The 232,365-nt window shown below is 40.9% G+C and overlaps 2 protein-coding genes and 1 pseudogene across 12 annotated transcripts; 1 reads left to right on the forward strand and 2 right to left on the reverse strand.

Moving 5' to 3' along the window:
* Window positions 1–23,411: 23,411 nt before the first annotated feature.
* On the reverse strand, window positions 23,412–90,608 carry LOC125462846 (protein adenylyltransferase SelO, mitochondrial-like; annotated as a pseudogene).
* A 202-nt stretch (window positions 90,609–90,810) lies between these two features.
* Window positions 90,811–119,768, forward strand: pdss1 (prenyl (decaprenyl) diphosphate synthase, subunit 1). Of its 4 annotated transcripts, none has more exons than XM_048554628.2 (11): window positions 90,811–91,183; window positions 94,419–94,486; window positions 99,560–99,692; window positions 105,345–105,472; window positions 106,269–106,410; window positions 109,875–109,986; window positions 110,070–110,179; window positions 111,386–111,466; window positions 111,558–111,671; window positions 116,502–116,582; window positions 117,794–119,765. In XM_048554628.2, the coding sequence occupies exons 1-11, from the start codon at window positions 91,025–91,027 to the stop codon at window positions 117,932–117,934; spliced, it is 1,269 nt and encodes a 422-aa protein (XP_048410585.1). In that variant the 5' UTR covers window positions 90,811–91,024; the 3' UTR covers window positions 117,935–119,765. The 4 variants fall into 4 exon arrangements, with proteins under 4 accessions (XP_048410585.1, XP_048410594.1, XP_048410601.1 ...); XM_048554637.2 differs by having other exon boundaries at window positions 90,811–91,018; XM_048554644.1 differs by lacking the exon at window positions 99,560–99,692 and having other exon boundaries at window positions 90,811–91,018; window positions 117,794–119,768.
* Window positions 118,148–219,486, reverse strand: abi1a (abl-interactor 1a). Of its 8 annotated transcripts, XM_048554552.2 has the most exons (12): window positions 219,291–219,486; window positions 185,338–185,505; window positions 162,945–163,121; window positions 145,661–145,675; window positions 144,693–144,793; window positions 143,325–143,471; window positions 138,317–138,417; window positions 137,065–137,139; window positions 135,637–135,813; window positions 126,209–126,295; window positions 121,580–121,765; window positions 118,148–119,698 (listed from the first exon to the last, which is right to left on the reverse strand). In XM_048554552.2, the coding sequence occupies exons 1-12, from the start codon at window positions 219,405–219,407 to the stop codon at window positions 119,523–119,525; spliced, it is 1,527 nt and encodes a 508-aa protein (XP_048410509.1). In that variant the 5' UTR covers window positions 219,408–219,486; the 3' UTR covers window positions 118,148–119,522. The 8 variants fall into 8 exon arrangements, with proteins under 8 accessions (XP_048410509.1, XP_048410518.1, XP_048410532.1 ...); XM_048554561.2 differs by lacking the exon at window positions 145,661–145,675; XM_048554575.2 differs by lacking the exon at window positions 126,209–126,295.
* Between the last annotated feature and the right edge of the window lie 12,879 nt (window positions 219,487–232,365).

A 232,365-nucleotide genomic window follows, 5' to 3' on the forward strand; every position in this document is an offset into this window, starting at 1 on the left:
ACCTGAGCAACAAGCCAATTTGCATTGTTTGAATGTACTCCACCAAAGTCTCAGGCAGTGCATTTCAGACCATAATCACTCATTGCATGGAAATGTTCCCCTCATGTCATTTTTGCATCTCTTTGCAATTACTTGAAAACTTTGCCCTCTTATCCTTTTCAAGTGCAAACATTTTCTTCTTGGAACTACGAATGTAAACCTCTTCTACATTCTTTTCAATGCATTTACAACCTTCTTAAAAGTATGGTACCAGGGACTGAATGCGATGTTCTAGACGAGGCTGAATTACTGCCTTATATAAGTTCAACAGAACCCCCTATTTTTGTGTTCGAATTAATAAACCTAAGGTACTGTATGCTTTATGAACTGCTGTCTCCAACTATGCTGCCAGCCTTAATGATGTACGCATAGATACACACAGATCTCTCTTTATTTCATACTGTCTCTCCATGTTCTTCCTACCAAGATGCATTATCTCACATTTCACCATATTGAGCTTCATCTACAAACTATCCATCTACTCCAGTAACCTTTTAGTGTCTTTTAGATTTATATACTGTCCTCTGCAATGCTGCCAGGTTTGAATTAGCTGCAATTTATGAAAGTGTCCTGTACGCCAAGGTCTAGATCATTAACACAAACAAAGTTTCTGGAAAAGCTCAGCAGGTCTGGCAGCATCTGTGAATGCGAAAGCAGAGTTAACATTTCAGGTCCAGTGACCCTTCCTGAAATGTTAACTGTTCCTTCCTTCACAGATGCTGCCAGACCTGTTGAGCTTTTCCAACAACTTTGTTTTTGTTCCTGATTTACAACATCCACAGTTCTTTTGGTTTTTTTTAATCTTGATCATTAATATGTACCAGGAAATTGACCTGACCTCAGGGGATCTCTACCGCATGCCTTACCTCAGTTCAAGAAACACCCATTGATATTCTCTGTCTCCTATTAATCAGCCAATTTTTTATTCAGAAATAGCAAGAACTGCAGATGCTGGAATCAGAGTCAATACTGTGTGGAAGTGGAGGAACACAGCAGGTCAGGCAGCATCAGAGGAGCAGGAGAGTCAACATTTTGGATCCTGATGAAGGATCCGAACCTGAAACGTCGACTCTGCTGCTCCTCTGATGCTGCCTGACCTGCTGTGTTCCTCCAGCTTCACACTGTAATTTTTTATAAATCCATGTTGCTACTGTTCCTTTTATTCCATCAGCTCTAACGTTGCTTATATACCTTGTATTGGGATTTGTTTGTACAAACACTCCCTTTCAAGGGAATATATTTTGGCAGTGCCCAAGCAATCCCTACACTAAACATTGATTCCAATTTATCCAACCCAGGTCCATTTTTATCTCTTCAAAGATGGTTTATCCCAGTTAATTACTTTTACTTTAAATTATTCATTATCCTTTTCCACATTCTGCTTAACTCTTATGATACTATAACGTCCCCCAAAGACTTCCCCATTGTCACTTGATAAAATGGTGGACCTCAGTTCCAAGAATCAGGTCCAGCAGTGCTTCCTCTTCCAATCAACTGGAAACATATTACTCCAGAAAATTCTCCTGAGTGCAGTGTAGGAATTTTTGTACTTCTCTGCACTTTCCATTATTATTATTCCAGTCTATGTTTGGATAATTAAGGTCTGCCATTTTAATTTACTTGCTAATGTGTTCCTCTAAATCCTTCCTACCAGTTTGTGGCTTATAAACACTAAGCATTGTAATTACATCTTTTTTCTTCCTTATCTCTAGCAAAATCAAGATTAGATTAGATTCCCTACAGTGTGGAAACAGGCCCTTCAGCCCAACAAGTCCATACCGCCCCTTGGAGCATCCCAACCAGACCCATCCCCCACAACCCACACACCCCTGAACGCTACAGGTGATGTAGCATGGCCGATCCACCTAGCCTGCACATCTTTGGACTGTGGGAGGAAACCCAAGCACCCAGAGGAAACCCACGCAGACACAGGGTGAATGTGCAAACTCCACACAGACAGTCGCCCAAGGCTGGAATTGAACCTGGGTCCCTGACACTGTGAGGCTGCAGTGCTAACCACTGAGCCACCATGCCGCCCTAATTCTGTCCTTAAACCCTCTCAGAGGCAACACATATTCTGTCTGTCCACAAGAATATTTAGAAAGCACAACAGATATGATGGTTAGAATGGTATCTGCGGAAGACATGACTGGGGAATTGACTGGAAATGGGAAAATATCAAATAATCTAACCAATATTTTGCATTGGTCTTCATTTGTTGAAGACAACATAAACATTCCAAAGATATTAAATAAGCAAGAGGCTAATGGAAGGAAAGCTCTTGTAACAGTCTCCATTACAAGGGACAAAATACTTGTCAAACTATTAGAACTGAAGGAAGACAGGTTGCTAGGACCTGGTGGCCTGCATCCAAGAGTTTAAAAGGAAATGGCTGCAGAAATAGTCAAAGCACTGTCTGAAATATTCAAGATTTCAGGAAGAATCTAGTGGATTTAAAAATCAAATGTTTGAAAAGGGAGGGAGAAGAAAGCAGGAAACTATAAGCCAGTTAGCCTAAAATTCGTCATTGGGAAAATGCTAGACTGCATTATTCAGGAAGAAACAGGATTTTCAGGAATGCAGACTTAACATTTCAGGTCCAGAGACCCGTCTTTAGTGTCCAAACAGAACACTGTGCCGATGTAACTCTGACTTCTCTTCACAGGTGCTGCTAGACCTACTGAGTTTTTTCAGCAATTTTTGTTTTTGATTTCTAACATCTCCAGTTCTTTGTTTATTTTTATATTTATAAATGCTATCCACTTAAATGTCTGCCTTGCATCTCCATTCACCTATCCCTTAAATTTGTCAATATTTCTTCACATCTAGCTTCGTTCAGTACATTTGATAAACTGAATATAATAAGCTGAATATTAATGGGGTGCGCTGCGGTATTTAGCAAGCTACAATCGCATTTAATTGGGAACTCACCAGAAACTTGCCTTGCCACCTGCAAAAGCTCAGAATTCCAACATTAAGATTTCTTCACCAATTCTGCCACAAAACCCACCATAGCCCACATCAGTCAGGTCTCTATGAAACTTTGCTTTTGGTCCAATTTCACACTTCCATTTGTGCCCTTATTCATATTTTAGAGGTGACTGCCTAATTTCCCCTTAAAATTATTTACAACCTCTGCTTCAACTGTAGTTTAATGTGGAGAAACACACACTCTAACCCACCTCTATAAAAATATCTACTTTCCAATCTTTATAATGGATAACCTCAGTCAAATTTGAACTTGGAATCTGACTTTGAAATCATTCTTTTCTTTTCAATGCCTTAGGCAGTGAGGCGAAATGTAACCTATTAGTAATATTCAACTCCGATTAGCTAATAGAGCACAAATGACGGATAGAACTATAGCCTTATGTGATTTGTAACACTTCAAACTCATTCCATTCAGTGAACTAACGCTTAAACCATAAAGAATGTATTGCTCACTCTATTTAACAAAATGGCTATGTCTAAAATGCCAACCTCGTATTTACATAAGATGGACTGACTGTAATGCTTTAAAACAGGAAAAAAAAAATCAGGGCTCTTTCTACCATGTAAATAATATATTTGCTAACTGCTTCTTTGAGAGCTAAATATTTGTTGATTTGCAGAAAAAAACATGTTTTTCTTTTACCATTTCAGAAAACCCTTAGAAAACCACAGAGAAGGCGTTTCTTTCCTGTTTCACAAAAGTCTAACAGCATGTCTATACTTCCTGCACTGACATTTATCTTGATAATTCAGGTTTCAGTTATACGTGTTAATGCACCTCACTACGCTAACACAGTTGTTTATTTTGTGCTTTTAATAGGAACTGTGGATCAATCAACTTGTCCACATAGTCTTTGGAATAACATTCAGCAATGAATGAAATGAATGGTCATTTTTTTAAAAAAGTTCCATTTTCTCTACTAAATGTAAATTAAATCAAATGTGAATTATCCAATATCCCTAGGCAAACTTGGACTGAAATATTACTAGGTTACTCAACTGGGAGAAAACATCAATGACAAACCTGCATTGGCCAATTTTTGATTGCCACACTCTGATTTCATGCAGACACCATCTGACTAGCAATCAGAGTTAGGAACCCTAATTGATTTTACGTTCACTCACATATCTACATCCAAGGCCACAGATGCACATTCCTCACCCACCTGGAAAGGAAGACATTTGATAAATCTGGGCCATGACTTTCCAGAAACATGCTCCTGGTGTTCTACCATAACCCTTGTGGAAAACTAACATCGTCCTCAAAGGTAACAAAGTGTGAGGCTGGATGAACACAGCAGGCCAAGCGGCATCTCAGGAGCACAAAAGCTGACGTTTCAGGCCTAGACCCTTCATCAGAGAGGGGGATGGGGAGAGGGTTCTGAAATAAATAGGGAGATAGAGGGAGGCTGACTGAAGATGGATAGAAAAGAAGATAGGTGGAGAGGAGAGTATAGGTGGGGAGGTAGGGAGGGGATAGGTCAGTCCAGGGAGTACGGACAGGTCAACGAGGCGGGATGAGGTTGGTAGGTAGGAAATGGAGGTGCGGCTTGAGGTGGGAGGAGGGGATAGGTGAGAGGAAGAACAGGTTAGGGAGGCAGAGACAGGCTGGGCTGGTTTTGGGATGCAGTGGAGGAAGGGGGCAAGCTGCACTGGTTTCGGGATGCAGTGGGGGAAGGAGAGATTTTGACGCTTGTGAAGTCCACATTGATACCATTGGGCTGCAGGGTTCCCAAGCGGAATTTGAGTTGCTGTTCCTGCAACCTTCGGGTGGCGTCATTGTGGCACTGCAGGAGGCCCAGGATGAACATGTCGTCTAAGGAATGGGAGGGGGAGTTAAAATGTTTCACGACTGGGAGGTGTATTTGTTCATAGCGAACCGAGCAGAGGTGTTCTGCAAAGCAGTCCCCAAGCCTTCGCTTGGTTTCCCCGATGTAGAGGAAGCCACACTGGGTACAGTGGATACAGTATACCACATTGGCAGATGTGCAGGTGAACATCTGCTTAATATAGAAAGTCATCTTGGGGCCTGGGATGGGGGTGAGGGAGGAGGTGTGGGGGCAAGTGTAGCATTTCCTGCAGTTGCAGGGGAAGGTGCCGGGTGTGGTGGGGTTGGAGGGGAGTGTGGAGCGGACAAGGAAGTCACAGAGAGAGTGGTCTCTCCGGAAGGCAGACAAGGGTGGGGATGGAAAAATGTCTTGGGTGGTGGGGTCAGATTGTAGATGGTGGAAGTGTCGGAGGATGATGCGTTGTATCCGGAGGTTGATGGGGTGGTGTGTGAGGACGAGGGGGATCCTCTTAGGGCGGTTATTGCGGGGGCGGGGTGTGAGGAATGTGTTGCGGGAAATGTGGGAGATGCGGTCAAGGGCGTTCTCGACCACTCCGGGGGGAGGTTGCGGTCCTTGAAGAATGTGGGCATTTGGGATGTGTGGGAGTGGAATGCCTCACCCTGGGATCACATGCGGCAGAGGCGAAGGAATTGGGAATAGGGGATGGAATTTTTGCAGGAGGGTGGGTGGGAGGAGATGTATTCTAGGTAGCTGTGGGAGTTGGTGGGCTTGAAGGAACAGCTCTTTGCCATTCTCTCTTGCCTCTACACAAGTTGGCACAAAAAAACAGAATATTACTTCCAGAAATTTCAGGTAACTCAGCTGATAAAAAGTTAGCCATGGAAACTTGATTAAGATTTTATACATTTCACTAGCATACCTGCTACTCCTACCTGGCCTAGCTTACACAGCATTCAAATGACATGTCACAGTTAATATGTTTTCAAATAATCTATCAAGAAACACTACAAAACTAAGTTATTATGCCTCAAAACGACTTCAGTGCATCTAAGAATAGGCAATTGATATGGTCTTGCTAGCATTGCCGCCATATGACAAATTGTTTTTTAAAAACTGCACTTCTGAAGTCTTTGACGTTTTAATAGAATATGGATCAATCCCATGTCTTCCTCTCAATAACATTTTGAATGAGCAATTCTCACCACAGGCCATTATGTTGTATAAGGTTATCTGGACTGTTGTTTTTCATGGGTTAGGTTTGTTGCCCCCATCCACTGTTAGAAAAGGGTTCTTACAGGGCTTGAATGGTCTGATGGGGTCGAGGAAAATAGTTTGCTAGTCTCATGAGAAAAGCCTAATGTCTTAAAAGCTTAATGCAGTTTATTTCACGTTAGCAAACAAGTGCAAACTACAGTCATATGATATCCTTTGTAATAATGTCTACAATGAGGACTTCGATGGCAGGTCTTTAGTCCTTCTAGATCTTCAGCAATTCTCCTACCCTGTCTGTATGACATCATCATAGTGCATGATGCTAAGGCACTTCTCAGTATTAACCATTTCAGAGCCTTACATCTCTGCACATTTTTCATCAAGCTTTTGTTTCCATCATTAATTTTGCAAGTTACATAAACACATTTACGACTACCCTTATCTCCACACAAATCTCTGATTTCACAATCTCAGGCAGTCTGAAGGTTTCAATCTTCTCCCAGAGTGCATTCTCTTTGGTCTTGAAATACTGTTGACTCTGATTCTGTTTCTGACAGTGAATTTTGAAAGTACCTTTCATTACAACATTCCTCATATTGGATTCTCCCAGTGAAACAGTGGTGAGTGACTGATGTGCAATGGAATAAGACTCCTGCAGGTCCTACATTCCATTCCTTTTGCTACAGCTAGAACATAGAATTGCAGCTGCTCTGCACCTCATTGAATGACTATACCTTGTGTGCTAAGGTCTTGTATCCACATTTGTTTGCTTTTGGCACTAATGTGTTAACTACTTCTCTTGCAGATGCTTATTACTGTATGTGGCCCACTGCATACATAGAATCATAGGGTCTTACAACACGGAAACAGACCTTTCAGTCTAACTCACCCATACCAACCTGACATCCCAAACTGACCTCGTTCCATTTGCCAGCATTTGGCTCATATCCATCTAAACCCTTCCTGTTCATATACATGTCCAGATGCCTATTAATTGTTGTAATTTGTACACACTTCCACCACTTCCTCTGGCAACTCATTCCATACATGTACCACCCTCTGTGTGAAAAGTTACCCTTCAGGTCCTTTTTACATCATTCCCCTCTCATCTTAAATCTATGCCCTCCAGTTTTGGATTCCCCCCTCTAACTTATATCTTAACTGTTCCATGGATGGAAATATGGAGTTAGCTTTTTTGGTAGGATGGCTGCTGAGTATTCAGCTTTCTGCCAATCAGCCAATCTGATAGTGGATGACGAAACTGGAATGGAGCAGATCAGTAATTTAGCAATGCTAGATAGAAGTTAGTGTTTTTCTTCAGAACTGAGTGGATTGTCTGGACCCTGCACTTGGCTACCCTATTTGTCTGTGGTTATCATGGTGAGCTTGTGACACACTCAAATAAAGAACTGGCTGCAAATTGGCTGAAGCACTCATTAACATACTGCGGTCATTCTCCAAAACTCCACAGCAGGGATACCATCATTGCAAGTACTTCCTAAGAGACCCTGATAGCCTATTCCGGTTGTACGTGACATCTTCACTTCTATCCATTATGGAAAATAGTTGATGAAAATAAACAGGGTTGCGGCCACATTCTCCCTTGCTTTGGTGGAGAAAGTGATAGTCATCAGTGGCGCTCATTGAAGATCTTCAGAGATCCCAGGTCACGACACTGCTGATAAGAGTTCTGGTCCTGCAGTTGGTGATCATCAAGCTCTTCAGTGTATGGGATATGTTCCCAAAGTGAAGCTGTGACAATCCGCCTTTCATCATACACCAGCAAGTCATCCATGATTGTGAAATGTTGTCAATGCTCAAACTATGGTTGCATGGCCAACCCTTAAGGCATTTGGTCTGGCCAATCTTCGACATCATATTGATGAATGGTGTTAGGTCTCCTTGATGCTTGTCTCATATTTGGTTTTGCTGTTTCTGTCTTGCTGACTACTGCAACACCATTGACTGAGTAAATGGCTCAATTTCACAAACAAACCCAACACCTTCCCTTTCCTTATCAATGGTACATCTCAGTCCTCCATCTCATCCACTCCCAAGACAACAACTCCTTGTTGAGCGCAATTGTACAGCATGTAGCATAGCATAATGACACAAAACACTAATTATGAGCATATTTCAGTGCATTGCTTGAGTGGCCCAGCACCTATTTTTCTGTATCCTATTGTCTGCTCAAAGAAGATGCTTATCAAGCCTTATGGCTGTAAAGTGGGAGAGGGGAGTGTGCAGTGGAATCTGGGTATCCTTGTGTACCAGTCACTGACGGTAATCATGCAGGTGCAGCTGGTGGTAAAGAAGGCAATTGGTATGTTGGCCTTCATTGCGAGAGGTTTCAAGTACACAAAGAAGGACGTGTGTAGCATTTATACTGGGCCTTGGTGAGGCCACATCTAGAATATTATGTGCAGTTTTGGTGTCCTTTTCTGAGGAAGGATGGTCTTGCTCTTGAGGGAGTGCAGTGAAGGTTAACCAGGCTTATTCCAGGAATGGCAGGACCTACATATGAGGAGCGATTGATTAGTTTAGGATTGTTTTCATGGGAGTTCAGACAAATGAGAGGGAATCTCATAGAGACTTATAAAATTCTAACATTCTAATTCTAAATTCAGACAGGGTAGATGCAGGGAAGATATTCCTAGTGTTGGGTGTGTCCAGAGACAGGGGTCAAAGTCTGAGGATTAAGGGTAGACCATTTAGGCTAGAGATGAAGAAATATTTCTTCACTAAAAGAGTGGTGAACCTGTGGAATTCATTACCACAGGAAGCAGTTGATGCCAAAACACTGAAGGCATTCAAGAGGCAGCTAGATTTGGCACTTGGGGTGAATGGGATCAAAGGTTATGGAGAGAAAGCAGGTTTAGGCTACTGAGTTGGACGATCAGATGGGATCATGAAGAATGGCAGAGCAGTCTCAAAGGGCCAAATGACCTCCTCCTGCTCCTATCTTCTATGTTTCTATATGTGCCACATTGTAAGTCTCCTAAATGTCAGTCTCAGGGTTCTTCATTTGCAATTTTTCTAGGGTGCTGTCAGGTCAGTAATGGAAGGAGGTGACAGCAGGTCTGGCAAAGTTGAACAGTTTTGGATCGCAGTTTACATAATTTGAGGGGAATTAGGATCAATTTTATTAGTTTCAGTGGGAGAGGGTAATAAGGGGTGATTTCTGGTTGGAGGGAAGAGTCATTAATGGTTATTCAGGGGCACAAGAAAATAGCTACCAAGGAATTAGTGCATGCATTAATCCTCTAACATTTCCTGGGTAACTACTGAGCTTGAAGGAGTTTAAACCCTTTGTATTCTTCTTACAATGAACTTTTTCAAATGGTTCCAGACACAGGGGAATCACCTATCAGAAAATTAATTTTCCATGATTTTGCATGGTCCCAAAGGAAACTCCAGTTATTTGGCCATTAGAATATCTGGGCCAGCAAACTTATTTATCTCACCAGGGTACTACCTGACCAGCAGAGTAATTTTTACATTCTGTTTTAATCTTGTTTAGCTTTTCTTTGTTGCGTTCTCTTTCAGTTTCAATGAAAGGATACCTACATGTTTTCATTCTCTTTGCAGCTGTTGAGTTGTCCTGTGTACAGCTAACATTGTCTGTTTTATTTCCACGTAAGTCTTGTTTCACACTATAATCAAATAGCATCTATTACACAGTAGTTAACTTTTTGCAACTCATAAGAATTACGTTAGCCAGGTCAGCAGGGAAACTTCAAGTTCTAATTTGAACAGCACTCCTGGATAATTTCCATCCATTTAAACTGACAGACAGGGATTGAATTAGCATTGCAAACATTGGTGCCTTAAGCATTTTTTTTCAGTCTTGCACTGAAATCATAAATGTTAGTTCTGTTCATGCATCAGACATGTGCAGCTTCATTTTTGCCAGGTTTGCAAAACTGGGCTACTATACACTGTGACATATGCATCATTATGAAAATTTATATATAAGAGATTACAACATACAGGATCAATTTGTTTTCTTGTACACTTGAGTTATGATAGTATATAAAATGTTCATGGAGGAAGAGTAAAATTTTGAAAACTGAAAAAAAGGAACCAAGAGCCCATATTAACTACTGTTGCTACCACACTTCACAAAGCTGCAGTGGGGAACTGCCTACATCAATATTTGTCTTGGGTAACTGCTGCCGGTGTTAAGAGATAAGTTAACTTCATCTGTTTCCTGTTTCCAAAGGTTATGGTAATCTAATGTGCAGTAGACCATGTGCTCAGACCTTACAACTTAGAAAACCATTCTATTCAATTAATAGTTTAGTTGGCCCTAATTATTTTGCTACAGTGTTACTGCAAAACAATTAACGATAAAAAAAGTTTTAGGAACAAAATCTAAATGGTGACCAATTATCCACAGCATGGTCTCACCAAATTTAGATATACTTCTATAGGATCATATTCCACCTCGAAGAGATTCAAGAAAGAAACTGACTACTAGAAATAAATGAGATATTTCCAGTCAGAGCTTGTAACTGAGAAGGCCTAATCAAATTTGAATAAACTTTTAGGAGATTTACATGCAAGTAACACTTGGAAAATATATAAATAATTAATGTTTTTTAGACATAATTGTCATTTTAATTCAGATTGACTTCCGCGTTCTTCTGGTCAATGTACACTCGCTGGTCCCAAGTTGCAATGTTCAAACAATCTAGATTTACTTATAGATAGCAAGAACTGCCAATGCTGGAATCTGAGATAATACACGGTGGAACTGGAGGAATGCAGCAGGCCAGGCAGCATCAGTGGAGCAGGAAAATTGACTTTCGGGTTGGAACCCTTAGAAGATTTACTTACACATCTTTATTGCAGTGGGTAGTGGTAATAGTGGGTTACTTAGTCCTTTAAAATCATTCCTGCATACACTGAAATTCATAATTATATCTGAGAAACTTGAAAAAGTCTGCAACAATGAACAATTTGTGTTTAAAGCATTAGTAACATGAAAAACATCCATCAGTCAATTTAAAGAAAGGCAACTGAAGGGTAAGGAGTGAGAGGAATAAGCATATTACAAATGTTAAATTCCAAAAGCATTTTATCATCTACAGGCACCAAAAACTGTTGGAAAAAGTCAGGAAAGCATGATTCACAATTGCTTAATTTCACCAGGTAAGACCATGAGGTCATCACCAGGAATACCGTGTCCTCAAGAAGAGCATCCAGAATTAAAAAGCAGTAGACACACATATTCCTTGTTCAAACACTGGCTGGTTTTTGGATGAATTGTGTAAAATAAATTAGAATGTTTTGAACCACATTATTTTGTACATAAGTGACCAACCATATTTAAATATAAATTTTACATGTTCTTTTTGCAACATCTTAATAGACAGAATCTTAACCCTGAAAAACTGGTGAGTTGCAGTTGTATCAGAGACTAAAATGCAACTAGTCTGGAACAAAATCAAAATTTCCTGTGTCCTGTAAATTTTCCACAGAAGGTTTAACAAAATTCATTGAAAGTCTAGACAGCCTGGGATTAAAGCAACACTTGAAAATGGAAAACATACAAACACACACAAAGAATTCTCAATATTCAATGATATTCAATTACACTTACAAGGAGAAAGAAATATATAACAGCACAGTGTAGCAACAGTAGCACATGTAAAATTGCATTATTAACATGTTGCAGCAATCACATATGAGTAATATTTCTGCGCATCACCAATTCCAAATTGGAAACTGTTAAGTGAGTTGACAACTTTTTTATTTATTCATAGGGCATCACTGACAAATGCAATATATCATGGCTGAAACTTGGACTGAACCCATGTAACCCACTCTGTAACACTGATTCTATGACATATCTTCTAATAATGTTGATAATTTAACCAGCAAAGTGGTAGAGTTCAAGCTTCCAGCCATGACTCTGCACAGAGTCACCCCTTGACCAATTTAGTTAGAAAAATTAATGTCCAATGTCGGTTGCTTCATCAATGCTGAAAATACAACAGATGAGTCACATGAGTCTCTTCTAAGCCATGCAGATGTACTGGAAAGCAGTAGCAAGCACATGAAAATTCCCTATAATTCAGAAATGTTTTGAAGAATGATTAAAGTGGGGAGTGGAGGGAGAGGGTGAGTGTTTTCAATGAGTAACATGACTTTTTAACAAAGCAATAAAAATAGAATAAGAAAGAAAAACATTTTTCTTAAAATTAACCTGCCAGTCTGGAAGATAACGTTAATTCTCAAAATACCATGCAGGTAGAGTACCTCACTTGGTTATTATGTTTAATTTTGTCCCAAATGCACCAAAAAACATTTATAGTTTGTCTATCAGAGATAATGGGAACTGCAGACGCTGGAGAATCCAAGATAACAAAGTGTGGAGCTGGATGAACACAGCAGGCCAAGCAGCATTCCAGGAGCACAAAAGCTGACGTTTCGGGCCTAGACACTTCATCTAGGCCCGAAATGTCAGCTTTTGTGCTCCTGAGATGCTGCTTGGCCTGCTGTGTTCATCCAGCTTCACACTTTGCTATTTTGTCTATTCTGCTTTTCTGAAGACGTTTGCAGCACAGGAAACACACTACACCGATTTTGGCTTTTCCTCTTTCTTACTCAATTTTACTGAGTAAAATGATCATATTCTTTGTTGATTTACTGTTCTATGTTTTTTGACAGATCGTCTCTTTGGCACTGAAGGAAACTGTGAGGGAAGTCCATAAGAACTGTAATGCCACAGTGTCAGAAAGGAGCTTGTATTCTGATCTTGAAGAAAATGGTTCATTAAGATGATGCAGCCCTTAATACTGACCAAGTAATCCAAATTTAGCTAGTCTGTAGTTGTAGCTAACATGATAGTTGGAGTGTTAAACTGACTTGGTAAGGATGTGGAAACCAGGAGACAATACTGCAGAGGAATACCAAGGTGCACAGAATATTGGGAAGACAGCAGTTGAATGGAAAATAGTTATGTATCAGGTGGGTTCAACTTAAGAGGGAAAAACAAAAATCTAAATTAGGAGTACTATGCATGTTTATAAATATACAAGCATGATAAATATGACTTGAGAGTTGCAGGCACAGATAGCTATGTGAAAATATGATGTTGAGGCAAGAAAGGAAACCTAGCTCAAAATAAAAGCAGAACTGAACATTAAATATTCTTACAATTTACAATTCTTACAAGATGTTCAGAAAAGAGAGAGAAAAACTAAATGATGAGGAGAGGCAATGTTTATTAAGGAAAATTTTGCAGGTCTGCAGGGAGAGGACGTCCTGGAGAGGTCAGAACAGAATCTTCCCAGCTTGAGTTAAAGGACAAAAAAAATGATATTGTTGCTCAGTGTAATTCATCTGCCACCAACTATGGTAAAGGTGTTATGGCAATTATAGAAAATTGAGATTTATAGAGATGTTATAATGAAAAACTTAATTATCAAAACATACACTGATTAAGTAGTAGTGTAAAGCATAGGATGAGAAAAATCTCCTAAAGTATGTTTAGGAAAATGTTTCCAACAAGAATGCAGATATTGCCAGGCCTGGGTTTTGGGAAAGAGGTGGACCAAGTGGATAAAGTCTACGTTGAGTGAAAATTTAGGGGATCAAAAAGGGTTACATTAATCATAGAAAAGGATAAGGAGCAATCCAGAGTAATAATAACTAACTTGGGAAAAGCTAACTTCAAAGAGGTAAGCATGGATTCAGAGATAGTAGGAACTGCCGATGCTGGAGAATATGAGATAATACGGTGTCAAGCTGGATGACCACAGCAGGCCAAGCAGCATCAGAGAAGCAGGAAAGCTGACGTTTTGGGTCTGGACCCAGCCTGGATAAACTCTAATCAAAGACTAATAGGTAAATCTGTAAATGAACAGTAGGATACCTTTAAAGAAGCGAGTTTGGATAAGTCAGGTATACTCTCAAGAAAGGAAAAGGGCAAACAAATCTGAATAATTTATAGGAATTAAAATGACGCAGACAAAATCACTTACGACACATCAAGTGACAAGTAGGCTGAATATAAAGCTTTCGAATGAAAGTTGAAGATGTATACAAAGAAGCAACAAGGGTGGCAACTAACATAAAAGGAAATTTAAACATTTTTTATGGGCATACAATTAGTGAAAGGCTGGTAAAATGGGGATGTGATCAATCGCAATCACATGCAGACAGGAGTCATGACTGAGGTACTAAATGAATACTCTACGCCTATCTTTACCAAACCAGAAGATGTTGCACGTCATTGTAAACAAGAAGGTATTTCAGGGATTAAAAATTGATAAGGAGATATTCAACAGACCTTCTGTACTTAAACTTGTTAAGTGCCCAAAAATTCTGACACAAGTAACAGGAATTTTTTTATTCATTCACAAGATATGGGCATCACTAGCTTGGCCAGCAATTATTGCCCATCCCTGATTGCCAGGGGGCAGTTAAGAGTCAACCATATTGCTGGAGCCTGGAGTCACATGCAGTCCTGACCAAGTAAGGATGGCAGATTTCCTTCCCTAAAGGATATTAGAGTTGTGGAGGAAGACTGGAAAAATGCAAACATTATACCCTTCTTCAAGAGGAGGTGTAAAGATAGGCCTAACAGGTCAATACAGGTTAGTCCAGTCAGAAGAAGATGCTGAACAGAGGGTCCTAGAAGTAAGAGTGCAAAAATAATTGAAGGTGGCAGATTGAGACAGCTGTTAATGAAGCATACAATGGAGATACAATAGAAGGATGTTTTTCAGATTGCAGATCTGTAACCAATTGTGTTCTGCAAGGATCAGTACTGGTTGTAACATAGATAAATGACTTGAAGGAGAATGTAGGTAGCCTGTTTAGTAAGGTTGCATGTGACCCAAAGATTGGGGTAGCTGTGGATAGTGAGGAGGATTGCCAGAAAATATTGCAGGATGTAGATAAGGTTTGAGTGGTAAATGGCAGATGGAGTTTAATTTGGATAAATGTGAGGTGATGCATTTTGGGAGATCTAACGGGTGGAAAGTATACAGTAAACAGCAGAACCATTAGTAGAATCAACATGCCTATATTTACATGTACAGGTCTAGTTTCCTGAAAGTGGCAATACAAGTGGATAAGGTGGTCTAGAAGGCATATGGCATGCTTTCCTCCATTGTCTGGGCATAGACTATAAAAAATTAGCAGTGTTGCAGCTGTATAGAGCTTTAATTAAGCTGCATTTGGAATATTACATACAGCTCTGGTCGCAGCACTATCAGAAAGATATGGAGGCTTTGATGAGGGTACAGAAATGGTTTAAGACCATAAGACATAGGAGTGGAAGTAAGGCCATTCAGCCCATCAAGTCCACTCCACCATTTAAATCATGGCTGATGGGCATTTCAACTCCACTTCCCTGCACTCTCCCCGTAGCCCTTAATTCCTTGTGAGATCAAGAATTTGTCAATCTCTGCCTTGAAGGTATTTAACATCCAGGCCTCCGCTGCACTCCGTGGCAATGAATTCCACAAGCCCACCACTCTCTGGCTGAAGAAATGTCGTCTCATTTCCGTTTTAAATTTACCCCCTCTAATTTTAAGGCCGTGCCCACGGGTCCTAGGATTTTGCCTGATTTGGTTAGTATTATTTACGAGGAGAGATTGGAAAAACTTGGTTTGTTTTCATTTGAACATTGAAGGATGAGGGGCGATCTGATAGAAGTTCACAGAATTATGAGAGGCATGGGCAGTCGGAGTCTTTTTCCCAGGTTAGAAATCTCAACGACTAGGGGACACAGGTTTAGGGTAAAAGAAGGTACGTTTAAAGGAGATGTGAGAGGCAGGTTTTTTTTACACAGAGTGCCTGGAATGTGCTGCAAGAGAAGGTGTTGGAGGCGGATACAATTACAATGTTTAAGAGGCACCTTGATAGATAAATGAATAGACATGGAAGAGAGGGATATGGGCATAGTAGAAGCAAAAACTTTTTAGTTTAGAAAGGCATCTTGCGCTGACACAGTCTTGGTAGGTGAGTTTTCTGAAGAAGGACCTAGGCCGAAACGTCAGCCTTCCTACTCCTCTGATGCTGCTTGGCCTGCTGTGTTCATTCAGCTCTACACCTTGTAATCACAGTCTTGGGAGGTGAAGGGCATGTTCCTGTGCTGTACTATACATTTTTCACACGTCTTAAACCAATTTACACATGGTTTAGGTAATGATCCAGAGATTATTTTTGAAGTTCAGTTTTCTAATCTATTGTTTATCGCATATGCTCTCAATGCAGAACTTCTCTCCTAGTTGTACTGTGTCACTTGTAACTGCAATAGGCCATTGCAAGGTCGCTTCCAGTCCTGAGCAAATTTCCTGAACCCTGGCACTGAGCAGGGAACACAGCCATCTGGGTTCTTTTTTGCAGAAAATGGTATTAATTCTCCTCAATACATTATTACCTACTACTACTATTACGTTACTTGCTGCTTCTCCCACCTGAATGGCTTTCTGTACTAAGGAGCTATGGTTAGTTTGCATCAGTTTATTAGAAGTGGTATAACTGCCTGTTGGTACAAAGATTTCAGGCAACTTACTCACTCCATGTCTGCAGTTTAGTCTCCATCTCATAAATTCTGAGTCAAAGTTGCTTGAACTTCAAACACTTACTTTAGATGTGTTTGCCATACATCACAATTATATCCAGGAGAGCACACATGCTGCAGTCTTGTCACATCACCCCAAAGCCCATTCTTAAAGTGAGCTTTAATTATTTAAATATATGTTTTCACTTTCATTGCCTTTGATATATTTAATTAATTTTCTGTCAAATTTTATACTACGTAAAAATCAAAAAATAGAAAATAGCTTAACTGCTTACCCGAGATTTGCCAAATAGATAATGCCTTTTTCTGCAGTGGAGCAAGAACCAATTTCAATCAGCTCCATTGAATCTACTTCTTGTCTCTCGATTGCCTGCCACAGGGGACCTTTTCTCACTTTTTTTTTCAATTTCAACAATATATTTTATTCATACAAAATATCTTTATACATATATACATAGTCACAAATGCAGCTTGGTTCTATTCAGAAGCATATGGGGAAATAAGCACTGGAGTTTGACTTTATCCAACAAACAAACCAAAGACATCACTTACTTCTGCAAGATTATATGTATACATTTTTTTTGAGGCAACCGAGTGAGTTCAATAACAGAAAAGACTGCCATTTAACTTTGGAAGAAAGACATCAGACTGTAGTCTTTCCCCAGGCAGCTGCCCCAAGCTTTAGTCCATCCCTCAGCATCTAGTCCTAGACCTTGGAACATTCCAGTCTGCAACAAGGTCAAGGTCAACTCCTGTTCTGGAATAGCAACAAGTTTTGGGCAGACCAAAGAGCATCCTTCTCCGAGTTAATGGTCCTCCAGGCACACTCGATGTTTGTCTCAGTATTCATCCTGAGGAACAGACTGTATAGCACAGAGACTTGCATCGCAGAGCTGCTTGAGATGAACCTCAACAAAAACCACAGCATGTTTTACCAGACTTTCTTTGCAAAGGCACATTCCAAAAGATGTGTGACAGTCTGCAGCACCAGACCCCAACACAACACCCTGGCGCCCACTTCGAGGGCAATGTGTGGTGCTGCACGTAGACTGGGCATACAAGAAGAATCTCATAACAACATAAGAAATAGGAGCAGGAGTAGGCCTACTGGACCCTCGAGCCTGCTCTGCCATTGAATAAGATCATGGCTGTTCTTTTCGTGGTCTCAGCTCCACTTATTTACACTCACCATAACCCTTAATGCTGTCAGAGATAATGGGAACTGCAGATGCTGGAGAATCCAAGATAATAAAGTGTGAATCTGGATGAACACAGCAGGCCAAGCAGCATCTCAGGAGCACAAAAGCTGACGTTTCGGGCCTAGACCCTTCATCAGAGAGGGGGATGGGGTGAGGGTTCTGGAATAAATAGGGAGAGAGGGGGAGGCGGACCGAAGATGGAGAGAAAAGAAAATAGGTGGAGAGGAGAGTACAGGTGGGGAGATGGGGAGGGGATAGGTCAGTCCAGGGAAGACGGACAGGTCAAGGAGGTGGGATGAGATTAGTAGGTAGGAGATGGAGGTGCAGCTTGGGGTGGGAGGAAGGGATGGGTGACAGGAAGAACAGGTTAGGGAGGCAGAGACAGGTTGGACTGGTTTTGGGATGCAGTGGGTGGAGGGAAAAGCTGGGCTCTTCCTGCCCCACAGAACTCATCTCCACCTATCTGGACTCCATTTTCTCCCCTTTGGTCCAGGAACTCCCTACCTACTTCCGTGACACCACCCACGCCCTCCACCTCCTCCAAGACTTCCAATTCCCTGGCCTCCAACACCACATTTTGACCATGAAAGTCCAGTCCCTATACACCTGTATTCCGCATGCAGATGGCCTTAAGGCCCTCCGTTTCTTCCTGTCCTGCAGGCCCGACCAGTCCCCCTCCAACGACACCCTCATCCGCCTAGCCGAACTTGTCCTCACCCTCAACAACTTCTCTTTCGATTCCTCCCACTTCCTACAGACAAAGCGGGGGGCCATGGGCACCTGCATGGGCCCCAGCTATGCCTGCCTCTTTGTAGGTTACGTGGAACAGTCCCTCTTCCGCACCTACACAGGCCCCAAACCCCACCTCTTCCTCCGTTACATTGATGACTGTATCGGCGCCGCCTCTTGCTCCCCAGAGGAGCTCGAACAGTTCATCCAATTCATCAACACCTTCCACCCCAACCTTCAGTTCACCTGGGCCATCTCCAGCACATCCCTCACCTTCCTGGACCTCTCAGTCTCCATCTCAGGCAACCAGCTTGTAACTGATGTCCATTTCAAGCCCACCGACTCCCACAGATACCTAGAATACACCTCCTCCCACCCACCCTCCTGCAAAAATTCCATCCCCTATTCCCAATTCCTCCGCCTCCGCCGCATCTGCTCCCATGATGAGGCATTCCACTCCCGCACATCCCAGATGTCCAAGTTCTTCATGGACCGCAACTTTCCCCCACAGTGGTCGAGAACGCCCTTGACCGCATCTCCCGTATTTCCCACAACACATCCCTCACACCCCGCCCCCGCCACAACCGCCCAAAGAGGATCCCCCTCGTTCTCACACACCACCCCACCAACCTCCGGATACAACGCATCATCCTCCGACACTTCCACCATCTACAATCCGACCCCACCACCCAAGACATTTTTCCATCCCCACCCTTGTCTGCTTTCCGGAGAGACCACTCTCTCCGTGACTCCCTTGTTCGCTCCACACTGCCCTCCAACCCCACCACACCCGGCACCTTCCCCTGCAACCGCAGGAAATGCTACACTTGCCCCCACACCTCCTCCCTCACCCCTATCCCAGGCCCCAAGATGACTTTCCATATTAAGCAGAGGTTCACCTGCACATCTGCCAATGTGGTATACTGTATCCATTGTACCCGGTGTGGCTTCCTCTACATTGGGGAAACCAAGCGGAGGCTTGGGGACCGCTTTGCAGAACACCTCCGCTCGGTTTGCAATAAACAACTGCACCTCCCAGTCGCAAACCATTTCCACTCCCCCTTCTATTCTTTAGATGACATGTCCATCATGGGCCTCCTGCAGTGCCACAATGATGCCACCCGAAGGGCGCAGGAACATCAACTTAGATTCCGCTTGGGAACCCTGCAGCCCGATGGTATCAATTTGGACTTCACCAGCTTCAAAATCTCCCCTTCCCCAACCGCATCCCAAAACCAGCCCAGTTCATCCCCTCCCCCCACTGCACCACACAACCAGCCCAGCTCTTCCCCTCCACCCACTGTATCCCAAAACCAGTCCAGCCTGTCTCTGCCTCCCTAACCTGTTCTTCCTCTCACCCATCCCTTCCTCCCACCCCAAGCCGCACCTCCATCTCCTACCTACTAACATCATCCACCTCCTTGACCTGTCCGTCTTCCCTGGACTGACCTATCCCCTCCCTACCTCCTCACCTATACTCTCCTCTCACCTATCTTCTTTTCTCTCCATCTTCGGTCCACCTCCCCCTCTCTCCCTATTTATTCCAGAACCCTCACCTCATCCCCCTCTCTGATGAAGGGTCTTTGCCCGATGTGTCAGCTTTTGTGCTCCTGAGATGCTGCTTGGCCTGCTGTGTTCATCCAGATTCACACTTTATAACCCTTAATGCCTTTACTATTCTAAAATCTATCCACCTTTGTCTTAATAGCATTCAACAAGGTAACTTTAACTGCTTCATTGGGCAGGGAACTCTACAGTTTCATAACCGTTTGGGTAAAGAAGTTCTTCCTGAACTATAAGATACCCCCTCATTCTTCTCATTCCCCCTCATTGCTGTTATTCTTACCAAAATGGATGATCTCACATTTACTAACATTAAAGTCTATCTGCCAGACCGTTGTCCATTCCACCATTTAAATCATGGCTGATGGGCATTTCAACTCCACTTCCCTGCACTCTCCCCGTAACCCTTGATTCCTTCTGAGATCAAGAATTTGTTGATCTCTGCCTTGAGGGCATCCAACGTCTCGGCCTTCACTGCACTCCGTGGCAATGAATTCCACAAGCCCACCACTCTCTGGCTGAAGAAATGTCGTCTCATTTCAGTTTTAAATTTACCCCCTCTAATTTTAAGGCTGTGCCCACGGGTCCTAGCCTCAAGACCTGGCTATCTTTAGCCCCATTAGCTTGCCCACACTACCTTTTTAGTGATAATGATGACTCCTCACTTGCCACAGCCTCTGTGGCATCAATTACTATGTAGAGGTGCCAGTGTTGGACTGGGGTGGACAAAGTCAAAAGTTACAGAATACCAGGTAAAAGTGCAACAGGTTGATTAGAAATTACAAGCTTTTGTACTGCTACTTCTTCATCAGGTGAGTGATGAAGGAACAGAGCTTCGAAAGTTTGTGATTTCAAATAAACTTGTTGCACTATAACCTGGTGTTGTGTGACTTCTAACTTTGTCAATTATTGGCATGTTATTTGTTTCTTCTATTGTGAAGACTGACACAAAATAACGGTTCAATGCCGTGGCTATTTCCTCATTTCTCATTATTAAATCTTCCTTCTCATTTTCCGAAGGACCAATGATTATCTTAGCTACTCTTTTTTGTTTTATATATTTATAGAAAATTTTGCTATCTTCTGACAGCACCTTCCAAACCCACGACCACTTCCACCTATAAGTACGAGGGCATCAGACATATGAGAACACACCAACTCCAAGTTCCCCTCCAAGTCACACACCGTCCTGACTTGGAAATATATTACCATTCCTTCACTGTCACTGGGTCAAAATCCTTGAATTCCCTCCCTCATAGCATTGTGAGTCAACCCACAAGAGAAGGACTGCACCAGTTCAAGAAGACAACTCACCACCACCTTCTCAAGGGTAACTAGGAATGGGCAAGAGATGCTGGCCAGCCAGCGATGCCCACATCCTACAAATTAATAGAAAAAAAGGTACCACACCATCCTACAAAGGTGGCCATCAGGATGATGGTGGCATTGGTATCTTTCTCCACCCCTTGTTTTGTGTATGGTGTCCCTGCAGACACAGTTCATCTTAGACCGCCAGAAGAAGTGAAAGAATGGCTTGAGTGACTGCAGCAGTGCTGTTTCAGGGAATGGTCTAGACCTGCACCATGTGCAACAAATGAGTGAGTGCCTCACACCTGATCATCAGGTTTTTATCCGTAATGGAGAGGGAGCAGTGCTCCCAGAAGGTCAGTTTCTGGTTGATCTTGGCAACGCACTTCTCCCAAAATTTTGCAGTCACCCGCTCCTCTTAAGAGTCGAACTTGGTGATGCTGACTGCCTATGTCGGGGGTGCCCATCTCATCAACTCCTCTACGTAACACACTGACTACCTGTCATGGGTCTTCCTCTCACCACTCCTGTAGCTGCTGCTGACTAGCTGTCTTGGGGTCGTCCACTTGCCTGCTGCTTTAGACACCAAAACTTCCTCAAACATAATCCCTTCCAGAAGTGAGGCAGGGCTGAAATTCCATGAATTAAATGCATGAATGATGACTCTGCTAAAATTTTCAAAGTCAACCTCAATAAAATATACCTTACAAGCCACTAGAATGGTTAAGATGAGAAGTCAATGGCATTAATGCTTGACTATTAAGGCAGAAACTCAGCTAACATTAAATAAAAATATGGGATTAAGAGTCTGATGATGATTGTAAACTCGTTACCTATTGTCAGAAAAACAAATCTGGTTCATAAATGCCCTTTAGGGAAGGACATCTGCCATTCTTACCCAATCTCACCTAAGTGTGACTCCAGACTCATAGCCATGTGGCTGAAACTCACCTGCACTCTGGGCAAATTCGGCAGTAAATAAAATGGGCTATAAATACTGGCCTGGCCAGCAACATCCACGTCTTGTGAATGACTTTTTAAAACATTCTCTGATTTGAAATTTGCTTGCTGAGAAGCAGCAACTGGCATGTTGTTTCAGGAATTAAATACATACAGCATCTTAATAAGTCAGGCATCATCAAGAGATTTCTTTTGAAAAGCAAGATTACAAACCTTCACATAAAACAGGAGTAGCATTTGTCAAAATCTGTCAATCCATTCTTTCAATCAGTACTGCTACTTTTTTAAATACAGCAGAGGATGGATGAGTTATTTTAAGTGTCCAAGGTGGTGGCGGAGTAGGACACCTTAGGCGGAGCTCATCTGCTCCATATGTTTCATTTTTTTCCTCTTTTGCATTCTTTGCCCTCGTTTCTTCTCAGCAATATATTGAGCTCGCGGCGTCAGTATGAACTTGGACTCCCGGCCTCAGCCCAGACCCAACGCGGCAATCTCAACGCTAGGCATGGCAGCCTCTTGTCATGGCATGGCTGTCTCCTAGTCCAGTGAGACAATCTCTTGGTGGCCTGGTATGACAGTCTTTTGGCCCAGCATGGATTTCCAGCCTCAAAATAATTCCAGAGCAATCTCGCGGCCTCGAGGTGAATCGCAGCACGGTCTGCAGTCAAGGCCTGGCACAGACTACTGACGAGTGTTGGAAAGACTATTATTCTGAACTCTTTATTTCCTTATTTTCTAATTTATGCTTATGATCTGTAAAGCCACACTTTTTATTTCTTCACTTCCTTAATTTTTTCCGTAAGAATTTGCACTCAAGAATCTGTACCTTTGTACCTAAGATGTGCTGTAAGTGGCAATTTGTAAACTTGTCACTCTACTCATTTGAGTACATGACAGCAAAGCTAACTCTAATTCTGCAAATGTCCAATTGAGACAGATGGCACCACAATGATCTCATGCAAAACAACTCGGAACTTACAATGAAAACTGTCAGCACAGATATTTTTGATAGGGCTGGTAATTGGTAATAACCAGAACCACCTATAATTTATACCTTACGACATATCAATGGCAGGATTTTAAAATTTAATCAATTTTATTGATAATACACATTACAAAGACAGTCAATTTTATTTAACAACACTTTTAACTCTTGAAATATTAGTTCACACGAGGAATGTGGAATTATTTGGCTAAATGATTAAAAGCCAGAGGCTGGGCTATTAGCAATTTCTAGTCCTCCTCTAATTTATTTTTATCATTAAGAGGAACAGCTGACACAAAGTACTCTAGCCCATGAAGGAGGACGGGAAGAATATCCTGCTTCCTCAGCCTCTGTCTGCTCGTTAAAAGGATGACGCAAAATTTTCTGCAGAAGGCAAACCTGTAAGTAAGGCCAAGCAAAGAAATGATTTTTCAAATTGGTAGTGGCATGTCAACTTTTTAAACTCATTTTTGGACATTATATGAATATGGAATAGAATCTAGTTATTCATTGAACAAATTACGTCACATTATTTTAACATGACCTCAGTTTCTCATTCCTAGATTTTCATTCCTAACCTTATGTTAAAATAGGAATTTGAAGACTCTAATTCAGACAACTGGAAGAAAAGATCATTGCAATCCCTGAACGTTCATGCTACTCAAATTGGACTAAAAAAGGCTAGGAATGGTTAAAATTGCTCCCAAACAGAAACTGTGCTTTTGGAGAACTTTTTTGAACTTATTCTTCCTTTTGAGTTCTCTGCCTAAATATAATTATTGATTATTATTCACTGAACTGCAGTGAAGTGCCACAATTGATTTTACTGAGGTAGGACAAGGAGACAAGCCTCGAGTTCACCTCAGTCAGAACAAGAACTGAACCATGTTGGTGGTATTAATCTCCTCTACATGCTAGACATCCAGCTAACCAACTCTCAATTCTTAGGACTTAGAACAGATTTTCATACATTTCAATTGGGATTGCTTTTAATCATGTAAACAAAAATGGAAGATAATGGTATCAGGCTGCAGGGGCCAAATTTAATGAAGAAACTACCTTTTTATATTCTTCCATAAAATGAAAGCATCAACATATGTTGCTTATTCTTAATTGCTCTTGAAAAGGTGGTGGTGAGTCACCAGCTTCAACTATTGCAATTCATGTAATATAGGTACACCCACAGTGCTATAAGGAAGTGAGTTCAAGGGTTTTGACCCAACAACAGTGAAAGAACAGCAAAATAGTTCCAAGTCAAAATGGTGCATGGCTTGGAGAAGATCTTACAGATTGCAGTTCTTCCATGCATCTTCTGCCTTTGTACTTCTAGGTAGTAGAAATTACAGGTCTCGATGCTTGAAGGGAGTCTTGTTGAATTGCTGCAATATACTTTGCACACAATACACACTGCTGCCATTGTATATTAGCGGTGCCCTAAGTGAATTCTTTTGGTGGTGAACAGGATGGCGATTAAATAGTCTGCTTTGCCCTGAGGAGTACCAAGCTTTCATCACACACCCAATTTGTGTCTTGTAGATGATAGACAGGTTTTGGGAAGTTGGGAGGCAAGTTACCCATTGCAAAGTTCCTAGTCTCTGACCTTCACTTGTAACCACTATAATTATGTGGCTGGATCAGTGCAGATTCTGGTCAATATATTATCCTCAGGCTGTTGCTGATGAAGGATTCACTGATGGAAATGCCATCAAAGGTCAAGGGGGATAATTATCTTCTCTCTTTTTGGAGATAGTCATTGCCAGGCACTTGTATGATGCAAATGTTACTTACTATTTATGAGCTACTTATCAGGACAATGATTGTTGTTATGGCTGCTGACAAAAGGTTTGTTCAACTACTTCTTCTGTCCAGTGGTTGACTACCACTTTCTATCACTGTTGTTACCTATACCCTCCCTCTTCTGAGAGTAGCATAATGATATCAAAGTTCACATCAAAATTATGGTGCATGCATAACAAACACAATTTTAGACATTCGTATCAGAATAATAACATAAAAAATAAGTTCTCAAATACACAAACACCTTTTGTGGGTATAGAAGGAACAAAGATGGTGATAGGACTAAACTTGTGTCCCACAACGTCCCATCTCCAGACTGGCATATGGCAATTTATAATAGATAATCTTTGCCTTGTAAACAGAATACTAGGCTAAGGAAATTAAGATGAGGGGATAATACTTAACTTTTAGGTCAATTATTTGAGTAAATCACAAATGCAATGAGGTTACCTCAGAAAAGTCATTTCTCTCGCTCTTTCTGATTGCTGAATCTGCCATCCAATTGCGAAGAATGTACCTAGGGTTGACACCTTCAAAAGAAATAATGACAATCAAGTCATTTTAAAATTATTTTTACAAATGAAATTCATGGAATAAAGGTTTTATTAAGAAAACAATTTTAAAAAGCCCTACTTTCCATTCTGATTTTACGTGCTTCATCTGAATCCAATTTGTTCCTGTAAGAAACAGTATTTGTAGACACTTCTCCTCTCGGGAATATTGTGGACATCACTTTATTTCAAAACAGCTAATTTAACATTATTAAAAGCATTTTTAGGAAGTAACTGGCAATAAGAAAGGGATTTCCCAGCCCCATGATGAAGTTCCAAAGGAGTGTGGTGTGCAAAGTAGGAGGAAGCTATGTCAGGATCTCTTCACAGTGTATTCCCAGGGCAGATATTTGAGGCAATTGAGACCAAAGTGGGATAATGTTATGGATTTTCTGATATTTTGCATGCCTTGAATCTTATGTAATATGGACATGCTGTTAGTACAACATTTGATGGCCATCCCTAACTCCCCTTGAACTCAGTGACTTGCTGGCCAGACCAGGTATGAACAGCAGATTTTCTCCCCTAAAGGACCTTAATGAACCAGATGGGGTTTTACAAAAATAAATGACAGCTGTCATGATCAAGATTAGCTTCGTATTCTAGATGTATTATTTGAATTTAAATTCCACCAGCTGCCACAGTACAATTTGAAATCATGTCCCCAAAGCATTAGCCTGGGTTTTTGGATAACAAATCCAACAACATTAATACTTAAATCAACATCATGCCGCACTGTACATGAAAGCAGGTAGCTTATTGGAGGAACTTCAATCCTGAAGGGCCACAATTGTGGCTAATCCTGATCTAACAGCTCCTGATCTGTCCCAGCAGCAGCCAACTCTGGGTGTGGCTGTCCAATGTCCAGAGTTGCATGTGGCATGAATATTACTTGTCAACTTAAATTTGGCATAATGATAGTGTCAGAAACACAATGCAGGATATCCTCAATGTGAAAATAGCACTTTGCCTCTCAAGGACTAAGCAGCAGTCACTGCCACCAATACCAACATGAACAGACACATCTGCAGCAATCAGCTTGTTGAATACAAGGCCAAGTACGTTTTTCCCTCTTATTGGCTCCTTCACTATCTGCCCCAGGTCCAGCCTAGCAACTACGTTCTTTAGGTGACAACTAGCTCATTTAATAGTGGTGATGCTGAAGTTACTCAGTGATGACTCTGAAGTCCCCAATTAGAATACTAATACCCAACAGACTCTGTTGGTATTGCTAGTCATTAAACTTAACAATAAGACGGCCAGTTGCTGTTACTAATGTAAATCTGATATCATCTCTTCCTGAAAGGTAAAAAAAAACCTGCTCCAAATTTCCCCTACAGCAACTTTTATAAGTCAGTGGTGAAATAGTGAACACCTCCTGTGGATTTGCTGCATTTCAGAAACACATCTCTGGATCTAGGATTTATGAGCAATTTCGTGGAGCCCACTCCCTTATAAGAACTACCAAATTGTCACACATCCTATAAGTGCTCTTATGAGCAGCCATCTGTATCCAGTCAATGCTGCATACTGAAATGTGACTGACTGCACCCTTTCTGCGCTTCAGTATCCTATTTGGCAGAATTTAAACAGTAATAAGCTGAAACTTAAGTATCTGTTCAGTACACATCATCACATAATGAGTAAAAATGCTATGTGTTTTGGCCATTGCACTGATGTAAGTGCCACTGTGTTTCTTTGATAAAAGAAGATAGCACACAAACCATTCCAAAAACTGAAAGAACTACAGAGATGCTGGAAATCAGAAACAAGAACAGAAATTGCTGGAAAAATACAGCAGGTTTGGCAACATTTGTAGAGAGGTCAGAGTTGCTTGAGGTCCAGTGAGAGAGAGAGAGAGAGAGACACACACACGGGATGAACTGTGAGAGAACAGTCAACCTTTGATGCTTGCGATCTGTAATATCCCTAATCCTTTGAAGATGCTCTACAACATGACTACAGCAGGTGTTACATAAAATCTTGAGAGGCATGGATTAGGGGAATAGCCAAGGTCTTTTCCCCAGGGTAAGGGAGTCCAAAACCAGAGAGTATAGTTTTAAGGTGAGAGGGGAAAGATTTGAAAGGGATCTGAAGAGCAACTTTTTCACACAGAAGGTGGTGCCTATACGGAACAAGCTGCCAGAGGAAGTGGTGCAGGAGGTATTTGGACAAGTACATGGATTAGAAAGGTTTAGAGGGATACGGTCAAGTGCAGGAAAATGGGACTAGTTTAGCTTAGGTAGCCTGTTTGGTATGGACGGGTTGGGCCAAAGGGCATGTTTCCATGCTCTATGACTCTAAGTGAATAAATATTTACTAAAGTGGAGTGTTCACAAATTGATTGAAAACATGTGCCATGGCCATGCACGCAGATATTTTAAATTTATCCTCCCTCCCATTACATCAAGGTGCAGGCCCAGTATCTGCAGCTGGGGTGGAGGTAGCCTGCTTTGTTTTCTGTTCATTAACCATTTCTGAACAAAGAGGCTCGGAGGGCATATCAGGAGCAGCACCAGGCATACCTAAAAATAGTGAAGCCACAAAAGAAAGCTACTTGTATGCTATATGGTGTATGCAGCATGCATACCAACAGATCAGATCTAATCTCTGTATCTGCCATATCCAGTCACAAATGGTGATGGACAAGTTAATAATTAGGATGAGGTGGTGGCTCCACAAATATCCCATCCTCAATGATGGGCAGCCAAGGCATCCTTGCAAAAGACAAAGCTGAAGTATTTTCATCAATCTTCAGCAAAAACTGCTTCCTCCTTGGATCCCTAGGTTCACAAATGCCAATCTTAAACCAATTCCAAATCAAATTAAACCAAATCAAGAAACAATCACATAAACAGACAAAGCAGGAATAAACCAAATCAGCCCCTTGAGCCTGCTCCATCATTCATTGGGATCATGGTTAATCTTACTGCAACCTAAAATCTGCATTCAGGCCTGCCCCTGATAACCTTTCAATGCATTTCCACCTTTGTCTTTAAAGTATACAGGGACTCTGCTTCAGCTACCTTTTTAGGAAGGCAGTTCCAAAGGCTCTCCATCCTGATAAATATTTTTGCCTCAGCTCTGTTTTAAATGGTGACGCCTGATTTTTAAGCAGTGTAACCCAGATCTAGACTCCCTCATACAAGAAAACATCCTCTCCACATTTACATTGTTAAGACCCCTCAGGTTTTATAGTTTCAATCAAATCACCGCTTATTCTTCTAAATTCCTGGGGATACAAGCGTAGACAGCCCAATATTTCTTCATAAGACAAACACCAAACCACCCCCATCCCTTTTCAGGTATTAGTCTAATAGAATAAGAGACTAGAATAGGGCCTGCATCCTTGCAAGGAGATTTGTTAGCACCACTTCGAAGGATTTAATCTAACTTGGCAGTGGGATGGTATCCTGAGAGCAGTTTCAGCAGAGGCAGATGAACAGTCAAAATTAAAGGAGTCAGCAAGGAAGGAAGTCAAGAAGGCATAGAAATTATAGGTGAGTTAAGGCACAAGGGAGTCAAAACTTTAACTCTGCTTTCTTTCCTTAGGTGTTGTCAGGTCTGCTGAGTTTTACCAGCAATTTCTGTTTTTCTTTCCGATTTCCAGCATCTGCAGTTCTCTTTTTTTTTGTTGAAGTCACAAGGAAGTTTGGCAAGGTTGGATAGTATTTATTTTAAAGCAAGGAGTGGGACAAACAAGGCAAATGAGTTGAGGGCTCAAATTCAAATAAGGGGGTATGATGTTATTGCTATTATTGAGACACTGTTGAGAGAATAGAAGGAATGGCAGTACAAGAGTTCAGGATATAGGATTTTTATGGGAAGCAGGGAGAGAGTTATAAGAGGACAGGGTGATGGTCAGGAAATCAATTACAGCAATGAGGCATGACTCGTGGGAATTGCTGGCTGGCTGGCTGGCCAACATTTATTGCCCATTCCTAGTTACTCTTGAGAAGATGGTGGTGAGGTACCCTCTTTGAACCATTGCAGTCTATGTGTTGTAGATAGACCCAAAATACTATTAGGGAGAGAATTCCAGAATTTTGACCCAGCAATATATTTCCAAGTCAGGGTGATGGCTTGGAGGGAAACTTACAGGTGATGGTGTTCCCCCATGTCTGCTGCCCTTGTACTTCTAGATCGTGGTTGTGGGTTTGGAAGATCTTTGAGAAATTTCTGCAGAGCATTTTAGAGATAATACACACTGCTGCAACTGCATATCAGTGGTGGAGACCGTGGATGATTGTCATGTGATGCCAATCAAGCAGGCTATTTTGTTCTGGATGGTGTGGAGCTTCTTGGGTATTGTTGGATCTGCACCCAACCAGACAAGTAGGGAGTAATCAATCATAGTCCTGACCTGAGCCTTGCAGATGATGGAAAGGCTTCAGGGAGCCAGGTGCTGAGTTACTGGCTTCAGTATTTCTAGCCTCTGACCTGCTCTTGTAGCCACTGTATTTATACAGTCAGTCTAGTTGAGCTTCTAATCAATGGTAACCCCAGAATGTTGACAGTGGGAGAATGCTGGGAATGTCATTGAATGTCAAGGGGCACTGGTTAGATTGCATCATATTGGGAATAGTCATTATTTGTCATTTCTGTGGTGTGATCATCACTTGCCAATTTTCAGCCCAGCAGGTCACCAGATCCAGTGGATTTGTCAACCTTGGGCCCATTAATTCTGCAAGATCAAAACTAGTGATTCTTGCAACCAACTCATGCGGGAATTTAGAATGCAGATCGCCAGGTCCAGTGGACTTGTCAACTTTGGACCTATTAATTTCAGGCGCGTGTTCTTAAGTTTCTGATTACAACTAGATCCTTGGCTCCATATTATTTCCAGAATGATATTTGTGTCTACTACATTTTGACATCACATCATAAATTGCTTATCAATTCTGTTTAGTTAACCATAAGTATTTAAAGGTAAAGTTGCCACAGTCCTATTAGACCATCTGCAGAATTTTAAGACTCAGTTTTAATGTCTAAGTTAAAAATGCAGCTTGCAAAGCACCCCAGAGCAAGATGCCTGGGACAGTTGGATCTCAACTTTATGGTCAATATCAATTTCTTGCTGAAATCTACCTGAAGGGTTGCTGATCAACTAGGAGATTATTGGCACCGAAGTGATTAGCAAATGGAGAGCACATCCAGGACAGGGTGGTTGGAATCTTGTTTGTTGTACATTAGTTTAGCATGGTTTAGCTTTTAGCACTGTAGTCAAGATTTTTCTCTATTTCACAGCTGCTATCAAAGGATTTGCAAGAACGGGCTAATGACAATAGCAGCCCAGGGTTGGGGAAGCCCAAGATCTCTATGTAGGCTTCAGAAGAGTACTCCTTTTCCTTAGTTACTTACAAGGTTGACCTTGTGATGAAATCACAATTTCTATATACAGGCTACAGGTTAAAATTTGCGGTTGGGCCTCACTTATATTGCTCGGGATCAATCTGTCAAATTAAAGCAGGGAGCTACTTCTTTCCCAAGTGGACAAAGTTGAAATTGGTTCAGTTGTAAAGTAAATATGACCATACCATTTACCTCTGAAATACTGTTAGTTGCAAGTTGTTGTTGTGCAATCTCACTAAGCTGACAAAATGTCATCGTGAAATCTGCTCTTGTATCTTCCATCAGCTACAAAAATGAAAGAGTTTATTAAGGTGTTCCCAGTGCAACTCTGTTTATTTTAAAATTCTTGATAGCTTTAAGTTTCCATTTTCAGAGATTTTGCCAAAGCACAAGAAAGTATGCTAAAAAATTAAATGCTTTTTAAGTGCTTCTTTGTATTGTAAAATGCATGAAACAAGTACCCATTATATTAAAGAAAATTGTAGAAAATAAGGATGCCTTGTGGCAATTACTATACAAATTAATAACACTTCTAAAGAAAAATGAAGTTTCAGGCGTCCAAAAGAATTGTGTGGCCACAATTCACATTTTAAGATTTTACTATAATAAACAAACTAAAATCAACACGGCCTAAACATTCCGTTTTAGGCAGCGTGGTGGCTCAGTGGTTAGCATTGCTGCCTCACAGGGCCATGTTTGATTCCTCAAGTGACTGTATATGTGGAGTATGTACATTCTCCCTGTGAATGCATGGGTTTCCACTGGGTGCTCCGGTTTCCTTCCACTGTCAAAAGATGTGCAGGATAGGTGGATTGACCGTGATAAATTGTCCATAGTGTCCAGGGATATATCGACTAGGGGGATTAGCCATGATAAATGCGGGAATATGGGGATAGGATAGGGGGCTGGGTCTGGGTGGACGGCTGTTTGGAAGGTCAGTGCACACTTGATGGGCCAAATCACTTCGTTCCACACTGTAGGAATTCTATAATTCTAGGCAACTAACACTCTACACTACTGAAAAGGTTTTATAATGTCTTTTGAACGTCACTTCACTCAGTGTTCTAAGTATCCTCGAACTGACTTCCAGCCAGATTCCGGTAACTCCTTGGTTCTTAAATTTCCAAAAGTTCCATTCTCTCTTCTTCTTTTCAATCCAAAAAATTAACTAATTCAAGCAGAGATAACAAAGTGTAGAGCTGGATGAACACAGCAGGACGAGCAGCATCAGAGGAGCAGGAAGGTTGACGTTTCAGGCCTAGGCCCTTCTTCAGAGCCTTCGGGTAGCATCGTTGTGGCACTGCAAGAGACTCAGGATGGACATGTCATCTGCGGAATGGGAGGGGGAGTTGAAATGGCTTGCAACTGGGAAATGCAGTTGTTTAATGTGAAACGAGCATAGGTGTTCTGCAAAGTGGTCCCCAGGCCTCCGCTTGGTTTCGGTGATGTACAGGAGGCCACAACGGGAACAGCGGATGCTTTTCTGAAGAAGGGTCTGGGCCCAAAACGTCAGCTTTCCTGCTCCTCTAACGCTGCTTGGCCTGCTGTATAATCTCTGTACAGAACTACTGAAGCCTATAGTAACAATGGCATGTGTAAAAAATCTTTAAATTCAGTGGTTCAGAACTTCTTAAAAATAAATTGCTGTTACTACAACCCTATAATGGTGTTAGCTAACCAGACATCAAAATATTAATAGGAGAAGGTACCAGCACCTGACATCTCCGTATCTTGTAGAAATAATGAAAATCTTGCAAAAATATTGAAAAAAAATGTAAGAGAAAACGCTGTCAATCAGACAATGTTTACCTTTTTCAGCAGCTACTTCAATAAAATAATAGAAGTCCTGGCTCTTTGGCAAGCCTCATAATGCAAGATGCAGGATTATTCCCTGCACCCGTCTAACGCACTAACAAAAATTACTGATGTCAAGAATGGGAATGGAATCACTTCCCATCTGCTATTTTTAAAGATCTGTCAAGTCTCCCTGACTCCGCAAAATCCAGTCCGGTTTTGCCTTAAATTAAGTAAGACAATTTAAAACATAGATAACAAAGTGTGGAGCTGGATGAACACAGCAGGCCAAGCAGCATCTCAGGAGCACAAAAGCTGACGTTTCGGGCCTAGACCCTTCATCAGAGTGGTAGTATGGCGCACTGACCTCTACATCGCCGAGGCCAAACGCCAACTCTCCGACACCTCCTCCTACCACCCCCTTGATCATGACCCCACCCCCGAGCACCAAACCATCATCTCTAACACCATCCATGACCTCATCATCTCAGGGGACCTCCCACCCACAGCCTCCAACCTCATTGTTCCCCAGCCTCGCACGGTGCGTTTCTAGCTCTCTGATGAAGGGTCTAGGCCCGAAACGTCAGCTTTTGTGCTCCTGAGATGCTGCTTGGCCTGCTGTGTTCATCCAGCTCCACACTTTGTTATCTTGGATTCTCCAGCATCTGCAGTTCCCATTATCACTGATACAATTTAAAACACAGCCGCCTTATAAGGCCCCGCTTTATAAAAATCTGCAAAGAAGAACAACTTTCCAGTATACACTTAAGCATTACTTAACTTTTAACACTTATAGCTCTATTTCAACTGCCAAGACATTTCTCCTCAACCTAATTACTCTCAAACACGTGATCGTAGAGCTAGATATTCAGAACAAAATGCCAACAGTAGCTATGAACACTACAGGAGGTAAGTTTTAAGAGTATCAGCTAACATGGAGGTCTGACAACTCAAGGTGAGATAGAATAGCAATTCAAGAAAGACACAGCTTCAGAACTTGGGTAAGGTTTGCCAGCAGGACTGTTTGGCTTATTGTACAAGGGAGGGTGAAAAACAACAGGAGGTAGCTGAACATATGGTCTCAAATTTATTGAAGTAATAAGCTTACCTTCAACAAGTAGGCAATCAAATAGTCATCATTATTATCGTGTCCAATCAAGCCCAACTTTGCTTTGAATAAGTCCATTAATCTAAAAATTGATTAGCAAGTAATGAGTTATAACGTCATTGTAATGACATCTATTTACCAAATAGCACTTTCAGGTAAATTTTCAAAAATTTTTTTATTACAAGGCAAACGGATTAGAAACAGAAACATGAATGGACTTGAAATTCAACCCAAATTCTAACACGATAGAAGCAGCTTCTATTTAGCATCTGAAGGTGCAACATAGTTTGAGGCTTTGCACATTTACAGATGAATTTATTTTAAGTTCTTATAAACCTTAGGATCATTTGGAGGATTGAAAAATCCCTTGTAAGTCAAAACATATTCCAAGGCTATTGTGGGAATTCTTTGGATCTACGACCACCAGACTAAGTGTAAACCCAAATCAATTACTTTATTTTCTTTCCAGGGTCCTCTACAAAGCTACTTTATCTGCCTTATAAGATAAAATGTGAGGCTGGATGAACACAGCAGGCCAAGCAGCATCTCAGGAGCACAAAAGCTGACGTTTCGGGCCTAGACCCTTCATCAGAGAGCTAGATCATGATGAAGGGTCTAGGCCCGAAACGTCAGCTTTTGTGCTCCTGAGATGCTGCTTGGTCTGCTGTGTTCATCCAGCCTCACATTTTATCTTGGAATTCTCCAGCATCTGCAGTTCCCATTATCTCTGATACTATCTGCCTTATAGTTTGCTGAAGCAAGAGATTTGGCTTCACAGTGGCTACATTTCAATAAATAGTACCATTATGTTCCACATTTTTGGATTAGTACTCCCAGCCCAGAGATTTTCACTGCTTTCAGGAAAGGTGAGGTAAAAATCAATGGAAAATGTGGAGGAGAGGTAAAGACAACATCCAACTTCGATGTAACATGTGAAGATTTAATAGGCTGAATCAGCCTTAACTTGGTGTTTATTTTTATAAGATACAAAGGTGTAAGGTGCTGATGGTTCCTGCCATTAATATTTCAAACCATGGAGGAATGTTTGTTTAAAGACTGGCTCTTGGGGGAGAAGTAACAACAATGGGCTTTCATTCTTTTTCCAGCTTTCTTCCATGTTCTGCTGAATGTTCATGCCAGAATAAAGGTGATAATGATCTTGACCTCATCTGATCATTCTTCATATGTGAATCAATAGCAGTGACTCATAACATAGCTTTCATTCATCTGCAGCTCATGACTGCCGAATGGGTGAGTGAACTAGCAATCATAACCTCCACACTGCAGGATATCAAGTGGGCTTGGTATTAGTCTCTAGGTCTCTAACATAAAAATGCCCTGCAATGTTGTTAAGATGTAGAGCTTCCTGGCGTTATACTCATTGTGTCAGAAGGATCTGTTTTCATCAAACTATTGACCTATAGTCATTATTACACTTGGTCATCGCTTTGCATGTATGCACAGTTGAGACTGACATCTGAAGCAATGGGAAATCATTATATCCGATGTTCAAACTATCACTTGGTACTGCAGAGTACCATTCTTAATAATGCCCTTTCTGCCTGTATTATTATGTCCCGCAAGAAAAGGTTATAATTTTTAAGAAGAAAAGAGATTCATCACTGCTCCATCTTTGATCCACTTACTTGCTTGTTTTCTATGTCTTGGCATGACACCAAACAAAGGATTTAATTATTGCGTCAGTGCAGCAGCCAAAATAGGGCTTCAAAGGTATTCTGTGATACATCCATTCTTGCTGGAATTAATGACACTTTTTTTTTGCTTTTCCACTTCTTAGGTGTCCCCTTGCTACTATGTCAATTTGGCTCACTGGTAACTGTCTTGCTTCGTAGATCCAGAAAATTATGGGCTCAAGCTCTACTGCAAAGACTTGGACACATAACCCCAAAAAACATTCTGTACAGCACTGAGAAATGGCTACCTTTCAAAACAGCTATTACACGAGGGCTTGAATGCCAACTCACTAGGCATAAAAATGTAAATTATTTCATAAGGTTCTACTGGTGTCTTGGCTAAATTATTGCTCAAATAAACAGATTAACTGGTTAATAAACTCCCTTATAGATGGAGAATTTGCTGCATACAAATTAGTTGTTAAATTCCCTAAATGGTCACAATGAATGCTCTAAAAATTTTGACTGTGAATTACACTAGACATTGAGAACATAAAATATACAGTTTTTAAGTGCTTGACTGAAAGAATGGTTTACCAAATGTAATACATGAATCACTCATCATATCTCTTATAAATGAAAATGAATACTTACTTGGTCTGATAAAGATCAGGATATCCTTTTAATATTTGTTCAGCCCTAGAAATCCAATAGAAACTAAATAAACATTTGTGAGAAATACTGCATGTATAAACGTGGACTGAGTCTTAAAGTGTGACAGACATGTCTGGCATTGCTTACACCAAGCAGTACATGCTACTTCCGCTACTAAATAACTGTCTTCGTTGTCTACACATTGTTCAAAGTCTTACTTCTATGTATACTTCTAATGTCATGTTTTGTCATAGGTTCTCACTCTGTGTTGTTTGGCACTTCCACTGGTGGAAGTAAAAGAAATTAAAATTCTGAACAATGCTATTTCTATGCTTTCTTACAAACTGGTGAACAATAGTTTTGATTAATTAATGGGAACAAAATCGCCCAGATATGCTTTTTGATGAATGTATTACGAAAGGAATTTTTTTTTGTTTTCAATCTTTCTCATGCTGCTTTGAACATTTTGCTACATTCAAAGGCATGTAACTTTTCAACAGATGAAATGTCTGGTCAGGAATGCTTGGGAGAAGTACTCAGAGATGGGAATATAGCACATTAATAGCAGATTCAGAATAGTATTAAAGTTGGGATTCTTCTCAGCTCGGGGAACATTTCACCATTGGGACCTTCATCATCAGATTGGGGTTCACTAGACCAGGGTCATGGGCATTCACCATCAGACTGGGGTTCATGACACCAGTACTGTGGAAACGGAGATACAGTGTCAGCCATCCCCCGGGAGTCCCCAGTGAGCAGAAGGCAGTGAGACTAGCCTGTTGAATATATCTAAAATAGTTTTAAACTATTAGATTCACTCATTAGTTTGCACGTCTAAATCAGATTAAGTTAATAAATTTGCTTTATACCAAAATGCATGTCTTCTTGTATTCATTTTGATCAGAACTTATAGAACCTGTTTAGCAATTTCAGTCTAACAATTGGTGATGTGAAGAAATGCAAAATGTTCAAGAAGGAAAAAGGAGAGGAGGAAGACTGAGGGAAAGTTCCCTAACACTTTGGCTGGAGAGCAGGATGGTACCACCACGATTTGAATGAGACTGAAACATTGTGTTGGCAACCTGTTTGCCCTGTAATATCAGTGAGTCATTGCCAGTTGTCACAGTTGTATTCTTTCTTTTCCTAACTAACTGATATATCACAGGAGTAACGGTTTAATTGGCTTTAAGTTTGAGAAGCAGCAGCCTTTAATTGAAGTTGTCGTGTCACTGGCATAGTTGAAAATATGACTGGTAGATTATTTAAGGCAAAAGTCAGGATCATCAGTAGTAACAGGTGTCCTGGAACTTGAGGAAATATGTGATGGTAATTATGAGTGTGCCCTCGATAGACATTTGAAATTTGTTACGAAAGGAACAGTTAGAAACTGTCCATAATAGTGCTTTATCGTTGGATAAAGAAAATAGAAAGCTGTGGGAATTGGTAAAAGGGCTGGAGGATAAAATTGATTACCAACAGGAAAGCACTGTACCCATTATCTGCAATATGAAGAAAAGACTATGGGTAGACCCAGCAGTTCAACTGGGCAAACTGAATATTGATGTTGAAACTCATGACAAAATGGACTTCTCCTTTCATTTTGCAAAATCAAAATATGCCAGACAAAAATCTGTGAACAGACTGTGGCTAGAACTGTTATCTTGTAAGGCAAGACAAGTAAACTTGAGAATGTAGTTGACAGCATTTCCCCAACTGTTTCATTCCTGTGTAGTGAGTCAAAGCCAGTGTGTGATGTTACCCAAGAGTCAGAAGGGGTGAACAAAGAAGTAGGACACTTTGGCACAGTTAGAGATCTGCTACTGAACTTGAAGAGCCCTCTGTGAAAACTGGATTGTTCCCATGACAATTACAAGGAGAGTATCCTTTATATTTGACTGAAATCATTATTAAAAACAAGGACCCAAAAAAGATCATAGGTTCAAGATGTTCAAATCTTATTTCATTGAAAGTTTATAAAGTGTTTTTCTTTAATTGCTATAGAAAATATGTTGTGAATAATTGATTTAGCTTGTTCTGAAAACATGGAAAGTTTCTGGAAAATATTAAAATTAAACTTAAGAATCTGGGATGAGACATGGTTTGTCTGCATGCTTTTTGAAGGTGTCTTAAAAGAACCAACTAGGAAATTTAAAATCCCAGTTTGAAATTGTCAGGAGATTTTGACAGTTTTAAATCTTCTCACACACCTCTGTGCAAGAAGATGTGATTTTGGACAGGACTATGTTCTGGACATTATTGACCCACAGAGCTTCATCCTGAGCCACAGTGGTTTTGTCTTTGAAGAGTTCTCAAGAACAGAGAGAGGGAACTGAGAGTCTTGTGCAGATGAGGTCTTTAAAAACAGGAGAAACCTCAAATGAATTTTCAATATCACAGCACCGTTTAAAACCACCAAGCCTGGACATAATTGTTTCTGAATCAAGATTGATAAAATTTCTTGAAACATGTTACAAATTTTAATTTAAAACAACAGCAAATAGAAACAGAGATAACACGGTGCGAAGCTGGATGAACACAGCAGGCCAAGCAGCATCAGAGGAGCAGGAAAGTTTGGCGTTTCAGGTCGAGACCCTTCTTCAGAAAAATTTCTTCAGGACCTTTTTTTATTCTTACTATGCTACTATCTCTGAGTGAATTAAACTTTTTTTGTTTGATCTATCTTACAAAAAATTACATACACTGATCTAAATTGTAACTTGCTAGATTATGCTCCTTTTTTTCTGAAGGGTCCCAACCGAAACGTCAGCTTTCCTGCTCCTCTGATGCTGCTTGGCCTGCTGTGTTCCTCTAGCTCCACACTGTGCTAACTTAAACAAAGTTTAATAATGCTCGAAATCACACAAGAATAATGTTTGCTTGTCTCTTAAAGCTATTACGAATATATGTTGTTTTTCTCTCCCTCTGGACTGTAAGGTTTCTCCAGAGTTCATGAATCAGTTATAATGGCAATTAATGGGGATACACTTAGAATAAAATAATAGTAACAGGGAAAAATTGACACAACATCAAATGGAGATGGGAATGAGTCATTTACATACAGTTAAATGGAATATATCCAATGAAATAAAAGTGTAGTCAGAAATCAATGATTAACAATTTTCTCTTCAATATACACCCGCTTTTACCCATGTGATTGTTTTAAAGGAAGTGAATTGGATGATCTGGCCACCACCCAGAACATTGGGACTGGGCAAGGAGAACACATAGGTGCCCCCCACCAACTTTTGATCTTTCAAAAAGATTGCCTGAAAGTCAAGAATATGTGGCATTATGCTAGGATTCCAATGTAAGTGTGCACTGGTGGTTTTACATCACAAGTAACTAAAATGCAGGAATACGTGGCAAAAACATACTGAAGATCATGTACACCTGCTTGACAAAATGGTTAGTGTGGTCTGGAAGAGCACAAGAACATGGTTTAAATGATAAGGCGCTAATACATATCCATAACAAAACTGACTTTAAAATAATGGAAGTAGTATTGGTGAGAGGGAGGTAAAAATTACAACTAGAGATGAGGGGATGCAGAAATACTGAAGAATTGGGTAAAAATGAAGAAACACCTGGAAAATCTTTTAAGTTCATGCATAACCTGGCACCAGTTAAACATGGGGCAATTTTAAACTTTATCATGTGTACAGTCAGCTTGTGGCTTTGGAACAACATGTACGTGCTTATGTAAGGAACTGGTCATCTGTTCTGAAGATGTCAAAGGGTGGAAGATAGTGTTAAGCTTAAAAATGATATTTCCAAACGAGATAGTTAAGGATTAATCAGACAAGACAATAAGTAATCGAAGAAAAATATGTTAAAACAGGCCTAGTGTAAAAATAGCTTGTTTTGGCTAGAATGTAACTGCAATGACCTTATCTCTACATGCTGTCTGGCAGTGACACCTGGATTTGTATTTTCACAACAGAATGCTTGGCTGAAGTGGTCAAAGACAACAGTACAGCACGTAATATTAGATTCAGCATAGTATTAATATTGGAGTCTTTACCCAGCTCGGTCGACGTTTCACCATCGGACAGGGACTTACCAAACTGGTACAGCAGAAACTGAGATAGAGTTCCAAATGCCAGCCATCACCCAGGTATCCCAACAGGCAGAAAGCTGTGAAACTTGCTTGTTGAATATGTCTTAAATATTTCATGCAAATAGATTCCCTCATTAGTTTTCATATGTATAAATTAGATTTGTTATGACTGTAATGAGTTCAGTCAGCTGGGCCTCATAGAATATGAGTTCCCTGACTGGTGCTGTTAATCTGGTCCAATCAGGGAGTCCTGGCTGATAGATAAAGAGGGGAGGTCACCAGCATCAAAGATATCAAAGATGTTGACACTCTGAGAGCTGGTTCTGATGAGGCACTATTAAAATCCAAGGGCTGTTCAAGCGTAAATAATGGGTGACTTAGTGAAAGGATACCAGCTTCTTACTTCAGTGGTGATGAGAGTAAAGCATGATCCTGAAGAAATTTGTTCACAACAGTCATCTTTGCGTCAGGGTAAGCATTTCTTACATCATGGCTTTGTTTATGAAGTTTGATTTGCTTGACGTTCCAGTCAAGACCTGGGCCTATTATGTGGAAAGAATGTGTTATATTTTCTGAACAAACAACATGACATAAAGTCTGCTCTACAAGAGCAGTATGTGGAAAAAAAAATGACATTGCTGGCATGAAACAGGTGTTAAAAATAAATAAGTTTCCAAAATAAAATGAGTAGATGCAAGGAATCAAGTATTTGATTGTTTCTTGAGAAGAAGTGCTTGTACCAAAAGTTTACTGGTCGTCCTAGAAGAGACATATGTAGTGATATAAGGTGTATACAGAGCATGGAGAAATTTATTTCCCTCTTTGCTTTGTTGTGAGATATTGTTCATGTGGATGTTAGTTAAGTGTTATTTAGTAAAGGAAAGGGCAATCTGTAAATTGTATAAGTTAGGCTCCTGTACACAGATGGGGATATTCATTGGATAACTACCTATGCACATAAAAAGAGGTTCAAATTGAGTTTGGTTGGGGGCAGGCTTTTAAAGAAAATTGTAATAATTCATTTTCTGAATAAATTGCAAACTGGGTAAAGATGTCATTTGGCATCCTCCTTTACCAACTGGTGGTTCAGCAGTTAGCATTGCTTCCTCACAGCACCAGGGTCCTGGGTTTGATTCCACCCTCAGGCAACTGTCTGTGTGGAGTTTGTACGTTCTTCTTATGTCTGTGTGGTTTTCCTCCAGGTGCTCCAGTTTCCTCCCACAATCCAAAGATGTGCAGGCTAGGTGGCCATACTAAATTGCCCTTGGTATTCAGGGATGAGTGGGTTATAGGGGGATGTGTCTGGGTGAGATGTTATCAGGGCCAGTGTGGACTTGTTGGGATGCATGGATTCTATGAACTAAGAGGTTTAACATTTGGCACTCCCTGGGTTAGATTTTCTGAGTCCTTAGATGCCTGGAGTAAACTTTAGAAAAACTGTTTGCCAATTGACCATAATTGGCCAGTCTGAACATCTGGTAGACAACCTGAAAATTGAACAGATGCTTTCATAATATTACACATTATATGAATTGTAGTTACACAGTGGGGATGAATGCAGTCCCAGATTTCCCTTTCCAAATATCTTTCTTTTGTTTAAGGTCCACCTAAGAAGTCAGTTTAAAGCTAACAATCGGATTCTAACAAAAGTGGGATTTTCTATGCAACTTCTTAACCACCACTTCAACACTGGATACTTGATTAAGAAGAAATTCTTTTGCATTTTAAACTACCCCAAAAAACATATTCAGTGCTTTACTTGTCCCTTGGCAGATACTATATATGAGCAGTTACACAAGATGTAAGTGTATAAATATAAGTTTCATTTAAGTATAAAATAGGTTGAATCCAGATGAAAGTACCTCCAAGTTGCTTCTTCAAGAATAAATAGCTTTCACCAATGTACAACATTGGGCCTGATATTTACAGGGTCAGTAGTCCTGCATGGGAAGCTCCTAAAATGCATCTGATTGAAATTAGCTCAACAAACCTTTTCTCACCAGGTTTTCCATCCAATAGCCAGTCTAAATCAGCAAACTATTTACCACTAGCTGGAAAACCTGGTGAAATCATGCAAGGTGGAGTAGGGAAAGAAATCATGAATGGGTGTGAGAAGAGGTATTTTGGTCAGTGGAAAGAGATGATGGTCAGGAGCTTGGTTGAGAAAAAAAGTTTTGCTTAAGTCAAGAGATTCATGACTGAAAAGTGACTACAGTTGAGGGGACAGATTGCAATCAGGAGTGGTTACAGTCAATGAAATTATCATGGTCAGAGGTGAGCTACTGCAGAAGTGTCAGGGAGGGATTTGAGAGCAGTAGAAGAAAGCAATACGCTTGTTGAGCCTGGAGGAAACATTTTGGCTCTTGCTAACCCACCTTATGGATCAGGTCTCCTGACTCCTTTTATGGTAAAGTTTCCCACGCCTCTGAAAACGCAGACAAAACTGGTACAATACAACTGCAGAAACAGAGATAAGCAGCGTCCTGAAAAGATACCTTAGGGTAAGTAAAATTTTCCCACTGTTACATAAATATGGGGCCTTTTCCTTGCTAATTTAGCCACTTCTTTTTGAAAAGGATAAGGTTGCCCGAAGCAGAATGGGGTCCCACTTACAATAAGTCCAATGCTAGAGAAGATAAAACAAGAGAGGAGAAATTTAAAAATAAGGAAGTGCTGTAGGATGAGAGGACTTAGCTGGAAATCAGTAGTAGAAATAAAGCAAACTCTCTGGGATGAAAGTATAAAGCTGGAGAACCCTCAACAGCAAATGAGATCTTAGCAGCAGATGATGCTTAGCTGCGTTACTGCAGACAATGTAGGCTTCTAGTTTTATTGCAGTTGTGCATGTAAACCACTGTTATATGCTGGCATTTTGTTGAACAAAGCCATCTGCAGTGAGATTTACACGTGTGAAAAACGTTTGATGCTAAAGAAACAATTATTTAAGCAAATTTATTTATTGAAGTGGTGATCCATTCTCAAACCTAAGGCACACAAATTCCCTCTTCCTGACCAATAAACTAGAGCTGGATTCATAAGAGATAGGTCACTAGGGCGGTACTCGAGATATAAGTTTGCAGATCCAGATCGTATTTTCTTAACAATCTGAACGATTTTACAACTGTAGCAAAAATTACTTTATCTTAATCACAAATAATTTAAAAACAAAAACAGAAATACAAAAGATTTTACAAACAGATCAATTGAAATTTCCACAAAATCTACATTTTAATAATGTTTAAATTGTGGTACAAATGGTGTAATTCCAGTAATGTGATCATCTGCTTATCAGAACATTTGAGTTATAAGGCTGGTCTGAAATGTGCGCAATCAGACTGAGGCATTTACAATCTGAACTCAAAAGCAAACAGAAGGCTGGAGCGATTAATAGGCCAAGGAAGCTCATCTGATAAAGTCAGCATGTGGCACATCCATGCTGTACATTATAGTTGAGACCAGAACAGGTAGAATACTTCATTCATTTAAAACAGTGCAGAAAGAGGAACTATAAGTTTAATAACAGTATCCACCACAGCTTTGTACTCAAGTAGAAAACCATATCAAAAACAGATGATTCATTAAGATTTGAATTTGATTATTTGGGATAAACAACATGATCATGGAGTAGGAAATAGTTGGAACTGCAGATGCTGCAGAATCTAAGATAACAAGGTGTAGAGCTGGATGAACACAGCAGGCCAAGCAGCTTCATAGGAGCAGGAAAGCTGACGTTTTGGGCCTAGACCCTCTATGTGGCTTACTTAACAAAAGTTCAGTTAAGAAATCAGTTAACTCAATTATACTAAAATATATCGCTTTCCAAAAAATCATGGCATGCAGTCTAAGTCTTTCTTGAAGATTCTGGAAGATTCTGGAAGATGGTTTCCAGGTTGTGCAGAGAGTTAAGTTGAAAGGGAAATCACAATTCAAACAAAGGGAAACTCCAGACAAAACATTAGAACAAAAACAGCTACAAATAATCTGGATAATTGTTTTCAGTAAGATATCTACATTAATTTTTCGGGAATTCCAGAACTAAATTAGTAACAAAAAAATTTTCACTGATCTTTTCACAGAATTCTGGCCTATTGTGTATCCTGAATTTCATTCAGTCCACCAGTGGCAGCTTGTTTTCTCCTGACAAGGCTTTAAATTCTAGGAACCCCTCCCTAAATTTCACAACCTCTCTCTCTCTTCCTTAAAACCCATCTACCTGTCTACTAAACCTGCTACACCTTTTGATCTCCTATACTCATCTTTTATTATGGTTAATGGCCTCTGAAATGACTTACAATGTCTTACAATGATTGTCGGCATGGACTGGTTGGGCTGAAGGATCTGCTTCCATGCTGTCTGACTTGGTGACTGTCCTTATGATTCTCAGTTGTTTTACCATGTTTTATTTAGTTTTCATTCAAATTAAGCTGATAAAGAGAGGTCTTGGGTAGGAAGGCGGTTCGATGGGTTCCGGAGTGGTGGCAGCATCTTCAGAGGCAGCATGGTTACAGAGTCAGCCGGTCTATGAAGCCTGGAGTGGGACTCTAACTTCTGCATGGAGTGGGCCGTGGTGGCGACAGAGTGGGCTGGTGTACCCCGGAGTGGGCATCTGGTGGCAGCGCAGCATGGGCTAGGGAGCCTGGAATGGGGCTCTGGCAGCGGCATGGTGTGGGCTGGTGAAGCCAAGGTGGGGCTGTAGCATTGGAGGAAAAGTTGGGCTTTCTTTAAGGAGTCTTTCTTTATTTTTATTTTAAGTTAATGTGAACAGCACCTATGCATGGCAATGGTACACACTTTGCACTTTATTTTATATTGAATACATGTGACAATAAATAAATGATTGAATGATAAATATAAGTTAAATATAAATACCAGAGGTTTATATAATCATGAAGGGTACAGATAAGGTAAATGGCAGGCATCTTTTCCCTATGATGGGGAAATTTCAAGACTGAAGGCATGTTTTCAAGGTAAGAGGAGAAAGATGTAAAAAAGACGAGGGGCATTTTTTTGAGTGGTTTGTGTGGGGAATGAACTCCAGAGGAAGTGGTGGATGCGGGTACACTTACAACGTTTAAAAGACATTTGGATAAGTGGTAATAAGCAATGTTTGGAGGGATATAGGCCAAGCATAGGCAGATAGGACTAGTTTAGTTTTGGATAAATCGGCCTGGACTGGTTGGACCAAATAGTCTGCTTCCATGCTGTATGACCCTATGACTCTCACCATGACTCTAAGTTGTTATTGCTGTTGGATATAATACATGACACATTTTCTTTCATTTTTAACCTGGCTTGATATCCGTTAAATTCTCAAATACCCTCACTATTACATGCTTCAAAACAACAGCATCAAGATTGCTCCTAATTATAATTCCCAGCTTAATTCAGAGGAAATACTCTTTGTAAACACAACTTGGTGCCTCGTTTTCAACTCCAAGTTATTTTGTTATGTCTGGGAAAACAAACTAAATCCTGTGCTGGATACATTAGGAAGTCAGCTGGCATTGAAGACTGTAAGCTCTACTCACAACAGCTGTTGCTTATGGTTCAATAAAGACTTCAGAGCTTTCCGCAGTTTGTCGAGATTATATCTCCCAACACTGGCTTGGTTCCCTATCTTGTGCCGGCCTTCATCATCAGATGTATTTGGCACAAAATCTGGTAGAGGAAACGGTAGTATTTATTTATGTCAATACAGTGTGGAGCTGGAGGAACATACCAGGTCAGACAGCATCATGGGAGCAGGAAAGTTCACGTTTCAGGTTTACACCCTTCTTATGGCTATCAACATTAGCATAATTAAATAGAAAAAGATTATATTTTTCCTGCCTTTTGACCACAAGTAAATTTTTAAAAATGCCTCCAGGAACTTGTAGAATGTGATGAGTTCACTCAATGTATAACCTCCCTGCTCTTGACTATAATTTGTTCAGATTTTCCTCAGATAAGGAAATCAAAACTACATACAATGGTCCACACAAGCAGCAAAACATTCCTGTTCCTGTCTTTGAATCCTTTTGTTATAAAGGCCAACATATCATTTGCCTTCTTCACCACTTGCTGCACCTACATGCTACTCTCTACCATTTGCTTTTGCAGCCGAAGTGGATAATCTCAAATATATCCATATTATACTTCATCCGCCATGCACTTGCACACCCACTCAACATATCCGAATCACATAGGGCTATGAGACCATAAGTTACATGAACAGGAGTATGCCATTCAGCACCTTGAGCCTGCTCCGTCATTCAATAAGATCATGGCTGATCCAACATGCCTTATGTCCACTTGCCTGCCCTTCTCCTTAAACCTTGAATTTCCTACTGACCCTTAGGTATACACAAGGACTCTGCCCCACAGCTATCTGTGACAAGGAGTTCCAGAAGATTCAGAACTTTGAAAGAAGAAATTCCTCTCCATCTCTGTCTTAAGTTGGCACTTCTTTATTATTTTGAGGCTATGCCCTCTGGTCCTAACATCCTTTCAGCATTTATCCTGTCAAGCTCCTCAAGAACCCTACATACTTGAGAAAGTGGTGAGCTGCTTTCTTGAACCGCTGCAGTCCAGCTGCTGTGAGTTGACTCACAATACCATTCGGAAGGGAATTCCAGGATTATGACGAAGCAAAGAGAGGGAAGGATGCTGTGTGGTTTGGACAGGTGCTTGTAGGTGGCAGTGTTCCAATGTATTGGCTGCTTTTGACCTTCTGAATTGAAGTGGTCCTGGGTTTGGAAGGTGCTGTCTGAGGATCTTTGGTGAATTTCTGCAGCGCACCTTGTTGATAGTACACTGCTGCTACTGACATTGGTAATGAAGGGAGTTGATGCTTGTGAATGTAGTGGCAATCAAGTGGACTGCTCAGTCCTGAATGGTATCAAGCTACCTGAGTGTTGTAAGAGCTGTACGCACCCAGACAAGTGGGGAATATTCCATCACTCCTGACTTCTGCCTTGTAGATGATGAACAGGCTTTGGAGAGTCAGGAGGTGAGTTATTCGCCACAGTATTCCTAGTCTCTGATCTGTACTCATAGTCACCATTTATGTGGCGAATCTAGTTGAGCTTTTGGTCAATGGTAAACCCCAGGATGTTGACAGCAGGGGAGTCAGTGACGGTAACACCATTGAATATGAAAGTATCATGGTTGGATTTGTTTATTGGAGATGGTCATAAACCGGCATTTGTGTGGCGCAGATGTTACTTGCCCCTTGTTAATCCAAGACAGTATATTGTCCAGATCTTGTTGCATTTCAACATGGACTGCTTCAGGAGCTGCAAATAGTCCTGAACATTCATCAGCGAACATCTCCACTTCTGACCTTATGATGGAAGGATAATCATTGACAAAGCAGCTGAAGATAGTTGGACATAGGACCCTACCCTGAAGAACTCCTGCAGAGATGTCCTGGAGCTGAAATGATTGATCTGCAATATCCAAAATTATCTTCCTATATGCCAAGTATGACTCGAACCAGTGGAATGTTTGTCCCCTGATACCCATTGATTCCAGTATTGCTAGGGCTCCTTGAAGCCACACTTGGTTGAAGACGTCAAGGCTGCAAAGGGCGGTTATTCTCACTTCAACTCCGGAATTCAGCTCTTTTGTCCATGCTTGAATGAAAGCTATAATGAGGTCAGGAGCTGAGTGGCCCTGGCAGAACCCAAACTGGATACCCATCTCAGGCAACCAGCTTGTAAATGATGTCCATTTCAAGCCCACCGATTCCCACAGCTACCTAGAATACACCTCCTCCCACCCACCCTCCTGCAAAAATTCCATTCCCTATTCCCAATTCCTCCGCCTCTGCCCCCACAATGAGGCATTCCACTCCCGCACATCCCAGATGTCCAAGTTCTTCAAGGACCGCAACTTTCCCCCCACAGTGGTCGAGAACGCCCTTGACCGTGTCTCCCGCATTTCCCGCAACACATCCCTCACACCCCGCCCCCGCCACAACCGCCCAAAGAGGATCCCCCTCATTCTCACACACCACCCCACCAACCTCCGGATACAACGCATCATCCTCTGACACTTCCGCCATCTACAATCCGACACCACCACCCAAGACACTTTTCCATCCCCACCCTTGTCTGCTTTCCGGAGAGACCATTCTCTCCGTGACTCCCTTGTTCGCTCCACACTGCCCTCCAATCCCACCACACCCGGCACCTTCCCCTGCAACTGCAGGAAATGCTACACTTGCCCCCACACCTACTCCCTGACCCCTATCCCAGGCCCCAGGATGACTTTCCATATTAAGCAAAGGTTCACCTGCACATCTGCCAATGTGGTACACTGCATCCATTGTACCCGGTGTGGCTTCCTCTACATTGGGGAAACCAAGCGGAGGCTTGGGGACCGCTTTGCAGAACACCTCCGCTCGGTTTGCAATAAACAACTGCACCTCCCAGTCGCAAACCATTTCCACTCCCCCTTCTATTCTTTAGATGACATGTCCATCATGGGCCTCCTGCAGTGCCACAATGATGCCACCCGAAGGGCGCAGGAACATCAACTCACATTCTGCTTGGGAACCCTGCAGCCCAATGGTATCAATGTGGACTTCACCAGCTTCAAAATTTCCCCTTCCCCCACTGCATCCCAACACCAGCCCAGTTCGTTCCCCTCCCCCCACTGCACCACACAACCAGCCCAGCTATTCCCCTCCACCCACTGCATCCAAAAACCAGTCCAGCCTATCTCTGCCTCCCTAACCTGTTCTTCCTCTCACCCATCCCTTCCTCCCACCCCAAGCCGCACCTCCATCTCCTACCTACTAACCTCATCCCACCTCCTTGACCTGTCCGTCTTCCCTGGACTGACCTACCCCCTCCCTACCTCCCCACTTATACTCTCCTCTCCACCTATCTTCTTTTCTCTCCATCTTCGGTCCGCCTCCCTCTCTCTCCCTATTTACTCCAGAACCCTCACCCCATCCCCCTCTCTGATGAAGGGTCTAGGCCTGAAACGTCAGCTTTTGTGCTCCTGAGATGCTGCTTGGCCTGCTGTGCTCATCCAGCTTGACACTTTATTATCTTGGATTCTCCAGCATCTGCAGTTCCCATTATCACTGAACAAGTGATTTCTGAGCAAGTGCTGTTTGATAGCACTATTGTTGACACCTTACATCGCTTTACTGATGATCAAGAGTAAACTGGGGTGGTAATTGCTGGGTTTTATTTGACTGCTTTTTATGTACACAACATGCCTGGGTAATTTTCCACATTGTCAGGTCGATGCCAGTGCTGTAACTGTACTGGAAGAGTTTGGTTAGGGAGCAGCAAGTCCTGGAGCACAAGTCTTCAGTACTGTTGCTGGAATGCCGCCATGGCCTGTAGCCTTTTCAGTATCCAGTGTCTCTAACTGTTTCTTGATATCATGTGTAATACTGGGGATCATCGGAGGAGGCTGAGATGGATCATGTACTCGGCTCCTCTGACTAAAGATTGATGCAGAAGTTTCAGCCTTATCTTTTGCACTGATGTGGAAGGCTCTTCCATCAATGAAGTTGGGGATATTTGTAGCGCTTCCTCCTCCAGAGATTTTTTTAATTGTCCATCACTATTCATGGCTGCATACAGTAGGACTGCAGAACTTAGAACTCATCTGTCGGTTATGGGATCACTTAGTTCTGTCTATCAGTTGTTGTTTATGCTGTTTGGCATGCAAGTAGTCCTGTTTGGTAGCTTCATCAGTTTAACAACTCATTTTCAGGTATGCCTGGTGCTGCTCCATTGAACCAGGGTTGATCCCTTGGCTTGATTGTACTGGCTGAGTGGGGGATATGCCAAGCCATGAGATTACAGATTGTGCTGGAGTATAATTCTGCTGCTGTTGACAGCCCACAGTGCCTCCTGGCTGTCCAGTCTTGAGTTGCCAGACCTGTTTGAAATCTGTCCCATTTAGCACCACGTTTGTGCAACACAACATGCTGGCGGTTACTCACAATGTGAAGGCAGGACTTCATCTCCAAGGACTGTGCAATGGTTGCTCTTACTGATACTGTTATGGACAGATACATCTGCAGCCAGCAGACGGGTAAGGATGAGGTCAAGTATATTTTTCCTTCATGTTGGTTCCCTCATCAGCTGCTGCAGACCCAGTCGAGCAGCTATGTCCATTAGGACCTGGCAAGCACAATCAGTGGTACTGCTCTGAGCTACTCTTGGTGATGGACATTGAAAGCCACTACCCAGAGTAAAATTTGTGACCTTGTCACCCTGGAGGAGCACTGATTCATCAGCCAAGGGAGGACACCATGTGGTAATCAGCATGAGGTTTCCTTGCCCATGTTTAACCTGAGGCCATGTTACTTCATGGGGTGTGGAACCAATGTTGAGGAATCCCAGGGCAATTCCTTCCTTTGGGCGGCATGGAGGCGCAGTGGTTAGCACTGCTGCCTCACTGTGCCAGGGACCCGGGTTTGATTCCAGCCTCAGGCGATTGTCTGTGTGGAGTCTGCACATTCTCCCCATATCTGTGTGGGTTTCCTCCAGGTGCTCTGGTTTCCTCCCACAGTCCAAAGATGTGCAGGGTAGGTGGATTGGCCATGCTAAATTGCCCATAGTGTTCAGGGAGGTGTAGATTAGGTGCGTTACAGGGCGATGGGTCTAGGTGGCATGCTCTGAGGTTCGGCGTGGGCTTGTTGGGCCAAAGGGCTTGTTTCCACACTGTAGGGATTCTATATAACTGCATGCCACTGTGCTGCCACCTCTGCCATGTCTGGCCTGCCGGTGGGACAGGGCATATCCAGGGATGATGACGGTGATGCCTGGGACATTGCCTGTAAGGTATGATTCTGAGAGTCTGACTATGTGAGGCTGTTGCTTGACTAGTCTGAGGCAGCCCTCCCAATTTTGGCACAGGCCCCAGAGGTTAGTAAGGAAGACTTCATTGTAATTCCCTTTATTAAAGTTCAGCATAGTTGTTTCTGACCCAAGGTTTTCACTCTCAAACTGAAATATAAATTTAATCATGTTATGATCAGTACTTCCAAGGAAATCTTTTATACAGAGGGCATTTCATAGAGTCAAGCAGCTCAGAAACAGACCCTTCAGCTCAACACATCCACACTGACCAGACAGTCTAATCTGACCTAGTCCCATTTGCCAGCATTTGGCCCATATCCCTCTAAACTCTTCCTATTCATATGCCCACCCATATGCTTTTTAAATATAGTAGTTGTATTCAACTTTACCACTTCCTTTGGTAGCTTGTTCCATACATGCATCACCCTGTACTTGAAAAAGTTACCTCGCCAGTCCTTTTTAAATCCTTCTCCTTTCACCTTAAACCTATGTCCTCTAGTTTTGCACTCCCCACCCATGGAAAAAGTCCTTGCCTATTCACCCTTACCATGCCCCTAATGACTTTATACACCTCTATAAGGTCACCCCTCAACCTCCTATCCTCCATGGAAAATAGCCTCAGCTTATTCAGCCTTTCCCTATAATCAAACCCTCCAGTCCAGACAACATCCTTGTAAATCTTTTCTACACCCTCAAGTTTAATAATATCCATCCTATAGAAGAGTAATGAGAATTGAGTGCAGTATTCTAGAAGTGGCCCCACCAATGTCCTGTACAGCCACAACATGACCTACCAACTCCTGTGTACAATGTTCTGACCAATGAAGGCAAGCATGCCAAACGTCTTCTTCACCACACTGTTTCGCTGCGACTCCACCGTGCCCCTCGGTCTCTTTGCTTGGCAACACTCCCCACTGCCCTACCATTAACTATGTATGTCCTGCCCTGGTTTGCCTTACCAAAATGCAACACCTCACATTTATCTAATATAGACCCCAACTGATCCATTGTACTTTGAGATAATCGTCTTCACTATGCATTACACTACCTATTTTGGTGTCTTCTGCAAACTTACTGATCATGCCTCCAATATTCACTGGATGAAGAGCACTGGACACAGTAGCAACCCTTGTGGCTGGTCCCAGGCTTCCAGGTTGAAAAGCAACTCTCTACCACCAACCTCTGTGTCCTACTTTCAAGTCAATTTTGTCTGCAGTTGGCCAGCTCCGCCTGGATCCCAGGTGATTAACTTTACTACCAAGTGGAACTTAGTCAAACGCTTTGCTGAAGTCCACACAGACAATGTTTACTGCGACGCCCTCATCTATCTTTGTCACCTCTTCAAGTTACTGAGAAACGATTTCCCACACACAAAGCCATGTTGATTATCCCTGATCAGGCTTTGCTTTTCCAAATGTATGTAAACTTTGTCCCTCAGAATTCCCTTCAACAACTTACCCATCACTAACATAAGGCTCACTAGTCTCTACTTATTAATCTTATTTTCATTATACAATACCAGATCCAAGATAGCCTGCTCCCTCATTGGCTCCATGACATTTTGCTCTAGGAAACTATTCTTAATGCACTCTCTAAATTTGTTGTCATATCTATCCTCTCCAATGTGATTAACCCAGTAAACAAAAAGATTAATGTCACCCATAATTATTGCTCTATTCTTCTTACATGCTCATATTTGTTGACTTACAGCGTTTTCCACTGAATGGCTACTATTTGGGGGCGTGTACACTGTTCCTACATATGTCTTCTTTCCCCTGCATTTTTTTTTAACCTCCATCCAAATGGATTCTACACTATCTGAGCCTAGATCATGCTCACAACAGTCCTCACTTCATTTATTATTAAGCAAGCTCCCCCACCACCTTTTCCATCCCTTCTATCCTGCTGGAAGGGTTTAGAGGGATATAGTCCAAATGCTAGCAAATGGGACTAGATTAATTCAGGTCGGCATGGACAATCCAGCAATGACAGGTTGGCACAGGCAAGTTGGACCAAAGGGTCTGTTTCCATGCTGTACATCTCTATGACCCTAAGTGCTCTGCTTTTAAATCTTTTATGATGGACTCTAACATTTTCCCTCCTATCAATATCAGGCTAACAAGGCTATAATTCCCTGTTTTCTCTTTACCTTTTTTTTTTCAATTATATTAGCTATTCTCCAATTCATAGCAACTCTTCCAAAGTCTACACAACCTCGAAAGATAACCACCAATGCACCTACTATATCAAGGGCCACTTCCTTAAGGATTCTGAGATGAAGGTTATTACTAGACCCCATGTTCCCCAAAATTTTTGATACACTATTTGTATCTTTCTTTGTGAAGACAAAACCAAAATGGACTCAATTTGTCTGCCATTTCTTTGCTCCTCATTATAACTTACCCTGTTTCTGACTGTAAGGGACTTACATTTGTCTTCATTAATCTTGTTCTCATTCCTATAGAAGCTTTTACAATCAGTTAGTATGTTCATTGCAATCTCATCTCATCAGCAATCAAAATATCACCCATTTCTCTCTCCGTTAATGTTGCCAGACCTGATGAGTTTTTCCATCACTAACTGTTTTACTTCAGCCTTCCACTATATATGTAAGTGATTATCCTACATGCATGGTTAAGATACTGAGCATCAGGTAGTGAAACTAGTCAACTGAGGAGGGTTAGAGGATTGCAGGGCAAGTTGGGGAGGAAGAACAAAGAACAAAGAAAACTACAGCAAAGGAAAAAGGCTCTTCGGCCCTCCAAGCCTGCACCGATCAAGATCCTCTGTCTAACCTGTCATCTATTTTCTAACAGTCTGTGTCCATTTGCTCCCTGCCCATCCATGTACCTGTCCAAATATATCTGCGTCTACCACCTCCACTGGCAAAGCGTTCCAGGCGCCCACCACCCTCTGTGTGAAGAAGTTTCCATGCATATCTCCCTTAAACTTTCCTCCTCTCACTTTGAACTCATGACCCCTAGTAATTGAGTTCCCCACTCTGGGAAAAAGTTTCTTGCTATCCACCCTGTCTATACCCCTCATGATTTTGTAGACCTCAATCAGGTCCCCCCCTCAATCTCCATCTTTCCAATGAAAATAATCCTAATCTATTCAACCTCTCTTCATAGCTAGCACCCTCCATACCAGGCAACATCCTGGTGAACCTCCTCCCCACCCACTCCAAAGCATCCACATCCTTTTGGTAATGTGGCGACCAGAACTGTACACAGTACTCCAAATGTGGCCGAACCAAAGTCCTATACAACTGCAACATGACCTGCCAACTCTTGTACTCAATACCCCATCCAATGAAGGAAAGCATGCCATATGCCTTCTTGACCACCTTACTGACCTGCGTTGTCACCTTCAGGGAACAATGGACCTGAACACACAGATCTCTCTGTTCATCAATTTTCCCTAGGACTTTTCTATTTACTGTATAGTTCGCCCTTGAATTTGATCTTCCAAAATGCATCACCTCGCATTTGCCCGGATTGAACTCCATCTGCCATTTATCTGCCCAACTCTCCAGTCTATCTATATTCTGCTGTAATTTCTGACAGTTCCCTAAACTATCAGCTACTCCACCAATCTTAGTGTCATCAGCGAACTTGCTGATCAGACCACCTACACCTTCCTCCAGATCATTTACATATATCACAAACAACAGTGGTCCCAGCACAGATCCCTGTGGAACACCACTGGTTACAGGTCTCCAATTTGAGAAACTCCCTTCTACTACTACCCTCTGTCTCCTGTTGCCCAGCCAGTTTTTATCCATCTAGCCAGCACACCCTGGACCCCATGTGACTTCACTTTCTCCATCAGCCTGCCATGGGGAACCTTATCAAATGCCTTACTGAAGTCCATGTATATGACATCTACAGCCTTTCCCTCATCAATCAACTTTGTCACGTCCTCAAAGAATTCTATTAAGTTGGTAAGACATGACCTTCCCTGTACAAAACCATGTTGCCTATCACTGATAAGCCCATTTTCTTCCAAATGGGAATAGATCCTATCCCTCAGTATCTTCTCCAGTAGGTTCCCAACCACTGACGTCAGGCTCACCGGTCGATAATTACCTGGATTATCCTTGCTGCCCTTTTTAAACAAGGGGACAACATTAGCAAGCCTCCAGTCCTCCAGGACCTCACCTGTGTCTAAGGACACTGCAAAGATATCTGTAAAGGCCCTGGCTATTTCCTCTCTCGCTTCCCTCAGTAACCTAGGATAGATCCCATCTGGACCTGGGGACTTGTCCACCTTAATGTCTTTTAGGATACCCAACACTTCCTCCTTCCTTATGTCAACTTGACCTAGACTAAGCAAACATCTATCCCTAACCTCAACATGTGTCATGTCCCTCTCCTTGGTGAATACCGATGCAAAGTACTCGTTAAGAATGTCACCCATTTTCTCTGACTCAGCACATAACTTTCCTTCTTTGTCCTTAAGTGGGCCAATCCTTTCTCTAGTTACCCTCTTGCTCTTTATATATGAATAAAAGGCTTTTGGATTTTCCTTAACCATGTTTGCCAGCAAAATCTCATGTCCTCCCTTAGCCCTCTTAATCCCTTGTTTCAGATTCGCTCTACATTCCCAATATTCTTGCAAAGCTTCATCTGTCTTCAGTCGCCTAGACCTCATGTATGCTTCCTTTTTTCTCTCGGCTAGTCTCACAATTTCACCTGTCATCCATGGCTCCGTAATCTTGCCTTTTCTATTCCTCATTTTCACAGAGACATGTCTCTCCTGCACGCTAATCAACCTCTCCTTAAAAGCCTCCCACATATCAAATGGGGATTTACCTTCAAATAGTTTCTCCCAATCTACATTCCTCAGATCCTGCCGAATCTTGGTATAGTCGGCCTTCCCCCAGTTTAGTACTCTTCCTTTAGGACCACTCCTATCCTTGTCCATGAGTATTGTAAAACTTACGGAATTGTGGTCGCTATTTCCAAAGTAGTCCCCTACTGTAATATCAACCACCTGGCCGGGTTCATTCCCCAGCACCAGGTCCAGTATGGCCCTTTCCCGAGTTGGACTACATACATACCGCTCTAGAAAACCACCCTGGGCACACCTTACAAATTCTGCTCCGTCTTGACCCCTAACACTGAGTGAATCCCAGTCAATGTTGGGAAAATTAAAATCTCCCATCACCACCACCCTGTTTCTCCTACACATTTCCATTATCTGTTTACATATTTGTACCTCTCCCTCACACTCGCTGTTGGGAGGCCTGTAGTACAGCCCCAGCATTGTTACTGCATCCTTCCTATTTCTGAGTTCTACCCATATTGCCTCACTGCTTGAATCCTCCACGGGGCCCTCCTTCAGTGCAGCTGAACACCAAGCCTTCTGCCCAGTTTATCCATAACAAAGTAATGGCATGCACAATATCTAGAATTGATGGCCATTATTAAAAAAATCACAAATTAAAGTCCCAGATAATTTTCTCCTTCCTAGTTTAACGCCACAAGACAAACTGCAGTGTCCTCACTGTCGTAAGAGCCAAGATGAACGTCATTCTTAAACAATATGAAAAATGTAAATATGCAACAGTTTATTTTGCAGGACAACTCACTTGCAAATTTTTTTATGAGTCAGATATGTATGTGGCCCTAAGGTTGATGCGGATCACTATGTTAAACTGTGTTTTTGAATGCAGTTGTAATAGATGTTTTGAAAAGAAGAAAGAAACTTACTCGGATCATAGAAATCCATAAAGCCAAAAGGACCATAATCTAATGTTACAGAAAGCACACTGAAGTTGTCTGTATTACACACACCTGAAATAGAGAAAACAGAAAATGCTGATCAACAGAAGCAAAAAGAAAAAGAGCATGTTGCAGGACTGAGTCTAGAGGAGTGATGTCAGACCACATACTAATGGCCCTCAAGGTTACAATGGCCCTCAATTTCTATATCAGCAGTGGTTTCCAAGGCAATATATGTGACATCCATAGGCGCATAAAAGGTAATTGATGGCAATTTAGTGGTTCCAATTACTATATATCTTTACCACAGAAGATGACAGCCAGGTTGCAACATCACCTGGAACATTCAGTGTCTTTGATAACAAAGTATGGGGCTGGATGAACACAGCCAGCCAAGCAGCATCTTAGGAGCACAAAAGCTGATGTTTCGGGCCTACTGTCAGCTTTTGTGTTCCTAAGATGCTGCTTGGCCTGTTGTGTTCAGCCAGTCCCACACTTTGTTATTTTGGATTCTCCAGCATCTGCAGTTCCCATTATCTCTGATCACATTCAGTGTTTCCTGGGTTTCCTCAAGCATAAGGCATCATCTATTGCACTCAAAGTCTTCAAAGCTCACAGTGAACATCCTACTAAATATATAAATTGTACCTATTTTTCTAATCAAACTGTTCAGAGATGCTATATGGGAAATCTTGGGTTCAAATCCCAATAGTGTCCATGCCTTATTTAAAAGATCTGTAAATTGTAAATAACTTCAGTCCATCAACACATAATTGGTGCTTGGTCAAAGGACTGAGAAAGGACACCAGACCCGAAATGTTAACTCTGTTTTTTCCTTCACAGATGCTGCCAGGCCTGCTGAGTTTTTCCAGCAACTTTGTTTTTGTTCCTATCTATAGCTTCCACAGTTCTTTTGGTTTTTATCTTAAAATGCGCTTCTGCTGTGTTGGCTGGTTTAGAGGTGCTGTGCAATACACATTCAAAAATTGTCATGATTAGTCACGGTCTGCTATGCACTGCACAACTTGGTACTGCAATGTGGATAGATGTCATGAGGGGAAGAGCAGGAAGATCAGACTTTCTCAAATGAGGAGGATTTGTCAGGGCGTGAGGAGGATCCAATAAGTCCAAGCTAGTCTGTCATGAATCTGAGAACCGTGGAAAGGTGTACCAGGGACAACCTCATCTACCCAAGGTTTGCACAACAATAATGCTTCTACATGACCATCCCATTTCATCATCAGACTTCCAACATCTTCCTGAGTAGGAATACTGTTGAGTGGCTAATTCTCAACCACTGTCATAAGTATGCACCTCATCACCCCTCTCTCATTCTCAGCCACCCCTACAACTGACACCACTAACCCTGTATGCCCTCTGTGCTACCTATTTACTCAGCCACTTGCATCAAAAGTAATAGCTGTGTCACCCACTTTCAATTCCCACAATACTTGTCTTTCTCTTATTTTAGCGAAAAAAACCCCACACTAGGGCAAAAGAGACAAGAATGGTGGGCTGCCAACTAGAGCAAAATGTCATGGAGCCAATGAGGAAGCAGGCTATCTTGGATCTGGTATTGTGTAATGAAAAGGGAGATATGCGAGGCAAGTTCTTTATACAGAGGGTGGTGGGTGCCAGGAACGCGTTGCCAACGGAGGTGGTAGACGCAGACGCGTTAGCATCTTTTAAGATATATTTGGACAGGTACATGGATGCACAGATCGTTAGAAAATAGATGACAGGTTAGACAGAGGATCTTGATCGGCGCAGGCTTGGAGGGCCAAAGGTCCTGTTCCTTTGCTGTAGATTTCTTTGTTCTTTTGTTTCCTTCTGTGGAGAGCATGATGACTCTGACTGCATCAAGTCATTCGCTGACTGTGTATAAGATAGAATGGTACTGGTGGCTGCCGTTGATTTACTACACTGGGACCCCCGGTAGAGAGAAGGCTATCTGTTTTACCTTAACTGAGGCCTGGTGACAACATGAAATGCATCTGCGATAAACTGTATGGCAATACAGCAGTATTTTGAGCTTTGTAAGGCTGCTTGAGTGGGCAAAAGCACAGAAAGGCTCGCCATACTTGAGCACCCAGGTAGTCTCAAAGTGAACAAGCAAGCGAACAGGCCAAACACACAATCTGGTCTACTCCATGTGCTAAATCTGTATACCTGAGTGCAGTCTCTTGCAGTAGCATTACAATGATTGATGCCAATGCAGCCCAAGATGCATCACTAAATTGCAGAAGTGTGCTATAAGTGGACTGGAAATGTGCCTGAGGGATCTCAAAAGCCAGCACGTCAGATACCCATGTGTGTTGATATGGGGTGGGTGTGGCCAGTGTCCAACATGGAGGTCCTTTGGAGCCAGTGATGACCTGAAGCAGTCAGGTTTGTGCTCTAGCTTCCATTCTCGATACTTAGCTTGAATATTAAGAAGTTGTGGAATTAAAAGATATTTAACAAGCTTTAATCCCTCTGAGTTAGCAACTCACCACTGCCTAACCAGAAACCTATCTCACTGCTCAGTAAATGCAAAAAAGATGCAACTTACTCCCAATGTTGAAACAGGCCTCATTGGACTTTTCACATGATTCCATGACAAATCTCGCTATAGCCCACTTTGTTCAAGCCCCTGTAAGATGCTGCCCACTGGATCTTTGTGTGTTAATTTTGTATTTTCTAATTTAATTACATTGAACAATGTTTTTGTATCATACCATGTGCAAAACCCACTGACATCCATTGTGCGATGAGATATGACATATCAGTCACAATTTGAGCGAAAAATTCCTGCAATAACAAAATGTTAAAATGTTAACAAAATTGTTACTAATTTTCTGAAAAGACAAGAGAAATATGACATTTCAGTTAAAGGTACACAAGCAGTACACATTCTAATATCATACATTGAAAATTTTTATCTTAAAACGTACCAGATACCTGTTTGAGCTGGTTACGTTTATCAAAGGAAAATGTAGTTTTATAATGAAATCCACCAGTTTCCTGAGGAGAAGAAAACATTAAGAACAAATGGTACATCAGTGAAAATTGTGATAAAATACATACACAATAAAGACACAACCTTTACCACCTGAAGGACAAGGGCAACAAAACCATGGGAATACTATCACATGCATGTTCCCCTTCAAGCCACACACCTGATTTGGAATTACATCAGCCCTCCTTCAATATCACTGGTTCAAAATCCTGGAGCTCAAAATCCTGGAACTCACTCCCTAACAGCAATGTAGGTGTGCCTATGCTCCGAGGACACTGTCATTCAAGCAGGCAGCTCACCACACCTTCTTATGAACAATTACAGGCAAGCATAATATGCTCGTTTACACATGCTTACCTCCCAAGGATAACTAAAAGAAGTGTTTGCACGCAGGCAAACAAGTGGATATCATTTGGACCTTGCTGCCTAATAAGGTGGAAATAGATTGACCAGTACGTTCAAAAGGAAATTAGACAACTATTTGAAGAATAAAAATCTTGCCAACAAACCAAAGAATGAAACTAAATGGACCAGTCTTTGAAAAGTCCGTGCATACTCAGTTGGGAAGTAACTTCTTCTGCTACTGTATTACTAAATGATACAATGAAGTAACTCACAGTTCAGTTATAAGAGCATAAGGAAATCTACGTCAGACACCAGGCACCATTATCTCAGAAGACATTCCATGGGCACTGGCTACATGTACTCCATGACCACAGACATACGCCAGCCTCTAAGAATCCCCACTGCAAATCTTCAAACTATTAACAGCACTCTTCTGCACTTCAATGCTGCACCAGCAACTAACATTTTAATGCTGCCGCAAGGACTCTACACTATGGGGCACACACCCAACTCATGGACTGGACCAGGTTGCATATCCGGCCTGTTCATTTTCTGTCATTGCTTACTCTTGCTGAGCCTACCCAGATGCTTACAGCATCCCTGCCTTGGATTGATTGGCCTTGGTTTTTTGCACTTTGCCACATCAATCAGATACAACAGGCTCACAACACTACTGTACTGCTGAGAAATCTAGTGCAGATATATGCCAGAAAGTGACAGGTGAGTGACAGCAAGTGAGAGAACATGAGCCTCGGAGGGGGGTGGGTACAGTAGCAGAGACAGTGCAAGATGTTGGGAAGAAGATTGTACACTTATACTGGTAGAGTTCTTTGCACATTGCGGCATAATCCTTCGGACAGCTGTGACTGTTTTAACCCGGGTAGAGCAACCTTTGTGCAGGCTGGTATGGTCTGGTGTTGTGGCCACCTCTGCTGGTATAGGGCAAGAGGGGTTACATTTCCCAGGCATTGCTGAGTCCATTAGCCAAAGGGAGGCAAGGAACGCTGAATCCAAAAACAAATGCCTTTCCATTTACCTTCTGGATTCATTATGCCTTCTTCAACAATTCCCATGATTTGAAGTGCCAGGAATGTCCAATTTCTTATGCAATGTCATCGCCATGAGGTCTCCCTGAATGGCTCAAACTTGGAGTTGTTAGTTGGTTCACCGAGGTGACTGGTTTTCATGCAAACGTTTTGTCTCCCTTCTCGGTGACATGTTCAGTACTGTCTAGCCTCCATCGAAGCGCTGTTGATTTGTTACATTCTGAATTTATATGGTCTGCTCTGTTACGGTGAGTAGTTCTGCTTCCGGTTTTGCTCCATAGTGGTATGAATATAGGGTCTATTTCAACATGTTAGGTTATGGTACCAGTGATTGTAAACCAGGCTTCCAAGAATTCTCATGCTTGTCTTTGCTTTCCTTGTCCTAATACTGTTATGTTATCCCAGTTAAACTGATCTCACTTGTCAGAGTGAATAGGGATGAGGGAGAGTTGGTTGTGCCATTTTGCTGTGAGTTGGTGTTAATGCATCTTGATGGCAAGTTTCCACCTGTATTGCTTCTCGCAGTTGCTGCATGATATTTTGTATATCACATTTGTCCTGCTCATTGTAGGTGCGGGGTCTTTCATCTCTGACAGTAGCTGGCAAAGTGTGGCTGTTGGTTTGTGTGCTATCGTTATTCCAAGAGGCCGTAGGAGTCTTGTATTCAGTTCTGATACATTTCTAATCTACGATAGGACAAATGTGATATACAAAATACCATGCAGCAACTGCAAGGAGCAATAGGTAGGATAGATGGGCAGAAAACCCGCAACCAGGATACATGAACACCAACTCGCAGCAAAACGGCACAACCAAATAAACAGTACTAAGTCAAGCAAAACAAAGACAAGTGTGAGAATTCCTGGAAGCCTGGCTTTCAACCACTGGTACCATACAGAAACATGTTGAAGCTGACCCCTTCTACATACCAGTACGGAGCAAAACTGGAAAAAGAACTACCCACTATAACAGCTGCACTATGTAAATTCAGAATGGAACAAAGCAACAGTGCTTCAATGGAGGCTAGACAGCACCTAACATATTACCTAGAAGGGGGACGAAACGTTTGCACAAAAACTAGTTCCCTCAGCGAACCAACCAACTGCTCCAGCCACAACCCGAGGTACAGATCTTCCCTCAAAAGTCTCTAATCTCTACAATCCCAGAGTCCATATATGAGGATGCTGATAACTCAATAGGTCTAGTAAGATCTGAAGAGAAAGAAACAGAGTTATTGTTTCAAGTTCAGACTCTTCAGAATTCGACTCATGCTGAACTTGAAATGTTAATTTTGTTTCTTTCTACATAGATGCTGCCAAACCTGCTGAGTTTCTCTAGCACTGTTTTCATTTCATAATTCCAGCATTTTCCTCATTATGATTTTATTTAAGCCTCTTAATGTGACTACCTACAACTGGCAAACAGACAAAAGTAACATTTGTCAAGTCCTTCCAGTAAATATGACAGGGTCTTCAAGAAACTCATTTCTTTCAGATTTTCAATCCTGACATCAGCTCTATGGTCTCTCCATGCTCACTTCAAGTTAATGTCCAGCCCAATGTCTTCAAGAAGAGGTTTGAAAATAAAACATGTTACAATTGATGCAGCTGCTTAGCAAAAATAGAACAATAGCAGGAAGGACAGAGAAAACGGTGTAGCAATGCCCGTTTTTGAAATACTTGTTTCATGGTGTCGCTGTGCCTCTAGGTTTTACCTTGCCGAAGTCGTCCAGACCTTTGTGGCCTTAAAAAAGCCACCTTTTCATGGCTGCCAAATTGCCTCACCAAGACCTCTCCCATACCCCGTGTGGCTGTATGCAACAAAAATTGATCCAGCATTCATTAATTATTTGTTTATAAACACTTTTTTAAAAAAAATCACGACATAATTGAAGCATTCTGAACAGGAGCATCTGCTGGTTACTAATTTACAATAATGCGGTTCATACATATAATGAGACAGTGATGGTATAGTCGTGAGAGTTACAACTGGCGTCTTTGAAAACAAGCATCTTTGAAAACAATGTGAAATCTTGGTATTTTTAGTTCCGATATGATTGGTCTCCAATAGGCTTCCAGTTTATTGTAAAACCTCCTGGAAATAACCAAGTTAAGCTAAGCCATAGATTAACAAAGTAAAATGTACTCTCCAGGCCTATTTACACTACTCATGTCCGATCTGGACTCGAGGAATCTGCCTTGTGCAAAAATACAAAGAGACCTAATCTTGGATCCTATTCCCACTTTGTTTCGCAGGGTAAACAAGCACACATTAGGTTTTAGGAGCAAAAAAAAAGGATGTTTCTTTTAAAAACTACTAAGTCTCTTGAATATATCACTGTCCCTCAGCTGTAAGTCTGACTCAATTATTTAGTTCAGTTACTTGTTAAAGGTAGTTGTGGAAGATGGCAATATTCTTTGGACTTACATAGTAAATGAAGTCTTTCATACCAACATTAATACTAAGACATTACCCAAGATTTCATTTGACAAACTAACTTCAAAATCTGTTCATTTGTACCATGGAAGTACATGTACAGAAGTAATGTGAGGCAAATTCTTATTATTCATCTGTATTGACTAATATACAGAGACTGGTAGAGAAGCAATCAGCATTATTATGGGTTGGCAAATTTACAAGGCCGCTAAGTGTCAACAATATTGCTGTGAGCAGAGTCACAAACAGGTCAGACCAGATAAGGGTGACAGATTTCATTTCCTAAAAGACATTAGTGGACCAGACTGGTTTTTAGCAACAATTGACCATAGTTTCGTGATGACCATAACAAGCTTTCAAACTTTCAAATTCAGACTTAATTGAATTTAAGTTCTGCCGTTTTCCACAATTTGATCACATGTCCCCACAGCTTATGCTGAATCCCTGGATTACTAGCATAATATTACCACAATGCCATCACCTCTCAGTGAGCCAGATGGTTTTTACAGCAATCAATGACATTTCATGGCACCTGTCAGAGTTGCCGATGGATGAAGCCAATTATTAGTTGAGGCAGCAGTTTCCGGTCAGAATTACAGACTGATACTCATAGTAACCAGAAAAGGTAATGAAGTGCCTCACAGAAATCTTAGTGGGAAAGAGAGAGCTTGTTCTTTAATAAAGTGTGGAATGGAAAGTCTGATCCCACCATATCAAAGGCTTTTGAAGTGATTGCTATTACATACTATACATGTGGGTATACTGAAATTATAAGTGCAATTAACAAACAACTATTAAGGAATTAGTTGAATTCAGTCAGAAGTCACACAACACCAGTTAACAGTCCAGCAGGTTTATTTGAAATCCCAAGCTTCCAGAGCACTGCCAGTGTTGGAATGGGGTGGACAAGGTCAGAAGTCTCGCAACAACAGGTTATAGTCCAACAGGTTTATTTGAAATCACAAGCTTCCAGAGCGTCAGGCGAGTGATGAAAGCTTGTGATTTCAAATAAACCTGTTGGATTATAACCTGAGGCCATGTGACTTCCGACCTTGTTCATCCCAGTCCAACACCAGCACCTCAATATATTAGTTGAATTCCTTCAGAAAAATGGCTATAGATAGTAGACAGAAGTCCCCATGCCATCAGTAGGGGGGAATTGAAGGATTAATGGTATAAAAACCGAAAACCAAATGAAATATAATGAAGAGTATAAACTGATAACCTCATGAAAGGACACCAGAAAACAGGCAGCATTGTAAGGGCAATTTCAAAACATTACTTAGTCATTATAGACTTGGGAAAATAATCACAGCTACATGAGGTAACAAACAGCATCCATGCAGTATGATGCAGCTGGCCAATATTTAGGAAGGGCCATAATAAAAATCAATCTACCAAATTTCTTAGTGTGTCACAATGTTTCTGCTTTTCCTGCCCGACAGAGCCATCTCTTCCTACCTTAACTCGATCTTTCCTCCCCGGTCCAGTCCCTGCCCACTTACATCCGCGATTCCTCTACCACTTTATGCCAGTTTCAGAATTTCCAGTTCATGAGCTCTAGCCGCATCCTCTTTACCATGTACATGCAATCCCTTTAGGCGTCCATCTTCCATCAGGATGATATCAGGGCTCTCCACTTTTACCTGGGACAAAGGGCTAAACTGACCCCATCAACTTCTCTGTCTGGCTGAGCTCATCTTCACCCTGAACAATCCATGTTTTAACTCTTCTCATTTTCTTCAGGTCAGAGGGGCTTGCCACAGGTGCCAGGTATGCCTGTCTCTTTGTAGGGTATGTGGAACATTCCTTGTTCCAGTCCTATTCTGGGCCCCACTCAAAACTCTTTCATCGGTGTATCAATGATATCATTGGTGCTGCTTCCCTCTCTCGTTCAGAATTGGAAAAGTTTAATCAATTTCACTTCAAATTTCCATCCCACATTCACTTTCACCTGGTCCATCTACGACTCCCCCTTTCTCTTTCTCGACATCTCTGTTTCCATTTCCAGGGATAGGCTGGTTACCAATATCTACTAGAAACCCACCAATTCCCACAGTTACCTTAAGTATACATCCTCAAATCCTGCTTCCTATAAAGACTAACTCCATCCTCCCAGTTCCCCTATCTCCATCACATCTGTTCCGATGATGCCAACTTCAACAAGGGAGCCTCTGAAATAGCCACCGTCTTCCTCAACCAAGGATTTCCCAGTACCATTGCTGATAGGGCCCTCAGCTGGGTCCAACCCATCTCCTGCACTTTGGCCCTCACCCCTTTGCTTCCCTCCCGCAACAGCAACATGATCTCCCTTGTCTTTACCTACCATCCCAGCATCCACATCCAGGGGATCATTAGCTGCCATTTCCACCACCTCCAGCGAGATGCCACCAACAGACACATATTCCCATCCTCCCCTTTTCAGCATTCCGCAGAGCCAGTTCACTCCCAACACTCTCCCACAGCCCATGGCACCTTCCCCTGAAACCACAGAAGATGTAACACCTGTCCATTTACTTCCTCCCTCCTCAGTATCAATTTTCCAGGTGAAGTAGGGTTTTACCTACACATCACACTATGTAGTTGACTGCATTCACTGCACACAATGCGGTCTCCTCTACACTGAGGCTACAAAGTAGAGACTGGGTGACCACTTCGCAGAACACTTATAATCTGTCTGCAAAAAAGACCCTGGGCTTCCAGTTGCCTGCCACTTCAATACACCACCCTGTTCCCTGGCCAACATCTCTGTTTCAGGTATGCTGCAGTGTTCCAGTGAAGCTCAGCGCAAGCTGGAAGAACAGCACTTCATCTTCCGCTTGGGGACCCTGCAGCTTTCTGGACCCAATATCAAGTTCAACAACTTTAAGGCTTGAGCTCTCCGATGTCCTTACCCCAAACCCCACACACCACAGGCCATGCTATCACATAGTCTGCTATTACACCCAACCCAACGTTAGCCACTAACAGTTCCTATTAATAGCTATTCACCCTCCTAGCCAGATTATTATCTATTCCTTTGTCTGTCCAACTATTCTTCTCTCTCTTTGGGCTCCATTTCCACCTATCATTAACTCCTTATCCCACCCCCACCCAATATTCTGCATATAAACCAACATTTTCTTAGCCAGCATCAGTTCTGAGGAATTTCTTTCCTCAGGTGCTGCCAGACCTGCTGAGCTTTTCCAGCAATTTCTGATCTTAGTCCAAACAAGCAAAGTCAGTGGGCAATAGAACAGCAGATGTGTCTAGAACTCACTGAAGTTTGTAAAAACAATAAGATGATGATTATATTTTGGATATCAACCCTCACAGCCCCAACATTAATTGAGATAGTCATAGTGGTAAAGGGTTTAAGGGAGGTAGATTTCTTGAAACATATTCAGGAGAGCATTTTATATCAACATATAAAAATTTCCAGCAAACGGCAGTGCAGTGCTGGGCCTAATTTTGAGGAATGATGCCGGACAGATGCTTGAGGCCGGAGTGGGACAGCATTCTAATGATAGCAACCACAATATATTTTAAGCTTCTTATAGGAAAGGAAAAAGATGGTCTGCAAAACAAAAAAGGTTTTGGCTTGGGCGAAAGCTGATTTTATTAAAATAAGGCAGGATCTGGCCAAAGAAGATTAGGAAGGTCTAATTCTGGGTAAGTCTACAGCAAAACAATGGATGGATTCAAAATGGAATTACCAAAAGTGTAGGCCTAAATGTTCTCTTGAGGATGAAATATAGGAGCAATGAGCCTAGAGAAGCCCAGGTGTCCAGAAATATTCAGGACTGGATAAGAAAGAAAAGACAGGCTTTTAACAGGGACAAAGGGAGTAAATCATTGGAGGCCCTTGTGAAGGTTAGAAATTGCAGGGGGAAACTGAAGAAAGAAATTTGGAGGGGAAAGAGGATGCAGCAAAAGCACTAGTGGATAAGATTAGGCAGAATCTCAAGATATTCTACAAGTAGATCTAGAGGAAGAGGATAACCAAGAAAGAGCGGAGCCCATTGGGGACCAAGGGAGCCATCTGTGTGTGCATCTAGAACTGGTAGGGCATCAAACAAGTGCATCACATTTATCTTCATACTGGAAGCAGAGGATGCAGGTATAGAATATAGTGAGAGGGACTGAGATTCAGTTTGGTATGGATAGCGAGGTGTTGGAGGTTTGGTGGGCTTGAAGGTGGAGAAATCCCCAGGTCCAAATGAGTTGTATCCCAGACTGCTGTGAGAGACAAGGGGTGAAACTACAGAGCTCTGACCCAAATTTTTAATTGACTCTTCGGCCTCAGGGGAGGTCCCAGAGGACTGCAGGACTGCTAATGTGGATTCACTTTTTAAGAAGGGCGGAAGAGTAAAACCAAGGAATTACACACAGGTGGGTCTCATATCAGTGATAGAGCAATTACTGGTGAAAATTTTCAAGGAAATAATTAATCTCTACTTGGAGGGAGAAAGTTTGACCAGGGATAGTCAGAATGGCTTTGTCAGAGGGACGTTAGGTGTCATAAATTTGCTTGATTTTTTTGAAAAGGTGTGTAGATGAGGGTATTGAGTTCATGCAGTTTATTTGGATTTCAGCAAAGCCGTTCATAAGGTCCCACAATAAAGAAGGTAAAAGCACATGGGATCCTTGGTAATGTGGCAAATTGGATCCAAAACTGGCTTTGTAGTAGAAGGCTGTCTGTGTGACTGGAGGCCATTGACTGTAGCATGCCAGAGTGTTGGGTTCTTTATTGTTTGTGATAATATATTCATAATATTGAAGATAAAGGGGGAACATAAAGCAAGTTTGTGCATGAGATAAAGTTTGGCTGGTAGTCGACAGTGAGGAAGGAGGTCTAAGGTTATGTGTGGATATAGATGGATTGCTCAGATGGGCAGATCAATGGCAGATGGAATTTAACTCCGATAAGTGTGAAATGACATACTTGGGAAGAAATAACAAGACAAAGGACTACTCACTGATTGGCTAGACATTAGGAAGCTCAGAAGAACACGGGGCTTGTCCACAGATCCCTCGAGGTAGCAGGATAAGTTAACAGGGTGGTTAAGTAGTCACACAGCACACTTGCCTTTATCTGCCGTGGCACAGATTAAAACAGCACAAGATTATTCTCCTTATTCTCCTTGCAGCAGACAATATTAATACATGGCCTTATTTATGCATTCAAAATTATTAATAATTTTGACAGAGTAAAAAAGAATATTCTGATTCTACTGGTTGGTATGTCTATAACTAGAGGTTGTAATTTCAAGACTGTCAGCAAGAAAACTAGAGGAGTCAGATAAGGAGAAACTTCTTTACTCAGAGAGTTGTAAGGATTTGGAATGTGCCTGAGAGAGTGTTGGGGGTAGGTTTTATTTGAGATTTCAAAGAAGAGCTGAATATATATTTAAAAGTGATTAATTTAGAGGGCTACAGAGATAAGGGTGGAGAATGGGACCAGCTGGATAACTCTTTCAGAAGTCAGTACAGACACTATAGGTCAAATGGCTACTTTTGGTATTGTAAACTTCTATGATTCTATGTATCTATATAGTGAACAACTGGGGCACAAATACTGATCCTTGCAATACTCCGCTAGTTACATCCTTCTAATGTGAAAATGAGCCATTTATTCCTTTTATCTGTTTTCTCTCTGTTAGCCAATCCTCAATTCACACCAGTACATTACCTCCTCTCCTACGTGCTTTAATTTTGCTAAACAATGTCCTACAGGGGACCCTGTGAAAAACCTTCTGAAAATCAAAGTATACGATTGTCATCAAATCCTCTTTAGGAATTTTGTAGTAACATTGCCAAAAAATTCTACCAAGTTTGACAAACATGATTCTCATCCATATGACCACACCTAATTAGATCATTATCCAAGTGTCATTTATCACATCCGAAGTGAAATTGGAATCCAATACATGGAAGGGTCTACTATGTAAGGAATTGGGGCTGGAGAAGACTTCTGGCAAGATGTAGGCATGAGGAGAAGGGTTGCTGGACAGAGCATTCTTATGGCAATGCAAGGCAATAAGCCTGGATTTCAGGAAACGGTCGGAGCAATGGTTCAAAGAGCATTGAACATAACAGACATCTGTGTTAAAAATGGATTTAAAAGACAAACACTAGAATTTAATTTGGAATCCTTGAGGCTGACAATACAGGCAATGAACCATGAGCAGAGATACAGAAAATAATGAAGAACAATAACATAAAAGAGTCAACTGGAAACTGCATAGACAAGAGATGCAGAACAAGATGGATATTCCTGAAAAGAAGCGATTGTGAATCAAGTTGCAAAGCAAATACAAAATGGTCTAGATCCTGGAAGTTTAAATTAATATGAAAAACTCTGGAAAAATATTCAGCACATTCAGGAAGCATCTAAGGAGAAAGAAAATTTAATATTTCAAGTCAATGTCTTTTCTTTAAAATTAGACTAGTTAGAAATCCTAACAAGCATTTTAAGCACAGTATTAGAATTCATACCTGGCTGCTCTGGTGGTAGGGATCCCAAGATAATTCAGGGCCTCACTGCAAAGAAACTCTCTTACTGAAGAGCGGAGCACAGCATGCCCATCACCATCCCTGGCAAACAGAAATCCAATCAAGACATTGCTCGAATGCAAAATTAGATTTGATGAATGACAATGTGTTATAGTTACCGAGAGTAGGGAGTTTTCCCAGAATCTTTCAGCTGAAGCTCCCATCTTGTGCCATGCCTGTAGAAAGATGGACAAATTAATTCATAAAACTTCATATGATTTCTGATTATTCCATGTCAAATATTTATAAAAGCTACTGTAGATTTATTTAATTGAAGTCATACTAATTCAACTGTAGATTTCTTTTAAAAATTAGATGTGTTACTTACATATATCAAATATTTGGAAAACAGAGATCCATTCTAGTCTTCTAACTTCTACTGCAGTTTTGTAACACAATATCAATTTTCAAATTTACTGTTATGTAAACACTCCACACTTCTTACAACACAATGAACATAATCTTGTCCTTTTTAGACTAAGTGTGGAGGCAGACCAAAAGGCAGAGGCACAGTAGCTGGAAGGCAAGAAAGGCTTTCTCATGCAGCTATGGGAAATACTTTTCTTGAGGAATGGTAACAAATTTCTACTATCTGTGTAACAAAAAGCCACCCTGACTGACAAAGGCAACCTGGATAGAAGTAGCTGCAGAGGTCTGTCACTTTATTGCAGCTGCCAATTTAGCATTACTTGCATCAGTGATACGGACTTTTACACAGGTTCCAGGGTGCACATATCAAACTTCCATGTACTATCAGCCCACTGATCTTTCACCATAATTACAACATGCACATTTGATAGCTTATCAGCAAAGTTTTATGCTTGAAAAGGACATCATTGCCAAATATGGCTTTGAGATGAATGCCTCACATGTATCTCAGGCACACATCATATAATGCTTTATTGATTTGCATCAACTGTACAAGCTGAATTAATTTACAATTTACTCTAACCAAAGCACCTTGACGATTTAAAGTTATAATCTAATCATTGTCTGGAAGACAGGAATACTTCTGAGCCATAACTGAATCATAGTTCTCAGAATTTACATATATTAATGCAAAGTCATTTATCCTCAAAGCTAGCTGCTATCAGATTCTTCCAGCCTATATACCTCATCTCACTACTACTCTGGCTTCCTCAGCACCCTCGTCAGCAGCACTGACTCCCTCAGCATCAGGCTACCCTTCTTCCTTATCTGCAGCTGATTTAACATCTGTTTTCTAAGTTGTCAATCTGTCACAGAGTCAGACTGTGCAGAGTCCAGCAAACATCACCTCAGACCAATCATCAACTCAATTATGGCTCCTGCACAGCCAAATGTATTCCTACCCTTAACATACAGCTCCCCCTCTCCCTTGTCTCTCTTGAACCTATCATTGTGATCCTCTCAATTATTTGCACCTACCATCTTCCAAATCTTTCCAGTGTCCCTGACAAGTTTCATTCCTTTCCAGTCAGCTCACCTTGTCTATGAACATGATCCACTGAACCCTTTTTCTGTTGAGCAACCTTATCATTTGAGCCTTGCTTGTCAGCCCTGATCAGGCTGGCTGCCTTGCTTGGGCAGGCTAGTGAGCCCAATCAGCCTTTATCCCTTACATTGTGAGCAATGAACTACAACGAACAAAACAGCACATGCCTGAGACTTTTTAGGAGCTGGATGACATGGACAGGTTTCATCCATTACACTGTAGTACACTCCACATTATAAACAAGACTGCAGATGACCAAGGCTTCTCATGAGTTGACTCAGAGGCTTACACTGTAAGTATTTACATAAAGAAATAGCTTGGTAATGAAGCAGCCAAGTAATGAAAGGAGTTTACTAACTGGAGCTTGAAGGAGCAAGTTCACCCTCTCAGGTGCATACCTCATTTGTTAGTCAGGTTTGTGGACCCATCTCTCATTTTCAGCTAACAAAATTGTGCTGGTGAACATATTTCTAGCATGCTGGGGTATTAATTAGTGTTCATGAATACTTGTGAATGTAAATAAGTTTCTGATCATGAAGCTCAGGCTAGCCAATTGACTTATAAAATTCTGACAACTTAATTGTAAAACTTTAATCTACAGTCAGGAAACTGAATTTTTGCCTCTCATCCAATTAAATTCCTGTGTACACCCGCCAAAGGTTCTTAGTGGGCCCTGAAGTTCTGCCCATTATGTTTTTTGCAAATTTCCCCTAAGATTCCCTTACCTCTCCGCACTAGTTCTCACTGGGATGCAATTTCATAATTACTCTTCTTATTGGAACTCAACTGAATGATTGAACATTGTTGTACCATGGAAGCCAAAACAGTCTTATTCATATCAAGCTCAGTTAATGAGTGTATTCTTTCAATAGAATCCATTCGTTAGTGATTAGAAGTGTGCACCTTGAACTGATTTTCCCTATTCCTAAAATGAGACCGCTTAAAGCTTTACTGCTATTCAATGAGATCAGCCAGCCAAGCAACAACCAGAGATCGAAACTGGAGTCACCAGTGTGGTTCAGGATCTTAAACACTGCATTCATGGATTTAGTCAGGAGTAATGTCTACTTTGCTGATTTCCGAACTTCTTCCACAATTTCTTTTCTGAACACGTTTACAAGAATTGTTCCAGAGGTAAGATATTTTAGTTATGAGGTTAGATTGGAGAAATCTGATCTGTTCCTAGGCAGGTAAAGGCTGAAAGGAGATTTGTTAGAAGCTTTTAAAACCATAAAGGGTCTGAACAGAATAGATATAGATGAACGGTTCCCACATATACAAGGATCGAGAGCTAGAGGTTACAGTTTCAAACTGTTTTGCAAAGGAAGGAAATGAGAAATGAGCAAAAAAATATTTTCATACAGTAAATCTTCTGAGTTTGGATTGCACTGCCTGGAACGGCATTGTGGATGATTATTTAAGTAGAAAATATGCAGATTTATGGAGAAAAGGCAGGCATCTGGCAATGTTCAAAGGCTCAGAAAGCCAGTGCTGACACAATAGGTGAATATGGCCTTCTTGTGTAATGTAACAATTCTGTGATTCTGTTAACAAATTCGATTGAAGCCATTTAGTTCAAATCTCCTTAAAAATTCTTTTGTTTTACCTGTTTGTATCTGCCCCAAGCAAATGAGCTCTTCCATCACCTAGCTGGCCAACCCAGACTCCAAACTGCAAGTAAAGAAAAAAAAATGATTTAACAGTTTGTCACATTCCATAAACTCATCAATCAAGAAATTATGAAAACACTTTAAGGTAACATTAGAACAAAATTATTCACTTTTTTTGCACACTATGGGCCTCCTTTTAATCTCTTGTCCATGAAAGTGACGATTCCTTCTAGAATACAGTACTACAGATGCCACTAGTCCTCCAGATCTTTGTTCATGTAACTGTGTATCTCTTGTGAACCTGGATGATGAGCTTTGTAGATTAGCTATTACATTTAGCTATAACAGTTGAATCTTTAGTGTTTCACACAATGGCACAGTCAGTCAATCGAGAATGGAAGTCGAACCAACTGCTACTTTTATCGAGATCAGCTACTGAGCCAGAATCATTCTAGTATATATGGCCTGACCTGACATGCAATACTTTTAGAAATCATAGAATCCCTACACTGTGGGAGCAGGTCATTCAGCCCATTGAGTCCACGCCAACCCTTCAAACAGCATCCAAACCAGACCCACCCCCTACCCTATCTCTGTCACCCTGCATTTTCCATGGCTAATCCACCTAACTTACCCATCCCTGGACACAGTGGGCAATTTAGCATGGCCAATCCATCTAACCTGCCCATCTTTGGACTGTGGGAGGAAACCAGAGCATCCACAGGAACCCATGCAGACACGGGCAGAATGTGCAAACTCCACACAAACCTGGATCCCTGGTGCTGTGAGGCAGCAGTGCTAACCACTGAGCCACTGTGACACCCTTTTTAAGGGCTAATTTTGAGTTTGCAGGGAGCTTGACTTGGCACATGGGCATGATGCTGTACACTCAGACCTTGTCATCTAATGTGTTACCTGCAGATCAATGTACTCGCAAGGTCAACTCCAGCACCAAAGTATATGGTACACTCCGTGGAATATAATTGTTTCTTGCTTTCCTCAAGATTATTCTATTAAAGGTATATGCATTCTTGTGATTTTTTTAATATTGCCTTAATGTGTTTATGTTTATTCAGAAGTTTACTGGGTTCAAAGATGTAGTGATTGGAACCAAGTCGGCCTTGGTGACTGAGCTCCTTCATTCAGGATCTTAATCTGGATCAATCAGTAGGCCCTGGCTGACCAATATTAACAGAGGATTTAAAATTTTTTGGTCAAGGGGACTGACTCGGACCTGGGTGGCCATAGGCAGTGTACTGTGCACAAGTACATAAAGGGTAGCTTGGTAACAGGATCCCAGCTTCTGTGCAGTTATTTCAGTGGCAACAGGAAAAAACAGTACATTCACTCGCACCAATCATCTTGGAGTTGGGGTAAGCATTTCTAGCAACATACCTTTATTAGGAAAGTTTGCCTCACTTTGATCCTGTCTCATTTGCCAGTATTTGGCACGTATCCATCTAAACTCTTCCTATGCATATACCCATCTGATGTCTTTTATATAATGTAATTGTATCTGCCTCTGCCACTTCCTCTGGCAGCTTGTTCCATACACAAACCATCTTCTGCCATTAAAACAGAGCCATTAACTTCATTGTTATCCAGTGAGATTGTGAAAAAGGATGGAATCGCTAAACTAAAGAATAATTTCCAAGAATTGCACTTGTTTTCATTTAAGGTTTTTGCAAAGATTTACAGCTCAGGTTGTGGATGAGGATGTTGACTTGCTCACCCAGCTGGCTTGTTTTGGTTTAGACATTTCATCACTATGCTAGGTAACATCATCAATGAGATCTCCAATGAAGCGATGATAACAAAGTGTGGAGCTGGATGAACACAGCAGGCCAAGCAGCATCTCAGGAGCAAAAAAGCTGACGTCTTGGGCCTGGACCCATGAAGCGATATTGTTCTACTCGGTTTGGAAATTATACTGCCCAGTCTGTTATGTGAGCTGTGTCATTTCCGGTTCTGTTCTGTATGGGTTTGGATATGGGGTCTAATACTATATGTTTGCTGATTGCCTTATGGGTTGAGAACCATGCCTCTAGGAATTCATGTGCATAAAACTGGGAACAGAACTGGAAATGACATAACTCACCATAACAGACTAGACACTATGAATTTCAAGCGGAGCAGAACAACATCGCTTCATCGGAGGTCTCACTGATGATGTTACATTGCATGGTTACAAAATGTCTGAAATAAAACAAGTTAGCTCAGCCAACAAGTTAACAAACTCACTTATTTCATGTCAACAATTTACATGAAATGTATCCTTCTGTAAACTAATTAAGAACATGGACAACCTTAACAATTATACCCATTAGTATGAAGAAGTAATTTAGAGTGTAATTACATATTTCCTATCAAAATGATATCTATTTAAAATATTCCTCCTGTGATTTTCATTTTCTTAATGCTGCAACATTGAAATTTTCTTTCTCATTTTCAGATTCATGTCTGCAGTAAACTTCCACCTAGAGAAACAGATTGAATAGCTGTTCAATAGTCAGGAAAGTAATGCTGCTACACATAATGACAGAAAAATAGATATTTAATCATAATTACCATAAATTACCCTAACTGCAGAAATTTATTCTAGACCAATGTTTATCTTCATATTTCACGAGCCCTTAAGAATACCCAATGTCTTTGCAAATTATCCATACGCAAACAGAACCTGTTTCAGATAATACTGAAAATGTCTTAATGAAATAAGATTTAACTATCGTGCTATTATCCAAACTGCTGAATGTTTTACTTTGTAATCTACACAAAATTACATACCTCCAACCTTGATTTAGCTTTAATTTTAACTTCACCCTCTCTTTAGACTTTACCACTTATGTGTATTATCCCGACCAAGACACAGCGGTAACCTGCTCCGTGATTTCTGTTTGAGTCAGCCAACTGACTGACAAACTATAACTAGAAGATTGTCAATACTTTAATACTTAACACACAAGGACAACTGAACTTAACAGCGCTAAAGAGGCTTAAACTAACCACCAAGATTTAGCTAATACAGATCTTACACTGTTTACTCTTATTTTGAAACTGCAGCACATTATTGGCGATATTTATAAGGTTCTCACAATTCCCCCTTTCATCTTTTTGCTTTATCTTACTTGATAAAAACTTGATATTGTGAACTTTCATTTTTAAGCATCAACACTGTTCGCCTTGTAAACCACAGAATCATTTTTCTCGATCAAGAAGAAAAGGAATATAAGTAAATTCTTTTCAATGACTTCATAACATATTCCTACTTTACCTGATGACCACCACATCAATGAGTGAAAGGTACAGATCCAGCCAAAATGTGCGCACCACTAACAAACTGAATAAATTCCTTGGTCTCTGTTATGGACAGATCTAAGTCCAATAGGTCTTCCACAACCTCCTGATTTAAAAAAAATATTAATTAAGGTTACTACTCATGGTAGAACCACATATTTCAGATCAATTCTTAAAAATCTAGTTACAGACATAAGTTTAGTGAACCAATTTAAATGAGTTAAGCTGAAATTAATTGAAAAGTTAAATATTCTTATCCTAATTAAAATTCCCTTGTGGCATAGTAATAGTGTCCCTACCTCTGGACCAGGAGGCCCAGGTTCAAGTCCGTTTTGCTGCTGAGGTCTGTTATAACATCTCTGAACAGGGTGATTTTGAAAGCAGATCAACTAAAATAATTCATAATAAGACTATTTTTTATTTGTTCACTGGATGTTGGTCTCCCTGTCTAAGCCAACATTCACTGCGCATTCCTAACTTCCTTTAAGAAGTTGGTGGCGAGTGCCTTTGTGAACTGTTGCAGTCTATGTGATGCAGGTGCACCCACAGTGCTATTGTTAGATTTATTATAATTTATAGCCAGTCATATTTATGATCTATAAAGTGAAATAAAGACCTGTATCAGAACTGCACACACAATCTCCTGAAGTGGCTTTTGCAAAAAGCACAAGCAGAACTGAATCAAATAGTGTTAATAGCACTGTTCAAAAGGTTCGATACGTGTGACTAGAATCAACTGTTCTTCCTTTCAAATCAACAGTGTTAATCAACTTCAAATTTCTGCATTCAGTAACAGCAATGCAGTTTGATTCATTCAAAATTGTATCCCCCATGTCACTAAACAGTTTTAACCTGAAAGACTACAAATTATTTCCATTTTAAAATATACCATCCCTCCCTCTGTGTACGAGCACAAACAAAACCTGTATTATATGACAAATGTAAATGATTCTGTTGATTATACTTCAAAAGTTCTTCAGTCTCCTCAATAATTATTTCAAAGATAGAGGAAAACAGATTATATTTTTCAAATGGAACATACTTCAAGAGTGATATCCTGAACCATGATAACGTAAACAATGATAAAGAGATGATTTTATCTCCAGTTTGAGGCTATTATAAAATGTTCAATGTCACAACAAAACAATACCGTACAATATTCTGGGTTTCAGATCAGAAGACTGGAATTTTATAAATTAGGTATTTATTATTTTCCCAACAGCAAAGTGAAATTTATGTCACTGAATCATATGGAACAGAAACATCCGTTTCAGTTTATGGTGTGCACAATAGGGGTCAAGACTGAAGCTACACTTGCTCCCCATTTCTAGCACCGTACCACGTTAAAACCCTGAATAAGGGAGCGCTACAACTTTCCTAATGCCCAACATATCAGAACATTTTGTCATTTCTCGGGACTAACTTTGGGCCATTCCCCAGCCTGTAATGGTACAGAACTGCTAAACCTCAACATCCTAAGGGTCTGTCTGACTGTGCCAAGTCCCTGGATTGAGTTTGGACACTGCCTTGACATCTAAGTAGTACAGTGCCATATTTTCATAATTGACTTGCCTTTGCCAATGTTGTCCAACGGCTGGAGACCTTCTGCCTACGGTACTAACATTGCTTGCAGTATAAATGCTTCCTGGTAGTGTTTCGTTTCTAGTTCACACATCACAATCTCCCACAACACTGATAATCTGATACCCCTTAGTCTGATTTAGTGTGAAAGTTAGATTAAGGATAGCTCAGAGGAGACCACATCATCATGGAGATGGGTGGAACTTAAGAAGGTTGTTTAGCTTCAATTTACCTGGATACATGTTTCCTGGGAGAAGTTAATTGTAGTTTAGAGCTAGGAGAGTTCTGAAACAGTAGAGATAGCACCAGTTACAACAAGTGCCACTGTTAGCAGACTGCAAGCAATTAAGACTCAGGAAAAATCCCAAGAAATGATGACTCTGTGCAGTGGAAAAAGGTTCAATGAAAAAGAAATCTTGGGGGTCACTGGTAGTTCAGTGCAATAGGGCAAAGACTGGAATTTTATAAATTAGGTATTTATTATTTTCCGAACAGCAAAGTGAAACTTATGTCACTGAATCACATGGAACAGAAACATCCCTGTTTCAGTTTATGGTGTGCACAATAGGGGTCACGACTGAAGCTACACTTGCTCCCCATTTCTAGCACCGTAGTGAAAGAAGTCCACAAGCAGTATTTACATGATGCAGTTGAGAAAGATTACAGCTTAGAGACATTCAGCAGGACTGCAGTTATTTGATAAATGCTGAGATTGTGCCAGGAATGAAACATTTAGGAGTTGTCTCAGAAGCCGTGGGAAATTAATCTTGAGAGAAGAAACAAGAAACAGAAAAATAAAAATAAGCCAAGTTTTCCATTCTGTATTGATGTTCACTTCCTTATGCTCGAAAATGCTAATCACTGTCTTACACAAGAGTCAAAACTTGAACAAGAAAAGACAGGGCCACCAGAGGCAATAAAATCTAAAACTGTGCAGAAATCACAGAAGCATGAGTAGACAGGTAGAAGGAGCAAGAAAAAGACCAAAGGAATATTAATCTTAATTTCATGAGGACTAAAATGAAAAAGGGATGGAAGTCCTGCTACACGTAGACAGAATGAACCTGGAGTATCATATGCAGTTCTAGGCTGCAAAGCTCAAGCATAAATAATAATGGTTTTGGAGATGATACACTACAAGTTTAATGGAATGATAAGTTACATTGTGAGGACTGTTGCAAAGTTGAGTAGAGCACACATGGTTTGGGAGGCAGAAAATTAGAATTTGGTGTTTGTCAAATGCTGGGGGAAAAGCAATACGTGATCCTTTAAAAGATGATGTGCTTTTTCAAAGCTTAGCATCATAAACAGGATGTCTCTGAGCAACTTGAACGTTTCTAAGAGCACAGAGAGCACACAAATTGAAACATTTGTATCAAAAGGCTGTACAGCTAGCAGGCCAACCAGCAGTTTTGTTTTTCTTGTCAAGATGACAAGTTTTGAATTTATCTAATCAATTTGAACCAGGTACTTAGATATCAAAAACCAATTAATTTTAAATCTGATCGTTTGACAACACAGGACCAATGCTATTGTAAGAAATTGATATGTCATCATGGATATAAAAGAGGGAAGTTGGACAAAGACAGGAGATCACACTACTATCTGCCAGACTTAACAGCTCTCGGCTCTCAAGAGAATATTGCTGGCTCTCTCTCAGTTTTCTCTAAGTCTTGGAGAAAACACCACCTAAATCAAAGCTACCAACGGCACAACTAATTAAGATTCCTGAAAGAAGTATCGACGGAGAAGGCATTCTTCATAGAACATTCTGGAAGACACATAACTTGGCTGTAATTTTGAGACACTAAATTCTATTTTTTGTTATTTATATAAGTGGGACTTTATTTATTGGAAGAGCATACCGTTAGGATCTTGTTTTCATCAAGAATAGTTAGTATTTAGAAGTACTTACGCAGTTTGTTAATACTTTAGTTAACTTGTTCACTGTGAGAGTCAGATAAATAAATTTTTGACTATTGATTGTAAAGTGAGTCTCAGGGGTTTATTTTGTTTAATCTCTATAAGTTGCTAAAAGGCAGGTTGCACCACGTTTCTCACTCCTTTTATGGGTTATATGGCGAGGTGCTCCTGTTTGGGTATTTTGGTTTTAGTTCTCAGAAAAGGTTTAACCTCTGCTTTATAACAAAGACAGATTCCACAATCTTGTGTGTAATTGCGGGGGGGGGGGGGGGGTATATACATTTATGTGCATTATCAAATGCTGCGTTTAAGATAATGGCATAAAAGGATGCCATAAGACAGCTGGACTGAAAATTTTCCTTTAAGGCAGTTTCCATAGGAGGAGGCAAAGCTTCAAATTAGAGTGAACCCAACAATGGGTAATATCAGGAAAGCATTTTGTTGCGAAACATTGTTGAGCTTCGTTGAAAATATAAAGCCAAGATTAGCAAATTAAGTTAAGATACAATTCACCCATTATCTAAATTGAAAGATGGAACAGGCTCAAGGGCATGAAAGGTCATGTTTGCAACTGTATAACGTCACAAAAATTGTTAAGTACAATGTAGGTCTTTTTCAACCTCATAACAGTGACATTGAAAGTAAGTAAATGGTGGACATTGAATAACTACTATCAGAAGCAGCTGTCTGGTGAGTGTTAATTTCTCTAAATCTTTAGTTTAATAATCTATTAAATTGAGGCATGGAAGAGGATTGTGGTCCTTAATAGGGCAAATCATGCTCCATGTGGGAACCACCAGAATGCTGCCCTTTTCCTGGAAATGATATGTTTAGGTAGTGTCATCAGTTAGGGTTGTTCAAGGTTTTAGAGCCTGAGCAATAATCGGCATCAATTGTGTTGGATCTGCAGGTTGAAAGACTTACGGATAGCATATTATTAATGTGGTCACTCCACAACTTAGCAGGTAGAGAGAAAATGGGTGTTCAAAAGGCACTCATGGAGGATCAGGCAGGTCGTACCACGGTAACATGAATCCGTCTTGCTCTCTAAGCAGTATTTAGTTCTGAACACAGCTGAGAATGTAGGTTGTCTACAGACAAATCTGTGACACTGAGGCTGATCCAGCTGTGGGCAGGAGGAAGACTGGGAAAGCAATAATGATTGACAGTTTGATATTTAGTAGGAGAGAGAGTGAAGTATTTCTGTGGTGTCAGAAGTAAAGAAGGATGGCATGATGCCTCCCTGTTGCTAGAGCCAAGGATTTTACTTAGGGGCTGCATGAAACTCTGAGGCAGAAGGGTGAACAACTAGATGTTGTAGTACAAATCAGTACCATCAACAGAGATAAAAGATCCAACAGGCAGATCTTAGGGGGCTCGAAAATAAACTAGCAAACCTGACCTCAAAGACAATAATCTCCCAAATTACCCTGCATGCTAGGTGTTATTAAATATAGAAATTAGAACAAACCAGATGGTTTGATGATGCAGCAGATAGGTCTTTAGATTCTTAAGAGACCGGAATCATTCTAAACCAATTGAGATCTATATAGGTAAGATAGATTGTATCTGAGTACAGGTGGGACAAATATCTTTGCAAGGCATTTTGCTTGCGAAGGGTCTAAACTAATTTAGATTGGGTTGGGAAGCAGGATTTAAGATTAGCAAGGAAACAGCAAGGTGCAATGAAGGATTGGGAAAGACAGATAGCACCGCAGTAAGAAGATGTAAGATTTTGTTAAGAATAGTGTAACAGGAAATGTAATAATGTTTAAACAAAGCTTATTTTGAACATACATGAATGTGTCAAATTTGATAAATAAAAATAAGGTTGGTGAGCAGCAAGTGTAGATTGACAGATGTGAACACGATGGCTGTGATTTTCCTTTACCTGAATTGGTGAGAATAAATGTAATGGTTTGATTGAGAAAGAGTCAAAAAATCACATTCTCACCATCAAGTGAAACTACTACCAATACACTCTCCTTCCTTAAATTATAAGACACAGATGATGGAAGCCTATTTGCACATATTTGCATCTCATTAGTTCACAATTTGGAAGCATTAATTTTCCCTTTGCATTTAGATTATCCCTGATTGAGAAACTCAGACAGGGGAGGTAGTGATGTATGTCACTAAGCTAGCATTACAGAACCCCAGACTAATTTTCCATGGCCATGGGTTCAAATCCCACCATGGCAGACCATGAAAAATTAATTCAATCGAAAAAAACATCTCAGGGGTCACTTAAGAACAATTTCTGGGTCACAATCAATTGGAATTAGAGACAGACAGAGACAGAAGCTGACTCCATGCAGAAAAGAACAGTTTAACTGGACTGCTAGAATGGCATGCAGCATAATTAGAACACAGGAAGAGGTTCGAGAAATCAGTAAACTGTTGGGGTTAGAGCTCAAGAAAAATTTCAGAAGCTGTGGGAGTGAGGGTGAAGGAAACCCACAGGCATTTTGCAACTGATCACGAATTCAGCTCAAGTAAAAAATCTAGGGGCAACAGTGGTTTGGTGAAGTCTGCTGTTTGTGAACATACTGGGGCTATGCCTGTAGGTACAGTAGTGCAGTTTTTGAAATCCAGGGAGACACAGTCCCGTATAAAGGAGCCGTTTTTGAGCAAGTTTCAAGACCACGTCATTGAAGATGATAATTAGAATCCATGATAACATTTTCATGAGATTTGTGACCCGGTGCATCACTAATGGCTGCTGGAGTGGGGTTGTGAGGGGCAGGGGAGGTTTGCTGAGAAATCTGTGGAGCCTGTCATGATCACGTTTACCATTTGATGTATTGGACCACAGTATGTTACCTGTATTTGCCTCATGTTAATTCAGGAATGTTACAATCTAAGTTATATCTATCTTCATAGTCTAACCATGTTTGTTAATAATCTTGACATGTTTGTTTAAGTTTTAATTAAAATAAAGAAGTTATTCTTTGTTGACTAAAGAAACCTGGCTGAATCGTTGCTAAGATAACAAAGTGTGAAGCTGGATGAACACAGCAAGCCAAGCAGCATCTCAGGAGCACAAAAGCTGACGTTTCGGGCCTAGACGCTTCATCAGCTTCACACTTTGTTATCTTGGATTCTCCAGCGTCTGAAGTTCCCATTATCTGAATCGTTTCTAATGCTGACCCAGACCAGACTACACTAAGACTTAAGTAACTGACCATAACAAATCAGATCCAAGCTGTGCTATCCTGCCACATGCAAACATGAACGGTTGTGGCCATTGAACAACTCAATCGAGGAGGGTTGAAAGAACTGTGAATGCTGTAAATCAGGAACAAAAATAGAAATTGCTGGAAAACCTCAGCAGATCTGGAGGCATCTGAGGACAGGAATCAAAATTAACATTTTGGGTCGAGTGACCCTTCCTCAGAACAGTTCAACCATCTTCATCTGTTTCATTAATGATCTTTCCTTCAATACAAGGTCAGAAATGGGGATGTTCACTGATGATTGCACAATGTTGAAAACCATTCTTGATTCCTCAGATACTGAAGCTGTCTGTATTCAAATAGAGCAAAACCTGGACAACACCCAGACTTCGAGTGGCAAGTAGCAAGTTACAGTTGTGCCATACAAGTGTCAGTCAATAATGGTCTCCAACAAGAGAGAATCTAACCAACTTCTCTTGACATTTAATAGTGTTACCATTGCTAAACCCACACTACCAGCATTGTGTGGGTACCATTGACAAAACATGACTGGACTAGCCATATAGATACTATTGTAACAAGAATAGGTCAGAAGTTAGGAATCCTGCAGCAAATAATTCAGATCCAGCTTCCCAATAATCTGTTCATAATCTACAAGGCATAAATTACAAGTGATAGAATATTCCCCATTTGCCTGGACTCGTGCAGCTCCAACAACCTGAAGAATATGCTTGACACCATCCAGGACAATCAACCCACTTGATTAATACCATATCCACAAACATTAAATTTGTACAGACACAGTGGCAACAGTGTATACCACTTACAAGATGTACTGCAAAAATTAGCCGAGGCTCCACAGACAGCACCTTCCAAACCCATGGCATCTAGGCAGATAACGGGTAGCAGGTACAAGGGCCACCACCATCGAAAGGTTCCCCTCTATGGGCTAATGGTGGAGACACGTTAATTAAGGCATTTAGGTGGGCATTGGATGATTACTTAAATAGAAACAAAGTTCAGAATTGTGAAGGAAAGGCAGGAGATCAGTATTAAATTCAAATGCTCAGAGAGCTAAAGCAGACATGATAGACTCCTTTTGCAATTCTGTGATTCTGAGATTCCAAACCTCACACCATCCCAACATGGAACTATATCACATTAAAGCAAAATGCTGTAGATGTTGGAAATCTGAAGCAAAGCCAAAGAATGCTAGAGAAACTCAACAGGTCTGGCAGCATTTGTGGAGAGAGAACAGTTAAGAGTCCAAGTATGACATAACTCCTTTCCTCAGGGCTTATTGGAAGATGGAACTGTATCATTTTACTATCACTGAGTCAAACTCCTGGAACTCTCTCCCTAACAGTATTGTGGGTGAAGCTACACTAAATGGACTGTAATAGTTCAAGAAGACAGTTCACCTTCTCAAGCAAATTAGTGATGCGAATAAACAGTAGCCTGTCCAGCGATGCAAACATTCCCGGAATCAATAATTTTTAAAAGTCATCAACCTGGTTAAATATGTTCCTTTTTGGTAACTAGTTGAGAAGTGGCGCTAAAAAGGAAGCTATGTACGCCTCCAACCTCAGCCCTAACAAGACAAACACGTAAGACAAAAAAATAAAAATTAAGAAAAGAATATTTGCAAAATAATGATTTTAATTTTACATCCATGCTAAGTTTATAAAAACACACAACTTAAACATCCAGTTTTATTCAGGAAACAGATAGCATTAATGCAACAAACTAATTAATAATTTAAATGGCATATTGATTCAACACAGAGACCACTGTATTGAAAACTATGTGCTAACCTCTGAAACTGCAACCAGCTTGACTGCCGAGTTGAAAGGTTCTTGGAATACTGCGTCCAGTTCTGGGCGCCCTATTATAGGAAAGATGTGGATGCTTTGGAGAGGGTTCAGAGGAGGTTTACCAGGATGCTGCCTGGACTGGAGGGCTTATCTTATGAAGAGAGGTTGACTGAGCTCGGTCTCTTTTCATTGGAGAAAAGGAGGAGGAGAGGGGACCTAATTGAGGTATACAAGATAATGAGAGGCATAGATAGAGTTGATAGCCAGAGACTATTTCCCAGGGCAGAAATGGCTAGCACGAGGGGTCATAGTTTTAAGCTGGTTGGTGGAAAGTATAGAGGGGATGTCAGAGGCAGGTTCTTTACGCAGAGAGTTGTGAGAGCATGGAATGCGTTGCCAGCAGCAGTTGTGGAAGCAAGGTCATTGGGGTCATTTAAGAGACTGCTGGACATGTATATGGTCACAGAAATTTGAGGGTGCATACATGAGGATCAATGGTCGGCACAACATTGTGGGCTGAAGGGCCTGTTCTGTGCTGTACTGTTCTATGTTCTATGTTCTATGTTCTGGATGAACTGCTGAAAAAATACAATCCCTCACTTGACGTACATAATTTTCTTTGATTGGATCAAGTGGAAAAGAATCTATAAAAAACACAAAGAAATACTATTCACCATCAATAACAAAATGGCAGTCCAGTTTGTTTGTTATCAACAACTCTGTGTCTCTCACCAGAGCAAGTAATTCACCTAATGGCTCCCCCATCCACACAGAAATAACTCTGAAACCCTCATCTCTTCTCCAAACACTGCTTTTCACACTCTAGCCATCGACTGATTGAGGGAGAGAAAACTGAATAAAGGAGTAAACAAAAGGGGGGTAAAGGTAAGTGGAGAGAAAGAGGAGAAGGAAGTGGCTGTAGAGATTGTGAACTGTGAGATTGAAAAAGAGAAAAGATTGAAGGAAAATTAGTTATAAAACAGAGGGAGAAGCAAAGGGGAAAGAATGAAAGACAAAGAGGAAAAAGGGAGAAGAGTGAAGAGGAGGAAAGACAGAAGAAACTATGATATGGGAACCAACCTAACAAGGTGGAATATTGCCAAGGCACATCCTGTCCACAAAAGCCAAGAAATATTCACTACAGTCAATTAGAGCTCAACTAGTCTACTCTCAAACAACACCAACTGATAGAAGATTTTGGTAACAGTGCTATAAAGCATCACTTACTCAACAATAACCTATTCACTGATGCTCAATTTGGGCTTGTCCAGGGTGACTTAGTTCCAGGCCTCATGACATCTTTACCTCTTTCTGATAAGCGAATGCAGTATAGCCCTCTAGGACTTTGCCAGAAATCACACGATACCAGTTTATAGTCCAACAGGTTTATTTGAAATCGCAAGTATTCAGAGCTTTCAGTGTGACTTCACCCGACAAAGCAGCAGCGCTTCAAAAGCTTGTGATTTCAAATAAACCTGTTGAACAATAACCTGGTGTCGCGTGACTTCTGACTTTGTCCACCCAAGTCCTATACCAGCACTTCCATACTGATACTAAAGCAAATTTCAGTTTCACTTGGTGCAAACTATAAGACCACAAGATACAAGCGTAGAATTAGGCCATTTAGCCCATCATGTTTGTTCCAACATTTGATCATGGCTGATATGGTACTCAACCCCATTCTCCTGCCTTCTCCCTGTAACCCTTGGTCAAGGGTCTATCCACCCCTGTCTTAAATGCACTCGTTGACTTGGCTTCCACAGCCCCATGTGGCAAACTACTTGTGGAAACATCTTCTCCACATCCACTCTACCTAGCCTCTCAGTATTCTGTAAATTTCAATCAGATCTCCCCCTTCATCCTTCTAAACTCTACAGAGTACAGATCTAGACTCCGCAACCCGCTCCTCATATGGCAAGCCCTTCACACCCAGGATCATGTTTGCAAACCTCCTCTAGAACCCCTCATCCTTGCTTAGATACAGGGCTAAAAATTGCTCACGCACATCCTTCCTTAGATATAGGGTTAAAAGTAGTTCATAATATTTCAAATGCAGGCCGACAGGAACTCTATGCAACAGCAGCAGTACGTCTCTGGCTCTTGTATTTTAGTCCTCTTGAAGTTTTAATTAATTTAATATTTTATTTTAATTTTAAATTTAATTGTCACATGTACTCAAGTACAGAAGTACAAGAGTACAGTGAAAAGTGTATAACGTCACCACTAATGGTCCCATCTTAGGTACCAAGTTACCTAAGTACAAAAAAAGCTTAAGTACAAAGCAGTGAGTGAAATGAGGGTTAAAAAGTTAAGCATTATTTCATTGAATAACAGAAAAATAAAGAAATGGGTAACAGTTTACATTAAAGTCTTTTGTAGTTTAACCTAGGAAAATAAAGGAATAAGTTAAAAGTTCAACAGTCTTTGAAAAGTCCTCCACTTATCCCGCTCTGCTGTCTATGGTCAATGCTGCCACAGATTCCCAAATGAATGTTAATACTGTATTTGCCTTCTTAAATGCCAACTGAACCTGCATGTTAACCTTAACAGAATCCTGAATTAGGACTCCTAAGTCTCTTTGTGCTTCAGATTTCTGAAGCTTTTCCCATTTAGAAGATAGTTTGTGCCTCTATTCTTTCTACCAAAATGCATACCTTCACACTTACCCATGGCGTATTCAAAACAAAGACAAAAGTAAAGCATGACCACTACTCATCAAGACTGCACTTTACTGCATTCAAGGAAGCCTTGTAAAATTGAAGTCGATGGAAACTGGGAGCAAATTATCTATTATTTGGGGCTGCATCTAACATAAAAGAAGATGGTTGCGATCATTCGAAGTCAATCATCTCAGACCTAAAATATTACTGAGTTAGGATAGTGTCGTACTCCCAACAAGCATCAGGTGCTTAGCAAAGACCCCCTCTCCAATTGATAGTCAAAAGTGGAGTTGTTTGCAAATGACTGCCATAAATCATTTGCAATTCCTCAGACACTGAAACAGACAGTACCTGCAAACAGCTAGAACTGGACAATGTTAAGGTGCAGGCTGATAGTAACAAGTGATATTTCTGCCACACAAGTGCCAAGAGATAACCATCTCCAACAGAGAGATGACCATCTCCAACAGGATAGAATCTAAACTTTTCCTCCTGATATTCTTCAGCAATGCCATCAACATCCTGAGGGTAAAATTACAGGAACGGCCAATAAAGGTGGCTGCAAGTGCTGGTCAGACGTTGGGAATTTTGAAGTAATTCAGCTTCTGGCTCTCCAAAGTCACTGCACCACCTAAAAGGCACAAGTCAGAAATATGGTGGCAAATTCTCCACTTGCCACAATGAATGCATTGTGAACAATATGAAGCAGTTTGGACACTTCTAGGGGAAAGCAGTCTGCTTCATTATTACCCCAGCCACTAAATATTTATTCAAGTTTCTCAACTTGACTACTCTTTTAAGTATTTCATGTTCAATAGCCATCCAAGCAAAGACATTTCTTCAAACCTCTCTCGTCACTTAGGGTGCCGATGTGAAATTGGTGTCAATTTATTAGTGGCTCACGAACAAGAAGAAGTATCTTTCTCTTTACACCTTATCAAAATTCCTCACAATTAAAAAAAAATTATAGTCTTCATCACTGTAAAGAAATTGTCCTAGTATTTCAAGCTCTTTTTCTTTCATAAATAATGCTTCTCAACCATGGTTCCTACCTATGGCACGTACATAGTACACTCACTGTGATTTTAATTATCTTTCTGCAATAGATGACCAAAACTGCATGTACTAGTATCACTGTAGTTCACCAAAATCACTATAACTTTATTGTATAAATTGTATTCAAGGTCCAAACAACACAATCTAACTGCTGTTAGCTTTATATCCCAAATTGCTTTATAGCTCTTGCAATAGCATTTACAAGGAAGTAAGTTACACTTTTTATCCCATTCTTTGGCACTTTTCCATCAATTGATCATTTGTCATGACAAATTAATTTTTAAACATATTTAACAGTACTACTAATGTTGTGGTCATACGAATGATTCTTAAACCTCAGCACAGATGGACATCCACAAACACTGATGTACTCCCACACAGACAGGAACATTGGGAGAACAGTCGACCACTCAGCCCCTTGAGATTTCTCTGCCATTCAATAAGAACATGACTGCTCTGTTGCCTAACTCCAAACGCCTTATTTTGGGTCCATACCACTTAATAGCCTTGATTAATAAAAAATTGTCTACCTCAGATTTTAATTTAACAACTGAATTAGCACTGACAACCTCCACCGCTCTTCGCAAGTATAAGTTGTTTCCAAAACCTCTCCTGAATGGCCAGGCCCTAATTCTTGGATTGCGTCCCCTGGTTCTAGGATCTTCAGCCAGTGAAAATAATTTATCCAAATCAATCCTTTATCTCCCTGTAAATATCCTGAAAATCTCAATTTGATCATCCTTTATTCTCGAGAATTTAGAAGGTTAAAGGCCTAATTTGCCTAATCTCATAATTTAAACCCTGAAGTCCAGGTATCATCATTGCAAAGAGATAACAAGCTGTAGAGCTGGATGAAACACAGCAGGCCAAAAAGCAGCATTTGAGGAGCAGGAAAAGGGTCTAGGCCCAAAAAGTCAGCTTTCCTGCTCCTCAGATGCTGATTGCCCTGCTGTGTTCATCCAGCTCTACACCTTGTTATCTGATTCTCCAACATCTGCAGTTCCTACTATCTCCATCATCATTGCAAACCTGAGTTTAACTCCCTCCAGAATAAAAACATCCTTGCTAAGGTGTGTGGCCATATCTGCTCACAGTATAAGTGGAGTCTAACTAGGGTTATGTATAATGCAGTCTTTAGCCTAAAACTTAGGAAAAATATGATGCAGTGTATTTTGTGCCCAGATGTCCTTTGGTATTTTTCTATTTCTTTTTAATGCTTTCACATACAAAGCTGACGTTTCGGGAGAATGGTCCCGACCCGAAATGTCAGTTTTCCGGCTCTTCTGATGCTGCCTGGCCTGCTGTATTCCTCCAGCTCCACGATATGATATTAAGGCCATCAGAACCACAATGACCTTCAAAAACTTACAAGCATCTGTTTACATGGTATTCTAAAACGCTGGGCCTTGAAAATGCAGTAAATAATCTATCTACTTTACTGCTTGTGGAAGTTGATTTTACCTATTAACTTTTGGAATGTTAAATTCCACTGATCCAAGGAAAACCCCTTACGGTTAATCTCGCTGTAACCCAATTTATCACTGTTGGTAAAATGGTTAGAATCAACTGAATCACATTCTGGAACAGATACAACTTCAAATTCTGTACTTTTCCCTCGACAGAAAATCCCAACAGCCGACTCCCACATCAATCCCAAAATCATCATCTTGATTGTATAATGTTTGAGTTCTTTTATCGCAAACATTGTGCTTTTCTTTCAGCCGCTTCATTTTAGCAAGGATCCAACATGTACTGATTGTTGCATTTTGTGCGAAGTACATGGTACATTTCAGTAAGCAGGTGGGGGTAACTTTTTTTGGACGACAGTTGAACAAAGGTGCACAGACAACAATGATTAATATTTGCAGATCAACCAACTCAACTGATATTTTGATCCAGTAGAAAAGCAGAACTCGACACCAGTTCTCACTCACAGACACTTCAAAACGGGAGAAAAAAATTCGACGTACAAATGGAGAATCTGCATATTTAAATACAACAATTTCCAACAATCCCGAGCAGTTTCCCACAACAGAATAATTTCCGGGTCAAGCGGCACCAAACACTGTGATGTGAAAAATTACTAAGTTTTTCATGCCCATTATTATTTTACGAATAGGTTTCCGTTCGGGCTGATCTAAAACTCAAACACTTATTGTTTTCAAAAGGAAAAATATTCGTGGTATAATTTGTTCACACATTCATTCCCAGACCCCTTCGCTGGACACGGGAAGGGGACGGGACAGGACGGGACGGGAGAAACCGGTAAAAATGGCGCTGTTTTTGAGCCGTTGCTGCGCGTGGAATAGACAAAGCGCGTTCGCGAACGGCGCGTTGATGAGCGGTCTGTTCAACGGTCGCCGGGACCGCGAGATCCCTTCGGCCAGCCTTCTGGCTCGCAGCGTCTGCCACCAGCATAGTCTGTTGAAGGTAAGGAAGGAGCTGAAGGGCAAGGTGCGAGGCCCCGAGGGTGAGAAGAAGGTCACCCTGCCCAGCGTTAAACAACTGTCAAAGCTCCTTAGCTGGCTATAACCTACCTTGTTGGCAGCAATGCTTACCCGGGATGTGGACGCGTTTCTATTCTGCGTAGAATCGTCACTGTCTTTACAATGTAGTCCATTCGGCCTGTCATTATCCGTACAGGTACTGTACAACAACAGCTCAGGTAGTTCCCAAACCCTTCCCTTCCCCTGTAGTACTGTAGATATATTTATCCCTCTTCAAATGCTTATCCAGTTCCCTTTTGAAAACCCCGATTGAACCTACATTCACCACACTGTGCGGCAGGACATTCCAGATCCTAGCCATTCACTGGACTAAGGATTAAAAATCCCTCCTGTCGCTCTGGGACCTTCCCGTTCATTCAAATTCAGCGGGTTTCTTTTCGTGTTTCAACAATGGGAACAGTTTCTATTTCACAGTGTCGGTCCTTCGTGATTTTTGAACACTTTCTCCGGAATCTCCTCTTCACCTTCTCTAAAGAGAACGCTCACATCTCCGTAATCAATGCTTCATTGACTGAAATACAATGCGTCCGGTATTAATGTGATCCCAGTATTAAAAATTTGGGGTGTTCGATTCTTTTCAATCAGGGAGATAGGTTTGGGAAGGAGGCCATTTAAGTGTTCATGGAGTCATACAGCAAGGAAGCAGGCCATTTGGTCCACCTCGTCCTTGCTGACTGGGTATCCTAAATTAATCTAGTCCCATTTGCCAGCATTTGGCCCATATCCCTTGGAACCCTTCCTGTTTCATACACCCATCCAGATGTCTTTTACTGTTTGTAAGTGTACAGACCTCCTCCACTTCCTGTAATAGGTCGTTCTATATACATACCACCCACTGCATGAATAAGTTACTGTTCAGGTCCTTTTAAATCTTTCCCCTCTCACACTAAACCAATGCCCTCTAGTTTTGGACATCCCCCACCTAGAATTTTCACCCTATCCAAGCTCCTCGTGTTTTTGTCAACTTCAGTAAAGGTCACCCCTCAGCTTCTGTCCCAGGGAAATAAGCCTCCGTGACTTCTGCCTATTCCTGTAACTCAAAACTCTCCAATCCTGGCAACACCCTTGTAAATCTTTTCTGTAACCTCTCAAGTCTAATAACTTCTTCCTATAGAAAAGCAAGCAAAATTTTATGTATGTTCTAAAAGTGACCTCACCAATGTCCTATATAGCTGCAACATGACATCCCAACTCATTCGCTCAGTGTTCTGACCAATGAAGGCAAGCTTGTTAAACACCACCTTCGCTACCCTGTCTACCTGCAACTCCACTTTCAAGGAACTATGCACCCCTTGGTCTTTTTGTTAGGCAATTCTCCGCAGGGTCTTACCATTAACTGTATACGTTCTGTCCTGGTTTGCCTTTCCAAAATGCAGTACCTCACATTTATCTAAATGAAACTCCATCTGCCACTCCTCCACTCTTTTAGACAAAAAAGATAAAGGCCCATCCCTGACACAGCCCCCATCACATACTCCCCGGATGAAGACAGTGCCACGTTAAGCACAATCTGTCCTCTTAAAACAGAAAAGTGAAAGTTTCCCTGACTTTTGAACCAAAATGAAACTCCAGTGACTCTAGAAAAAGAAAAGCAACCAAAACAAATGGCTTTTCTCAACTCTACCCCCACCAACAATTCTTGGTAGGGATAACAAGAGGCCAAAATGTGGATTAAATATTTCTTGATAAAGCCAACAGCCCCCATGGCTCTTACAGGGGAATCAAAGAGAAAATAAGACAGATAATGGGAACTGCATATGCTGGAGAATCCGAGATAACAAACTGTGGAGCTGGATGAACACAGCAGGCCAAGCAGCATCTTAGGAACCCCTGTTCTTGGCCACTAACCCGAAAACAAAACCAACTCGAAAAGCAAAATGGAACTGATTTGCCACTCATTGGCCCATCTGATCAAAATCCTTTTGTACTCTGAGATAATGAGTTGATGAACAGACAGTGTTTCTTCCAAAAGCTGAACAGCTGACCAGTCAGACTTTTTTAAAAATTAACAGTCAGATCTTTAAGGTGCTTATGTGCACCAACAAAAGGGCCGTAGATGAAGGGGCCTCCCAGCTGATGTTCCCCAAAAGTCATTGGTGTCTCTGAGTCATGGAGCATAGAACAGCACAGGACAATGTTATGCCAAATGTGATACCAAATTAAACTAATCCTTTCTGCCTGCCCTTGGTCTATATCCTTCCATTTTGTGCATATTCATGTGCTTATCTAAAAGTCCCTTAAACGCTGCCATTGTATCTGCCTCTACCATCACCTGTGGCAGTACGTTCCAGACTCTTGCCACTCTGTGTTTTTGGGGGGAAAAAAATCCTTTCCGTCTCAACTTCTTCCCCTCTCGCTTTAAACGCATGCTCCCTAGTATTAGACATTTCGACTCTGGGAGAAAAAGATTCTGACCATCAACGTGCTCTCTGTACCTCATAATTTTGTATCAAGTGTCCCCTCAGCCTCTGTCACTCCAGACAAAACAACGTGAGTTTTTCTAGATAACACGGTGTGAAGCTGGATGAACCTAGCAGGCCACGCAGCATCAGAGGAGCAGGAAAGTTGACATTTTGGGTCAAGACCCTTCTTCTGAAATGGGGAAGAATTTTATTAATTTAATGTTTTAATAATTTGAATTTTATAATGAGTTTTTCTAACCTCTCCTTTTTTCGCTCATACCCTCTAATTTAGGCAGCATCCTGGTAAACCTTTTCTGCACTCTCTCCAAAGCCTCCACACCCTTCCTGTAATGTGGCAACCAGAATTGCATAAAATACTCCGTGTTGCCTAACCAAAATCTTACAAAGCTGCAACAAGACATCCTGACTCTACTCAATTCCCTGACCATTGAACACAAGCATTCCTTGCACCTTATTTACCAGCTTATCTACTTGTGTGGTTACTTCCAGGGAGCTATGTAGTTGAACCCCAAGACCTCTCTGTGCCTCAGTGCTGTCCAGGGTCCTGCCATTACCATTGATCTCCCAAAATGCAACACTTCACACTTACCTGGATTGGACTCCATCGGCCATTGTTTTACTTGCATGTTTTTAATTAGATGATTGTGCTATCTGTTAAGATACAGAGTGGAAGATCTTGTGTGTTTAGATATCCTGCTAGTATTCTCAAATCAGTGTTTTTATTTTCTCCTACAGGACCAGCATTTACATAGAAGAATGTGTTTAAACACTACAGCTTACAAGAAGCCAAATTTCTTTTGGAGGTAAGGACTCTTGGAGAATCTGACTGTGCAAGACACTTCATTGAGATATTACCAACACGGTCAGTGATTTCTAGAAGACATAACGAATAATGGTGTTGTTTGTCCATTTGGCGACAGTTAAGTATCATTGTCTGTTGGTCTGCAGTCATGTGTGCCAGATCATGGACAGATGCCAAATTTCCTTTTTTTATGAAAGACATTAGTATGTGTCTTATACTTGAAGTCATTACCATTAAGAAGGATAAGGGCAGCAGCCTTAAGCTAAGCCATACAGCATCCTGACTTGGAACTAGATTCTATTTCTTCACTTTCACTGGGTTAAAACACTAGAACACCATCCTGAGCAGCATTTTTGATGTACCAACACCACTTTGTCTCACCTTTTTATTAAGAGCAATTTGGAATGGGCAATAAATGCGAGTCTAAATGGCAACGGTCGTATCCCATGAACAAATAGGTGAAAAATATCCTTCACTTTAGCAGCAATACCTGTGCGTCCATTTTGCATTATAGAACCATTCTGATTGGAATTAACTTGCTGAACCATGGAAAAAATCCAGAATCTTTAAATGTGTGTTTGCATGAGAACTTTTGAATTAAGTGCCTAAAGATGTAATTGTTATCAAAACTAGATATGTCAGCAGCACTTTCTTCTTACATTTGCTTAAAGCACAAACTGTGGCCCTGTTCATTTGCCTGCTGATATTTGATTGGAGTATGTAGTCTATGGTTGGAAGTTTTGGCAGTCCAGGAATCCTTTGTTCTAAGAGTAGTAACTTTACAGGCAGTCCTGTACTGGAGTGCAATCCCATAACGGAGTATGTGAATATTTATTTTAAAGTTTCAACATGCTACATTTCCTCATTTATAGACAGCTACTTTACACTGTTCTATATTATATTCTAACTTGCATACAAATTGACTTACAAATGTATTCAAATACAGAACCCAGTCGCAAACCCTAGGACTACTAAGTTTTCCAAACTTCATAAAGATGTTTATATTTTGTTAAAATTCAGTGCTAGATATGGCTGTAACTGCGAAATCCCATAGTATGTACAATGAAATGTTAAGAAATATTAGGATGGGGGGAAAAATGGTGATCTGATACAAGCCAACCTTTTAATGGATGGGTGGGTAACTGTTAAGAAAAAGAAAACACATGATTAGAGGTCCAGTGCATTAAGTAAATCAATTTTGATTAAAGATGATTTTTACTATATTTGTCTCAATTTATACGAGTTTTGAGCAGATTTGTAGCTCAGGTTGAGGTTCTGGATGTGAGTTTGCTCGCTGAGCTGGAAGGTTAGTTTTCAGACGTTTCGTCACCACTCTAGGTAACATCATCAGTGAGCCTCCGGTGAAGTGCTGGTGTTATGTCCTGCTTTCTATTTATCTGTTTAGGTTTCCTTGGGTTGGTGATGTCATTTCCTGTTCTTTTTATCAGAGGATGGTAGATGGGCTCCAAATCAATGTGTTTGTTGATGGAGTTCCGGTTGAAATGCCATGCTTCTGGGAATTCTCGTGTGTGTCTCTGTTTGGCTTGTCCTAGGATGGATGTGTTGTCCCAATCAAAGTGGTGTCCTTCCTCATCAGTATGTAAGGATACTAGTGATAGTGGATCATGTCTTTTTGTGGCTAGTTGATGTTCATGTATCCTGGTGGCTAGCTTTCTGCCAGTTTGTCCAATGTAGTGTTTGTCACAGTTCTTGCAAGGTATTTTGTAAATGCCGTTCGTTTTGCTTGTTGTCTGTATAGGGTCTTAAGTTCATTAGCTGCTGTTTTAGCGTGTTGGTGGGTTTGTGGGCTACCGTGATGCTGAGAGGTCTGTGTAGTCTGGCAGTCATTTCAGAAATGCCTTCGATGTAGGGGAGAGTGGTTATGGTTTCTGGGCCCGTTTTGTCTGTTTGTTTGGGTTTGTTGCTGAGAATTCGGCAGACTGTGTTCATTGGGTACCCGTTCTTTTTGAATATGCTGTATAGGTGATTTTCTTCTGCTCTTCGTAGTTCCTCTGTGCTGCAGCGTGTTGAGGCTCGTTGAAATAATGTTCTAATGCAGCTTCATTTGTGCGTGTTGGGATGGTTGCTCCTGTAGTTCCGAATTTGGTCCGTATGTGTTGTTTTCCTATAGACGCTGGTTTGAAGTTAAGCACGTAAATAGAAAGCGAGGCACAACACCAGCGCTTCACCGGAAGCTCACTGATGATGTTACCTAGAATGGTGACGAAACGTCTGAAAACGAACCTTCCAGCTCAGCGAGCAAACTCACGTCCAGTGTCTCAGTTTAATTTGATGTTAATAATTGAAGTTTTGACAATGGTAAATTTGAGAAGACTTTTTTATAAAAGATATTTGGCTTAATAGATAAAGGTATGGAGTACAAAAGCAAAGTAATGCCAAACTCTTTAGAAATCACAGGTCAGGGCCAGTTGTGATATTGCCAAATTTTGGGCACTCTTCTTTAAGCCGAGTGGATTACTTGGAGAGTATGGTGATTGTCCTTTTTAAAAGAGGCTCAGCAGACTTAATAATGTTCAAAATCATGCAGTGCTTACTAAATAAGGAGGAGCTGGTTCCACCTCAATTTTCATACTCTATGAGCATGAATATTTTGACCCTATCCATTCTGTCCAGACCCTTTTGAATGCTTCTGTCAGATCTCCTCTTGGCCTTCTCTTCAAGTAAATCCTCCTAGCTTCTCTTGAGGCTTCTTAACGCAGTACCTTCCAAACTCTCAACTAAGATCAGAAGGAGAAGAGTAGTATATAAGTGGGAATAGCACCAACCGTAACTTCCCCTCCAAGCCACTCAGGGCTCAACTTGGTAATGTATTGTCCTTTCTCCAGTGTCACGATGTTAAAATCCTAGAACTCTCTAACAGCATTGTGTCTACCTGCACTAATAGTGGCCACCTACCACTATCTTAAAGGCAACTAAAGATGGGTAAAAGATGCTGGCTGGTTAGAAAACCCTAAATGAAGAAAAAATTGAAAACCAGTTTAACTTAAGTTGGCAAATCTATCTGTTCCAATCAGATGTTAAGAAAATGATTACAGCAAAAATTACACTTAATTAGACAGTAGACCCAGCTGCTCCAAAATGAAATAGCAGTCCTTGGCTGGGGCTATGCCTTTTTTTCTGCACAAAGTGAAAAAAGATCTTTAATAACCATTTCAAAACCATGGTGTAAAATGCTTAAATACATCTTTGACCCCTGATTTGGGTTTTTTAATATATTCATCAAATCCCTACTACAGTGTGGAAACAGGCCCTTCAGCCCAACAAGTCCACACCGACTGTCAGAGCATTGCACCCAGACCTATCCGCCTTTAACCCTACTCTACACATCCCTGAACACTATACGAGCAATTTAGCATGGTCAATCCACCTAGCTTACACATCTTTGGACTGGGAGGAAATTGGAGCACCTGGAGGAAACCCATGCAGACAGGGGGAGAATTTGCAAGCTCCACACAGACAGTTGCCTGAGGGTGGAATTGAACCGGGGCCCCTGGTGCTGCGTCACAGCACCACTAACAACTGAGCCATTGTGCTGTCAGGTTCTCAATTAGCTATACATGTATAAGCAGTTCATATTCAATCCAAGATTGACCAGGAATTTCATTGGTTTCTTTACAATTAGTGGTCATTTTAGTGATGTCACTTCCTGCTATCTCCTGATTCATTCTTTTTCCACCTAAAGACAATATAGCACTGGAAATGCAATGTATATGTTTAGGCCAAGTAGGGTCACCTTCCATTATTTTTTTTCTCAAATGATAATCTAAATAACAGGGCCACAAAACTCCATACTGCATCTTATGAGCACAAACGTTCTGTTACACCCAAACCCTGAGCGAGGTTCCCCAATTTGTTACAGTTCCACATGAATGCCCCAAATCATTACCTTCCCAAGTAAGAAGAATAAAATGGCTTCTTTTCTTTTTTAGTCACCTGACCCCTTGGTTGGTGGGAACACAATTAATTTGAAAATAGATATCTGTCCTTGCAGATTCTTATCTCCTAGACTTAAAGGGACTTGTATTTTTAACAGGTGCCAATTTAATGGGGCTTTTGTGAATTAATCAAAAGTAAATTTAATAATTACTAAATGCAGTAAGAGTTAGTAACAACACCGGCCAATTGTTGTAACTAACCATCGGTCTTTTACATGCATTTGTTCCAAACGCAATACTTCAAAACATTACCTGTCTCTTTTAAGTAAAACTGTGCATGTGACAAAGCCGAAGCCAAAAACGATAAAGCCATAAATCTTATTTTTGACTTATTTAATGATTCTGCTCCAACAAAAACTGTTACTAATAATTTAAATAGAATATTTTAATTCCTCATTTGTTTGATCAAGTATGTATTATAAACTGTTCAAAAATAACTGAAACCTGCAGTGATAGCCAGAACTTTAGACAGTTCTCCAGCTGAGGTTGAACTAGTGTTTTATTTAAGTTCAAAACTTTCTTGATATTGTACTCTGTGACCCTGTTGATAACACCTAGATACCCCTGCTCCTTCAGCCACTAAAATTTATAGTATTTATCTTGCCTCTGTGTTCTTCCTAACAAAATAAATTTTTTCTCACTTGTCTCCATTGCACTTCATTCATCTCTGTCTGGTCTGGTCTGCCCATTCTACCAACTTGTCCATGTGTTTTTGGAGGCTATAATCTCTTCATCACAGTTCACAATGCTCCATTGTAAAATTTTAAATTAGAAGAATTAACTGGATAATTGTTAATGGAGGAGGTGGGTGGTGTGGAGGACGGGAAAGGAATGGGATTAATGAAGGAGTTATTTTGAAGAGCTGGTTAGATAGGCTCAATGGCCTTTTCCTGTGCTGCATCATTCCATTATTCTCGGAAAATAATTCTGGTTATATTATGGAATCTTCAGTATTCTAATGTTGACCAATAACTCCATATTTAAAAGGCATGTTGAAAAAGGAAAGATCGGTATTTTTCCTCAAAAAACCAAAATCATCAGATATTTTGAAATTTTAATTTAAATTAACTTTATATACAGAAGCCACTAACACCAAGGTTGACTCTTTCCTGTTTTAGAAGTCCATCCAGATTTATGTACACGACTAGAACTAAATGCTGCCGCAACCAGGTGCACAGTGACAAACTACATAAAAGCCCCTATGCATTGGTTCAGAATGACCTGAAGAATCTATATGATGAAATCAGGCAGGTATGTCAGTCCAGTGGCTTTCATTTCTACTAGCCAAAGTTCTCATTTTCATAAATAGAGGGTTTCAAAACTGGGTAATGGCAGAAGTATAATGCTTTAGCTATTAAATGTTACCACTTCAGTAGTGAAATCATGTCCATTTGATGATAGGTCATGGCAAAAACCGAAAGGCTTTTGATACAAAGTATTTAATCTTCATTTTAAAAGTAGAGATTCTGCAACGCAGCAGTAGGGGAGGTGATGGCCTGGTGGTATTATCACTGGATTGTTAATCCAGAGACCCAGATAACGTTCTGGGGACCTAGGTTCGAATCCTGACATGGCAGAGGGTGGAATTTGAATTCAATGAATATCTGGAATTGGGAATCAAATGATGACTGTGAATCCCTTGTCAATTGTCAGGAAAAACCCATGTGATTCACTAATGCCTTTGAGGGAAAGAAACTGCCATCCTTACCTGGTCTGGCCTACGTGTGACTCCAGTCCCAGATCAATGTGTGGTTGACTCTTAACTGCCCTCTGGACAATTAATGATGGGCAATAAATGCTGCCTAACCAGCGACACCCTCATCCCATGAATGAATAAAGACAAAGAAATGTTAAGCCAGGAGAATACAGGTTTTTTTACTCTGTCCAGTTGGCAATCTTAAAAGCCATTTCCCAAGTTGATGGCTTTCCATGTCAAATAGTGAGAAACTGAGAATGACCCAACTAATGAAAATCTTGTTTTCTGAATTGACCTGAGGTCAGGGAATCTAGTTTACTGGTTAATCCTCTCAAATAGAATTTTTCCTCCTTGATGGAAGCCAACAGCTTTTTAATAAGCATAATTAAAGGGTTATTGAGCTGGGAGCAAATCACATCATAGCTGGTAGGCAGAAGGCCCTTGTCGTCAATGACTACTCACCATAATCTTTGGTTTTATAATGCAGACTGAAATGGCAAAAGAACGCCATCAAAAATACAGGAAAATAAAAAGGTATGGCCTTTACGTACCTGGGAATAGGCTATTTTAGAATGTGTAAAAAGATAGGATTAATAAAGGATCGCACAGTTAAGAGAAGTGTTCAGAACGTGGTAGAATTGGAAATTCAGTTTGGGCAGAGCAATTGAAGTCTTGAACTGTTGTCCTCAACTTAAATAAGGTCAATTTCTAAGATGTGAAGAAAGACTTAACTGTAGTGGACTGGAAGGTTGGTAGGTCAGCAATGGCGAACCAGCAAAAAAACTTCTTCCTGTCATAAAAGGATTCAGTGAGAAGGATGAAGCAAAACACAAAGGGCTGTTGTGGTGCAGCGGTAGTGTCCTTACCACTGAATGGGGAAACTTGGACTCAAATCCCACCTGCTCCAGAGATGTGTAATAACATCTGTGAGCAGGTTGATTAGGAAAAGAGGTTAAATAATTTTGTAAAACTGTATGGTTAATGAAGGCAGTCAAGGAGAGCATCCAATCAAAACTAAAGCGTACAAACTGGTGAAAACCAATGATAGATCGGAGAATGTGCAGTTTTTGTTCTTTATGATTGGAAAAACTGAATAAAGAGGGAATAAGTTAACCAGAAATATGAAAACAAATATGAAGAACTTCGATGGATATTTTTAAAAAGAGCCGCTAAAATGAGAATGGGACCTGGGAGGAAGGGACTGGGTTATCGATGACTCAAACCACTGTTTGTCGGTTTTGATCAACACTGAACTGTCCCTAAGCTATTGGAGTAAGGTGCTAATGGGAGGGACTGTCTTGAATTCAGTTCAATCAAGAATGATAAAGTATTTAACAAACTAATGAAAATGAAGGCAAACCAGCTGGCAGGACCTGATGTCCTGATTTTAAAGGAAGTGGTTGCAGAGAAAGTGGAGGCTTTGATGGAAATATTCCACACCTTTTGAATTTTGGGAGAGTTCCAGTGGATTGGAAAACTGCTAATGTGATGCTCCTATTCAAAAAGGGAGGGAGATTGATAGGCTAACTGGCCTACAGTTTCCTGAAGCGTATCATTGAGAATGTTCTGCAGTCTACTTTTAAGGGGGAAAAATAGCAAGATATTTTGAAAAACTCAACACAAATAGTCAATGTGGTATTTTGAAAAGAAAATCATGTTTGACAAATTTGGTAGGGTTCTTTGAGGATATACCAAGCAGAATTGATAGAGAAATAATAGATATAGTGGATTCGGAATTCCAGAAGACATTTAGTAGGATGCCACGTGTAATGTAATTGTGTAAAATAGCACATGGTATTAGGATGATTTTATTAGCATGGGTTGAGGATGGCTTAATATGTGGAAACCAGAGCTGGAATTAACTGGTAAGGTTGGAAAGACATAACTAGCCGCATGAATCAATGCTGGATCTTCAATTATTTATTACCTATTAATGACTGAGAATAGGGAATAAAGTGTAATCTATCCAAATTTGCTACTGATACAAAAATATATATTATGGTGATGTGAGGAATCAGCAAAAACCTGGCAGATGGAGTTTCATGAAGTAAAGTTTGAGGCCAAACACTTTGATAGGATGAGACGGAGAGACTCTTAACAAAAAAGTGTGGTGCAGAGCACTTGCTGTGTTCTTGTGCATGTACACAAAGTTAGCATGCAGGTGCAGCAAGTAATTAAGATGGCAAATGAAATTTTGGCCTTTATTGCTAGTGGGTTAAAGTTTAAAATTGGGAAGTCTTGTTATAGGATCTTGGTGAGGCCACACCTGGAGTATTGTGTACAGTTTTGGTTCCGGTGAGTTTTTTTTAAAATATATATATATTATATACTGTCAACGGAGATAGCTCGAGATTAGTTAGGATAAATTTTCAGACGAAGGGATTGACTTATCAAAAATGGCTAAACATTAGGCCTTTATTCATTAGAATTTTCAAGGATGTGGGTGATCTTATTGAAACATTCATGGTTCTGAAGGGGTTTGACAGGATGTATGTCGAGAAGCTATTTCCATTTGTAGAAAATTTTGAACAAGGTACAAGGTTGCAGAATAACAAGACATGCCTTTGAAACTGAGCTGTGAAAGAAATTCTTCTCCCAGATGGCAGTGAATCCCTGGATTTCTCTATCCCAGAAATTTTTAGATACGTGATCATTGAAAATATTTAAAGAGGAAGTAGGTTGATCTTTGAAATATCATGGAATTGAGGGCTGAGGAGCTGGCACAAAAGAGTTGAGGCCTGGTCGTTGCTCTTGTAGAATGGCGGGGCTGGATGTCCTAGTCATGCTCCTATTTCTTATGTTCTTATCTACCTTTCCCTAAATTCAGGGTTGACCGTTTTCAGCAGATAGCAACCAATGTATGTCTGGACAGTACTGTTGTTAGTTTATTTGTTTGTATTGATTTAAAATCCTTTTTAAAATTGCTTTTAGCATCATAAAAACATTTTTAAATTAAAAGCCTGATGATTCTTTCCTAAATCTGCAAAATAGAATATATATTATATCCCTGTGAATGCATAATATTATTACCTGCATTACATCTACTGAGTTATCCTGACCATTAATGTCTCATTGCACAGCTAATATTAAAGACGAAGAGTTGAGGAGAGACAGAAGTGAGAGATAGTTATAGATTCCTCAGTTTAGGGATGATACAAATGAGAGATTTTTGCAATCATGTTGCACCCTGTTGAATATATAGGCAGAAGGGTAAAGACATAGCTGGGTTTGCCTGTAATCTTTTTTTAACACTTATTCATGAGACTTGGCCTCTACTGTCTAGGCCAACATTTATTACCCATTCCTAGTTGCAAAGATCTGGAGTTGCATGTAGGCCAGATCATTTGATTTTTTTAAATTTATTGTCATGTGTACCAAAATACAGTGAAAAGCTTTGTTTACAAGCGGTACAGGCAGATCATAGTAAGCAAAGGATGTACAGATGAACAAGACTGAGGCATACAGGTTACATTGCACAGGACATGCACCAGGCATGATCAGCATTATTTGAGGCTAGAGAGTCCTCGTATCAGTCTGATAGCCAGGAAGAAGCTGTTCCTGAGCCTGCTCGTGCATGAGTTCAGGCTTCTCTATTCTCTACCTGACAGAAGAGGTTGTAGGAGATCATTAGTGGGGTGCAATGGGTCTTTGGCAGCCTTTCTGAGGCAGTGAGCCTTGTAAATGGAGTCCATGGATGGAAGGTTGGCATCCGCGATGGTCTGGGCAGTGCACACCCCTTCTGTAGTTTCTTATGGTCATGGTCAGAGCAGTGGACATTCTAGGCACCCAGACAGTATGCTTTCAACAGTGCATCTGTAGAAATTGGTGAGGGACTTTATGGACATGCCAAATTTCCTGAGCCGCTAGAGGAAGAAAGGAAAAAGAGGCATTGTTGTGTCTTTTTGACTGTCGCATCTACATGAAAAGTCTAGTACAGGTTGTTGGTTATTGTTACTCCGAGGAACTTGATGTTCTTCACCATCTCAACCTCAGTGTATATGGGAGCATGTTCTCCTTTATTTCTGAACGAGCAGTTCTTTAGTTTTTGCTGACTTTGAGAGATGTATTGTTTTCTTTGCACAATGTCACTATTTTTTGTAATTTGACTCGTTGTTAGATATCCATCCAAATACAGTGGTGTTGTCAGCGAACTTGACAACACAGTCATAGGTGTAAAGGGGGTAAAGTGGGGGCCTGAAGATGCATCTTTTAGGGGACCCCAGTGTTATTGTGGAGGAGGTGCAGTTACCTATCTTCACGGATTGCAGTCTGCGGGTCAGAAGGCTGAAGATCCAGTTACAGGCAGCAGAGCCCAGATCAAGGTCACAGAGCTTTGTGGCCAGTCTGGAGGCGATAATGGAGTTGACTACAGCTCTGCATTCAATGAGCAGGAGTCTGACTTGGGTGTCTTTTTTGTTATCCAGATGTTCCAGGGATGAGTGCAGGGCTAGGGATATGGCATCCTCTCTGGACCTGTTACGTCAGTAGGCAAATTGTAGGGGTTCAAGGCAGGTTGGGAGACTGAAGTTGATATGATCAGGTAAGGAAGGCCGGTTTTCTTCCCAAACGAACATTAGTGAATCAGATGGGTTTTTACCACAATCGTCGCCATTAGGCCAGCATTTTTTTTAAATTCCAGATTTTCTAGTGAAATCTGAATTCAATAATCTTCCACGATGGGATTCAAACTCATGTCCCAAAAACATTAAACCAAAAGTCCAAAGAACTGCAGATGCTGGAAATCAGAAATTAAAACAAATTGCTGGAAAAACAGATCTGCCAGTATTTATGGAGAGAAAACAGCATTAATGTTTTGGATGAGTAACCCTCCTTTAGAACATTAGCCTGGGATTCTGGATTACTTGTCCAGTGACATTAGCACCATACCACCATCTCCCCACCACGCGTTGACTAAATATCCTGTTAAGTTTGGCAAATGTGCACCCTTTCTGGGCAAAAGATTTCTGCTAAATGTAGAACTATTCCCCAAGATGTGTTACAATCTTTGGAAGAAGATAAAGCAAGAAAGTGAGGAAGAGTACGGCAAGCATTTAGTTTGTGATCTTGCAAGTTATTGTTTTGGGTAATTAATCTTCTACAATACAAGCACAGTTAATCTGTTTGTTTTCCCTATTATTTTCATCAGTTATTAATATGTAAAACACTTCTTTTTTTTCTGAAATGTAACTGTTTAAATGACCTTTCAGCTATTAGCAGTTTCTTCAGACCTGAAGGCAATTTGCGATTATTACTTTGATGGAAAAGGGAAGGCTTTTCGGCCAATGATTGTGATATTAATGGCAAAAGCGTGCAATATCCACCATGGCAAGAACATGTGAGTGAAGTAAATTTTGCAAAGTTAACTGAAATAAAAAAAAACTTTTGAGTAGACCTGCGAAGTATGGGATGTGAAGCAACTAAAGATGGTTGGGCCTAGGATATTACCCTGAGGAGCTTCTGGTCAGGTGTCCTCAAGCTCCGATAACTGACCTAGTTAGTCTAGATCCGAAATGTCAGCTCTCCTGCTCCTCTGATGCTGCTTGGCCTGCTGTGTTCATCCAGTTCTACACCTTGTTATCTCAGATTCTCCAGCATCACAGTTCCTACTATCTCTGTAACAAGTTTTTTTTAAAAGTGTGACAAGAATATTTTTGAAGAACTCCTGAAAGGAAGTATACAACATGTTGATTACTTAGGAGTGAGAGATAGTAGGAGGCTGTTCAGCCCCTTGAGCCTGTTCCACCATTCAGTGAGATCAGAACTATTCTGAAGAGGAGTCACTGGACTTAATTGTTAACTCTGCTTCTTTTCACAGATGCTAACAGACCTGTTGAGTTCTCCAAAATTCCTATTAGAAAGTAGTTTAGCTGTAGTATCTTGCTAAACATGTTATTATTTTTCCAAGTCTTTGATTTTTTTTGAGCTATTTTGAACCACTGAATATTTGAGTCCTAACGAAAACTAAGTAGTTTTGCTGGTACTGTATTGATTGAATGGTAAAGTGCAGACTTTGTTTTAATAAGTGTCACCTTCCCAGAAAGTGTAGCTTTTGATGAATCAGATCCTGTATGTTGTTTCTATAAGGGTTATATCACAGTTAATGATTTCATTTCCTTTCCATCTCTGTCTAGGGAGTTGTTGAGTAGCCAGCATTCAATAGGCATGATTGTCGAGATGATCCACACTGCTAGCCTAGTGCATGATGACGTTATTGATGGGTCAGATACTCGACGGGGTAAAATTACTGTAAATAAAATCTGGGGAGAAAGAAAGGTGAGTGTGGCTGCTTTGCTCATGAAGAATTGGTTCATAGTCCTAGACCGAACCAGCAGAAGTAATTTCTACCTACCTGACCTATTTCCTTGATGTCTTAAATGAATCATCCCTTAACTTTATAAATTCCAGGGAATCCAATTTATTTTAATTTCTTATCATTAAACACTCTGAAAATTCTGGGAAGTGTTGAAAAACCATGCTATTCCCCCTGTGCCAGTATAAGGCATGGTACCCAGATCTGGTCTTTGTACTCTGTGTGGTCCATCCAATGCTTTAGTTATCAGTCACTTCTACTTCTTTGTATTCTGGTCCCCTATATAGACTTGTTATTCAGCCTGTTGACAATCCAGGCACACTATTTGTACTTATCTTTTGACACTCTTGATTACCTGGAATTATCTTGCTAGCATCTCTATGCCCATAAAATTTGTGTCCATGTGCTTCTCTCCGCTTCATGCTGATGAAGGAACAGCACTCTGAAAGCTTGTGATTTCAAATAAATTGTTGGACTGTAACCTAGAGTCATGTGGCTTCTGCCTAGATAGAAAGGTCAGCATTCTTTGGTGGACTTTGATATGATTTATTTTTGTCACATGTACTGAGAGTGAAAAAGTACCTTTTTGCATGCTATCTAAGCAAATCATGCCTTGCGTAAGTACATCAGGATAATACAACAGAGCACTGAATGTAGTGTTACAGCTAAGGAGGGGGTACTGATAAAGATCGGTTGTTAATATGACAGAGATAATGCGAGTGTGAGAGCCTGCTGTGTTCATCCAGCGACACACTTTGTTAATATGACAGGTTCATTTATAGGTCTGATAACAGTAGAGAAGAAGCTATTCTTGAATCTGTTTCATGTGTTTTCAAACTTTTGCATCTTCTGTCCAATGGAAGAGAATATACAAGGTGGGAGGGGTCTTTGATTATGTTGGCTGCTTTCCCGAGGCAGTGGGAACTGGTAGATGGAGTCAGTAGAAAGAAAGCTGGTTTGCATGATGGACTGGTCTGTATTCACAACTCTAATTTCCTAGGGTCTTGGGCACAGAGGATGCCATACCAAGCTGTGGTACATCTGGAATAGGATGCTTCCTATGGTGCATCTCTTAAAATTGATAAAAGACTGGCAGTGGTTCTAACTTTTTATATCATTTTAAGAAGGGCCTTTATTTTTGTTCCCAGGTCAATAGCCTGACATTTGCCTGCACTGAAGTCAATTATCAGGTTTTGATCATTCACTTCATCTATTCATACCTCTGCAATTCTGTCCATCAGTATAGCATGCAATTTAACTTGTCTTTCTACCCTGGAAAACATGGTTGTGCAGCTTCCTGTCTCGTGGTCTCAAGTGATTAACAAGTATAATTTGGTTGAGTCTTGGCGAGGCATCACAAGTCATGACCTGTCCATTGGAGCACCTGCCTATATATTTAATTTATTCCTTAACCATCAATCAATTTATTAACTAGGTCCATAACCTACCTCCATTCTATGTACTTCAACTTTTATCTAAGGGACTTTCATCAAATGACTTCTGGAAGTTCATTACGTATGATTCAAAACATTAATTTACATTAGTCACTATGTCAAAAACCTCAGATATATTGGATATAATCTATCTTGCAAATCCACGTAAGCATTCTGCTCAGCAGAAAATTCTCAAGGTGTTTTGTCTCCTTTATGTATTGATTCTAGTGACTTCCTGACAAGCGATGTTAAGCTAGCTGACGTAATTTTATAGTTTCCCCTTGTGCTACTTTTTTAGAAGTGGCTTTTACACAATTCTCTCATCCATGGTGATGGTAGTGGAATAAAGAATTTGTGGAAGATTATAGATAGGATAACAGTAATGTTCTCATCTATGTCCTCTGATCCTCCTCCTTTCACTCTAGTGTCAAAATTTTCTTTGTTGCCCTTATTTTATAGAACTCTAATTTGCTGTGTACCCATCCCTGATGGTAATGTCCAGTTTCCTTAGTATGCAATCCCTTTGTCTACTAGAATTGTTAATCTTGAATATTTAATATGTTCAGCACTTGCTGTGATCTTCTTTGCTGTCTATACATTAGTGTTACTTTCAATTAAATAGGGAGGCAATGACCTCATGGTATTATCACTGGACTGTTAATCCAGAGACCCAGATAATGTTCTGGGGACCTAGATTCAAATCTGATGGGTGATGGTGGAATTTGAATTCAATAAATATCTGGAATTAGAATCTAATAATGACCATGAATCCATTAGTCAATTGTCAGAATATCCTTTGCTAATTCCTTTTCAGGAAGGAAGCTGCCATCCTTACCAGTCTGGCCCTACATGTGACTCCAGACCCACAGCAATATGGTTGACTCTGAACTGCCCTCTGGGCAATTAGGGATGGGCAATAAATGCTGCCTAGCCAGTGATACCCTCATCCCATGAAGGAAGTTTAAGAAAAAATGGTAACTTCTGGTTCAGCGCATATGACTTACTATGAGGTATCAAAAGCTTTGAGGAAGATGGAGAAAGGAAACAAGAAAACTACTTTTTTGTAATAGGAATAGTGTGTATAGTGATTTTTGTTTTGGGAAGTAAAATGTAGGTGATGAAACTATATTCGTGTTGTGCTTTCTAGATATATTTCTGGCTAAGCTATTTTAAAATACGCAGATTTTGTAGGAGCACCTCATTGCTTGCCTTAGTGAGATTTGTTTATAAATACCTGGATTTTAACATGTTATGCACACAGTGAACTAGTACAAGGATGACAACTACGCTCTCCAAACCCATGACCTCTACCACCCAGGACAAAGGCAGCGCATGGATGGGAGCACCTCTAGCTTCAGGTTCCCTTTTCTCTCTCCAACACCATTCTCACTTGGAACGACACTGTAATTCTGTCATTACCTCCAACACTGCGATAAGATCCAGAAGCTCTTCTGACAGCACTTTAGGGGTACCTAATTTCCACTGACTGCAGTGGTTCAAGTGGCTCATCAGCCCCCTTCCAAGAGTAAACAAGGATGTTCAGAGAATACTGGGGTAGCCAGCAAGAGGCACATCTGAGAAATGAATAAAATCAAACCTTTTGTATTCAATGGGACAAACAATGTCTTTTTTTTGCCAATGAAATTTGAATAGTAGAGAAATAAATAGGAACAACTGAATGAGACTGAATTCAAGGTGAATAAATTCAATATCAAAGTCGTTGGAGAAAATGAAATGGAGTAAAGAAGTGGGTAAAAGGAAAACGTGTAGTTTTTCCTTGCTACTTGGTAGAGGACAACATAAGTTACAGTATTTACGCAATACATTAATGGGAAAGCAGAACAAAAACTACTTACTGACTGAAAACACTGCCCTGGGAAAGTTTCATGTGCAGCTGTGACTCAGGAAACTATCAATAAATAAAGTTGTTGCATACATATGAACTGTTTTATCCCTGCTTCTATTGTGCATCATTCAGTGAATTTTCATTGCAGGCTATTTTGGCTGGAGACTTTGTTCTCTCTGCAGCCTCCGTGGCCCTTGCTCGTCTTGGTAACAACACTGTAGTATCTGTTTTTACTCAAGCAATTGAAGACTTGGTGCGAGGTTAGTTTAAAATGAATTTGAAGGCATTAAACAGTCTTAATGGTTGATGATTTGTGAATTAAACCTTTACTTTCCTGTTTTAGGGGAATTTATGCAGCTGGGTTCCAAAGAAAATGAGAATGAAAGATTTGGGCATTACCTTGAGAAAACATTCAAGAAGACTGCAAGCCTCATAGCAAACAGTTGTAAAGCAGTATGTACGTTCTTAAAGCAATTGGAATTATAGCCTGACAGATTATAGTGGAATATAAAATACATTTTATAATATAAAATATGCCTTATTACATCACTTGAGAGTAATGTGTAGCCTAATTTGCAACAATTAATTGGTTCAGAAATGTATTTTAAAATACTTAATGCAAATATTCAGGAATTGATTTTTACATTACATGAAAGCTACACTGTTGCTTTTGTCTGACCTCAAGTATTGAAAATATTTTAAAGATTATAACAGGAATTGAGTTTTGAAATATACTTAGTATTTTTATTTAATATAGTTCCTTTTAAACTTTTCTGCCCTCCTTCCGTTTAAGGTAGTATCCTGAACAAATCCACAGGTTACATTAAATCTCTGGTACCTTTTTCTGAAGTGGCTATCCTTCCTTGAAGGATATAGACAGTGACTGTAGTTATTCTTGGCTGAGCCAGAACCCCTCATGAACTTAATGAAAAAACTGATTTGGATGTCCAATGTTCTGGACCAATGGTACAAACACAAACGCAACTCAGGCTTGCATCCATTAAGTCAACCTAGGTTAGGGGTTGAATTGGTCTTAGAGGGTTATGGGGAAAAGGCGGGAAAGTGGACATGAGGGGGTTCAGATCAGCCACGAAGCCATTGAGCAGATACAAGGGGCTAAACAGCCTACACCTATTACCATTTCTCTTATGGTCTATGATTTTTAAACTAGTAAAGTATTTTACAGTATACTGGAGATTTTAAATTGTTTCAGCCTGCTGACCTCACTAGAGGTGATTGCAACTAAAATAGACGGACAAAGCAGATCAAATTTATGACAACAAAGTCTGAAGCTGGATGAACACAGCAGGCCAAGCAGCTCCACCTATCTTCTCCTCTATCCATCTTCAGTCCACCTCCCCTCTTCCCCCCCACCCCACCCCCCCCCACCCCCCCCAATTCCCCTCTCTGAAGGAGGGTCTAAGCCCGAAATGTCAGCTTTTGTGCTCCTGAGATGCTGCTTGGCCTGCTGTGTTCATCCAGCTTCACACTTTGTTATTTTGGATTCTCCAGCATCTGCAGTCATTATCTCTGATCAAATTTATGACATTTGAATTGACAAGTTGGTTGCTTGAGTTAAATCACTTAAAACAGAACGGGATCTGAAAATTCTTGGCTTTATCAAAAACAAATTAAGATTTTTTGTTTGAAATAATAAAGGTTTCCATTCTTGGTAATTGTGGTCCAGACGTCCAGGAAATTGCATACCAATATGGAAGAAATATCGGGATAGCTTTTCAGGTACTGTAAAGACTATGTCCAATGCATTGTGACTTTCCTGGAACCAGTAACCCTGTTGCCGTGTCCATTTCTTAAAATGTATTTGTTTCAGTTGGTAGATGATGTGTTGGACTTCACCTCCTGTGCTAATCAGTTAGGAAAACCTGCTGCTGCTGACCTTAAGCTTGGATTGGCAACAGGCCCGGTGTTGTTTGCTTGCCAAAAGGTAACATGAACGTACATAAAAATAATTCTGATAAATAGAGTTGTTGTATGTGGAAACAGTTTTAAAACTTGATTCATTCTAGAGAATGAAGCTTGGGAATATTAAAATGTTTTTTTTTTAAAAATTGCAACAAATTTTCTGCAATTTTTGTTTCACAACAATGTAACTGAAGTTAAAACCATTACTGAATCTGACATGAATCATTGGTAAACTGTGACACAGAAGATCTTGCCATTTTTAAAACTGTTCACAGGATGTGGGTACAAGTGGTCAGCACTTCCTGTCCTTGGTGGTGAGCTGCCTTTTTTTTTTGAACTACTACAGTCCACGTAACTGATGAAACTCCCTTAACAGTTGTGGGAGTACAAGAATTTAACCCCGTGACAATGAAGGAACAGCAGCTGTAGTTCCAAGAGAGGATGACATGTGGCTCGGGGGTGAACTCATAAATAGTGGTATTCCTGTATGCTTGTTGCCTGGTGGTGGTTATGTTGAAGGTGCACTTGAAGGAGGTGTTAAGTTAATGCAGTGCATCTTTTAAACGGTACACACTGCTGCACTACAGTAGTGGAGTGAGTGAACATTAAAGATGATGTATGGAGTGCTTTAGGTAGAATCTGAAGATTTGAGGATATTTTAAAACAAACTTCAGCCAGTTAAGTACTTTTCTTGAATTAGAGTCACTGTTTATTCACTGCAATTGCAGTGGCATTAAATGAAGGATGTAGAGTCTTGGACACCAGGGTTAATTCCCTGGCTCATCTGCAAGATAGCACTAATGATTCTTCCATATTCACAAATGAGACCTGGCTTATTGCACCTCTGTAACAAAACATCATATTGTAGAGCAGCTGATTTAGTTCACATGCTCAAGTCCTGGAATGGGATTTAAACTCCCAAGTATGACCAGTTGAATGATGGTTGCCATGTGATTGTTAACATTTTGTTAACAGCTATTGAAAACCAGTTAAGTTGAAGAGAACATGGTAGGGCTAATTTTGTTTTAAGCATCCAAAATGCAAATCACATGGCTACAAAACCATGGAAATTTTAGCCTTAGCCAGGAAGAGATAGGGGGTAATAGTAAAGGCATTGGACCAGAGATTCCAGTCAATACTCATAGGGTTCAAACCCCACCATGGTAGCTAATGGAATTCAAACTTTAAAAAAAAACTAGATCTGTCATTCAGTATCTCTGCACAGCTTTTGGTCCAACTTGTCCACACCAACCAGATATCCTAATTTAACCTGGTTCCACACACCAGCATTTGGTCCATATCCCTCAAACCCTTCCTACTGACTTGTGCATCCAGATGCTTTAAGTGTTGTAATTGTACTAGACTCCCACTACCTCTGACAAGTAAATTCCATACATAAACTAGGCTCTGTGGAAAAAGTTGCACCTTGACTCCTTTCTAAACCTCTTTCTCTCCCTCTTTCCTCTTTCTTCTCTCTTCTCTTTCCCCCCCCCCCACCACCAAAAAAACCCTTAAACCTATGCCATCTAATATTGGACTTGCCCAGTCACCCTATCCATGCCCCTCATTTTGACAACTTGAGGTTTATATTCAGCTTCCGCTGCTCCAGGAAAAATAGCCCCAGCCTTTTCACCCTCTCCATAGCTCAAACCCTCCAACCCTGGCAACATCCTTTTAAATCTTTTCAGAACCCTTTCAGGTTGCACAACATCTTTTCTATAGCAGGGAGACCAAAACTGCGCACACTAGGCCCAATGTGGCCTTACTAATTCCCTGTAACCCGAAACATGATCTCCCAACTTCTATACTCAATGCACTGGCCAATAAAAGCAAGCATACCAAACACTGCCTTCACAACTGTCTACCTGCTACTTCACTTCCAAAATGCAGCACCTCACATTTATCTAAAATGCCATCTGATCAGGGTCTTAGTGTATTCTGAGGTAATTTGTGCAATACACCATCAATTTTGGTGTCACCTGCTAACTTAATCATGCCTCATGTTCACATGCAAATCATTTATAAATGCCAAAGCTTTAGATCCAGCACTGATCACACCTCTTGAGTAAACCCTTCACCACCATCCTCTATCTACAAACCAGCTAGCTCTCCCTGTATTCCAGGTGATCTAACCTTGCTAACCAGTCTCGTGTGGAGCGCCTTGATGAATGCCTTGCTGAAATCCATACAGATCAAAATCCACTGCTCGGTGTTGGTTAGTCCTCTACCTTGAGTATTTTTTTTTGTAGTAAAGAAGTGAGACACTATTTCCCACACAGAAAACTATGCTGACTACCCCTAAATTAGTCCTTGCCTTTCCAAATAAGTGAGCCTGTGCCTTGGGATTCCCTCAAATTATTTGCCTCCCACTGATGTCTGACTCACCAGGCTGTAGTTCCAGGGTTTTTTCCTTATCACCTTTCTGAAATAATGGCACCTTGTTAGCCAACCTCAGTTGCAGCTATCATTGACGTGAATATCTCAGCAAGTGCTTCCCTGGCTTTCCAGAGTTGTAGCGATATTTGATCAGGTCTAAAGTCTTTAACCATTTATATACATTAAGACATCCAGCACCACCACCTCTGTAATATGGGCATTTTTCAAGATACTGCTATTTATTTCCCCCTGTTCTGTCTTCTATATCCTTCTCAACAGTAAATGCTGATATAAAATACTCTTAACATCTTGCCCCATGCAAGGCATCAACCATTGTATCCATACTAGCTTTTCAATTTGTTGTGAATTGGCATTGTCTTTTTTTCTTCATACCATTCCACATTACATACATGTATGTAATCTTCTGATGCCCTCTTGAATACCATGATCATGGCTGATTGTATTCTACATATGATACCAGATTTTAGAAGTATAGTGAACTTGCAAGTCACTCCACTGTATGGAAGCTACCACAGCAAAATTTTAAACTAAACAATGCACCACCTGTTACTGACTTAGCTGCTTTTGAAAGTGGTTGTTATTATTAGCCGAAGATGACAAATGTCTGCCCCAGTTGACCCTGGAGGCAGTCTTTACTAATTAGTGTTAAAATTTGGAGTCAAAGCCAGCTCGAGATGATTGAGGTTATTGGACATTAACCACCTCTGTCCCAGGACTAAGTGTTTGTCTGTGACCATCCATAAAGTCAAAGTGGAGATGTTTACACAAATTCAAGCACCATTTTCAAATCATCAAAGCCATCCAAATTAGCGAGACCTAGACAACATCTGGGCGTGGCAAGAAAGGTCCATGCCACTAGTACCAGGAAATGACCATCTAACAAGAGAACCCAAACGTTTGTCTTTGACATTCAATAGCAATCCTTTATTCCCCCACTATTAACATCCTAGGAGCATACCATTCACTGGCAAATATGCTGGACCAACTATGGCTACAAGAACAGTTCAGCAGCTGGGAATTCTGCAGCAAGTAAATCCTCATACAACTTCCCAAAACTTGTCTGTTAGCTACATTTTATGCACAATGAACTCAAAACAACTTTTTCCTCTTACTCAGATTCTGTCAAATATCCTGAGTTTTGCTAGCATTTTCTGTTTTTACACTGAAGTCTAAGCAACCCACCCAATACTACCGACGGTGCAGCACTGAATTCCATTTACAAGATGCACCACATTCAAAATAAACAACTTTAAAACGAGTTTCCAGAACCGCAGCTTCTACCACCTAGGACGAGCAGCAAATTGTATTTTCCCCCTCCAAGGCACCCATCCGGAGTTGGAATTGTGCCTTCATGTCAGTGGGTCAAAACTCCTGGAACCCCTTTTTGCCATCACTGTGGTGCATACTTATGGATTGATTTGCTTTGCTTCAAGAAGGCTGCTCACCTTGAGGGCTGTTGGAATTAGGCAACAAATGCTGACCTAGATAGCGATACATCTCATGAAAGAAATTAAGATAGTGAGCACTGAATGCTAAATAGACTTCATCCTTTGCAGCCAGACTTTTGTTTTTAAAAAACACTGGTCATTTAACCAGTCTGCATATTTGCAGGGTCAAATGTAGACAGTGGTAAAAGGGGGACAGAGGGAGACTGGACAAGGATATAGCAACATTTTAAATCTTTTTTGCAAGTATCAGGTTTTTTCCCCCCTTGGTGTATTACCAAATGGACATGAATATATTGGTGTTATGGAGGATTACTCCATTACCTCTGATCTGGCAAAGGAAACAGCAGCTGTTTTATTCAGGACATGGGAGGTTATGGACTCTATCCTGACTGACTAAAGGATCATGGATGCAGATGAATGATGGAGTTAATGTGCAGATCAGCCACAGTACAACAATGATTTTCTGATTTTGATAAGAATCTCCCTTTTGCAGGCTTGGTGTGCACAATTAGAATCACTAAACTCTACTGAACAAAATCATTCATACCTTGGGTCAAAACTCATTGACTGAAGATCACATCTAGATTTTCTGCTTTCAGGAATTTGACCTGTGATTTATGTTCAGCATAACGATGCACAACTAACCTTGGTTAATCAGCAAGCCTCAACCTCATGAACATATTTCAAGCTAGGGAGTGGACCTAATGTGGTGACTGAAGTATTGTTGCAACAGGTATTGAAGACTTGCTGTATCATAAGTGTTTCTAAGCTACTAGTGAAATTACAGTTCTGAGTCTCCCATAACTTGTGCAAACTATCATTCTTCAAAAATTCAGTTCTGTCCATCTGCTATCGTAGCAACACTACTTACCAGGGCCAATCAGGTAATGCTAGAGTTCAGTGCTGTAGTGCAATTTAAGGAAATGCAAAATAAATGTTTGTTTATAATGCACTATTACCAATAACTGATTAAGAAAACACTTAAATGTTGCATTTTTCCCCCCAAGTTTCCTCAATTACATACCCTAATAATGAGACGCTTCAATGTGGATGGTGATGTAGATCAAGCATGGCAATACGTACAACAGGTAAGGAAGAAATAAAGCACGTGCGTGTGTGTATATAAATAGGATCTGTCATGCAACAGAAACAAATGAAAATATGGCATGAACACTTCATGTAGAAAGAAGAAAGTCATTAAAATTTTATTCCTTCATGATAATAGGAGAGAATATAGACACAAGGTTACTGTTGAACAGTGCTGATGGCCATAGTGCCTTAGTCCAGTTGAGTTCCTAGATTTATTCAAACTCAAATCTATTTACTATAGCAATGGTACATGTCAAAGATAATCTTGTCTTAACATAGGTGTGACTGTTCTACTACCCTTATCACTACTGATATCCAAAATTAGATTAGAGAGATGGTTAAATTGATTTTTGCAACTTGATTCAATCCCAGTCTGGCAGTTTTGTCCACCACCAAGTGTTGCTCAGTTGCATGAATGACAGTCAAAGGACATCGATTGGGACTGTCATTACACTAGTCAGCTTCACTGCTGCTTCCAGTTGGTGTCGAGTACTGATGCAGTTCAGCTGAATGGGTGATTTTGATGTTTCCCTTCCTATGTTTGAAATCTCATGATAGATCAAAATTGAAGGGTCCCAATCAAGTCCACTGTATTGCAACACTGCCACTTGTTTGTGAGACAACTTCCCCCAATTTTAGCACAAACTTTCATATGTTAGTGAGGATAAAGTCTAAAGTCTATGGGCCACTTATTGTAGTTTCTTGGCTCATCAAACAAGAATTCAAACTTTGTAGTAGTTGGTTGACTTTCAACTGTTGAGATTATGGCTCATAGCCAAAGTGTAGTGTCTGAAGGGCACATGTCAGCATAACCAGGTGACGACAGAATGGTTCCTCACCCAAGGGCATTTAGTCAACCATAGGGGACCATGACCTACGTAGTCATTATCAGCCTAGCTTTTAATTCATTGGACTTAATTCTGAGGACAAGGATTTAAATTCAAATTACAATGACATTACTTTTGATTGCCTGATGTTACCAGACTTAAGTTCAGTTCTGCAATTTCCAGAGGGGACTCTTGCTAAAGAAACTTTTTAAACAAAGTAAATGGGACGTGTAAGTTTAACACTACTTGAATAGATTCCTTTTAAATTTGGTTACAGAATAGAGTAAAATCAACTTTATTGTATGAGAAATTGTCAAGCTGTATTACTTGGCTAAAAAGTGATAGATCAATTTGACGACTACTAATTGATTGTGTTTGTTTAGAGTGATGGTGTTCAGCAAACATGTTATCTTGCTCATCAATATTGTCAAGAAGCTATTCGACAAATTTCTCTACTGCGTCCTTCACCAGAAAGAGATGCCTTGATTCAACTTGCAGAAATTGTACTAACACGGAACAAGTGAGAGTCATGTTCACTCCTTTTCAGACTGAAAACATGTTCAACCTGCATCAAGAATTCCAAGTTATCCAGGAAATCAGTGGGAATTGTTTACATTTTGGACTAACCATGTACATAAAGCCTATTGGGGCCTTTGTCTTTAATGATTGACCCATACTTTGGCCTTGTGACCACTATAAACTCCATTTGCAAAAAAAAAACTTGATTAGTGCCCATGTGAAAATTTTATATATTGAATGATTTATTATAAAAGGCTGTACATACAATTGTAACAGGTTATATACAAATTAAAGGAATGCATTTTCAGTTTTAAAGGTTGAAGAGAATGAATGAATGTTAAAGCTTCTTAGAATCATAAGGCAGAAGTTAATAAGAAAACCTCAGATTACAATGTTTGGCCCCCACAATGTCCAATCAAGAGTGGACATTTTATTAAAGCAAATAAATTTAACTAACTTTATTTGTACATAAAACTTTGCTAAATGAGACTAGAGCACTGCTGCCAGAATAAGATTAGAAAACTGTGCAAGAAATTTTAGCACTTCAAAACAAGAAAGGGACAGCTGCTCTATTGCCATCCTTATCCCCTTTAGTAACAGGGCATAATGTGCCCTTTTTCCCCACTTTTGATAGCAAATTTACAAAAGATTCTTGGTTTCTTATTAGCTTCAACACTTGAAGCATGAAAAGTTGCAAACAATTAAACAAAACATAGGAGAAACACAGCTGAACACTGATTTTTATGATTAGGGCCAAAAACTAGCTTTAAATGCATTTAAAGAATTTAGTAATAACCTCTTGAAACAAATTATACTTTTGTCTTCCAAAGCAAATAGCAAAGCATAGTTGATCCGACCCGAGGCACATGTGTTGGAAGTAAATCTGTCCTAGAAACTGACTTAGTACAGTAGAATTGCCTGTATCTAGCTTAGAACATAGTTAATAGATGTTAAATGATTAACATTCTAAAAGGTTAGTAAATGGAGTAAAAATTTACCAGGACTACACAAAGCTGATTGATCCAGACAATTTCCACTGTACAAATGAACTGACAACAAACTCCACTTTGGTTCACTGACTACAGATGATTTTCCCCCATTATGTAATTTTTAAATCCATATCAAAATGTTTAACCTGTTGAGTACAAATCAATAACATGTACTTTGATTAGAAGACACCCAAGCCTCATCCACAAATGTTTTTATAGACTCGTGACAGTTCATAATTACAATCAGAGTGCTCACAGATTAACTGAAAAATTACAACATATTGGAAGCATTTTAGGTTAAAATGAATTGGCTACAATACAGAAGTTTGTGTACTTTTATGCATGCTATCAACAAGAACTAGTAGTATTTTAGGAATGACCAAAACATCTTAAGAAAATTTGACCAGCATTTGCATTTTCACCTTATTGTCCCAGTTTGAACATTGTTGAATTTTCAGTCTAATTCAGTGTCAGTTTCTACATTAAAAACTGAAAAGTAATGGCACCCTTGGAAAAACCCTTTAAATCCTCCCCAAATCAATCCACCCCCAAAATTCTTGAACTGGCCAATGATTAAAGAAAGCTTGAAAATGCCACTTTTGCTTCAATCTGTATAGTGCATGATAGGTTCCACATAATTTCCAGGAAACAGACCAGTAATTCCATTGATGACCCCTTCATACCAGCCATCATCATTCTTCTTTATCACATAAATGATTGAACCCTCCATGAAGGACAACTCATCATCTTTATCCTTTGAATAGTCATATATTGCCACAACTGTTGAAGAAAGCACAGGAAGAATAAAAAACTAATACACAACCTTACAACACAAATCTTAAAAACAAACAGCAAATGTGTCAATTTGGACTGCTTTACTATAGTTAAAGGTTGCTATCAGAACAAAACAACCCTTAACTGTGCAACAACTGAAAACTGTAGGTGGTGTAAGTCAGGAACAAAGACAAGTTGTTGGAAGCTCAGCAGGTCCGGCCGAAGCTGTGAAGAGAAAAAATTCAGTTGATGCACAGGGTCTGGTGACCCTTTTCTTCACAAATGCTGCCAGACCTGCTAAATTTCCAGCAACTTCTGTTTTTGTTTTTTTAATCCTTAAAATGTGAATTAGACAAAGCAACGATGGACTCTGGTTTACAACCAAAATAAGCTGTTAAAAAGATTAATTAAAAAATTCCTGCTACTGAATGCAGAATTAACAGGTAGACTGATTCAATTGCCTAGAACACAGGACAAAATTATTAATTCTCTGGGGTAAAAGCAATACCAGACAAAATTGACAGGTCGGGCAACTAACACCAAGTCCAATATGACTGTGTTCTGTACATAGCTGACTGCTAAGGTCATTCTGCTCTAAGTAGCACAAGCTCTTGCATCGAGTGAGTTACTGGCTCAGAGTTTCCTCTTCAACATGCACTAGATTTCTAGTCAGCTGCAGTGATTTGTATTCAGTTACATTGGATGCAATCCTAAATGAACTTATTGCTGAATTCACAAGTCGATAAAGCTCCTGTGTGAAGTCTCCAGACCATCCTTGTAGCAACTTCTTTGACATCCATAAAGAGCATACCACACCCAAATGGTCTTTAGAAAATTGGCATTGGTAAGCAAATGTTGAGCATTCCAGCCTGATCAGTTTGTGACTATTAATATGGCATGGATTTTTGGCCTGACAACTCAGGCATTGGCACAAGTTGTTACTTTGTCCTACCATCTAATCTTCAGAAACTTCAAAAGGTAACCCAAGTGAAACTGGTCAAGTTTTGCAGATTGCACATCACCTGCATGTCCAGTATGCACAAAGCAGAGGACACAACTATGTTATGCGAATTTATTTTACCTCCAAATGTGGTTTTGCTTAAGTATCATATGCCTGCTTGCCATCAGATTTTTAAAAAGCAGAAGGATGAACAATTAATAAGGGTTTAAAACCAAGTACTCTGTAAAGCTATTACCCACTCGGGCTGCATTGAAAATCTGCCTGTTCTTTCAGACATGAACAGCATAAAGCCAAAGAATTCAAGAGAATTATATATTCCAGTTATATTGCAAAGCACTACATGTCTTTGGTGAATAGAATTTCAAAAAATTATAGTGCAAAAAGCCAGCCATCATGTTTATGGCAATGCCATATTTTGAACTGGAGGCATGCAGCTTAATTCTAATTCCCAGCTTCCCTTCCCCAGAACTTTTAACTTACTAGTCAAAGACATAGCCAATGCTATTTTAGTAATCTCCACCTCTACTGGAAATTTTTGCTAAAGCTTTACACTTCCTAATGATGCTTTATAACAAAGCATAACAGAGCCCTTCTTCTACACACAAACATTTGCTTTTAATTCTTTGAATGGCATTTCATTAACTAATGGAAACAATCACTATGCATAGTAACTAAACTGATCAAGATAATGTAAGTTTCTGTCTGAAAACTGATAATCCAGAGAAGCATGAACGAGTTTATCCATGTGAACAGGAAGCATCACCATCAAAACTCCCAAATACAAATGTTATTCTTCAGATACAAATCTTTGAAAAATTTCAGGTTTTTTTTTTAAAATGGCAGCTATGAATCAAAAGACCCAAGTTTAAATTTTATTGGATTAATAACACATTTTTCTTCCTTTCGAAAAGTAGTCAACAACTTACCTTTTTCAAGATAAATCTTTGGTGCCCAGTGAGGATCTGAATCAGCATAAGGGTCATTGTATTGCACAACTGCTGCTTCTTCATCTTCATAGTCCACAGGTGGTGGGGGAGGCGGGGGTGGGGATTCATCAAACATCGGTAAATCATCTGGTGGTGGAGGTGGAGGAGGGGTTGGACTATCAGCAACTGGAACAGTTTGCAAGTTTATTAGTGTAATCAACTAAGAATACCAAGCAGGTTTCACAATATACATATTCAAAAAATTAAATTTCACATGCATTTTATTGCAGGCTTTTAAGGAAACCATGCATGTAGGCAGAATATGGAGAAGTTTCAGACCATGCTGAGCCACGTTAGTCAATTTCTATGAAATGCAATAAAATGTGCACACAAAGATCATTCTATATCCAACTACCTCAGCTAAATACAAAGGACCATTCCTAGTCTAAGGTGATAACTGAATTCTCTTAAGTTCTCAGCAAAATAAAGACATCTTGTTTAACAATTAAGTTTCAAGTTATCCTGTAGGAAAGATGATAAAACTGCACAAAAGACATTTCAATAAGGTTTTGAAAGTAGTAACTACAATAGTTCACAAACATTTTTATTTTAGACTAGATGGGTACCAAAAAAAGTTCAACCTAGATAATTCAGAAGAAAAGTAAAGTGTGGTTCTGTATTTAAAAAAGGTACTTGACTAAAGTCCATTGTCCTTTTTAGTTACTACAAAAGCAAAAGTACCTGTGTATACAACTAGAATTTAAAAACTTGTCATTTTTACAAGTTCCAAAACTTCTGAGCAAAATCCTTTTGTAAGAAAGCTGGCAGATTCTCATGGAGGTGTTGGAAATAGAAAATCTTGCACCTAATATGCATGATGCAAGTTTGGGAATCTTCAAACCAACTGCATTGCTCAAAAATAGTTATTCCTAATCTGCTCATTTATTTTAGCATATTACCATTTGAATGAAGTTCAAGAATCATTATGTACAATGAACACAGTCCAGCAGGTGGCAACTTTGCATAGCCTAGATGTCAATACTTTCAGGGACTGACAGGCTTTTCATAACTTTATGCTGATAATACCTTACCCAAAAAAAATTGTACAAATGAAGAAGTGATACAGCAAGATGAACAGGAGGATTATATTAATTCACACTAAAAACATGCACTAAATGACAACTGCAATAGTTTCCACTAAACTTTGTTATTTGATATGCAATATACAGAACAGTCCATCTGAAAGCAAGTTCTCACTAACTAAAACCAGCTTTCTGCAGGGAGAGAAAAGATGGAGATTTTAACCTGCTTCTGAAAGTAGCTCTCCTCAGCTTTTTTTTAAAAAGAATAAAAACTGTATACCAAACTTGTCAATATTATAATTGGCACTAATATGATGCATGTAAATAGGTATTAATCAGACTTATGCACATAAGACATATCCAATTTAAATTATATTTTGAAAAGTCCAATTAAGATTGACAATTTAAAAACCAGCATATTATGCTAATATAATAAAATGTGAGGCTGGATGAACACAGCAGGCCAAGCAGCATCTCAGGAGCACAAAAGCTGACGTTTCGGGCCTAGACCCTTCATCAGAGAGGGGGATGGGGGGAGGGAACTGGAATAAATAGGGAGAGAGGGGGAGGCGGACCGAAGATGGAGAGTAAAGAAGATAGGTGGAGAGGGTGTAGGTGGGGAGGTGGGGAGGGGATAGGTCAGTCCAGGGAAGACGGACAGGTCAAGGAGGTGGGATGAGGTTAGTAGGTAGCTGGGGGTGCGGCTTGGGGTGGGAGGAAGGGATGGGTGAGAGGAAGAACCGGTTAGGGAGGCAGAGACAGGTTGGACTGGTTTTGGGATGCAGTGGGTGGGGGGGAAGAGCTGGGCTGGTTGTGTGGTGCAGTGGGGGGAGGGGATGAACTGGGCTGGTTTAGGGATGCAGTGGGGGGGAGGGGAGATTTTGAAACTGGTGAAGTCCACATTGATACCATATGGCTGCAGGGTTCCCAGGCGGAATATGAGTTGCTGTTCCTGCAACCTTCGGGTGGCATCATTGTGGCAGTGCAGGAGGCCCATGATGGACATGTCATCAAGTGAATGGGAGGGGGAGTGGAAATGGTTTGCGACTGGGAGGTGCAGTTGTTTGTTGCGAACTGAGTGGAGGTGTTCTGCAAAGCGGTCCCCAAGCCTCCGCTTGGTTTCCCCAATGTAGAGAAAGCCGCACCGGGTACAGTGGATGCAGTATACCACATTGGCAGATGTGCAGGTGAACCTCTGCTTAATGTGGAATGTCATCTTGGGGCCTGGGATGGGGGTGAGGGAGGAGGTGTGGGGACAAGTGTAGCATTTCCTGCGGTTGCAGGGGAAGGTGCCGGGTGTGGTGGGGTTGGAGGGCAGTGTGGAGCAAACAAGGGAGTCACGGAGAGAGTGGTCTCTCCGGAAAGCAGACAGGGGTGGGGATGGAAAAATGTCTTGGGTGGTGGGGTCGGATTGTAAATGGCGGAAGTGTCGGAGGATAATGCGTTGTATCCGGAGGTTGGTAGGGTGGTGTGTGAGAACGAGGGGGATCCTCTTGGGGCGGTTGTGGCGGGGGCGGGGTGTGAGGGATGTGTCGCGGGAAACGCGGTCAAGGGCGTTCTCAATCACCGTGGGGGGGAAGTTGCGGTCCTTAAAGAACTTGGACATCTGGGATGTGCGGGAGTGGAATGTCTTATCGTGGGAGCAGATGCGGCGGAGACGGAGGAATTGGGAATAGGGGATGGAATTTTTGCAGGAGGGTGGGTGGGAGGTGGTGTATTCTAGGTAGCTGTGGGAGTCGGTGGGCTTGAAATGGACATCAGTTACAAGCTGGTTGCCTGAGATGGAGACTGAGAGGTCCATAAAGGTGAGGGATGTGCTTCCTGGATCTCCAGCACATCCCTCACCTTCCTGGACACCTCAGTCTCCATCTCAGGCAACCAGCTTGTAACTGATGTCCATTTCAAGCCCACCGACTCCCACAGCTACCTAGAATACACCTCCTCCCACCCACCCTCCTGCAAAAATTCCATCCCCTATTCCCAATTCCTCCGTCTCCGCCGCATCTGCTCCCACGATAAGACATTCCACTCCCGCACATCCCAGATGTCCAAGTTCTTTAAGGACCGCAACTTCCCCCCCCCACGGTGATTGAGAACGCCCTTGACCGCGTCTCCCGCATTTCCCGCGACACATCCCTCACACCCCGCCCCCGCCACAACCGCCCCAAGAGGATCCCCCTCGTTCTCACACACCACCCTACCAACCTCCGGATACAACGCATTATCCTCCGACACTTCCGCCATTTACAATCCGACCCCACCACCCAAGACATTTTTCCATCCCCACCCCTGTCTGCTTTCCGGAGAGACCACTCTCTCCGTGACTCCCTTGTTCGCTCCACACTGCCCTCCAACCCCACCACACCCGGCACCTTCCCCTGCAACCGCAGGAAATGCTACACTTGTCCCCACACCTCCTCCCTCACCCCCATCCCAGGCCCCAAGATGACATTCCACATTAAGCAGAGGTTCACCTGCACATCTGCCAATGTGGTATACTGCATCCACTGTACCCGGTGCGGCTTTCTCTACATTGGGGAAACCAAGCGGAGGCTTGGGGACCGCTTTGCAGAACACCTCCGCTCAGTTCGCAACAAACAACTGCACCTCCCAGTCGCAAACCATTTCCACTCCCCCTCCCATTCTCTTGATGACATGTCCATCATGGGCCTCCTGCACTGCCACAATGATGCCACCCGAAGGTTGCAGGAACAGCAACTCATATTCCGCCTGGGAACCCTGCAGCCATATGGTATCAATGTGGACTTCACCAGTTTCAAAATCTCCCCTTCCCCCACTGCATCCCTAAACCAGCCCAGTTCATCCCCTCCCCCCACTGCACCACACAACCAGCCCAGCTCTCCCCCCCCACCCACTGCATCCCAAAACCAGTCCAACCTGTCTCTGCCTCCCTAACCGGTTCTTCCTCTCACCCATCCCTTCCTCCCACCCCAAGCCGCACCCCCAGCTACCTACTAACCTCATCCCACCTCCTTGACCTGTCCGTCTTCCCTGGACTGACCTATCCCCTCCCCACCTCCCCACCTACACCCTCTCCACCTATCTTCTTTACTCTCCATCTTCGGTCCGCCTCCCCCTCTCTCCCTATTTATTCCAGTTCCCTCCCCCCATCCCCCTCTCTGATGAAGGGTCTAGGCCCGAAACGTCAGCTTTTGTGCTCCTGAGATGCTGCTTGGCCTGCTGTGTTCATCCAGCCTCACATTTTATTATCTTGGAATCTCCAGCATCTGCAGTTCCCATTATCTCTGATATTATGCTAATAGATGTTTTTGAAGTAATAGTGAATTAAACTCATGAAAAATCATACACTATTATGCTGATAAGAACTGGATATTGCATATCACTAAATTATGTCAGTGTCTTCACCTACACATTCAGCAACACAGAAGCACACAGCTGGTGATGCACTGTACAAAGATAGGAGCAAAGAAATCTCCTAAACAAGCATGTGAAAATGTCAATCATGCACAACATTTGCGTCCTTGAAATGGGAAAAGGATGCATCTACTCAGCCATAGGAACTTACTGTTTTCTTGCACCCTGGCCACGAAGCCTGTGAGAGGGATCTGTGGAGTCAGTTGAGGCATAGGGGGAGGGGGCGGAGCTAAGGATGCTGGCATAAACACAGGCACATCGGAACACCATGGTGAGGGGTAAAAGGAAAAAAGCAAATACAAGCAGCTGTCAATGACATGGCACGAGTCACAAAGAGACCATACAACTGGTTAATGATGCAGTGCAACCTCATTCCACCATGTATAGAGAAATAAAAGTTGGAGAAATCTTAAAGAAACTACAAAGAGGGGTTTCGGGATAAAACATTGCAAATGCTATGCTGGAGATATCAGCAAACACAACCAAAACAAAGTAACAGATAAGGTTCCACTGCAACAATTATAAACAAGTTAACACAACATATTTTAGATGAAGTGTAAAGCATAAACAAAGTTCCATTTTCCCAGGACAAAAATAGATGTTGCAAAAATTTAAAAAGGTGTAGGTTCTCAGGACCAAATCAGCAGGAGCTATGACCATTATTCAGAATAAATTATAAAAATTAATAAGCATTATCCAAACAGCCCTGTGGACTAACAAGTGACAGACTTAAGCAGAACAGACTTTGAAACAAGAAAGCAATGGTGTGGGGTGGATGATATAATTGAGCCTTGACTTGCTCTTGCAGTCAGTGTGTAGATGGATGGTGCAGTTCAGTTTCAGGTTAATAGTAACTCCCAGGAAGTTACTAGTAGGAGGTTCCGCAATGGGAATGCTATCGAACATGGTGACTGTCAAATTCTGTCTTACTGGATATGGTCACTGCCTGCCACATTTGTGCCACTTGTGTTTCTGGACACTTACCAAGTCTGAAATTGTCCAGGTCTTGCTGCATACAGACATAACCTGCTTCAGTACAAATGGTGCTGAACAATGATGTTTTCATAATAAACACACAGGGAAGGTCATTGATTAAGTCGCTGATGGTTGGGCCCAAGACAGTACTGTGAGGAACTCCTACAGAGATATTCACAGCCGAGATGGTTGACCTCCAACCATCACAACCATCTTCCTTTGTGCTAGGTTCAACTTGGAGTATGTTCCCTCATTCCCATACACTTCATCTTGATGTTGCCCAAATGTTAAGGGTAATTCATCTGGCAACATCTCTGCAATTGACCTTTTTGCCTATATTCAGACCAAGGCTATAATGAGTTCAGGAACAAAAGTAGGTCCAGCTGAACGCAGGTGAGGCATCAGCAAGCAAATTGCTACTGAGCACAAACTAACTGACAATAACATCACCTAAACCCTCCACCACACTGCTTATGATTAGGGTAGATCTGTGGCAAGGTTGGCCCTGTTTTGTAGAAAGAATATGTATGGACGAAGAATTCTTTCAGTTCTATATTTCGGTAACAGTGCCACGATGGTTAGCACTGCTGCCTCTCATACCAGAGATCCAGTTTAATTCCAGCCTCTCAACTGTCTATGTGGAGTTGGCACATTCTCCCAGCATCCACATTGGCAATGCTAAATTGCCCATTGTGTCCAAGGATGTACAGGCCAAGTGGATTAGCCTTGGGAAATGCAGCATTACAGGAATAGTGTAGGAGGGTGTGGTGTTCTTCAGAGTGTCAATGTGGACTCAATGGGCTGAATAGCCTGCTTCCACACTGTGGGGACTATGATTCTACAGGATGCCTGCAATATAAAAGCACGGTCACAGCTAGTTCTGGAGCAGGAGCTTTAAGTGACTGAAAAAAAAAAAGGGACCCCTCTGGCTGCCAGTAATTTCAAATATTTCAGTCTACTTTGCACCAAGTGTTAGGCTTAAACACTATACTGGATGGAAATGTTTGTGCATTCGTCTTCTCCCACCATTAATTATCACACTCGTGACACAATGCAGAACTTTGATTTATCAGTCAGCTCTGTGAACAGCATGCTGCTCTAGAATTGCACGCACAGAGCTGGAATACACCTTCAAGTGGAATTACCCCTTTAAATTGCAACTGGTGCTTTTCATGGCATGCTTTTCTGAACGCATTGGACAGGGTTGATCTCTTCACTGAATGGTACGAGTACAGTTTAGAGCTGTGCCAGCCTACAAGATTTTAAGATGCTACAGGAATGATAATCTACTGTTCATGGTCTGCAAAACCTCATTGTTGCCCAATTTTGCATTTTGAATTAAATCAGGAGTAGCAGTGATATAATATCTTAAAGTACGTTACAGGATGTCCCAGTAGGAGGACAGTGCTTAGAGTTCTTGTAGTGTAAAGGTGCTGTCCGTGCCTCTGGAAAAACAGCTCTTAGCTCAAGCCACACATGTTCCAGAGGTATGTAACAACATCACTGAAGAGGATGATTAGTAACATCCAAATGATAGGATATGGTCTCCAGAAAGACCATCCTGTGATCAGTCCAATCAATATTGTCAGACAGCTGCATCTATGGTAGGTAGATTGGCATGGTCAAAGTAAAATGTAAAATTGTTTCCCCCCAAATCACTCATGCTAGCTTTAAATTTGGCCACAAGTCCAATCTGGAAGATACATCTTTCAGGTCTCACTATCACTACTGTATAACTGGCAATCAAATATTCTTGGTCATCGACACTGAAATCCACACAATAAGTACATTCCATGTCTTTTCCCAGTACTTGCTCAAAATGTTCAACATGGGAGAAGCATCCAATTCTCCAGCTAAGGGAATGCAGTTGTCAGTTGTATGAGATTTTGTTTGTCCACGTTTGAGCTGATTTAAGTTACTTAATGGATGCTGCCAGAAACTGTGCTCAAAAGAAATGGCGCTTAAAGTTTGTATGTCAACCAACATGATTAATTTACACTTTCAGCAAACAGAAGGGTATGACTACTGAGCAGCAAGGGAAGGTAACAGTTGAGTATAAAGAAAAACCTCCAAGGTAATTAAAATGGACTGACTTCCATAATGGGTCATGCAGGATTAATATACATTTGAGAAACCAAATGTGAACAAGGATCTGCAGAAGAGGATGCCAACAAGGTTCAAGATTCGGTAAAACAAGATGTTCATTCAATAAGCAGGAATGATTTTAAGAGTAACAGACCAGCAAGAAAAGTTTAATCAGAAGGTCAGCACTTTAATTTAATGAAGGGTGGATAGTCAGAGACTTTTTCCCAGAGCAGAAATGATTATTATGAGGGGGGCATAATTTTAGAAGGTGTTTGGAGGAAAGTATAGGAGAGATGTCAAGAGGTAGGTTCTTCAGAGTGGTGGGCATGTGGAATGTGCTGCCAGCAGTGGTAGTGAAGTCAAATACTTGGGACTTAAAACGACTCTTGGGTAGGCACATGGAAGATACTAAAATGTAAGGTATGCAGGGTAGTTTGATTTAGGATAATACGTCAGCACAACATGGTGGGCTGAAGGGCCTGTACTGTACTGTACTATGAAGTAGAGAGAGAATAGGGTGGTTCAGTTGCAGCACAGTAAAGGAACATTGGCGCTTTTCTGCAAAAACCTGATGGATGGGAATGCTCTTACTACTTTAAAAATAAACTATGTACACAGGGTAATAGGGGTATTAAATTTTACTAGATTTGGACTTTATAAATAAGTTAGTATTATCAAAGGAAAAGTGAATCTTTATCAATTAGACTATTTTTTGAAAATAAGAAAATTAATATTCTGAATGATAGCAAAGTCATAGCTCCTTGATCTGCAATTTGAGCATAGGATCATCTTGCTATGGAGATTTCTAATTTTATTAAATTGGGAAAATGCAACCAAAAATCATTGCTTTTACTCAGTTGATAAGTTATTACTGATTAACAAGTACATCAACAGCCACTCCTGACAATTTGAGGTCACAGACCAAAAATTGAAAAGGTACTTGTGCATAAAGCCCTTTACTTTAAAAGGGCAGTAAAACCTGAAAACTAGACAATTTAGGAAATATTCTCACCATATTTACATATACAAGATATGCACTGCAAAACATTCTGACAATCTTAAAGAATAGCCCAATCCAATAATCATAACAATAAATGCCCTACCTGAAAGCAGCATTCAACTCTGTTCACCTAACAGTTTTACCATCTCAATTTCAACTTCTTTTTCAATTACTCATTCTTGGAGCAGAGTGCATCAGTACTGAACTGAGTTTCAATTCTATTTACCAGCATAATGACATCACAAATAAAAAGGGTAATGTGACTGGCTGTTCTTGTCTATAAAGAAAGCAGCAGAACAGAGCAACAACATTCAGAAAATAAACAAGAGAGAGAGTGAAACTGAGATAACAGGAACTGCAGATGCTGGAGAATCCGAGATAACTAGGTGTAGAGCTGGATGAACACAGCAGGCCAAGCAGCATCTTAGGAGCAGGAAAGCTGATGTTTCAGGCCTAAACCCTTCTTCAGTCTGCTTGGCCTGCTGTGTTCATCCAGTTCTACACCTTGTTAAAAAGTGTGAAACTTTAGTTTTCTGATCAAGCAGTAAGTCTACAAAGAACAACTGAATTAAAACCACAGATAGACCGTTCAATCCCTTGAGCCTGCTTGGCCATTCAATAACATCATGGCTAATCTGTTTGTGATACACATTTCACATTCTATTCTACCAATAACAACCTAAAGATTCCCCGACCTAACAAAAATCCATTCACCTGTGGCAGGAAGTTCCAAAGTTACACAACCCTCAGAAGATATTTCCTCTTGGTGAGTCCAGTGCTAAGGGATGCTTATAATTCAGGGTCACCCTTTTAGGTCAGACAAGAATTTTTTGACCACCAAGACCATACAGAATCTTGCATACTACACAATCAAAATACCCTTCATTCTAAGCTCCAGTGGAAAACAAGCACAAACTGCCCAGCTTATCTTCATAAGACTGGTACTAAGCTAGCAAACCTGGTCTGAACAACCTCCATTAAAAATTAATTATTTCTTGAAATAAGGTGACCAAAGCTGCATGGTGTGAGGTGCAGTCTCAGTCTCAAAAGGTCTTGCCTAAGAGTAAGATATGATGCCTCATGTTAACTTCCTCTCATAATACAGAAGAACACTATTAGCTTCCCAGATTGCTGACTGTACCTACACACTAGCTTTTTATCTCAATTCTGCAAGTTGTTCTCCATTTATATAATTCTCATTTTGCTTGCCAGATGAAAAAATTCAGATTTGACTCAACATATCGATAAAGACTCACTGACAATTAAGAGTCAAACTAGCTTATCCATCTCTCCACAGATCAAAGACAAAAATTCAGGAAAGCTGTTCAATTTCACTTCAAAGCCAAAACTTAGGGAAAACACTGTCAGAAACAGAAAGAAAAGAATGTTCTAGATGCTGAAAAAGCATACTGAAGCAGCATTAGGACTAGAAATGACTGAAGCACTTGGCTATTCATAAAAGTTTTTTTCAATTGAAGAAACTGGTGAGATTAACGCATGCAGGTTAGCTCAGCATCTCTGCAGATTTTGTGCAAGAAACTGATTTTTTAAAAAACTGTCCATTTGACAAAATGCAACATCCCTAACAGCAGTAGGATTGGATGGGAATTGCCACTCAAGCACCGGATAATGAAATATTTCCCTCATGACAGGGAGGGGAGCAAGGATGTTGGTGGTATGACCAGAGGGTCACAATGCTTCAGTCAAGATGAGAGGTTGAGGAGTGTCCTTCATGTAACCTCAGCCAACGCAACATCTTAATCTATGCTGCTGCTGCTGCCGCCTCTCTACATCACAAACCAGCCACACAGCCAACTGAGCTAACTGACCGATAGAAGTAATTTGGATTTCTAAGTTTTTTCACATGTCTGTTTTTCTAGGTTTCACTAACTGCAAAATAGTACATGAACTGTTCTTTGCTTCTGATGAAAGGTCACTTGCATGAAAGTCTCTGCACAGATGCTACCTGACTGTGGAGTCTTGCCAGCATTTGTTTTTTTTTAAAATTGCACAGTTCCAACATCTGCAATGTTTTAGGTTTTTGTGTTACTATTCCTCAGTGAACTTGTTAAACTAAGATGCCGCATAGAGCAACTTGCTATTTCATATTTAGAAAATTTGGTATCCAAGATTTAAATCTAAAGACAAATTGACTCCTCAGACCAGTGCAACTGCAAATTCTTGCGAACACATGGAAGAGAGCACGAAAGATTAAATGAGTCTGACAGATTTTACATCTCAAAAGAACAGCTGTAACACTGAATAGATGTTTTTTGGAGACTAGGGTGGCACACAAATCTTTGCTAAGCAGACAGACATATTGCTCTTGTACATAAAATTAATTGAAATGTTTTTGGTCCATTGCAACTTCGAGTGTTACTCCACATTACTTTCAAAAAAGTACTGCTCCATAATCACAGGTAATATTTTACCTGCGCCATTGACAAGCACAGATGCACAAAAGATGCTTCACCTAAGTAACATCTTTTATTGACAGGGAATCCTCTTTTTGTAATGTTATAAAGTAGCTTGGTTTTTTTTCATTTTATGAGAGCAAGTTCTTTTTCCAACATTGTGAATCTGCAGTCTAAGCAAGTTTTCAGAGAACCACAAAATTGGGAATGAGGACAAATAAATCAGGGTTTAGTCTTCTTGAGCTTAAGCTCTATGGAATTGCCATATGTGCATTAATCTCCATGTATGAAATGTTACTTAGTAGTTAAATGATATTGATGTGCCAAATGGCAACTTAATATGCTTTGGCTTAAAATAGCAAAGTCAATACTTCAAAAGAAGTCTATTTATTGTCAGAAATATGCAAAGAACTTATACCGAAGCTAAGGCTATACAGGCCAGAAATGCCCACAATTATGTTTAATGATTAGTAGCCCAACTTAAATCTTGCAGTGCAGTTCTGGTTATCTGGCTTCCATCAACTTGATGAAATGGAGGTAACAAAGGTTTACCAACCAGAGTTCCTGATCCTAATTCCCCAAATATCCTAACTCTTACTATTATCCCATGCTCAATGTCTAAGCAACAAAGATGCGTGCCAAAAAGAAACCAAGTGTTGCCACACCAATTGAACAAGGAACTTTAAAGTGGAAACAGGGTGACACTTCAGGTTCAGTATCTGTAGGGTTGTTGTTGTTGAAGATAAACAACTGAAATCTTTATTTCTGATACTTGTTATAAAGGCAAATGTTTCTAATAGCTTCACATAAAATAGTCTGAAGATTACTGAACAAACAAAAAAAGGGGAGAGAAGTGCTTTGAACAAATTCACAAGAGGCTGCCAATCACAGTTCACCATGATAAACAAAACTAAACCGAATGATTCATTAAGCTAGGTTTCACTCTGGAATTGTACTTATCCAAACAAATGTAATACTGGATAAGAATCTGAGCTCCTTCAACTCTTGCCTGCATCTCCTATTATCTGCTATTGAATTCCATGTATTCAGCTGCTGAGAACCCAGGGCCTAGAATTCCTTGAAGATATTTTCTAAAAAACCTACCACTAGCAAAGATTTTGGCCATTTAACCTATTATCTCCTAGCGTGTCTGATGAATGATAGGACGGAGATGGTAGTGTAGTGACGTGACATCACTGGGCTCATAAACCAGAGACCAGGCTAAAGCTCTGGCAGCTGTTTAAATTTTATTCGAAATGAATCTGGAATATAAAGCTCGTGTCAGCAATGGTCACCAATAACTTAACGGCCGATGTATAAACCTCTTATACTAATATCTTTCATGGTGGAAATCTGCTATTCTTACCCGGTCTGATCTACATGCCAATCCAGACCAACAGCAACACGAATGGTTCTTGGCTGCATCTGAACAGGGCTTAGTAAACTAATTCAATTCAAGGGCAATTAATGCTGGCCTTCATAGTGATGCCCATTTCTCATGGAAGAATTAATGAAAAAGTGCCTCTGGGCATCTCAGAACGCATTATAAACCTACAAGTGTGGTGGTTTCAATTACCAGAACAGCAACTGAAGCAGAATCAGAAATCTGAAATTATTTGGCCACAGCCTCAATGGTTTGTCTTTCATACAAGTGCTGAAAAGGCAATGGCAAAAAATACCAGCCATTGCTTTTTTTTTTCTTTCTAGGTTACAAATGGCATTTTTCAGGAAAGTTGAGGATGAATTTTCTTAAAAGAAAATTTGATGGTTTCAGAAATGATTCAAACATGTCAAAAAGTTTGCATAATTATAAATGGTAAAATTAAACAAACTTTGTTCATTGAAAGGATTTCAGTTTAATTCAAATATGGCATACAAGCTGGTTGCAGACACCAAATCAAACCCTTAAGACTTGCTAAGTTGCCTAAAATGAAGATCGTTTATTCTTTTCACAAATCTGCAGTTATTTTGTGTATGCATTATAAACAAGTTAAAGAATGTAGTTTGTGGTTGTAACAGTTGCAAAATCCATCTGTCATGGACAGTGCTGAAAATGTAGCAAATCAACCAAATGAAACATGTGAACACTTCTAATGTTTAGGAAGCCCAGCTGGTACCGAGCAGCTGTCAGTTACCCTGTTAGGATAGTGTCTCTGCCTTTCCAATGACTTCCAAGTATCTTGTCCCAGAATTACCCATTAAAAATCAGACAGTTTGGATATTATGCTGCAGACAAATCTCTTCACTGTTGGTGACTGAACCACCTATAGAACTATGTAAAATCAGTTTTCTGTGGGTGGGTGAGTGCAGCACTGAGAATCTGTTCTCTAATTTGCTGCAACAGGTGCAAATATACTTAGCGAGCTTGGCTTTAAAAATCTATTTTAGCACAATGTATTCTCACTATCACAAACAACAATATTCTTCCTCAAAAGAAAACGGTTCGCGAGTTTTGAGAAGATTTGTAGCTCAGGTTAAGGTTCTGGATGTGAGTTTGCTCACTGAGCTGGAAGGTTAATTTTCAGACGTTTCGTCACCATTCTAGCTATCAGTGAGCCTCCGACGAAGCACTGGTGTTATGTCCCGCTTTCTATTTATCTGGCTAGGTTTCCTTGGGTTGGTGATGTCATTTCCTGCTCTTTTTCTCAGGGGATGGTAGATTGGCTCCAAATCAATCTACCATCCCCTGAGAAAAAGAACAGGAAGTGACATCACCAACACAGGAAATGACATCACCAACCCAAGGAAACCTAACCAGATAAATAGAAAGCAGGACATAATACCAGCGCTTCGTCAGAGGCTCACTGTTACCTAGAACGGTGACGAAATGCCTGAAAACGAACCTTCCAGCTCAGCGAGCAAACTCACATCTAGAAAATGGTTACTCAGTCAAAAGAATTCAATTTTGACTAATCAGGAAAGAACGCAACAGCGAATTAAGGGTCATGTACAAATGAATACACAGTTACAAAAGCAGAACTAAACTAAGAGTATAATTATCTGTGGGATAATAAAGATGAAGGAAAATGTATTGAAAGACCTCAATTAGTTCAATATACAACAACAACTGTTGCATATTTAGTAGTGTTAAATTAGAAGCCTTACTTGAATTTTGAGCATAAAGAGGGCCACCATTAACATGAGGCTGCACAGAAAATTGAGAAGTCACTGAAGGATTTCGCCTGAAGCCCCCCGAAGATACTGTAGAGTTGGTGGAGTTATGCCGAGAGATCTGCCTGGTCATTGTACTGTATTGGGAGCCAGGAGCCGAACCAGGGCCAGCTGAAAGCATTAAAGTCACAGCAGGGAAGAAAAGAGAAATATGCGTTATTCCATAATTCAAAAAGCGCATGTGTGGAAGATCCTCAAACCAGCCTTAAGAAAAATAAAATGCAAGGGGATAAGTTAGGTTTTAGTTTCATCACACTTGTAAAATACCTGAAATTCCTGCAAGCTCCTTGAAAATTAATTGACAAACGCCTCATTCACAAGTTGTACTTCTCCCATTCTGCCACAGGTCCTGTTCAATTCACCATTTTTAGGAAAATCAAACATTCAGGTGATAGATGTATGAGATACTTATACTTCCCACAGCAGTTCCAAGAGAAGTGCCATTGTAACTGTTATAGGCACACAGACGCGAAAGAATCTAATGCTTATTACACCATCACCAATAGCAAACAATCAAGGTGAAAAAGGAGAGCAAGATTAGTAGAAGCTTCATTTTAAGAACAAATACACCTGTAAAGTTTAAAACCAGAAGGATTGGTGTTAATGAACATCAAATTAATGATCCCTTACAAGCTTTTATGCATTTAAAGAAAGGAAAATGGATTTGATCCATGTTAGTGGCATGACTAGGGCACTCAAAAACTGAGTTGATACCAAAAAGAGTATCCACATTATGGCAACATCAAACTCTTCCCAATATCTAGTAAACAAAAAAAAAGTGTTTCACAAAAAAAATGTAACCTGCTGCTTTCTGGGCTAGGGGAAGAAGGTTTTTCTTCTCAATCTAAAGCAGTTGGCTAAATTATGCATACCAAAAAGTTTCTAAGTTCAACTCCCAGTGTCTACCTTTTATGGAAAGGTGGTGGTGACAAAAATAAAGGAAAAAAGAAAATTAAATTGGCATATGGACAACATTAGACTGTGATTTGATACTTCACACATTCAAATTACAGCCTATGGTACCAGTGACAATGAATCCATTTAGCAACAAAGAGTTAACATTGGAGAACAACAAACTGGACAATAAAACGAGAGGCCTTCAGTTAATTGCTAACATCATTTTAAAAGTTACTGGCCACTCATCAACCCTATCTCAGTAGTAGCCCTATTTTAAATACACTAACATGGATTGAAATGTGTTTGAAATATGACAAATAGATCCTTATAACCCAAAAATATTCCAAAGTTTTAGTATTTGCACCCCAAGGAAAATCAACATGATTTTTCCCACATCCATTGTAAATTAGCTGTGAAGAGGACAAATGCACGAGTACTTCATTTCCAAGCAGCAGCCAGTCTCACCTATGAAACTGCCCACTGGCAGTGGGGGTGGTGGTGGTGGCAGGGTTGGGGCTCCAACAGGGACAGAATATGATGCTAACAAAAAAAAAGTCAAATTGTCATTGTAACAAATTTATCCAGTTCTTTAAACATTTAAATTTAAAGAAATAAGCAACTGTAATGCCACTGGACAAAATTAAAAAACAACATGGTTAGGCTAGGTCAGCAAATGCATATACCACATGTATGTCTGTGGATGAGTCGTGATGAAAGGTCAATATCAAAATGAGAAATAGGGTGCCCCAAAAAAAAATGAGGACGACTGGAGCAGGGCAGGTAATCTCTTACAAACCCATTGTACTACTTAAGCAGTTTTAGTTGTAATATTGCAAGATTATATAATGGAAGAAAGGACGGCATGAAGGCTCAGTGGCAAGCACTGTTGCGCCTCAGCGCCAGAAACCTGGGTTCAATTCCAGCTTCGGGTGACCGTCCACGTGGAGTGGGCACGTCGTCCGTGTCTGCGTGGGTTTTGTCTGGGTGCTCCGGTTTCCTTCCGTAGTCCGAAGACGTGCAGATTAGGTGGACTGGTCATGCTAAATTGCCCACAGTGTTCAGGGATGAGTGACTAGGTGGATTAGCCACAGGAAGGTGCAGGGCTGCAGGGACAGGGTAGGGGTGCAGTTGGGATGCTCTTGGGAGGGCTAGTGCAGATTTGTTGGGGCGAATGGCCTGTTTCCACATTGCAGGGATTCTTTGATTCTAAATAAGGGCAGGTTGGACACCAGGTCATTCAAGCCTTGTCAGTCATTTAACAGCATCACGGCTGATCTCCATCTCCACTCAAATTTTTAACAGTCTAGCCATATCCTCAATTCCAGGGAAAAGTCAAAATTTATCTTCCAACCTTGAATACATCCTACATAGGATCAACAAAATTTGGACTTGACAATGTCAATGATGCACAACTCTCCAGGTGAAATTATGCTTCATCTCACCTAAGTGATCACACCCTCTTTGCTGGGGCTGTGCTCCCATTAGTGTTTCAGGTCAACGGTCTTTCAGCAGCATAGTTTTGGTGAAAGTAATGAACTTAAATGATAACTGATCTCTATAAACCTTGCTGACATGTTGATAGCGCCAAGATTTGCTAGTTACAACGATAACTTTAAAAAAAAAGTAGGTAAGGACAGGGCAACTAATTCTAAAATCAACTTATAACAGGATCTTAAGCACCTACCATTAATTTGTAAGATATCAGAAATTCACAGACCTGGCAATAGAGTGGGTGGTGAGGGCGTAGGCACAGCAATAGGAATGCCTATACTGCTGCTCCCACTATTTTCTCTGCTGCCGCTTCCTCCACTGCTTCCGCTATAAAAATTAAAAAGAGAAAAAGACAAAGACAATCAATAACATGGCAATCTCCTTCTCTTTCCTCCACCCATTCTAAATCAAGATAAACTTGTTTAAGTTTGGACACAAGAGCTGCAGTTTCTCAGCCACAAATCTAAATGCAAGTCTCAGCTGGCTATTCAATCAAAAGGTTAACAGTCAAGTAATCCCGTTATTGCTGCACGCAGACAAAGTTTTAAGCAGTGGGTGTTGGATAGGAATCTGAAAAAGGAACAATCACCATTTCAACATTCCAGGAGTGTGCTGATGGTCAAACTGATCTCCTTCCAGTCTGGAGAATGAGAACAAACTCAACAAATGAAATTTAACCAGGGTCCTTCAGAGTATGCCAATGCTTCAGTTTCTATTACTCCTCCCCAAAAGTCAGAACCAAAGATTGACTTGAATCGAGATGAAAGCATATATATATATTGACTTTAAAATTCCTGCAGTGTGGAAACAGGCTCTTCAGCCCAACAAGTCCACACCGACCCTCAGAGCATCCCACCCAGACCCATCCCACTATAAAACACACCAAAACATACATACCCCAGAGCACTATAGGAAATTTAGCATGGCCAAGCCACCTAGCTTGCACATCCTTGGACTGTGGGAGGAAACTCACGTAGGCACGGGGAGAATGTGTAAAGTCCGCACAGACAGTTGCCAGAGGGTGGAATTGAACCCAGGTCCCTGGCGCTGAGAAGCAGCATTGCTAGCACTGTGCCACCATGCCACCCCTAGAAAGAAATCTTTTAAAGGTTGTAACTAGACATTTAATGAAACACTGAACCTTGGACATACAACTTCCAGAACACTACAAAAATAAGCGACTAAATTTGGGGCCATTACCTTTGTTTCCTAAACTCAATGTGCCACAGCTGTCAACAAATGCAACTATACATCAGGTGATAATTATTACTGTGTTTCTTATACATTACATTCAATAGATTTTTTTTTAAAAACACCAAAACAAAATTTATGACAAAGCCACTGCTTCCTTACATTCATCTGAAACAGCATTCTTCCTGAACAGGAAATGGAATTCCAGCCAGGCATAACAAGTGCCAAATTGATTCAGCCAATCAATATTACAACTGATTGGAGGACTAGTTACTTCTTATGACAATGAACATTTAAGACCTCAAGAGCAAGTAACTCTGGTGGGCAATGGAGCCAATTCTACTTATGCAAAATTAACACTAACAAATCAATTGTTTAATTGATTTTGATGTTACATACGGGGTTTAAAAATGCAAATAGGACAGAATGTACCTCAAAGCCTTTTACAGTCCATGAAGAACTTGGAACACGACAGCTACAGTTTATTATGTATGACTATTTAACATAGTAAGTAGATCTTTTCAAAATGTCTGATAAAGCTTGACATTATGAACTAAATAAACTTACTGAAATTGAAAGTTCCCATTTTATTCAGCTTCAAAAGATACGCTGTAGATATTTTTCAATCAACCTGTTCAGAGATATTACGTCCCCTCTAGAACTTGAAGCCAGACTGCTGGCATAGACATAGGGTCACTACCACTGCACCATAACCCCTTCCAATGATACGTTTCATCCTTGCTTCCCTCCCCCATTCTTTAACTAGTAATTAAAATGAGACCGAAACTATGGCTAGTTCTGTGTTTGTTCACCTGGAAATTAATGTATGAAATATTACTTATTTTGTCAATGCTCTGAAAATGAATGAAGTGTTTCTAGTACCAAAACAGAACTTGCTGGAAAAGCTCAGCAGGTCTGGCATCATCTGTGAAGAATCAAAACAAAAATCAGAGAGTTAACATTGTGTGTCCGGTGACCCTTCCTCAGAACGGACAGTAGCTGGGAACAGACAGACAATAGGTGCTGGAGTAGGCCATTCGACCCTTCGGGCCAACACCACCATTGTGGATGATCAGCCATGATCATAATGGATCAGTATCCTGTTCCTGCCTTATCCCCATAACCCTTGATTCCACTATCTTTAAGAGCTCTATCCATCTCTTTCTTGAAAGCATCCAGAGAGTTGGCCTCCACTGCCTTCTGGGGCAGAGCATTCCATATATTCACCACTCTCTGGGTGAAGAAGTTTTTCCTCGACTCTTGTTCTAAATGGCCTACCCCTTATTTTTAAACTGTGTCCTCTGGTTCTGGACTCCCCCATCAGCGGAAACATGCTTCCTGCCTCCAGTGTCCAATCCCTTAATAATCTTATACATCTCAATCAGATCCCCTCTCATCCTTCTAAACTCAAGAGTATACAAGCCCGGTCGCTCCAATCTTTCAACATATGATAGGCTCACCCTTCTGGGAATTGACCTCCTGAACCTACGTTGCACTCCCTCAATAGCAAGAATGTCCTTCCTCAAACTGGGAGACCAAATCTGCATACAATACTCCAGGTGCGGTCTCACCAGGGCCCTGTACAGCTGCAGAAGGACCTCTTTGCTCCTATACTCAATTCCTCTTATTATGAAGACAGTTTATATGCAGAAAATAGGGAAGAGGGTGGTGTAGGGAGTAAACAATATGATAAGAGATAACAGCCCAAAGAGATAGAAGAGGAGTTGGAAAGACAAAAGGTGTTAATAATGATCTGGTTCAGAGGGTGAATAGCTTTTAATGGGGACTATTAGTGACTAACAATAGGTAGGTGTAATGGCAGGTTATGTGATAAGGCCTGGTGTAAGGGGGCTAGGACACAGGAGAATTTAGGCCCTAAAATTATTAAACTCTACATATGAGCGTGGGAGATGGGTGGAACCCTGTCGCCAACTCTTGCTCCGATATACTGATGAAATCATCAGTGCTGCTTCCCCCTCACCCGGAATTGGAAGAGAGTCTCATCACGTCAAGTGCTTTAGCTTGGAACTTCTGCCCTGCCCTAACTGTCACCCGGTCTATCTCTGACTCCTCCTTTCGCTTCCTCTACATTTCATTTTCTGTTTCCATTTGTGGGAATAGACTAGCCCATAGTATCCACCATAAACCCATGGACTCCCACAGCTACTCCCATCCTCAAGCCCTGCTTCCTGTAAACATCCGTCCCATTCAGAGTTCCTCCTTATCCATCGCATATGTTCAAATGAGGCCAACTTCGACAAGGGAGCCTCCGAATAGTCCACTTCTTCCTCAACCAACAATACTGGGGAATCTTCGTCAACAGGACCCTCCAATGGGTACGACTCATCTCCTGCACTTCCACCCTCATCCCCTCTCTTCCCTCCAGCAACTGCAGGACGGTTTCCCTCATCTTTACCGACCAACAATATCCACAGCCAGAAGATCACATGCCACTTCCACCATCTTCAGACACACATTCACACCCCCTGTCCTGACACCCTTGACTGCCAGACCCATTCCCTCCCAGACACCATGGCCCCTTCTTGCTTCACCTCCAAAACCTTCCCACAGTCCTGCTGCACCTTCCTCTGCAACAGCTGCCCATTTACCACCTCCTTCCTCAGTATCCAGGGCCCAAACATACCTACCTTCAAGGTGAAGCAACACTTCACCTGCACTACCCAGAATCTGGTCTCCTCTACACTGGAGGAATGAAGCGTAGTCTGGCTGACTGCTTTGCAGAACGTTTACATTCTGCTCAGAAGAAAAGACAGAGCTTCCAACTGCCTGCCGTTTTAAGACACTACCCTGTTCCCTGGCCAACATCTATCTCTGGCTTGCTGCAGTGTCCCAGTAAAGCTCAACGCAAGCTGGAAGAACACCACATTTTCCATTCAGGGACCTTGCAGCCCTCCAGACTCAATAACAAGTTCAATAATTTTAGGACCCAAGCTCTCCATCACCTAAACCCCTACCCCACACACAAGACTTGGTTATCACAGCCTGTCATGACACACCACTTGTTGTTAATCACTAAAAGTCCCCATTAACAGCTATTCACCCTTCTAGCCAGATTGTTATCAACTCCTTTCTTTCTCAGCTACCATCAGTTTTGAGGAAGGGACACTGGACCTGAAACAGAGACTTTTCTTCGGATGCTGCCAGCTTTTCCAGCAACTTCAGTTTCTCTTCCTGACTTCCAGCATCTTTCAGGTTTTTATTAGAATATTTCCAGTGTTGAACAGAGGAAAAAAATTGCCCATGAAGCAGAATTACTAAAAAGAAAGGTGCCCCCAAACATCTGTTTGCATTCATGATGCTCAAACGAGCAACACACTCCAATTCATGTTATCCAAGCCTTGTTATAGTCAGATGTACAGCACAGAAACCGACTCTCCATTCCAACTCACCATGCTGACCAGATATCCTAAATTTATTTAGTCCCATTTACCAGCATTTGGCCCATACTCCTCTAAAACCTTCCTATCCGTATACCCATCCAGATTGCTTTGAGGTGTTGTAATTGTACCAGGCTTCGCCCCTTCTTCTGGCAGCTTATTCTATATATGCATCATACGCTGCATGGGAAAAGTTCTCCTAGGTCCCTTTTAAATCTTTCCCCTCTCACCTTAAACCCGTGCCCTCTAGTTTTGGGACTCAACTACCCTGGAGAAAAGACCTTGGCTATTCAACCTATCCATGCCCCTCATGATTTTATAATCCCCGAAAAGGTTACTCCTCAGCCTCCAACACTCCAAGGATTTTAGCCCCAGCCTTTTCAGCCTCTTGCATATGAACACAGATTGTTTAGCTATCTGACAAGTAGTTAATGGAGAAAATTTTTCAGAATCAGTGAACATCTCCACCTGTGACCTCATGGTGGAGGGCAAATCATTGATGAAATAGCTGAAGTCTGGGTTGAGAATACAACTAGCAGTTATCAATGTAAATATAGAATTAAAAGCACATCTAACCTCCATTATCCTGGCTAATAACATCTCCTTGTAAAAAGGTGGAATACCGACTCTAGAGAAAGCAGTTACCTGTGAGTTCTTGGTCTTTGATTCAACGATGCTGTTCTCATAGGGCTTTGCTGGTTTGCAACCACATTCCTAGCAGGACTGGTCATGTAATCGTTAGGAATAACAGGTGGCTTGACCGGCTCTAATGTTTTGTAGGGAGTGTTCCGTCTGAAGATACAAGAAAAAGTACTTCACATTGCATGAAAAGTGAGTAAGTTTCAGCACACAAGCAGCTATGAATCAGCTACTGCCCACATTAGCTTTAGTTGTAGCAAATCATCCTTCATGTTGTCCATAGTGCTCAACATAGCTTTGTTATGATAATTAAAAATTGGGTCATCCCTCAGTAGAAGAGAATAAAACTGACACTGAAGAGTTAAGCTCACCTCTCCACTGAGTGCTCACAGGTCTGTGCGTAGGGGGAAAAAGGCAAAGAAAGATGTGGTGGTAGGAGGAGGAGGGGGGGAAAAATGCTCCCTCTAAGTTGCAATGCTGCAATGCCATTCTGCAGTTCCTCCCAGGTATCATGCACATTCACTGGTGGGCCAAAGCATGGACTTCTGGTTTTGTAAGTTGCTGTCTTGTGCAGACCTTGGAAGTCTATGCACTGAGACACAAAACAGTTAGGAGGGAGCACGGGAAGTCCCTTGGTCTCATGTCGTGTATAATTCTATTTTGCCAAGACCTTTGCTTGTTGCAAGAATTCTCATTTTCCAATAACATCATTTTGCATTTACTTCCTGCTCATTTATGAAGTGCAGGTGTGGGAAAGTATCCATTTCAGACAAAAACATCCAACACCACAAAAGTGAAATATAGGTTAACACTCTCTACCGTGTATTTTTTTCATGGCCAAATTTACGTTTCCAATTAAAGAACCCATTTTTATTCTATGTTGCTACTTAATTTACAGGTTAATTAAAACAAACTGTCAGAGAAGCTCAGCAGATACTACAGTATCCAAAATCTGTGAGGGGAGAAAAGCAGAGTTAACATTTCTTGTCCAGTGATAAAGGACTGTTGGGTTCCCAACAATTTGTTTCAAAATTCTAGCATCCACAGTCCTTTGTTCTGCTTTAATGAAATCCAAATCCGCACCATATTCATATTTACATATAGAACAGAACAGGTCAAACCAAAACAAAAAAAACTCACTCACCTTGGAAAAAGCAGTGGATAAAGTTCAACTTGACAATTTCTAACAGCTTGTTTTAAATGATAATGCGTTCACATCATAAATATAAGCAACACTATCAACTAAAGTATGTCAATGACCTAAAACTAAATCTTTCTTGTAACAGATACATTGAAATGTGTTCACAAAGTCTTGCCATAAAAAGATTGAATTCATATTCCACCTAGCTTTCCCATTAAAGGGAAACAGCATACCCTAATGTTCCACGTCCAGACATTGGGGGACTTGGTGGCTTTTGTGTGGGTGGATTTGTCCTAGTGAGTGTGCCAGTTCTTGAAGGCTGGTTATTTCCATGCTGCAACAAAAATAAATTGCATATGCTTAAGTGAAACGAGTTGCAATAAACTATAATTATTACTAATAGTAAAGTGAACTCTAATATCAGTTGGTTTATGAAAACGATAGCTCAGAACAAACCAGTTCAACTCCCTAAAGACTGTCAGCTTATTTGGATCACAGCAGCTCAAAAACCTACAAAAAGGTACAGGTTTTGAATCCAATCTACTCTTAAAAAAGCCCCAGTGATTTCAGCCAGGCTGGAAGAGTGAGCATAATAATGGACTCCAACACAGTTACCACCTAAAGGGGACAGAGGGGGGGATTATCAGATGGCAATGTGATTGATTTTAGCTGTACAACATCTCCAAAGCAGAAAAGGTTATTTGCCACTTGAGTAAATACAGCCTATGGCCAGCTTCAAATGAACCATATCAGTAAGAAGCTACAGTAAATTTAGGACTTCCCAGACATTGCCATAAGATGCAATATATACAAAGCCACAGAATTTTAAAGTTACAATTAATGTTAAATAATGTTTAGATATTTTTGTAAAAATGTTTCTTGTATAGCATGTTTACAATATCATTCCACATGAAAATTTTGTATTATCTTGGTAAGATTTGCCACAAGACACTCCAAAGCAATCTGGGAAACCCCAAAAAGATTTACTACAACTACCAAACCCCTCTCAATTCCACTTAGAGCATCAATGACATGGCTCATACATACCACCTACAATCATATAATCATTAGAATACACTTAGATAAACTATTGTTGTATCTTTACTGTTGCAACAAAAAAAAATACAATAAACACATAGAAATAGTAATTGGTGAAATTTCTATCAAAGGTGCACTACAAAGAGGAAATTGTTCATCTTACCTTGGCTTTAAGCCACTTAAGGTTGCCAAAAAAAAGGGAAGAAAAATAAAGTAACAATTAACCACACAGAAAAGTTGAAACAAATTCAGTACAGAAACTCAGTGAAATGTTTGTACTTACATACTACACCATTAAATTGCAGTGCCACTTTGCTCATTAACAAGTCAGGCTGTTGAAGTGCTAGAAACAATTAATTAGTCTCCTCAAATTAACACAAGACAAACATCCCTACTCTTACAGGCAAAATACAGTGGATGCTAGAAATCTGGAAAAAACAGAACGCTAGAGAAACTCGGCAGTTCTGGCAGCATCTGTGCCAGAAATATAGTTAACACCAAATCTGGTGTGACATTTCCTCAAAAGTGCTATTTCTATAGACTCCTACCGCATCGGAACTGTTAACTGCTTCTCTCTCCACAGATGCAGTCATTCCTTCTGTTACTCAGGACAAACACCAATTGACAACTAGTTTATGGATTTGCATTAAATTGATCTTGAGAGCAACTTAACTTTTGTTGTTGGTTTAAAGAGTTAAACCACAGTACTGACCATCAGCAGCAACTGCCCCTCAATTTGAGAATGATATCTACTCAATAATATGTTTCTGTCACAGGTTTTCACACAAATGAAAACCTGCAGCTTACAGGGCACAAACAACTTCCTACAAAAGTAGTGGATTCTAAAGTGCAGAACTTGCTTCAGCTTCTCCATTTCTACCACTGTGTCTAGTCATTCGGAGCTCGATGGCCAAGTTACGTCTTCATAGTCCTACCAGAGCATGGGTTGCCCTGAGCAATTGGTGATGGTTTAACCAGAGGGTCACCACACCTCAGGCAAAGGAAGACACTGAGGAAGACAGTCCTTCATTGTAAACTAAAGAAAAATAAAGGAAGCTGAATCGACCAAGGTCACAGGTATGAACACTGCTGACTACAATTAAATTGATGTTTGTAGAATACTTAAAAAGGAGGGACTGTTGTTTCAGCTGTATATCTGAGCAAGGAGGCCCAAGTTCAAGTCCCAACTGCTCCAGAGATATTTATTAACAACTCTGAACAGGTTCATCAGAAAATATCTAGTGCGTTTAAAAAGCAGGACTCTTGAGGTACAATAGTCGGGTCACAGATTTGTGGGCAAAGACACTTCTGCTCAGATACAGTGTGTAAATTTGCATACACTACTCCAGGGTGAGGTGTCACCAAAGCCCTATAACAACTGCAGCAAGATATCCCTACTCCTGCAATCAAATCCTATGAATTGTAGCATAACATTTGCCTTCTTCACCACCTGCTGCACTGCATATTTGCTTTCAGCAACTGGTGTAGAAAACCACCCAGGCCTCTGCATATCACCTTTGCCCAAATCAACCAACATTCAGGTAATCTGCTTCCTGGTTTTGGGTGCAAAATGAATCTCACATTTATGCACATTGTACTTAGTCTGCCAAGTAACAGCCCACTCGACTTGTCCAAATCACACTGAATTATCTTGGGATCCTCCTCATGCATGTTCCTCCCATCCACAAATTTGTACATATTTTATTTTGTTCCCACAACTAAATCATTAACATATACTGTGAATAGCTGAAATCAAGCAGAGATATTTGAGACACGCCATCAGTATTGGTCACTCAAAAAAGTCTATTTATTCCCCATTATTTACTATCTGCCAAACAGTCTTCTATCCACATCAGTACACAACCCTCAAACCCATGCACTTTAAATGGTTTGTGCTAATCTCTTTAGGAGCTTCTCAGAAGGCTTCCAAAAGCCTGAGTAAGCCACATCCACTGCCACCGCCCGTCTCCCTTACCCTTACACCACCACCACCGCAACCCCCCCCCACCCCCCTCCCCCCCCCAACTGTCTCGACTGACTGCACAAAGTCAGAGCCAAACAACATGGAAATAGGTCTTTCAGTCCAAAAAGTCCATGCTACATTCCCAAACTAAACTAGTCCCGCTTGCTTGCATTTAGCCCACATCCCTCAAAACCTTTCCTGTTCACACACCTATCCAAATGTCTTTTAAACATTATAACTGTACTAGCATCTACCATTGCCTCTGGCAGCTCATTCCACACGCTCATCACCCTGCCTGGACAAGCTGCCCCTCAGGTCCCGTTTAAGTCTTTCTCCTCATGCTTTAAGAATATGACCTTCAATTTGAACTCCCCTCAGGGAAGAGGTCATTGCTATTTACTTTATCTGTGCCCCTCATGATTGTAAAAGTCTCTAAGGTCAGCCCTCAGCTTCCTATGTTCCAGTGAAAAAAGTACCAACCAATCCAGCCGCTGCTTAAAATTCAAACCCTCAATTTGTTAATTAAAGCATGCTCAGACTGAAAAGCTGCACTTGCCTTAATAGGACTTGACTAGCAACTCATGGTGCAATTGTAGGTGCCCTTACTTTTGAAGAAGTCTCAGGTTCAAATCTCTTTTGCGTGAGAGGTGTGCAAAACATCTTTGAACAAGTTGCTTAGAAAATATCTGGGCCATTTTTAATTCAAGCCAATCAGGCAACCCATCATGCAAAGCAGAACTGCAAAGCTCACGTCAAAAGCACTCTTCAGGTTTTCAATAAAAAGCCTAATTTCAAAGCCTACCCTCCCTGTCCAAAGTAAGTGATAATTTAAAGTCATTTAAAAGATGAGTTCTAATTAAAATATTTTGAAGTCTAATTAGAGGACCAAAACCATAAAGTACAAACCATTCTGTATATTTTGGAACGGTGAAAATATGCCTGCCAAAAGAAATGGAAACATGCAATGCAAGACTGAAACAAGCACTTGAAGTAGCAATTACCAAGTTGAGCTCTTGCCAACAGTGGTCATGTGGCTATGAAGTGATTTGATATTTACTAAACATAAATATTTAATAGCACAAGCCAATAAATGATTTATTGATTCTGTGGACAATTTAATTATACCTCTAAATATAGACCAAACTATTAAAAACGGCAACTCATATTCCGCCTGGGAACCCTGCAGCCATATGGTATCAATGTGGACTTCACCAGTTTCAAAATCTCCCCTTCCCCCACTGCATCCCTCAACCAGCCCAGTTCATCCCCTCCCCCCACTGCACCACACAACCAGCCCAGCTCTTCCCCTCTACCCACTGCATCCCAAAACCAGTCCAACCTGTCTCTGCCTCCCTAACCGGTTCTTCCTCTCACCCATCCCTTCCTCCCACCCCAAGCCGCACCCCCAGCTACCTACTAACCTCATCCCACCTCCTTGACCTGTCCGTCTTCCCTGGACTGACCTATCCCCTCCCTACCTCCCCACCTACACTCTCTCCACCTATCTTCTTTACTCTCCATCTTCGGTCCGCCTCCCCCTCTCTCCCTATTTATTCCAGTTCCCTCCCCCCATCCCCCTCTCTGATGAAGGGTCTAGGCCCGAAACGTCAGCTTTTGTGCTCCTGAGATGCTGCTTGGCCTGCTGTGTTCATCCAGCCTCACATTTTATTATATTAAAAACGTTGCCTCTCACATGGTACGAACTGCAGGGGAAAATAAAGTATTTTGAAATAATTCAGGTCAATTAGAATTATTCAAAGAGCAAAAGTTAATATTTTCAATCTACTACAAGTTCTGCCTTAAATATTAATACAGCTGTTCTCTCCAGATGCTGACTGCCCTGTGAGCAGTTGCAGTGCTATTTGGTGTTTCGGATTTCTAGTGGTGATTTCTTCCCCCGCTTCAAAGTCCATTGTTGTTTCACCTCAATGTACAGTATTACAAAACACTTCAAGATTTTGATTGTTCCAGAGGAAGTTTGTATAGCTGATACATGCTCATCCAGAAAAGCTAAAATTGTGCATAAACAGGTTTCCACATGCACTGTAAATCACTAGTCAGTCAAATTCAAAAAAGTGAATCACTGACTAAGGGCAAACCCCAGTTCAGCCCTTCTGGTTCAACAGAAAAATAATGCAGATCAGACAAACATCAAATGGATTTGTACGTTGGTTTCTATCAGCAACAAATCATTCAGTCAAATCAATGGCAAAGTAGCAGAGAAGGCAAAACTGGAAGTAAAAACGAAGCCAATGTACTGGTGGCTGAAAGCAGCAAAACTAAAAACGGGCATAAATTTTAAATTACTGGCTAAATAAAAAAGGTCAGCCACGAGAAGCATAGCCCAACAGCCTCAGGTTCTTCTTGATCTTAACCAAATCCTACAGGACCTTAGTCATATTCATCCATCAAAATTTGAAAACTACAAATAACCAGTCACCTGCTATATTCAAGATACATACAGTATTTTGAGTTTCAGGTTAATTAAATCTGCCCATTTTATTGCCTAGTTCTCAAGAACCACAGAGGCTGCACTTCCACTACTGTGCCAGCTACAAATTGACAATACTGCTCAGTCAATGCAACTATCCAAGTCAGATTCTATAGATCAGTTGTAGAATAATGTAGATGAAGTCCACACAAGCTTGAACTTGAATTTGCACTATTAATAAAATTACAATGAAAGGGTCTTGTATAATTACTATTGCCTATTTTGCAGATTTAGTCTTTGTCAACAGTAAGGAACATTTTGACTAATGGAAATACAAAGAAATGGAAGATCAAATTATAAACCAGGAAGAAATCTCAGAATTTGGAATATATTCAGGAACAGCAGTGGCTCAGTGGTTAGCACTGCTGCCTTGCAGCACCAGGAACCCAGGTTCAATTCCACGTTCAGGTGACCGTCTGGAGTTTGCACATTCTTCCCCCGGTACTCCGGTTTCTTCCCACAGTCCAAAGATGTGCAGGCAAGGTGGATTGGCCATGCTTAAATTGACCACATTGTTCATGGATATGTAGGTTAGGTGGGCTATAGGGGGATGGGTCTGGGTGGGATACTCTGAGGGTTGGCATGGACTTGTTGGGCCAAAGGGCCTGTTACTACACTGCAAGAAGGCTATCATCCGATTCCATATTTGATTTCTTCAACTCCTTGTCAGCTGAAGAGCATGTGAAAAGCAACAGAATGCAAGGGGATAAGAAAAACTTGCTCTTCCTGGTCATGCACACGCACACACCATTTGCCAGCATTTGGTCCATATCCCTCTAAAACCTTTCTATTCATAAAAAGGCATCTGGATGGGTATCTATGTTGTAACTGTACCAGGCTCCTCCACTTCCTCTAGCACTCATTCCATACAGGCACCACCATCTGCATGAAAGGGACCTTTCAGAACTTTGGCCTCACCTTAAACATATCTAGTTTGGGTCACCCCCACTCTGGGGAAAGACCTTGTCTATTTATCCTATTCATGCTCATGATTTTATAAACCTCTATAAAAGGTCACTCCTCAGCCTGTGATACTCCAGGGAAAATAGTCTCAATCTATTCAGCCTCTCCCTAATCCCAGCAACATCTTTGCAAATCTTTTTCTGTCTCCTTTCAAGTTTCACAACATCCTTCCTACAGCAGGGAGGCTAAAATTGCATGCAGTGTTCCAATATTGGCCAACCCAATCTCCTGCAACATGGCCTCCCAATTCCTATATTCAATGTACTGGCCAATAATCTCCATCCCATTTCCCTGTGACTCCATTTCCAAGTAAAGTACGAACCTGCAGTCCACAGTCTTTGTTCAGCCACACACCCCAGGTCCTTAAGTCCTGCCCTGATTTGCCTTTCCAAAATGCAGCACTCATTTATCTAAATTAAATTCCATCTGTCATTCTTCAGCCCACTGGCCCATTTGATCAAGGTCCTATTGTAGTCGGAGGTAAGCTTCTTTACTGTGTATTGAATTTTCAATTTTAGTCGTCTGCAAACTTACTAACTGTACCTGCTATGTTCACATCCAAATCATTTAATCTAAGTGATGAAAAGCTGTGAACCCAGCATTGATCCTTGCAGCACATTGCTGGGCACAGGGCTAGAGTCTGAAAAGCAACCCTCCACCACCACCTTGTCGCTTACCTTCAAGCCAGTTTTGTAGCTGAATGGCTACTTCTGCCTCTATTGCACGTGATCCAATCATGCTAACCAGTCTACCGTTCGGAGGGGGGGAGAAGAGCACGAGAGACCGCGAACCCCTCCAATAATTTTGTCAGGCTCACTAGTCTACAGTTCCCTTTTCTTACCACCTTTCTTAAAACAGATGCATCACATTAGCCAACCTCCAGTCTTCTGGCAATTTACCTGGGGCAATCAATGGTACAAATCTCTCCGCAAGGGGCCCAGCAATCACCTTCCTTGCTTCCCACAGAATTCCACGCTATGCTTGAGCAGGTCCTGGAGATTTATCTACTTTTATGCATTAAGATTTCTAGCACCTTCTGTTTAATGGTCACTTCAAGATGTCACTATTTACTCCTCCACATTTGCTATATCATTCCCCACAGTAAACACGTTAGTGACAGTCAGTCATTCACTTGCCCATTGCTGCTGCTTTCTTGTTCCATTTTAATATATCAAGTTCCCTTTCAGCTTAGAGAACAATTCAGATTTAAAAACATGATTCACGTAAGATTTCTCTCAAGAGGTTCTTGCTCCAGACAAATCTCTAATTATCTGCCAACTTCCTTGATCCATGAGGATATCTCCTTTATGAAGCAATGAATGAAGTCCACTGTTCTGTACTAAGTCAGCAGAAATAAGATTCAAGATAACAAAGTGTGGAGCTGGATGAACACAGCAGGCCAAGCAGCACCTCAGAAGCACAAAAGCTGACGTTTTTGGCCTGGACCCTTCATCAGAGGCTCTGATAAAGGGTCCAGGCCCGAAACGTCAGCTTTTGTGCTCCTGAGATGCTGCTTGGCCTGCTGCGTTCATCCAGCTCCACACTTTGTTATCTCGGATTCTCCAGCATCTGCAGTTCCCATTATCACCGAAATGAGATTCAACTTGATTCACTATAATTAACAGTAAGATGCAAGTATTTTCTCAAAGCACCATTCTTGATTCTCTCTCAAAGAGATGGGTGCAGCACATTTCTGCCAACAGATTATAGATCTGCGTTCTTGCCATTAGTTTGTATGTCACTGCAATTAGATTGCTTTCAAAGCAATCAGAAGCAGAGTCAGATTTAATCTTGGCATTTCCTTTCTGAAATGTGCACTGCAAGATGTCAAAATTCACATCAGGAAATGAGTTAAGGGCTGGGACTGTACAAGTCCAATTAAACTCAATTGTTCAAGCTTCAGTTGAATCCACTAAGCCAGCTCCAGTGAATATTTATGTGAATCACTTAAAATATGCAACTGAAATATACATTTATATTTACTCAGCATACGGGCTCTTTTACACAGCAGAAAAAAATTCATGGCAACAGGCAGATTTTTGTTATTCATTCAAAGAGTGTGGGCATTGTTGTCAACACCAGCATTTATTCTCCATTCTTATTTACCCTGCAGGTGGTAATAGACAGCTACTTTCCTGAATTTCTGCTGCCCTTGGGGTATAAGGGTACCCAGTGATCTTCAGAAGGGGGCTCCATGATTTCAACCCAGAGCCAATTAAGAAATAGCAATTTAGTAGCAAATCCCACCTGCTCCAGGAGATGTGTTAACATCTGAACAGATTGATGAAAATATCTATTCTGAGTTGCTCCTGCAGTCATTTCCTGGGGTTGAGGTAATTAATCAACATCTCTATCTTCTGCTAAGATAAAGTCTCCAAAGTCCTACCAGACTTTCAGCTGCTCTCTAATTAGGAGGTAGGAATGAAGGCTTAACCTGAGGGTCACCATGCATCAGGTGAGGAGAAAGAGCTTGAAAAGTACACACAGTCATTAATGGTTACCTCAGCCAGAGTCAGTGTGAACCACACTTTGGTATTACCCTTTATTACAAACTAGCTGTCCAGCCAGCCAAGCTAACCAACCTAACTATGCCAAGTAGGACTCCAAACAGACTAGCATTTTCCTCCAGATTCTGATCAACTGTCAGTTCAGGATTATAGCACAGTAGTCAGTTTAGGTTGTGTCCCTGTTTGAAATTGGAGCTGGAGATTACAACAGTACGTCTACTGTATCTTAGACACACTGACGTAGTCTCCAGCTTAAATCAGTCAGAACTAACCACACAAGTCACCCTTTCACTGACTTATACCTGCTCAAATTATATTTGAAGCAATATAATCTGATATCCCCTTCAATGTGGTCAGTATTAACTGAAAAACAAGGAGTAAATGAATCACCATGATGGTAACCATGACAGCAAGACAAACTATTTTAAAGTAATGATAACCAAAGTTGGGAAAGCAGAACAGAATTTGACAGGTGACTGAAAAATCTTACTTAAAAGCTACTTGCATGTGCGACTGCACTCAGATTTATCACTCACCACTTATAAAGCCGCAGTGCACTTGCATGTGTACAAAAAGTGAGTATCTTGCAATATATCCACTTCACAGCAAATTTTTGAAATGTGTAATCGAGCTAAACCACTGATATCTTAGAATTTATTTTGGTCATTGAGGCTGACTATTTTCATCAGTGATGGGCAAACAGAAAAGTGAACATTTTAGTTAAATTTATTTCTGGATTTAAAAATTGCAACTGGGAGCTGGGTGAACAGTACAATGAAGCTTTATTTGCCTGTAGGAAATGAGTGTTTCCTCTTACCTCCGCTTCCCTGGTCAAAATAAAATTTGTATCTTTTTTTAAAAAATTTTTACATAAGATAGTCATTGATAGCAAGGCAGGCATTCACTGTCTATACCCGATTGTCACAGCTTCCCTCGCTTAAAAATCTAATTCCACCTAGGAACTATTCAATGACAATGCTATCACCACCCCCAGAAGCAGAGATCTAAGGCTGCACACCAGTCAAAAAAAATCCACCTGTCCTAAAAGGACAATACCTCGTTTTAAAAACAGCCAGTTTTTGGACTCACTCAAAAAGGAATTAAGTGTGAAAAACATCCAAATAATTCAGGATTCATGGAATGCTTTGACCAATGCAGATTTTGATTACTAGGATCATCACGTGGGCTGACAATCAAAGATCTTGTGTGAGATCTGTACAACTTTCAGGATTCAAACAAAAAAAGTTTGTTAGCTCAGTTGACTGGACAGCTGGTTAAATGATGCCAAAAGCACAAGTTCAATCCCTGCACCAACTGAGGTTACCATAAAGCTCCTGTCTTCTCCTGACATGTGGTAACCATCAGGTTAAACTCCACACCAGCCATCTCTAATGAGAGCAGTTTTATGGTCTTTTGGGACGATGCAGACCTCATTACCCATACTTTCATGCTAGAACATTCTAATTCCTCCTCAAATGAAACTTCAAGGGCAACACAGCATGTGACTCTGGGCACTAGATCAGATTGTTCACCATTTTGTGAATGTGGTCTATGAAAGTATGTTGCAAAATTCAAGGCAGTCGACCAACTGTGGTGTCGTGGCTCTCCCATTCACACCTAAAACCATGTAAAGCTGCAAGATAGAATTTGCAACAATTATAATTCCAGTACCATTCATTATAAAGGCCACAGTTTAAACTGGAAAATATCTATCAAGTGTTTGATGAGATGTGATTCAAAAAGTGGACTTGAAATGTATTAAGAGTCGTTTTGTCTGCCAGTGTTAATCAATTAAATCCTTAGTTGAAATGAGAAGCAGCAAGCTATTCTTATCAATGCTGCTCCATCTAGTCAAACTAAATTAGATTAACATTTCTTTGTTGACTGGGCAGTCTATGATGCACTGGAGTTTGCAAACTGCCACAAGATATATTTAATCACCACCCATAAAATAGTAAGCATGCTTAAATGTTGGATATTTACTATTTCAAAGCTGATGGCACACTTTTCAACATGCCTTCCTAAAAACTTATTCTAAGTGCATAACAACTTGCAGGACACCCAGAACCTGCTGTACCAGACAACTGTACACAGTCTCATTCTATTCCAATAACATGCCACTTTTATCTTATCTTACGAAAGGGGACAAGTTCACATTTTCCCATAACGGATTCTGCCAAACATCTGCTCATTTATTTAACCTAGCTAAATTCCTTCTCAGATTTTTATATCCTCAGTAGAGACTACATAATACTAACACGTTTAAAGGTATCACCTGGCCATTTGCTGCAAAACCTGATCGAGGTGTACAAGGTAATGAGAGGCATGGACAGAGTCAATAGCCAGAGTCTTTTCCCCAGGGCAGGACTGACTGCCACGAGGGGTCATAGTTTTAAGGTGTTAGGAGGAAGGTATAGAGGAGACGTCAGAGGGAGGTTCTTCACCCAGAGAGTTGTGAGCGCATAGAATAGTTTGCCAGTGGTAGTCGTGGAAGCAGAGTCATGAGTGACATTTAAGCGACTGCTGGACATGCACATGGACTGCAGTGAATTGAGGGGAACGTGGGTTAGGTTATTGTGTTTTTGGATTAGGATTATTCCACGGCACAACATTGTGGGCCGAAGGGCCTGTCCTGTGCTGTATTTTTCTATGTTCTATCTCGCTGCCAAACACTGTCCCTTCATCCAACTCACTTGACCAGTTGTAAAGACCACAAGATAGGAGCAGATGTTAGCCATTCAGTCCATGAAGTCTGCTCAGCCATTTAACATTGTATCTGGTCTCAATACTCAACACATTCCTGCTTTAACCCATGCTCTGTGATTCCTTGGTTAAAAAGTCTGTCTTGAATATTCTTAACAAAATCAACCTCAGAAGTTCTCTGCAGAAAACAATTCTCTAGATTTACTACAGTCAGGTCCTCATTTGCCTTAAGTGGGCAACCCCTCATGCTGCGATTGCATCCCCGATCCTAAACTCTCCCACAAGGGCAGGCGGGCAGGCAATCTCTCCACACCTGTCAGGTGTGGTGCATGATTCAATCAGATCATGTTGCATACTAAATTTTCAAAAGTGCACAGTCACAACCACTCCTCATAAGTAAGTCTCTCTATACTCAGATCAACCTAGCATACCTCTCCAGATACATCTAATGCCTTTCCTTTGACTAGAGGACCGAAGCTTTATACAGTATTCCAGCTGTGGTCTAATGGGCCTTGCATAGTTTTTAATCAAGACCCTATTTTGATACTCCACCACGTTGAAATAAAAAAAGGACATTGTTGAAATTGAGCACCAGCTTTGTGGCTCATGCACAACTCCCAAAACCATGTTTTATCATTTAATAGTCAGCTTTTTTATTCTTCTTGCCAAAGTCTATACTTCACATTTTCCCCCTATACTACAACCCATCTATCAAGTACATGCACACTCATTTAATCATTCTCGCCAGTTGCCTTTCTGACTATTCTCCTATCATCCACCAACTTGTAGATAGTACATTCACTTCTCATATCCAAGGTATTAATATGCATAAATAATTGTGCCCCAGCACTAAATCATTGTGGCACTTGTTAGGCACCAGACAAAACCCACTCAAATGAGGAAAGCCTAGACCCTAACATTTTCTTATTCTAAGAGATAAGTGTATATTAGCTACCACTAATTAACTGCTCCAATACAGCAACATCAGAAACACATTTTTTGGCAAAAGGCAAATTCAGTAAAATTTATTGTCTCACATGCAAATCTAGCAGTAGAAAGAGAATGCCAGCTTTTAGCTGTAACAAACTGGGGAATAAGAATTTCCACACCAGGTGCTGAAAGCTGAAACTAAATTCCCGGTTTTATAGGATTTTGACCCCCACTCACTCATTCGGGCCACTTTTATTGTTCCAACTTGGTAAAAAGCCAAGGCCTCCACATTTCTTCATTTAAGAAAAACTAGGACAAAAGTACACCCTACATCCCCACCACCCAACATCTGCCCCAACTTTGTCTATTAGTTGGCCAACCCTCTATCCATGCTAATATGACTCCAACACCCTGGGTTCTTAAGTAGCAGCTTTAACTGCAACAGACTCTGATCTAACCATTGTTGGAAGCCTAGACATATTACATCAACTGGTTTTCCTTGATCTATTCTGGCTACCTCCTCATAATAAACCTACCAAATTTGTCAAGATACTATTTTTCCATCATATGGCTATGCTGAATCTGCTTAACATAATGCGTTTCTACATGCTCTGCTATTACATCCTTTAAAACAGATTGTAGGCTTTACTTGTTTTCAGTTCAGAAGAATCAAGGATTCAGTTTAGTTTAGAAATCTGATATAAGATTTTATGGCAACTGAGTCAGAAACAAGCTTTGTTTTCTCTCCTTACAAAAAGTACAAGGAACATTTTCAGCAAAAACATTTAATTTGAAACTTCCAAATCATGAAATTTTGTTTAAAAATCTAAAGTTATTACAATAAAAGAAACCTTTGGATCTCCGTTGTGAGTAAGTTAATAGTGGCAGATTTGGAGAAGATAGTTGGTTCCACAGCCTACAGCAAGGAAGTTAGGAGTCAGCCAGGTAAGCAGTTTTCATTCTACATTTAAGACTTTCATTCTGAACTATACTCTTCAGATACTTAGATTTTATTTGGTTTTGAGCGATGTATTTTTTGAAGAAATCCTGCAGCCTCATGTAGCTGTGTTGCAGTGATTACAGCCAACGTGATGGTCTTTTTTTTTAAAATAAAGAAAATTATGCTTTAACAAGCAAGATTTCAGTCTGGAAACTTATCTGGCTCATGTTAATAATGGACGAGAACACGTAACCAGTCAGTCATTCTGCTGGAAATGAAAGCTGAACATCTTTTGCCTGAAATGCAACTATTATCCATTATTATTACAGAGGTATATAGCAAGCAGTTTAACAAAGTCACACATTTCTATTCTTCTCTGCTAAAGCTTTGCTAACAGATCGAATCTTGAGCCAATTATAGATCAGCTTCATGACTAAAGAACTGCACATCTGAATGATGTTATAACACTAGTATACTTCAGCCTATATCTAAAAATAACAGCCAACATTTTAGCATTTATTCAAGTCCTTGGCAGCACCCAAAGGTGATACTTGACTCTTTCTTCCAAAAGCATATGTAAATAAATTTAACATGTATTATCAATTGGCAAGCTACAAAATTTAACTACAACATAATTGTCACTAATGGCACCAAATCATATTTTGAACAACTTAAGCATGTAATCAAGTAGGGATCTTGAATTTTCCTAAATGAAGAATTTGGTAAAGGGAAAAATCAGTTTAATTTCCTCTGATCTAGTGTGAACCTTCATTTGTAATAGACAAGAGTGCTTAAATTGAGACATAACTCACTAAATTCTATTTGCAAAAAGCACTTGTAAAAATTGGTCAAGTAGAGGTGAGATTTTTAAAAATCTTGGCATGCAATGCTTTGCCACATAATAGTTGGGGCAAAAGACCACAACATATTTTAAGAGCAAACGCAGCCAAAATTTCAAAGCAGAGCAAGAGAGAACTATGGTGAAAAAAAAGAGAGTAGTATCACAAGCAAACTTCTCAGAGAAAGTTGGTACAGGCACTAGGTTAAAACAGCCTCTTGTGCAGTAAACATTTACTGATTCCAAAATAAAAGGAGTTCTCCATTTCCTTTCCTGAGCTGACAATTTTGAGGCCAGGTAATTATACACCAATCTCCTACTGACCTATGTATTGATTTGTTGTGAAGATTCTGATCAATATTAAACAGTGGAATCTTTAAAGCCTCTCAATTTGAATTCACAAAAGCTTCAGGTCATTCAAGTTTAGATTTTTGGGTACTCCAGCTATGAAGACCATAATTTCACAGCTAGGGACCATTATAATTAGTATGAATTATAGTTTTGCATTACAAAAATACAGCTATATCAATTTAAATTTAAACAGATTTCAGGATTGACATTAACATTCAAATGGTTCAGTAATTTTGGGGATTTTTAGATACTTTTAATCCGCCTGTTCAGATGTGTTTGACATGCCTGGAGCAGACAGATCCTGAACAAAGGTCTTCTGGCTGAGAGATGGGCATCACCGCTGTACCACAATTCATTCTGGGAAAATTTAAACCTAGGAGGCCTCAAATATTTAGTAAGCACTTTTATTGCAGAAAAAAATTCCAAGTAAAAGCAGAAAGTAAACTTGGCTTGTGACTTAATTGTTTAGATGATTCTCATAAATCATGAAGGAAATTTATGTATTTTAGAATTGTGCATAAACCGGAAAGGAAGACTGGTATAGTTTACGTCTAGAGAGATTTACTTCAAACTTGAGGACTATTTAACCAAATAAATTTTTCCACCTCTCAAAGCAATTGTTTGTCTCAGTTGAGACTGAATGGACCTTAATTTTCTCTAGTTAAACACGAGTTGGACTAATTTCCTCCATTATAAACTTGCTATTCTATAATCTGCCTCCCCCCCTCCCCCAACCTATTTGGACTTCTATTCTTTGGCCGCCCTGGCATCCTTGGACTCCAAATTAAGTTTTCAATTTCACTGACTTACAATTGTTACTTCCCTCCACTTCTAGCTTCATGGCTCTTAATTCCACTGCACTTCAGCCCATCTACTACTCAAACACAGCTACATCCATCACAGAGATACTAAGAACTGCCAATGCTGGAGTCAGAGATAACAGTGAGGAGCAGGACTCTTCTTGAAGGGTCCTGACCCTAACTGTCAACTTTGCTGCTCCTGATGCTGCCTGGCCTGCTGTGCTCCTCCAACTCCACACATGTCCATCACCCCCATTCCTGACCATTCAAATGCTCCCTCAACTGACTGAGGACACACACTCTAAAGTCACCTTACCCAATACATTAGTATCTGCATCCAACAGTTATTCTCGGCTATGCTGTGACCAAAATTAGCTTCTCTTCCATAAATGTATTGTAATTAAAATTCCTTTGACTCAGCATCAGCAATGACTTCAACTATCCAAAACCCAAGCTGTGACATTCCTTCAAGCATTTTGCGTTTCCTTTGACCGTGTTTAAAACCTAGCTTATTTTTAAGTCAACTAATATTTCCTAATTTGTCAATTTGTGTCTTGTACTTCATGAAGTGCCTTGGGACATTGATCTATATTAAAAAAATTCTGGATTTAAGTTAATAAAACGTGAGGCTGGATGAACACAGCAGGTCAAGCAGCATCTCAGGAGCACAAAAGCTGACGTTTCGGGCCTAGACCCTTCAGAGAGAGGGGGATGGGGTGAGGGTTCTGGAATAAATAGGGAGAGAGCGCGCGCGAGGCGGACCAAAGATGGAGAAAGAAGATAGGTGGTGAGGAGATAGGGAGGGGATAGGTCAGTCTAGGGAAGACAGACAGGTCAAGGAGGTGGGATGAGGTTAGTAGGTAGGAAATGGGTGTGCGGCCTGAGGTGGGAGGAAGGGACGGGTGAGAGGAAGAACAGGTTAGGAGGCAGAGACAGACTGGACTGGTTTTTAGATGCAGTGGGTGGAGAGGAAGAGCTGGGCTGGTTGTGTGGTGCAGTGGGGGGAGGGGACGAACTGGGCTCGTTTTGGGATGCAGTGGGGGAAGGGGAGATTTTGAAGCTTGTGAAGTCCACATTGATACCATTGGGCTGCAGGGTTCCCAAGCGGAATGAGTTGCTGTTCCTACAACCTTCGGGTGGCATCATTGGGGCACTGCAGGAGGCCCGTGATGGACAGGTCATCTAAAGACTGGGAGGGGGAGTGGAAATGGTTCGCGACTGGGAGGTGGTGTTCTTTATTGCGAACCGAGCGGAGGTGTTCTGCAAAGCGGTCCCCAAGCCTCCGCTTGGTTTCCCCAATGTAGAGGAAGCCACACCGGGTACAATGGATACAGTATACCACATTGGCAGATGTGCAGGTGAACCTCTGCTTAATATGTGGTATACTGTATCCATTGGGGAAACCAAGCAGAGGCTTGGGGACTGCTTTGCGGAACACCTCCGCTCGGTTCGCAATAAAGAACTGCATCCTAGTCGCAAACCATTTCCACTCCCCCTCCCACTCTTTAGATGACATGTCCATCACGGGCCTCCTGCAGTGCCACAATGATGCCACCCGAAGGTTGTAGGAACAGCAACTCATTCTGCTTGGGAACCCTGCAGCCCAAATGGTATCAATGTGGACTTCACAAGCTTCAAAATCTCCCGTTCCCCCACTGCACCACACAACCAACCCAGCTCTTCCCCTCCACCCACTGCATCCAAAAACCAGTCCAGCCCGTCTCTGCCTCCCTAACCTGTTCTTCCTCTCACCCATCCCTTCCTCCCACCCCAAGCCGCACTTCCATCTCCTCGTACTAACCTCATCCTTGACCTGTCCGTCTTCCTTGGACTGACCTATCCCCTCCCTACCTATACTCTCCTCTCCACCCATCATCTTTTCTCTCCATCTTCGGTCCACCTCCCCCCTCTCCCTATTTATTCCAGAACCCTCACCAATGAAGGGTCTAGGCCCGAAACGTCAGCTTGTGCGCTCCGGAGATGCTGCTGGGCCTACTGTGTTCTTCCAGCCTCACATTTTATTATCTTGGATTCTCCAGCATCTGCAGTTCCCATTATCACTGGATTTAAGTTGTTGTTTTACTGTATTCACTGCAAGATTTGATTAGACATTTCTCTTTATAAAAAAGGGCTTAGTCCTACAAGCAAATCCTTCTTTCCTAAAAAGCCTGCAAAAAGTGTATAATACTGGATAATTCAGATCCAACAGAAAATCCAATTAGCGAATCTTATAAATTTTGTCTAACAGTAACAGATCAAAATCAGAAAAATCAGGCAGACTGAAGGAGGAAGAAAAACATTGACTTATGTAGTATAACACCAGACAAAATAAAATTTCAAGAAGAGTAACTATTTTTAATAAACCTAGTATTGTAATAAAAATAACAGATCATTGAGAGTTAATGTTTACAAGTTACATTTATTGAATATTCAACATTTGGTTAACTTTGATGTGGACTCTGCAGCAAAATGTAAAGGAAATTGAAAAGTTCTACCAGGGTACTTGAAATATGCCTATCTTTCTGCTGGAATACAGAAAATTTAAAAAAGGTAGTTGTGCAACAAGGCCAGTTTATTTCTAGAAGTTTTCTGGAATTCAACCTGGACTCGAGAAACGTTTTGCACTTGGGCACTAAACACCATCTTAAAAGTAACCTCAGAAAACAGAGCAGCTTAGGTTGACACTTCTACATCCTTAGTGATTCTTGCATGACATGGACGGATCAGTTATGAAGAACATTCAAGACTGTTTAGGTGACAGCATGCATAACCTGGTTGTACTATTTGCATTATTAATCTTTGTCATTCTGAATTATTTTAAATAGAACAGATTTTTCAACCCAATACACTGTACATATCAAGTTTGCATGCAGACTCTGTAGCACAAGGCATCAAAAACATTTTTAATAAAGATTCAAAGCCAGAATAATGCTGTATAACATCCTGTTTTGAAAATTTTACCTTCACTCCATGGCCAACATCGTCCAACACTGTGTAGTCTATTGGCTTCCGAATGTATCTGACTGGTCTCTCAACACTGGCTGGTGCAATGATTTTGTGAGTTCTCGATGTGTTTTTGTTGGTAGTCAGAATACCTATCTCCCGACGAGCCACTTTTTCTTTATGGATGTCCACAGTCTAGTTTAAAAAGAGAGAGTAAAATGTTCTTCGTATTATGAATTCAAGAATGCCATGTTAATTCTGAACATTTTTCTCCTCTGCATTTATAATCCTCCAGATCCAAATACTATATTTAATGCTTTCATGTAAAATGTTAGCTTCATTGCAATTTACTAAATCTAGTAAAGCATTTTGTGGTAAACTTGGAAATAAAACATGCTGTCTACTAAGTGTAATATTTAGCAGTGCAGAACATGCACTTCAACCTGCAATTTCACTTGTTCTCCGTAGATTTATGGACTTCAGTAAGGCATTTGATAAGGTTCCCCATGGTAGGCTCATTCAGAAGGTCAGGAAGAATGGGATACAGGGGAACTTAGCTGCTTGGATACAGAATTGGCTGGCCAACAGAAGACAGCGAGTGGTAGTAGAAGGAAAACATTCTGCCTGGAAGTCAGTGGTGAGTGGGGTTCCACAGGGCTCTGTCCTTGGGCTTCTACTGTTTGTAATTTTTATTAATGACTTGGATGAGGGGATTGAAGGATGGGTCAGCAAGTTTGCAGACGACAAAGGTCGGAGGTGTCGTTGACAGTGTAGAGGGCTGTTGTAGGCTGCAGCGGGACATTGACAGGATGCAGAGATGGGCTGAGAGGTGGCAGATGGAGTTCAACCTGGATAAATGCGAGGTGATGCATTTTGGAAGGTCGAATTTCAAAGCTGAGTACAGGATTAAGGATAGGATTCTTGGCAGCGTGGAGGAACAGAGGGATCTTGGTGTGCAGATACATAGATCCCTTAAAATGGCCACCCAAGTGGACAGGGTTGTTAAGAAAGCATATGGTGTTTTGGCTTTCATTAACAGGGGGATTGAGTTTAAGAGTCGTGAGATCTTGTTGCAGCTCTATAAAGCTTTGGTTAGACCGCACTTGGAATACTGCGTCCAGTTCTGGTCACCATATTATAGGAAAGATGTGGATGCTTTGGAGAGGGTTCAGAGGAGGTTTACCAGAATGCTGCCTGGACTGGAGGGCTTATCTTATGAAGAGAGGTTGACTGAGCTCGGTCTCTTTTCATTGGAGAAAAGGAGGAGGAGAGGGGACCTAAGTGAGGTATACAAGATAATGAGAGGCATAGATAGAGTTGATAGCCAGAGACTATTTCCCAGGGTAGAAATGGCTAGCACGAGGGGTCATAGTTTTAAGCTGGTTGGTGGAAAGTATAGAGGGAATGTCAGAGGCAGGTTCTTTACCCAGAGAGTTGAGAGAGCATGGAATGCGTTGCCAGCAGCAGTTGTGGAAGCAAGGTCATTGGGGTCATTTAAGAGACTGCTGGATATGCATATGGTCACAGAAATTTGAGGGTACATACATGAGGATCAATGGTCGGCACAACATTGTGGGCTGAAGGGCATGTTCTATGTTCTATGTTCTATGTTCTATGTTCTATGTTCTATGTTCTATGTTCTATGTTCTATGTTCTATGTTCTATGTTCTATGTTCTATGTTCTATGTTCAGAACCTAAACCTAAATTTATGCACATTAGACAATAATTTCACAACATAACCAAAGCAAAAAACAGTCAAATGGCCAAATTACCCACTTGAATTTAGAAATTTTAGAATCAGGGGCTTTTAAAATTAAGATTAAAATTTAAGTAATATCTGATCATAATTTGTTGATTAAACCTCATTTTCCAAATAAGAGAACATTTTGTTGCTCAATTCCAGTCTGGATAAAGAGGGACTGCTGTTAAATCTAAAAAAAAAAGGACTGTTTGCTGGAAGCTGGTACATAAGGAAGTTTAATCATTTCATCAAAATTTGTTTCAAGTTTATTTTTAACCTTCAACAGAAATCAGTTTCAACTTAACTTCCCTTTTTTAAAGGGGGTTTTTTTTCAGTTGAAGTTATAGGATTATGAAAGGCAGCTGAAAAATTGTTTTGTCTGTAACTGGAGTCAACTAGTACTTCTTCAAAAATATATAATGCCAGGCATACCTACAACCATAAGGATTCTTGTGGTGCAGCGGTAGTATCCCTATCTCTGCGCCAGGAGGCCCACGTTCAGGTCATGCTAACTCTGGGAGGTGTGCAACAGTATTTTCTAATTCAGCTATTCAGAAATATCTAATAGACAGGCAAACAGAACGCTGGAGATACAGTAAATGCTTTCAGCCAACAATATCTAACGTCTTGGGTCAAGTCTGGCATGACTTCCCACGAGTCTCTCCAGCATCCACTATATTTTGCTTTTATTTCTAAAGCCACGCAGTATGTGATTTTTGTCAAGTGTGCAGCTTCGAACAGAATGCTGAGTTAAGGAAGGGGGAAAAAGAAAAGAAGGTGTTCCTTTGCTCATGCTTTATTCCCCCAATGTTTTCTACCTCTCATTTCAAATTCCACTGTAAAGCAAGCATCAGCTGTCTGGTGATAATCACTAAGTTGCTACAGTCTATTCTAACTCAAATTTAAAATAATGTAGATACCAATCAAAAACTGAAAGAAATAATTAAAAACAGCCTGTTAAAACAGATAAAGAATGGCAAGAAAAAAGTGATACATCACAACATACAGAAATTCTGAATGCTTGTTAAAATATTAAAAATGGTTAAGCACTTCCAGCTAGCTTGAGCTGCAGGCACTGGCACAGTGCCGGGTATATTAAGTGGATACTTTGTGCCAGAAGACAATTGATCTGGTCAGTAAATCAGGGACAGGGCAGTGTGATAGAGAGACAGATAAGGGGATCTAATGTGGAGAACCTCATGCTTAGAAATGCGACAGGTTAGAGATTCTTTCAGCATGTTTGGATGAGAGCGTACAGGCTGGTTAAGTCTACTGACCTTGGCATTGTCAGCAAAACAGGAAATGTAGCGATGGAAGGGGAAAGTATAGTGAAGGGGACTGAATTTTTACAGGCATTAGCTGCCTAGTGCTAAGGTTTACAATATCTGCTTAGCACTGGAGGGGAATTTTCAGTGGGAGTGACAGGATCTATTTGTTATGGTCCACGTAGGTAACACCGACAGTGCGAGGTGGTAAGCAATCAATTTAAAAGACAAAACTCAATTATTAACTGAGCTACAGTAAAGACAATGAGACGGATTCAGAATCCCTGCAGCGTAGAAACAGGCCAATTGGCCCAACAAGTCCACACCACTCCTCCAAACAGCATCCCACCCAGATCCATCCCCTTAATTTTTCCCCTGTAACCCTACATTTCCCATGTCTGGTTCATCTAACATATACACCCCTGCACACTACAGGCATTTAGCATGGGCAATCCAGCCTTCACATCTTTGGACTGAGGAGAAACCAGGGCACCCAGCAGTAACCCGAGCAGACATGGAGAGTGTGCGCAACCTACACGCAGACAGTCGTCAGAGGGCAGAATCGAACTCAGGTCCCTGGCACTGTCAGGCAGCAGTGCTAACCTGAGACACGTTGCTATGATTACATGGAGACTGGTGTGAGAGAACTGAGTCCTGTTTGTGGGAAACAGGGCTGGGCCCTCAATATTGAAGGGTACAGGATATTTACAAAGAACAGGAAGGAGCAAAAGATGGAGAGGAAATGGCAAAGTAGAAAGGTCTTAAGTTTATGAAACCAAAACAGAAGGGCTTGCATCAAAAAATGAGAAATCATACAAGCAAGTAGTTAATGGTGGGAGCAGTGTACAAAAAGTACACAGTAATATGGAACACAAAATGAACACCTGCTTGTCACAGAACATGGTTGTGATCCTGGAGGATTTCAACACTACATATAAACTGGAAAAAAGCAGAAAGGCAAAGAAAGCTTAGATGAGATGGAGTTCATGCAAACATTTTTGTAGTTTCTTAGAATATATATCATGTTCTACAGCCAGAGAGCAAGGGTCACTGGAACTAAAAACATTAGCTGATTTTTTTTTTCTTCAGATGCTGCCAGTACTGCTGAGCTTTTCCAGCAACTTCTAGTTTGATTCCCAAACCATACTAAGCCTGCATAATGAGGTAGGATTAATTCAATTCATGACCTCAGGTGAAGATGCCCCTAGATTACAGCAATCATAATGCGAGGGCAATTTATATACCGTTTGCAGATTAGGGGAATGGGTCACAGGCTAGTAGCTTGAATTTAAAGGCAATGAGAGCGTGAAAGCTTAGCTAGTTAAAGTGAACTGGCAAGTTGGGGGAAGTAGGTCAATAGATATTCAGTGAGCATTGTCACATTTATTAAAATCTACAGTATTCAAGCTTGCATTCCCTCAACATGTTGAAGTTGCACCTGAATGGTGTGTTCAAGTCTCAGGAAATGTAGAATTTATAACCAAAGTTTTGATTCAATAACTGTTGTACCTTTCAATCAAGTTTGATACCTTTTAAAAAAAATCTGTCCACAGATCAGGTCAGCACTTTTGCTCATCCTTAATTGCCTTTCAGACAGTGGTGATAAGCCTCTGGTGATATTCTGCAATCCATGCTATGGCTTATGCTTTCAACAGTTAGACCAGTTTATTCTCTGTTCCACCTTTATTCATCAGCAGAAGATATACACATCTGAAGAGATTCAAGAACAGCTTCTTCCTGTTATCAAGGATGTCTCAAAGTTAATTTTGATCTTTCTCACTGCACCTTCTCTGTAGGTGCAAGTATTCTACACCATTCTGATACCTTGATGCACATTGTACAAATCTGCCTGTATAGCTCAAAGAACATCACTTTTCACTGAATCTCAATACATGCGACAAAGGTAAAATCAACCTTGAAAGTCCTTAGTCCTCACTGCTCAAAGACTGCCTGTTCTGTTTTCAGGACTAGCCATCTGGCCATAAGCGTGTAGACCCATCCAGAAGTACCGTTCAGAAGGTAGTTTCAGGATTTCAGCCCAGCAACAAGGCAGAAGTGGTGGGAAGGATTCAACTTTGGATAATGTGGGGCTAGGAGAGTAACTTACAAATGATTGCTTCCACAATTCATGAATCTACTGTTCTCATGCTTCTAGATAGTCAAGGTTGTAGGTTTGTAAATAATCTAGTGCTGTCAGTTACCAAGGCAAATTGCTGCAGTGGTAGATCTGCTAGCAATGAGCACTTACGGCGAAGGAAACAAATGTTTATAAAGGCAGTTCAGATCGTCAAGTAGGTTTCTCTGTTCTTTACATTATCAAGATGTCAGAGTGTTGCTAGAATTATACTACTATTTCCAGGTAAAGGAGAGTTTCGATAACATTCCTGACTATTGCCTTGTCAAATCAGGTCTGTGTATTGGGACAACAGGCCTAAGTTATAGATTTCTCAGCCATGGAAACAAAGCACAGCATCTATCAAATCCAGCAAATGCAGATCATGATACATGCTTCTAAATTACAGAGGAGATGGATTTGACTCCTCTTAGTATCACAGGACAACCCACTCAGATCAATCTAGCAAATATCCCAGGATCCGGGCTCAAAGCAGTGTACAGCTCATTTACTTTTGTACTCCAGCCCTCTTCAACAAAAGGCTAACATGCCACTTGGCTCCTTTGTTTGCTTGCTGGCTGTACCTCCATGTTTAAGTTAATGCTCTTTGCAAAAAGTACTCAACTCTAAACATCTAGAAGTTAACAAACCTTCTAAACTGTTCTATTTTTATTACTGAAAATGAAGCTCCTGCTTCTACATAATATTCAATCTGCAACATTGTTGCCCATTTAACTAATCTATATCTCTTCAAAACAGTTTCACAATTCTTCTCACATTTATTCTCAGCTAGCTGTGTGTTGGCAACATAACTGACACTTCTAATCCTCTCAGTCAAATCACTCATGGACTGAAAGTAACTGATTCCCAGCATAGACAGCACTTCAAAAATTACTGGTCACAAACTTGAAAGTGCCCTACTTACCCTTTAACTCTGCTAACATAGCCTCCATAACCCTTTTATAGATTATCCTTCTTTTTGGGTCTTCTGGAAAGCCAAGTATTTATAGTATGCCTCTGGCCTCCAGTCATCAACCCAACTAGTTACACCCTCAATGCCAACACTTTTCAACCACAATTATCACTTTGTAAAAATCACTGACTTTTTTTAAATGCCATATGAACATGGATAGCATAATCACTTAAACTCCTTCAGTCATAGGGGTGTTAACAACAGTGCATTAAAAATGACTAAGATGATTCCAAGTTAGCCAGTGACCACGAGCAAGGAGTTGAGGAAGTGTCAGAGCTTGTATTTTTAATGAAACTTGCCCGTTTTCACTGCAAACGTGACTCATACTTGTAACATTCTGTACAGTAGACAAAGATTTTTTCAGATTTTCTGTAGATCGAAGAATAACTTATTACAACAGGCATAATCTAAGTTTATCATTGCTCAGTTAGCAGATTCAGGCATGAAAACCAGACTATTCTTCTTGTAAGAATTTTATGGATTAAGCTTTCAATGATTGCCAACTTGTTGCCTGAACTAGCTCTGTAGCAAATTCTAGTTGTGCACCTACAGAAACAGCTAATTTTTCACCTGAAAGAGTAACTTTGTCATGCATAGGGCTTAAAAAAAACAATAGTTCAGTAGTGACGATTTCTTTTCCTGTATAAAAGGGGTGTCATACGAATAGGCCCATGACACACAAGCACTGGTTAACAAAATTCAGTTTATTTCTCAGCACTCCCAACATTGGCACACTACTAAGCAAGCCCTTCCACACAGCCTTGCCAGGCATAAAAGTCGTCCTAGAACACGCAGATAGGACAGCTTTCATGAATTTAATATCGAAATTTATTCAAACAAATAAAAAAAGGCTCACTTATTGAAATGAAAACAGTTGGAAAGGTGCAATGAAAAACATACCAGAGAGGTACATTTGTAATATGCATTTACCAATTCAATAATCAAAGTTTCTTCACCTGTGTCTATTTACAGCACTCTGTAGCTATTGATTTTAGATTTGTTTCTTTCGATTGTTCTGTCCCCACATTTCTACCTTCAGTACTATCACAGCCCAATTTTAAACAGTGGTTAAGTTTGATCATTTAAGTTTCAAAATTAAAGATGGTGTTTGAACCTCTTACTATTTTAAGATCTGACAATACAGCTGTGGTTTCAACTTTGCTTCCTCTGCCTCCCTTTCTAAATTACTGTCAACATGTCTACTAACTGCAAAACTTGAACACGCTGTCTTGAACTATTTCAAGACAATTACACACACTTTATGCTGTCTATTTAAACTTATAAACATAAAACCAAAGACCACAATGCATCACTAACTCAAGTCATGCCATTGCCCAGATCTAAATTTTGAGTGCTCAGCTGAAAATGCTCCAATATGTTAAGGTCTCTCAATTATCTCCCCAAACACCACGCCTCACTGGCTCAAAAAACCAAGATGCAGGCCAAGCCAACAAGTAATCCCATCATAAAGAACATGTCGGTAAAAACACCAGCAATGTACCACACCCAAGTTCCGAGACAAAACGTTTTGCTCAAACAAACGCGTGACCAGCTGTCCAAGATTAGACCTTCAGAACAATTAACCAAATCTTCCCCCTCAACTCATCCTAACAAAACTTCAGACTTCAGGAGAAAGACAGGCATACTGTTTTGCAAACTGTACCTTTAAATGGATTATAGCAGAGTTAAAGTGTTTATTTAAACAATAATTAAATTTAAAACAAAGGCAGATTCTTAGCCAAACAGCACACCAAGTTGGATCAGGAGTGGGCACTTGGCCTCAAATCTGCTCTACCATCCAAGAGGATAGTGACTAATTGGTATTATGTGAGCAAATGTTCCAAGTGGTTTCTAGATTTTTTTTTAGAAACTTTAACTTGGGAGTTTTTTTGAAGTAGTAACAGTATTTCAAAGTTAAGTTGTTGATAGCACGATGTGGACTTCAAAAGGATGTTTGATCTTAAAAAAGCTACAAAGACTTGCTGGTGACATTAGCACTCAGATTAACAGAACAATGGTATCATGGTTGATTATGGAACAGTAAAAATGTAAACAGTGAGATGATTATTAAGATTAAAAAAGGAAGGTTTGTAGTTGGACATCATGCCACTGAGGTGACATGGGGCTCAGTGGTTAGCACTGCTGCCTCAGTGTCAGGGAGACCAGTTCAATTCCAACCTCGGGTGAGTGTGGAGTTTGCACACTCTCCCAGTGCGTGCAGGTTTCCTCCAAGTACCACAGTTTCCTCCATCAGTCTAAAAATGTACAGATTAAGTGAAGTGGCCCACAGTAGCCAGGCTAGGTCAGTCAGCCATGGGAAATATGGGTTTTATGGGGATAAGCTCCAAGCACAAAGGTCATTGCAGGAATTCAATGATTCTAAGTCACATTGAAGAACACCCAGCTATTCTTCAGCACCACTGCTGACCTGTCGGTCAATGACTGAAGTTTAACAGAAAATAAGCATCAGGAAGACTGTAGTGGAGTCAGAGCACAAGGCCTCATGCTCTGGTCCATACGCATGGCCTCCATCTTTCTTCAGTTCAACTGTCTATGAAGCTAAAATCCTCAGCCATTCCTCAATTTGTTCTTAAACTCTGCATAAAAACTTAATTACATCAAGTCCCATTTACCCATCATTTATATACAATGTCTTGAAAGCATCTTTCCAAAGTTCTGTGTACATTTTCAAAAACTGCCTCAACAGTGACTGTCCTCTCCCAATTTTCTAGCAAACCTAAAGTCATCTCCATTCATCTAAATCAAAGCCACTTCAGCATGGCCAGTATTAAATTTATCCACCATCAGTGGTGGAGCCTTCAGGTCCCCTAGCAGACCCAGAATTCCCTTCAAACTCTCCACCCATCTTTCCTAGGTCACTCAATAAAAACAGACCAAAAGTGGCTATTTGACCTAACACCACTTTGTAGCGCAGCATAAAATTGTGCTTAAAACTGAATGTTTTAGGACTTGTTTAATTTGCATTTATATACACCTTTTCAGTTCTAAAGCAGATGACTTGATGCTTGACCAGAATGACCAATTGGTACAATTCTTCCCTTTTACTTAGAATCACAATGAGATGTTATTTTGGGATGAAGGGCTTGTCTTGAGGAGCAGTTGAGAACTTTGGATCTGTACTCAAAAAGAAGTTCAGAAGGATTTTGGGGTGAGGGAGTGGAAACCTCATTTAAAATTCAGAAGAATAGTGTGTTTCTGGTCATACAGTATAGAAGCAGACTCTTCAGTCCAATTCATCTTGCTGACCAGGCATCACAATCCAACCTCATCCCATTTGCCATCATTTATCCAAGTCCAACAAAACACTGCCTAATCAGTTAGCCACCCAGATGCCATTTAAATGCTGTAACTATATCCACCTCTGCCACTTCCTCTGGTAGCTAATTGTATACACGCACCACCCTCTGCATGAAGTAGTTACCAGTAGTTCCTTTTTACATCTTTCCCCTTCTCACCTTAAACCTAGGTCTCTGGTTTTGGACTGCCCCAAAAGAACTTGGTTATTCACCCTAAACATGCTCCTCACAATTTTATAAACCTCTAAGGTCACCCCTCAGCCTCCAATGCTTCAGGGAAAAAGCCCCAGTCTATTTTTCTCCCCATAGCTGAAACCCTCCAAACCTGGCAACATCCTTATACATCTTTTCTGAACCCTCAATCTTAACATCTTACAGCAGGGAGATCAGAATTGAACAGAGCAATCTAAAACTAGCCTCAATGTCCTGTACAATTACAGTATTGCCTATTAGAAACATTCTGGAGGGTCACTGAACTCAAAACAGTCTGCCTTCTCTTCACATCTGCTACCAGACCTCCTGCGTTTCTCCAGCAACTTTTGTTTTAGTATGTGCTTATTGTATCCACAAATAAAACCATAACTGCTTAGACACTAATATCAAAATGAAATCTATTAGAACCACACCACAACACAATGTCAGAATGAAATTAATTCTTCAAGCAGTACCAGTAAGGGTGATTTATTGCTTCCACACTGCTACCGAACTCTGGATAAAAATCTGAGGCATTTAAACTTCATGAATTCTGCAGCCAAAAAACACTCAAGTAGTGAGTTACCAGAGGGATTTGGCCACCAAACAAACCCACAAAATAGTATACAATAATAAAAAACAAATAAATACAAAGACTTCAAATAATCTCTTGAGCTCAGCCAATAAAGGTAGATGATCCCGAAGTTGCAGCCTGAAATTTCTAAAGTTAAGCATTTTAATTAAAGGAGGCATAGTTCGGCTCAAATTGAAGGTGCAGGATTCCTGCAAAATGAACCTTTTATTTATTTTTCACAGGATGCAAACATCACTGGCCAGCTTTTATTCCCCATACCAATTGCCCAAAAGGTTGAGAGTTGCTCACCACAAATAAGTGTAATCTACATGGAGGGAGCTCCAAGAGTGTCACCCAGAAACTGTGGAAAAAAAAATGCGAATATTGTTTCCAAGTCAGGCCAGTGAGTGACTTGAAAGGGAATTTGCAGCTGGAGGAGATGTTCTTGTGTATCTGTTGTCCTGGTCCTTTCAAGTAATGGAAAGTGCCTGAGGTGCTGCATTTAGCAGACAATATTTGCTAAATTTAAGTCATATTACACTATCTTTCCCATACCAAATAGGATCAAAAAGACACTTCACCAGACATAAACCACCCAAAATTCTAAATTGATATTGATTTTTAAACTCGTCAATATACTAAAGGTAGCATAAGACGGAAGCAAACAATCTTTATTCCACTATTTGTCTTGAAGATACCCTAAAATACAGCTAATCAAGTATTTATGAAACACAATCATTTACTTTGACAGCAACTATGCAAATGACATGCATTCAGCAAACAAATCTGGAAGTGGGGGAGGGCTATTTCCCCCCCAACTAGAGTCACTGAAACAAGAAACATTGATCCCAATGTCCAAATAATGACAGGAGACCGTGAACATCCATCTGAACAGGTAAAGGTCTGAATCCATTTGACCACTGTCACAGCATCAGCGAAGAATACAGACAAATCCTTCAGCTGAAAGCAACCACTGACCCTTTAAGTGACAGCTTTGAAAATAGGCACAGTACAAACAATAATGAATGCGCATTAATGCGCTCATTCGGTCATAAAGTTAGGAGCAATTTTATTCAATAATTTTATCCACAAGGTTTAAATTGAGTTTTGGTATTACACACTATCGTCTGGAAAACGGGTAGCAGTTTGCATAATAGCTTGTTCAATGGCCCAAAGTTATTTTGTCTTTTTTCATGACATGATATGCCCGACCTGGTGGAAAAAGTGATGAGGGGTAAAGTTTTAAAGGCAATGTAGACTAACAAGGCTATTTTAAATTCAAATCTAAAACCACTAATGAATGATGTTTTCCAACCATCCAGAGTCACTAACCACAAGTCCTATTAGCAATCTGCCCTGTTAAAAGCTGATGAGTACATAAGAACCCCAAAATACATTTCTGCAGTGAGAGATGAAGAGCAGCTTGTGTATTTCAACCTTACTATGTATTATCCAAACATGGCAGCCATCAAAACAAAAAACTACAAACTGTAGCTTAACAGTCATTTCTCAGGAAAAATCAACTGCCAAGCAAAATACAAAAGTACATACTAGTTCTCAGTCTGATTTTATACCCTGCTACTGACACTTTAAACAAGATCTAAAAAACTAAAATTTACAAAGTCATCAAAATACTTCAGCCACTACCAGTAAACACCACTGAAAATGAATTTTAAAACTTTTCAAAAAACTAAGAACACCTGTCACTTCATACAATTGCTTCAGCCAAATGGAAAAACAGAACCAGAAAATTTAATGCCACTTTTACCTTGAATTGGAATCCTAACAGCAGTTCCAGAACAGTTGATAACTTGATGCAGCACCTAATTAAGCTCCACTTTAATATTAATTCAAGGATTAGCTACAGTCCTGTACAAATGAATGCGTTTCCTACAGTGAATTGTTTTGACAAAACAGAATACCTTGGCTGTAACAGCTTACATGGTTAAATGAAACACTGCACCGAACAGTACAACCAAAAAGCTGTGGTTGGTTCAGAGATAATGGGAACTGCAGATGCTGGAGAATTCCAAGATAATAAAATGTGAGGCTGGATGAACACAGCAGGCCAAGCAGCATCTCAGGAGCACAAAAGCTGACGTTTCGGGCCTAGATGAAGGGTCTAGGCCCGAAACGTCAGCTTTTGTGCTCCTGAGATGCTGCTTGGCCTGCTGTGTTCATCCAGCCTCACATTTTATTAGCTGTGGTTGGTTCACTTGCCAAGCTGGTCCATTATTTCACAGACACTTATTATCCTGCTGGGTAACATCATCAGTGCAGTCTCCAATGAAGTGATGTTGTGTTTTCACACCTGGTATTTTAAACTCTGGGGTCCGTTGGATTTGATTGCCTAATTTCTGGTTTTCCTTCACACAGTGGTACGTAATCTCATCCTGTGTTTGTTGTTGGCTTTCTTGGTGGAGAACCAGGCCTCTAGGAATTCCCGTGCTTGTCTCAGTTTGGCCTGTCCTAGGATCCTGGTGTTGTCTCAACCAAACTAGTGGTTCTCCTTAGGTGTGAATGGAGATGACCGAGTATTGGTCAGGTCTTTTTGTTCCTAGTTGTGTTCATGTACTCGTGACTAACTTTCTTCCTGTCCGCCCAACGTAATGTTTGTTGCAGTCCTTGCATGCAATCTTGTGCATCACGTTGGTTCTGTCCATGGTGGGTAAGGGGTTGGAGTTAGTAGTTGGCATTAGGTCAACGTGCGTTTGTGTGCTATTCTGATGCACAATGGTTATAGGAGTCTTGTAGTGAGTTTGGATATGTACTTGATGTACAGTAGCATGACAAGTGTGTTAGCAAAATACAGTATCTTCCTGTTGTTCATTACCCACTCATCTCTATTCACAGACTGCTACTAGTCTGGGTGGCAAGACATCAAGGCCAAATTGTACCTTCTCATATTCAGCATATCAGATCTTAAGTAGCATTGGAGAGTCAGCTGACATCATGGCTTTGGAACCTGCCTACACCATTCCAGCTGCTCCAAAATACAAGATGAGGTGATTTCACTCGGTCAAAGCACACTCTGGAGGCAGTTTGATGCAGCTCCACTTCCCAACATGTACAACACCGTCAATATTATAGAAAATACCCGAAGAGAGTCTCAAGGTGGTGTTTCCAAATGAATTCTAACTCCATGCCACTTAAGGTAACCTTACAGGTTACTAAAATTTCAGTCAAAAAGGTTTTGTGAAGCATCTTCAAAAAAAAAGGGAGAAGTTGAAGAAAGGAATGCGAGTGTATGGCCCTAGGCAGCAGTTTAGCCTGACGATCAAGTAAAATCAGTAATGTTTAAAAAGGGGAAAGCACAAAGATCTCAGGAGGGTAACCTTGCCAATGAAGGTGCAAGGATAGGGTGGAGAACAATGCCCACACAGACAGACAGTCTTTAGCTGCAGGACTAGTTTCTTTTTGCAGATACCTTTCTGGGCCAGGAAGCAAGTGTTATCTGATGTATAACAAGGAAGCCACCAGCTTTTGCATGAATAAAATGGACCATGCTCTGACTAATTAGAGTGTCCATCACCTGGCTCATCTACATAGCCAAATAGTCCACTACAGATGAGGTAATTCAGTCGCATGGACTCTGTTCCCCCTTTCTTGGCCCAGAGAGAGGCAGCTAATGTGAACAGTGTATTTAGGCCAGCTTTTCTTACTGTAGAATGAGCAGTTGCCTCTCCCACAGACTTTCACTCTGCACAGTCCTAACATGTGGATTCCAGAATTGCTCACAACATTCTAGTTGTGACTTAACCAATTTATTTTTTTTTCATACAGCTCCAGCATCACCTCCCTGCTCTTTAACTGGGACACAGTTAAAGGTAATGTATCCCATATGCCTTAGCCACTATCTAACTATTCCACTACGCTTAAGGGACTGGCAACATGCACTCAAAAGGTCCTCTGATCCTCAAATGCTTCCCAGGGTCCTGGTGTTAATGTATTTCATTGCCTTGTTTGTTCTCCAAGTGTATTCCTTCACACTTATCCAGATTTCACTCCATTCACCATGAATCAGCTCGTCTATATCTCCCTGTAATCTAAGGCAACTCCCCTCTATTTACGGCCGCAACAATTGTTGTATCATTGGCAAACTTATTGAACATTCTTCTACTTTCAAGTCGAATTTGTTCATGTACAAAACCAAAGGATAGCAAGTGCCCCAACACTAATCTCTGCAGATCTCCACAAGACAGACTTCCAGGCACTAAAACACACCTTGTCCATCATCCCTCTACTTCCTGGCTACTCAGCCAATTCTGTATCCAATTAGCCAAATTTCCTCAGTTCCCATGTACTCCTACTTTTGTTAAAAGTCTCCCACGTGAGACCCTAAAAGCCTTGCTGAATTCTAAGTAGACAACGTGGAATGCATTGCCCAACCCCCACACCTGGTTACATCTCTGAAAAATTCATTTTGTCACAATGATACGCCTTAAAACCATCTGATTACTGTTGATCTAAGTCACTACCTCTCCAGCTGCATACCTCAGAATTGCTTTAATAGTTCCCACACCAGAGGTTTGACTGCCCTGTAGTTTCCTGGTTTATCCCTTTCACTCTTCTTGAGCAACAATGGCCTGAATTCCTCCACAGACGCTGGCAGAAATATAGAAGTTTTCCAACACTTTCTGCTCTCTGAAGTGGTCAAGTCCATGAATTCGAAGGCCAATAGAAATAGGGAAATACTGGCTTTGCTGACGACATGCAGATCAGAGAATATTGCACATAATCCACAACGTGAGGTTGAGCACATTTCTTATAAAAGATCACATTTGGGCTCAATATAGAAGAGCAAAAAACATTTAAGATGAACGCACATGAATGACAGCATAAAAAGCATTCAGCATAGGGCTTCCCAGAAGTGAGTCAGAATTTGGGATGGAAAGTTGAGACAACTATTACCGTAGAGTTCCCACAGAATGAACAGTTGCAAGGCAGCTTTAAATCCCAAACTTGTTTTAAACTCTGGATGTGGTCTACATGACTTCCTGTTGGCCTAGTCCATGCTTTAGGAAAAATGCTTGACCTTACATGCATTTCAAAACTGCTAACAAAATCCATAGCCTTCTCCAATCTACATCCTATAAATCCACTATTCTTGCCCTCAGCCCTGCCTCCTTTCACAGGTCTACAACATTCAGTTCTCAGATCTTTCAGCCTTAATAAGTGTGTTCTGGTAGAATGCAGTTTGACAGCCCAATTTGGGTCCCAGTAGCACATTAACTTCAATCACTAGCATCAATGCCATGGTTAAACTATTTCTACAAGTGCACAGAATACAAAAGTGGGCTTTTGCACCCTATTCAACTTCAAACCCAACAGTGCCAACGCCACCTTCCACCTCTGAACACTGCTTCAGAAAACAAAGCAGCTTTAACAAAGCATTTCACTTTTCTTTTCATTTTTAAATGCAGTCAAATTCTCTGTACATCTGGTCTTACCACTGCTATTTAACTTTGACAATTCAACTAGATGAAGATTACACTCAACACAGCACGACTTTCCACCTCAACAAAATCACCTTTTATGAACAAACATCTTTGGCTGTTTTTATCCTGTAGCTCAGCATCAATAACAGCCTAACTGCATTATTTTACATCTCCATCAGCAAGGTCCTCATTTGCACTTGGTCTTAACACTAGTCTCCACACCAATAATAATTAGGTCTGCAGCAATGACCTTGTGAACTTCTAAACACACATCCAAACTTTACACTGACTTCAACTGTGTTTATTAGGTTATACCCATATATCGTACATTGGGTAACTAGGCACAGTTTGACTACACTCCCCTAACTGTACTTTTACCAACTCAAATGGGCAACAGAGAAAGGATGTACAAGTTTAGATGTAGCACCTGTAGTACTTGTAAGAGATTTCAACCACTGAACCGTGCTCAATACAGTTCCTTCCACACGATACAACACTGGCTCATGCAAATTTGCTCATATCTGCATAGTAATGGCAATGGACACCAAAATTACAATATGTCAGTGTTAGTGGCCAACAGTGTGCACGAGTCAGGTTCACTGACCATTCATCCTTCAGGTAAACAGAAGTTGCAATTCTCAGAATAAAAATTATAGCCTTGCAGTTGATTGGATTGATATCTTCCATTTTCAAGTGATCACAGGTTTGCATTCCTAAGTTAGCTGCTGTAGAGCCAATTCAGCAAAGGCAAAATTCATATAAGTTCTACATACTAAGTTGCCCACTGATGGTGGTGTAAGGTAGTCTTTGCAAATACTTCCTCACTATAAATCGGCAATACACCCATTGTATATAGTGAAGCTCTGGCACAATTCAACCACAATGTTTAGATTTGTTAATGGCACAAGGTTTTTTTTGGGAAACTGCCAGGCAGTGTCAAAAGAAAGCAAATAAAGCTTAGCAACTCCGACTATTTCACAAAAAATTAAGTAAAATTAACAGCTACAGTGATCTAGGAATAGTCTGCTTCATACAACTAAGCACTATTATCTATGAGATCCAGGGAGTACAACGATACAAAGTCACAAGTGAACAGAACTCTCCTGCTCCACTCAGACTAGTTTCAAAATAAGCATCCTGCATCTTGGTTACAAATTGCTGCAGGAATAAATAGCTAAAACCATTTGACCCAACATTTAAAAATCCACATTGAAGTAAACATATAGTAGTGATATTAGTCAGTTCAAATCACATTAAAAATTTTAGTCTTTGCAGTGAGCCAAAAATGTTGAACATTGGCAACATTGGGATGTTCAAAACAGTAGCCAAATAGTATTCTATCAATAATTTTTTCCCTTCAGATATTCTCCCCACCCACCCCCACTAAAAAAAAATTGGATCAAGAGTTTTTTTTTTAATAAAATCTTCCCTTGAAAGCTTGGAAAAAAATGTAACGCACTTTCAAAATCTGGCTGCATTAAATAACCCCTGCAGAATTGGAAACCAATTCACACCTCCACATCCAAATGATTTGATGACGACTATACCGGAACACTAGAACCAGCAATACAATTTAAAACATTTCCTGGCTACTAAAACTCACATTAGGTACGGCATTCTGTTTACTATTTCACTGTAGACAAGGCACATACCAAGTTTAAAAGGCACTCAATTTGGAAATTACATTTGAATAACTGAAAGAGATTTACTGCTAAAGATATGCTATCCTACGCCATAGGTTAAAAAGTCATGTCACAAATTACAGTTGCGCACCATAAAATAAAATCAGTTAGTTAGTGTAATTTTTTGGTCATCAAGTTTTTGCTTGCCTGCTGATGGAAAGTAGTAGCTCAAATCAGTATTTCTTGGACTATAGTTGAAGTCTTTCCCAGGTAAAGTACAAGATCATGGGATCAGAAAGGAAGCATATAGTAACTGATTTATGCATAGAGGGGAAGAGACAGAAGGAGAACTTGCATCAAGCAAAAATGGAAGCTCTCCTTAAAATATTTTTTAAACAGTAAATTACTAAAATTAAACTTCCTGAATTTTGTAAACAAATTTAGTAAAGTTCAGCACAGCGCAAGCAGCATCATTCAACATTAAATACCAGAGACATTCCAATCTACTTTTTAGTTCAACATTTCCTAGATGAAAATTAGAAGATTACTTATTTGATTGATGTCATACCAAGTTTTGAAGTGAGCAAGGTAACCAAGTTATTCCTTATCAACAATCAGAAATCATTGCTGAAAATTAAATGAGACAGCAGGATCAGGTTCAGTCAATCCACCATCAACTGCCTGACTGAGAAATGAAGACAAGGTACCAGAGGGCTACTACGAAAAATCATTCTCCAGCAACAGGACAGAAATTAATTCACAGTAGTACATTGGTGAAATCTTGTAGTTGAAAGTTAAAAAGGTTGAGAACTAATCAAGTATTCCTGAGCAAATATAAAATATATGCTATGCCATGCATAAATCTGAAGTTCAAAAGTCACTGAAATACTTTGGTTTTTAACAATTTCACCTACCATTCACCAAGTTCACAAGTAGGTCTTCAGAAAAATAAGTCCAGTACACACGGGTCCTCCAGAAAGTAAAATGGAGTGCATTCTTTACTAGCTGACCATTCCTTACCTTCTTATTGCCAGTACTTAACATTTCCCTCATCTAGCAGCACACACTTCTAAACAAAATCTGATGATCTCATACCAAAGCCACAGTTCTAGTTAGTACATTCTCAAAAGTTACTGCACATCATTAGTCATACTGACTCTCCACAACGTCAGGGCACCCAGGCCAAGGTGCTCTCACGATATGGCAGCGAACACTTTTCCAAAAATAAAAGTTGAATCAAGGATAGTCAGAATGGATTTGCAGAAGACCAGTATAATTTAACTTTACATTTTGAGGAATAACAAGTATGGATTAAAGAGATGGGCTAGGTGACAATTTTCTTTCCGAACATTCATGAAATGTGAACATCACTGGCTAGGCCAGCTTTTTCTGTTCATCTCCAATGGTCTTTCAGAAGGTAGTGGTGGTGAAAAATTCTCAATTCAGAGTCATACATCATGGAAACAGACCCTTTGGTCCAACTCGTCCAATGCCAAGCAACTTTCCCAAACTAAACTGGTTTCACTTGCCCACAGTTTGCCCACGTCCCTCTAAACCTTTGTTCATGTGCCTGTCCAAATGCTTTTAAAATGTTGTAACTGTACCTGCATCTACCACTTCCTGTGGCAATTTATTCTATATATGAGCCACCTGCATGGAGAAATTGTCTCTCAGATCCCTTTTAAGTCTTTCTCCTGGTACCTTAAACCTATGCCTTCTGAGGTTGTTTACTTGCTCATCAAGCTGGCTCGTTCTCATTCCATTTCATCACCACACTAGGTAACATAAGTGGAGCTTTCAATGAAGCGATGTTATTCTACTCCACTTTGAATTCATAGTGTCTAGTTAGTATTGGCGAGTACTGTCATTTCCAGTTTTGATCTGGTTGGGTTTGTACATAGGGTCTAATTAGGTTTGTTGATTGCATTATGGGCAGAGAACCATGCCTCTATGAATTCCTATGCACGGATATGCTTGGCTTGGGGTGCTATGGTTACCTTGCCCCAGTTGTCTTTACCTGACATATGCCTCCTCCTTATTCTTGAGGAGAACACTGGTATTCATCCATTGGTCCCTCCTCTAACCAGTCTTAACCTTCACTCTAACAGGAACATAATGCCAAGTTCTCATTAACTCACTTTTGAAGTTCACAAATTTTCCCCAGCAATTTGACAGAAATGAAACATGGCAACTAAAATTAAGAGCAACTATACTGCAGTGGATCTGCAATCACATGCAAAAATCAGACCAGGATTTGAAAACCGATTTAAAATTTCCTACAGTACTATGAACCAGAATGGTTTCTTTCAAAAATAAAAAAGAAATTAAATCTTTAGTTCCGTACTAACCAATACTATGAGAGATTTATTAATTTATTGAGTTCAACCTCTGCAAATTGCCATGCTGGCAATGGATTGGTGCGCCCAAGAAGATCAACCAGAGTCTGTGAATCTCCAGTCAGTAACTATCACAATACTAGCATTTGCTCAAGACACCCAAGCATCTTGATGCCAAAACTGCAACACTACACACTTTCTGTATCCACCATGTGGTAGGAAGCAGGATCTGATAAAGTAGAGCTTAATGGGTATTTGTTAGATGGTCACTGATGCACTTGAATAGCTTATTCCTATACCAATAACAAAAATGTTACAGTTCTAGTACCCAAGATGGAAGACTGGTTTCCTCAAGGCACAAATATCGTATGAAAATTAAGCATGAAGACACAAGAGGCTTGCAAACTTGATATTTCAAAGGGTTAATAATAAAACAATTTCTATTAGTTGAGCAAAGATCGCTGGAACATAAATTTAACTTGAAAAGATTAAGCTAGGTAGTTCCAGCCTAAAAAAGTACAGAACTTCCTGGTCATTTTCTGCACCAGGCCTTAAAATTCTTCATCTTGCCCTTTTCACCATCATATGTGCCTAGACCTTAAGTTCTGTATAATGCATGTACTCAGCTCCATTTCCAATAATGGACTGAAAAGGACCACAAAAATTAGTTATTTTAGCAGTTTATTTCTTTAAAACTACCTTCTACAAAAATGTTAGAGAGTGTAAGGGAGAAGTTGGGAAGCTGAGATAAACAGGCAGGGAGGAAAGGGAGAAGGGGGAATTGGTGGTGTGTGAGAGCTTGCTGTCAGTGGACGTGACCTATTTTCTGCTATAGTATCTAGCAGTGACTCCCACCCTCCTCTCTTCTACCACTCCCTTTGTCTTTTGCCCTGGACACTCATCAGTTGAAACTGCTCCTCTTCCTTTCCATCCCCTCTGCATTTTGCAACAAAAACAGTGCCCTTCAGTTTCAAAGGGTTCGTGCTCAACTCAATGTTGACTAGTTCTTTCTCTCTCTCTCCACAGATGCTGCCAGACCTGCAGTTTCTCCAGCACTCTACATATTCCATCAGAGAGCACGTGTCTGGTACAAAATGCTCAAAAATCCTTTTATAGCACAATGCAGATCATGGGGAGGTCCAGGTTTTAATTACTTCCAAAAAGAGGGCAGCATGACAAATTTAAGTTTATTCACAGAATACAAATAAGTCACATTATTTTGAAAAAGAATTAATCCACAAAAGGTACGCAAGAGTTTGTAAAGTCATCACAGCATTTTTTGTAGAAAGTAAGACACCGGAGTACATTTTAATATTTATTCTCTGTATTCAATACTCATCCAAATCATTCACATGTAGCAATTTTTTTGCATAAATTTACAGTTTACAAGGTCAATTCACATGGCATTCCAAGTGCTGCAATGCCTTTACTAAAGAGAAACGACTGGAAAAAGCTGACTTAGTTTTGGTTTTTATTCAGCCATTTGATCTTTGTAATTTCTTATTAACAAAGTCATATTTACAAATTCTGTTCCATACTTTGCCATAACAATTAGATTATTTGCTTAATTCCATGATCATTGGGCCATGAATCCACAGACTATGACTGCCATACATTGGCATGGAAATTAAAGAAGATTATAGAATGATAACATGAATTGACATGAGGAACTGAAGTCTAAACATTACAGCCATGTACAATGTAGCGATTCAGGCTTATCAAAAATGTAGATAATCCAGTTAGTCTAGACACCAACCCATAACACCCTAGCCCTTCACAACCTACCAAGTTAGTTTTAACAGGACTGACGAACAGCAAAGCTCCATAAAAGTTGACCAACTCTAAATGCTACAAGACTGTGAAAGCAAACAAACAAAGCAGCTTTTAACTTGACAGGAGCAGCAAGAACAATCCTGCAGGACATTATCCATTGCCTGGCAAGCAGCTAACCTGATCTCTGTCAATAACAGATCAACAATCAAGAAACAAAGGCCTACACAAAAAAAATTCTCCTTTCCATACAGTCTACATTTGTGTTACAAACTAGTTAAGTATGAAGGATGTATTGTAGAGCCTAATTCTGTTGCCATTGGGACTGAAAGCACATGCATTTTCAACAGAAATGATTCAATAAAAGATAAACAGTGGAATTTTCCAGACTTATTTCAAAATATAAAAGGATGCCCTGGTGTCAGACATACCATTGGGTACTGAAATTCAGTGAAAAGCAGAATTTTAATATTTAAACTTGAAATTGCATAAATAAATTTTAGATTATTCTAGTAATTTTACAAAACCTGTGCAGGAATAAAATTAAGTATAAACTGTTTCAAATTTAACAAGTCTGTTCCCAACTACCATCAGAAAGAGATCGAAAGGCATAATTATCTGCATCCAAGAGTTTACAGAATGTTAAAATGAAATTCGAAGAGTAAATAAAGGGAGCCCAATAAAACTAAAATCACATCAAATTACATCATAGTATGACACTATTGGTACAAAAATGCCAAGGAAGTAGTGTAAATATCAAAGCATTGGTAATTATTCGACTGCTTAAACTACAGCATCCAAATTTATTAGAATCAATTCCAAAGCAGAAAATTGTTTTCTCCTCAACTCCAAAAAGCAAACTGCAATTACTTTTAATCTGGTTACAAGCACTATTAAATATGATAAATAGTGTGTTGCACAAATAATTATTGTAGCCAGCTGTAGATGCCTAAAAAAGGTCCAAAAAAGTGTAAAATAAAAACTTAATACTTCAAACATTAATATCTGCTAATTTTCAAAAAAAGTGTTTGTACAATTGTATTCCTCCCTCATGGAGGAATTTAGTTACCTGAGAGATATGGTTAATGGAAGATTCCATTCTCCGGAGCTGAGAGGCTTGAATATCCAACAACTGGAGCACATTGTTTGCCAAAGCATTTATCTGGTAAGCAACACTCGCAAGGGACTGGGTGGTATATGCTTTTGTCTCCTCAAGGGCCTTTCTCTTGTCTTGGGCCTAGAACAAAAAGAACACTTGGGTCTGAATTTCTATAGCATTTCACAAAATATTAATTTCATTATTTTAAATCTAGGAATGTCAGGGAGTACAGCAATAGCAAACTAACATTTTGCACAACTCATTGAAAAGTTACTAACTAAGACTGCGTTGCAACTAGCCATTTGAAAAAGGTCTGTCAAAGTGATAAGTAAAAACTTGAAGTCTTATGTGGATTAGGTTCTACTTTATAAGGTTAACACTGAGAACACAAGCTTCTGGCAGCAAGACAGCTTCTATCTCTACCAAGTAAGAGAAAGTACAGTGTAAAACTGCCATTCGAACAGCCCATGTTGAGGACATATCTTTGCATGACAAAAAAAATTAATCTGCAAAAAGGCAATCAAAGCATCAATCCTAACAACGTGAGAAAAAAAACGGGAAGAAACGTAACTGCAGATGTTTGCAAAGTCCAAATTAAAACTTGCATTTCTAAAAGTAAAATTCACTTTTCACACAAAGAGCTAATCACAAGCAGCTGATTATCAATGTTGTTACTCGGAGATGTTTCAAATCAAGTGTTACAAACAGCTTTATCAACACCAAGTGCTGTAACCAAGTAAATTCTGGTGGTGTATCAATTATGGTCTCCATTGATCAGTGTTCAGCAAACCTGCCATCATTTTTTAAAAAGAAAGCATTTACAATTTAATTTTCATCCATTTTAACTGTTGGCAGACCTTAGTTGAACATGGCAGGAACCTAGGTTACCAGAGTGTGAAGTTTAAGGAATCCTCATCATTGCACTTTCTGGATGAACACGCACAAATGCGACATGGAACGTTCCTTACACCTTTAGCCCAAACTGCCTCACTCAAATGTATACCAATACGAACAGTACCCACTTCCTTCACTGCAGATTTACAAATGTCTTTAATGGCATGAAGAGCACGTCTCTTAAAATCCATGCCACTAATAGTTATGAATATTTATTGTATCTTCCTCCAATCATCTCAATGATGAAAGCTGTCTTTTCTTAGCAGCAATCAACTTATCAGGCAGGGGAGGCACTGTGGCCTAGTGATTAGCACTGCAGCCTCAGTGCCAGGAACTGGGTTTGATTCCAGCCTCGGGCGACTGCCCACATGGAGTTTGCACATTCTCCCAGTTTCTGTGCGCGTTTCCTCCGGGTGCTCCAGTTTCCTCCCACAGTCCAAAGATGTGCAGGCTAGTTGGATCGGCCATGCTAAACTACCTGTAGTGTTCAGGGGTGAGCGGGTTATAGGGGGATGGGTCTGGGTGGGAAGCTTCAAGGGGCGGTGTGGACTTGGTGGGCCAAAGGGCCTGTTTCCACACTGTAGGGAATCTAATCAAATGTCAAAGTGGTGTCAGCCAAATACACATTGGCAAAACAAGGTGCTTTAGTACTTTACTGCACTGTGAAACAAGGTGCAGTCCAATATATTATTAGAAATTAATTAGTCCTATGACCAAATATTTGCAATAGGACTCTACACAGATTCACAGACACACTGTCAGTTTCCACAGAACTGAGTAAGTAATCGACCCCAGAAACTAACTTCACCCTGTATGTAGAGCAACGTTCCACTGCAGTGTGGAACAAAATCAGAGCTCTATGGGTCATACAATTTACAGCTCTCAGTGTAAAAACAGCGTAATTATTGCAGTTGTGTCCCACATCCTAGCACCATGGTTCTCCTATCAGTTTCAGGAGGAACTGTAAGTGTTGAGAAAGAAAAAAAAAAAGTGAGGGAGCAGGAAAGGCCATAATTTGGAAGATTAGCCACCTGAGGACATCTTAGGCCACTCCGAAATTGCAGCAATTGAGTCAAGTTCAACATCACACCAGCCTGACACGACCTAAAAAGCTAAACCTTGCAATTCTGAACAAGAATGAGCCCATTCACACACAATCATTAGTGCTATTGTGGAAGAGACCATTTGACCTATCATGCCCACACCAGCTTGTTAAACAACCATTACCTACTCCTACTGTTTTAGGAATTCCTCTATATCCATTTTTTTTAAAATCCAAATCAGCCATTCTCTTAACATTCCGCCAGCCAAAATGCAGCACTTGACCGCAGTGAAACTCATTTGCCACCTGTCTGCTCACTCCACCAACTTGGTACATGTCCTTATTGAGTCCTATACTGCCCTCTTCATTTTGCAATTCTTCCAAAATGCATGTCATCTACAACCTTCAAAATTGTCTCGGTTAAGATCTAGATAGTACAAAAGGTCCCAATACTAACTTTTGAACTCCACTACAAATCTACCCCTGGACCATTAAAAAATCCATCGATCATTACTTTCTGCTTCTCATCACTCGACCATCCAAATTTGTTTCCATGTTGTAACTGATCCTTTTATCCCATGACCTATAAATCTTCAAGTCTGTTGTGCGGAACTGCGTCAAAAACCGACTGAAGTTAAAAAAAATGTAGCTTTTGAAGTTTTATTGACACAATGTCCTCATCCCATGAATGGAAAAAAGAAATTCACATGAAAAACTGGCTGGCCAGCATTGGCCTGTCCCCATCTGCCCTCAAAGGTGGGGAGCTGTTTTCTTGAACCACTACAGTCCACCTGTTGTGGGTTAACTCAATGTCATTAGGGAGGAAATTCCAGGATTTAGACCCAGCAGTGAAGGAATGGCAATATATTTGCAGGTTAGGATGGTGTGTGACTTGGAGGCGATACAATGTGTGTGATACTACACAACTTTAATAAGTTCATAGATTGAAAGAATCAGCAGTAACTCTTCCTGTAATAAACCATTTAAGATGAAAAATGCAAGGAGAAACTGTTAAAGAAATGAGAAACATTGTAAATTAATCATCTCTGAAGAAACAACTGTTGAGAGAGAACAGATAACTTGTTAACCTGATGCCTCATGACAAAATTGGCAATTAAGTGCACACAGAATGAATGCTTTTAAGTAAGTGGGGTTAATTGCAGGAAGAGCTGTGTTTTGAACAGAACGTAACAAGAAACAGGCGAGATATTTCTCATGGAGGTAACCAGCTACAGACTTGGTCTCCAGAATGATTAATCAATGTTGGCAATGAAAGAATCTACTGAATTATCAATAATGTTACAGTACAAACTTGAAGAGAAAACTATATAAAGATCCAATACCAGAACAGGGCTTGTAGCGGAGCTTTGAAGTACAACAGTAGCACAAACAAGAACCAAACCCCGAATACTTGGAGACAGATACCATGAGTGGAATTGTGGCCAAGTTCCAACATTAGTCTGGTAACAGCCAAGTTGGATTGTACAGCTTAATTTTGCTTATTTGAGGGGCCTTATTTCGGTTCCTACATGCAATAAAGTTTAAAAATCATAGTTTTAATACTTGAGATGGGAGAGAGATAGTGGGAACTGCAGATGCTGGAGAATCTGAGATAACAAAGTGTGGAGCTGGATGAACACAGCAGGCCAAGCAGCATCCTAGGAGCACAAAAGCTGACATTTCGTGCCTAGACCCTTATTGCCCGAGAGATTTCTTGGTAAGTACCCAATTAAAGGACGCTCATTTTCCCACATATCTGTTGCCCTTGTCCTTCTGGATGGAAGTGGTCATTGATTTGGAAAGTGCCATTCTAAGGACCTTTGCTGAATTTATGCAGTACATCTTGTCGATACTGGTAGTTCAGCCAATTTGCATTAATGAAATCTGTTATAGCAGTAATGCAGTTAATGAATAGTGGACACTATTCAGATAACACAAACTTTCTGCCGTACAGGTATAGCAATTTAGCACAAGGCCATGCAAGAACACAGCTATCGCATTATAGAAGTACCTATAGTTCACTGCTGCTACCAACCAGCGACGGTGGACAGAGTAGATGCTTGTGGATGTGGGCAAGTGGGCAGCTTTGCCTTGGAGGGTGTCATGTTTCTTGACTGTGGCTGGAGCTGCACTCATCCAGGCAACTGGGGAGTATTCCATCACACTCTTTTCTTGTGCCTTGTAGATGGTAGACAGGCAGAGAGTTATCCACTACAATATTCCTAGCCTCTGACCTGTTCTTATAGCCACTGTTTATGCAGCAAGTTCACTTCAGTTTCTGGTCAATGGTTATGCACAGGATGTTGATAGTAGAGTATTTTGAGAAGGTAACACCAATGAACATCAAGAACAGGAGTTAGGCCATCTGTTATTGGAATGGTCATAGCCTGGTACGTGCGTGGTGCAAGTGTTACTTGCCACTTTTCCATTCAAAGCCAGGTCACGTTGCAATTAAACACTGACTACTACATTATCTGGACATTACACAAAGACCATCCCCAGTTATGACCTTTATGACAAAAGAGAGTAAGGCAGCTGCTGTTCATTGGGCCTTGGACACAATCCTGATGAACTCCTGCAGATGTGCCCTGGAACTGAGAATGATGCCCTCCAACAACCACAATTATCTTTGTGACAGGTAGGACTCCAACCAGCAGACAGTCTATCCCCGATACAGACTGATTCCAGTTTCACTCTGGATCCTCGGTACCACACTCCATCAAATGTGGCTTTGTCAAGAGCTAACCACCTCTCACCTCACTTCTGCAACAACTTTTTTGTCCATATTTGGACCAGGGCTGTAATGAGGTCAGGAGCAGAGCAGCCCCGGCAGAACTCAAAATGTGAATGTCAACAGCATTACACTTTGTGCCCATTATCTTCTCAAACTCTAGCAACTTAGTTTGTTAAAGGGGGATTTCCCTTGGACAAATTCATGGCAACTCTTCTTAATTAACCCCTTTATTCCATGTAACTATAAAATTCTACCCTGAATGACAGTCTCCAGACACTTCCTTACCACTAACCTTACTATTTATTTTGTAAAGCTAGAATAGTGAGTAGAGTGGGTTCTTTCTTGATTATGTGTTTTGAAATCTGTCGCGACTAAACTTTGAGAATATACACCATTGGTACCAAGTTAGCCTGGAGCAGCGTTTTTTTTTAAAAACAGCACTAACACTACTATTTTCTGGGTCTGCAGACAGTAAGGTGCAGAGACAGCCTGTAGTAGAGTGATCTGCTCTTCCCATTGGTTGTGGGAGATGGGGGAGTTTTTCATTTTACTGATTATGACATCTGCAGGAAGTGTGTTTGTTTGGAATCCTGTCAGAAGGCATGAATCAGTTGGAGCAGCAGTTACAAATTTACAGAAGTAAGGGGTGTGATGGATAGCTGCTGTACAAAGGGAGAAAAATTATAGTCAGGTAGATGAGTTACTGCCAGGAAAAGCCATAAGAGAAAGGCAGGTCATATGGGAGTCACCTGTGGCAATCTCCATTTCAAACAGGTACAGTTTTGGAAAGCCTAGGGGATAATGGACACTCAGGGGAATACAGCAAGGACAGCCAGGTTTCTGGTACCAAGGCTGGCTTTAGTGTAACAAGGGGTACATCAGATTTCAAGCGATCAACTGTATTTGGGGACTCTGGTCAGGGGCACAGACAAACGTTTTTGTGCCCAAGAATGAGAAATCAGAATAGTGTGTTGTCTGCCTGGTGCCAGGAACAAGGATATCTCAGAGGGTGCAAAATATTCTCAAAAAAAAGGGTAAAAGGTGCCAGGTCATTATACACATTGGAACTAATGAGATAAGGGGAGGGGGATAAAGGATGAGGTTCTGAGGGGAGAATACAGGAAGGTGGGCAGGAATTTAAAAAGGAGGTCCTTGAGGGTAGTAATATCTGGATTACTCACTGCCACAAGCTAGTGAGGGTAGGAACAGATGAATGCACAGCTGAGGAGCTAGTGCAGGCAAGAAGGATTCACATCTATGGATCATTGGAATGTCTTCTGGTGTAGAAGTGACTTCTATGATAAGGATGGATTGCACCTGAACTGCAAAGGGAACTAGAGATTTGCTCAAGCTGCTCAGAAGGATTGAGACTAGTTTTTTTTTGGTGGGGGGGGGGGGGGGGGGCGCGCAGCGGCACGGGTGCTACCTAGTGAGATAGTAAGGAAAGAGATCAGTCTGAGACTGGTACCATTGGGAAAAAAAGGAACAAGTCAAAACAGCCAAAGTAGGCAGGAACAAAGCAGAAAGCAGGTAAGACTGATTAATTTAACTGTATTTATTTCAACACCGAACAGGAAGGAAGATGAACTCTGGGCATGGTTCGGAATGTGGGACTGGGATATCATAGCAATGAGAGATGTGGCTCAAAGACAGACAGGACTGCAGCTTAAACGTTCCTGGGTATAGATGCTATAGGGGAGGCAATGGCCTAGCGGTTTCAATCACTGGACTGTTAATCCAGAGACCCAGCTAACATTCAGGGGAGCCAGGCTCAAATCCGGCCTCAGATGATGGAATTTGCATTCAATAAATTATCTGGAATTAAGAATCTAATGACCGCCATGAATCCATCGTCCATTGCAAAAACTCATCTGGCCTACTAGCTGCCATCCTTACCTGGTTTAGCCTACATGTGATTGCAGACTCTCAACAGTGTTGTTGACTTTGAACTGCCCTCTGGGCAATTAGGGGTGGGCTAGAAATGCCTGCTCATCCTGTTAATGAATAAAAAAGGAACCATCTAAACCAGGGGCAAGAGAGAAGAGGCAGCAGCGTTTTTGGTTAGGGATAACATTAGCTGTGTTGAGGGAGGAGATTCTTGGGGAAATCGTCCAGGGAAACTTATTTGGGTGGAACTGAGAAATAAGGATGATTACCTTATTGGGACTGTACTATAGACCCTACAACAGTCGTGGAAAATTGACAAGTTTGTAAGGAGATCTGAATTTTCCATAAGAATAATATGATGCTTATGATTGGGGATTTTAACTTTAAGCACTAAAAGGCTGGACCGCCATAGGGTTAAGACTTGGACAGAGAGAAACTTAAAAGTGTGTGTGCACATGAACATTTTCTGATTCGATACGGGGGCGGACCTACTCGAGAAGGTACAAAACCAGACCTAAGTTTGAGAAGAAAGACTGGGCAGGTGATTGAGGGGTCAGTGGGGAAGCACTTTGGGGCCATTGACCATGATTCTATTAGTTTTAAAATATTGTTGGAAGAAGATAGGCACAATCTAAATGGGAAGAATGCCAAGGTTCCACATTGCAGACTCGTTAGCAAGGTTAGATCACAGAGAGGAACAAGGACAGTACCAAACTCAAGGGCACACATGTAAGGTGAGCAGAAAGATTTTAAAAAAAGAACCTAAGGGGCAATTTTTTCCATGCAGACGATGGTGTATGTACAGGATGAGCTGTCAGGAGGGGGAAGGAGCCTGGTACAATTACAACATATAAAAAACGCCATGATGTGGAGGTGCTGGTGCTGAATTGGGGTGGGCAAGATCAGAAATCACATGACACCAGGTTATAATCTAACGGGTTTATTTGGAAATACAATCTTTCAGAGCCTCACACTCCCTCAGGTAAAGGAGGAATGAGGTTCTGAAAGCTTGTGTTTTCAAATAAAACTGTCGGATATAACTTGGTGTCGTTTGAATTCTCAACATAAGGCATCTGGATGGCTATATAAATAGGAAGGCTTTAGAGGGCTCTGGGTCAGATGCTGGCAAATGACACCAGATTTACCTAGGATATCTGGTCAGCATGGAAAAATTGGACTGAAGGGTCTGTTTTCCTGCTGGACAGCTCTGACTCCATGACCACTGAAGTTAAACTGATTTGTTTGTAAATCACAGGCTTCTCCAATAAAAAGGTGGTAATGTTGGCAATTTGAGTGTTCTGGCACCTCAATATTGTGGCCAGCACCACTATTTCTACTCATTTGCTTAAAATCAGCGACATTCATTGCTGGTGCGTTATCAATTTTAAGTACCAACAGTCTACCTTCATCCCCAGAAGCATTCATGTAAACCTTCAGATTCCAAATGCCAGCACAGCCTTCATAGAAGATAGGAGCAAGAAGCAGCCATTTAGCCCTTTGAATTTTCTCCACCATTCATCACAATCATGGCTGATCACTCAACTCAACTGCCTAATCCTGCTTTCCACCCACCACCCCAGTAACCTTTGATCCCATTCACCAAGTGCTACATCTAGCTGCTTCCTGAATGCATTTAATGTTTTGACATCTACTTCCTGTGTTAATAGATTCCACAGGCTCACTACTCTTTGGAAGAAGAAATGTCTCATCTGTCCTAAAATGGTCTACCCCCCAACCCTCAGACTACGACCTTGGTTCTGGACACACCCACTATCAGGACCATCCTCCCTGCATCTACGCTATCTAGTCCTGTTAGAATGTTAAGTCTGAGAGTCCCCCTCATTTGCCTGAACTCCAGGGGAAACTATCCTAAACTAATCAATCAATCTCTCCTCACAAGTCTGTCCCACAATCCCCGGAATCAGCCTGAATGATGCAAGTTCCTGAAAAGCCCTCTTTAGATGCAGAGCCCAAAACTGCTCTCAATATTCCAAAATGAAATCCGACCCCAGCCTCATACTGTTGAGGCTGTACAGTTCTGCTCTTGCATTCGAGCCCTCTTGGGAAAAAAAACAGGAGGCTAACATTGCATTTGCCTTCCTAATTGCCTACTGAACCTAGTGAGTTGTGAATTAAGACTCCAAAATCCCTTTGCACCTCAGATTTTTGAAGCTTTTCCCTGTTACAAAATAACATACTTCTATCTCCCAAAAGCAGACAGCCTCACTTTCCCCACACTGCATTCCACTTGCACTACTTTGCCTTTCAGAGGCCTTCTGCACACTCCCCATTTCCTCAACAACACCTGTCTTGGTCGTGTGCAAACATGGCAATGCCATCCACCACATGTGACCTCCGAAGCACAGCCTCATCGTACTCCAACCCCACACTGCCCGCTTCTATCTCCTTCCCAAAAATCCACAAACCTGCCTGCCCTGCTCGACCCATTGTCTCTACTTGCTCCTGCCCCACCGAACTCATCACCACTTATCTGGACTCCATTTTCTCCCCCTTGGTCCAGGAACTCCCTACCTACATCCATAACACCACCCACACCCTCCACCTCCTCCAGAACTTGCAATTGTCCGGTCCTTCTTGTGCTCCTGAGATGCTGCCTGGCCTGCTGTGTTCATCCAGTTCAACACTTTGTTAATGACACGAAGATAACAGTCAGGTTTTGCACAACTGACTTGAATTCCATACATCATCTGTGGATGGCATTAAGTATGTTAGCATTTATAGCCCTCAAGGCAGTATTAGCAAATGAACGGTAAAGAGAGCAAGACAGCAGTTGTTTAACCTCAGGCAGGAGGGCCTCATAGCTCAGCTGGTTAGCGATTAAGGTTGGGCAGTGGTAGATAGCTTTCTTCAACCACTGCAGTCCATCTGGTCTGGGTATACCCAGAGTACTGATGGGGAAAGAGGAGTTTCAGAATTCTGATCTAGAGACAGTCTAGTCTAAGAAAACAAAAGGTGTTGTAATTACAAGTCAGGATGGCGTGTAACTCGGACAAAAACCTGATGGTTGCACTGCATCTTGCAGATGGCATGCAGTGCTGCTATTGTGCCGTGATAGAAACAGGGTGACATTGTGCTTTGTACGAGTGAACCAGGCTGTTTTGTCCTGAGTAGTGTCAAGTTTTGAACGTTCAAGTTGCACTAATCCTGATGAGTGGAGAATATCTCACTACACTCCTGGCATGTGTTGAAGATGGTGGACAGTTTTTGGAGATGACAAAAAAAGTGTAGCCTCCCATAGAATGCCTAGATTCCAACCAGCTTTTGTAGACACATTAATTACATAGCTGGCCCAGTTTAGTTGCTGGTAAACAACAACCCCCAATGGTGGCGAGGGAATCAGCAATTAAAAGAGAAAGTAAGAGGTGGTCATTGTTGCTACACAAAAGCCAGACAATGTTACTTTCCACCTGTCAGCCTAAGCCTAGATATTGTCCAGAGCTTGCTACATTCAAACTCTGGCTACTTCAGTATCTGAGGAATCATGAATGGCACTAAACACCACCAACAAATATTTTCACTTCTGGCCTTATTACAATCGACAAGGTCATTGATGACGCAGCTGAACAGTTTGCCCTGGGAAACTGCCGAGGATCTAGGGCTCATTGTACATGTTGTGTCTAGACCCAGGAGATCCAGGTTCAAGCCCCACCTGCTTCAGGTGTGTAACAACATCTCTGAATGGGGTGACGAGAAAATACACCCAGGAGAGAAATTTAGCAGACTCCAATGGCTGTGCCATGCCTCCAAAAATCAGTGGGGGGCCCTCAATTTCCCACAAGCTCCAGTTTTTCTAGGGTTCTTTGTTATTCTGTCAACTACTGCCTGGATGTTAAGGGCGATCACCTTCACCTCACCTCTGCTGTTCATGTTCTTTATTTGTGCTTGGACCACGGCTGTCATGATGCTAGCAGTTGCACAGCCCTGGCAGGACCCGAAATGATTGCCACTATGCAGGTTATGCCAATGTACATTGCTGAGTAAGTGCTGTTTAATACCTTCCATCACCAAGCTGATTACTTGGGAGTAGACAGATGGGCAGCAAGTTGTTTATTCATTCACAGGATAAGGGTGTCACTGGCTAGGCAACATTTATTGCCAACCAGTAATTGCCCAAAGGGCAGTTTAGAGTCAGCCACATTTCTGTGGGTCTAGAATCACGTGTAGGCTAGGCCAGTTACGGATAGCAGTTTCCGTCCCTAAAGGAAGGAGTGAATCAGATGGGTTTTTTCCTGAATGTTCAGGTGGGATTCGCTGGCTGGCCAGCATTTCTTGCTCATCCCTAGTTGCCCTTGAGAAGGTGGCGGTGAACTGCCTTCTTGAACCACTGCATTCCCCTCCTGCTGTGGATTGAGCTGTGTGCGCGCGCGCGCAGCGGGGGGTGGATTCCAGCATGTTGATACAGCAGTGAAGGAACTGCAATATTTATTTCCAAGTCAGGATAGTGAATGACTTGGGGGCGGAGGCATTCCCTATGTCTGCTGCCGTTGACCTTCTAGATGGAAGTGGTCATGGGTTGGAAGGTGCTGTCTGAGGATCTTCAGTGAATTTCTGCAGTGCATCTTGTAGATAGTACACACTGTTGCTACTGAGCATTGGTGGTGGAAAGAAAAAAAAAGAGTGAATGCTTGTGGATGTAGTGCCAATGAAGCAGGCTGATCTGTCCTGGGTGGTGTCAAGCTTGAGTGTTGTTGAGGCTGTACTCATCCAGGCGAGTGGGGAGTATTCCATCACACTCCTGAATTGTCGTGCAGATGGTGGACAGGCTTTGAGTCAGATGAGTTACTCGCCACAGCATTCCTAGCATCTGGCCTGCTCTTGTAGCCACTGTTACTGTGGTGAGTCCAGTTGAGTTTCTGGTCAATGGTAACCCTCAGTGATGCTAACACCATTGAATATCAAGAGGTGGTGGTTAGCTTGACTCCTATTAGTGATGATCATAGCCTGGCATGAATGTCACTTGCCACTTGTCAGTGGCACAAGCCTGGATCTTGTCCAGATCTCATTGCACATGAACATGGACTGCTTCAGTATCAGACGAGTCGCGAATGCACAATGTTCAGCACCAATCATTGGCAAACATCCCCACCTTTGACCTTATGATGGGGAGGGGGGGGGGGGGCGGCAAAAAAGAAAAAAAAAAAGAGAGAAGAGATGGTCATTGATGAAGCAGCTGAAGATGGTTGGTCCTAGGGCACTACACTCAAGGAACTCCTGCAGAAATGTCCTGGAGCCAAGGTCATTTACTGCCCACGACAATCATCTTACGTGTCAGGTAGGACTTCAACCACCGGAGCATTTGCCCCCGATACCCATTGATTCCAGTTTTGCTTGGGCTCTTCGATACCACACTGTCAAATGCAGCCTTGATAGTGGCTTCACGGTCATCATTAGACCCTTAATTCCTGATACCTACTGAATTCAAATTCCACCATATGCCATGGCAAGATTCAAACCAGAGTGCCCAGAAAATTATCTGGGCCTCTGGGTTAACAGTGCAACCGTAATACCACTAGGCCATTGCCTCTCTCCGAACATTTGTTTTTGTCGACAGGGTATACCTCAGCAGCCACGTTGATGCAGTGCCGCACTATAACCAGCGTGTCTAGGGGTGACATTAGCACTGGCGCAAAATGTCCACTGTTGCCTCAATGTTATCAGGGCCCATAGTCTTTGCAGTGAGCAGTGTCTTCAGCTATTTGAATATCATCTCTAGTGAAGCAAACCCAAAGACTATAATTTGAGACGTTGTGTCCTCCTGAGGTCCCCAAAGATTAAATGGTCATGCTAATTTGCCACTGTGTCCAGGGATGTGCAGACTGTTGAAGTAAACTACCTTTATTGTATTCACTTGAGTACAGGTGACAATGAAAACTTTATTGCTGTTGCAGCACCAACTTGGGTACAAAAGGTACAGATACACAAGATCAAATTCTTAGGAAACAAAAAAAGGAATAAATAGTCCAGCATTATAGATCAGAGGTGTTTTAGCTATGGTAAATGTGGGGTTACAGGATAGATGATAATGGGAACTGCAGATGCTGGAGAATCCAAGATAAAAGTGTGGAGCTGGATGAACACAGCAGGCCAAGCAGCATCTCGGGAGCACAAAAGCTGACGTTTTGGGCCTAGACCCTTCAGAGGGTCTAGGCCCGAAACATCAACTTTTGTGCTCCCGAGATGCTGCTTGGCCTGCTGTGTTTACAGGATAGGGGACAGGTTAGGGTGGCAGGTGGTGGTCAGTGAAGACTCAATTGGTCAAATGGCCTCTTTCTGCACCACAGTGATGAACTAAGTTGTCCTACCAATAACGGTGGGCATATCTAATCAATCGATCTCCTTCTTCATTCTCTGCCATTCATGGCTGGACAGTGTCTGGGCTGAAAAGATGAAGAAGTTTAAATCTATTGGTTGTCTGATCATTTACCTGCTTCTAGCTGGGCTATTTTTGAATAGTGACTGGCTTGGAGAGGCCCATGTTTTATTTAATTCCGTTTGAGCAAGGCCAGTTGAGGGGGAGGAAAGTTTGCAACCAAGTTGATCACTCCCATCATTTCTGAAAAGGTATCACATACCTGCTTTTATTACACTGCATGCAATTAGTCCATTGTCACAGCTTTATCATGTTGCCACTTCATTTTCAGATATGCACATATGCTGCTCCAGATATGACCCTTACGAACTTCACTGAGCCATTACAAATTTCCTTATTTCACATAGAGATCAATCTATAAATCTGTAAATTGAGTTGGTGAGTTAAAACACTCAACATTCAGAAGTGTTTCTCCCCCCCCCCAGTTTTGATTGAAACGAACAAAGGTGCTGCTACTCATTAAACCTACAGGGAAAGCCACTACTGTTCAATGATAAGTACAACTAACCAATGCAGACAGGAAGCTGCTACACAGGTTACCGAAGATGCTTCATATTTAATCTTGCTTTAAGGAATTACTTTGAACAACTGTGGAAAAAGAGAAAGTATATCCAGTTTTGTAGATGCAACTGAAGCTGGTTCTTAAGGTACACTGGATACTTTTTTTTGAAAGAAGGCTGTGAGATGATTACAGATTATCTTGGTGTAGACTCCTGGCTGGGCTATTTTTGAATAGCGACTGGCTTGGAGAGGCCCATGTTTTATTTAATACCGTTTGAGCAAGGCCAGTTGAGGGGGAGGAAAGTTTGCAGCCAAGTTGATCACTCCTATCATCTTGGAAAAGAAAAACCCTGTATCTCAGTTCAATAGGAAAACGGATCTACTCTTTCATGAAAACATCTCAATACTGCATTTCCTAGATAGGACGAATTGCAAATTGATAAACATGCATGATTAGTAACAGGACCACACATGCAAGAACATCTGAGCAGAGTGTTGAATATATTACACTTCATCCTTTTGCCTTCAAGAGAAACCCATCAGTGCTTTTCTCAGAAAGCCAACCTTTGCAGAGAAATGTTTAATGAGAATTTGAAATAAATTTGGAGTAGAATCCTAGCACAGTTTGATTCATATCCTTTTGAAAAAAAAAGGCAGTGAAAAACTTAAGCTGCAAGTCCAGTGTACTACTTCCGGTGACCTGGTCTTAAGACTTGTAATTACTTGAACTGTGCACTCATCATTAAAAGACTTTGCAAACTAGTCAGTTTTAAACACTTTAAAACGTTTAAAAAAACCATTTGCTAGTACCCTCACTCCAAGTTTAACTGAGTTCCACCTGTTTCTCCAAAAGCCAAACAGGTTAAACTCACCATATTGATTCAAATCTAGGTAGGCTCCTCAAAACTTTTCCTCCCCAGAAGAAAACAAAAAGTCATGAAAACTCAATTTATAAACTGCACTTGAAATTGTACTGTTGCACAAAATTGTGAAAATCAGCCACACACTAGAAACTATACATGGATCTAAACAAACTTTAAATGATTTTGTTACTTCAACACTAATATAAACTGGTATAGTTTGGTACCTCAGCCATTAAAACCATTTAGTCCTTCTTATCAAAAATATTAAGTTTTAAAATCGGCAAGAAAAGTTTGTATTCAAAAGACTTCTAACAAAATATCGCTTAAAATGGTTTCATTTTGTTCAATATAGGAATACACAATGTTTCACAAATGCCAAAACTCCAGCACTCTAACAAATTTGACTTGTGCAATCAGGACAACAACCTCTATTCCACTGAAATTCCCTCTGGCTTTTCAGACAATTCAAGAGATATCATGCCACATGATTAGAAATTATGGTTTGGCACAAATCTGTGAAACCAAGGAGTCTATGCTATAGGCAAAGTACAGTTTTAAAAGGCAAAGCAAGGAAACTGGCAATTTGAAAATTGTTCAAAGTCCAATTCTTGACCCTTACATTGGCTAGAGCAGCAGGAGGAATGGCACACTTCTGCTCAAAGTCTGGACTTAAAAATGGAAAATCAAATTGGAATCTCTGTCCTGCAATCCAACTGAGTGTTACATGCTTGCAGAGACAAGAAGTGCGTGAAGGAGAGGTTAAGTTCTTCACGCTGCACAAACCTCGCCCCTTTCTTCAAACTGACATAGGTTACAAACTAGTTTTAACAAGGTGTGGAGGTGCTAGTGTTAGACTGGGGTGGACAAAGTCACAACACCAAATTATAGTTCAGATTTATTTGAAATCTCAAGCTTTCACAGCACAGCTCCGTTACCAAATGCAGTGAGACAGCACAGCACACAGACCCAGAGTTTCTCGGCAGAGAGATCAAATGATTGCAACTGGCGAGAGTGAAGTCATACAAGTCTCTGCAGGTGACCAAGACTGTTAGATGGCAAAGTGTCAACAGCTGAATAACCAAAGAGATGACATAATCCAGTGAGGCAGAAAGTTAATTACAAAAAAAGAATAAAGGTGGAGACAAACAATGAAAGGAATTGCAGGCTGAATTCAAAACTGTACAAACTAATTCAAGTAGAGAGATCATAATTTATGAAAGTGATGCTGTCAAAGCAGGACATCAAGGAAAATTTCAGAGATACAGAACAATATGTCAGGACTTGAACCCAAGATCATGGTTGAGGCCATCTTCATGGGTATGGAGCTCGGCCATCAGTCTCTGCTCAGTGATTCTGCCCTGTTGTGCATCTATCCCAAAGTCCATCTTGGAGGCCGCTTACCCAAAGATCAATGAATGCCCTTGACTGCTGAAGTGTTCCCACGCAGTTGGGAAATTCCTATCTGGTAATTGTTGCACGGTGTCCATTCATCATCATCATAGTGGCCACATGGTTTCACTAAAATACTATGCCTCAGGGCATCCTCACCTGCTGCACGAGAGATTGGCAACACTAGCCAAGTCACGGGCATCTGCCATGTACACGGTGGGTGGTGTTCCGACATGTGATGGAAGTATCCGTGTCAATGATTTCTGGTAAGGTCGAGTGGTGCTGTGGCTGATGTTCTGAAGGCTAGGTAGTTTGTTGAGAGCAATGGTCTGTTCAAGATTTGGCAGTTGATTGAATGTGAGAAACGGAGGCATTGGGGCTGTCTTGTCAAGATGCTTACCAATGACATGAAGGCCACAATGAATTTGGCATGCAGTTCCAGTCATTTAGTTTGTCTCCAGCACCACCTTATTTTTAAGTTTTCTTGTAATTATCTCTGCCTCATTTAAATCAGGTCACACATCATCCCTCTGCTGGTTATTCAGCTGTTGACACTTTACTCACCACCACTCGGTCACCTGCAGAGATTTATCATCTGACACTCCACTCACATGTATGATCTTTCAATCTCTGCTCTTCTCTCACTTCATGAGATGAAGGGGTTGCACTCCAAACGCTTGTGATTTCAAATAAACCTGTTGGACTATGACCTGGTTTCATGTGACTTCTGACTTAGTTTTAGCAAGCAAATAGGTAGGTCAGTCCCACAACCCAATATCATCCACTGCTCAGAAAGTAGGGCATCACTGCTTTTCCATTAAAGTGGATGAATAAGCAACTCAAATGATCAGAGGAGAAGCACATTCAAAAATCTTTATGCACGGTGTGCAGAGTTCCTATTAAAAAGTTTTAAACAAAATTCACAAGTATTAAGACTTTCAGGGAGGCCCACACATTAAGTTCAGCCACATTAGGCACAAAAACAAAATCACTACTGGTACACTTGGTACTTTTATAGGTCATTGGTACAGCAATTTCAAACTTTACTCTTTGAACAAAGAAAATGCAGAAAGCTAGCACATTTATCCTACACACAATAAAAAAATTCAAAATCGCAGCTCAGATTCCGTACCAAGAAATATTGCTTTTTGAAGTGAATTGATGCTATCAAAAAGACATGTGTTTGTACAAAAGAAAATGTAAAAAATATCAATACACTGGAAGTGATGCTAGATTTCATCATCAATAGCTGCACTGGCTGACCAGATACTGGAGGTATTAGAAGTGGTCAATATTCTAACGCCTCCCCGTGGACGTTGAAGGGTTTGCTCCAGAATGCAAAGCTAGATTGGTGGAGGGCACTTGTCTTGCAGACATTTAGGGTGAGACCCACGCTCTCCCACATGCCTCCGTAAAGGTGCTGACAATGGTCTAGGTGCAGACACAAGCATAACCTGCATACTACAACTCAATGACACTGGCTGCTGTGACTTTGGTTTTCACTTAAAAGGAAGCAGAGAATAGAATGATGTCCCCACAGGTTCTGCAAGTTTGCTCCACTCCAGCGGGGAGCTAGTCTGTGAGGTGAAGCATTGCAGCGAGATAATCAAGAACTGCATTTTGTTTAAGAGGGGAGCAAGAGTGGAGAAGGAGAATGCTACCATTTCCCACCTGTTTCATAACGACACAGAAGTCATCGTAATGACAAACTACTCCAACACCACCCGGTCCCCATTCAGACAACTGTCTCAATACGAGCACCCAAAGCAGATACAGTATTGTAAATATCTCCGTGGAATTCTGGGGTGGATGATCCAGGTTCAAGTCCCAACTGCTCCAGGTTTGCAAATTGAACGTTTTGTTAAAAATCTGGAAATAAAACTGCCAACGGCATAACTGGGGCTGTTAATGAAATGCTGAAAAAACGCAGCCAGCAGTTGGAGACTCTGATGTCACAGTTGGGTTGTGTCGTAAAACTTCTGATCCTGCAAGTCAATATTACTCAGTGGAATTAGGTAGTGTTTTTTTAAAATGAACTAAGTGATGCCTTGGCAAACCATAGTCATTTTATTTATTGACACTATTTTCAAATTAGGTTTGCTTACTTTCAAGATACTCTTACATTCATGCTGACAGTGAGTCATAGCTGCAAGCACACATTTGGCTATAAAAAGTGATCAGCGATATAACACTGTCACATACATTTTGACTATTACTGCAGTTCAAGCTGACATGTAATTTTTGCACTATGAGGCACAAGGCCAAATAAAGTTCCAAATTGGTTGCATTAGCTAGAGTATAAGTTGCAGGCTTTTAAAGTATAGGTACACAAACAGTTTATTTTAACCCAGTTCTCCAAAAGAGACTGTACTACCCCTCAGATTTCACCAGAAATCAATAAATGCAAGCAAGCTTAAAAACAGGGACAGTTCAATCCCATTAAAACAAGATTCAAGGGGGTGTGACAGGGTAAATGCTGAGAGGTTTCCATCAGAGGGAACTCATCCCACAACCACTTCCACGTAGTAGGCAAGGGCAGCAGATACATAGGAACACCACCTTCAAAGTTTCCCTCCAAGTCACTCATTATTCTGACTTGGAAATACATTGCCATTCCTTCACTATCAATTGGTCAAAATTCTGTAATTCCCTTCCTAATGGCATTGTCAGTCAGACCACAGCAGTTCAATGCAGCAAAACACCACCAACGCAAGGACAACTACAGACGGGCAATAAATGCTGGCTACCCAGCAATGCCCACATCCCACAAGTGAATAAAAATCCAAACAGCATTAAAACAAAGTCTAAAAAAAGAAACCTATCAATGAGATGTTGTAATTATGAACTATTCCAACAATGTTGCACCTCCTTAAACCACAGGCAAGATGTTTCCTCTGCTATGTACAAATGTGTGTTTGAACCCTCTGATTTTTCATTTTATTTTTATCATCTTTTGGTTTTGAGCTGTGGGCCAAGAGCAGAATGCAACCTTTGGACTGAGAGCAGTTTGAGTTTTTCGAAAAAAAAATTGCCTAAGAGGCCAGGCTTCCAAGTTAATTGAACATTAATTCTTGTTCAAATAGCTCTTCAGTGGTTTTGGTTCTAGGGATGCATTATACTCAAATAGACATCAGATGTTGAATATTAACTGCAGCCTCACAGGGAAGCAGTAAGATGAACCAAAAGAAACCAAAGTTTGAATTGGTTTTGAACTGGCTTAAGCCAGGATTTTGCTGCAAAAGCTACAGGACGAAGGATCGATTGTTCCATGGCTATCCTCTCATTAATCTGTTCCAAGAATACAATTGCAATAACTAAGCAAATATTCCTCAGAGCTGATTGGAAGCTTTTGCACGCAAAAGTATCTTCAAAAACAAGCAATTTACAATCCTATGTGCCTGTGATGCTACAGGTTGCAGAGTCTGCAGAAACAAACTGACCATTTACACCTCAATTGTCTTTCTTCCAAATTATCCTTGAACTGTCAGCTTGTCTTTGTGGGAGTGGTGACTAGAATCAAACAAGATTGGATTCAAAAAGTAGACATTAGATTGCCTTGTTTAATTTTGCTAAAGCTACTGTATTAATAAATAAATCTGGCTTATTTTTAAGCTATAAAATCTGGTGTCTGGTACTAGTTATTCAAAAAGTCTGGTTAGGAACTATTGGGGTCAATTTGAGAGGATCATGAAATGTTTTAGTGTAACTGTGTTACGAATACAGATAGGGACACTGATTTGATTTGGCAAAATAGAAATAGGTAATCTTTTCTGTATTGCTACATTCCTCCAATTCTGTCCTTGTACAAATACTACCTTTTAAACCACTCCAGTAGCTATGCCTCCAGCTGAGTCAACTCCAAGCCCAGCAAGTGGTCTTTAAAAGAGCAAGAAATTGCTGAGAAAACTCAGAAAATTTGGCAGCATCTGTGGAGAGAATAACTGAAGTCCTGAAGAAAGGTCACCAGACACAAAACGATAATACTGCTTTAAACCGCCAAAGATGTTCCCAGACCTGTTTTTGTTTCAGGTTTCTAGCATTTGCAATTCTTTCCAGTTTTGTTTAGTTTAATTGTTCATTAAAAACTGTGTCGGCACACCTTTCCTAGTAACACGGGATGTTTAAAGCCCCACTCTTAAGACTAAGAAAAACACTGTTTGCAAAATAAATAAAAACAGGTCAGGCTGTAGTTGCAAACAGAAATATAGCCAGTTTCCCTTGCTTATCTTTAAACTAGATTTCTAACTTTTAACCTGATCTAACAAGTCTAGCAAACAGACTAAACAGTGAATGGTGACGGTGGTAGGAAAATACAACAAATAAGATATAGGTTTAAAAATAATGGAAAGCAAGAGTTTAAGTAATAGGAGTTTTGATTTATTCATAGTACAAACACGTTGCTGGCTATGCCAATCTAGTTGCCCTTGAAGGTGGTGGTGAGCAGTGTTCTTGAACTGCCAATTCATTTGGTGCAGGTGCATTCACAACACTATTAGGAAGGAAGTTCCAGGATTTCGACCCAGTACTACTAAAGGAACAGCAACATTTCCATAGCTGTATGCTGTGCATCTTGTTGGGGAACTGCAGGAATTCTTAAGCATCTACTTTAGATAGCACAGGCAAGGATCAGTCCTTGGGGTGCAACTGTTCGCAATATATTTAAATGAATCAGGAGTGGGGGCCAAAAGCAATATTTCCAAATTTGCAGATGATAAAATGAGAATGAGCACTGAGGATAATGTAAACTGGTTGCAGGAGGATAGACAAGCTTATAGGTGAATAGGCACGAACATAGCCAATGGAATATAATGTGGAAAAATGCAAGGCTATCCACTGATACAAGGAATAAATGTGAAGTGCATTTATTAAATGGCTAGACAGTGGAAAGAGATGTACAAGAGGCATCCAACAGTACTTGATAAATAGACAGGGAAAAATCCAGATGTGTAGTTGGATTTCAAGTCAGCATTAAGAGGTAGGTGGGCAAAATTTAAAAAGTACATGGATTTGGGGTTTGGTAGACTAGCAATTAAGAATTGCTTGATGGACAGGAAACACGGTAGGAACAATAAGGTCTATTTCAGGTGGCAAGCAGGGACTAGTGGCACACAGCATGAATCAGTGGTTGGGACTCAGCCACCCACACTAAACAAAGTGATTTTGATGAAGGAAACATACGTCCAAATTAGCCGATGACAAAACTAGGTGGATCCTAATCTAAACAAAATGAGATTGTGTGCGAACATGACAGATTCAGTGCATGGTGAAATTATATCCTTTGATATGTAAGGGAGAGAAAGATTATTTAAATGGTAATACAGTACAAAGCATAGACATACAAGGGGATTTGCATGTCCTTGTGCATGAAAGACGACAGACAGGTACAGCAAGCAATTAGCAAAGCAAAGTGACATGCATTGCAAGTTAGAAGTGGGAATGTCGTACTGTAGATACTCAGAGCCTTGGTTAAACCATATCTGGAGTATCACATGCACTTTCGGTCTCCCTACTCAAGGAGTAACATACACACCATTGGAGTCCAGAGGAGGTTCATTAGGTTAACAGTGGGTGACAGCTCTGCTGCAATGAGGACAGGCTAGTGAATTCAGGCAGAGTCAAACCAGAGTTGAGAGAGACGGGATCTGACTGAACTGCATAAAATGTTACCAGAGCTAGACAGAATAAACGCAGGGAGGATGTCTTCTTTGTCTAGAGCCACTGACATAATCCTGAGTATCAGAATATGGGGTAAGCAAAGTGAGGAAATTTCTTCACTCAGGTGATCACTACCACAGAAGTTTGAGACTACGTCAGAAAAAAGGACTGATAATGTTTGAGATATTAAAAGGCACCAGGGAATATGGAGTTAGAGTCAGAAGATTAGCCATAATCTAATGAATGGGTGAGCAGGCTCAAAGTGCCAAATGGTCTATTTCTGGTCCTCGTAGGCTATTTTTCAGAAGGAAGCAATTACGAATGCTCATGGGACACGTCTTTATTGCAGACAATTTGAGTACAGATATGGTTTGTTTCAGGTATGTAAGAACTGTGTTTGACTGGACCTAGAGCACTGTGTGGTCTCCTTATGTCAGAAAAAATATTACTGCCGCTGAGGAAGTACAAGGAAGGTTCACCAGATATGTTCCATGAATGATAGGAACAATTGATATCACCGAGACCTACATATTTTTAAAAAAAGGACAAACTGGGAAGAAGCAAGTAAAAAGGTGTTTCTTTTGGTTGACAAGTCTAAAAGCACAGGGGCCACAGATTTGGAAAAAAGACGCCGTGCCACTTGTGTCAGAGAAGACGACAAGTTATTTTACTGGAAAGATTGAGGTCCTTTGGAATTCTCAGAATGGTGAAAACTCCATTTTTGACTATGTTTAAAACGTAGAGGTGGATACATTTCAGACTACAAATGTCATCAGGGTTATGGGGATGCAAATTAGGTTGAAGCATTTGATCAGCCACAATCACATTAATGGCAAAGCAGGCTGGGCAGGCTAACTGGCCCACTCCCGTTTGTAGGTAGTGGACATGATAGGCACTGTCCAAGGAGCCTTAGTGAATTTCTACAGTGCATCATGCAAATATTCCATATTGTTACTACATGTCACAGGAAGTATTTGTTGATGCAGTGCTCATCTGCGAACTGCTGTGCCCTGGTTAGTGTCAAGCGTCATGTTGGAGATGGACTTATCCTGGCAATTGGGGAATATATTCTATCACACTGATGTATGAAGTAAAGAATTGAACAAAAAAAAAGTGACAAGTAAGAGGTAGTGTAAAGCAACTCACTATCTTAAACCAAATCAGGATTGCTGCCTTTGTCAATAACATTAAAAAAAAAATGATAAAATGAGGCATGTTAATGTGTTATCACAAATAAAGCATATGGTCCAAGTTGTATGCAAGTTCAGTAGGCAGAATTTGGAAGGATAACTGAATTCGCTCCACAGTTTTATGGCAAGGAAACTGCCAAAAATCCATTAAGTCTGAAAACGTTGAGAAATGGAGTGGAGCTCCTCAATTTAAAATCGCTATCAACTGGTGTTGGAAAACAGGTTGAAAACCATTAACGATTTTCCAGAAACATTATCTGAGCTACTTATGCATAAAATCTTGTGTAACAAGCTTTGTTCTGTTAACCAAACTCTGCAGCTCCATGTGACTTTTTTCCCAGTGACCGACTAGCATGTTAACTAGAAAGTGATCAAAAGAAGTAAACACAAAGAAAGAAGAAATTTGCCAAAGATACTCAGACAGCACCTTCCAAACCCATGACCACTTCATAAAGAACAAGGTAACCATGAGTTCCCAAAGAGGTTTATGTCAAAGACTGCTGCATCAGCGGCTAAGAGTTGTGAGAAGAAAAAATGACTATCCAACACAGAATATTGTAATGTGTTTGCAGTTAGTGCTAGCTCCATTTTGCAGTGAATCCTGAGACAAGTATTCCAATTCTGTTGCAAATCAAGAAATCTAAACTATAGCTTGGAAATCTAATTCCTAAATACATCAACATAGAAAATATACATTTGAAATATTGAAAATTAATCAATTCAAGATTCAATCTGGATTTCAACAGGGTATGGACAGATCCAGTTTCCTCTCATGGTCCAAAAGATGTACAGGTTAGGTGGACTGGCCATGCTAAATTACCCCGCAGCATCCAGGGACATGCAGGCTAGGTGCGTTAGCCTTCGGAAATGCTGGGATGTGATTTGGGTGGAAAACTCTTTGATGCCTCTGCTGTACCCTCAGATTCAAGGAGACAAATGTCCTTTTGAAAGCCAGCTCAACAAACATACTTCAGGCAAAATTCCTTGAAAGTGAACTAGAAAGGAGTTGGATAATGCCCAACAGTTCCAAAAGCATCAGCACTGACTGGTATTATTCTGAGCTCACATGCCAACGATCCAGGAAAACAGAAAGAAACCATTTCACTCAAGTTTTTTTTCCATACTGCAGCAGAATTAACATTAATGACTGGAGGAGCCTCGTAACAATCATTCAAGAGGATATCAACTGAAGCTTTCAGACCCAGATAGAGCAGATAGGAAGGAAAACAAACACTACAGATCCTACTCCATAGGACACCCTTCCTCTGTCTAAATATCAGAGAAGAATGACCTGTTCATCACAACACCAACGCCTGGCGAAACCCACACAGTAGATATTGGTCATTGGAATGAGTACAGGAGTTAGAAAGTCACGTCGCGGCTGTAAAGGACATTGGTTAGTCCACTTTTGGAATACTATGTGCAGTCCCTGCTATTGGAAGGATGTTGCAAAACTGGAAAGGGTTCAAAAAAAGATTTACGAGGATGTTGCCAGGGTTGGAAGCTTTGAGCTATACTGTAGGGAGAGGCTGAACATACCAAAGCTAATTGCCTTGGAGCATCAGAGGCAGAGGGGTGACCTCAGAGGTTGATAAAGTCATGCGGAGCATGGATAGGGTAAACAGTCAAGGTCTTTTCCCTACGGGTGGGAGTGGAGTCCCAAAACTAGAGGACACAGGTTGAAGGTGAGGGGAGAAAGACTCAAGGGGCCAAAGGAACACCTTTTTCCACAGGGTGGTGCATGTATGTAATGACCTGGCAGAAGCAGTGGCACCTGGGACCATTATATTTAAAAAAGGCACCTAGATGAGTACATGAATTGGACAGGTTTGGAGGGACATGGGGAAAGTGCTGGCAAAAAAAAAGAAATAGATTAACTGAGGTCATCCAGCCAGCATGGAAGAGTGAGAGGGTCTGTTTCCATGCTGTCTAGCTCTATCACTATTAGAGAAAAAAAAAGGGTAGCAAGGGAAAAAAGAGTAAGCCCACTCAGGGGCAAAGGAGGTAAGTTGAGACAACCCACAGGAAGCCAGAAAGATCCTTAAAAGAGTACTTTGCTTGGGCATTCACAAAGGAGAAGGACATGACTGATCCATTGGGAAGGGTGAGAGTTCTGAATATTTGGTAGTATACGGTAAATTTGGGAAAAGACAGCATGGTTTCATCAAGGGGAGGTCATGTCTGACAAATCTGCTAAACTTCTTTAAGTATTGAGCAGGGTAGGCCAAGGAGAGCCAATGGATGTAATCTACCTGGGCTTCAAGAAGGCCTTTGACAAGGTGCCACACAGGAGGCCGAGTAAGACAAGGGCCCACGGTATTACAGGCAAGGTACTAGTGTGAACAGAAGATTGGCCGTCAGGCAGAAAGCAGAGAGAGTGGGGATAAAAGGGTCTTTCCCAAGATGGCAGCCAGTGACAAGTGGTGCTCCACACAAGTTAGTGTTGGGACCACAATTTTTCCCCTTTTACATTAATGACTTAGATGAAGAAACAGTGGGCATTCTGGCTAAGTTTTCAGACGATACAAAGAGGGACAGGTAGTACGGAGGAGGTGGCAAGGCTGCAGAAGGATTTGGACAAGTTAGGAGAGTGGGCAAAGAAGTGGCTAATGGAGTACAACGTGGGAAAGAGACAGGTCATGCACTTTGGCAAGAAGAATAAAAACAGGCTATTTTCTAAATGGGGAGAAAATTCAGAAGTCTGAAGTGCAAAGAGACTTGGGAGTTCAGTCCAGGATTCTCTCAAGGTAAACTTGCAGGTTGAGTCAGTAGTTAGAAAGGCAAACGCAATGTTGGTATTTATTTTGAGAAGAAAAGCAGGGATACACTATTGAGGCTTTATGTAGCTCTGATCAGGCCACATTTGGCATTTTGTGGGCAGTTTTGGGCCCCATGTCAGGATGGATGTTATGGCCCTGGGGTGGGTTCAGAGAAGGTTCACGGGAATGGTCCCAGGAACGAAAAGCTTAACGTATGAGGAATGTTTGAGGGCTCTGGGGCTATACTCATTGGGGTTGAGAAAGATATTTTTGGGGGGGGGAAATCTAATTGAAACTTACAGAACACTGAATGACCTGGAAGAGTGGATGCTGAGACGATGTTTTCGTTTGCAGGAGAGACTAGGACCCGCAGGCACAGCCTTAGAATAAGGGAAGACTTTTTAAGAATGGAGATAAGGAGAAATGCCTTCAGCCAGAGTGTGGTGAATCTGTGGAATTCACTGCCACAGAAGGCGGAGGAGGGTAGGTCATTGAGTACATTTAAGGCTGAGATAGATAGGTTCTTGATTATCAAGGGGATCAAGGGTTACAAGCAGAAAGCAGGAGATGGAGGTCAAGGAACTTATCAGCTACGATTGAATGGCACAGCAGACTCAATGGGCCGAACGGCCTAATTTCTGCTCCAATAGCTTATGGTCTTATTTTGATGGCAGGGACGAGTGTGCGAGTACTCTACAGAATATCAATATACTGGAGCAAGTTTGGGAATTGTAAACTGCACTAAGGTAGACTAGTCCCCAGGGGAAAAAAATAGGACCTATCCCAGGTGCATGCGAGAAGCAAGGGAGGAAATGGCTGGAGCTTTAACAGATAGATATCTTCACTTCCTCTTTGACGAGAGGCGAGGCTCAAGGACTGGATATGAGCCAATATTGTTCCCTTGTTTAAGAAAAGAAGCAGGGATAATCCAGGAAATCACAGGTCAGTAAGCCTGACATCTGTGGTGGGGTTACTCTTGGAATAAGATAAAGAGGGATAAGATATATGCACACTTGAAAGAAAATGATCTACGTAGTGACAGACAGCATAGTTTTGTATGGGGGGGGGGGGGGGGGGGGGGGAGATCATGTCTCACCAACCTGATCAAATATCTTGAAGAGGTCACAAAGATAATCAACATGGATGTAGTTTACATGGACTTTAGTAACACATTTGTTAAAACTGGATAGGTCATAGAAGACAGAGTGGCAGTAAAGGGGTGTTTTTCTGAAGAGACCAGTAGCTAGTGGCATTCTACAGGGACCAGTCTTAGGTCCTATGTTGCATATGAGTGATCTGGAAGAAAAATGTGGACGGTCTGATTCTCAAGTTTGCAGAAGACACAGATTGGAGGAGTTGCTGATAGTGCTAACAACTACTAAAAGAGTGTGCTTGCTACCATTCACTTGATCTCACATCTATCATGCCTCTGTGACAGATGAAGTTAAAACTGGCAGGATGGCCGTGAGGATCTTGATGTGTTTGGAGATGGTTGTGTCATGGAAAGCTCAATGTTTATTTTATTTGCTGTCAAAGGGATAGATAGAGAGGGGGCGAACATTTTACTCTAAGGGTTTTGGAATGTGATCTTGCCAGTGTCACGCATCAGATGTCACTCAGTCATTGCAAGTAAGTAGTCCTAAGCATTGCCCAACTCATCCCACATCCAGTGGAGTTGTATGGATGTTAGTTGTGGTTTCCCCAAATGCTGCTTAACAGAAGTTCCATAAAGTATGAATGAGGAAGCCGCTCAATTGTTATGCATCTTCAAATTTGGTTTGATCTCATTTGTTTTCAGTAATTTAAAATTGGATTCTAATCGAACACTATATCACATGCCTTTTTATAAAAATGCAGCCAAAGCATTACTTGCAGTTTTTTTCCCCCCAGTTGATTGAAAATAATATGAAGCTCAATCCCCACCTAATTATAGCTGCTATGATGGTCATTGCTTGGTTAAGAATTGTAATGTACTTCAGATTTATAATAATCATGCCTTTGTTTAAATAGTCCATTTTGGTGCCTTCAGCTTGGTAGATATAATCTAATAGTAGTTGGTTTTTGAGGGGACTAAGTGACATTATGTAAATACACTTGTGGCATTTCAATGTTTAATTTTAAAATTAGAAAAACTAAATGTTTAGTATGAGCGAACACAGCACTGATAAAGTTGCTTGGACAGGAAACAAATGGCTTGGATTAATTGATTTCAAGTGTTTGCAATGTCTTCCATGTATTTTAACCTGCTTTTCCATTTTGTAATGCATATAAATTGATTGTAATCAGGGATGCAGTAGGTCATACAAAAATAAGGGCATTTAACAGAAGATCAGAGGTCAAGAGAACCTTAGAGGTTCAGTTTGATACCAGTGAGGAAATTTCCATAACCTGTATATTACATTGAAAGTGGAATGGTTAGTGTTCAAAAATCTCTATCGCAGGATAAGTTAAACCTGGATTTCAAACCTTTCTTAGTCTTGAGTTTACATCAAGATAAAACAAGTGACTAAAGGCATGTTAAGGGAGAAGAGAAACCAGCTGCAGAGCAGAAGGTTGTAAGCTAATCTTGTACTGTTTTTAATTTAGTGAAAGTAAGGGGAAACTAGGGATCCAGATTCTTCAAAAGCACTTTGTGCTTTCCTTGGGGGCATTGCTATTTTTGTGATCCACGTTTTTCACCCACTTCAATTAATCCTTCCCTACCCCACCCCCTTCATGTTTCTGAACCCCTCTTTTTGGAGTTCTGTAGATGCCCGTTTTTAAAAAAGTGCTCTACTAGTAATTTGGATATTTTGCATGGTGGACTAAAATAAAAGAACAAACAATAGTTTGTCAAATTTGGCTACGCAACAGTAATTTTGACTGAAACAAACTGTGCTGGAGAAACTCAAGATCTGACAGCACCCATTGAGAGAGGAACATTGTTTTGAGTCCTGAATGGCTGTTTAGATCTGTAATTCTGTTAATTTCAGAAGTTGACTGATTGGTCAAGTAGCGTGAGGATACTACAGCTATCAGGCCGTTGTATAGTGGCAGTGTTCCCCCACCTAAGTCTGAGTTCAAGTCTCACCTGCCCCACACATCTGAACATGTATGTTCAAATATCTACTACAGCCACAATCTGTGCCTCATCTTCCTGCAGGAAGTTATAGGTAAATTCTAATTGATCTGTTGAGACATGTTGTTACACATCTCTGGTGCAGGTAGGACTTGAGTCCAGGCCTTCTGGACAGGGGGAGGGGGGAAAAAAGGAAACAGTGGCATTACACTTCAAGAGCTCTCTGCTGAAGGCCGTACATTGCCTAATGTTGGGGTAGCTGCTTTTGAGTTTATTTCACCTTCATGGAAATAATTGAAAAATAGGAAGGTAGCAGCAGGGCAGAATGCTTGATAACAAGTCACCTACAGCTCAACAAATACTTGTAAACTTGAAGGCAAAAAAAAACCTGCTCAGACATCTTTAACCCCTCCAGGCAAGATGGCACTTCATCATGAATGAACTTCTTGGAGTGGAGACTGAATACTTGTGCTGTACCCAAGAGTGATTTGTAAACTGTGTACCTATCCCTACACAACAATGAAGTACCCTCAGGTGCAGATGGAAAGTAATCAAGTAAAAGGACCAAGCCAAGTTTTCCTTCTGACAGAAGGACTGACATTACCAAGTAACTATCAAAAATGCACATCTGGAATTGTCCTAATCTCATCTATGTGACTGAATAAACAAACACCATACATAGTTAAGTCAATGAGTGAGCCAAGGGTATGGGAAAACTATGAAGTCACACTTCAGAACAAGATCACCACTGCATAACATTCTTCCATCACATAGCACAACCAACCAAACATTAAAATTTGAAGTTTCATTTAGTAAACACTTCCTAGCTGTTTCTAACTGGTCATGCCATAACCAATGAGCACTGCAAGGAATGGAAATGTCCAAGCATAGATATGATAAGAATAAAAGGAATTAGGGTGACTCCTTATAAAAATGCAGCTAAATGACATTTGCAAATACTGGAAATATGCATTGAAACAAGGTTGGAATGGCATGACAGCACAGTAGTTAGCACTGTAGCCTCAGTGCCTGGAACCTGGGTTCGATTCCAGCCTCTGGCAACTGTCTGTGTTGAGTTTGCATTGTCCCCTTGTCTGCTTGGGTTTCCTCCAAGTGCTGTTTCCTCCCACAGTCCAAAGATGTGCAGGTGAGGTGGATTGGCCATGCTAAATTGCCCATGTTCAGGGAGTTGTAGATTAGGTGGGTTATAGGGTGATGACGGCATCAGTGTGGGTGAGATGCTCTGAGGTTCTGTGTAGACTTGTTAGGCCAAAGGGCCTGTTTCCACACTGTACGGATTCTATTCTATGGGACACTGCAGGTTGCCTAAAGAGATCAAAAAAGATATGATACCAGAAATGAGAGGTTGTTCCTTTCAGGAACACTTGAATAGACTGTGGTTCTTACCTTCAGCAGAGGAGAGCTGGCACAGATCATCACTAAATAAAACTAAAAAGGAACTTAGGAAAGGCCTTTCTGTTTAAGACTGTGGTCACAATGTAGAATACTGAACTTGTTTTGTAGCAGGCAATTGGCAAGGACATTAATGAGGAAAACAAGGCAGTCATTACAAAGGAAGATGACTACAAGAATTAGTTAAGGATGGATGGAAGCTCACATGGTGCACAAGCACTGGCAAGGGGTTGTACAGCAGCTAAAATGGCCCACTTCTATGCTATAAACACCATGTGATATCATTTTTCAAACTGGCTTGCACAAATTAACTCCTCTCTCCAATACAGTACTGCCATATATCCTGCTTCAACCGAGAAATTAAATAAAGCTTGCACAAATTGCTATACAAGTTACGCTGGCTGTGACAATAGCAGAAAAAGGTGCAAAACGTTTCTGGTTAAAAACAATTCAGCAAAAAAAAAGTGTTCATAGATTGAATTACTACACAATACAGACTAATGGAGGAGATAAATTTAAAACTATTCGGTTAGAATTAGAGAAGTGTAACAGTGCACATGGAATTGGGTAGCAATGGGAAGCGTCAAGATGCATTATCAAATTTGGTTGACCAAGACTTGCGAATACTGCTGAACCAATCAAAACATTAGACTAAAATATCCAGCGGACCATACGAGGAGGGCTGATATTAAAAGTGAAGATATTTGGCAGTGGTGTACATTCTGTGTACAATATGCTTGCTTGCAGGATTAAACTACCGCTAAGTAAAATTACAGTTAACTTTCAAAAATATTGCAGACACACTGCCAGACACCTACTCTGATAAGATAAGCAAAAGGATCGAAATTTGCTGGGAGATGGAAGTGGGAAGTACCAGTACTTGGAAATAAACAGACATCTGACTAACTATCCCCTGATACGCCAGTAAGGAATATTCTATCTTGCATTAAAAGATACAAAATCTGATTCACAAGAATAATTGATGCTATGGCTGACAGGAGAACAAAGATGACAAACAGCAGCTTGATCCACATTCTGCACTGAAAGAAACTGATTGTTTTTGCAGTTTACATGTGAGCTTGAAATTACTGTTGAGCAATACAACTTTATAAAAGTAGATTTTCGAAAAAGACAAGTAGCAGCTTGAGCAACCTACTGACTACCTTCAACTGTGGACTGATCACCTACAATGATTCTAAATAAGGGGACACAGCCACAATAAGCCGCTCATGCAGTCAGAATACTAAAAGTTGACCGAGTTAAAAAATAAATTAGAACATATCTTGCAATCTTTGGAAGGAAGGGAAATTTAAAGAATGTCCAAGATTATTCTGTAGATTGGAACATTTAGCCAAATGAGATATACATTTTACACAGGTACCAAAGATGCAAGATTTCAGTCAAAAGGTATTAAAAGGGAATATGACTGTATGGTTTAAGGACAAAGCAACAGTCAATGAAATCTGTTTTAATAAAATGCAAAAACAGAAACAATGATCAGTTTTTTTTAAATGTATGAACTAACTATTTGGGGCATGAACTAGGCAAAGCTGTAAGCCACTGATTAGATAAAGTCAACATGATTCGACAAAGGGTTTTTTTAAAACGTGGAAACCATCAGGATAATTAACAAAAACGTGCAGATACAGCACATTCATTTTGAGGATGCGCTCGATAAGATCCCAGAGAACAATTTGTTCCACAAGATAAGAATTCACAGGATCAGCACGGTCAAGAATCAGAAAAGAAAAATAAATAAGTCATTATTGGGTGGCAGGATGGAACTTAGTTGAGCACCACAAAGATCAGTGTTTGGTCTCATACTTACAATTCATACTGTGACAAGAAGAACTGTGTATCCTGGTGTACTGAAGACACAAGCGACGGTGGGTGAGCTGGGGAAGATCTAAGATGCCTCTATAGGATACAATCAACTTAAAACTATTGAAAGTGCATGATGAAGTACAAGTGCCAAGTACTCGGAGGGGAACTGATAATTCTCAATCTCTACATTGATTCTGAACTACTTCCATTGACACTACATCACCAATGTGCTCTATATTCACTTATCTAATGGCTGAATCTTTCCTCAAGACATGACAAGTCAAAAAGCTTTGTCTACATTGCTTCTACTCTGCATAAAATGCAAGTATATCCATGCCATTCACCAGACTCATTAGCTCCAAAAATCAATGCTTCACTTCTCAAAGCCTCATGTTTAAATACTCCCATAAGCATCTCCAACTCCAATTCTCAAATCATTTGGATTCTTCACACTGAAATCTTCAATTATCAAGATCCCAAACTCTGGAAGTTCACTTGCTCTAAAAATAAAACTCTGAAAGCTCGGTACCAACTTTTGACTTTACACTTGCTTAGAAATACAACTCAAAAATACTTCAATTTTTAAAAAGTGCTAAAAACATGGTCCCGAGGTCACGCAGAGAAAGGCTACGAAGTTATCTATATAAAAATGACAGACGACAGAGCAAAAAAAATTGCACTGAAACCCTAAAAGTGCGACAGTATGAGCAAAAATGTAGAAGCAATTTAAGGTGCGTGTTATCCAGTACAACAGAAAGAGATTCAAATTAAAATCATGACTGCAAAACAAAGTAGCTTCAAAGTGGTCACAACTTCGTGAAATGGAAATAAGAAAGCACTTTATGCAGCCAGAGAAAACTAAGACATTTGAAGCAACTATCAAGAGTATTACAAAAAAAGGACAGATACTCAGCACCATCGTGATGCTCGTATAGAAATAAAACCTTAAATTGACACAGCCTGGGTCAAATAGCTTCAGTTTCCTTATTTTATGATAAGCAAGTTACCCAAAAACAAGTGCAATTCAGACAAACTGGAATTGAGCACAAGGTTTGAGAATCACAAGTTCATCTGCAAAGCAGGATACTTCATACTAGAGTGTTTATTGACATATGTAAACCTATCTGTCGTTGCCCGGACCACTACAGCTGACAACTGCAAGTCGTGTTGCAACTTCTATCCGCCTCCGACTATCATATTTCCGTCCATGGAAAAAAACAAACGTTACATAGGTTTCCTCCGTATCTGGCGCATCAAACTAACTTTCGGGTGGAGTTTGGGATCTCATCCTGTTACAAGTGATCTCGGAGTTTAAAAAAAACACTGCGGCTGAACATGAAGCTGCGAACACCCACATTTGCAAGGAATTTACTAAGACAAAAACGAAGAGCGAGGATAGGAAAACCTACTTCATGGCGAGGGGTGGGGGCTTTTGACGCCTTTAAGACTAGTTCCACACTAAACTGGTGTCGGAAAGACTACTTCACCGCACAGTTTCCCCGAGGTTGCCCAACCCAGAGTAAAGGGAGTGTTGCTCAATTGATATAGCTATCATTTCAGCATGTCGGACTACAAAAAACCTATACTTAGCTTTCAGACAGACAAATCACATGAAAGAAACACCGAAATTTATAACACACGCACGCAAACAGATCAATGGAAAGATCCCCTGGCTTCACACCGAATTAAAACAAAGCGGGGACGAACTGCTTGCCTCAAGAACAAAAGCTGTTTATAAAAATCAATTCAAATTGTAGAGCGGGTGCCTAAAGAGCACAGGCGGACCCGTGGGAGGGGTGGAAACTATTGGGAGAGGGAGAGCCCCGGCCCACATACCCGGGGAATATGAGTCAGACAGCGCGGCACACCCTCTGGGACACACAGAGACTGGCGTTAAAAAGTGTGCTGGTAAATCCAGGGAACTACTGACGGAACAGGCTGACTCCTTCACAAAGTGAGTTTAAAAACAGAAGAGAGCTAGAGAGAGACCACCACCCCTCTCAGCCCCGAGCAAAACCTGACATTATCGAGGCCCCGGGACGGGGGCGGATAAGTGTCCAACCGTTCACGGCCTGGGGAAATCGAAGTGAAGAAAGAAGAGGTGTGTGTGTCTGTCTGTCTGTACTGGTCTCAGGGGGGTGGTTGCAGGAGTGGGGGCGAGGGATCGAATTCACGGCCCAGCCCGTATCCGGGCAGAGTTACTTGCCACTGGGACGGTGTGTGTGTGAGAGAGAGAGAGAGCGGGACACGGCAGGGGAGTTGTAACCGCCAGCGGTGCCGCTCGTCCGCTTTTCCCGTTACCACTGCCCCCGCCAGCTCGTACCTGGATATAGTTGTTCTCGCAGTAATCGGCCACACGGCCCAGGTTCTGGTAACTCTCTATCAGCGCCCTCTTGCCGGCAGGGATTTCCTCCTCGAGTAACATCTGCAGCTCTGCCATCTTACATCTTTCTGCATCGCTTTATGACTCCTCGCTCAAGACCGCCTTGGTTACACCCTCCCAACCGCGCGAGGCACGCCGGGATCCCATAGCCTCCCTCTCACCCACCGACCGCAAAGTCATCTGGGACTTGTAGTTTGAGATGATGGGAACTGCAGATGCTGGAGAATCCAAGATAATAAAATGTGAAGCTGGATGAACACAGCAGGCCGAGCAGTATCTCAGGAGCACAAAAGCTGACGTTTCGGGCCTAGACCCTTCATCAGAGAGGGGGATGGGGAGAGGGTTCTGGAATAAATACGGAGAGAGGGGGAGGCGGACCGAAGATGGAGAGAAAAGAAGATAGGTGGAGAGGAGAGTATAGGTGGGTAGGTATGGAGGGTATAGGTCAGTCCAGGGAAGACGGACAGATCAAGGAGGTGGGTTGAGGTTAGTAGGTAGGAAATGGAGGTGCGGCTTGAGGTGGGAGGAAGGGATGGGTGAGAGGAAGAACAGGTTCGGGAGGCAGAGACAGGCTGGGCTGGTTTTGGGATGCAGTGGGTGGGGGGGATGAGCTGGGCTGGTTGTGTGATGCCGTGGGGGGAGGGGACGAACTGGGCTGGTTGTGGGATGCGGTGGGGGAAAGGGAGATTTTGAAGCTGGTGAAGTGCACATTGACACCATTGGGCTGCAGGGTTCCCAAGCGGAATATGAATTGCTGTTCCTGCACCCTTCGGGTGGCATCCTAGTGGCACTGCAGGAGGCCCATGATGGACATGTCATCTGAAGAATGGGAGGGGGAGCTAAAATGGTTTGCGACTGAGAGGTGCAGTTGTTTATTGCGAACCGAGCGGAGGTGTTCTGCAAAGCGGTCCCCAAGCCTCCGCTTGGTTTCCCCAATGTAGAGGAAGCCACACCGGGTACAATGGATACAGTATACCACATTGGCGGATGTGCAGGTGAACCTCTGCTTAATATGGAAAGTCATCTTGGGGCCTGGGATGGGGCTTGTTGTAGTCTCTCTCCTCTGCCAATGACCTGGAGATGCCGGACACTGGAAAGTGTGCCTGCGGGGATAAAACTGGCTTTTGAGGTACCAGTGGTAATGTCCTTCATTCTGGCTCAGGACATCCATGTCCAAGTCCCACTTCCTCCAGACGTGTGTAGTAACATGCCTGAACAGGTTAATTACAAAATATGCTGGAGAAACAACACAGGTCTGGCAGTATCTGTAGGGAGCGAAATAGAGTTAACTTTTCAAGTCCAGTGACCTTTCAGCTTAGAACTGAAGACACCCGATGAAGTGTGGAATATATCCTGATTTGAGTTCTGTTGACTAGTCAAAATCGTGGAACACCCATTCTTAACAGCACTGTAGACAACATAGATTAAAGAAGCACGCTATTACCTTCTCAAAGTCAATTAGTGATGGGTAATAGATATGGGCTCTGCCAGTGATCTTTACATGCCATGAATTAATTTTCAAAAAAACTAACAGATATAAACATTAACTGTATCCCTCCTTAGCTGGTAAAGGTAATTAGTTGCAATTTTATTATCATTTCCTTTAACTTCAAGAACAGAATTATTAATAGACCTTGGAAATGGTTATGTCCACTGGATGGGGAGATCATAAATAAGTAGGTCACAAAATTAATTTTAATGTGGTGCAATTTAAAAGATTCGTACAAAAGACATTAGTTGGAATTATGCAGATAACAAGTCAATTATGGTCAGTCTTCCCAGTAATGGTAGCATAAATATATATTATACACACACACTGGTCAACAGACAACAACATAGACCTTGGTTCTCCATTATGAATGACGAATATAGTCACCTTTGGTTGGGTCCACTGCAGTACGTGTGAATGAAGCACTCCTTTGGACATTTCCTCTTTTGCCCACAGTCAAATATTCTGCTGACACTAATTGTTCAGTTTCAAATGCAAAAACTATATATTTGGCTGAGCTACTTCCTGGGTAGCTGTCAGAGGACCGAGAACCATATTCCATGGGCCACCCCCAAGCTTTTAGAAGGTCAGGCAGGAAGACATAATGGAGCGGGAGGCAAAGTTTCTCTTTCCCAATGGCAGGTTAAATTTATGGTATTAGCTTCTCAGAACCTTTCAACTGGGTTGGCTTTCAGGAACCTTTTTTATATTTTTTAGCAGTCTATGAATACTCATTAATGTCCCAGGAGATGGTAGTTACATTCATGGATGCAACCTTTTTAGCCAAAAACAGGAAGCATGTGTTCACAAACCTGACTATGTACACAAGAGGAGTGCTTGGCAGAGTAGACTGCTTCCTCCGAGCCCTGTGAATAAACCAGTAATCCATTACGTGGCTGCTTCAGAAATAAAATATCATGCAAACACTTCCGTGGACTAAAGAGTCCCAATGTTCAGCTGGTGATGACAAGGCACATTCATAGCCCATCAAGTTTATTACATTTAAGCTCCTCCAGTGTTAATGGTTTTGTTCCTTCCCAGGGACCAGCGGTGGTAAATACCTTTGCTGAAATAGTAGTCCCAGGACATGGCAGCAGTAGCTACGTCAGCCAGAACAAGGCACCAGTTGCTTTTGTGCAGTGGGCTCAGCGTTGAGTTTGAGCCGAGTTCAGAACCCAGCAGCTTCAGCAGACTCATGGTGATGATGGCAAAGGACCCAATGTGATGCCAAAGACTGGTGACATGGTTCCAGCGGTGGTGTCATGGCTCCAGGCCATGGCTGGACTTAGATACCTGACAGTAGCATTGCGGCTGCAGCACTATGCACCTGAATGTTCGCAGATTGAGGGATGCACATTGTGGCTTTGTTTTTCTGTCAGCAAGGACCCATGACAAAGTGTCCTGTCTTTTGTATACTAAGATGGTGCCGGATGATGATGATGGCAACTTTGTATGTTTCTCACTGTATTCTTGTATTCCTGTAGATGAATGTACATGACGATAAAATCTAAATCTAAAGACCCTCCTTGTTCAACAGCTCATAAGAACGAACATACATTGGCCATCAAGTTTATTGTAGTCAGATTATTACAGTGTTAGAGAGGATGGCTGATCAGTCCCACCAGCCGACCTAATCGAGGTAGTCACACTGTTCATTAAAACAAATCTGATTAGAACAGGCAGGCATAATAAAACTTAAAAGGTGAATGAACATAAATGGAACGTTAACTTAAACACGTGTGTAACCTAAATGGGGCATCAATAAAAAAGGTTCTCAGAAAAGTGAGCTGGATGTAAAGGGAAGCTAGAGAAAGCAACTTAAGTGCCTTTAAAATCATGGGCAGTGGAAGGATCCTCTGAAATGGAGGCAGCGAGAGAGAGAGCAAGAAAGAGCAGAACTGAATAAGGCAGAGTTTATCTGAGTCGAGGCATCATAATTTCTGTGGGAGTGGGATCAAGGAGAAGAACAGGAATGTCAAAGGAAATAGTAAGAAAGGGAAATTGAAAGATCGCAAAGTAAAAACAAAACAGGAAATGGCAAGGCCATTCATGGTAATGGGGTTGGGGGGAGAATTGTACTCAAAATGGGGAGAGTGTGGGGGATGCAATCCAAAGATAAATGTACAGCCCCATCTTTCCAAAACTCAAATTTCAAAAGAGGGTTTCCAAGAATTTCAGGGATTAATGCAGAACCAATTGCAGCCTCATGTATATGAATGTTAATGGCATTGTGATGAAACAGTTATGTTGTCTGATCCTGCAGAAGTGTGGGGCTGCATCACAGGGTGCTATGATGGCAAATAGATTTACATTGCGTTAATTGGCATCGGCATGCAAGGTACCTTTAAGATAAAAAGCACAGATGTCTCTGATGTACCAAAAGGAAAGCTGAGAATCAGTCATGGGTGATGGACATTGCACCTATCCATGTACAAGGTATCGCCCAAGGAGGAGCAGCCTGATAACGGTCTAAAGTAGTCATTGAATATGACAAGATGGTAAATGCAAAGCAAACATCTAATTACTGTCCTTTAATCACATATCAATAATTCCACTTTACATGTTGAAACCCAGCAGCAATATTAGCATTTATAAGACTAAAAAGATGAAGAAGGAGATGAAAAGGAAAGAAAAAACACAGAATCATAGACATGAAGCTCAGGGGCTCCTGCTGTCGACAAACACGCAGCCTGGTAAGAGGGAGTCCAGTGACTACAGAAACAGTCTATAGAGAAAGGGTATATGGAAAGCATTGCAGCTACCTCCAGATAAGTAAATGACATCGTTACATTTCTGGAGTAGTTGTGATCTACATCTGGTACCTCCTGAGGAAGATATGCATTTGCACAGCTTGGAAGGAACTGCTCTGTCTGTGGGCCTGAAGATCATGGTTCCTTTCAAAATTCAAATGGGGACTTGTGTGATATTTCACACAAATCTTATTGATGCCCTTTACAGGAAGGCAACCCAGTTTCTCTAATTCATCATTGACCTGAACAGCATAGCTGCCTGAACTGTGCAAAGTGCAGTTATCGCTTGGTTTGCTCAGGTGAAAGGACCCAACAACTCTGCACAAATGGTGCTCAGAGTTCCCTGCTAGTCAGATTCGTGAACAGGGTAGGGTTTCAATCCCTCAATGACCAGCTCCTTTATGACCACTGGCAACAATTCTTGTAAATGTGTGCCCACTAACAAGTGAACTGGCACAATGCTTACACTGTGCACAACATCTAGCTTCCTCCAATGTTGGATCACCATCTCCAGAACTGGGCCTTGATGATAAAAGGTGCTTCCAGAAAGCATGATAATGATTCCAGTATGGAACCCTCAGACTGGTGACATAAATGTGTACAAAACAGCCCATGCATCAATTAGTGCCATCATTGAACAGAAATTTCCTCTTAACCATGTGCCTTTCTCTTCCCATAAAAGTGGAGGAGGTTGTCAAATCCATACCATTGCAGCACATATCTGTTGTTACAATGTGCACACAGGCAAAATGAGAATTAAATTGTGTCCAGGGTGAGTAGGATGTCATAGAATGAATAATTCTGAATTGTCTAAAACATTGTGCTAAGTTTTCAATTTATTAAACTTAAGTTTTGATTTGTACTAGAGGTTCTACATATGAAATTCTTAATTTAGTTGTAAGTAACTTGGGGTTGCTTTGTCTTTCAATACTGTACTGATCTGCTTAAAACAGGACAGTTGAGATCAAGACCTGCTTGGTATGTCGGAAATTGTCATTTCTCACCAATGCAAAATGATGTGAAACACACGGAATGTTTTCTATGCTTCGGTTTTCCCTCTGACTTGTTCTTCAGTTGTTTCTTCCTGAAGATAGTGCAAGTCTGAAGGGTGGCATTCTGCAAGCAGCGAGCATGCTATGATTCTGTATTTCATGCTGGGGTACTAGCAATATTCTTAGAACTTGTATGAAAGTAGGTGTTATCAAGGTAATCAGCTTAGACTGTCTTTAAAAATGTCAAAGTTGCCCAATTTTCTTCTCTCCTTCTGAGGCTGATTTTAATGCCTTCACCACTTAAAACAGACTAACAGCACAGATCAAAATTGAAGCTGAGGCTTTCTTGGTTCAACACTGTCTTTTATGACATATTCATCCATTCAGATAACTTGGAATCCACACAGCTGGTTTTTTAATGTTTATCAGCTGGAACATCATTTGATTTTAAAGTATTTATTTTTGATTCCTAGTTTATCCTTATCGAGTTAAAATTCCTACATGTGCTTTCTTTGGTGAACTATTTTAACAATTCATTAATATCCTATTCCTATCCAAAGAGACAAAGTTAATGCCAAGATGTATGAAACTACTTTTAATCCACCAGCATTGAACAAACTTGCTATTGCAGCTTCTCATTGTGTGCTCTATTAAAACTGCATTTAAATTGTTTCTACTTTCTCTTCTGCACCAAAGGATTATGATTAAAGGTCTCATTTTCATAATGCCTTAAGGTGTCAGACAAAGAGAAATAAAATAGAGATAGGATCTCTACAATGTGGAAACAGGCCATTCAGCCCAACAGGTCCACACCAGTCTTCTGAAGAGCATCTCACCCAGACCCATTCCCCTAACCCTGCATTTCCCACATCTAACACACCTAACCTAAACATCCCTGGGCATTCTAGCTTGGCCAATCCACCTACCCTGCACATCTTTAGACTGTGGGAGGAAACCAGAGCATTTGAGAAAACTCTCACAGACACAGGGAGAAAGTGCAAATCCACACAGACCTGAGGTTGGGATTGAACCTGGGTCCCTGGCACTGTGAGGCAGCAGTGCTAACCACTGAGCCACTGTGCCACCCCAAACACCAAGCAGAAAATTGGGCTGAGAGTTACTGAGGTGCATATTCAACAGGTCTGTCAGCACCTGTAGAGAGACATTTCAGGGCCAAATATTAAAAGAAAAGACCATCAACTTGAAAGATTGGATGGAATGTAAACTACCTTCAATCCCTCTGGAAGCAAGTGAGGAGCAAGGTGGAGTGCTGGACTTAAAGTATGGCAGAAGTTGTCAGCAACCTCACTCCTTTCTATTAAGACCAGGGTAAAAAGTGTGAAGGATGGTCTTCCCAACAGTAGGTCCAATGAGATGTTTCAATGGTCAACTAAGTGCTGCTTAATGGCCTTGATCTGTTGCTACTGATCTTCCTGCTTACGACTGCAAGCATTAAATCCAGTCCATTAACTCTATCTTTTTTTTTCTCTGCAGTTGCAGCCCCACCTGCTATATATTTCCATTTATTTTAATTCCCTTTCAGATTTCCAGCATTCACATCAGTTTAATTTTGTGAAAAAATTGGCTTCAAGGTTTAGAAGTGGGAACAGATATACCAAACTGGAAAGGTAGTTCCAGACTGCTGATGTAAGATCCTTGAAAGTTTTGTCCACCTGTATTGGATTGGAGGGCCACGTAGAAGGCTAAAGATGAAACAAAAGTGCAAAATGGGGAACAGGGCAGGAGGCAGAATATGGGAAGGCTGAACAACAAGTAATATACAAATATTATACAGTACAATGATTTCAAATTGATTAGTCTGAGAGAAGAGCAGCAAGTGGAAATCGAGAGTAGGAAAGTTGGAAAATCATAATGAAAGAAAATTAATGCAAAATAAACTACCCACTGAACAATGACATGAACTCAGGTATGTTGCAGGTAAAATAACAAAGTAATCAGAAGCAGAAGAGAATTAGTTTGGCAGCAAACTGTTTATTCATAGATAACTTCTGTCTGCAAGCTTCATAGTGACCAATAGATTTTGCAATCACATTATAATGTCTGGAATTCCCATTTTGCAATCAAACAAATCAACCAAAATTATTTGTTATGTGGAGAATTCCCCAGAATCACAGATGCCAGTGTTCAGCCAATTCAATTTGCTCCATGTGATATCAAGAAACAGCTGAAGGCAATAAATTCTGCAGAAGAAAAGGACGCTGACCAAATGCCGACAATAGCACTGCCAACTAGAGCTTCAGAACTTGCTGCATCCCCTAGCCAGCTGTTCCAGTGCAGCTACATTACTGGCATCTACCTGATAATGTTAAAAATTGCCAGGATATACCGTCAACACAAAAAGCAGGACAAATCTAACCCAGCTAATAGCCACACCATTTTACTCTTGATCATCAGTAATGGAAGATATCGTCAACAGAGCTCTAAAGCTGTACTTGCTCAGCAATAATCTCCACTTGCTTTGCAATAACTGACACTCGGTTTGGATTCTGAGTTTTCAGCTCCAGACCTTACTACAGGTTTGGTTCAAACATGGACAGAAAATCTGAACTCCAGAGATGAGGTGAAAGTGGCTGCCTTTGACATCAAGGCAGCAATTGTGCAAGGTGGTATCAAGGAGCCCTTATAAAAAATAGAATCAATTGAAATCAGGGAAAAACTCTCCATTGAGTACAGTCATATCTAGTGCAACAGAAGACGATTGTGGTTGTTGTAGATCAGTCAACTCAGCTCCAGAAGACGACTGCAAGAGTTTCCCAGAATCATGTCCTCAGATAAACAATCTTTAGCTGTGAAATAATTCCACAGGTGCCAGTAACCTGTCACCAAGTCACCCTTTATTTACATGTGGAGAGTCCTTCTCACTGATTCAGTTTCTACAGAGCCATCTCTCAGAGAGAACAGGATGTCTGACACTCCTATTTTTAATCTGTCAGCCAGGGTTCCCTGATTGGACCAAAATAATATCCCAATCAGGGAATTCATATTCTGCAAGGTTCACCTGGCTGACTTCATTACAATCACGACATCTCTCCTCCTCTTAGTCCGAGGACATGGGTCTGTTTTTTATTGTAGTTCCTCCTGGGGCATTTTAGCACTAACTCAGATTCCTCCAACTCTGCCTCTAATACAGGTGGCGTGTAATGTACAGAAGCTTGCCTCTTGCGCGCGGACTGTCTCAGAAGCAATTCATTCTCTTCAGGCAGTAAAAGCATTGAGATGATGACATCCACCATGTCCATCTCAGATTCCAAGCTATCTCCAACACTTGACAGAGAGGAAGAACCCAGAACAGTCAAAAAGGCTGAGGAGCTAAGCACGTTTTGTTCCTGCATAGTTTGCAAGTTTGCAGTATTCATATGGTCGATGCGCTTGTTCAGGACTGTAACACCTATCCAAACTTTATACATCACTCGACCTGTCCTCGCATCTACCATGCCTCTTATCCATGCATGGCCATTCCCGTATTTCCTACACCAAAGTTTGCCCTTGAAGTAAACTGTCTCTCTCGCGTAGCAGTGTTATGCCCAGCATTGGCATTTCTGATGCTGCTTCATCCTCCTGCCCACCATTTTGCAACCCCCCCACCCCACGCCCGGCCACCAGGCCCAAGAAGATCAGATTAAATCTGTTGTGGAATCTTTTCCTCATCGGCAACATTACTGGAGCTATCCCTGTAGTTGTATGAGGTAAAGTCTTATAATCAATTAGGAACCGGGGCACTTTGGTATCTAGTGAAGTTGTAGGCTGTTTCTTTAAGCCTGCCTTCAAAGTTTGGATTGCCCTTTCTGTCAGACCATTGGATGATGGATTGGATGGAACCATCCTTATATATTGAATAACAAAGTGTAGAGCTGGATGAACAGAGTAGGCCAAGCAGCATCTTAGAAGCACAAAAGCTGACGTTTCAAGCCTAAACCCTTCTTGAAATGTCAGCTTTTGTGCTCCTAAGATGCTGCTTGGCCTGCTGTGTTCATCCAGCTCCACACTTTGTTATCTCAGATTCTCCAGCATCTGCAGTTCCCATTATCTCTTATATATTGAATGCTGTTTGACTTTAAGAAATGACCAACTTTTCCAGGAGTCCATGTATTACAAAAGATGGGCACAGTTTTTTGATTGCTGTCCCTCTGTTTGATAAATGAACTCTATGTACATCCAACCACTTTGACTAAGTCCACACTGACTGAGAACATTGAGCTCAGTTAACGTGTAATCAAGTCCAGGGTTTACCCAGCCATTCCCACATATGTCGGAGCTGCTGGTGGTAATTTTTGTTCTTGTTGGCGTTCTGGCTACTGCCCAACCAACACGACAATTTCTGCGTCCAATCCTGACCACCAGATATAACTTCTCACCAACATCTTCATTTTGGAAATTTCTGGATGACTGAGGTGGAGCTCAGCTGATATCTGGTGTCAACCTTCTCAGGATAATCACTCTTGCTACCCATAATAATATGCTATCAATTACTGTGAGCTAGTGTCTTCGAGTCTGAAAAGGTTTCAGTTCTAGTTGTGATGGTCCTTTGGTTTCCCCCATCATCACCAGCTGTTTAAGTTTTGCCAGGACTAGATCTTTCTGTGTACGAAGTCTGATATTGTCAGCTGTGACTGGAAGTGTGTCCAGAAAATCTAAAACCATTATGGATTCTTCCAGTAGTAGTTCCACGCGTGGTATATCTGCCAGCAGGAAGTAGGTCAATCCATCTGCATTCGCTAATTCGCCTCCCAGGCACAGTTTCAGCTTATACGCACTTAGTACTAGAGCCCACTACTGAATTTGGCCTGAAGCTATGGGTGTGGTGGCACTGCCTTGTCCTCTTAAAGCAGACCTAGCAAGGATTTATGGTCCGTTATTATTACAAATTGACATCCGTAAACATATTGATGGGACTTCCTAACTCCAAATATGGCCGCCAAACCTTCCTTCTCTCTCTGGACATGTTTACACTTTGCATTAACCAAAGTCCTGGCTGCATATGCTATTGGGCATTTCTCTCCATTGGGCTACTTATGAGCTAATACTACCTCAATGTGAAATGGGGATACATTGCATGTCACTTCCAGACCTCACTTGGGATCATAGGGTGCCAACACATTTGAGGATGATAGATGTTGCCTGACTTCACTAAAAGCTACAGCTTGGCTACAAGACCATTTCCATGGCTGATCTTCTTATAAGTGTTGATGCAAAGGTGCCAAGATGGAGGCCAAGTTACAAATGAATTTTCTGTAATAATCCATCAACCCAAAGAAAGACCTAAGCTCCGGTACAGATGGGGGAGCAAGGGCACCTTTGAGTGCCCTGACTTTGTCTCCCAATGTGTGTAAACCAATCCTATCGATGCTGTAGCCCAAATAGGTCATTTGGGGTGCCTGGAACACATATTTTTCCCTTCTAAGGTGTACGCCTGCCGGGAGAAACGTCTAAGGACAATGTCCAAGTGCTCATTATTGGTGTTCCCTGTTATTAGATAAATGGCAATCTGTAAAACATTCTCCATTGTCCACTGAAAAATTGCACAGGCTGATGATACCCCCAAATGGCAGTCTCATATACTGGTATAAACTCGAATGGGTATTAATTGCAGAAGACTTTTAGGAATCGTCAACTAGCCACAATTGCAAGTAAGCATGGTTCATGTCCAGCTTCAAGAAGGATAGCTCCTGTGCCATTTTTGCATATAAATCCTCTATGCAAAGGATTGGGCATTTATCCAAATCGAAAAAGCGGTTAACTATTTGTTTAAAATCCCCATAAAGGCAAACCAACCCATCAGGCTTCACAATCAGTGCAACCTACACTGCCCATTCTGCAAACTGGACTGGTCTGATGATTCCTTCACTTGCCAGCCACCTGATTTCTGCCTACATGTTTGCCCGTAAGGCAAATAGCACTGGGTGGTCTCTGCAGAATCGTGGAATTGCTTCCAGGTCAACATACAAGGTGGCCTTGGGTCCTTTGATAGTCCCTAGACCTTCCCAAAAAACCTCTGGGTATGTACATAGGACTTCACTCAAGCAGCCATTTTCTAATCAAAAAATGTTAAACCAATCCAAGTGATTCTTTCTTAACCAATTTCTCACCAATAAATTTAAGCCCAAGCCTTTTGGTAACTGAACCAGCTGTTTTTCATGAGACCAGAATCTCTTTGATTACTGCTTGTCCTCGAGAATATCTTTATGTAATCTGGGAGGCATACTGACTTGCCAGAGGATGCGGGAGTCAGAGTAGCTGCCGGGAAACTGGACAGTACATACAGGAAGCACAGACCGATTTACAGATGTTTATAAAATGTGAAGAACATAGGTAAGGTAAACAGCAAAGGTCTTTTCCCTAGGCTTGGGGAGTTCAAAACTAAACAGCATGGGTTTAAGGTGAGGGGGTAAGATTTAAAAGGGCCCTGGGGCAACTTTTTCACGTGGACAGTGGTGCATAAATGGAATGAACTGCCAGAGGAAGTGTTAGATGCAGGTTTGGTTACATCATTTAAAAGACATGTGGTTATGAATATGAAAGGTTTAGAGAGATCTGGGCCAAAGGCAGACGAATGGGACTAGGTTAATTTGGGAAACCTGATTGGCATGGAAGGGGCTATTTCTGTGTTGTATGACTCTGAAAGCCTCTTGTTTTTGGTTGGAAGATATTTTTAAACGTGCAGTGCATTTATTTCCTGTTGTGATCTCAACCAATGTCCCCAAAATTAGATTAAATAGTGTTTTATTTCATGCATAATAGCTTATACAGGTATATAAGACTATTAAGGGAATCTCAATGCACAACATTGTGCATTTTCCATGATAAGCTTTACAACATCTGGAAAACCAATCTTTATAGCCGATTTCAACCCAGGGAAAACTGTTTTATTGAAGTAAAATTTGGTTGTTTGCAAGAAGCATTTACAGACAATGTTGTAGTTAATGTGCAGCATGCATGTTTACTCCTTGAAAACCACAGATAAACAAAATTGGAGTTTAAGTGACCAAAAGGTACACAATGTGTACGAATAAGCACATTTGCAAAGAGTGGGCACATGAATGGCAGGTCTTTGCTGTAATTTCTGTCTTAAATGGATATTGTGAAGACTAGGCTGAGGTAGAAGGTAAGAAATATTCAAAACACAAAATTACAGAATATGTAGAAAAGATAAAGTAAGTATGCTGTACCTAAGAACTTCACAGACAAGTTTTGACTTCATCTCATTTGTCTCACAACTGAACTTTTTTGCCGGTCTGTAACTATAATTATTAGAGGTTCAAAACCCTTAAAACCAACTGTGAAATAATTAGCAAGAGGAACTTACACTACTCACTTGAATGATGGAGGGTGAAATGTCTTCAAGTTTCAAAAGCAATTAGAGATGAGCAATGCATACTAACCTATCAGCGATATTCAGATCCCATGAAATAGAATAAAACTGTTTGATATTATTCAAAGGTATTAATGAGAAGAAAACTCTCATTATTTCAAAGGGATTTCATTCTTTAATTATTATGTTCAGAAAGTTAGACAATTAGAGAGATTATGATGGATCAAGTCACCTGGTCTCTTAATTTTATTTTGTTTTGTGCCAAATTGACAATATAAATGTAGAATTTTGCTTAATTTAGAGGATGTCATTATATTGGTCTAAACATTTAATTATGATACATTTATTTTTTTCAAAACAATGTTTTGACCAGATTTAGTAGAAACCCTGTGCAAAAGTTTTGTTACAAAAACTATTGTTACCAAATGTAAGGGATAAGTTGCCATTGGACACC

This window comes from Stegostoma tigrinum, chromosome 2 (assembly GCF_030684315.1).
Source record: "Stegostoma tigrinum isolate sSteTig4 chromosome 2, sSteTig4.hap1, whole genome shotgun sequence".
NCBI classification, from domain to species: Eukaryota; Metazoa; Chordata; class Chondrichthyes; order Orectolobiformes; family Stegostomatidae; genus Stegostoma; species Stegostoma tigrinum.

Excerpts from the sequence above, each read along its gene's own strand:
- abi1a (XM_048554552.2), bottom strand. The coding sequence starts at position 219,407 with ATGGCAGAGCTGCAGATGTTACTCGAGGAGGAAATCCCTGCCGGCAAG. Across the intron at positions 137,140-138,316 it reads ACCACCCACTCTATTGCCAG|CATCATATTCTGTCCCTGTT; the intron begins GTCTGTGAATTT and ends TTTTTTTGTTAG. Across the intron at positions 126,296-135,636 it reads TCTTTATGCTCAAAATTCAA|CATCCTTAGCTCCGCCCCCT; the intron begins GTAAGGCTTCTA and ends TGTTTATGCCAG.
- pdss1 (XM_048554628.2), top strand. The coding sequence starts at position 91,025 with ATGGCGCTGTTTTTGAGCCGTTGCTGCGCGTGGAATAGACAAAGCGCG. Across the intron at positions 99,693-105,344 it reads TATATGATGAAATCAGGCAG|CTATTAGCAGTTTCTTCAGA; the intron begins GTATGTCAGTCC and ends ATGACCTTTCAG. Across the intron at positions 110,180-111,385 it reads TAGCAAACAGTTGTAAAGCA|GTTTCCATTCTTGGTAATTG; the intron begins GTATGTACGTTC and ends GAAATAATAAAG.